The sequence below is a fragment of the Carettochelys insculpta genome, chromosome 14, assembly GCF_033958435.1.
Source record: "Carettochelys insculpta isolate YL-2023 chromosome 14, ASM3395843v1, whole genome shotgun sequence".
Classification (NCBI taxonomy): Eukaryota; Metazoa; Chordata; order Testudines; family Carettochelyidae; genus Carettochelys; species Carettochelys insculpta.
Window position 1 is genome coordinate 15719749 of NC_134150.1, and position 288358 is coordinate 16008106.

The 288358-nt window shown below is 43.3% G+C and overlaps 1 protein-coding gene across 3 annotated transcripts; it reads right to left on the bottom strand.

Annotated features, from left to right (window-relative positions):
• Positions 1-38082: 38082 nt before the first annotated feature.
• On the bottom strand, positions 38083-217703 carry NKD1 (NKD inhibitor of Wnt signaling pathway 1). Of its 3 annotated transcripts, XM_075008563.1 has the most exons (10): positions 217467-217702; positions 217309-217341; positions 216959-217101; positions 108644-108701; positions 72882-72988; positions 69044-69139; positions 54929-55076; positions 53355-53439; positions 43418-43548; positions 38083-41656 (listed from the first exon to the last, which is right to left on the bottom strand). In XM_075008563.1, exons 1-10 carry the CDS (start codon positions 217489-217491, stop codon positions 41082-41084), a joined length of 1401 nt encoding a protein of 466 aa, XP_074864664.1. In that variant the 5' UTR covers positions 217492-217702; the 3' UTR covers positions 38083-41081. The 3 variants fall into 3 exon arrangements, with proteins under 3 accessions (XP_074864664.1, XP_074864665.1, XP_074864666.1); XM_075008564.1 differs by lacking the exon at positions 69044-69139 and having other exon boundaries at positions 217467-217703; XM_075008565.1 differs by lacking the exons at positions 108644-108701; positions 216959-217101; positions 217309-217341; positions 217467-217702 and adding an exon at positions 92235-92366.
• Between the last annotated feature and the right edge of the window lie 70655 nt (positions 217704-288358).

Consider the following 288358-nt stretch of genomic DNA (forward strand, 5'->3'; position numbering starts at 1 on the left):
AATCTACCCCAAAGTAACAGTGCTTGCCTGTGGAATAAGCTGATCTTAGTCCAGCTCTTAATGGACAGATATCCACATTAAAAATGGCTCCACATTTTTACCTCTTCTGGCAGTTTGGGGCAGCTCATCCCTATGGTGAGGTAATACACAATACAACCCTAAACTGCACAAACAAGGTGTGTGTAAATTGGTCCGTCCACGTAGACACAGTTGGTGCACAGATTCCCTCGTGTGGTTTGACTTAGTATTGTTCCAAATATCACGAGTGTAACCCTTTGCAGACAAGACAAGGACTAAATGGACAGGGAACCAACCCTGGAGGAGATTCCTTCAGTAGACACTCTGGGCTTGTCTATACTTACCTGTAGAGCTACACGCTGCGGTCAATCTTCTGAAGTTCAATTTTGCGGGTCTGGCGAAGATGCAGCAAAAATCGACTTTTCTGGGTTTGGCCTTCAAGCCCTGTACTCCATGCTATCACATGGAGTAAGAGACATCGACACAAGACTTTAGAGGCTTGGACTACACTAGGGAATTAATTCTATTCTGATACGTTGATTCTAGCCACACAAATTCTGTAGGTAGAATTGCGTATCAGAACTCGACTTATTTTCCTAGCATAGACTTGCCCTTTGAGTGAGCTTAGCTCTTTGTACCTGCCCTGAAAATAAAGAATTGCATATACAGTGCTTTCATCCAATAACAATAAATAATAATTATGCCTCAGAATAAAGACCCCTTAAATCCTTACTGAGGCAAATTTCCCAGTGATATAAAAGGATGTCCTATGTTTGGAAGAAGTGGGAGGCTGAAGCCACAGACAGTCCTCCCATTCATTCCAGACTTACTCTGGGTCCCCTTGTGATTCTCTTTCAGGTATTTACTCCATCACATTTTGTTAACTCTAAGTACAAACTGGGTTTACTTTACTAGTTGGCGTTTCCTTGGTTTAATTGGACATACCATGTCATTGGGTTTACAGTTGTGTAATGAGACCTTAGACACCCAGAATACTTTATTATGCATTTCTAAAATATACTATATCCAACCTTGTACCTTCCCTGGAATTATTTTTTCCAGGATGTACCATCATATTAATCATATTGAATTATAGGATGTGTATTATTTATTCACCTTATAAAATTAGAGGTTGTCATCACAGTAACTAGAGTGAGCAATACATTTATAATTGATAAATAAAATCACTGAAAGAATATTCATTTCCTTTAGACATAAAGGGTTTTGCATATGTAAAAAACAAACATACGCACAAAAACTCTCACACAATACTTTTTTCCAATCTCTGAAACTTGGGCTAAGTAGAGTTTTAAGGTTTTCAGAGCTGTTCTCCAGCTGAGTGTTCCCTTTTATATATGCACACCTCCTTGTTGGACATTCATTATCAAACCTTGTGTTTGCCTTTTATCTACAAGTCCTCTTCAGTGTTCAGCATAAACTACATGGACACCTTGAAGATTGACATTTCTTCATTCATGCTTTACCTTAAGCAGCATGCAAAGACATCAAAGAAGAGGAGCCGGCTTTGATGTTACAAAATGAAAAACGCCTCATGATTTGCCAGGACCAAGGGAACTTCTAGTTTGCTCTTTTTCCCTTAAAGAAAAAATATTACTTTCCCCATGGACCTGTTAAACTCTTTGCCTATTTCAAACTAAACTTGTGTAAGCATTTTGTTGCTGACTTGAAAAAACAACCCACACCTTGTTTGTACCATGAGAGCACTTGCCTGAACTTTTAAACTATTGTAGATATTCAGTGGGGGAACATCTGGGAAAGCACAGATAATTGGAAAAAAACAGTATTTCCTTCTTTCTTAATGACTCTTATGCGCCCCAGGAAATGCAGAATTAATCCCCTAATACCAAGTACCTATATTGCATTTGTCATCTGTAGATCTCAAATGTCTAAAAGAATAAGTATGCATTATTGTTGTTTTACAGATGGAGAAAATGAGGCACAGAACATTTGACTGACTTGGCTAAGGTCATACAGAGCCAGGACTAGAACACCAGTTTTATGACTCCCAGCTGGGCAACCAACCTATTAGGCCTCTGATTAAACATAGCAGCCTAAAATTTTCAAATATGACTAGTGATTTTAGGTGCCTTAATTTTTTGCGTCCCCAATTTGGTATTTTTAAAAGACCTCATTTTTTCAGAAAGATGTGATCACCTGCCATTGGAAAGATGGTCACTTTTAAGCTATCCCAAGCTGGGGACTAAGACATTGAGGGACCCCAAAATTTCTAGTCACCTTTGAATCTTTAGGCTCAGACTTTTCAAACTTTTATTAAATGTAATATGAAGCAGATATGTTTTATAAACATTTGGGGGATAAAAGCTATTACCTTTTACTGGCTTGAAAAGAATCTAGCATCTTTATAGGATACAAGGCACAATCCTGCAAGTTGCTGAGTATCCTTAAATCCCTGCACAGGCAATGCTAGTGGTGCTAAGCATCAATCCAGGTATAAGATGCTTAATACCCAGTTATCTAAGCATTGACAAGTCTGGGTCAACAGTACCAATAGTCCACATCAGGAAGACGTTACAGGCATGGAAGGCAAAACTGATCCAGTTAATGGATTTATAACTATTGTTTTGATCTTTTTTCCTCAGAATTATCATTTTCAAAGAGCTAAGCAATTAACTTTTCTGTACTGTCCATCTGAGACCATAAGGAATCCAAGGCTAGAGAAGAGAGACATTCAACATTAACATTCGTTATTGATATCCCACACCACAGTGCAATTGAGAAGAATGTCACACGGCGAGAAGATGTGAAGATTAAATTTTCTTTACTAGAACATTGTCTAGCTTTGGCACCACAGACATATTATTATTCTTCAAGAAAATAGCACATTTTCTCTCTTGTATGTATGTTACAATTTGCATGTTAATCAAACTAACAGTTTTTTCACAGTGGCTTTTTTGTTTGCTGCTGGCAATGTGGCTTTTGCATCAGGAGCAAGTTGTGCAGTGGGGGTGTGGAAAGCCATTGAACCAAACTGTAACCCCTGAATATAAAGGAAACCCCTTGAAACCAGCAGGTGCTGCAGCACCTACGCGCACAGACAGCGCCTACGTGCACAGACAGCAAATCCGAATAAAACTGATTTTCCTTACAACGTATTTATAATTTGTCCTCTTGCTCCAAGGGGAAAGGAATGAAAACTTCTGTTATGTTCTGTTAAGCAGTGAGGTAGCCAAGTTTGCAGATGACACCAAACTGTTCAGGATAGTCAAAACCAAAGCAGACTGTGAAGAACTTCAAAAAGATCTCAGCAAACTGAGTGACTGGGCAGCAAAATGGCAAATGAAATTTAATGTGGGAAAGTGTAAGGTAATGCACATTGGGAAAAATAACCCTAATTATATGTATAATATGATGGGTGCAAATTTAGCTACAACAGATCAGGAAAGGGATCTTGGAATTATAGTGGATAGTTCTCTGAAAACATCCACGCAGTGTGCAGCGGCAGTCAGTAAAGCAAGTAGGATGTTAGGAATAATTAAAAAAGGCATAGAAAATAAGACAAAGAATATCTTACCTCCCCTATATAAAACTATGGTATGCCCACATCTTGAGTACTGCATGCAGCTGTGGTCTCCTTACCTCAAAAAAGATATATTGGCATTAGAAAAGGTTCAGAAAAAGGCAACTAAAATGATTAAGGGTTTGGAACAGGTCCCATATGAGGAGAGGCTAGAGAGACTGGGACTTTTCAGTCTAGAAAAGAGGAGACTGAGGGGCGATATGATAGAGGTATATAAAATCATGAATGGTGTGGAGAAAGTGAATACAGAAAAGTTATTTACTTGTTCCCATAATATAAGAACTAGAGGACACCAAATGAAATTAACGGGTAGCAGGTTCAAAACTAATAAAAGAAAGTGTTTCTTCACACAGCGCACCATCATCCTGTGGAACTCTTTACCAGAGGACACTGTGAAGGCCAGGAATCTAACAGAGTTTAAAAAAGAGCTCGATAAATATTTGGAGGTTAGATCCATAGATGGCTATTAGCAAGGGGTAAGGTATGGTGCCTAGCCTTTTGTCGAAGGCGGGAGATGGATGGCAGGAAACAAATCACTTGATCATTGTCTTTGGTTCACCTCCTCTGGGGCACCAGGCATTGGCTACTGTTGGCAGACAGGATACTGGGCTAGATGGACCTTTGGTCTGACCCAGTATGGCCGTTCTTATGGTCTTATGTTCTTGACCCTGCCAGCGTGGTCGGCTCTAGACCAAATGGCACACCAGGCAAGAAGCATCTTTGGCTTTCGTTAAATGTTTGAATGCCTTATTTTGTTCTCCTTTTGTAGCCTGTTTCAGGACTTTGACGCACAATTTGCATGCATGATTTATCCCCATCACATAAATTGATGAACTGGCACACACCGTATTTATTCACATCATGTATAAACAAAAACGAACCCCCTGAAACGTGTTAGTCCAAACATTCCATTTTCCCTTTTGTCATGAACAACAAAAGCAGCACCCTGAGGTCAGTGTCTCCAGGCCAGCACCCCAGGAAGTAACCTTGGTTGCCTCGCCCAAAAGCTGTCCCTGCCCAGCAGAACAACATTTAAGCAACTATCAGAGGGGTAGCCAAGTTAGTCTGTATTGTCAAAAACAACAAGAAGTCCTGTGGCACCTTATAGACTAACAGATATTTTGGACCTTGAGCTTTTGTGGGCAAAGACCCCGTTCACTCGTGCATCTGACAAAGTGGGTCTTTGCCCACGAAAGCTTATGCTCCAAAATATCTGTTAGTCTATAAGGTGCCACAGGACTTCTTGTTATTTAAGCAACTGAATGCCAGTGGGCCTTGCATATAGCATTAAGTCAGATTATCTTTTTGAAAAAGAACAGTATCAGTAAATGGAACCAACTCAGCACCATATGCCAAACATTCGCTATAAGTGATTCACCAGGAACATGGTTTTGCCAGACGTGCTTCAGTGCCTTTTATTTTGAATGTAGGGTTTGCAATTTTCTAAAACAATCCTTCTAGCTAATTTACCTGATTTCTGGCTATGCCGTCCTTCAATAGTGGAACAGACACTATCAGCCTTGATGTCTCTGCACCAGCTATTGCAGGTCCTGGATACGCCAACCATATCTTCCTGTCCCAAATATGGGACAGGGAGAGATGGGGGGAGGGACAGATACTCCAAGCTCCACCAAGCCCCATGGAGCCAGGAAGGAGATGGCAGCCGCCGGACGGCCCCGGAGCCCAGGGAAGCAGCAGCTGCCCACGCTCCCCCCACTTCCCCAAGGCGCAGCTGCTGGCAGAAAGGTGCAGTGGGGAAGGACTCAAATACGGGACAATTAGTCCCTTTTAAAAAATAAGCAGGGATGCCTTTTTGGCCTCCCAAATATGGGACTGTCCCACCTAATTCGGGACGGATGGTCACCTTACTCGTGGCCCGTGATCAATAAGGAATGCATGGCACAGAAAACAATACTGAGAGTGAAAGGATTATCTCTGTGAACCTCCACCGAAGAGCTGAAAGAAGAGAGCCGGAATGGTGATTAGATCCTTATGCAATGACAGGGGAAATCAGTTGTGCCTATGTCACAAAGTCTTCCGATGTTCCAGGGGTCTGTCAAACATTTAATCAGTGGAGCTCCAGTAAGTTGAGCTCTGGAGAGAATACGGCAGAAAGCACTTGTCTTAGGTAGCCCTCTGCCTGGTAATGCTTGCACTGCTGCATAAGCCAGAACGTGATCAAATATCCACGGTTATTTAGACTAGCGTCATCCTCCTTAGTCAAAGGGATGCAAAATTTTCACTGCCACATAGCGATGAATTAATGTAGCTATTCGTTTCAGTTCCCGAGGGGCCTGAACAAGTTCCCATTAATGTCAGTGGGAGTGGAATTGAGCTTTACAAGGTACTGAATGTCCTCAAATACTATTGATGTTTATTCACAATTTTCTGCCACTATACTCTAATGGTGTTTACCATGTTGTACATTTGTATTGTCTCACTGATGCTACAAAAATATTCCACATTAGAACACACGTGGCCCTAATCATGTCAGACACACATACATTGGCACAGTAAGACTTTTAATATCTATGTTTTATTACACAGGTTGCACTTTTGAAAAATAGCACTCTCTGGTTCAGCAACATCCCTTATCCGCCAGGACAAAGGATGCTCCTAGACGAGAGGGACAGGGCAGGAAGGCAATCCAAGTTGTCCTCATGGCAGCCCTACAGAGGGCAGAGGGGGTGCGAAGGCAGTGGCCCCTGGCAGCCTCGCGAAGAGCCAGGGAGCCCATTGTGGCAGGCCAGTGGGGTGACCAAGGAGTGGGACGCATTTACCTCCTCTGGTCCAGCAAAATCCTTTGTTCAGGGAGATGCAAGGAGGTGCAACCTGTAACAGGTTTTGGTTTGTGTCCATTTGGTAATGAGGAAACCATGATGCTTTTGGTTTTGTCTTTGAAAAATGTCATAATTAAAGTTCTTTGGCAAATCCATGTAAAGTGGTTTAGATTAAAGCAGTGGAGTGGCAGAAAACAGCCCAATTCAATGGGCGCTCCAAATAATCTGCCAAAGGGACACCAACCACTCACAGCAGCATCCTGTTTAATCCTGGCCCAACCTAGTGTGGAGGAGGGACCCAGCAGGCTGAGAGTGAGCCCAGCCCAAAACTCCCCCCACAGTGATGGCTCAAACCTGAGCAGCACTGTAACTCCATGTGCCAGGTTGCAATGCCCAGAGCAAAGAACTGGGCCCAGTCCCACAGAGAGTAGCCACCACTGTAGGGTGAGTGTGGGGCTAACTCAACCTCAAGCCACCCTTGGGTTCATGATTTCTGCAGACAGATTTGAACACATGAGCACCAACTAAAGCTCCCCTGGAGGCAGCACCATCTCACCTGGCCCACCAAAGTTTGCAGGGCAAAGAGAGAAACTTCTGTTTTTGGGTGTTCTCTATGAAAGAGTGAGCAGCTATTCGTCACCCAACCTGCTAGCAACCAATCGTCACCTGTTTTCCTGTCTTGTTTGCAGTAAATGCTTGATTAAATAGATAGGTATTGCAGCTCACCTTGAAAGCCACTAATGTTAGGCTCAAAAGATCTGGGAAAGTGAGAGTGTACTAGTTATGTCAGCTAAACTCAAATAATCCCTGCCTTTGCGTCTCAAGGGTCCAACCCTGGAGGCTGTTAGAACGGGCTTATTTAACACTGGGGAAAATCAGGATCTCTACAAAAGAGGTAGAACCCTGCCCCCACCAGAGCCCTATCTACATTACTGCTTCCATCGTTGCTAACACCAGCCCCACTGATGTGGGGGGGGGGGCGGCAATAGAGGCAGATCCTGCCCCCGAGTCCTAGTGACTGAAAAGGGTCTGGGGCTCCTGGCTGCCGCCACTAGTGCAGCAGCAGCCAGACCCTCGGGCCTTTTAAATCACTGTGGAGCCGAACTGGCCCACTGCAGACAGCACTAAGGGCTGAATGGGGGAGGGGAGTCCAGCGCAGTCTAGGGGGCACCAAGAGCTGGCTGCCCCAGTCCTGCCTCTTCTGCTCAAGGCCCCGCCCTTTTCAGGGGTACAGAGCCAGCCCACCTCATCTTACCCAGAAGCCCAACAATTCTGTCAGCTTCACCCCCTCCACCCCGGCTACCACCATCAGGCATTGATGTTGGACTGTTTACGGTGTAAATAAGACTGCAGGTACCTAGGCTAAAACGTGGCTTTCTATAGGCAAGAAGAAATTGTTATTAAAACAAACACACACACAACAACTTACTGCAACCGTATTCACCACAGCTATGTTTGCAGTGTAGACAGGGGACAGGAGCAGTTGGTTGGTAGTACAGCTGTCCTAATCCAAGTGGGCATTAGAAATATTAGAGGTGGACAGTGACTGCATTTCCACTAAATGTGTAATGCATTATTGCATTTTCATCATACAGACACCTGTATAAGTAGTAAAATAACAAGGGGAATTTTTTTATCTCAACCATTGAATACATTATTGCTGAATGACTATTTCACTCTTCAAAACAACAACAAGTCCTGTGGCACCTTATATGCTAACAGATGTTTTGGAGCATAAGCTTTTTCATAGGCAAAGACCTATTCTTGGACCTGATTTAGCACATATGCTTATGTGGGAGACTATGCGGTTAGCAGGACCATTAGGGCTGGCCGAGCTAAATGGGTCAAAAGACAGTCACACGCCTCAATGTGGCTTCTTGAAATAAACACAATTTCAAGCCTGAAGTCTCCAAGTCTCTCCCTTGGCTGACAGGCACTTGCTGAAGAACAGAAGAGCTTTCTGGCAGTTATTTCAAGCGTCATCAAAAAACCACATACCTCAATATGGATTTTGAGGAAACTGACACTGCCTGAAAATACCATTGTAGTACAGACATTTTTCAACAGAACTGGCAGATTTTTGAAGCACCTTTTGACTGCCTGAAGCTGCGTGTGCTACTTAATCATCTTATTTCTGCCTTTTGGAGTTCAGGTTTTCTGTCACTATTGCCCTCCACATGTGACTTCTCTGTAGACTCAGTGATGCTGACATTCATCATGATTTTGCTCTCTCCTTTCAATGCGACACTGAAGTGCCTGCTGTCTCCAGTGATAGTCCCCTCCAGTCAAGTAACTAGCTTCTTCTACCTTGGCGGACCAAATATTTGCTGTCCTCTTCAACACTGCGTTTGAAAGCTTTCTGGTTCTGCTACCGTCATCAGCAGGGCAAGAGGGCAGAGATTCAAAAATGCTGAACATGAGCTAAGCCAGAAATATAGAGGGCTTCTGTTTCAGAGATGTTTATATTTCTATAGTATGTACAGGACCACAAGACTCTTGGCATGCTGCATTTGAAGGCCATGGAAGCACCAAGTTTTGCTTATAGAAGTCACACCCCAAACAGCTCCAGTAACATCGCTTCCTCTCCAGCAAACACAGCATTTAACTCAGAACCTCACAACAGAAGCTTTAATACCAGTATGTTAATCAAATTATATCAAAGAGAGTTTTTAGCGCTGTGAGGGAAAGGCAAGCCAAGGACAATCATCCACCATCCATCAGTTCGCTAGATCCAAACACTGAACAACTTGCTATCCAGAAGAGGTGTTTTTCCTTACTTCAGATGAACCAATATAAAGGCATGGTTTACACACAAGTCTTGTACTCACGTAACCATTTGGAGTAGCAGTGTGATTTGTTTTTAATTCAACTAGTACAACTCCAAGTGTGGATGCAATTAGATCAGTATAAAGGTGCCTTTCAGGGGGTGGTTTGTTGCGAGTTCCCCCACTATGAAAGGCAGCATAAGCTTGTGGCCAGATTCCATACAAGAGGGCCTCTTCTTGCAGGGCAGTTTGGCCTAGCAGCCAGAGTTAGTGCTGTGAGACACTTCTCGCAGAGCAACACAGCCTAACAACTAGAGTCTGTGAGGCAAGACTCCTCTCGCAGGGCAGCATGGCCTAGCAGCCAGAGTCAATAAAATGGAGCCCTTCTGGTAGGACAGCACAGCCTAACAGACAGAAGCCCCTCTCGCAAAGCAGACCCCACAGGTCAGGTATTGGGAAGGGGCAGAGCGGCCTGGCCCCTCCCTGCCCCACTTCTTAGAGTTTGCCTGCACATAACAGGGGGAATCTTTGTATCTTTTAGCCTAATGGTCAGGGTACTTACCTATGCTATAGTACGTGCCTAGCTTAGGCCCCTGCCCTCACTCTATCTGAGGGGCAGAAGGGATTTGAACTGGGCTCTGGTATTGCTCAGATGAATGTTGTAACCACTGGTTTAGGGGACTTTCTGTTAGGAGTAGGGAAACAGGACTCTAAATCTCCCCTGCTGAAATTGTTCCACTACGGTTTAATCATTTTAAAAAACACTACAGCAAAGGAACTTGGTCTGGGGTCTCCTGCCTCCCAGGAGAGTGCTCAAATCACCATGTGGAGTGAGAAGCTGAACTGCGTATTTCCTAAATCCCAGGTGAGTCCCTCAACCATCGGGATAAAAGTTATGAAGGACATCCTGACTGGCTGTGGTTGCCACCCAACTATGTCCAAGTTTCTCTGGAAATCTAGCATTGAGTGTGAAAGAACATAAGAATGGCCATACTGGGTCAGACCAAAGGTCCATCCAGCCCAGCATCCCATCTGCCGACGGTGGCCAATGCCAGGTGCCCCAGAGAAGGAGAACAGAAGACAATGATCAAGTGATTTATCTCCTGCCATCCATCTCTTGCCCTTGTTCTGAAGGCTAGGGGCACCATACTTTATCCCTGGCTAATAGCCATTTATGGACCTAACCTGCAAAAATTTATCAAGCTCTTTTTTAAACCCTAATAGAGTCCTGGCCTTCACAGCCTCCTCGGGCAAGGAGTTCCACAGGTTGACTGTGCGCTGTGTGAAGAAAAATTTCCTTTTATTAGTTTTGAACCTACTACCCATCAATTTCATTTGGTGTCCCCTAGTTCTTGTATTATGGGAAAAGGTAAATAATTTTTCTATATTCACTTTCTCCACACCATTCATGATTTTATATACCTCTATCATATCGCCCCTCAATTGCCTCTTTTCCAAACTGAAAAGTCCCAGTCTCTCTAGCCTCTCCCCATATGGGACCCGTTCCAAGCCCCTAATCATCTTAGTCGCCCTTTTCTGAACCTTTTCTAATGCCAATATATCTTTTTTTAGGTGAGGAGACCACATCCGCACGCAGTACTCAAGATGTGGGCGTACCATAGTTTTATATAGGGGAAGTATGATATCTTTTGTCTTATTATTGATCCCTTTTTTAATAATTCCTAACATCCTATTTGCCTTACTAACTGCCGCTGCACACTGCGTGGATGTCTTCAGAGAACTATACACTATAACTCCAAGATCCCTTTCCTGATCTGTCGTATCTAAATTTGACCCCATCATGTAGCACGTGTAATTTGGGTTATTTTTTCCAACATGCATTACCTTACACTTACCCACATTAAATTTCATTTGCCATTTTGCTGCCCAATCACTCAGTTTGCTGAGATCTTTTTGTAGTTCTTCACAATCCCTTTTGGTTTTGACTGTCCTGAACAACTTGGTGTCATCTGCAAACTTGGCCACCTCACTGCTTACCTCATTTTCTAGATCATTGATGAACAAGTTGAACAGGATCTGTCCCAGGACTGACCCCTGGGGAACACCACTAGTTACCCTCCTCCATTGTGAAAATTTACCATTTATTCCCACCCTTTGTTTTCTGTCTTTTAACCAATTCCCGATCCATGAAAGGATCTTTCCTCCTATCCCATGACCACCTAATTTACATAAAAGCCTTTGGTGTGGGACCGTGTCAAAGGCTTTCTGGAAATCTAGGTATATTATGTCCACTGGGTGCCCCTTGTCCGCATGTTTATTAACCCCTTCAAAGAATTCTAATAGATTAGTTAGACATGACTTCCCTCTGCAGAAACCATGCTGACTTTTGCCCAACAATTCGTGCTCTTCTACGTGCCTTGCAATTTTATTCTTTACTAGTGTTTCTACTAATTTGCCTGGTACTGATGTTAAACTTATCGGTCTATAATTGCCAGGGTCTCCTCTAGAGCCTTTTTTAAATATTGGTGTTATATTGGCTGTCTTCCAGTCATTTGGTACCAAAGTGGATTTAAAGGATAGGTTACAAACCACTGTTAATAACTCCGCAATTTCACATTTGAGTTCTTTCAGAACCCTTGGGTGAATGCCGTCTGCTCCTGGAGACTTGTTACTATTCAGCTTATCAATTAACTCCAAAACCTCCTCTAATGTCACTTCAATCTGAGTGAGTTCCTCAGATTTGTCACCTAAAAAGGCTGGCTCAAATTTAGGAACCTCTGTAACATCCTCAGCTGTGAAGACTGAAGCAAAGAAATCATTTAATCGCTCCGCAATGGCACTGTCTTCCTTGATCGCTCCTTTTATATCTTTATCGTCCAAGGGCCCCACTGCTTTTTTAGCGGGCTTCCTGCTTCTAATGTATTTAAAAAACATTTTACTATCGTTTTTTGAATTTTTGGCTAGCTGTTCCTCAAAATCTTTTTTGGCTTTTCTTACTACATTATGACACTTAATTTGGGAGTGTTTATGTTCCTTTCTATTTTCCTCACTAGGATTTGACTTCCACTTTTTAAAAGCTGCCCTTTTCTCTCTCACTGCCTTTTTAACATGGCTGTTCAGCCATGGTGGTTCTTTGTTAGGTCTCTTACTGTGTTTTTTTATTTGGGGTATACATTTAAGTTGGGCCTCTAGTATGGTGTCTTTAAACAGTTTCCATGCAGCTTCCAGGGATTTTAGTTTAATTACTCTACCTTTTAGTTTCTGTTTAACTAGCTTCCTCATTTTAGTGTAATTCCCCTTTTTGAAATTAAGCATTTGAAACTAGCATTTGATTGCTATAAAACCAGACATGTGCTATTAAGACCTATCCTGCCCATGAAGGGGTTTAGTGAGTGTTGTTGACGTGCTTCTGAAGCCCAATATAAGCACTTCTCCAGCTCGAACAACAGGTATGATGACTTTTTTCCCTCAAAGGGGCAGTTAACACTACCAGAGTTCAATCAATTTCACATTGTTTCATTTTCATCTATGACCAACAAAATGAAAGACCCAACTAGAGGAATAAGTCATAACATGCTGCTTTACATGAGCACATGTAGTGCTAGATAATATCGAAGGAAAATTCACGTCCACGTTACGTCCCAAAGGAGGTAGGGAAAATCTAGGGTCTAAGATACTTTACTCCTTTACAGTAATTAGACATTGAGCCTTTTGTTATAACCAAATTGTTCTAAAAAGTTCCCTATTGTTACATACTCACAGATTTTAAGATCAGAAGGGACCATCATGATCATCTAGTATGAGCTGCTGCACATTGCAGGCCACAGACCCTCACCCGCTCACTCCTGTAACTGACCCATAACTTCTGGCTGAGTTACTGGAGGCCTCAAACCATTATTTAAAGACTTCAAGCTGCTGAGAATCCACCATTTACACTAGTTTAAACCTGCAAGTGGTCCGTGCCTTATGCAGCAGAGGAAGGTGAACACCCCCTCCGCCTGATGTAGATACACCCATGTTAACAACAATGGGAGTGACAGTGTAGATAAGTGGCGGGCAACCTGCAGCCCACAGGCCTCATGTGCCTCATCAGGGCGAGCTGCTGGCTTGCCATAAGACAGGTTGTTTACCTTGCCTCTGCAGGTATGGCAGCTCGCAGGTCCTATTGGTCGTGGTTCACTGTCACCGGCCAGTAAAAGCTGTGGGAAGCAACATCCAGCAAGCCTCTGGGGTCTGTACCACATCCCACAGCTCACCAAGAGTGATGAATCACAACCAATGGGAGTTGCATGCAGCTGTAGATATAGATGCAAGGTGAGCAACCTGTCTGGAAGCTCACCAGTGGCTCACCCTGAGAAGTGGCAAGCTTGCCCATCACTGATGCAGAAAGGACACTGGTGTTCTTGACCACTGCGCAGGGCCACCAGAGTCCCCTGATCACTACCTGTTGCACTGAGGGAAATAATGTTGAGTGAGTCTCCCCCTTATCTCCCACCCCATCTGAAAGTATATCATATAGACAAAGCCTAATACACTGACTAAAATGCATTTCAGAACAGTCGTGCCTGAAAGCATTTATTCTGTGATGACCTGCAGAATGGGATGTGAGGCGGCATTTTCCTAACAGAAGTTTGTATCACTCAGAACAGAAGCCCATAAACGAAAGGTCATGGTACACAGAGAATGAGCTAACCTCAACTTTCCCCTCAGCTAGGGACACACCATTACGCCGGGATGGAGCAGACTCCAGTGCAGCTACCTGTGCTCTTTTTAGACAAGAAACAGCAACCAAAACACTCAATCTAGTGCCCCCCCGCTTTTTTTTTTTTTTGCAGTTCACTGGATAGCTGCTAACAGTAAACATTATTGAGAATGCAAATGAAAAACATTGTGATCCAAACACAGGATCTTGTAGCAATAAAATAGTCTTAGCCCTTCTTCATAACGATTGTTGCTAATCATTTGTAAGGGGCTATTATTACTGGCTTGATAAACCACCTTCTGTGCAGAACACTATGCTGAATTCAGCCCTTATTCTCCACCTGGGAGTTGTTTTTCACTCTCCGAGACCTGAGTCTGTAATGTCATCCTTGGGCTATATCCCTCATGCACTGCATTTGTATCCAGTCTTCAGAAGGAACTAAAATTTACAGCAAGATCTAAGTCTTAAACGCATATCCCAAGCCACACAGCATGAGCTGTAAACAATGTAAGCTCTTTTCTCTAAATAGACTCTTCTGTCATTCATCCTGTCCTGCAGGGGGAAGCTCGAGAGTAACACTCCAGTAACACACGGGTAAGCACTTTTTACTTTGTCATTTGCCTTTGAGGAACACAGTAACAGTATGTACACATGGAGACATTACATCCAGCTATAAGACTCTTTCCTCTCAGATGTGGGAAATCACTTGGTGTTTTAACCCCCTTATTGAATTGTCTGTAGCTCTACATTGTCCCTAACCATAAAAGCCATACAGAACCTCAGCGACTGTTCAGAGCAGCTGCCTGCCTTCTGAATGAGGTGGTCCAGAGATAGTATTTATATCAAGATTGCACTGCCCTGGCTGTTCACCCATTCCTGGAAGAAATCCAAGTTTCTCTTCAATAACTGTGATCCTTTAAATGATGTAGGCACAAATGACTTAAAAGGCAGCATCATTGGACCTCCTTCCCCACTGCGTTGGCTCAGTACAGAAAGGCAACCCCACAGTGCTTCCTCTTCTGTGACAGCTGGATCTGCCATGAGTTAGACCAGCCTCCAGACAGCTATCACTTAAGACCGATGTGGCTCAGCAGAGCAGATGCCTGCCATGGACTTTCTCTAGCCCTAACTTACCCCTCCTTTTCCCTGCACATGCTGACTGCAAGGAGACTGGTAACTGGAGTGGTGACCACACTATGTAGGTTCTGTGAATCTGCTGAGCCAAGGCAGTAATCTGCAAACTGGAGCTGGTCCCACCAAAGGCCACAGCTCTGGGTCCTGGTTCACTGGGCAGATCACTCGCCTCTCTTGAGATTCAGGTCTCTCTGCTGTGCCCCTGCTTTGTGTGCACTTTCCCAAACAAGTGTCATAGCTACTTACTGTTCCTTCCCTGCAGACACTTCTCAGCCAGCTCCAGGCACAGCAAGAGTCTTTCCCCTTCCCAGAAAATCACCAGCAGCGAAGATCCCAGCTGGATCAAAGCCCCAGCAGGCTCTCAGCAACAGCTCCTGGTCTGGACAGAGCTCCACACCTGCAACCTACCTCCTCCCCAAAATGGAGTCCACCACCTGGTGTGCTCTGCACCCAGCATTCCTGGATGAAAACAGAGGACCCCTTTTCCCAAAGCATCATGGGAATTGTAGTCTCTCAGGCAAGTATGCCAAACCCCAGCAGCTCCAGCCATGGGGAACAGCTCGGGGCAGGGGAAACCTTGTCAGCCCCGGGGCTGGAAGTTGGCCAGGGCTTGGAGCCCCACCAGCAGCTCCAGCCTTGGGAACCCAGCCAGGGCCCCGACGTGGGAGCTGGCTGGGGTGCGGAGTACCTTACATTTATATTTAAATTAAAAAATATTATATAGGAGCAAATAATTTTACACATCAAATTTTATGAACTATTAATAAAATTATAAAAGAATAAAATTCATATTAAGTATTCAAACAAAACCTGAAACATACTATAAAATATACCTAAAGCATAATCTATAATAATAAATAATTACAACTTTCCAATAGAAGTACATTTGCTTTGGTGGCCCTGAAAGTTATTAGTATTTGTTTTCCAGCCCTCAGTAGGCTTTGAGTTTGACATATCTGCAGGAGGGCTAGATTGCCATGGCAGGATCTTCCCAAGAAAGCTCAGAGGTTCCTACAGTAAAGAGCCCTACACTAACAAAGGTATTAGGTCATTGGCTTTTGCGGGTAAGGTGCCACAGGACCGTTCTTCCTAAAGATGACATTCATAGAAACTATTGCAAAGCACTCTTGGTAGGGGCCATGTCATTAGATGTTACTTTCAAATAATGGATGAGTACCCCAAGGTTTTTTTGTTTTGTTTTGTAACAGAGAGAAAGCCATGGTAGTCTACATACTACCAAAACAAAAAAGCAGTCAAATAGCACTTAAAGATTAACAAAATAACTTATTAGGTGAGCTTTCGTGGGACAGACCCACTTCTTCAGACCGTTGCATTTTAATGGAGTGGGCCATTCTGTTAATGACTTAAAGGTCTGCGTCTCACTGAAGAGGAATTTTCACAACACTCATGAAAGAGAGACTGTTGAACTCTCTTTTATATTAAAATTCGACACATTAACACATGGTTTGAACCAGGATGGGAATTTTCTGCGTCATTATAGGGGCTTGTTTGCATACTTGGTTTACTCTAATTCTTGACTCCCCTATCCCACCCCTCTACTCTCTGATTTGTTCACCTTGATAATTTTTTTCTGATTTGTCCACCTTGATTACTATTTTTGGTTCTCCGTGCCTTAAATATTGAGTCTGTTCTGGTCTGGCTATGGTCTGAAGAAGTGGCTCTGTCCCATGAAATCACACCTAATAAATTATTTTGTTAGTCTTTAAAGTGCTACTTGATTGTTTTGTTTTGTTTTCTAAAAGCTCCCTGCTTATATTATTTCTTTTACAAAGAGCTATGAAAAATTAAGTTTTCTTCTGGGGCATCATTTCCAGAGCTGAATACTCTTAACATTTCAGATTCTATCAATGCCTCTAAGAAGCACTGAGCACCTTATTTTTCCCAGCAGATTACTTTGATTCTGCAAGGTAATACTCTCCCCAATATTTATCCCAGCCATGTCCTCCAACCCGCAACTCCTCCATTAGTCTGTGTGTGTCATAATTGATTTTTCTCTGTACCTAGAAAAGTTAATCCCTGATCCCTTCTTTGACAGTGACATTAACCTTGAGTATAGCTTGTCATGCTGTACTCATGCTTTTTACAGTCCTACAACATGACAGACTTTGGTACAAGTACAGCTTGGCTACGTAAACGCTTTCATATCTGGCATTCTATCATCTGGAACTCTCAACTAACTGGCATTTTAACCATAAGTAAATATTAGTAATGTTTTCCGTAAGTACAGTATAGTGACAGTAAATACAAATAAATGCACCAAATACAGTGTAAGTTTACAGTGTACAAAACTACCGTTGTTGGTAAATAAAGTACTGTTCATACATTTTTGTTTCTTAATATCGAATCTCATTTTTCTTTAGTGTTATGCAGTGCTAGGTGTACCTCTCTATTATCTAGAATACTTCAATATCCAGCAACCTCCTGGTCCCCGCGCTGCCAGATATGAATGGAGTTTACTGTATCTTAATTTAGGTTACAATATTGCTTCAGTGATATTAGAGATAAAGGTTTAAGTCACAAAACCTCAGTCACAAACTAGAGACCTTGCATGCAAATGGAAGGCTTCAATATTTTTCCAACAATTTCTTATTTAAAAAAAATCATTTTCTGTCGAGTTTTTACACTGTACATAAAAGACTGTGGCATCAATTAGCCTTAATTCTTTTTTCCACCCGCTTTTTTCTTCTTCTTTTTTGGAAACCTCTTTGTAGGAAAATCTCATATTTCAGCAATTTGCATTATCCACACAATCTGCTTTGAAGTTCTACGTTATGGTAAGAAAAGGATCCACTTATCTGCACATAAAAAATGTTCAAAGCTTATAAATTCCCTGAAACAGATGTACATTATCATTGGATTTGCCTCTCTCTCTTTGCTGTTGCATGGCTAATAGAGTTTCATGTGTCCCCTCACATCCTCCCCATTTAGCATCTTTTCTCTACAGAAGCATGCACCCTACTGTGCCAATCCACACTTCAAAGATTTCTGTCTATCTATTAGAAACAAAGCACAAAGTGAGAACATATGGCCCCTTTTAAATTTCCCACATTTAAGTCACTATCGTTTCTTTTCTCCTTTGGCAAAGAAACATAATAAGGTTTATCTTCTTCCTTCCTAAATCTGCTGGCTCTCTCAAACTGCTCGTGCCAATTCAGCAGTTACTTTGCAGTATCAAACTTGGCAGCCCCTATAAACACAAAATCTCTAATTTTTTAAATTGCTTTTATTTCTCTAGATCAAGAAGATGCAGTTAAATGATGAAAAAAGGACTAAACGTAACTGCACACTTTCAGATAAGTGGATTTTAAAATCATGAAAGGGCACAGAAGAGAGTCAATAGCAAAACGTCTTGCTCAAATTCCTTTCATAGTGACAACATTCTTCTAAATGTTTCCTTTCACCAATCAAAGGGATGGAAGCACAGTTTGGGCTCTAATCCTTTATTAAGTGAGAGGCAGTTTCTTTTGTTTCCATATTGCAAACAGCCACAAAAACACAGCACTATGGCATTCAAAGAAGTAGTTGAGCAACTATTAGCTTAGCTTAGCTTAGTATTTGTGGTTCCTCAAGATAATGTGTATATGTGGAGCACAAGGTCTCTCATGGTGCAGGCATAGTCCAATGACTGCAGCTGATCAAAAGATTCCCCTTTGGTAGGCATGAGGTTCACGCTCACTGTAAATGAGTTCTACATGAACAGAAGCTAGAAAAGGGAAAAATACAAAACAAAACACACACCTTGAAAACACATAAGGTTGTACATGATTATTTGTGGCATAATATGTGTCGATGTGCCCTTTCTGTGGCTTGTGGTATGCTACAGCATCAGGTTTTCATATCAGCATCATTCATGTTGAATGTTAATGGAGAGGTAGCCGTGTTAGTCTGTATCCTAACAAAACAAAAAGCAGTCCTGTAGCACTTTAAAGACTAACTAATAATTTATTAGGTGATGAGCTTCCGTGGGGCAGACCCACTGCTTCGGACCTAGAGACAATGTTGTACTGGGAATGTTGCTGAAAGGGGATGGCACGATGATTATATAACACAGAGATACAAAAAAACTGACAAATCAGGTACATAGGAAAAAAAGGGGGCGGGGAGAGATGGGTGAGAAAATTACTAACCGTAAGTGTCTATTGCGTTAAGTGACCTGCCTGAGATCACTATGAATATCAAAGATGGGGAAGCTGTCTTTGTAACGCATAAGGTAATTGCTGTCTCTATTAAGACCAAATGTCAAAGTATCAAACTTGAGCATAAAGAGCAGTTCAGATGATTCCCTTTATAACCTGGTGTGAAAGTCTTTTTGCTGTAAGATGCATATTCTCAGGTCTTTAATAGCATGGTCCACTCCATTGAAATGCTCACTGACAGGTTTATGTGTATTCAGATTCCTAATGTCTGCTTTGTGTCCATTCAGTCTTTGGCAAAGTGGTTGTCCAGTCTGTCCAACATACATAGCAGAGGGGCATTGCTGGCACATGATGGCATATGTAACATTGGCTGAGATACAGCAGTATGAGCCTCTGATCCTGTAACTAACATGGGTAGGTCCAGTGATGGTATCTCCAGAATAAACATGTGGACTAATTTGGCAACAGGGTTTCTTTCAAGGAAAAGTTCCATACTGTGGTATGGCCTGTGGTTGCTAGTGAGAATTTTCCTGAGGTTAGGTAGTTGTCTGTAGAAAACAACAGGTCTTTCACCCACAGCCTCTTGGTGTGTAGCATCATCTTCTAGTATAGGTTGTAGGTTGTTGATGATGCACTGGAGGCATTTGAGCTGGGGGCTACAGGTGTTCTGTGTTCTGTTACTGGCCTTTTTGGGCCTATATTGAAGTAGTTGGTTGCTGGCCCTGTCAATCTGGTTTTTTTGCTTCTCCCCATGGGTAATTAATTTTTACAACTGCTTGGTAGAGATCTTGAAGGTTTGGGTCCCTGCCAGTAGGATCAGAGCAGATGCAATTGTATCTAAGGGCCTGAATATAAACAATGGATCGTGTGATGTGTGCTGGATGGAAGCTGGAGGCATGTAGGTAAGTGCAGCAGTCAGTGGATTTCCGGTAGAGTGTGGTATTGATCTGGCCATCAGTGAGTCGTACTGTGGTGTCCAGGAAATGCATCTCTCATGTCGAATGGTCAAGGCTGAGATTGATGGTAGGATGCAGTTGTTAAAAATCTCTGTGGTTCTTCCAGAGTCTCTTTACCCTGGGTCCAAATGATAAAGATGTTATCTATATAGTGTAAGTAAAGGATGGGTAATAGGGGATGAGAGCTGAGGAAACATTGTTCTCAGTCAACCATAAAAATGTTAGCGTACTGTGGAGTCATGCAGGTGCCCATAGCAGCGCCACTGATCTGGAGGTATAAGTTGTCCCCAAATTGGAAATAACTGTTGGTGAGAACAAAGTCAGATAGGTCAGCCACCAAATTTGCCATGGTAACATTGGGACAGCTTTTTTAATCACTTGTGGAATATTGGTGTACAGAGCTTCTACATCCATGGTGGCACAGATGGCATTATCAGGAATGTTTCCAATGTCCTCAGACAGTCAGTGGTATCTTGGAGCTAGCTAGGAGTACTGGTGGCATAGGGTTTGAGGAGTGTACATAGCTGGGTAGTCTGGTAAGAAGGGTGCCAACACCTGAAATGATAGGGCATCCGGAGTTTCCTGGTTTAGGGATTTTGGGGAAGCAAATAGAATAGTCCTGGCCAGGGCTCAGATGGCATGAGAGAGTTTGGTCCCAAGTAGAAGCAGGGAGTTTGTTAAGAAGATGGTGTAGTTTCTTTTGGTATTCTAAAGTGGGATCAGAGGAAAGAGCGGTGGTGTTGGAGAGTTGTTTAGCTCTCTCCTGTTCATAGTCTGACTAATTCATGATAACTACAGCATCCCCTTTGTCAGCAGCTTGATTATAATATTGAGACTCTGGACAGCATAGAATTCAGCATGGCTGGTATTTGTGTCACTTGGTGTTGTTTGTGCACAATGTCATTCTTTGCACAGTTGTGGTAGCATAGAGTATAGAAATCCAGACTGTCACTACAACAGTCCAGGGGAGTCCACACAGAGTTCTTTTTCTTTTGATATTGGTAGGGGGGAATTTAGTGAGTCAACCTGAAGTTCATTGGTGTGTTGGAAGTATTCCCTTAGATAGAGACAGTGAAAGGAGGCTTTGAGGTCACCACAAAATTGTATCAAGTTCATGGAAGTGGTGGTGCAGAGAGGAAGGCTGTGGGATAAAAGAGGAGTTCAGCACTATCTCCAGCTCTGAGGAAGTGGGTCTGCCCCACAAAAGCTCATCACCTAATAAATTATTTTGTTTGTCTTTAAAGTGCTACAGGACTGCCGGTTTGTTTGGTTAGCATCATTCATAGAATCACAGAGCTGGAAGGGACCTCAAGAGGTCACCGAGTCTGGTGTATGGAAAAACCAATTAACATTAATGCTACTTTGAAAATTTGCTTCAGGTGATAGGGTGACCAAAACTCTGAAAAGAATTATCTTTTTCTGATTTGTCCTCCTTGCTTACTGTTTTTGGTTCTCTGTGTCTTAAATATTGAGTCTGTTCTGGTCTGGCTATGGGCTGAAGAAGTGGGTCTGTCCCACGAAAGCTCACCTAATAAGTTATTTTGCTAGTCTTTAAAGTGCTACTTGACTGCTTTTTGTTTTGATAGTGCATAGACTAGCACGGCTCCCTCTCTGTTACTAAAAGGAAAGAGGAATGTTAGTCAGTGCTCAGAATAGAAGTGGTATAAAAACAAGCAGCTTTTCCCAGCAAAACCAGGCTCTTGTCAGGAAAAAAAAACAAAACAAAACAGAACATCTTCACAGGAAATGCACTTTCCTGAAGGTTTGTTGACAAAACCCAGCACATCCACCAGCAGCCTTATACCTCTCCCTGTTCAGGTACAACACCTCTCTCGACAGTGTTCTGTCGACAAAACAGCCGCTCCAGGGTCCTTTTGTCAACAGACAGGGCTTCCGGTTCACTGGGCAGCCCTGTTTGCAGAGCTTCTGGTCAGCTGCTGTCTTGAGAGAGAGCCAGGCAGACTGGCTGCTCTCTGTCAACAGAAAGGCTTGCTCTTTCTATTTGGTCTTTATATGTAGATGTGATCTGTAGACAGAAGTTTGCCCGGAAATTCCTTCCAACAGTCGCTTCTGTCAACAGTGGCGTCTCATGTAGATGTAGCCCTACAGACAGACACACAGTGAGGCCAAGTCAATCCATATACTGGGGCATTGGAGCCTGACCACGCCTACACATTTTTTTTAAAGCCAGATGAGACAGCAAACGTACAACTGCTTCTTAGCAGCATTTTGTTGGAGGCAGAAGAGTCATTTGCTAGAGATACCTTTCCCTGTCCGTAAGCACTCGAAGGACCAGGTCCTCAGGTGGTTGAAACTGGCATTAGCTCCAATGTGCCCTCTAATCAATATGTGGAATACATTTTATGTGCGCTGAGGCATGTGCACCACCAGCAGAAACACAAAACCCAGCTGTGGGCGCACTGCCAATCAGCTGGGCAGCATTGGAATCTCTCCTGAGCAGCCGCACAAGTGCCTGGCTTACAGGGAACTTTCATTAGCTCCAGTTAGACCTGCAGAGAATTTGGTTCAGATGCACGAGAATACCATGAAGTTACTCGAATGGAATCCTTCCAGGATGGGGCCTTTGTAGATGCCACGCTAACTAGAGAAGTGGTGTCCCTTTGCTTAGAGTAATCCGCTTTCAAAACCACTTCCTGCCCAAGTTACAAAATAGCGGGCACATGGAGCGCACGCTCCCACTTCAGCATCCAGCTCTGACAAAGGCTCACATCCCCCTGCCTGATCTGACTTGTTTTTAACTCTTTTGATACCTACTAGTGATACTGGTCCCTTTCCACCTTGCTGAATAGACCTTGTCGGCTCTGGCCCTCCCTCTTACTGGGACCCCACTCTTTAAATACCCCTCTGAAACCACCCCCCCACTCATGCATCTGATGAAGCGGGTCTTTGCCCACGAAAGCTTATGCTCCAAAATATCTGTTAGTCTATAAGGTGCCACAAGACTTCTTGTTGTCCTTGAAGCATCCTTTTGTTCTTCCCTTTGCTCTCATGCTGAAGGGACAATTGGGTCAATTTTATGGTGCTTTTGAAAATGGCCTGGAGTCTGAACTGTAACTTCTCATTGCCCAAATTTCTAGTGGAATGTTCAGTATATTGTAATATTCTGTGTTTGAAAACTAATTGGCTGAGCAAATACGGCATTTTTGAGCTCCAATAGTGTAAAGAGACTTCTAGATTATGGTTGCATTATCAGCACCTAGCTGAGACAAATAGAACAGTCCCACCCCTATAATAATTACCACTGGCCAATTTCCATTTTACTTCTGCAGGGCTACTCAATTATTTTTTGTCGTGGCCCAGATCAGACTCCAGAAAAAATGCAAAAGCAACAATTATGAATGATTAAAATAATGTCAGGGTCTATTCTGGCAGCCTGGATGTGCTCCACAGTCTGCCTATTGACTACCCCTGCTTTTGAGCTAACCACTAACATTTTACCATTTATCTTTGTAGAACTTGCATTACACGTCCTGGTGGTTAATAAACTCAAGTGGCACTTGACATGTCTATCAGCAGTGCAACCCTGTGGACAAGCAAAGAGGAACTATAAACACCCACTCCAAAGACACTTTGCTGAGATCAGTAGAAAGACTATGGAAATTTCAGCCTTTCACACCACACTGACATGGGTGGACAAAATACAGGCTCCAACGTGTGCATGAATCTCTGGAGTTTTATTAGCCTTTTTAAATTTGTTAACGGTTAACAGTTAACCAAAACCCAAGCTTCGCAAACATTGAGCAGAAATTAGTACAAGAGTTACTAGTTACATTGGCAAACTGAACTTTAAGGCTATGTTTACACTAAAGGGTTTTACCAGCAAAACCCACAGAGCCTCAAGATTCCCAGGACATTCTGTCAAGTAAGTTGACAGAACACAACATGTTTGTTGACAGCTGTATCTGGCTCCTCAAGAGGAATAATGCCTCTGTCGACAGAGATCTGTTGACAGAAAGCCAGTCTGGATGTTCCAGGGGGTGGGGGAACCCTCTATCAACAGACAGGGCTTCAGGGACACCGGGGAGCCCTGTCTGCTGTGCTTCCAGTTGGCCATTTTGCCAATAGAGTGGCCAGGCAGCCCAGCCGCTGTTGCTAGAGCGAATCGCTCTTGTAGTCTGCTTGGCAGTTTGACCACAATTTGTTGACAGAAGTTTTCTCAGAAGATAACTTCCGACAAGCATGTCTGTCAACAAAACCCTTTAATTGAGACCTAACTTAAGAATAAAACTCTGCCTTCTGATGCATGTGTTACCCTAGCGGCACTGAGACCACTGACAAGGGAGAGTGAAGTCTGGGCTTTTACCTCATGAGGTAGAAGCACCTGGCTTTAGACCCTAACGTTACGTCTTTATTCCCTCCTGCCAATGACTCAGGTCAGTTGGCCTTACACATGGAAGGATTCCTCTTGGCTAAATGGAAGCTATGTAAAAGTAGCAGAGGATAAAAGTGGGCTCCAACCACCGGCTTTGATAAGTATTTAATTAGCAAATAGACCACAGTTTAGTGTGTGATTTTTTTTTTATGAATCAACAAAGAAACATGGGAGTGGCATGCCACTGCAACTCCCTCCTTGGCAGCGAGCTGGTTTTGAATCAAGGCCTGTCATCATCAAAGCACAAAGGAACAGATCTAGTAGCTGGCACGAGCAGTAACTGTTTTCCTCCATGTGGACTAGGCACAAGAGAAATGATACGAAAGAGCAGGGTTTTTTCCTGCCAGAACGCTGTGGCATGACATTCTGGCACCTTTTTCCCCCAGCGCCGCCATTTTGGAAGGTGGCTGGGCTATGCTCCCTGTTCGGGGCAGCAGGGGGGCGGGTGGCAAAATGCAGCTCAGTAGAGCCACGCCCATGGAGCACCCCTCCCGCCACTTCATGCATGTGTGGCTCCAGCTGGAAGCCACACAGCTCCTTCAGTGCCAGCATGGCTCCTGCAGCTCCATGCAGCTGGTGTGGCTCCAGTGGCCTGGCACAGCTCTATTTGGGGTGGCCCCTGCAGCACCAGGTTAGCAACTCACTGGCATTCAACTGAGAGGAGGGGGCAAAGGCAAGGGCTGGGGGTGCCTGGCTCTGGGGAAGCGGGAGGGCACTCAGTTGGGGGACGGCTGGGAGTGCCTGGCTCCGAGGGCAGGGGGGAGGACATTCAGTTGGAGGAGGGGTCTGGGGGTGCCTGGTTCTGAGGGCGGGGGGAGGGCAGTTAGCATGGGGGGGGCTGGGGGACCCTGGCTTTGGGGGAAGGTGTTTATTTAGAGTGTGGGGGGGGATTGGCAAATGCTCAAGGACAAGAACCACAAGTGTGGTGATCCTTGATTTACTATCGGCTGCCACTGCTCTAAGGAGCCATTTGCGGCTCCCACCGCTGCCACACTCTTCCAGCTCCCTGCCCTGCTGCGCTGAAAGAGGACTCAGTTTAATTGGTTTAATGGCTGGCAGGAGGGATCCGGACGTTGAACCAATTAAACTGTGTCCTGTTCTTTTAGTGCGACAGGGCACTGGGTGCTGCCCCGCCATGCTATATGTGGGGGGAGCCATGCAGCTGTGGTGAAGAGCAGAGAGCAGCTTGGAAAGGGGGCAGTGGAAGGCGGCAGCACACAGAGCTCCTGGGTAAGGTAAGTGAATCCTGGGTTGGTGGAGCTAAGCCTGGGGAGGGCGTGGTTTGGGGCTGTGAGGGGTTAAGCCACCTGGGGATGGTCGATGGTGGTTTGAGGCTTGAGTTCTGAAACCTTTTTGTCCAGAAAAAAGCACTTGCAAAACCCCCTTTACAAGCAGGTCACGTGATGCAGCAAAACACACCAAAGTAGCAGCTTGTCTGACACCGGGTTACTAATGTTTGTCTGAGTTAGTCAAACCCACTCTGTTTTGTTTGTTTGAAATACCTGGTAGCTCCTCTTAGCAGACAGGGGGGCCCCAGAAAAGACAAGCTATGGGTCTGACCCGGCTTGGTACTTCCTGTGGTACAGAAGTGATAAACATGCTCGGAAATGGCTGCTTTCCACAAGAGCTGAGCACGCCACAGCTCCTACTTCAATGGGAGTGGCCAGTACTCATCACTTTAGACTACCGGGACATAGGCATTTATGTGCTGCTCCCCTTTGTGAAATGGCCGTGCCCTTCTTTTTAAGAGGGTTGTCAGGTATTGGGCCTGCTCTTCAGACAGAAGGGAGGTCTACTAGCCGGGATGGGTGAAGACGGTGTCCCTGTCCCTACCCTCTGTTTGTCAGAGCTGGGTACAGGCAACAGGATGGATCACTGTTCTGTTCATTCTCTCTGGGGCATCTAACATTGGCTGCTGTCGTAAGACAAGATACTGGGTTAGATGAACCTTTAGTCTAACCCAGTGTGGCCATCCTTAAGTTCTAAGACTGCAAAAGACTCTCTGAAACAAGATCCTCTGTTAAAAATTCCATGTGGATTGGGTACTGGTTTGAGACTCAGAAGATGCAACAAGTTCAGTTTCCCCGCTGACATTGGCTAGCTGGCTGACTGTGCACAAGTCACAGCTGTGCTCTGTGCTTCAATTTCCTCTTCTATAAATTGGGGAGTGACCACACTGAGCATTTTTGTGACGTGCTTTCATAAAAACTGACAAAAAATGCTATGTAAGACATACATAATTATGATTATGACCTATACACACTATAACATACAAGCCGCATCTATACTAGCCCCTTCCTTTTGAAAGGGGCATGGTAAATGAGTGAGGTCAGAAGATGCTAATGAGGCACTTATGAATATGCAGCACCTCATTAGCATAATGGTGGCCGCAGAGATTCGACAGTGCTGCTTTCAAATCGCACACTGCCAGTGTAGATGGGGGCTTTTCAAAAGGACCCCTCAGTCTTCGGAAGACCCTTACTCCTATTTGGTTTTACGAACAAGGGACTTTCCAAGTCCAGGGGTCCTTTCAAAAGGCCCCATCTCCACGGGTGGCACGTGATTCAAAAGTGACACTTTCAAATTGCCGTGGCCACCATTATGCTAATGATGCACTACAGATTCATGGCAGCACCTCATTAGCATCTTCTGACCTCACTCACTACCATGCCCCTTTCAAAGGAAGGGACTAGTGTAGACGTAGCCACAATATTCAATAAGATACTCTGGATGCAATGGTCTTTAGACAGTGCTTTCTTCCTCTCCCCCCCGCTCTAATTTCTGCTCGTGTTCTCTTGTAGATTTCTCTATGCATTGTTTCCCAACCTCTCTTCCTAGCCCCCTGCACATTAACCCAACAAAAAATCCCTTAAATCCTTTCAATCTAAAACAAATATATGAAAAAAACTAATGCTAATAGTCACCATTATGTAGTTCAGTAGAAATGAATTACTTGGAAATATAAAAGATGAGAGCACGATTGACAACAGCAATATTCAAAAGCCATGATCCAAACTGCACGAGATACAATTTAAAATCTATTGCACAAATATCAATTTAAAGTTATTCCCCTTATCTGATATCCAATCTAAAATTTTAGCTACCATTCTCTGACCACCTAAATCAGATATGCAAAGCAGAGAGACACAGATACCCTTTTCAAATACAATTCATTCATCAGCAATCAAATTCTACAGAGAAAAACAAAATCATTACCTGATAAATCAAGACAGGGTGTTGTCGTTAGAAGCAATGGAGAATCTGGGAAATCTAGTCCCAAAGAGTAAATTAAATTTGCTTTTTCCTCAAGTTGTTTTTATGTAAAGGATTTTCAAACTGATTTGTATTTGGGTGTGCTCCAAAAAGCCTCTCCTCCAACAAGGAAAGTGGTCAGTTTTACTTGTAGTAAGTGCATAAACTCAAAGGGCCCTATACCCATGAGAAATTCCAGGCCATGTCTTTATTGGAATGTTTTAGAATGTGTTACTAACATGATGATATTAAATATGATTTAGCACCCAGCGTAGACATGAACATGTAATTTTTGATTTAGAGACCCCTCTTGGGGTTAACTATGATCAATTAGTACATTTTCTAAGACTGGATGTGTTTAATACCATAATAGTTAACATGTTTTCTTACAAGTATCAGAGAGGTAGCTGTGTTAGTCTGTAGCTTCAAGAAAGAAAGGTTACTCACCGTAGTAACGGTGGTTCTTCGAGATGTGTCCCCGTGGGTGCTCCACATTAGGTGTCGGGCTCGCCCGGCGCCGCAGATCGGATCTTCCAAGCAGTTTCTGCCGGACCGCGCATGCGCCGGTGTGCGCCGCTCCCCCGCGCGCTCCCGGCCATGTGCGCGATCCGGTCCCCGCCAGTTCCTTGACCAACCGCCTCGGATGCTCCTGCAAAACACTAAACAGAGATCCGGAGCGGGGAGGATGGGCGGGTAGTGGAGCACCCACGGGGACACATCTCGAAGAACCACCGTTACTACGGTGAGTAACCTTTCTTTCTTCTTCGAGTGTCCCCGTGGGTGCTCCACATTAGGTGACTACCCAGCAGTAACCCAAGATAGGAGGTGGGTAATCGGATTATGTGCAGCTTGTCCCCGAGAGGACCGCTGCCAAGAGACGGGTATCCTCTTGGAATACCCTGTGAAGGGCGTAATGTTTGGCGAAGGTGTCACAGGATGACCAGGTCGCCACTCTGCAAATGTCTTTTAGCGCAACGCCCTTGAAAAAAGGCTGTTGATGCTGCCACCGCCCTAGTGGAATGAGCCCTGGGCGTGGCCAGTAAAGGAGTCTTTTTGAGTTTGTAGCACATTTTTATGCAAGATACGATGTGCTTAGAGATTCTCTGCGAAGAGAGACATTCTCCTTTCGATTTGGGAGCGATAGAGACTAGGAGCCTATCCGTTCTCCGGAAGGACTTGGTCCTGTCCATATAGAAAGCTAGCGCCTGCTCACGTCCAGGAGGTGTAGGCGCACCTCTTTGTTAGAGTTATGAGGCTTTGGATAAACAAGGGTAAACAATAGGTTCGTTAGTATGAAACTCAGAAAGAAACTTTAGGAACAAAGGCTGGATGCAGCCGTATGGTTACCGCCTCCTTGGAAAAACAGCGCAGGGCGGCGTTGCCATAACTGCCTCAAGCTCGCTCACCCTGCGAGCTGACGTGATTGCGAGAAGAAAGGTCGTCTTCATCATAAGGAGGCGGAGGGAAACCGTGGCCAAAGGCTCAAACGGTGGTCCCCTTTTCGCATTAAGCACCAGGTCCGAGTTCCACAGAGGTGGAAGCGGTTTCTGAGGGGGGTATAGGCTTACCAGCCCTTTGAAGAACCTGGTAACCATGGGATGGGCGAACACCGTGTGCCCTTCCTCTTCGTGTCTGAACACCAAAATGGCGGCCAGGTGGACCTGAAACGAGGATAGCGAGAGTCCTCCTCTCTTGAGGTCCAGTAAATACTCTAATATCACAGCCATAGGCACCGAAAGGGGGCTAGCTGTTTGGTAGAACACCATGCCGTAAAGCGAGTCCATTTCTGCTTGAAGGTCTTCCTGGTGGAAGTCCTCCTGCTACTTTCTAGGACTTGCTGCACTTCCTCCGTACACGTGCTCTCTAGGGAGCTGAGCCATGGATTAACCACGTTTGTAGTCGCAGGCTTTGGGGGTGCGGATGCACTATGGACCCCTGGGCTTGCGTGAGCAGATCCCGCGCCACCGGAGGGGACATCGGTGGCCGGTCCGACATGCGCAGGAATAGGGGGAACCATTGCTGTCGATCCCACGTTGGGACTATCGGGATCATTCAGGTTCCTTCCCTCCTGGCTTTCTGCAACACTTTGTGGATGAGCACTGTGGGAGGGAAAGCGTAAAGCAGGGGGCCCCTCCATGAGATCACGAAGGCATCCCTCAGGGACCCCCGTCCCAGTCCTGCCCTGGAGCAGAATCGTGGGCACTTCTTGTTGTGCTGAGTAGCAAACAGGGTCTATCTGGGGAAAAACCCCATGCGTGGAAAAATCGGTTGCAGCAGATCGGAACGGATCTGCCACTCGTGCGTGAGTGCGAAACGCCTGCTCAGCTGGTCTGCCTTCACATTGCGAGCGCCTGGTAAGTACGAGGCTTTCAAGGTTACATTGTTGGCGATGCAGCAGTTCCACAACCGGACTGCTTCTACACATAAGGCACGGGACCGAGCTCCTCCTTGCCGATTTATATAAAACATGGTGGAGGTATCGTCTGTACTGATCCCGACTACCTTGCCTTTCAGTTGGTCTCGAAAGTGTCTGCAGGCGTTGAACACTGCTTTGAGCTCCAGTATATTTGTGTGCAGTGACTGCTCCATAGAGGACCACAGCCCTTGCGTCACCTCTTCGCCCATGTGTGCTCCCCACCCTATGAGGGGGGCATCTGTAGTAAGAAAAACCAATACGTGTGGTTGGTGGAAGGGTACCCTTGTTAGCAGGTTCTCGGGGTTTACCCACCATTGCAGGGATTTGCGCACCTCCGTTGTGGGCGACGCCATCCTGTGAACAGTGTGTGCTGCCGGTTTGTATACGCTCGCCAGCCAATGCTGCATGCTGCGCATGTGTAACCTGGCGTTCTGTTCTACAAAACGTTGCTGCTGCCATGTGGCCCAGCGGCTGTAAGCACGTCAGAACCGGCACCATAGGGCTGAAGGTGAAGCCTTGCGCGAGGGAGCCGATGGCCCGAAAGCGAGTCTCTGGTAGATACGCCCTCGCTGTAATAGAATTTATGCGTGCCCCTACGAACTCTATGTCCTGTGTGGGGTCTGTCTTTGATTTTGTCAGATTGATAAGCAGGCCGAGCGAAGAGAACGTGCCTGCTGTGACACATATTATGCGTAGTACCTCCTCCTTTGAGGCCCCTTTGAGTAGGCAGTCATTCAGATACTGGAATATAAATACCCCCTGTCTGTGCAGGTAGGCTGACACCACTGCCAAGGTCTTGGTGAAGACTCTGGGGGCTGAGGAGAGCCCAAATGGTAGGACCTTGTAAGTCGAGGGCTGCGAACCAATCTCCATCGTCTAGTGCCGTAAGGATGGAGGCGTTTGTGATCATCCGAAAACGTTGCTTGCGCAGGTACCGGTGAGGCCTCGAAAATCTAAGATGGACCTCCCCGTGAGGAAGTACCTCGAGTAGAACCCTCTCCCTTGCAGTTGCTCCGGCACTCTTTCCACTGCCCCTACGAGCATGAGATGGTCTACCTCCTGCTTGAGCCTCGCTACATGAGAGGTCTCCTGGAGGTGGGGCCCCGGGTGGAGGTCATGGCGGTGGGAGCAACTGGGAGGGGATGGCGTACCCCGTGGCTATGATCTCCAGCACCCATGTGTCTGTGGTGATCCTTTGCCACTGGTTATAAAATGGTCGGATGATGGCCTTGAGCACTGGTTTCGTGCCCTCTGGAAGCGAGTCCATGAGGGAGGTCAACCTAATGTGGTTGTTGAAATTATGGTTCGCTAGATGCGCTGCGTAATTTGCCATTGGCAACAGTAGCGTGGAGGAGGAGTAGACCTTTCTGCCCAACAGCTCTAGCTTTTTGGCATGTTTGTTTATTCCCCCACGTTGCGACGACTCCGCCACCAAAGAATTTGGTTGTGGGTGGCTGAACAGGAACTCCATGCCCTTCGTGGGCACGAAGTTTTTTTTTTTTTTTTTTTTTTTTTCGCTCTTTTGTGGACAGGCGGAATAGTCGCAGGAGTCTGCCATATCATAGTGGCAGGCTCCAAGATTGCGTCATCAGCGGTATTGCTATTTTGGAGGAGGCCGGAGGTCTCAGATTTTTGAGGAGCTTATGGTGTTGCTCTTGCACCTTTGCTGTCTGGAAGCCTTGCGTGAAGGCCACCCTCGTAAAACAGCTCTTGGAACTGTTTGAGATCGTCCGGAGGATGGACGCCCCCCGGGGCCGTAGCCTCATCCGGGGAGGAAAGCGAGGAACCGCTGGGGTACGTCTTTCTGGACCCTTCCGGTTCCTGCTGATGATGGTACACCCTCTCACTAGAGGTGTGCGAGGAAAAATCTCGGGGTTCCATAACCAGTCCCCCCTGAGATGCTTAAGTCTCTGTCCCCGGTCACAATTGCCCTCGGGGGTACGAGATCGTTCGTAGGGATCTTTCCCTAGTAGATTGCCGATGGTGTCTATGCCCTGCGTGGTAGGGGCGACCACGGCAGTATAAGCACTGGTCTTGGGAAGGTGACCTAGACCACTCCCTTGGTGCATACCCTTTGCGTCTGGGGGAGGGAGGCCGTCGAGACACTGGAAAGAGCGACTTTGCCTAATAGTCCAGCGGTTCAAATCCCAGGAAGGGTGGAGGTGGTCCCAGCCAGGGTGAGGCTGGTTGCAGAAATGGAGAAGGGGGCTCCGGGTAGGCCAAGGGGGGGGGGACCCCTGCCTTCTAGTTGGAGTCTGCAACATAGCGGAGGGCTGTGAGAAAGCAACTACACAGCCCTGTGCGGAGAGGGGCTGCAATGCCTCCTCTTGTGTGCAGTCTTCCCCCTCCCTTGAGGAGGTAACTCCGCCCCTGACATACAGGGGATCCCGGCCCCGTCCGCACCGAGCTCGGCACACTCGAAGTCGGTGCCGCATGTGCGGTGTCCTTCGGTGCCGGCAGGCTGTGTGCCTGCGCGCTCTGCACCGCCGGTTTTCCGGGGGTCGGTGGTACCGGCGCTTGTTTAGCCGCCGCCCTGCCCGCGGTGCGGGGCGGCTGGCTGATTATCGAAGGGTGAGCCGCTTGCACGTGGCTCTCCGTGCCGCCGCCGATCAGCTGTTGCTGCGGCTGGGGGCTGCTCGCTCCTCCCGTCCCGCTCGTTGTTGCTGCCAGCAGGGATCGGGCTGGGGGGCATACTGGGCATTCCGGCGTCCGCACCGAGCTCGGCACGCTCAAGGGCGGTGCCGCACGTGCGGTGTCCTCCAGTGCCGGCAGGCTACGTGCCTGCGCGCTCTGCACCGCCGGTTCCCCAGGGGTCGGTGCCGCTGCCTGCGGTGCTGCCAGTACCGGCGTTTGCTTAGCCGCCGCCCTGCCTGCGGTGCGGGGCGGCTGGCTGAGTATTGGAGGCTGAGCCACTTCCACGTGGCTCTCCGTGCCGCCGCCGATCAGCTGTTGCTGCGGCTGGGGGCTGCTCGCTCCTCCCGTCCCCCTCGCTGTTGCTGCCGGCAGGGATCGGGCTGGGGAGCATACAGGGGATTCCGGCCCCGTCCGCACCGAGCTTGGCACGCTCGAGGGCAATGCCGCATGTGCGGTGTCCTCCGGTGCTGGCAGGCTGCGTGCCTGCGCGCTCTGCACCGCCGGTTCCCCGGGGGTTCGGTGCCGCTGCCTGCGGTGCCGCCAGTACTGGCGTTTGCTTAGCCGCCGCCCTGCCTGCGATGCGGGGCGGCTGGCTGAGTATTGGAGGCTGAGCCGCTTCCACGTGGCTCTCCGTGCCGCCGCCGATCAGCTGTTGCTGCGGCTGGGGGCTGCTTGCTCCTCCCGTCCCGCTCGCTGTTGCTGCCGGCAGGGATCGGGCTGGAGATACTTTCCTCCGTTTCTGCGCTGATGGAGTGAGGGAGGCAGCTTTCCTTTTAAGGGCCCCGGAGGGTCCCTCCTGCTGCGGCCGCTCCGGCGCTTCTGGCTGGAGGGCCTTGTCAAGAAGCAGCATTTTTTTTTTTTTTTTTTTTTTTTTTTTTAAAAGCCTGAAGAGGACATTGTTGGTGAGTCTTTGTGTTTTTAAGTGGGTACTTAGCACCTTCTTTGTGCCGTTTTCCCTGTCCGATGGCCTGCCTTAGCAGGAGGGCTGATGGCCCTAGCTCCTGGCCTCCGGCGCTTGTTACTGGGACTGGCTGAGCTGTCCCTCTCCTAGCTTGTTAGTAGTTGTTTTTTTTTTTTTTTTTTTTACAAAATAACAACCGGCTTATAGTAGCCTAAGTGCCTGAAAAAACTTTAAGAAAAAACAGTTAAAGTCGTTGAATACACTACTTGGCCTTAGCCTAGTTGGATTCCGTCTGCAGCCGACGGCGGTTAAGAGGAACTGGCGGGGACCGGATCGCGCACATGGCCGGGAGCGCGCGGGGGAGCGGCGCACACCGGCGCATGCGCGGTCCGGCAGAAACTGCTTGGAAGATCTGATCTGCGGCGCCGGGCGAGCCCGACACCTAATGTGGAGCACCCACGGGGACACTCGAAGAAGAACAAGAAGTCTTGTGGCACCTTGTACACTAAGATATTTTGGAGCATAAGCTTTCATGAGCAAAGACCTGCTTCATCAGATGCATGAGTTGGGCGGGAGGCGCGGTTTCAGAGGGGTATTTAAAGAATGGGGTCCCAGAAGAAGGGAGGGCCAGAGCTGACAAGGTCTATTCAGCAAGGTGGAAATGGCCCATTTTCAATACTAGGTATCAAAAGAGGAAAAAACAAGTCAGACCAGATGGGGGATATTAGACTGACAACGGCTCGTATCCCCATCTGATCTGACTTTTTTGCCCTCTTTTGGTACCTACTATTGATAATGGGCCATTTCCATCTTGCTGAATAGCCCTTGTCAGCTCTGGCCCTCCCTTTTTCTGGGACCCCGCTCTTTAAATACTCCTCTGAAACTGCCCCCCCCACACTCATGCATCTGATTAAGTGGGGCTTTGCCCACAAAAGCTTAATGCTCAAAAATATCTATTAGTCTATAAGGTGCCACAAGACTTCTTGATGCTTTCTTACAATTAATTTTCCCAATGAATAGAAAGCCATGATGATGGCATTTCCGCACTCATTTAATGAAATATGGTTCCTGTTAAACCAGTAAGGTGCTTTGCATGTAAATGCTTTTAGGCATTTACTGCATGTGCATGACAACAGACAAGTCCCTGAAATCAGTTAGCTTTATCTTAACATAAAATGTCTCTGAATCTCCACTATCAGGCATACAGCATTTAATTTCCAGCAATGGACACTTCTTACAATGACCAGAAATACTTTAGGTCTTCTTCAAGAATTTTTCTGTTAGTGTCCTGCTATATGCTTCACTGGCAATTATTGGGGGATGGGGGCGGGGAGAGAGGGATAGCTCAGTAGTTTGATCATTGGCCTGCTAAACCCAGGGTTGTGAGCTCAGTCTTTTAGGGTGCCATTTAGGGATCTAGGGGAATAAAGGGGGAGGGCAGGGGATGGCCCTTCGTCCTGCCAAGAGGGCAGGGGACTGGACCCAATGACCTCATGAGGTCCCTTTCCAGCTCTCTCTCTCTCTCTCTCTCTATATATATATATATTTAGGATTACAAGGCTTTTGAGGCGATCAAAGATTATGTGCTTATTTTTCCTTTTTCTTCCTTAAAAGGTCCACTCTGCCAGCAAGAGCTGTACATTAACAGCTGAGTGAAGAATTCCGTCATCTTTGTGACTGGGAGATGTTTGGAAATTATGAGGCTTATTGGCAAAGCATTTTGAGAACCTCTGATGAAATGCTATAATGAAGTCTCAAGCGCTATTATTGTTCTTAATAAAACTATGAGCCAGCTTTTCCCATTAACTTAATAGGATTAATTGCTCCCAAAGCATCAAAATAAGCAAATAGAAAAGTAGATACTGAAAAGGTTTGTCTGCACAGTGGAGATACTAATCCCATGTGCTTAGCATGAAATAACATCAAAATCAGTGGGCCAAGATGGGACTCAAGGACTTGCTGCTTTTTGTTTTTTTTTTCTTTTGCTTTGTATCAAGCAGCTACGAATACTGACCAGAGCCTTGAACGTCTGTTTTCAGAATCTGCAATACCTGACATTTGTAGGCTACAGGAAATTTGAACTTTGAGGCTAAATATTTAAATATAAACACAAGCATGCACACTCCATTCTCCATGGCCCAGCCTGTCCCCATTTAGCAGTAAAGGTGACTCTTCCATCAGTGTGATGCCCCAATCTGCAGGCACTGGCAGCAACCACAATCATAGAATCACAGGGCTGGGAAGGAGGCTGCAAAATCATCTAGTCTAATCCCCCACACTCATGGCAGGACCAAGAATTATCTGGAGCATCCCTAAGAGTTGTATAATGTGCCCTTAAAAATCTCCAGTGATGGAGAGCTCACAATCTCCCTAGGCAATTTAGTCCGGTGCTTAAGTACCATGAAAGTTGGAAAGATTTTCCTAATCTCCAATTTAAATCTCCCCTGCTGCAATTTAAACCCATTGCTTCATGTCCTATCCTCAGAGATGGAGAATATGTTTCTCTTCCTCCTCCTTCTACCAATCTTTTATGTACTGGAAAATAGTTATGTCCCCTGTCAGCCTTCTCTTCTCCAGACTAAGCAAACCCAATTCTTCAATCTTCCCTCCAACGCTGTATTTGCTAGACTTAACGGTGCCCAGAACTGCACACAACACTCCTGAGGACTTATCAATACAGACCAAAGAAATATTCTCTTGTTTCTTACTTACAACTCTATCATCCCAAAATGTTTGATCTTTCCTTCATTTTTTTCTGGCAACAGTGTTTTACACTGTTGACTCTTATTTAGCTGGTGGTTTACTGTAAGGTGACCATCTGCCCCGTATTTTAGACAGGCCAACTGTGTGTTGTTTTATTTTTAAACAAAAAAGTGAATTGTCCTGTATATTCACTCCCCCCTGCTGAGCTGCCCTTTCCCCAAGTCAGCACAGCTGCAGGTAAACTCAGTCAGGAGCTGGCTGGACAGTTCATCCAGCATATACTGACCGGCCAGTACAGACAGCAGAGAAAGAGGGAGCCAGGGGCCCTGCCATAGATGTAAGGCAGGGTATGTTGCGGGGTGGGGGGAGGGATGACAGTGTGATTTTAAGGGGAACCTGGTTGCCCCAGCAGTGCTGAGCAGTCCCTCTGTGGGGCAGCTGCCCCTGCAGCCAGGGAGACCACTGCTGGGAGGCAGCCCAATTCCCAAGGCAGGACAGCCTTCTGTGCAGCTGCCTCACCCCCAGGGAGCTCTCCTGTGGTGCAGTAGCACGTTGCCAGCACCCCAAGGCATGGGGCAGTCATGGAGCTCACGTGCAGGGCAGCAACCCCACTGCTAGCGCCTGAAGGCATGGGAGAGGCAGGGAGGTCCCAGAGCGCAGTGGTGCGGGACAGCTGGGGAGATCCCCGGCAGGGCAGCAGCCTGATTCCCAGTACCTGGAGGTGTGGGGCAGCCAGGAAAAGCCCCGGTGGGCCAACAGCCCCATTGTCGGAGCCTATTGTTGTGGGGCAGCTGGTAAACCCCTATCCCATTCCATTCGTTGACACACATAACGAACAGAACCAAAAAAAGATTTGTGCAGGACCCCATTCATTGTGCCCTTGCAGCATGACAGTAAACCATTTATAAATACTCTAAGAGTGATTTTCCAGCCAGTTTTGCATCTTATCTGTCTGAATTCCATTTCCCTAGCTCATTTATGAGAAGGTCATGGAGCAAATAATTACACAGTAACAAAAAACTTTACTGAAGTCAAGCATGTCTCCTGCATCCCCGCATCCACAAGACCTGTTACCCTGTCCAAGAAAGCTATCAGGTTGATCTGACAAAATTTGCTCTTGACAAATCCATGATGACTGTTACTTATCACCTTATGATGTTCCAGATGTTTCCAAATTACTGCTTAGTTACTGACTCCATTATCCTTCTGGGTACACTATTAAGCTGACTGGTCTGTAATTCTCTTTCTTACAGATTATCATTGCAGTTGCACCTTTCCAGTGTGTTGGAATCACTCCTGCCTTCCACGACTTTTCAAAGATAATTACTAATAGCTCAGGTGACTCCCCAGTCAGCCCCATGAGTATTTTAGAATGCATTTCATCAGGCCCTAGTGACTTGAAGACTTTAATTTGTCTAAGTAATTTTAATTTGTTTTCTGATTCCACCTCATTTTCACTGGGATTTACGGTGGTAGGCATTCAAACACCACCAACCGTCTTGGTGAAAATCAAAACAAAGAAGTCATTAAGTACCTCTGCCATTCCCACATTTTCTGTTACTATCCTCAATCCCACATTGAGTAACAGTCCTACCCTGTCCTTGGTCTTACTCTTCTTTCTAATGTATTTACAGAACATTTTTGTGTTACTCTTTACCTTGTCTTGTGCGTTAATCTTTCTTATTTTCTCCCTATGTACTTTTGGGCATACAATATGCCACCGAAATCCACAACAAGAACGTTTTCTGAACTAGTAAAACTTTAATTAACAGGGGTTTCTCTTGGCACAGTTTTTGCTATTAAATAAATAAAGCATTTAGTCAAAACCACCTATATTTACTATACAAAATACTGAAAAGCAAACATTTTTAAAGGATACGGAAACTTAGGGTTCTGTGAAAAAGAAACAAACAAACCTGTGCTACATGAGCAGTTATTCACACAATGCATGTAACACAAAAACTACACAGTATTTTACTACTGTATGTTCGTATGTGGCTGGTGCAAATTTGTTCATGGGGGGATGCCATGTTGTTATCAATTTGTACCTCATACAATACAAGCAAGACAGAATTTGTCTTTTGGATGTCCAAAAAGAAATCAAGTTAAAAGTTGTGGCTTATGGTCAATTGCGATTCCCTCTCTTAAGAGCCCACTTTCACTGGTATTAACTTTGGACATGTTTAGAGTAGATGGGAGTTTATTATGACTGCTGTTATCTTTTCTAGCAAAATATCTTTAGGTTTTAGAACAATTACTGCCCATTCTGCATGCTTCTCTTTTGCACCCCTCCCCATCCCCCAATCAAACACACTGAATATATTCTAGGAATCAAATTTTTGACCAGCAATGACCTGTGTATTTTTAAAAATCAACAATTGCCTTTTGTTTACATTGCAGAATGCTGGCAAATACTCTCCAGAAAAGAAAACAGCATCACTTAGAGCTCAGGAACAGATAGCATGGCATCCCTTTTCAGATGGAATGTACACTTGTGTGTTTGCATGCGCTATAACATAAGTCACTTGAATACATCAGACTTCATTAACACTATAATATAAATAAGCTTATTCCTTCTACTAGACATGTAAATGCCTTTTTTTGCAGTCCATAATTATATATACATTGAAAAAGAATGATACACAAGCAGCAAAATAGATTAAACTAGAACAACTCAGTGGTAACTAACCAAATTTGTGGCCTTTTCATATTTTCAATACAGAAAATTCTGCACATACATATTTTTGGACTTAAGAGTTTTCAAAATAAACCAAACAAACAAACAATCTAGTTGTCACTCAGATCAAACACACTTTAAAACATTTTGCTAGATTTAACAGAACACAAGGCCGATATCTAAAAGAGAAATGAAAATAAACAAGATTTTTAAAGGGACAATAAATCTAAACAACTCTGATTTTGGGAGACATGATATGGAACTAATTAGCAACAAGCAGTGATTCATCTCCAATTCCACAAGAAGGCAAGGCTTTCAACTTTGTTTTCTTTAAATGTTGATGTCTCTGTGTCCTTCCATAGGACAGTAGCCTTCTTCTAGAAGTTTTAATGCTCAGCAGCAGGGAAATCTCCCATCTTGAACTGATCAAGGCTTTATTTGCAAGAAAACGTGCCCTATTCAGAAAGGGCTCTTAAAAATGTGGGATAGTAACATCTCACATGATACACTGTAGACAAAAACCACAAATAATTAAAATAAACTAAAACCAGAAGCAAGTATGTTTGATAGAACAGCTACATTTTTATGTGATCAGAACTCTACTTTTTAGTTCCAAAAGCAATGGAGCAGTTGATATTAGTTAATTTTGCCTGCACTATTCAAATGTACCACAATTCTGAGACTTTCAGAAAGCAAAACTCGGATTTACTGACTTTTTCAATCACACTTTTCCCATTTGCATTTGACCTTTATATTTCCCAGCAGCCCGTAATGGTCTCATAGGTCTTGCCTCATTTTTCTTTGTGGAATGGAAGCCCTTTGATATAAAAAAAGAGTAATAGAGGCCAGAATGACTGTGAGCAGTTTTCTTTCCATGTTGAATTGTCTTTTTAAAAGGAGAAGAGCAAAGCTGTAGGGAGCTGGGGAAACACAAATCACAAGCAACTGAGCAAATGCCATGAGACGTGACTTTTATAGCCTACCTAAAAAGTCACTGTTGTGAGGGGGAAAAAAATAATGTTAATATTCAAACCACAGATTTCTAAAACACAAGAAAATGTACCTGAGTGTGAGTGTGTGTATAACATATATATTTTTATATATTTATATTTTATATATATTTGCCAACATTTAAAGTGAGAAAGTGTATTTTTCTCCAATTCTTTCACAAAACAAAGAATTGTGGATTCAAACCAAATCAAACCAAACCCAATGACTGTGAGTTATGATCCAGGCATTCAGGTTAAGTGATGGTTCTGAAAAAACAAAACAAAACAAAAAACAAAACAAAACCATTTCACATCCACCTCTTTTCTCTCTGCTTTCAGGTGGCTTCTCACAGAATGGAGAGTAAATAAAAGAAAAAAGGAAGGATATCTAACTACTATCCAATATCTAGCAGATAGGAGTTGAGTCAGTAAAGCAACTTGAAGGGAAATATTAAGTATAAGTTGTAAAATATAGCTCTGTTGACAAATATAGTTAATATCTCCTTGTAATTGTTAAGATAGCTTGAAAAGGTGTGAAAGTACAACAAACAGGCTACATGAATGCAGTATATTAAAATCCCCTTGTAGCACATTACAATCAATAAAAAGAAAATAAAATCTGAAGAATACTAGAGGTAGCAGCTGTTTGTATTTTCTGTTATTCTGAGTATTTCTGGAGTCCAAACCTTCGAATATTGCTCCCCTGATAAAAGGCTTATGTGAAATAAGCCAACTGGTAAGCTAGATCTCTGCAATGTCGGTTGTAGTATCTTTTTCTAGTACAATGAGGGAAGTTTTTGTAAATGAAGTGCGTTGATGACTCGCATTAAATCACAGCTCAGAAACTACGGCTGTTTTACAAGCCACTTAAAACCAAATATTAACAAGTTGTTAAGTAAGTGATACTGTTTCACAACATATAAATAGTGTAAGTCTCAATGGTTTCATATAATTTCTAAAATATATGTTATCTGAAGATTAATGGAGTAATCTTATTAATCATAATAATGCCTCATTCTGAAGTCACAGGAAGGTGTTGCCTTCACATGGGAGCATTCCTGGAGGATCGTTAGTGGGACCTATTTTATGTCTGGTAGAAGTGATGATAATGGTGGTGATGCTCATGGTGGTGATGGTGTTCATGTCTCTGAATCATTTGTCCAACTTGACCTTCATACAAAATAACAGTGGGAAGGTCTCTCACATGCTCCTTCTCCACAACTGTCCCTGGAGAATGGAAGGTTTTACACATTTGATGAGTCTCCTTTGCCCTTTGCTTGTGTTTCTTGTGAGCCTGCTGGGACTGCATGGGGAGGTATATAAGATTCTGGCCCAGCCGTGCAGTTGGGGAAGCCATGGGCACGGATGCCCCTTGCAGAGATTTATTCCTTACTGCCCTTCCAGGGTGAACCGACGCTATGTTTTTGCTCTGGATTTTGGGAGACCTAACAAAGTGCTTGTTTGAGTCCTGACTGCGAAGCCTTTGCTGTAATTCTGCAATCTTGGCATATGAGGCATCAGCCAAATTGAAGTGGCTGGGGTCCACCACCTGAGATTTCCTATGGTGAGCATGGAAGGTTTCAGGTTCATGAGAGCGGGATCTAGTCTGATTCACAGCTCGGTTTGGCGGGTTGTACTTTGGAGCTGCGGGAGGAGATCCTAGGAAAGAACAAACAGAGTTAATCATCTAATATTTCAAATTCTAATTAGGAGAATGCACTTGGCATGGTTAAGTTTATCAGCAGACTGGAATTTTCCTTGGGAAATTAACATAATTATATCCACATTGTTCAGAAAAAAATTTAAAAGGTCCTTCTGTTAAGAACTGCTGGGCTGGCACTCTGATCACTGCAGCGCCAGTCAAACAATGGCAAATGAGATGGTTAAATAGAACTCTGCCTAATGGGAGACAGGAGGCGGCGGGCACAGCTGGAAGGCTAATTACGACATCAGGCAGAGGCTACAAACAGGCCCAGGAAGGAAGCAGAAGGGAGAGAAGCAAGTAACAGGGAGAGGACAGAGATGACTCGTCCATACTTGGTGCAGGAGCTGGGGATTCCCTAGGACAGTTGATGCGGAGCTGTATACAATGTGAAGAACCCACACTGTAAATAAACCACATAAGATGTTTGGCCAGCACAAGGGTCTCTGAGCAGTTTTGAACCAGAGCAGAGGCAAGAGCCAGAGGGTCTTGTCATAGTTCTATTGCTAATACTACCAAAAGAAACGACGTTTTTAAAGAAAGCCTTACTGTCAGGGCCTCGGGGTGTTTCAAGTCCTGAGACTCCAATCCTCCCTCTGGCAAGCTCACAGACAGCAGCTGGGACCACAGGATCAGGAAGCTGAATTAGGGCACAACCCACACCCCTATGATCTGATTGGGTGAGTACCATGGTTCTTGTCTGACTTCAGTACTTATTGAAGCAAGAGGAGAGAACAGGAAAATGCCTGTACAACTGGGCTGCACTCTGCCCTGGATTGCTGCTCTGGTGTTTAACTGTTCTGGCCTTCTGATACAGACCTGTGTGTGTCCTAACTCATTCGATGGTCATTCACACGTTCCCAGGAATCTAAACATTGCAGTATTTCTAGGAGTGGCATGGATCTTCCTCTACGTGTGTGATCACACCCCTGCCATGTGACTCACATAAATAATGCATGTGAGGTCATGCTACATGAAGGATCGTGGGGTCATCTTTTAGTGCAAGCCAACCTGCCCCTGCTGGTTTGAATTCCCAAGTGTGGTATGTTCAAGATCACACCAGAGGGCACAGAATGGCATGCCCTTAAAAATGTCATCCCCTGTCCAACATCAGATAAATTCAGTCAGGGGGCAAATAACCCCAAAACAAGACTGTTCAGCCCACAACTGTACAAGTGTCCTCCCTAGGCTCTTTATCACTGTCCTCTAGTTTGTCTCTTGATTCTGAACTCCTGGTGGTCCAACGTGGCCTGATTCTTGCTAATGGGCTTCTGGCTTTGTACCCTTTGCCTGCACCCAATGCTAACTCATAGACCACACTGTCCATGCCTGAGCCCTGACACTTAATATAGTTGGGAAAATTTTCCTTCTGAGGCCGAAGTCTAGAATGTATCAGAATGTTGGCATCTGGTACAGTAAAACACAGAAGCAAGGCAAAATTGCAATCCAAATCCTGTTGCGTCCGGGTGTATTGGTTGTGGACTGGAGCCCAAAACCTGAAAACAGCTATATTCTGGTTCCTGGTCAGATGTCACCTGCCCCACCTAAAGCTTAGCCCTAGTTTTGCACCTGGTCTAAACCTAATAAACCGGACCTGAACGCTGCTCCCCAAGCCTGTCTCCAGGAAATAGCTACGGATTATTTCTAAATTCAGTTCAGCTCATGTAACTGAAGACAGAACAGAGGAAAAAGTCTGAAAAAATCAAGTAATATATTACCTGGCCCAAATTTTGATGTATAATTTTCTATTCCTGCAAGATCCAAATAGTGGTTTCTCCTTTCAATGTTCTCATCAACACAATGCCTGTAGCACCCAGTCTGCTCAGGATTGCTCTCACTGTGGTGATATCTGCCAGAAGGAAGCAAAATAAAATTCAGAAAAATGTTTGAGTTGTTACCGCCACCTCAGATCCCGGAGTTAATGAAGACTTTGAAACGATAAATGTTATTTGGAAAGATACTCAAGAAATGTCTGATCACCCTGGAGGGGGCCTAACAAGATTGCCAGCCCCCCTGCGCAAGGTGTGGGGGGGTGGGAGGGACGGGGGAAGCACAGCTCCATGCTCCTGGAAGGAGCAGAGCCTTGGGCAGAAGGGGAGGGGCTGGAGCAGTCAGCCTTCAGTGCTGTCTGGACTGAGAACACCACTGACCATCACATATAGCCCCCACCTAAGGCCTCTCCAGCACATCATCAGTGATCTGCAACCCATCCTGAACAATGATCCTTCACTCTCACAGACCTTGGGAGGCAGGCCTGTCCTCGCCTACAGACAGCCTGCCAGCCTCAAACAAATCCTCACCAGCCACTACAAATCACAAACCAGTGACTCTAGGCCTGGAACCAGCCCCTGTAACAGTCCTCACTGCCAACTCTGCTCACATATCTACATCAGTGACATCATCATAGAACCTAACATCAACTATGCCATCAGGGGCTGCTTTACCTGCACATCTACTAATATAATATATACCGTCACGTGCCAGCAATGCCCCACTTCAATTTATGTTGGCCAAACTGGACAGTCTCTCCGTAAAAGAATAAATGGACATAAATCAGACATCATCAATGGTAATGTACAGAAGCCTGTGGGAGAACACTTCAATCTCCCTGGACACTCAGTGGCAGATTTAAGGGTGACGGTTCTGAAACAAAATTTCAGAAATCAAATGGAGAGAGAAATCTCTGAGCTACAATTTATTTGCAAATTTAACTCCATTAACCATGGATTAAATAGACTGGGAGTGGCTCGCAGCTTACAAAGGCAGTTTCTCTACTTTGGGTGTTGATAGCTCCCCATTAGACACTGCAATGGCTCACATCCCCATCTGATCTGACTTGGTTTTTTCCTCTTTTGATAAAGTACTGTTGATACTGGGCCATTTCCACCTTGCTGAATAGACCTTGTCAGCTCTGGTCCTCCCCCTTTATTGGGACCCCACTCTTTAAATACCCCTCTGAAACCACCCCGCTCACTCATGCATCTGATGAAGCGCATCTTTGCCCACAAAAGCTTATGCTCCAAAATTTCTGTTAGTCTATAAGGTGCCACAAGACTTTTTGTTGTTCTCTTTACCCCCTGGTAACCCTCAGAGCATGTGGTGCCCAGTGCTCTGGTAGTGACTTAAAGGGCTCAAGATTCCACCTGCTGTAGCAGTGGTGGTGGCTGAAAGCACTGGGCCCTTTAGAATCACCGGGTCCTGGGGTAATTGCCCCCTTGCTCCCCTCCCACCAACAGGTCTGGATGTTTGAGATGTCCAGTGGGCTAAATGTACAGGCCTGAACAGACTTTCCTTTCCCTCCTATAAATTGATTCCAGGGTTTTACAAAAATCCAGGGATGCTTTCAAATCCCTAATGCAAACGTAGATAAAAACTCTGCAAGTGTGTATTACAAACCGCATAGAGTCTGCAGTTGGGCCAAACCATTCAACACATTAGCTAATCTGGCCATGCCAAGGAAAGTCTGCCGTTAGACACGGCTGCTCCCTGCTGCTCTGCAAGGAGATGCTGGAATGAGGCTGGTGTTAGATAAAAGGTCTGAATCTTCATGCAGTTCTGCTTCAGGGAAGTAGGCAGGTGTATTCATTATTGAGAAACTGGGACAGAAGGTGTCATTGGAAAAATCTGAGAGAATGTATTACTGTTTGCCAAAGTACGTTTAATAAAGTCAGATCAACCTCTGGCTTCATAATCCCAACTCCTTTTCCTGCTCAGCTTTGCAACTTTATTTATAGCAGAACTATTTCCTGAGAATGAATATCTGAAATGCCATTTGTTTACAAGGGGAAAAAAATAAATCAAGCGGGGCGTACAGTACTGTAGCCAACAATGCTGAGCACATTTAATCCGCCATGTCCAGATGTGAAGTGTTTCCCTGATGCAACAAATGGGATAAGGAAAACACTTTTTGATTAAATCCCAGATTATCATTCAGTGAGACACGGCCACCTCTGAGAACCCGGGATGGAGTTTTTTCTCCTTTATATCCCCAGGCATTGGGAGGCCAGGATTTGAGGCATGTTCCAAAAGAAGGGCTCAGTTCTGCATTTCATCTTCTGAGTACTACCCTGGGAGCCAAGCATGTGGTAAGTACCTTGCTGGACTGGGGTCAGCATATTCAGCACCTTGCAGGATCACACCCCATGTGAAGCTGATGTCTCAGCTGGGATCGCTACAGTTACCTTGAAAAAAATCCCCTAGCACCCTATCACAGGGTCTTAGATTCATTGGTAGGATTAAGTTTACATTGCTTTGATATACGCAAATATTCTTGCATGTGACACTGCTGGCCTGGAAAGCCATGAAGCTTTCAAGATTTTGAATATTGTGCTGAAGTAACAGATGTTACTGACACAGCCCATCAAAAAGAACTGGAACAGGAAACTATGAGGCCTTTTCTGCTGTAGCTAACTCATCAGCCCATATACTGCACAAACCTTGTTAGGACCTTTGTGGATATTTACAATTATGACAGCTTAACTTGTAGAAACACAAATGAAAGAGCTTCAGCCGCACCAATCTGGCATACCAGTGCCACATGTTGCTGCTGATCCGCCACAGTTCACGGAGATTACTAGAAGCTGCATGCATGCACTGAAGGCAGCAAGGCTCAGACAGCATAAGAATAACTGCTTCTGGTCCAGCACAACGTAGCAGCATCATATAAAATTATGTGGGAACCAGTTTTGGTACTGGAACAAATTCCATCCCTTACAGAGGCTATGGAGAAAAATTAGGCTAGTACCATCCCAGCCCAGAACTCCAACAGTTTTCTCACATGTAAGATAACATTTAACAAAGTAAATATACACAGTGAAGCAATTATATGTTAATGAAAGATGGGCCCCACTGCCAAACAGAACTTCAAGTATGTCTGACCACCAGGGCATCTGGCTTCCATCCCCTGCCTGGCTCCTTTGAGCATACATGGAAACATTCAGGCATCACACACTTGATTCTGATCTTCTGCAGGATGTAAGAATGTGTGGCTCTGTACAAGAGATGTTTGCCAATGTCTTTGAACAGTGTGTGAAGCACTTTTCTGAAACGCCCAGACTGGAGCAGCATTCTGATGAGGAATCCCACCATAATGTAACAGAACAGGGAATTCAGTAGTGAGAACTGGTTGGTCAGGAAACTGCAAAGGACATTTCCTGAAAGCTGCAGTCTGAGAGAACTTGACATTTAAACAAGCCAGGGTTAAATGGCTTTAACATGTCTGGGGGAGGGGAGCCAACATATACCAAAGGAGACTCTGTATCTGCGAGAAAAGGGAATGGTATTTCAGTGCCTTGTTTTATATAAGTATTTGCCCTGCTGAGCAAAAGCAACTAGAAACAGCAACCAAAATGGGATGGCATTAGCACAGCCAACCCATGAAGTTGCCTGCTGATGGTGTTTTTGCTGTCAGTGCCATTATTATTATGAGAGATGTGCTGGGAGAACCAACAATAAATCTGGATGTTTGTATTAGCACTACAGGTTGAAGTCCTAGTCCAGGGGTCAGCAACCTTTCCAAGGCAGAGAGCCAGAATTTGGCCTTTTGACCTCTATGTACGGTCCGAGTGTCATTGATGATTTAAAAGTCACTAATAGTCCTACTTACAACAGCTTCATTAAGAACTAAATTCAGATGTAGAGCTTTACAGTTTAGGTGGTGGTTGGTAGAATTAGTTGGTCTTTGGTTAATCCACAGGCCGCATGGCTTTGAGCAAGCTCCCAGCTGCATGGGGGAGGTGGAGTGGGGCAGAGCTCTCGCCTCATGTGCCGATGAAAAATGGCTTGCAGGTGGCTGATCACTGTCCTAGTCCATAGCTTGCAATTTATGAAATCCCACCCACCAGATTACCTTCCCCACCTTAGGGGCCAGAACATCCCTACCAGTTCTCTCTTGACTATGAACAGAATCTTGCCTATAATTCTGAGGAGAGTGGGCTCACACAAATATACACATCCCACACATGATGTCACTGCAACTCCAAAGGAGAGCCCCCACATTCTTCCCCTTGTCATTGATGACTGAGAGGAAGACCTTCACAAGCTTAGCCACTTGGACAAGGTGGACAGAAACTTGGGGCTGCAACAGACACATGAGCCACATTCTGTACTGTATCCACATTTGGCCAGGTGCAGCATAGGAACTGGATTATCAGGAAATCAGTGGTGGTTGCCTGATGTTCTGCATAGCCCTGGTTCTTGGTTAGAGCAGCCTCGGAAGGCTTTAACATAGAGGTGGGCAATAAGCAGCCTGTGGGCCAAATTGGGTTGACCAGGGATAGGTCCTGGCAGGCCGCCGGCATTTTATTTACCTGTGGGTCAGCAGGCATGGCCACTTGCAGCTTCCACTGACCACAGATCACATTCCCCGCCAATGGGAGCAAGGGGAAGTGATATCACACTCCTCACTGCCTCCTGCATCTCTCATTGGCTGGGAACAGTGATCTGCAACCAATGAGATCTGCAAAAGGCTGTACCCGGGGAAGTAGGCAAATAAAGCCCCAGCAGCCAGGGGACAGCCCTGGTGAACTGCATCCAGCCTGTGGGCCACTTACTGCCCACCCTGCTCTGACATGAGTCTGCTGGCAGTGGTACCCAAAGACACTATCTGCCATTTTGTGGCAGATGGGCAAAAAAGGAGCAGAGCTGAGTGCCTGATCTATAGAAAACATATTTATTGCAATTATGACTGCTGGTTTAAATGAGATTAGTTGCCAATCAGAACACAGCTGTGTCCTACTCAGAAGCAGCACCCTGTCCAATTCCAATGGAGAAAGTTTTTGAAAAGTTTGTGTTCTTCACCTTAAATCAGCTCAAGTATTCCACCAAAAGTCCAGAGAGAGCCGTGGTGCTGAAAACAAACTGCACGGAGTCACGGATACAAAGGCAGAATTCATTTTCTTGCCTTTAATTTTGTTCTCCAAATGTGGATCTGCTGCTAGGGAGTATTTCTGAATATTTCTGTCAAATCCAGAGGTGGGAGGCCCAGTTGGGTTTTTGGCCTCTGTCCTACCCCTGCCTCTTCTTCCCTCCCTCCCTCTCTAAAATGAACCTGAACACTTCCTTTGTTGGCATATCAGTTGAACCAAGTATATCCCTCTGAAAAAATACTCCTGAAGTCAAAGAAGCACACAACTAGACTTTTTTTTTTTTTTTTAAATTGCAGCCAAAGAATCACTAGTACTCAGTTCATGTCATTATTGTGGCATTTCCACTCCAGCTGGTTTCCTTTTGCCCTCGCTTGAATGTTAATACAACTTCATACCAACCAAAACATATACAGTGATCACAGAGAGGGGCTGTCCTAAGCAGTGGATCCAAATTAGGAGATATGAAAGCTACAGGATTAGAGGGGTTTTGCTTTATTACTCAGTTGGACAATGGAAATAACACTGCTGCACTGAATTCCGAGGGGAATATTTGTTCACTGTTTAAATAAAATAAAATAAGATATGCTATGAAATCTGCCCTTGATCTGTCTCAACTGACTATCAAAATACCTTGATGTTCGGGTGCTCCATTTTTCTGTAAGGAAGGTGGAAGATACGAAAATGGAGCAAGCGTGTGCTTCCCTTTGCATGACATGACTAGACGTTTTCCAAAGAACAAGGCCTAGACTGGTATCCAAAATAATACTGTGCATTTTTCAGGGAGAGTCTTCAAATAGGTCTGTTTTATCTTACCTTTAGAAGGCTGCAACCACAGCTGTACACTATGCATAAAAAAAAACTACTGTGTCTGTACTTCCTTGGAAATGGAAGCACCCTGAGTCACATAGGCAGGAATCCACAGAAAAACAATGGCCTCTAATAGGCAACACGAGTCTGGGAGCTTGGTCTTTGCTATGTTTTTGGTGGGACAGCACTCGCCAGGGGCTGGCAGAAAGCCCCTGAAGGGACCACATCAACTGGTTGCTCAGCTTAAACCCCCCCACATCAATGTATGTGTGGGTCCAGCCCCCACAGTCAATGATATTTGGGGCTGGCTCCCCTGCTAGAGAAGGCTCCTGAAGGGACCATGTCAGCTGGTCCCTCAGCTTCCACCCCTCAACTCTATAGAGTGAATCATCATACCAAAGCAGGCTTCAGAAAGTTGGCTCCTTTTCAAGGAAGTACTTTTTGTTTTCAGTGAACTAAACTGTTTCCGTTATTATTTGTAGTTCAACCTGTGAATGTACTGCATGTGATTTTAAGTTGGATTAAGTTATTTTAAGTTAGTCCATAGCTTTCTTTCAACCAGTCACTCTCAGGAAACCAAAACAAAAAGCAGTCAAGTAGCACTTTAAAGACCAGCAAAATAGTTTACTAGGTGAGCTTTCGTGGGTCAGACCCACTTCTTCAGACCATATCCAGACCAGAACAGACTCAATATTTAAGACACAGAGAACCAAAAACAGTAAGCAAGGAAGACAAATCAGAAAAAGATAATCAAGGTGAGCAAATCAGAGTGTAGAGGGGTGGGGGGGAAGATCAAGAATTAGATTGAGTTAAGTATGCAGACGAGCCCCTATAGTGACTCAGAAAGTTCACATCCTGATTTAAACCATGTGTTAATGTTCCGAATTTGAATATAAATGTCAATTCGTCCACTTCCCTTTCTACAAAAGAGTGATAATTTCTTTTCAGTAACACACATACCTTGAGGTCATTGACAGAATGCCCCATTCTATTAAAATGTTGACTAACTGGTTTGTGGATCTGGAGTGTTTTAATGTCTGTTTTGTGCCCATTGACCCTTTGTCTAAGGGAGTTAGAAGTCTGTCCAATATACAAAGCATCTGGGCATTGTTGACACATGATGGCATATATGATGTTAGTAGAGGAGCATGAGAAAGTGCCCGCGATTCTGTGAGTAACCTGGTTAGGTCCAGTGACGGTATTTCCAGAGAAGATATGTGGACAAAGCTGGCAGCGGGCTTTGTTGCAGGGAAAGGTTCCAGGACTGGTGTTCCTGGGGTATAGACTGTGGCTGTTAGTAAGGATCCTCATGAGGTTGGGAGGTTGTCTGTAGGAGAGAACAGGCATGTCACCAAGGGCCTTCTGGAGTGTAGCATCCTGATTAAGAATAGGTTGTAGGTCTTTAATAATTCGTTGCAGTGGTCTGAGTTGGGGGCTGTAAGTGATGACCAGTGGTGTTCTGTTCTTGGCTTTTTTGGGCCGAACTTGGAGTAGCTGGTTTCTGGGTATTCCTCTGGCCCTGTCGATTTGTTTTTTTACTTCTCCTGGTGGGTAATTCAGGTTTATGAATATTTGGTAAAGTTCTTGTAGTTTTTGGTCTCTGTCAGTTGAATCAGAGCAAATGCGATTATACCTAAGAGCTTGACTGTAAACAATGGATCTAGTCACGTGTGCAGGATGGAAACTAGAAGGGTGAAGATAAGTATAGCAATCAGTAGGTTTTCGGTACAGTGTGGTACTGATCAGGCCATCCTTGATTAGTACTGTAGTGTCCAGGAAACGTCTCTCTTGCATGTTGCAATCGAGGTATAAGTTGATGGTGGGGTGTAGATTGTTAAAGTCTCTGTGGAATTCTTCTAGAGCCTCTGTACCATGGGTCCAAATCATAAAGATGTCATCACACGTGGTTTAAATCGGGATGTGAACTTTCTGAGTCACTATAGGGGTTCGTCTGCATACTTAACTCAATCTAATTCTTGATCTTCCCCCCCACCCCTCCACTCTCTGATTTGCTCACCTTGATTATCTTTTTCTGATTTGTCTTCCTTGCTTACTGTTTTTGGTTCTCTGTGTCTTAAATATTGAGTCTGTTCTGGTCTGGATATGGTCTGAAGAAGTGGGTGTGTCCCACGAAAGCTCACCTAATAAACTATTTTGGTAGTCTTTAAAGTGCTACTTGACTGATTTTTGTTTTGATAGTGTACAGACTAGCACGGCTTACTCTCTGTAACTATTCAGGAAACCAAGACGTGCTTAAATGAGCACCCTTGTTTTTCCTCAGAAGCTTTAATAAATGACAGAAGAAGGATATCACAAGCTGTATCCGTTTCTGTAACATTTTCAGAGAGGATGTTTCATCAGCTTTTTGTAAAATCTTTGATAATTCAGTTATAAAAGCAAGAGATTTCAGTTAATTTGGCACTCTTTGTTGATGCTTTCTTTCCAATCTTTGTTGCCGTTGGGAAATTCCTTATCAAATGGCTTCCTTAAGACAGGTCATACCCCGCTGTGGTTTCAAGGGGGGGGACTCATAACCGAGGGACTTGTTGACATGGCATATTTATTTGGGTGATCCCGGAGCACATACATAGTGTGATTCCCTACTTTTCCTCCTTTTCTTCTGGAAAAATGGTTGTTTGCTTTCCACAGGAGAGGAATGAGGGCAATGCAATGCGGGAAGATGACATCACATGCCCACATCCATGTGCAGGACATTTTTTTCCCATACTACACCACAGAAAAAACCAAGAATGCTACAGGACTCAATTCACAGCTGCAACAGTCAATCTGTGGCAATTCAGTGTGGTAACAGTAACAACTTTGTGGGGAGGTGAGGATACTCAAATTCGAATTTATAAAGCCCAGTGTTATAAAATCAAATTTATCTCAGTGTAGACGTAGGCTCAGAAAACCATCAGCCAGCATAGTCCATCAAACTCTCAAATTTAACCCCCAAGGAAAACGCAAAAGATGACGACCTCAGACAACATGGAGAACTTCTACTGAGATAGAAGGACAACAACTGAGGTACTCCTGGACTCAGCTGTAAGTCTTGTCCTGAGACAGAAAGAAGTGGACAAGATTTGTAGATGACCGCTGTTCTACTCGGAATACAAGGATTTAAGTCAAGTAAGGGCTTGAGCTTTTGATCCCAGAAGGTATTTGGGTACCTAACTCCTCCTGAAAGCAATGGGAACAAGACACTTTAACACCTTTGATGATCTGGGGATGGAAGGGATCAATCCCTGCTGACAACTAATGACCATGGTCCATTAAAGAAGCTCAGAGTGGTGGAGTTTTAAAATATAATCACCCTTCTTTTCCTCCATCTATTAGAATCATGTTAACATGACCTAAGTAAATCTGAAGGGAAACAGGACTCCGGGGCTATCACTAATCAATGTTCATTTCCCTATTTCAGATCCTTTCTCATTTTGCGTAAAGCACCTCTGGACTGCATGGTGCACTCAGATGTCATGAAAGGGAGCAAGGTCCCCTCCTAAGAATCCTGTGGAATAGCTAGAGAGCACCAAGACAACAGATCTGGGGGTGTGGGGTGAGGGAAGGATGCAAGCTGCAGTGAGGTGGAGAGGCTCACTGTACGGTACCGCTCAAACCCAATCAAAGACATCTTTCATTGAGATGCTCGACTGGTGTTTTAACTGAAACATTCACCCACACCTTTCATTGGGTTCTCACAGGCAGGAGATGGGAAAGCAAAGCTTGTATGGCTGGAAAGAAGAGATATAAAATAATACCTTTCACTAGGGCACCCCTGGAGACAGATTCTGACACAAGCACCCCGGCGTGCCACAGGAAAGCCTACCTCAGTAGCGATCCCATGGACCTTGCCGTTTGTTTCAAGTGAAAATTTCCATGATTCTGCTGATTAAAACATCACCAGCTGAAGCCTTTTGAGGTTGGCCCATTTCCGGCTCAGAGACTTTTTCCTTTGAACAGATGAAGAGTTCATTCCACTTACCTGAGAGAAGGCCGCTGCTTCTTTTCAGAGCTTCTCAGTTCTTCACTGACTTTGCTCTCAGCTCGGTGCCTAGAGCTCTGTAAATCTGCACCCAAAAAAGGAAAAATATTTCATACTACTGGATGTATTCTGTCTGACAAATGTTCAGCAGGGCACAGATATGTTATTGGCTTGCTACTTGCATCACTACATAATTAGAGCCCTGAAGAGCCACAGATATCAGCAGCTTGTTTTTGCAGATACAAATTTTGCACCTAGAACCTTGCAAACTTGCGGTTACCTGCTTTATATCATCAGGTATCTACACCAGCAGATGTGGATATCTGTGGATCCCTTTTGCAGATGCATCTGTGGATAGCTATTTTGTATCTATGCAGGGCTCTGCCCACAATACCTCCTTCAAATGTACCAAAATGACTTCAGGACCTAACTCATATCCACTTTCCATGGCAGATGGGTGACCAAATCATTTAAGTTCCTAGGGGAACATTTTCAAAAGCACCTAGAGGTCCCACTGAAAGTCAATAGGATTTCAGCTCCTCAATAACTGAAGTTGCTTTTGAAAATGTTACTTTATCAGTTCAAATCAAGATCAAGGGGACTATGTACCCAAGTTTTTACACTGATAACTGTTTTAGTGAAGTGTATGGTTATATGGATACAGTCCTTAGCATGGAAACAGTTATACCACTATAAAAGTATAACATGGATCTATCTTATTTCCCTTCCTTATTTTTGTATTACTGTGCTGGCATAGTTAAAAAAGTGCAAGTTTTGTTTGTGGACAAGCTCTGGTAATTCTTTAAAGGTACAGTACTCTTACAGAAACACACTATATAGCCCATGGCACCCTCAGATGGTTGGAAGAGTCACCCTTGTGAGTCTGATAATAGTCTTTGTCCAACATTTGTACTTAAACTGATTGGTATACATCAGCCTTGGTTGTATCATGAGCAAGTATTTACTGATTAATTGGCAGGGCGAAACAGATTCTACATATTGTACAGCATCCATTTAAGGTGTAGCTAGTAATGTAGTTCTCTCTCTTCTCTGGTTGGTTTCCTAAGGGTTGGACTAAATATGGAAGCTGTGCAGGTAAAACTATTTCAGTTGTGGGGGAGAGGGGATATTATTAACAAACCTATCTACATCAGCCAAGACGGAGTGTGGATGAAGGTATACTTACATAAAGCTGGTATAGATATTTCCTTTCCCATACATAAATGGGTACGAGTTTAACTGTGTCCACACTAGGAGGATTGTGCCACTTTAATTAGACCAGAGAAGTTAAGGGGGCACAACTTTCTAATGTAGACACAGCTTTTGTGTAGCTTGTAGTATGTAACTACTATGAATCAGAAACAATCAAACCTAATGAAATGACAAATTTCAAACATACTAAGTACATTAGAGCATCCACATATGAGGCCTCCAAAGGGCAAAGAAATCACAACATGCCCAAAATCAGTTGCCTTCATTCAAGTGTCTCTAAAATAGATTTTTCTACTGCAAAATGCAAATTGAAATATTTGAGGGAAAATGTTTTGGCACTATTTCACATGGCACATTCTTACCTGCAGGGTTTAGTAAGATACTCTTTTTCTTCTGACTGCCGTCAGGTGCCACAGTAAGCTTCACTCGCAGAGTTTTACTGGAACTAGGGGAGTGGTTTACTGAAGTATCAACTACCTCATAGATGGTATGAAGCAAGCTTGTAATGTCCTACAATTGAGAATGAAATATAACCAGAAAAAGAATATTGTAAAAACAGGTAAGGAACCAGTTCCTTTGGTACTGACAAAGTTAACCATTCTGGACCAATTAGGTGACAAGGTACCCCCTAATCACTTGAAGGTGCTCAGCACCCTGTAGAAGTACTGAGCTTCACAGTATCACATCCTCTGTTTCTCATTTGGGCATATTCTTAACCATTTTTCCCAGATGGATTTACACATAAATACAGCCCATCTCAGGACATCAGCTGAAAGCAATACAAGAAGTGTTGCAATTATATGATCCTTTCCTTCTATATTCCTTACATTCAAAAGATGTAAGGGTTATGAAATGGGACAGAATAGACCAAAACACCTTAGGAGAAAAGAAAACAGTTCAATCAGCTTTTTCAAACCCACACCACAAACCATTTAACTAGCATGTTTCCTACCAGTTTCTCTCAATTTAATGAAATAGAGCTGATGTGTAATTCTTTATATAGCAATGAAAATACAGTCGACATGAGCCAAACAAGTATGCTTCCTGCCTTTTTTTTTAAATAAATCAGACCCACATCTACAATTTTCATCGCACATGATACATAACCACTCCTGGCCTCAGAAAGATGTTTACTTCCTGTGATTCCCTACAGAGGGCAAAGATATCCAGAGATTCCACAAAATGCAGTGTTGTTGAGATTTAGAGGTAAGGCAGAATTGCAAAATTCAGACCTAGGTTCAAACTGATCTATATTTCTGAAAACAATGGGAGAGTTTTGGGTCAACCCACTAGAGAGACAGGCCTAAGTCACAACATGGAAAACTGGATCTGAACTTACTCAGTGTTCAGGAAGCTGAGATCTGGTATTCACATGCAGGCCTATCTGAATCTATTCCTCTCTTTAGGTTACCATCACCATAACACAGGTCTCATAATAGGTGGGATAAAAAGAAATATTTCAAAGATCAGTTAAAGTGGCTTTAGTAATTGCAAGAGTTAGGGCAATGCAGGATTCTTCTTCCAGCTCCACCCTCACTCAGCAAAGCAGGTAAACTTCTGCCTTCCTATAAGTGCCATTGACATAAATGGGAATTAAGCACATGTTTAAGTGTTTTACTGATCACAGCAGATCAGAAGCAACATTACCACGTTCAGATAATCCAGTTGTCTTATAAAGGACTACTGAATCCCCATTCCTCTTACTTGATACATGGGTGGAACAAAGGCGGTGTTGCAAGTCAGCTGATATTTACCTAAACCAGCCAGCCTTCGTTAACATTAGCAAATGTATTTACTCCATACTACCTAGTTACTACCAAAATGAGTAAAAAGGCCCACTACTTTGCTCATGCCTTGAGATGGAGGCAATCCTTGATTTGGAGACTGCTACAGTTAACTAATTGAATTAATCCAAATTTATTATTTATTTATATCAGTACCAGCCAGTCCTGTCACAGACACCATTCTAGGATCAAAGTGTATCAAGCTCAGCAGGGTATAAAAGGTCTCACTGAATATACATTCAGTAAATTATCTACGAGTCTCTCTGACCTCAGACCTATCCTAGAACTATGCCTTTTCCAGATACCTTTGTTACATATAACAAAACTAGTTCTGAGGAAGATGGAGACTTAGGTCTTGCATTCAATAAAGCTCAAATCCTATAGGATTCACTCAGGGTTCAGATCCTTAGAAATGTAACCTCAAAGCTCAGCATGCTCAGGTGAGCACTGGAAGATACACCAGTTTAACCTGCTGTAGTATACACCAGCTTTAGAAAAGACAGTCAAATATTAATCTCCTGCACACTGAATACTTGCAGTTAATAGATATATTCCATTCAGTTTAACATGCAGCAAAACAGTGAACTGATGTCTAAGGCAAATGATTTATAGTCAATGAGTTTCCACCTCTTCTAGCCCAAAAGGTCTCATCCAGAAGATCCAAATTCTGCTTTGGTTTACAACCTCTGCAGCTTTACTCAAGTCAGTGGAGTTATTCCAAATTTAGAATCAGGTATGGCACCCACTGACTTCAGCCCTAGGATCAAGCCCTTACCTTTCATTGGTATAAATAAAGTAGAATTTGGCAACACGTCCATTCCTTTCACAGAAATCTCTCTTGTATTTTCTCCCCCAAAGACCCTATGGTCTGCCCTAAGTTGTGCTGGTGGCCTGTTTCCATCTTTTTGACAAGAACCAGAGCATGAAAGCCCGAATCAGGGAACAACTGACTGATGATTAGACAGGGGATCATTTGAGAGCTCTTCAACATATCTCAAAGGTCTTAACCACATTCTTAACTTTAATGGGATTTAAGAATGTATTTAAGTGCTTTGCTGAATAGAGACCCTAATATTTAATTCCTCACAAGTGTTCTGCCACCGCATTCTCCCTCCCTCTGATATGATAAGCAACACAGGTAACTTTTTATGTAAGGCCCATTTCAGTATGGTTATCACTCATATATTTGTTCCCAACAGTCTAATCCCCTTATTTGCTTTACTATGGGGGCCTACAAAAAGTTAATCCAGCTCTGCGATGAGCCAATCAAGATTAGAAACATTCTTATATAACCTAATCCAATTTTTTGCACTCTTAACACCCGTCTCAAATACCACCACCGCCATTTTCATTCAAAGATTTATTTGCTCCTGCTCCTTATATGAGGTCTTGTAATTCTGATATACTGACAGCTCTCCTATGGGCAAACCAGTCTTCTCAACCACCAACTTGAGTGCCCTGGCAACTTTCTGATTGAGTTGCCACCATCAACCAGACTTCATGGCCTCCTGACTGTTTGACAGCACCTCCTTCACAAAATGGATGCCCTGAAAATCACCCAAATTCCTGAGGTGACATTCTGGGACTTAAGGTTCTGAATCAGAATGAGTTGCCAGCAGGACACCAGCCTCGAACTGTTACTGAAGCCATTTCCCCACAGCTCTGTCTCTAGAGTAGCAACTGTGAAGTTCACTTTTCTCCCAGATTATTGGCACTATACTCATTACAATATATGCTACAAATCCTGTACAGGTCTTCCAAGCATGCCTCATATTTTTCCTCTGAGGAGAATTTTCATCTTTATGTAACCAGCCATAACTGAACAACTTATGCTCACCCTTGCAATCTGTTCTTCCAATTGTTACCTGAATTTAAATGCCCTAAATAGCTATCTACAAGGGGCTGACACAGCTTTCCATTGCTTGCAACAGCTATCTAGCATGCCAGTAAAACTGTTAATTGTGGAGAAACAAGGATAAAAGCCAAGTACCAAGGATAAAAGTCTCTCCACCTCACATCCAGCTTTACAAAAATTGACTTATAAGTACATATATGAACAATTCAGACACTTCATGCAAAACAGATCATGTAACATATGATTTTAAAGATATAATCTGCTGAATCTGTATATCTTATTTTTCTGCATGCATCATTCTTGTATTTGAAGTTAGAAATATGAAGTGTGAATCTGGTTTGAATTCTAAATGTGCTAATAAGAGCCATTAGTGACACTTAAGGAACTTAATGGCTCAGTATTCAAACCAACAAACAGTGAAGGGTTTTATTTTCCCTGTACGCTCAAACTGTGGTTGGTCCTGGAAAGACACGTGGCCAAGCCACCTCATGCTGGAATCCATCTTGAATCTTGTATTCTTCCATGAGGACAGGGACACTGAACAAAGGGTTCTCTCCATCCGCCCCCTGGGAAAGTTATTTAAGGAATGGAACGCAACCAGGTGCTTATCTTTAGATGGCTTTTGACACTGCCTTGTCCACCTGAAGAGGATACACATGAAGAAACCTGAAAACAAAGAATTCTAAAGAACTCTGAAAAGCTGTAGACCCAGACCAAAGTAAAGATCAACTCTGACTATGCCTCTTGCTGGTGATTCAAACTATGGTAAAATTCAAGGACTTAGTTTTAAAACAGCTTCAGATTACCCCTGAAATTTAGATCACTTAAGTGAGGAACTGGGCTAAGTTATGAGCCTTATATGAACCAAAGGTAAGATCTGCTAGAGATGTGGGTGAGAGGGAAAGGAACTGCAAGCTTTAAAGGCAAGTGTGATCTGGTTGTTCAGGAACAGTTTCTGAACATGGTTAATGATGATGTTATGCAGTGTTGGTGGGAGAAAACGGTCCAACCAGTGCAAGTTCTTGCTGGTTAAGGTGACCAGCAGAGGGGTTTAAGTATGGGGGAGGGGAGACAAGGTCCCTGCTTTACACCAGAAAGAAGGAGGGTGAATGGGAGGCTGGGCATTCTCCTCTCCAACTTCACTCCTGTTACTTGTCCCAAGTCTCCTAAACAGACAGGGGAGCCCAAAAGATGCCTCCATGACAGTAATTCAACTGACCACTTGAGGAACATATGCCCATTGCATGTGAGGAATAAGTAGCAAGCAATTCATAGAGATGTTGCTTCTCAGACAGTGGCTACTTAAAATAGTTTTGATAACAACATGGTGTGAGAGTCTCCTGCACACAAAAAACAAATAACCCCCCCCTTTTTTTTTTTGACTGCCGTGAAAAGGGAAAAGACATTGAAATTTTTCACAAAGCTGTTTCCTCAGTTTTCAACCAGTTCTCATTATGCCAGCAAAGGTAAACAATTTGGTGGTTAGGGCTGTGCCTGTATAACTTATACTTTGATGACTTTCAATTTAAGTATTGAGGTTCCTACTGTTATGATATAATAAGATGTGTTACTATGAAGTAAAAAAAAAAAAAAAGAAAAAAAAAAAACACATTAGGCTCCCTTCGTATAACAGAAAAATGCAAACATTTTGGACCTGTTTTCAGTGTATTATACCTAGAATATATTTATGTTTCACTACCACTTGGTTTCCCAGGTGAGAATGTATTAACTACAGAGTATTTTTCACCTCATTATATTTTATGGACAAGGCAGCTTGATTACAAAAATATGTTTACAAGCGTATCGGTTAACTGGATATTCAAAATGTGTGTGCTTTGGATTTATTATGCAGTGCATAGTTAATATAACTATCATACTTGGTGCTGTCAAACATTCTTCTCTCAGGGGTTGTCTACACTTGCCCCCAACTTCGAAGGGGGCATGGTAATCGGGGCCATGAGAGATTACGAATGAAGTGCTGCAGAGAATATGCAGCACTTCATTCGGCTACATTTTCCCCACAGCAACTTCGAAGCGTCAAACTCTGAAGTGCCGGCATGCGGAGGAATAAAGGGACTTTGAAGTAGCATGGGCACTTTGAAGTGCCCATGGCTATGCACGTGCTGGCACTTCAAAGTATGACGCTTCAAAGTTGCCAGGGGGGAAAATTAGCCTAATTAAGTGCTGCATATTCACTGCAGCACTTCATTAGTTATCTCCCATGGCCCCAATTACCATGCCCCCTTTGAAGCTGGGGGCAAGTGTAGACCCAGCCTCAGAGTTGATGATTTTCTGGTAAGATATTGGCTGGCAGTCATTCAGAATACTAAGAAAGCCTAATACGTTTAGTAAACAAAAGCACCAGAAACTGACATTTAAATACAATGCATTCATTTCATTCAGAGCAGATTTTGATTGAGGAAGTCCTCATTCAAAATACTAATCTTTGGCATCTAAGGAATGCTAATTGGTACGTACTGAGAGGGACAGTATTTCCAGGTCTCAGATCTGGTTGTCTGCATTAGGTCTAGTTAGTAAACCAGAGATTCTGGATATCAGACTAGGAGTCTCCCCACCCCACCTCCAAATTAGAGGGGGACCCTGGAGAAGAGAAAATAAAGGGTAAATCATCTGTTTAACCCTGAACCAGAGCAGCCATCCAATTTCATACAGGCCTATTATGACATAGCTGTCAAAGACTTGGAGTTACCTAACCATTAGGATCTGCTCTACAATAAGTTTTTTCTTAAAATTTCCCATTGGTGAAAAACCAGCAATGGTAGGAGCTCTACTATACACAAAGTCCCAGCTACTGCTGAGATTTTTATAGATTTGCTCTAAAAAGGGTGGTAAAAGCAACAGTGCCTTACCTACATTAGAAATCATCTCCACTTCCCTTGCATTGCTCCTATAGCTGGAGTTGCAGCAATGGTAGCAAAATGGTGACAAATGTGGCAAAAAAGCAAAAGTTGCAAGATCAAAGTCAAGGTTTAATTCGGTAACATAACCTCAACCCCCAGAGAGGCCAGCTGCCTTCTTCAGTTATTTTTCCAGGTCAGATTTGAGCACTACTAATGAACAGAAGTGTGGGACTGAGTCTTGCACACAGAAATCCCTAACCCTTCACTCTTCTGATAACAGGAAAAGGTGGAATGACAGCTCAAAAATAAAGTAGGAAATGTGAGAGAAAAATGGCATTTAAAGTAATTATCAAGGAACAATTAAATATTAAAAATAGATAAAGAGAAACATTTATACCAATTCTTTCCCTTTCCCTTCCAGAAAGTAATATACAAAATGTCTCATTTAAAAAACTGTTTATAGTTTGAATTTGCCAGGATTACAGACAGGAGGTTGCTTTATTGCAACAACACTTTTATACGCATTTATCATTTTTGAAAGGCACATATTTGGAGTCAAAGAGCATCATTCAATAACCCCCTAACATTCATTCTAAACTTGTTATGAACAGTTAACTGCCACCACTCACAAAAATATTGGAGTCATTGGGGGTAGTTCTCTGAAAACATTCTCTCAATGTGAAGGGGCAGTCAAAAAAAAAACCAAACAGAACGTTGGGAATCATAATAAGACGGAAAATATCTTGCTGCTTTACTATAAATTGATGGTACACCCACATCTTGAATACTGTACAACAATGTGGTCACTACCTTTTCAAAAAGATATACTGAAACAGGTTCAGAAAAGGGTAACAAAAATGATGAGGGGTCTGGAATGGCTGCCGTGTGAGGACTGATTAAGAAGGCTGGAATTTTTCAGCTTGGAAAAGAGACTAATAAGGTGTGGGATATGACAGAACACTATAAAATTATGATTGGTGTGGAGCAGGTAACTAAGAAAAAGTTATTCACTCCTTCCCATAACACAAGAACCTGACTGCACTACACAAAATTAATAGGCAACAGGCTCAAAACAAACAAAAGACATTATTTCTTCACACAACACACAGTCACCCATGGAATTCCTTGCCAGAGGAGCTTGTGAAGGTCACAATTTTAATAGGGTTCAAAAACTAATGAAATACATTCGTAAAGGATAGGCCCATCATTATTAGCCAGGATAGGGAGGGATGGTGTCTTTAGCCTCCGTTTGTCAGGGCTGGAAAGGAGAGACAGAGGACAGATCACTTGATAATTACCTATTTTGTTCATTCCCACTGGGACACCTGACATTGGCCACTTTCAGAAGACAGGACACTGGGCTTGATGGACCTGTGGTTTGACCCAGCGTGGCTGCTCTCATGTCATTAAGTTAAAAAAACAAACAAAACAAAAACAAAAACAAAACCTTGCTTTTAATCCTGACAACTGTCTTTCTTGAGTATTTAGAATTGTGTAATCATCTTCGTACAAAGCCAGCCTTCACAAGACAGAGCACAGATAGCAGAAAAAGGGGGAGGCATTTCAGAAGAACAATTATATTCACAGAGCTCAACATAAAACCTCCTGGATCACAACACATTAGTTCAATTATCAAATTTCAAGTCCAATTACAAATATCCATGTGAAGATAATTATAGTGCAGCTGTCAGTTCTCAAAAGGCCTACAGTACATAATGAATTGGAATCTTAATGGCCTATGGAAAGAAGGGAAACATTATTAGTTAAATTTTATAATATTCACATTAGAGAGAAAAAGTTATCTCCCCACACACCAAAAGGACTATAAAATGCTCTTCTTCCAGAACATTAAGAACAATATTATAAGTACAGATATTGAATGCTAATTTTATAATTTGCCATCCCAGTAATTATGCTCCAAAATACATGGTGACATTACACATCAAAGAAGCCTGACTAGATCTGAACTTCTAATTGTAAAGACCAAGCAACAACCCATAACAGTCTCAAGAGGAAAATCAAAGCCATATTAAGTTCAGAAGATGTTCAGATCCAGAGAAAATTCTGCTAAGATGAAATTTGAATGCTTTCATGAAGACCTGTGTTTGTGAAAAATTCTTGGGAAATTTTATCTAGGTCTCAAATCTCCATCCTTTTTCAGAATTTTCAAAATGGATACTGTCATTTTAATGCAAAAGATGTGTAACCCATTAACAGAAGTTGTACTCTACCTAAACTTCCACTAAATTCAATTTCACACTGTACATATCATTTAGAAACTCTCAGGTCATATGAGCTGAGCTTTCCAAAAGCAATTATTGATTCTGCATGCCCAGTTTGAGACACCTGAAAGAAGAAAAAAGGTTGCTGAATCTCTACTCATTGAATATCAGAGGATCTTTAAAAGCATCTCAGTTGGGCACTAAAAAACTGTGGCTACCAAAAATCACTAATTTATTTTCTAAATCTTGTCCCTGGGCCTTTTGAATTGTGTTCAGATTAAGTATGCAACATTGTGAACATACAGCGTTCACTTTAACAGCAGATAAATCATCAACTAAAGTGAGATGTTTTGAGGAAGTCAGATACTCTGAGATAACGGGTGTCAATACCTTAACACCACAGATCACATTAGGAATCTCTTTTTCAAAGTGAAATAAAATTTCATTCTACTATATAATCCAATAGAAAATCCAGGAGCCATTCCAACTGAAACGTCACAGCAAATGGGGGCTGGGAGTGGTGTATTATTTTAATCATAGGTTCTGGATGATTATTTGGAAAAAAGTTTACTGGTCTGGAAAGCATTTGCCCTGGTCAACCAAACAAGCATTGTTAGAAGGAAGGCAACAATCTTCCTCAGACTGGGGTTGATTCTGTAATGTTCTGCATTCTGTCATCAATGCAGCAAAGCACTAAACGTTAAGTGAGGGTCCTTTATTTTTAATGGGTCTAGTCACAGACTCAAAGCAAAGCAGGTGCTCAGTACCTTACTGGATCAGTGCAAGATGTGCCCCAGACTGTGGAATCAAGCCCATCATGGAGACAGCCAGTCTCTCAAGAACTGCTAGAATAAGACATCTAGGCCATTTGAAAACTGGATTTCCTAGCTTTTGAGTTTTTGGTGTAAGAGTGAGACTGTTAAAACAGTTCAATAAGAAAGATGGATTATCCAAATGGCAACTTGAAGATTCAGAATCTTGCAGCCTACGAGTGTTGTGAACAGTCTGAAAACTTTCTAGTGATACACGCTCTTCACAGTTCTTCACATATGACCATGGCTAGAAACAAATTATCAGCCTACTTGGTCCCTTGGCTAAAAGGCAAACATTTGGCATGGATTCAAGACTGAATATAGCAAACCTCAGAGTAGTATAATTTTCAATCCCTGCACAGATCTGGTTTCAGTTAATACGCTGTCTGTTCTGGCAGGCAGAGATAGAATTTGGCTGCAAAACATTCTCTAAGCACAGACAAATTAAGCTCTCTGGTATAACACAAAATCACAGATAATTATAGTATACATACTTCAAAGCCTACTCTCTGTATCTTCAGTACATGGAACACCTGATGACATTAATAGGAATTCCGTTCATGGTGTAAGAGACACTCCTGAGTATTCTTCTGTTTTCAGGAAGAAGGTTATTCTTGTGGTTAAGGCCCAGGCACAGGATCCAGCTGATCGGGGTTCAATTCCTAGCCTCCTACCCCCATTTCTTGCCTGATATTGGGCAAGTCAGTGAACTGTTCTGTGACTCCCTTCCCCATCTGTAAAATATGGAGAATACCTCCTCTCTCCAATCTATTTAGATATCCAGTTCTTTGGGGGCAGAGACAGTCTCTTATTCTGTTTGCCCAGTGCCTAGCACACTGTGGTCCAGATTTTATCTTTGTTCTACCACAATATATTTTTTATCTGAGAGAATTTCTGTCTGGATGTTCAAGAACTCCTCCTAAATGGTAAGGCCTAGGACCATCAAATTGGTATGTAGCTTCCTCTTAACATAATTTAAATCAAGGTCAAGGTTGTACAATGGGATGTGCCCGGAATGGGATTGTTCCTCATAAAACAGAGAGAGGGGGCTCTGCAAGCGGGGATAGTTAAACTGTATAATGACCACAGGCGGGTAGCAATGGTCAGAGATGGGGACCGGGACAGCTGTAAACCCACTGGGGCAGTAGAGGGCAGTGGTAGAGAAAGGGACAGCTATCTATTATATCTTCAAGAGAGTGAGTTTGTGTGTGTGTGTCTCTCACCCAGCTGGAGGACACGCATACCCCATCCCCTTGGCTGCACCCACTGCATCTTCAGTGGCCATGGAAAAGCACTTCTCACCTGGCCCCAGGTGATGTGGTGAGAGAGGGCTGCGGTATTCCTCTCCCCCTGGGCAGCCTGCATACTGAACCCCTCATCCTCAGCCCCACCCTAGCACACAGATTTAAATGAAGAAAAATAAATTATTTGAGTTAAGGACTCAAGGAATGCTGGGTACATCTTCTATTATAAAATAGTAATGTCTTAATACTGGTTCACAGTTTACATACTGTTCTCAAAAGCCTGCACAATATACTTATCTGGCAAACAGTTTTGTTAATGAACACCAAAAGAAATTCCACTTCAGTCTTGTGGACAGTTCCTAGTACTACTTCTTGTCTACTACCACCAAGTTTTCAGTATTCTTCCTAGTCCTGTTCACTCATGTTTTGCTAATTCTCAAATGTACTGGTTTAAAAGCAAATGGAGAGTAAAGCCTGAGGCTTGTCATTTAAAGACAGGGAAGTCAACGAACTAGACTTTGCAACTAATCTGTGACTGCATTATAAATCTAAGTAAATTATTGACCTTCTGTAACACTGTTCTTTGAGATGTGTTGCTCACGCGCAGTCCATGCTAGGTGTGTAAGCACTGCATGCACTGCTGCTGGACATTTTCCCTTAGTGGCATTCTTTGGTCTAAGTCTATTGCTTTCTGGACCCATGTTCTTATCAGTTGGTATAAGGGGCACCAACAGTCCCATGTCCTCTCAGTTCTTTCTTGCCAGTAACTCCTATAGAGGGGTAGTAGGATGAGTCATGGAATGGATATGAGCAACGCATCTTGAAGAACAACAGTTACAGAAGATTAATAGCTGTTTTTTCTTTTGTGAGTGCATGCTCATATCCATTCCAAGACAGACGACTCACAAACTGTACCTTAGGAGGTGAGATCAGAGTTTATGGACGTGCTGACTGCAATGCTGCTTTTCCAAAACCAGCATCGTCTGGGGCCTGCTGGGTGAAAACATAGTGGAAGATGATGATATGCATCAAATACCAGCTTGCAGCTCTGCAGATGTCCTGGACTGGGACCTCTATAAGTAATGCTGCTGACAAAGCTGGGGCTCTTGTGGAATTAGCAGTTATCATAGAACCATAGAATAGCAGAACAAGGAAGGGACCTCAAGAGGTCATCAAGTCCAGTCCCTTGCAATAAGGGCAGGAAAGAGTACCATCTAGATCAGCCTTGGCAAGTGTTTGTCCAACCTACTCTTAAGAACCTCCACTGAGGGAGATTCCACAGCCTCCCTAGGCAATTTATTCCAGTGCTTAACCATCCTGACAAACTTTTTCCTAATGTCCAACCTAAACCACCATTGCTGCAATTTAAGCCCATTGCTTCTTGTCCTATCATTGGAGGTCAAGTAGAACAAATTTCTTCCTTCTCTCTTTGACATCCTTTTAACTACTTGAAAACTGCTACCATGTCTCCTCTCAGTCTTCTCTTTTGCAAATTAAACAAGTCCAGTTCTTTCCATCTTCCTTCATAGGTCATGTTTTCTAGACCTTTAATCATTTGTGTTGCTCTTCCATAGACCCTCTCCAATTTCTCCACATCTTTCTTGAAACTTGGTGCTCAGAAAAGTTCTTGTGAGCTTTTGGGAAGTAGGAATATGGCCTAGCTGTTATGGAACTGTGATGCCACTTTTGTCAGGAAGTCCAGATGGGGACGCAGATGGACCTTCTCCCTGAAGTACACCATGCAAGGTGGTTCCAATATAATGGCCTTTCTTTCGGAGACCCTACTGGCAGAGGTGATTGCCAACAAGAAGGCAACCTTCCAGGAGAGAAATAGGAGGGAGCACAATGTTAAGGGTCAAAGAGCTTGGAGGTGAGGCATGAGTTTCCAAAGGACCAGTTTGTAAACCTTAGAGAGTCTTTCCAACCCTTTGAGAAACTGGACTATTACTCCTTGGGGGAAAACTGATCTGGCATTCACTGGTGTTTGGAAGGCTGAGTTGGCTGCCAAAGTAATCTTAACAGACAAGAAGGCCAGACCCGGCTGTTTCAGGTGCAGCAAATAGTCTAAAATAGACTGAACGGAAGAGCAAGTTGGCGAGAGATCACATTCAGAAGCCCAACAAGTAAAATATTTCTACTTGGCCATGCACAATCCTGGTGGGAGGCTTTCTACTCCCTGACAAGACCTGCTGAACCTCTTTGAGAAGACCTGTTCAGCCAGGCAGCACCCAGGCAGCACAGTACAGGGAAGCAAGTTTCAGGTGAAGTAATTGGTCACAGCCCTATGAAATCATTTCCAGAGGGAAAGGGAGCAAGAGCAGAACTGCCATTGAGGCCTACGAGTGTGCCTAACCAAGGCTGGTGTAGCCATGGGGTGCAATCAGAATCACTCTTACTTCGTCCTGTTTGATTTTAGAAGAGCCTTGTGAACAAAGGGAGTTGGGGGAAAGGCGTACAGTAAGCAATCTGCCCATGAGAACAGGACGGTATCGGCGAGTGAGCCTAGGCTGTGCTTGTGCATTGAACAAAAATAGTGGCATTTTCTGTTCTGCCTGATGGTAAATGGGTCCACGTACGGAGGCCCCACTTTTGGATGATAAGTTTTAGAAGGTGACCTCCAGGTGAAGGTACCACTTGTGGTGAGAGGAGAAAGATCTGCCAATACATTCTCTGACAGGGATTCTTCTCTCTGTGCCCATAGTGGAGTGTTATCCGCTTCTTCCTACAAAGGCAGTAGGATTCCAAGGACTGGTGGCATGCCAGCGATTGGGACACTGGGATCAGACAGATGGTGCCAGGGGACCTGATGAGAGGTTGGCACATGAACCACTCTGTTCCCTCCTGTTTCTGGACACCAGAGCTAGCAGGTGCCCCATTGTGGTTGGTGGGATCGGAACAGAGCAGGTGGTAAGAAGGAAGTGAGAGTGCATGTGGCTGGCAGAGCCCCTTGTCCTGGCACATAAGCATGCAGCTCCAGAATCTGCTAGAACATCCCCAACAGATACCCAAAAATCTCCAGCAATGATGCATGCAGTGCGCGCGCACACATACACACACACAACCTGACACAAGCAAACACTCAGAAGAAAGACGCTTTCTATGACATGCAATTCATTCTGGTTAATACACTTTGAAAAATGACTGCACTCCATCCATATTCTTACACTGTAACTGATTCCTTTTTTCCATTAGAACACAAAAAAATGCCTAAGAGCCTGAATATGGATACATCTACCGATTCCCTGACTGCTATGCTGCGTAAGTGTTGAGAAGTTTACTAGGGAGAATCTATAATTTGAGAGATATGGCAGCACAGATCTCTACCCAACATTTATGAAAGGAACAGAAATTTGCCAAAAAGCAAATTTGCTATTTGGCTAGTTTAACTATGAAAAGTAAACCAGGGGATTGAACAATGAACATTTGCAGGGTTTTATTCTGACAATGTGGTTGAAGATGCAATTGTTTCAGATTTTTTCTTTCCAGACACTAAACAGCAACTACCTTAAAAGGTGGTACAGTAATTCCAAAACAAGTAAACTCACAGAGAGTTTGTTTCTGGGAGGGAAGGGGTCCATGGAAACTACTGTTGAAGTTGGTGGGATGTATTTCTTTCATAAGAGAAAAAAAATGTTCCTGTTATAAAACACTCCTCATTAGCAAATGCTGTATGCAAATGGACAGCTATGCTTTGCTTACCTCACGTGTGACTCTTCCGTTGTTATCAAAGTCATACAGTGTGAAGGTCCATTCTTGCCTGTTATCTTCCTCTACAGATACATCACATTGCAATTCCTAAGAAATATGCAAAGAGCTATGATTACCTAAAGCAATAGGCATGCTTGCCATAGAGGCTGTTTCCCTGTGAAAAAGAAGAGGTTCTCTGTATTCCTTCCTTTCTCCTAGGGAAAGGCATTTAGGGTTTGCTCCTGTAAGTCTCCTGTCCACTGCACTGGAGTCTCATGACAATGAGGTTCTTTTCTTAATTCCACTGGGCTAAACTTCCAAGAAAACAGACGGACACCTTCTACTTTTACTTGTATAAAATACAGAAGCATGAAAAAGCTGCTTGATGCAGTTCTCAGAACAAAATACGAGATCTTCCACATTAAAAAGAAAAGAAAAACTCCATATAATTCAGAGAGGAAAAGAATAAGCAGTTCTGAATAAATGTGTTAGTCTTTAAGGTGCTTCAGGACTAGTTCTTTTTATGAAACTACAGACTAACATGGCTACCTCTCTGAGGGTACATCTGTACTTACTGGAAGGTCAACCTCATTCAGGGATGATCTTCCAGGGTTTGACTTAGCATGCTAAGTGTGAACACACTAATTGAACCATCAGGGCTTGACAATTGACCCTAGTACTCCTTATTCTCGTGAGGCATAAGGGATGTCCACAAAAGAGTTTCTCCCGTCGACCTCTCTGTGTGGGTGGCCTGATAAATCAACCTTCTATACATCAGTTCCAGCCAAGCAATTGTAGCTGGAATTGTATATCTAAGATTGACTTTCAGGCCTAGTGTAGACCTGCCCTATGACTATTTACCACATCAGGCAGAAAAGAAAGAGATGGCAGAAACAGCCTCACAATATGAGGCAGCATGCCACTGAATTGCAGGTGGTCATTAATACACAATGGAGGCATGGTAAAAACCCCAGTGGCAAAACCTCCCCTTGACACAGATACTCATGTACACTATTAAATTTGGCAACTGGATACCTTTTCATGCTACTGAAGTTACTGAAATTGAACTTAATTCAGAACTGAGACTATGAATCCCTTACCATAGACTGCACATTGCTGGCTAATCCTTACTTTAATTGTGATTCTACTGGTGAGAGTATGACTTGGAGAAAGCCTACAACAATCCTCTCTCTCTCTCTCTGTGTGTGTGTGTGTGTGTGTGTGTGTGTGTGTGTGTGTGTGTGTGTGTGTGTGTGTGTGTGTGTGTGTGTGTGTGTGTGTGTGTGTGAGAGAGAGAGAGAGAGAGAGAGAGAGAGAGAGAGAGAGACACCTGGTTGCACGAGCCTCGCTTTGTCTTCAGCTTTGTGCAATCACAATCAGCCAAAGTCACAAAAGGCAAACAGAAAAGTTACAGCACAATTAAAATAAATGCCACTGTATGCAAGTAAAATAAACAGCTCCAAATAGCTTCAGCATGAAGCTTAAAATACCTGGCAGATCTGCTGACTTGAAACCAAGTCCCTGCAGCAGTTAATGGTACCTCCTTCCCCTGCTGAGTTCAAAGGCAGTTTTCTCTCAGTTGTAACAAGTCCATCGGAAAGCTGCCAAGTGCCCCACACTTTACCGTGGAAACACAGTTTCATATTACGCAAACATTCCCAACCCCTTTAAAAGCCAAGCTACATTCACCTCAGATTTAGACCTCTTGTCTCAACACTTGCATTTCTTAGTCTTTTGTACCTGGTCATAAAATGAAAGATTTACCATTTTCCTAGCCCCTCGCTTACAAGGTTAGAAAGCTTTAAATGAGACAAAGAAAAATTATCAACATTATGTCTCTTGCCACATATTAACAGTTCTCTCTCCCATACTACCATCTTTATGTGAGGATGTGCCCTGCTTCATGAATAATAATGGCAATCTTCCCTGCATTACTCAGCGATCCTGGTACCATGTGCTAACCTTTGTGGCATGCCAAGGACTACTTGGGAACAAACGGCCTTTGCTGCTATGGTTGAGTTCCAGCTAAACTAGTACCCTCCCTGTTGACAGGTGTCCTCCAACATTCACGCATCAGGACATTTAATGATAATTTGTCATTTCTTTCACGTGTGTGAAATGTCCATTACTCAAGGTGGAATATAAAATCAGCTTAAGTTTTGTCTGCGGGGAGGAGGAAAGACTGTCTGTCAACATCACTAAGATCATAGGAATATCTGCATTTATTACAGAAAAGCTTGATCCATTTATTTGGCCTAAAACAGTAAAATGTAATTTACATGGAGCTACCAAAACTTCTCTGACCAAAAAAAAAATGTTCCAGCAACATTACAAGATGGTAGATGGTTTTTTACATAATAATTGAAGACTGCAAAGCTCATTAATATGACAGACAGCAATGAAATGCAGAAGTTTGCCATGTCTGCTGGAGTAGAGAGAGATGAAATGCAGGTTATTCTGCCAGTCTCAATGTGTCTCCCTATTCACCAAGACAGACAACTCTCTAGCTAGATAGCATGTTTCAATGCTCATATTTGTTGAATCTCTCCCTTTATGAGCAAAACCTGCCAACTATGTACAATGTCTGGCAGTATTCTGATGTTTATAGGTCTACAAGGAAATAGGCCACCAGACAAATTCTCTGCGGGGCCTTTATCCCCACTCCAGGTAATCAGATCAATTGCCAACGTAGAAGGTCCAGGATATTTCACTCTGGAGGGCCCAGACTTGAAAGACTGGTGGCTGAAGCACGTTTCACAAACTTTGTTTACACTAAACCAGGCGTCTGCAACCAAAATAGCGAGAAGAGCAATTTTTTTTAAAGCGAGTTACAAAATCAATACTTCAAGAGCCACAATTCATGTGACTATGAGACAGTCCATAATAAATAATGTCAAACCTTATTTTTGTCACCACTAATTTAAGAACAGTGTGCACACAATAATTTGTATCAGTTAGAAATCTGTTACCCCCATCTCCAGGTTTTACCCTCCTCAACCCCCAAATCTGCCTCCCTATCCCCAAGCTTTACTCCACATTCTGCAACACCCCCCAACCCCAGGTTTAAAACTCCTTCAGCCCCAGATCACCACTCCCAACCCCAGGTTTAACCTCTTGATCCCCAATGCACACCCCCAACATCTGCAGGATTAACCTGTCTCAGCCAATGAGCTTTGCATACTGCTGCTGCTCTCCCCATCCCCCGCCTCCTTCTTCGCATGGCTTCACAGCTCTGGCAGGGGGCAGGATTAGCCGCCCCTCCTCCCAGATCTCCTGCAGTCTGATTTTCCCCACATGCAGCTCTGCCAGATTCCTCTTCCAGGGCTCTCTGCCCTGTTAGATTCCCCTGCACTGCAGCTGACTGCTCAGCCTCCAAAGCTGCACATGGAGTCAGCAGCAGTAGAGCTTGGAGCCAAAAGTGGCTCCAGAAAGAGCTGTGCATGACTCCGGAGCTGCAGGTTGCCAATCCCTGCACTAGACAGATTGACCTGACTATGATAGTTTACAGAAACCAGTGCAAGAATTAGATAACTTAGTGGCTGGCACATGACGTTAAATGACACAAGCCTGTAAGTATATAGCAAAGTCAAACAACTCTCCTTATCATACACTCCAGTTCCCGTATAGTGTTTATCGTCATCAACATTTGCTAACTACCCTCTGCGACACAATCAACAGACAATTAGCAAAATGAAACTCAAGGCCAAATCCTGCTCTCTGCTCTCAACCTGGGAACCTCTCAACCACTGGGAACTGTATACAGGCAACTCATGGCCATATTTGTCCCACAGGCTAGTCATCTAAATTAATTTTACCTGTATCTCTCAATGGTCAAAAATTAGGGACTTACTTCAAATTTTAGCTGTTTTCTGGAACTTGTACGTGTGTCATTTTCTTTGTCAGCTTTCTTCTCATCTCCACTGCAAACTCCATCCGTCTTCTCTGGAGGCAAAGCCACTGCCAAAAAGCATATTTAAGAAAAAAAGTTTACAATGATTCCATCAAAGGACTCTTATATTACATCAAATTGGATTTGTTGGTTTCAAAAGTCTTCTCGTAATATTTAGGGTAAAAATTGATTCAGCAAACTTGAATGCAAGAAATGCTATTATATTTTATTTGCTCTTGTATCTGGTATATGCCTAAGAGCATTTCAACAGATGTTCCATCATCTGCTCTTGTTGAAGAACATCTCCAATTGACCTCAACAGATTTTGTACCAGGTTCAAACAGAGCACTACGAGAATACAAATTGGCGAGAAATATTAATATGAACTCGTTACTCACTATTGCCAACCATCTTGCAAAACAATAATACAATAGAATAAATAGAATAGAATAAAAGAATAGATGTTCAACCGAGAACAAAAATTCACCACAGCAAAATATTATTGCAGTTGAAATGTGCTTTCTGTTTTATTCTAACTTCCTTGATTGACTGCTCAAAGGTACTTTGTTAAATTCTTCCTGGGATAGCATTTTCCAAGATTAGTTGAAGCCACAAGATTATTGTTTTCCAAGAAGTTCAAGCAGTTTTTTGAGTTATGCGTAAAATAATTACACTTTTCCCAAATGTTCAGACTGAACTATTTGCTCTTGCGTAACTCAAAATCACTTGTAAAAAGCTTTAACATTGGCACACTTCTGAGTCCCCATCAAAGAAGAAAACACAATGCATTTAAGTATGAGGATCCTGTGGAGAGGCAACTGGCACTGCACCGGGTGAAACCACTAATCTAAAAACAAACAGCTGAGTGTTTTTAAAGTTTTCGAAGTTGCTCTCTCCCAAGTGATGCAACCCTGAGGACTACTCAAGTTTGACAAAGTAGAAACCACCTCTCTCAATTTATAACTAGTCATTTAAATGTGCACTACTCAAACAGCTCAGTAGCACTATGGTGACTCAAAAGGTAGAACAAAACAATGGGGGAAAGCTAAGCTACGGAATTTGAGTTACATTAGTAGTCTAACTCAAGTTGACATAGCTTAGATCTACTTACCATGGGGACTCACCATGGTAGGCTGATGGGACAAACTCTCCCCTGGACTCCCACTTACTCATCTCATTCTAGTGGAGTTTCCGAATTGACAGGAAAGTGATCAAAAGGTCCATTTAGCAGGTTTTCACTGGCTCAAAAGATACTTAACACTACACAGGTGTTATCACATGAACTACTTCAAAAGAACTGAGCTCTTGTTCAAAGCAGGGGTGAGCATATTTTACATCGCGCCCCACTTTCCATCCCTGCAATGAGCAGAGCCCCACCATCCTGTCTAATGTAATCCAAACTGATGGAAATAAAAACCTTTTGGCATGTGCAAGAAAATAAATCTGCAGAATGTAAAAACTCTATTAGCTGATATACAAATGTGAATACACATACACAACAGTAACATATTTCAACATTTTTAATGAGCTGAATAAGCCTGAGACACAGCAGCCAATTGTGTTGCACCCCACTTCTGAAATTTCATGTCCCCGGAGGAGGCCTGCCCCTCCATTTCTGCACCCCTACTTTAAAGCATCATAACCACATTCTTCACTTTGTTCTTGGCATTTTCTTTAAAAAATACAACAGGAAAATTAATTTAAAAATAGAAGTTAAAAATTCAGATACTCCAAAAGCTAAGGTTTCTACCACATCTCTACATCACTTCTCACCTACACTGCACACATGGCAACTTCTCATCCTCATGTCTTGGTTAAACTTGAATGCTATTGTATTATTGCACTTTGTTTTTAAACTTATGGCAAACCAGAAGATATACCTCATTAGAAATGAAGACAAATTAACAATGAGACAGAAAACTTAAACTTTAGAATTTGGTGAGTTGAGTACTCCACTTTTCTGTTTTAATGTTCTATTAATGCCAGACTACACAGATGTATAAAAACTAAATTTATTATGCACATACTCACATATGACACCTAGATCACTATGAGTGGCGCTCTATAAATATCTGAGACAGATATGGGGTCATGATAACTAAGCAAGCCAAGACAATTAAGAGAAAAAAAGGTCACTTCACAATAAATAAATGAATAAATAAACCCCAACCATTTACCAGGGTATTGTATTATTGCTCTTATTCTGAATAATGTGCACACCATACCTGTATGCAGGGATCCTTGCCTGTCTGGAATTAGAGAGATTTTTGCCTCTTTCAGGGCTTCCCCTAGAATTGGTAGCAGACATAGGTGAAGGAAAAATGTTTACATGCACAGAACAGGGAGGAGCAGGAAACAAGTGGACTGGAGAGGCCATTCCTTTCCTAGTGACTGGAAGCGGGGCAGCATTTATATTCTGTGCAGCACTCAAGAAACAATCTGTCACCTGAATCAGACAAACAAAGGTAAGAGGAATTTGGGGAACATACAAGATTATCTGGTCTCATGTTGCAGTGCTGAGTGTGGTGGGGTGCAGAGAGGTCTCCCTGGATGGATAAGACAAGGACTTATGTAAATATGAAGGTGATTAAATTCAGACATAGTAAGGGGGGATGGGTAATTCCTTATCCAAACATATATCTTACTAGGCACCTGAGTTATTAAAGGAGGATGGGCTACATCAGTCTGATTGAGGGTCACATATATTTTTGTCTGATACTAAAACAAGAATTGGTGAATATTTGAATATCTGCTGGGGTGGAAAGGAAGTAACCATGCAAAATTGGTGGTGTCTCCTTGTGGCAGATACATGCACTCAGAGAAGGCACATGGTTATCAGATAAAATGGATCAAGGAAAAATGCCTTAAGGGAGCTGGAGAATTGAGGTTTGCAATTTCTATGCTGGTGCAATAACCAATCCTCACAATGATAACTCTCTTATCGTCATGCGAGCAGAAGTTAAAGCAGTGGGATGGCTAGGACCATGCTGGAGATTATGCTGAAATTATTACAGAAACAATGGCAATCTGCTATATTTCATGTGCTCCCAGATACTTTTAAGAGAATGAACTTGTGGCATAACTAAACCTTGCCTATTCTACTGACTTTATCCTTGCATGGCTGGATAATGCAAAGGCAGTGTGTTCTACTTGATAGATCACTGATGATTATCTGCTTTATTCATCCCCTCTGAATCAGCTACCAGTGCCTATGGTTGGAACACAGGATATTTGCTAGATGGACCTTTTTTCTCTGACCCTATATGGCTGCTCTTATCTTCCTTATATTCAAGAGAATGAGCATGGAAAAAAATGCACCCAGTTCTCACTTCTGTCACCAACTTAGGGTGACTTTCCACAAGTTCTTTAACTTCTGTTTCTATTTAATCTCCCACCCCTTGTCTGTCTGTCTGTCTCTCTCTCTCTCTCTCACACACACACACACACACACACACACACACACCACTAATAAGAGCAGAAACTCTGTGTTCATACAATACCTAGCACGGGGGTCAGCAATCAAAATAGCAAGAAGAGCCATTTTTTCCCCAATTTAATTTAAAAAAATCAATTATTCAAGAGCTGCAATGCGTGTGAATATGGGACATCAAACCATACTTTTTGCGACCCCTATTTTAAGAACAGCATGCACACAATGATTTGTAATGCGGTGCATGTTTATTGCAGGACAATCCACAAACTTTTTACATATTCTATTTCCTCACATTTTACATGTGTTTTTGTACCACTGTCTTCCTGACTTTCATTCTTGAATCTTCTCTCTCCCTGGAGAACGCTAGGGGGAAGTTATCCAACTTTTTGAGATCACACATCATTTGTTATTTACACGTGAGCTATTCTTTTTTGGGCTTTTAGACGTTCACTGTGTATCGAAAACAAACAGCAGGGGTTTTTTTGTTTGTTTTTTAAACTTTGCAATTATAGCATCAGGCTCCACAAAGAAGTCCTTAAAAAGCCGAATGTGGCTCTGGAGCTGCAAGTTGCAGGCCCCTGACCTTGCATAAAGGGAGCCCAACATTAGCTGGAACTTTTGGGAACTGCTGAAATACGACAAACAATAATCATAAAGAATTATACAGTATTCTACTAAGTCATGAACAAGAATTGAAGACTCATTCTTCAGTGCAGCTTCCTCCAAAAACAATACTGGAAAACACAGAAATGAAGATATGGAAAGCTCAGGTGCCACTTCTGAAAAATGATGAATTTTGGAAATGCACATCACTTGAACTACTCTACCTCTGGCTCTGTAGCACCACCTTATGAACAACCTGAAATGAAGAGATAACATGCACACATATTATCAGTGACTCTTTGTAATGACTAACTTTAATCCTGTGTTGCCAGATTATGAGGACCTCACTTATACTGATGGGTAGTTACTCCTAAGAGTAGCTCGGATAAAGTCAGTGGGACTACCTATGTGAGTAACTGTCTACCAGTGTGAACAATAGGTTCATAATCTTGGTCCTAATAACTGTACATTGACATACTTAAACCAAATTGCTCTTATGCTAGATCCTGTGACTTGGCTTCTTTAGAACCACAGATAGTCCACTGAAAAGCTCACTTTGTAATTTCAGATATTTTTAAAAGGGACATATTTGGGGAAAAAAAGACTCTTTCTGCTGGCTTTTTTATACAAGGGGGAGGATTGGCATTCCTTTCCCAGAAATCCTCTCAATGGCCCAATTTCTGCCACACTCAAAAGTGCCCTATTCTCTCATTCCAATACTGTGCTCTTCCAAAGATGTGAACAGAAGGTCTGCACATGTCAACAAGTACCAGGGCTCCAACTCACTGAGTAGAACTAGATGACAACAGAATTCCGTTGTGGTTTCAAGAACTGTGCTTCTAGTGGTATGTTCAATTACCTTTCCAGATGTACAGTATACATGTTCAGATAGGAAGAGTTCATTTTAATGTCTGATTTATGTTTCAGGGGAAAATGTACTCTAAATTAGACTACTCAAAACCAAGAGTTGAACAGTGCTGTGGGTGGAATTTGTGAAATTCACATGTCAGAAAATAATATCTTTGAGCTTCGCTGACCATTGTCTCAGAATGATCACTGGTATTGTTGCTCTAGGGAATTTTCCTTTGAAATCAATTATGCATTTCTAAGCTCTGACACAATAGGGGAATAATCTCATCCTGATGTCGTATTTCATTTAACAATGAAAAATGGTGTGCAAATGACACAGCATCTGTTGAAAACTGTGTAAGTGGAAATATATGCATGTATCCACAGTGTACATGTATGTGTGTGCATACATGTCCAAACACACACACACGAACTTTATGGCAACGTATATTTAAATTATCATTCCTGCTGTGTTGTATGAAGTTAGAGCCCTTTAATCTCTAATTTGCTTTCTATCTCTGATCTTATTCTGGACTAGAAGCATCCTTTGTTGTCTGCTGCCCAGTTTACTGAAGGAGATACATATGCGCTGAACTTATTTATAAATCAGATGTGACAGTCTCCCTGGGACAGATAAAACTGGCAGCTCTGTAAACAGAGATGCACGGCTGAGCCACATGCCAGGGTTCAAATATATTCACAATGTGAACTTCCACTCAGTCCTGTCAACGACATTCAACTTGACCAGACCTGAATGCTATCTTGTGGGGGGAGGGAGAATTAATAGCTTAATGTTTCCAATGTCTGTGCCATTAGAAATAGGGGGTCTGTTTACTGTATATCATTTGTGCATAAATATTCACTTACCTCCCCACTCAGATAACAAGCCATCAGAGGGCACACGATGTACACACACGTATGGAAGCATATCCTTTTTGTTGTGGAAATTCACAAATGGAAAAAGTACACATTTTTATTACTTCTCAAAAGGACCATGTCCTCTAAAAATTATGTTCCCTGTCAGAATGTTTGTGCATGTTGAAATACTGTAATATTTCTTTAGACTATTCTCTTTCTGGTGTTTATTATTAACAGGCATGTATTCATTTCTATAACCTTAAGACACCATAAACTATTTCTGGACAATACTTGAAACTGGAAAGACAATAAAGAAAAAATATTTTAACTTGGAAAAATTGTGAAATCCCACTCTTTCATGAAAGACAAATTAACTGACTTAAGTGTACTTGCAGATGTTTTCCTACAAGGATTGCTAATTATTACCATCCAACTGCTCACACTGCAGAAGAGAGAGGGACACAATGATTACCATTTTATAAGGTACAAGACTCATTTCTGCAGAATGAGGTTCTATGTCCAAAGTTTTCCTTTTTTTTTTAAAACAACAGAAATAAGAAATAATAATACCAACACGCCTTTAAAAATCACCCACCTTATAAATTACAAAAGAAGATCATTAATTGACTTCTTGGTGTAACAAAGCATAGGATACTTCACTTCAAACAGCCTGGTTTTATTGTAATGGCCCAGGGATCACACACACCTGTGTCTTGGAACAGAAAGCTAATTAGAGCTGCATTCAGCTTTCAGAGTGGGTGCGTAAGCTTTCACGGGAGCTCAGGTGGCTTGTCACTTTAGGTTTCTCATACCCATAAAAAGCACTGGGCATTCTAGCAGACAATCTGTCCCAATGCAAACATGGGCACTTTCCATCTAGTCTGAGATTTGCAACTGCACTAGGCATTTTAGCCACTTTGATTAACAGTGCTTCATCACAGGAAGCTGAGATGATCTTCAGTCTACTGCTGTTCGAGTCTTTAGGCACAGCTGTTTAGGGATTTTGATGTGCTACACAAGAGTCTGTTTGGAAGGGCAGTAATTTAGAAAGTATTTAATGGATCAAGGTAGCCAGCCACTAAAAGCAAAAGGCTAAGGAGGGACTGCAAACACCATAATGGTAACTCATGAATAGACATTATCGTTAAGTTGTTCTTTGTGTAGTTTCCATAAATTAGGTTTTCAGAAAAAAAGGTAAAGGAGGAGAGGCTCTATAAAAGGCCACTTTGGGGACTGCACAAGGTACTCAGAGTGTGACATCCAAGTACAAGGTGGAACAAAGGCCTGGGCTATACTAGGAGATTCAGTTCAGGCTATGTCTACACACACATAAATTTGATTTTATCATATTTGATTTCATAATGCTGGGTTTTATAAATTCAATTTTGATTATCCTCACCTTCCCACAAAGTCAAGTTAGTGCTGCCACACTGAATTGCCAAATATCAACTGTTGCAGTCGCACATTGTGGGAACCTATCCTACAATTCCCTCAGCCTCATAGCATTCTGAGTTTTTTCACTGCTGCAGCATGGGAAAAGTGCCCCACAAATAGTTGTGGGTATGTGAACTCATCCTCCTACATTGTTTTCCACGGGAGGTGAATGAGGGCACCACAAAACAGCCATTTTTTCAGAAGAAAAGAAGGCAGATCAGTGAATCCCAGAAGACAGAAAACCAAACAGGCTGGCTTCAGAAGGTGACTGAACCACAAAAACTGGTCGCTCAGCTGCCTTTCCTCCCCATAGAGAGAACACCTTTAGGTACAACTTTTGCCTGATTAGCCAATTGATGCACCAGGCAGGGGACTGCCATACCCACATGCCAGAATGACTCTGTGCCCTAGTGTCAGAGAAACAGCCGTGTTAGTCTGCATCAAAGAGAACAATAAGAAGTCCTGTGGCACCTGATAGACTCACAGACATTTTGCAGCATACGCTTTTGTGGGCAAAGACCTGCTTCATCAGACTCATAAGCCCTAGGACCACACAAGTGACTGTGCCACATCAACTGGCCCCCCAGCCATGTTTTCCCCCCTTGAAACCAGAAACATCCTCCCTGAAAATATGACAGGAACTGATTACTGCTTGTGATATTTCCAGCATCCCCCTACCGCTGGTGAAAATGAAAAACAAACAGCCAAAGACATTTTCACACCATTTTTCCAAAGCCTGCTCCTGACTCAGGCCATTTGCTGGAGTGCAACCCAGTGATGACAGACGCCATCAGAGCAAGCTATTTCTGGGCTAATGTGCCTGAAGTACAGTAGATAATAGCAAAGTTGAGGAAAGTGCAAACCCTAACAACTAAAGCCAAACTCCCTCAGGCAGGGGAAAAGCTTGCAGCTCCCCATACTCATGGGCAGAAACAAGGTAATTTGTCCTGTGGCACCTTATAGACTAACAGACAATTTGCAGTGTAAGCTTTCATAGACAAAGACCTGCTTCATCAGATGCGGGGGGTGGGGGGGCGCGGGTCAGGGGAGGGTATAAAGAAGGAGTCTCAGTCAAGGGGAGGGCCAGAGTTGACAAGGTCTGTTCAGTCAGTGAGGATGTGGACCATTATCTGTAGTTAATGTGGACGTCTGAACACCAAGAGCGGAGACACTGCTTTTGTAATGGGCCAACCCCTCCCAGTCTCTGTTCAGTCCTTGGTTGATGGAGTTAAATTTGCAAATGAATTGCCACTCTGAAGGCTCTCTTTGGGGTTTATTTTTGAAGGTTTTTTGTTGTAGGACTGCTACTTTTAAATCTGGGGAGATTGAAGTGTTCTCCTACAGTTGTTTGTATGTTACTGTGCCTGATGTCAGATTTACATCCATTTATTCTTTTATGTAGAGATTGTGTAGTTTGGCCAATGTAAATGCCATTATGCATTACTGGCACATGGTAGCATATATTATATTAGCAGATGTACAGGTGAAAAGAGCCCCTGATGGTGTGGTTGACGTAGTTGGGTTGTGTGATGATATCGCTGGCTGGTGTAGATATGTGAGCAGAGTTGGCACTGAGGTTTGTTGCAGGGATTGGTTCCAGGTTTAGAGTTACTGTGGTGTGGTCTATAGTTGCTGGTGAGCATTTGTTTAAGGTTGGCAGGCTGTCTGTAGGCGAGGACAGACCTGCTGCCCAAGGTCTATGAGAGTGAAGGATCATTGTCCAGGAGGGGTTGCAGATCACTGATGATGTGTTGGAGAGGCTTTAGGTGGGGTCTGTATGTGATGGCCAGTGGGGTTCTCTTGTTTTCCTTGTTGGGCCTGTCTTGAAGCAGGTGGCCTCTGCATACAAGTCTGGCTCTGTCAATCTATTTCTCCACTTCTTTAGGTGAGTACTGTAATTTCAGGAAAGCTTGGTAAAGGTCTTGTAGATGTTTGTCTCTGTCTGAGGGATTGGAGCAAATGTAGTAGTACTTAGTGCCTGGCTGTATATAATGGACCATGTAGTGTAACCTGGATGGAAGCTGGAGGCATGCAGGTAAGCACAGTGGTCTGTGAGTGTCCCCTGGTGCCCCTCCTCTACTTGCAGTACATTGATGGCATCTTCATCGTCTGGACCCATGGGAAAGAGGCTCTTGAAGAGTTCCACCATGATTTCAATAGTTTCCAACCCACCATGAACCTTAGCCTGGACCAGTCCATACAAGAGATTCACTTCCTGGACACTACTGTGCAAATAAGTGATGGTCACCTCAATACCACCCTATGCTGGAAAGCCACAGACCACTATGCTTACCTATACACCTCCAGCTTCCATTCAGGGCAAGCTACACAATCCATTGTATACAGCCAGTCACTGTCCTAGAAGTGTGGGGAGCAGAAGCACACAGTGACCACAAGAGCCAGACACACAGCCACAAGGCAGATGGAGTAAGCCTCCGGCCTCCCTGACCTGCTGGGAGAAGGGAAACCTTCACTTTTCAAAGCCAAGGGGAAAGTATGCATCAAGCACAAGAAGCTGCACTGCCAGGCCCTCTCTCCACCTTCCTTTTCCTGGGTCCCTGGGGAAATCTGTGCATTACCATGACTGGAAGGGAACTGAGTCAAGCAGGCCCCTTAAGATCTTTGTGTAGTACCTGCTGCACAGAGGATACGTAGTAGCCAAACTGTGTCCTTGCATCCCTATTGTGTGGCACAGAGGCTCTTTCATTAAATTTCTTTGATTGTTGTAAAAGGTCTCTCATCTGCAGTAAATGTGTCTAGTTTTCACTTACGTTTTGTAGCAACAATAGGCTCTTTGACCACTGCTCACACCCTAACCCCAGCTGTCAACACTAGCACAGGTCCAAAGGAGAAAACTAATGCAGAAAGATACGTTGCTAGAGTGCTCACAAACTGCCCTCACAGACAGGACACAGTTAAATGCATGGAAGAAAACTACCCTGGAGGAGAGGAGAGCAGTCTGGGAGGAGAGGACGGGATACAGAAAGTGTGGAGTCCAGACCCAGGAGGAGATGTTGTAGCTGATGAGGCAGCAGAACAGAGCTCCAGAGCAGCCTGGTACAGGAGCACAGAGCCCCACTGCACAGCATGATGAACCACATGCCCTCCTCACTATGTTACAGACCCTCCCCGACTTCAGCACCCCAGATTGAGAACAGGGATGCTTCTCAGAGCAGAAGATTGACACTCCTCCACCTATGATGGCAAAACACTTCTTGCCTTTGCCTCCTCCCTGCACCACCCCAGCCCCTGCCATGAAGTCCTTTACCGTCCCCTGAATAAAAATGATAAAACTTGCAAAAACGTTGGCTTTATTGCTTGTGCTGCGTGGGTGGTGTGTGTGTGTGGGGGAGGAAGGGATTACAGGAATTACAGGCTGGCACACGTCATTCAGAGGGCATCTCCTTAAGAGCAGCAGACATTACTGTCATATCACTATTTGGTCATTCATAAAGCTGTTTTCAAAGCCTCTCTGATTAGCAGTGCCTCTCACTGTTCTCTCCTTAATGCCCTTGTATTTGGCTGCTCATAATTACTGGCCAGGCAATCTGCCTCAGCTCTCCAGCCTAGCGTGCAATTTTCTCCCTTGCTCTCACACAGGTTATGAGGCACACAGCAGGCTGCCACCATGAGGAGACTGTGGCTTTCACTGAGGTCTAATCGAGCCTGGAAGCTCCTGAACCTGGCTTTTAAACAGCCAAACGCACATTCTACTACCATTCTGCACTTGCTCAGCCCGTAGCTGAACTGCTCCTTATTGCAGTCCAGGTTGCCTGCATATGGCTTCATGAGCCAAAGGATAAGCTGGACTTCCCAGGATCACTCTTGGCATTTCCATGTCGACAGTGGTGACTTTCCAGTCTGGGGAGAAAGCTCCATTCTGCAGCTTTCTGAACACACCAGGGTTCCTAAAGATGCACATCATGCACCTTTCCTGAGCATTCCACACTGATGTCAGTGAAATGTTCCTCGTGATCCACCGCCTGCAACACCATGGAGATGTACCCCTTGCAGTTTATGTACTCTGCGGCAAGGTGGTCTGATGCCAACATAGAGATATGAGTTCCATCTAATGCCCCACCACAGGTAAGGAACCCCATCACAGCAAAACCATCAACTATGTCTTGCACACTGCCCAGATTCACTGTCCTTTACAGCATAGAGTATTGATTGTCTTGGCTACCTGAATCGCAGCAGCGCCCACTGTAGATTTATATAATATATGGAGAGATACCGATCTTATAGAACTGGAAGGGACCCTGAGAGGTCATCAAGTCCAGTCCCCCTGCAGTCACAATAGAACCTAGCGCTATCCCTGACAGATTTTTTTAAATCTAGTTGCCCCAGATCCCTAAATGGCTCGCTCAAGGATTGAAATCACAACCCTGGGTTGAGCAGGCCAATGATTCAACCCTCACTCCAAATTGATCATCCACTGATTGGTGGCTATCTGACATTCCAAACTTCTAGTGAGCTATTGGGCCTGGCTGGTTTCACTAATGGGCAGCTCTGATCCATGGCTCTGTATCTGACTTCTGACTTGATCTCTGACCCTCCACTCTGATGCCTGACTTTGGCTCTCACCAATGTTCCCTCTAATATTTTCCATCCACACACAGAATCAATTTTGTTAGGTGGACTGAGGTGTGTGCAATGTGCACCACCAGAAGAAACAAATCCTTCAGACTGTGGGCGCTCTACTAAGCAGCTTGGCAGCATTTGACTCTGTCGCGGGTGGCTGTCAAAGCACACATCTTACAGGGCCCACTGGCTCTTAACCTAATCCTGACTCTTGCTCTACCCTCACATCGGACACTGTTCTCTCTCTGTCCTCCCCAGCCTGACCTCTGAGTCCTGTACTCAGCTCCCCCCATTCCCTTGTTTTTGCCTGCTCAGGTCTGCCTTCTCCTGCAGCTCTAGATGGCCCCTCTCTCCTGACAACCATGGCAATGACTGAAATACATTTCTGAGATACTTAATCTTCGTTTCTCTGGAGTTCTTCTCCCATACCTGTGGGTAAAGATTCGCAGAGCAGAGCCAATATCCAAGCAACATTCCTGTGCCCCAGCCACAAGAGAAAGCACATAGGAAAACATGCTTGTGCTGGGCGGATGCCAGAAGTGTGCGTTCAGCTCTTTTGGGCTGAAAGCTGAAGCTGATGAATTAGACACACCCTTCAAAACAACAAAGATTGAGCTGCCACCGCTCATGCTTACTTCAGGGAAATTAACTGTCCCTCTCAAGTTGGGTTGGAAAAAGGCACAAAGCAATTTAGCAAGAGCCGCAACAGTGGCACTTCACATTGGAGGGGTCCACACTGTTCAGAAATTCATGTTGTGAATATGGGGAGAAGCAATTTCATGCTATTTCATTGTCTCATGGCTTTTGGACAAGCATCAATGACAATGTTCAATTACACACCGGCAGATTTTTTAAAAAGCCACATGATGTTGTGAGACTAAGGGTCCATTTCCTATTCAGATGTGCTCATTAAGCGTGAAACATCTGGATATGACCAAAACAGTGACTGGGGATGATGTAGTTCTGATAGTTAGAAAAATACAAAGAAAAGAAAAGTCAACAATCCAAATTCCTTCTAATCCTTCAGCCCATTCAAAACCTATTTCAACTGACACGTCATCACTAAGAATTTTTGGACTGGAGTTCCCTTAAACGTCATTAGGATAAACAACATCCAAATGTATGGTTTTGTGTGAAAGTTAGCTAACAATTTCCAGTCCATTTTCACACCCCAACGGTTTGATATATCTGCATGGAATCTGTGTATTTATTTTAAATGCAGAAAATTTTCCAGTGTCTCTATTTTAATGAAAAGCATTTTCACAAAAGATGTCTAACCATGCGGCAAGCCAATTGCTCTCCACTGGCTGTCTTGCTGCTCAAACATGCTGAACCACCAAACCTGAATTCCTCACACTCTTACCACTAAACTAGCGTTTTACCTGCTTATGGAGTCTATTTCCAATAAGTTCCCCAATGCACGATATTTAATCAATAGCAACTGCCAGCTTAACAGCTTTATTTGCCCATCTTCATCCTACCTAATCTGATGTTGGTCTCTCAAGCTTCAGAACACCTTTTGGATGAAGATCAGACAGCATTAAACAGAATTACTAATTAATTAAGCACAGTTAAATCTCAACACACTGGTTGTTGTGCTAGCCAAAAGCCTGAATAGAACAGCCGGTTTCCCCTCTTGAAGATCAAAAAGATAATTTTCCCCACCTCCCCATCTAAAAAATAAGAAGTCTTTATGAGTGGTTTCTAAGGCAATTCAAGATGATACCTGTAGCAGCAAGATGTGTTTGATCAGTGAGCACATCAAAAGTCACATTAGTTGCATGCAATCTACTATCACAAGCTATATAATTCAATCTCATAAAGAGATGCTTAAGCAAAAACTGATGCTTTCACAGGGACCACTTGCCAGTGGTATTATCAGCAAAGTGCTGAGTTCTAGCACTAGGGACTGACAGATAGGGACATAAAGTAATAATCTGACACTAAAAATAAATAACTTCCTGGCTTTTCTCTTCCCTTCTTATATATTCATTTTAGTTGGCAATACTCATACCAAAAGAATACCCTTATCACCTTAAGATCAGTTGGTTGGTATGTATGTGCATAGTATATGCATTCTTTAAATTATTTTTATCCCTTTAGATTTCTTTTTAGCCATGCGTCATAAGGAGAAAAATTCAGAGTATAAAAATTTCTTTATTGAAATGAAGACAACTGAGTAGAGAAAATATGGTTTATAATCCAGTCTCTTGTATCCGCCCACTCCTCTCTAATTTAGATGGAAAGGGGAAAACTGGGTTTCTGCTATTTTTGCTATTGTAACAGGCTCTGAAGAGTCCTGAATTATGGAATATCATCAACAAGTTCTCCTGGAAACTATCTTGGCCCTCACCTATCTATTCTTTTCAAGTAAGTAAGGATACAGATAAATCTGTTAACTTTATTTTGGTTGCTATGACTGAAGGGTATATTTGGCATCCTTACCTTAGTTAAGAAACTAAGTTAAGAGTTTCTAGCTTCTAACTGATTTAAAATGCTACTAGCACTTACTGTAAGAAAACACTTAATAAACTCAGACAATTGTTCCTACTGGTCTGCTCTTCACATTTAAGAACTTATTAGTTTATTCTTTTTAATCAAAGAGGCTTTTTAAATAGCTAATCCTCAAACTCTGAATGTCTAATTCCTAACTTTTTCAAATTTTATTATCTGGTACCACCACAGTAAAACAGAAAGGAAGGAAGGTCTTATCATTGAGTAGCTGGGACTGGAGTCAGTTACAAGCTCTGCCACAGATTTCTTATGTGACCTTGGGGAAGTCCCTTGACTTCTTAGTGTTTAAGTTCCTCATTTGTCTTGTCTACTTAGTTTGTAAGCTCTTCAAGGAAGAGACACACACTGTGTTTCTATAGAGACTACCACAATCGAATCTTGATTTCCCTATGACCTTTACCATTATAATACAAGTAAATTTACAATAATAAACTCAGGCTAAATTTCACTCTGCAAAAATAAAAATCCCAGTACTTCAGAAGCATCCATCTTCAGTGCTATAGCATGTAACCTATATGTTTGTGGGTACTTCTTTATCTCCTAAAACTTTCAAATGCCTGCACATAGTGTGCAGAGTTCCATAGAGTTTAATGTATTTTGGGTCAAAAGAATACTTAGCAATGATTCACTAAGGTACAGTGGCTATCTGAACATAGATTTAGATTCTAAACCTAAAAACATTTACATGCAGGCTCACATTTGTGCATGTGAATTCCCATTTAATTCAAAGGGAATACTCAAATTTAGAAAGTTAACCACGTGTCTGCAGACCTGGGGCCTTAAGCTTTGCGAGTAAAGTGCTTGGGTATATGACACAAACTTTACAAAACAGCACTGAGCTTAAATTGTTTCATTTGTTTCCAATCAAAATTTAAATGCATATTTCATAATAAAATCAAAGATACACTTGACATCTGTGTGAAAGGGAATTGTCCTGGAAGCATCACTTGTGAGTAATCCCAACAGACATGAGTAATCTCACTAAGGTCACGCATAATCACTGGAAGAGCAGACCTGTAGATTTAGCATATGTGAAGTATTTAATGACTAGACTCCAAAGAACGTAATCTACAAAGAGGGAAAATGTTTTGCTACAGTGATTTTTCATCTTACTTATCTGATTATGTACACAATACCGCCATTGAGCTAATGTAATAGGGTGTTGGTTGCCTTCCCCCACTGAAAGAAACATAACTGGAATCCATATGTGAACAGCATAAGTGAACAGAGGTAAAGAGAGTTGAGAGATGCAATGCAAAGACTACATTCTCCTCTAAGATGCAGGCACTCTGTGAGCACAGCAAAAGGCAGAACATGGCCCTAAGTAGTTTGCTAATTTCAAAGGCTGGCTCTAAAGTGAGTTTACCAAAGAAGAATAAAAACCCCACACAGAGCTGTTTGGATTGAAGCAAAGGCAGTAGAAATGATTTTTATTTTAGTAACTCTATACACTTCACTCCATACTTAATACATATCTAAAATACAGTTAAAGGAAGCTAATGTGAGGAGTGAGCTGGGCACAGAAACCGCATGCTAGATTTATACAGGTGCTCATTAAGAACAGGTGGGGCCCTGGGACAACACAGTTACATTAATATATGGGGGAAGGGGCAGGAGCTTGTAACATCTTTATGCTTTAAAATCTATTCATGCTCATTATTACTCATGACGCATAATAAAATTACATTTAGATTTATTTTAAAAGAAGAATGCCAGGACATTTCTTTTGTTCCATTAAAGCTAATTGCTTAAACAAAATGGAGTTACGGAGCATTGGAGATCCTCAAAACTGAGGGCTCTGGGGCAACTCCCCTTTTGCCCTTAAGTTAATCTGCCACTGAGTTTACATAAAAGTAACAGACCTCAGATTCTGACACTTATTTCTGCAATTTTATGATTAAAATTTGAATCAGAAAGTTTATTTACAGCAGTGAGCATCATGTTATTTCCTGTAGAGTTTAAATAACTGCAGGCGATATAACATAATGGTTGTCATGAGTAGCTGCCTTCATTGTTAATGCTTTTGAATTATTCATATAAACAGCTGCAAATTGCATGCACACATCATCTGTTTGTAGAATCACAGAATATCGGAACAGAAAGGGACCATAAGAGGTCATCAAGTCTAGTCTTCTGCACTTGTAGCAGTACTAAGCACCATCTCCTAGATTATCCCTCATCGATGTTTGTCTAACTTGCTCTTAAATATCTCTAATGATGAAGATTCCACCATCTCCATAAGTAATTTATTCCAGTGTTTAAGCACCCTGTTGGTTTGGAAGTTTTTACTAACATCCAGTCTAAACCTCCCACACTACATGTTTAAGAAAACAAAAAGCAGTCAAGTAGCACTTTAAAGGCCAGAAAAATAGTTTATTAGGTGCGCTTTCGTGGGACAGACCCACTTCTTCAGACCATATCCAGATGTTCATATTTATATTCAGATTCAGATATGGTCTGAAGAAGTGGGTCTGTCCCACGAAAGCTCACCTAATAAACCATTTTGCTAGTCTTTAAAGTGCTACTTGACTGCTTTTTGTTTTGATAGTGTATAGACAGACTAGCACGGCTTACTCTCTGTTACTATTCTACACGTTTAAGCTTATTGCTTCTGGTGCTCTCACCAGAGGCTAAGGGGAGTATTTTTTTCCTCTCTCCTCCTTATAACACCACTTTAGATACTTGAAAGATGTTATGCCCATCTCAGTCTGCTCTTTTCCAAACTAAACAAAAACACAGTTCTTTCAATCTTCCTTTGCAGGTAAGGTTTTCTAAACCTTTAATCATTTTTATTGCTTTTCTCTGGACCTTCATCAATTTTGTCCTTATCTGTCCTGAAATGCGATGCCCAAAAGTGTAAACAATACTCCAGCTGAGGCCTAATCAGGGAGGAGAGCAGGAAAAGTACTTCTCGTGTTTTGCTCACAATACTCCTGCTAATTTTCATCCCATCTTTAGTTAAGTGGCTGAAGAAAAGAGCCTGGTGATGAAAATGAAGAGGAGGGTTTGCCAACACTATGTATCATGGGTCAACTGGCTCTATGAGGCAAGGTGGGGCATAACTTGTTCAGGACTTAGCTGCTATCCTTTAGCCTCATTGATGAGCTGGCAACATAGGGGAAATTAGTAATGCCTGTTGCGTGTCATGGAGTGAGAGTGACTGACCCCAGCTGTGGAAGACTCACTAAACAGCCCTGTACTCAGCTGGGGGAGGCACCTCGCAGAAGGCAGTATTGTCGTTCAAGGAGAAACCAGAAGGAGCAGGGTAGGCTCTTGCACGGGGAGGCCCTGAGACAGGGCTTGTACATGTTGGAAGACGGGTAAGAGAACCAACACAGAGAAGAGTAGGTTCTTTTGGGAGAGGCCCGAGATAGGGACTACAAAGATCTGGGAGCTTGTTAATGGAAGCTTCCAGAGTGCCTGAAGAAGAGAAGCAGTAGGAGAAATTTGCTCTGGGGGTACTAAGGGGAGGAGTCAAGAAGCACAAGACTTCTGTGGCACCTGAGAGGGTTGGGGAGCCAACAGTTTGGGCATTTGATTTGGGCTTTCAGTTGGACCACTCAACTTCAAGTGACCTGGCCACAGGAAGACCCTGAAAGGGGCACATGGCCTGTAGCAGGCGCCAGAGATAAACACCTTGTGTTGCACTGCGCCCTGAAGGGGGCTACACATAGTTAGCACATGACCTGACACTCTCCTGACATAAATGCTAAATTATACCATATGCTTCCATCAACTGAGCAGCTTGTAAAATGAGGAGATGGCTCAGTCCCACACTGAGGAGATATGACTGTTCTGTGACCCCAATTATTAAAAAGATTTACAATACCCCAATACTTCATGATGGATGTGACTAGGAACCCCTCCAATGAGAGGAAAAGTTTAAACCCAATCCTAAATGCTGCAAAGTAGGTGCCTGTCTATAATGGGCCCGGATTGATCCCTCCACTAATACAGTTGATTGGAAAACAGAGAGAAAATCATCATCATCATCATCCTCCTCCTCCTCAAATAATTTGCCTTTCTTAAATCAGAAAATGTCACAACCATCACTAGTGCCAATAGTTGCCAACCACCAGACTTTCCCTGAAAGTTCACTGTCGGGTAACTGAAATCAAGCCAGAAAAGTTTCAAACCCCATATAGTGTAAGTTTTTGGATTGCTAAAATTCCCTAAAAAATAAGGTTTGAAAATGGAAACTCAGTTAACCTTGAACTAGGCTCTTACTTTCAGTTCAGCTATAATACTTAAGCGAACTATATTCAGCTGTATACACACTATCTATCTGAGATTTCTATGTAGGTTGGACCTCCTTGTTTGGTAATCTCAGGACTTGACTGGTCCTGAATGAGTGAGTTTGCCAGAGCAGGAGAGGTCAGTTATGGCCCCTCTACCTGGCTCCATTCCCAGCCCTAGCTGCTGGCCAACCATAGCCCGTCCACACCAATGACGCCAATTCCAGTCCCGCTGCTGCTGGCCTCACTCAGATTGCCTGCCTGCCCTGCTGCTGCTGCCAGCCCCAGCTGGGCTCCCAGCTTGCCACCTTACTCCCAGCCACTGGGGCTCTCTGGTCCTGCCCAAAGTAAGTTACTGCAACCATAAAGCACTAATAAAAGGCAACCATCTCATAATGCAGGATGGAATTTAACTGACATACAGCACAAAGCACATCATCATCTAGAGCAGTGATTCTGTGATTACTGTACCTCTTTCAGGAATCTGATTCGCTTTGTGAACCCAAGTTTTACCTCACTTAAAAAAGCTACTTGCTTATAAAATCAGACATAAAAATACAAGAGTCATAGCACACTGCTACTAAATATGTGTTTACTTTCTCACTTCTACCATATAACTGTAAGTTGGAATACAAGCCTTGTACTTGAATTTCAGAGTGCAATATACAGAGCTGTATAACTGTATGAAATGTTAGCTGTACTGACTTTGCTAGTGCTTTTTATGTAGACTTTTGTAAAACTGACCAAATATCTAGATGAGCTGATATAGCCCTGTGAGATCATGGTGTACCCCAGGCATACATGTACCTTTAGTTGAGAACCACCGATCTAGAGGAAGATGGGAAATCTTGGAGTTCATCTTCTCTTTCTGGGAGATCAACCTGGTCAGGGTCAATCTTCTGGGGTTCAATTTCATGTGTCTAGTGGGGACACACAAAATCAAACTCTCAGGGCTTGACAGTCAACCACTGTACTCTTCATTCTTGGGAGGAGGAAGGGAGGCTGATGGGAGAGATTTTCCTGATGAGCTCCCTGTCAGTGAGGATGGCCAGATAAGTCGATCTGAGACAAGTTAATTCCAGCTATGCAGTTGTCGCAGCTGAAATTGAGTCTCTAGGACTGACTTTCAAGGGAGAGGGTATATCAGTAGTTAAAGCATTGGCCTTGTAAACCCAGGGCTGAGTTCAATCCTTGAGAGAGCCTTCTAAGGGCTGGTTAGATTTAAAAAAAAAGAAAAAAAAATTGTCAGGGATGGCAACAGGTCCTGCTTTGAGGGCAGGAGACTGGAATCAATGACCTATCAAGATCCTTAGAGTTCTATAAGAGGTGAAGTAACAGAGAGATAGCAGTGTTAGTTTATATTCTGTTAAAACAAAAAAGCAGTCCAGTAGCACTTTAAAGACTAACAAAATAATTTATTAGGTGAGCTTTTGTGGGATAGACCCACTTCTTCAGACCATAGCCAGACCAGAATAGACTCAATATTTAAGGGACAGAGAACCAAAAATACTTATCAAGGTTGACAAATCAGAAAAATTGTAATGAAGGTGGGCAAATCAGAAGAGAAGGGGGCAGTAGGATGGCGGAAGTCAAGAGTCAGATACAACAAAGTATGTAAAAGAGTCCTTACCATGGGCTGGCGAAGGTAATTGGTGTCCCCGTTCAAACCACGTGTTATTAGGTCTAGTGTAGACCTAGTCTTAGACAAAGATACTGGGGAAATACCCTATTCGTACAGATCATGGTATGGGATCTTTGATGTCTGAATAGAGCACACCAGATATCATTTGTAATGTCACAATCTAAGGATTCACATAAACTACATGGCCCTCAATCTTGAATGTGAAACGGGTAACCCTGTCAGTGGGGCTCTTACAGAGCCTCATCTACGGCTTAAAGCAGCCTTCCCCATGCATAACCATCTTGCTTCTCCGAGAGTATCCTCCCCTGCACTAGTGAATTTGCACTCTCTAGAAAGACTCCTTTTAGAATGTGAGAGGAAGGGGACCCCAGACCATCAGATTTTAGCTTCAGGCATACAAATCCTTAGGAGTGAATCTGACTTCTCTCCCCATAAATCTTTTATACAAGTAGTTTCTGGCTGCACCGAATCACTTCAGCCATTCCCAAAGCAGGCTGCAGTCCCGATCACAACACATAAAGCAGTGCCCAGCAAACTCTGAGGTTTCTCCATAGAGCCCTGTGAAAATTCCTTCCAAATAGCTGGTTTATAAGTGCTGTTCCCCGCAAAAAGAAAACTCTAAATCCTTTATTATACAATGTTGGGCCCTTTGCATTATACCCTTTGTTGGTTAAAGGGCTTGGACTGCTAGATTCTGGTTTAGATAGCAAGAAAAATCAGATTACTGGAAGTAATCCCCCCTCTTTTGCTTCCATGTTGGAAATTTCCATCTTACCAGAGCAGCTGGACTCCATACTTTTTCTGAAAGAAGAAATATTGCTTCAGGTTCATTTCCACAACCCCATCATGCTGCATTAATTATTTGCTTTTACTCACAGACTAGTTGTGGTTTCACACACACACACACACACACACCCCTCTCCTCCACACAAAAAAAGACATTTTTATCTTTTTCTCCACAGAAGACTAAGGTTGACTGCTACTTGTGCTTTGAGGTTTGGATATGATTGAGATGAAACATCTGTTAAGAAAAAAGGTGGAGAGAGAGAGAAAAAACTTCTCACCCTCTAAATATATGTCTCTCCCACCCCCCACACAAAACTTAAGCATGTGATGAAATTCAACTTTTAAAATATAACCCTGGAGCTACTTGAAATTATTAAAGTCACCTCAGTATCTGAGGCAAGTCAGAATTTCCACTGTTCAAGCTGGGCTTTTATGAAGAGCAGACTTTAGAAAAAGCTGTAATCTTTCTAGGTAACAAAGGGCACTTGTTCTGCCTGTTGAGGTAAAATGTTGGGTTTCTGTAGCTACTGCAGCAGAAGTGGAGTTGAAGCGTACAAAAGCACCCTGACTAATATACACTTTGAATTTGGGACAGCAAGCTGGCAAAAGCAATATGCTTGTTACTGCAGTTGTATTCGTGTCTGCATATATACGCCTATTGGATTTTGTTATGCTCAGCAAGACGAAGGGGTTGTTGCACCAAAAACATCCACCCCAAGGTCTCCTAGAACATGATCCCCTTTACAAACTTTAAGTTTTTGATATTGGACACCAGCTAAATGGCTTTCTACTTTTGAACCCCTAACACAAAAGAAGCAACTGTTTAATCTTGCTGTAAACAGCACACTTGCAAGTCACAGAATCATGCATGATGGCTGTGATCAGGTCAAACCCCAAGAAGTGATGAGAGGGGCTTCCAGCGGCACGCACACAGGGTAGAAGAAGGGGAGCTAACTGACTTGCTGTGCCCCTGAACAACACCTCCGTGATCGTGAAAGGGGCGGTGCCTTTGATGGAAGGGGTGGTGCCTTTCATGGAAAGAGCAGGGACCAGTCAGCCCTCAGAACTGTCCAGAGTATCATACTAAGGTGCTCCCCCCATGCAAGCAGCCCTCAAAGCTGCCCATCTGGCAGTGATTTAAAGGGCCCAGGCAGCCCCTGCTCCTACAGTAATGACGGCAGTGGCTGGGAGCACTGGTTCCTTTTGAATCGCTGGACCCTGGGCAAAAAACCTGATGCCTGGACAAGTCAGATATTTTTGTGAAAGGCAAACACAGTGGAACTGCTTTTGAAGTTACTGCTAGAAACAGGGTGGGATGCCTATTGGACTGAGCTAGCTGAAGGATTTTAAATGAAACCTGACAAACACTTTGAAGGTGGGAACTTTGGAACACTTTCTTCTGACAAATCACGGGCCAAACCATCTTTGCAACAACAGTAACACAAATCTGGAGCAACTCCACAAACATCAATGTGAGAATACAACCTCCTCCGAGATCTGCTGGAAACAGACTCGAGTTTCACGTGGATAAAAAAGGGTGCCATTTGAGAGGTTGTGGAGGGCGACATTTTGACTCATTTTTCAGAAATAAGTTTAATAAAAAAAAAAAAACTCTCTCTCTAGAAACCATGGCCAAGACAACACGAAAAAACAACTGACAATAATTGTTGCTTGGAAATTAAAAGTAGAAAAGGATCTTTGTTCTTTAGGCAGGCAAAGTACAGCCACTGATATTCATCATGAATAGTAACAGAGAGGAAGCCGTGCTAGTCCATACACTATCAGAACAAAAAGCAGTCAAGTAGCACTTTAAACACCAGCAAAATAGTTTATTAGGTGAGCTTTCGTGGGACAGACCCACTGTCCCACGAAAGCTCACCTAATAAACTATTTTGCTGGTGTTTAAAGTGCTACTTGACTGTTTTTTGTTTTGATATTCATCATGTTTTCAAAAAGGTTGGTTTCAAACTCTCAGCTCACGTGTTCCCTTAATTTTATTCTTTGGTCATAGTGATGGCAGTCCTGGGGCAGAGTTCAACAACGTTTTTATCCTGCTAGGCAGCCTCCTAGCTTGGGCTTAATCCTCCCTCCTGTTCAATCTTAGATGTTTCCAACAGTCATCTTGGTGGTAAGCAGGGGGCATCTCGGCACCTAGCCACTGGCAACTCCCTTTTGCCTGCTTCCCTGCCTATAAACAGAATTTGCCCAAGGCTGGAATCCTTTGTGTTCAGTCTCAACCCTTGAAAAACCACATGGAAAAATATCACATCCAAAATGAGTTCTAGCATAAGGTGAACTGGCCACATGTTTTGGCAGGAGCAGTCCCAGTCCTGTCTGACAGGAAATACAAGACTATTCACAGATCATTGTCTTGAGCACCCAGTCATTAAGTTTCTAAAGTACCACCAACGGCTTTCACTAGCATACCTAGATTAATAAACAGGGTTTCTACTTCATATTTCTAACTTTAACTCTAGGAATGCATGCATCCAAATGGGATATACACAATCAGGAGATTAAAGGCTCTTTAATGCTAGGCTACATGCCCTGTTTTGCATAAATCATATTCAAGTTAGGCAGATACATACTCAGAAACATTTTCATAATAAACATGGGGGCACACCAGTGACCATTTGGAAATCAGAACCAGGGATCTTTGAAAACTATAGTTAGAGAAGATGTTTGTCAGCTGAAATTTTGTTCATTATTTAACCAGGACTAAGGGTTCAGGGAGTTTAAATTAATATCTTGTTATTACTTCATCCTTTTTTATGGCATCTTTGTATGCAGCTTGCCTGTAACTATAAGATAGCTGGAAATATTGTCAACATAGTGCGAAAGGAAGAGAGAGGTGTGGAACCAATATTTCTATAAATATTCTAACATATTAAAATATTTTTAAAAGATTCTACATCTCGAAGCATATTCAAGGAATTAGATTTGCATTCTGCAAGTTCCTCATTTGTTTTTTCACCTCCTCAGCTTCACTGTAAAATTAACAAACTAGCTAGCTTTTTGAAAAAGTTACCTGCAAGAAAATAGAACCTTTTACTGGTTTTGGAAAAGAATTTGTATTATACCTTTGAAGTACTGAACCAGCACAGTCCAGTAGATAGAGAACTTGACCAAAATTCAGCAAGCCAGGTTTTTAGCTACAGCTCTGCTACTGTGCCCTTGGATAAGTTACTTAACGTCACTGGCCTGTGTTCCTCAATCTCTAAAACTGGCAAAAATACTTCGTAAAATGACTTTGGACATAGAGACCAAAACACTAATTAATTTGTAGTATGTATAATCTTTCCATACCTATTCTTTCTTCATGTGAAATCTGGACAACATACAAGCATCATTTGAAGGAACTTGAACAATATCATCAATGCTGCCTCAGGAGAATCCTAAATATCTCTTGGGAGGATAGGCGCATGAACACTAGCATCCTGGAAGAGTTGAAGATGACCAGCATTGAAGCCATTACCATGTTATCAAGTTTGTTGAACTGGTAACATGGTTTGGATGTCTGATCAGCACCTCCCAAAACAGATTGTTTTCTGTGTTGGAGGAAGGATGGAGGAGCATTGGGAACCAGAGGAAGTGATGCAAGCACATGCTGAAGGCACACACGAAAAAGTGCAACACCAGTGTTGACACTTGGAGATCACTGCCCAGGACTGTTTAATCCGTGAGGGGGTGGCACAATTTGAGAGGCCCCACCGCAGTGCAGATGAGGAGATGTGGAGAATAAGAAAAGAGCACTAAAAACTGCCCCATGGCCCTCCAACAGCTATCAGCACCTGCCCCTTCTGCGATAAGACCTGCAGCTCTAGAATTGGACAGATCAGTCATCAGTTGACTCACAAAATAGGAGGGTGACAGGAACACGTCCTACTCATTATCAAGTGACCACCACCAAGAAGAAGAAGAAATATGTGTCTTAATGCAGAGAGGAAGGATCAGTCATTTTACGAGGTGACAGAGTAGCTCATTTTTCTTGACCATTCCATCAGTGACAGCAGTTGCCTGCAAAGTGGAAGTTGGTACCAACTGTAAAGATCCTCTTGGAAATGGACAGAGACCACTGACTGATTACACAAAGCCTATGATGAGCCATTGGACGGAAACAGCTTTTTAACACTACTTTTTTACATCATTGCCATTGGGACAGTGATGTTAGCACAGTGGTTTTCAAACGTTTTTGGCTACAAACCCTCTTCCAAATAACGCAGTCTACCACATCACTCCATCCAAGACAGGTTCATAATATTCCCATGATTAGATTGCCAAATCTTACTAACTAAAGTGTGTTATTCACCCTGACAATTTTTCTCTCTCACACCCTGAAAAGCGCTCACACATATCAGTTTAGAAGTAAAAGGCTTCTGACTCAAATACCAAACTCCTTAAAAGGAATGGTTTAGTGTTAAGGAACACTTTTACTTTCTTGAAGTGCCTTATACCATAAGATTTTCCTCCCACTCATGGCAAACAGCCTACCTGTTTCTTATAATTTCCTGGATCTTTGTCTGACCACAGGAAAACTTCTGCTAATCCTACCAGGCTCATGTTCTTTAGCAACTTTTCTTCTATTTGCCAAACTAAGCAGTTTTTGCTTGGCGCCTTCCTTTGCTCCTTTTTTTGACTAGGCTCCTTGGTGCCCTTTCCAATTGAAAGTAACCAGCTTATCAGCTTCCAGTCTGGGTGGAGACCAGCTGTTTTGGCAGACAAACATAGCTACTGCAAGTGGAACTGCATGCAGCTGAAGATGTATTTCACAGATGGCAACTTGAATGGGGGAAGTTAGTACAGGAAAGACGGGCAATCTCATGAAATCGCAAAATTTTCTGGCCACTAAACAGATGATCACCGGAGAGGACATTAAACAGGTTTGCTATATGTAACACCCTAAGCATAGAGGACAACTAATAAACCTTAAAAATGGGAGAGTTCACACCAGAGTGCTGACAATAATAAAGCAGCCACTTTAATGTACAATTAAAGTGCTGTGGGTTATGACATTAGTGATGAATAGTTATTAAGCTGTAAGCTCCTGGGGAAAGGCACTAAGTGGGTAATGGCTTGAAGACTTAGTCAATGCTGCACGGCTGTGTAACTTGTGTTATGTCAAGTGATCCTTCCCACAGTAAGCTGCAACCTATGCACTTTCACTAAAATAGTTTATATACTTCATGGAAACAACACCTTGAAAATTATTTACATGCTCAGCATGAAAGAAATTATAACAGTCATAAATTACGACAATAAATGGCCAAGAGTAACTTAGATTTTAAATTGCTGGGGCAGGCTACGTGCGCAGTGTCTAGCACATGGGTAGAAAAAAGCCAGAGGAGGTCCCCCAGAGTCACAGGCACTTCATTTATCTGGGCATTCACAGATATAGCCATGTTCAGCTCCCATTCATGGTAGATTATCATTCCCAGACAACGGGAGCTGCAGAAAGCAGTGATCTGATCCGTGCCACTTTCCACCACTCTCATTGGCTGGGAGTGGCGATCTATGGCCAATGAGAGCTGCAAGTGGCCATGCCTGTGGCTGTACAGGTAAATAAAGCACTAGTAACCCACCAGGGGCTAACCCTGGCATACTGCATCTGGCCCAAGGGCTTCTTATTCTTCTTGGTGGTCACTCGATAATGAGTAGGATATCTTCATTTCACCCTCGTTTGTGAGTCTGTTGATGGCTAATCAGCTCAATTCTGGAGCTGCAGGTCATAGCCACAGACCATTGATAGGTGTTGGAGGGACACAGGGCAGTTTTTGCTGCTCTCTTCTTGTTCTCTGCCTCTCCTCATCTGAACAGCAGTGGGACAGCTCAAACTGCACCACCCCCTCACGGATTATCATTCTCCACTGGGGATGGTCTTGGACAAGGTTCTCCCAAGCGTCAACACCGAAGCTGCACTTTTTCACATGCGCCTTCAGCATGTCCTTATATCACTCCTGCTGGCTTCCAATGCTGCTTTGTCCTTCCTCCAACTCAGAAAACAATCTTTTCTCCAGAGGTGCTGATCAAACAGTCCGGACCACGGGACAAGTCCCACAAAGTTGCTGATGAATGAAAATGGCTTCAATGCTGGTTGTATTCGACTCTTCCAGGACGCTAGTGTTCATGTGCCTATTGTCCCAAGAAATATTTAGGATTCTCTTGAGGCAGTGTTGATGATATTGTTCAAGTGTCTTCAAATGATGCTCGTGTGTTGTCCAGATTTCATGTGTGTACAGTAGTGTTGGAACAACTACTGCACTGTATGCAAGGTGCTTTGTCTTGGGATAGATTCCCTGGTTCTCCAAGACCCTTTGTCTCAGGTGGACAAAGAGAGCTTGTATGGCTCAGATGATGCTGATTTCCACATCAAGGCTGACTTAAGTGGAAAGGTGACTTCCATGGTATGGGAAATACTCTACATTTTCCATCAGTTCTCCATTGACCTCAATAGAAGGTACAGGAGATTGTCCTGTCGGCGAGGGCTGATAGAGCCCCTTGATCTTTCTGATGTTCAGTGTGAGGCTGAGATTCTCCTATGCTTCAGCTAAAGCACTTAAGATGGTCTGAAGGGTCATGGAAGAAAGAGCAGCAACCATGTTGTAATCCCATACTGGAGCTCCACGATTGAGGTTGTGGAAGGCTTGCTTTTAGCCTTCAGTTTCCTGAGATTGAAAAGCTTCCCGTTCATGCTATAGACAATCTTCACACCACCTGGAAGCTTGCCATCAATGAGGTGAAGGGTCATGGTGATGAAGATGCAGACAGTGATGGGGCAATGACACAGCCTTGTTTGATTCTCATTTTGACCTCAAAGGCATCACTTTGGGATCCACTGTTGCTCAATACTAAGGAGCAATGTTGTCATGAAACAGCCTCAAGACTCTAATGAATTTTTTGGGAAAGAAAATCTTTGAGAGGATGGTCCACAGGGTGCTACAATTGACTGAGTTGAACGCTTTGGTCAAGTTGATGAAACTCATGTATAAGGCTTGGTTTTGTTCACAACATTTTGCTTGTAGTTGCTGAGTGGTGAAGATTATGTCCACTGTTCTTTGGAATGGTCAGAAGCCACACATGGCTTCTGAAATTCTGGGAGAATTTCTTTGGAGAGCAGCAGGAGTTGGTTTGCAAGTTTTTGAGCTACGATTTTTCCCTGTCGTTGACAAGAGGAAGATGCCACAAGTGTCCACAGTCCTACTTGTTGCCCTTCTTGAAAAGACTGACAGCATGTCTCTGAAATGTGGCTCCCTATCTCAGATCTGGAGAATCAGGAGGCAGAGTTATTTGTGGAGCTCTGGCCCACCATCTTTGAAGACTTCGGTGGGGATTCCATCTGGTCCAGTTGCTTTGTTGCACTTCATCACTTTAATGGCAGCTTGGACCTCACCAGGGCAGAAAGTGTTGCAACATCATATGTAGGCAGTTGCTGAGGGATTTGATAAAAGGCTTCTAGGACCATGGTGGAGGGGTGGTTCAAGAGCTTATTATAGTGCTCCCTCCAGTGAGAAGCAATGGCTTCATTGTCTTTTAAGAGTTGGTTACCATTCTTTGACCCCAGGGGATTGATTCCATGGTTTCTCAGTCCATAAACAGATTTGGTAGCATTGAAGAAACCTTGTCTCATTTACGTCTGCAAGATGCTGGAGTTTTTGCGCCTTCTCAGTCCACTACTGGTTTTCCAGAGTCCATGTTTTACATTGGACTTCTACCTGTGCCTTGGCATGCACTTTTCTTTGTTGTGCAGCTGATGTCGCTTTGCCAGGCTCTAAAGGCTTTCCTTTTTGCCTCAATCAAGTGTTTAATTTCTACATCGTCATCAAACCAGTCCTGATGCTTCCTGGACTAGTTACCAATGGTTTCTCCACAAGATCCAATGATGGCATTTTTCAATTGACATCAGTGTTCTTCTACATGTCGAAGGTGTACTTTTGGCAGCTTCTGTAGGAGCACTATTTGGAAGTCACTTCATCTGATGGGATCCTTCAAGCCTTGTATGTTGATCTTTTGTCACATCAGTTTCCTCTGACTTCTCCATTTGGTGACAAGACTAATTGCTATTGTGGATCGAATGAGGCAGTGATTGGTCCAGCAGTCATCAGCACTAGTCACTGCACATATGAGAAGTACACCATGCCAATCCTGAGCACGGACAATGAAAGTCTATGAGGTGCCATACTTCGATCGAGGACATTGCCACAAGGTCTTAAATTTGTTTTTTTCTGGTGGAAGAGGGTGTTTGTGATGGTGAGCTCAAGTTCCACACGTTTTGAAAGGAGGAGCATTTCACTGGCGTTGCTGTTGCTGACTCCTCCTTTCCCAATGGTAGTCTGCCACAGCTCTGCATCTCTTCCTACCCTGGCATGGAAATCCCCCGAGGGAATAGTCTTGTCTTCTTTGGGGATGCCTTTCAGGACTCTGTCCAGTTGGGCGTAGAACTTCTCCTTCACATCATCAAACATACTTCTATCAGAAAGTCATAATTATTCATTATTATAGATTGTTTTAGGTATATTTTTCCAGGTCTTGTTTAAATATAAGACAAACATTTAAATTGAGAATGTAATACTTAATATGAATTTTATTGTTCTATTGTTTTAAAATTTGATTGGGCTGAATGTTTGACTTGCTTGCATAACTCCAAGATCTCTTTATTGCATGTTAATAGTTAATTTAGACCCCATCATTTTGTATGTATAGTTGGGATTACATTATCCACTGTGCATTGCTTTGGTTTTACCAACAATGAACTTCCTTGGTCATATTCTCACCACATCACCTAGTTTTGTGACCAATAAGCATACATGTTAACTCTGTATTTCCTTGTCAAAAGTTTTTTTTTTGCTGAACTTGATGTTGTTGAAGGCACACGATACCACCAGCATCCTTAAAGCTGCATTAATGAACTTGAATATGGATTTATGAACCTCTCTTTAAGGACTGATTTAAAAAAATATTGGTTGATATATGCTTTGAGATCCACAGGCAGCCTTGCAGGGGGCTTCGCACACCGAGGGTGTCTGTCTGTCTGTGCATGCATGTGCCCACCTGACCCAAGGTGCAGTCAGGCCCTAACCCCTCACTAGCCAGAGCAGGGAAGGGCAGAGTGAGCAGGTGTGACCCCAGGCTCATGCTGCTCAGGGTGAGTGGGGGTCTCCTGTCAGCTGCCCCAACCACTTATTTAGTGCTGCTGGGGGTGGCCCGACAAGGGCTGCCCAGCACCAGAAGAATCCACAAGGTGCCTGACCAGAAGGGACTCACAGCAGCTCTGCAGGTGAGGTCCTGGTGCTCTGCAAGGGGATTCCTGTGCCTCCAACCAGCCTGGACTTACCTTGGGCATGTGGGTTTGGGGGTGGAGGGGACGCTTTGCGCCAGGAGGATCTGGGGCTCTTCAGGAGCTCGGCTCTAGAGCAGCCTCCCATTGCAGTGCCCATAGGATGCAGCCTCGCTCCCCTCGTGACAGCGGCGGTGGTGCTGCTGATGTGCCTGGCCCCAGATCCGCCTTCCCACTACATGCCTTGTTAGGGGACATCCAGTTCTCATGGCCACAACCTCTGGCTCCTTCACAGGTACATTCTTCATCTTGGTTAAACAATGCAACTGTGCAGGCTACAAAAAATTTGATCAGGCCACATGCAGCCCCCAGGCCACCTGTCTGACATGCTTGCCAGATGGCATCACTCTCGGGTTCACTGAAATGCACAAGCCCACTCACCACAAGGTGAAGATCCAGAGAGTGACACAAAAGCTCATAGGCTTAACCTGTTATTGTTCATCGGGCCTAATGTCTGAATTACCAGTGACAGAGGGAGAAAAAGGAAAATGAATCACAAAGACTAGGTTACATAAGTGATTCAGTACACGCCTATGGCCCTTGAGTTCATCTAAGGTGACCATTGACCATATAAGACAAAATCCAAAATGTTCAGTATACAGAGCAGTGAAATCAAAGGCAGGTACTGACTAGAATAGACAATATTGGTCAAACTGTTTCTTTCTGCCAAGTCGTCATTAAACAGGGTAGCCACTATTGAGTTCTAACCTCTTGTCATGCAGCAACACTGAGTCAACAATCCGCTTTCATGGCTTAATGCTTTTGATGTTTACTTTGTTCTTTCTATAGTTCAAAAGAAAGCACTAATGCACCAGTCCTCTTACCAAACACAATATTAATCCCAGAATCCCCAGCCTTTTGCTGTTGGCCAGTTAAGTCTGTTAAAACGAAAGGATTTGATCAAGCTTTACATAAGAACACAGAAGTTAAATCCAGCTTCTTTTTGGACTGCTAAGACGGTTCTTTTTATCTTTGCTGCTCAGATGGCTTTTTTTAAAAAAGGTAATGAACTTGGCTATGTAAAACAAACCAAGGAATTCAATTATTTCTCTTATGACCACATTGTTTTTTTTTTAGTGAGACTCTTCTGAAGACTCAGACTGTTCTCTAATCATAGCTCTTTCTGTGACTGCTCTGAATCTCCTTCAGTGGACTGCTGTCATTTGCTGTGCTTTTCTGCAAATCCCTGAAATGCTGTTTTCTCAATTAAAGAAAAGGTAGAGAACATATGAACTCTATGTCAAAGAATCATCATGGGAGTTCGGCAGTCCAGAAACGTAAGAGCAGTTAAAATGGACCAGGTGAAGGAGAATAGCTCCAGGTTATCCACGGGTTTGTCTACACTGACCAACAATGTGAAATATGGAGGCTGTGATTTCTAAAATCAACAAAAGTGCCACACATTAATCAGCTCCTGTAGAACTTCCAGGTGCATGCTACAAAGTTCCTTAGTGTGCTGTAAGAAATGCTATTTGAAACAGAACTTTTAACACATACCAGCAGTGCATTAGTGTGCTTTCAAAATCACTCCACCCTAATACGCACTGCTGCTCTGTACAGACAAACCCTAACAAGCACCAGAATCCAGTACACGGAATCTTCACCCGCCCCAACGTGCTGAAATTCCCAAGTCTCTTGTCCCACCAGAATAAATCATTCATTTACCCAGTTCTTCTTGATCTCTACAAACCCTGTAAGGAAATACTGTCCAGTGGTTAAGCAGGTTGTTTGATGTATGGCCATACAAGTCCCTGTCCTGACACAGACTTCCTGGGTGACCTTGGGTAACTCATTTAGTCTGTTTGTGCCTGAGGTCTTCATCAGTACAACATTACTTTGACTTCACAGAGGATAAATACACTAACAACGGTGGGCTGCTCAGAGGTACCTAATGGGGGTACCATCTATCTGATGTAGTTAGATCTATTTATATAAAGTATCCACCTTCACTTTAAACAAGACGTTTGTATAAAATAAATCATTAGAACTAATCATTCTTTGCATTCATAACCATGTTATAGAGCCATGTTTGACTCCACCAGAAAGGGGTAATTTCATTGCTGTTCTAATAGCCCACAACTCCTGCAAGACAAAATATCCAATAAGAATCCAAGAAAGATGGTAGGGATGCAATGAAAACGCAGAGAGCATTCTCATTTGACCCATATAAGCCACATCAATTCATCTGTTCTAGAAAAATTGATGAAATTGTTTCTAATTGAGAAAGCATAGCATGTAAATATCAGCCAGGGTCAGGGAAATTTGCTGTCCTGTTAGAGAGACAATGCCATTCCAGTGTGCACATAAGCAAGAAATTCTGGAGAGAGAAGAGTTAGCTTCCTATGAGATGCAGGGATGGCATGGTAAAACTGTTCCCTGGCTCAGAGACTGAGAAAAGACCACCTGTATTCATTTACCTCCTGCTCTCTCTACTCAGATGCTTCATAAAAATTGAGGCACACTGGTAGTAATACTGTGAACTGCACTTCTTGGCACTGAGCTGCAATGACAAAATATAACAGCCTAAAGAGCTGTTCTACTCTCTAGTAAAGAACCTTGCTTCTTTCTGGCTAGCTTGAAAATGGCACACAGTGGCTACTATGTCTGCTGTATAGTGCAATCCCACAAAATAAACCATATTAGAGACGCAGAGCTGGGCATTACACACAGTTGTGTGTTACACAACAGAATATAATTAGGGAAAAAAAGACAAAACAAGACGTTGTGAACAGAATGATTCAGTTTACTGGCTTTTCATATCCAGCCCAGACTGGCGTTTGCTATAATTCTGTCCATTAAATAAATCAACAGCTTATGTCAGCCATCACCACTGATATCACCTATTCTGAAATCAAGGCAATCTTAGATGTGGCAACTGTTACCAGCTGTTGGTTAAATAATTATAATTATTAATATTACAGCAGCATTCAGAGACCCTCTACTGATACTGGGCCCATATTGTACAAACATACCAGGAATAACGTCTTCTCCAAGGATCTACAAACTAAGCAGATAATGCAGACAAAAGAGTATTTAGCCTATTTTACAGATGGGGCATTCACAGGCAAATACTATGAGAGCGGTGGAGCTTTGGAGCTCCAGTTTAGGATCCTAACTAGAGGATGCGCCCCTCAACAGCTCTCACACGTAGTTTTAACACAGAGCTTCTTTCTTTCTCTGACATAAACTACATACTTTTTAAAATAAAACAAGTAGCTGACCATCAATGGACCCTTGCACTAGTATAATGGTATCAAAACTCACAGAAGCTCAGCTTTTAATCTGTGATATATTTTAGTTCGTCCATTCGTCTGTTTGATCAAGAACTCCTAAAAGACAAAAGCTCGGACACCAAATTCGGTATACAGCTTCCTCTTATTATAACTTAAAGCAACCTAAGGGTTTTGTTGTGCCAGGAAAATGGGATGTACCTGGAATGGAATTGCATCTCACTAAACCTTACAGAAATGAGATAAAATGGAGAAATTTGGAGTTGTACTGTTTTGCCACAGCTGAATCAATGCTTAAGGTTTGAGAACTAGAAGACAGTATTATTGGAAACCAAACTGATCATAACCCCTTTTCCACTGAACCATAATAAATGATAAGAGTTTACTGGGTTGAGGGAAAAAATGCACATCATGGAATTCCCATTTTAAAAAATTTACTAAAAAAACTTAAATAGAAAATATTTAATGGTCCCCTTTTTAAGAAATATGAAATAAAAACTAACTTCATAAAATAGTACCGTACTTGTGAAAAATACACTCATTCAAATAAAGTGCATACACTTTCCTTTTATTTAAATAATTGAGTTAAGGACTCCCAAGCAACGCCAGATGACTCTGCTACTACTATATATAGAGAGAAACTAAAATTCTACGTGAAAACGTGATTTTTAAATTAGCCAATGATTTTAAACTACTTTCTTTCAGCAGTTCCACAATGCTTCCGGACAGCAGCATCTTGCCAACTCCAACTTACCAGAATAGGACAGATCTTACCCTTGAAATGGCAATTTTATGAAGTGCTTGCCTGATTTCAGCATCGCATATCTACTGTTCATTCTCTCTCAGGCACCTGACATTACAATTGCCAGAAGACAGGATACTGAACAAAATGGACCTTTGGTCTGGTCATTCATATGCAGACAGATATGTTCCCGCTCAAGGTCACACCTGTAATACACCATTTTCCACTATGGTTCGTGCCATGATTACAAATGAGGCAAAGTTAGATTCATGCACAGAAGACAATGCACACAAATAATGACATCTACTTTTTTGTGCAAAATGTGCTGAGCAAGAATCTCTTACTAAAGATTAACAAATTTGGTCTCTTTGCCACAGTTGGCCTATGACTACACATCTGCATTTGGAGCTGGGGGCATACTTCCCCATGAATGGACACACTCGTGCTAGATTTCACTGAGCTACCTTGCAAAAAGAGGCCACAAGAGCATGGGTACCGGATAGTGATGGCATGAATTAGCCACCTCCAGGACTTTCCCACGGGGTACAGGACAGTTTATATCCGGGGCAGCTAGCACGTCACTGCTCATTGCTGCCGGCATTGCCATGGCGACACCAAGGGCTTCACTTCAGGAGGACAGGAAGAGTAGCAGCTGTGCCTGGTGCGATGCTACTTGCTCCTCCTCCCGTTCCCCTGACTATCAGGGAGTGAGAGAAAAGTACACGACTAGCATGCATGCCCTTAACTCCTGGCTGGGCGGGGGAGAGGTTGGGGAGTGGGCAGGGGTTGACAGAGGAGTAATTCACAAAATCTGTGCACTTTCCCCTCACTCCCTGATAGTCGTGGAAGAAGGAGCAGTATCCTGGTAGGCACAGCAGCTGCCCCCTCCTTCCCCTGCCCTCCCAAAATGGCACCATTAGGCTACACAGATACTTTTAGTGCAGTGATGTCCAAAAGGGATGCCAGAAATCGCTACCTGCCCTGGAACGTGGCTGCAGTTGCTGTTTTGTAAGCTGCCCCAGAATGCGGCTGGGGCCCGCCAAGGCCAGAGGAGCTGCCTCCGCTGCTGCTGCCACACGCTTGTCCCACCACGTGGCAGGATGCGTGCACGGAGCGGCCAGAAGGGCAACCCAGGTGTGCGGCTCTCCTGAGCCGCACTTAGTCACGCTGCACTGCCCCATTCGCAGCATGTAGTGAACAGGGAGCATATTGCACACCGCTGTTTGATGACAGCTAGCATGAATACACCTACATGAGCTGGAATCACATTCCCAGCTGAAAGTATAAACATATGCCATGTTTGTGGGCTTAGGAGTGATCCAGAAAGATGGTTTCTCTCTGCTATATTAGCTATCATAGATAACAAGACTCCCCATACAGACTCCATACTATCATTCACAGTGGTCACACTACACACTGTATAACCCCATCTGAAATTTCCAAAAATGCCTTAACATTAACTAAGGAGAATTATTCTTTATGTACCTTCTAGACGAAAGTGTTCATCACCAACTGTCTCTCTGTAACCTTCACCAGATGGATCCTGTAGAAAGAAGAGGTATAAAGAAAAAAATGTAATGGTTTTACAAAACATTGAAATGTTACTCAAATGCCTATTTTTGACTTCAAAAGATAATGAAAAAACCCTGTAATTTATAACATAATCCTCTAGAAGTCTAGTGGCCATAAATGGGACACGTCAGACTTCTACTACAGACACACCCAAAGACACAATCAAAGTTCGCATTCACCTGAGAATCAGAGCCAGCAGGCATGGATCCTTCTGCAGGGAGACAAGGATAAGGCCTTACCCACAAAAGCTCATTATCTAATAAAGAAAATTGTTAGTCTTTAAAATGCTACAGGACTGCTTGCTTTGTTTTGTGAAGCTACTGACTAACACAGCTACCCATCTAAGGATAAGTCAGTAACTCTCCAAAAGGAGGACTGGCTGTATTCGTTAGCTTATTATCTTAGAGGTCATCCAAGCAAGACAGGTGGCACTTCATTTTTTTAAAGACAACAACAGAGGCGCTACTCCTTTTTAACCTTCAGAGACTTTGTACATTTCCCTACATTTCTGAGGGCAGGTCTACACTACCCCAGAAGATCAAAGGCTCAGGGTCATCTTCCGGGGTTCAAGTTTGCATGTCTAGTAGAGATGCATAAAATCAGTCTCGCATGGGTTGCAGTTGACCCCTGTACTCCTTGACATCCCTGACTTTTTGCATCTCGCAACAGGAGAAACACTTCCATCAAACTTCCCCTGTATAAACAGCCAAGTTAGCAGAGCGCAGATATGTCAATTTTAACTACACAATTGCTGTAGCTAGAATTGTGTATCTGCGGTGTATTTCTTAGCCTAGTGTAGACATAACCTAAGCAACTGGAGAGAGTTACTGTCTCATTTCTGCAGACCAGTAGGTAACTAAAGCAAGAAATGACACCCTGCAAACTCTGAAACCAATTTCTGTACCCATATTTTTAATTAGATGCTACAGAATGTGCTGCTGTCTGAACAGCCCTGAAATATCTGAATGCTTCCTTTTTTTTCCCTGAAGCACTCATAAGAGCAGTCATTTCCAATTTCATCTTCCAATCAGCAAATCCCACATAAGCTTCCTGAAGCTCTGTTTTCTTAATTTAAAATATTTATTAGAGCCCCTTCTTTCTTAATACTTGTTAATAATCACCAGACATTATCTCCAAAATAAGCAAAGGAAGGATTGGGCATGGAAGACAGGAAAAACTATTCTATGTTGTTGTTGGTCATTACCACTTTTCTGCAAGGGAACAAAATTGCCAAAGTTCACATACTAGGATCCTACTAACTTCATCACTCCTCAATACAGGTGTTGGCAAACATATTGGTATAAGATGAAGAGAAATGCATTATAAAAGAATCGAACATGAAGTAGTTTTAGCTGCCTTTTCATGGCACTCCACCCTGACTCCTCAGTCTGCACAGTCCTGCTGCCCCAGGCCATCCCTGGGACGAATAACCAGCTAGCAGGCCGCACAACCCCCACCACTCTGGGGCTGCTTCAGACTCAGGAAATGTTGAATAAGTATTTTACTTGCTTACTAGAAGACATCTTTAACAACTGATACTTGAACAGGATGGAACTGAGGAAGAAGAAGATGCATAAAAGGGGACAGCAAATAGTTAATATTCTATGAGTTGGACTACTTATATTCTCATTTTAATTATTAAATGGGCCTTATGTAAATATTTGTATATATTAATTCTAGCTTCATTCCTGCCATAGCTCCTAGTTATTCATTTAGCTCATGGTACTGAGTTCCTACAAACTAAATGTTCAATAATTACTTTGTCCCCGTAAACCAAATTATTATGACTCACCAACCTGTAGGAATGTTTTTGTTGATGGTGTCAAGTAGTAATACTAGCGATAAACAACATATGAATTGGCAACTGAGTCTTGACACTGATGAGAGCATCACTTGCCCAATTTATTGACATAACTAGACAGCTAGAACTCATCAACTGCAATTAAATTTGCTCTTTTGTGCCAATAAAATTATGACATGGGTTATTCTGAAGGGCAGACATTTACTCAATAGAGGTATGGCAACTGGACCTAAAATATCCACTGTTATACCCTGATCTTATGGGAGAAACTAAAAAAAACTGCATTAAAAATGCAAAAGTTGCATTAATACTAATATCATTTATTGGTTTTTGCTAAACAAATTGCACTGGAATCAAGTATTACACGGTATTTTTTAATATCCCCAAAGACAGTTGTCACACTCTATATAAATGCCATAATGCCTTTTACTCATAAAAAAGTGTTCTGGACATTTCACATATGATAACTCTCATAAATGAAGAAAAAAAGACAATGGCTAGGGAATAGTTATATACAACATAAGCGATTTCTTCCCGATTGTAAAAAATGCAGAGTTCTCCCAGTTATGAGTATGTATTGTTTGAAAGAGATTAGGCAATCTCTTTCTTGAGATTTCATCAGCTACACCAATCCTGAGAATTTAATACAACGACCTAACAGGTCAATGGTGTATCAGATATTTTGGCAATGGAAAAAATTAATATTTTTGTATGGGAAGAGGCAGGGCACTAATCAGATGAATACACCCAAATATGAAGGAACATCTTTAAAAAAAGAACAAGAACAAGAACAGTGGCACCTTACAGACTAACAGATATTTTGGAGCATAAGCTTTTGTGGGCAAAGACCCACTTCATCACATGCACGACTCATGTCGCCTAAATGTCTGGTTTTGGTTGCTTTGTAACTCTGTGTTCCAGTTTGAAAATGCATTGTTGTAATTTAAAACATCTGATGAAGCGGGTCTTTGCTCTCAAAAGCTTATGCTCCAAAATATCTGTTAGTTTATAAGGTGCCACAGGACTTTTTGTTGTTTTTGAAGATACAGACTAACTCTGTTATCTCTCCGATATTTAAAAAAGAAAAAAAGGAAATATTGGCTTGACGAAGCAATAGATGAGATAATAGAACAAATTAAGATTCCGAACTTGCATTGAATTCTTTTATCAGAAACCCCACTGAACTGCATGGATACAAGAGTCCATGCTACAGGTTGAACCTCTCTCATCCAGCACCCTCAGGTCCTGATTGATGCCGGACAAGAGAATTTGCTGGATGATGGGAGGTCCATATTTTCTCACACATTTCCAACACTTCCACTGCTTACTTGCCTCTCAGAAGACATTTACAGGTAAATTACAGCTAAATAACAGCACAGAACACTGGAAGCCAAGACTGGTGGCTATAAACCAGCTTTATGGGACCACAGGAAACTTGGCCACACCCTGATATGAGGTAATCCAGTTAAATAAAATTACGCCAGGTTATGGAGTTTGGTGGATGAAAGAGTTTGGATTAGAGCGGTTCAACCGTAGCAGGTTATACTAGAAGGCTCATATCTAGGAGAGCAAAAGCAACCCTATGCAAGACTTAGATATCTTAAATATACCACAGTCCTGACATCCCGTTTAAGATCACAACACTGCATTTTCAAACTGGAACATCAAGTCACAAAACAACCAAAACCAGATGTACCCTGTGAAATACTATATCAATGAGGTCAGTGAATGTTTGAAAAAGTAAAGAAAAGAAAAGTTTTTGCAGCAGGAGTGTTCCAGTGTGCCATTTCTATAGGTTGCCAAACAGAATCGCAACTACAGTGTTTGCGCTTCAGTGGGAGTTTCTCAGATAAATAAGTTAGCCCCTGTTAGCTATCAACACAGATCAGACAAAACAGCTAAAACTTGAGCACAGACATCTGCTTCAAAGCTGTTAACAGCTGCCTGGCTGACTTCAGTTGTAAAGACCATGTGTCCCACATATTCTTCTCTGAGAGTTGCCACTGTAGTTGACTGAGATTTAAGGGGGTAGAAATGGCGATAAGATTTAAGGAGCGAAACGCCCTCAGAAATGCAGCTGAGTAGATGAATACATAAGGAAAAAGAGCAATTTTTAAAAGCTCCCTACCCCAGACTTTGACTTAGCTAGCTATACTCAGGCAATCACACCTTCATCTCCCTTTGCAATAGGCTGGAACTCTACACTGAATTCCAAAACACAGGGAATTTTATTTTCAACCCAACTTAACCCCTAACCACCCTATTCAACTGTAATACAGACAAGGTCATCTAAATTGCTGAAATGAGGACATTATTCTGGGTATCTCCAGGCTTTTAGAGTCACATCCCCAGGTATCTAAAATGCTGCAATCAAAATATTCCTTTCCCATTGTTCTGTTCATGTCACTCTTTTTCTACCCATTCACTAGGGCCATGTCTATACTAGCCCAAAACTTAGAAATGGCCATGCATACCTTCTCATTAAATTTAACTGTGTGAATATCAAAATGATAAAAGTTATAGGTATAAATGCCAACAGCTGCCACGATTTCCATGATTAGGTGTGCAACCATAACTCCACTCTCAAGTTAAGCACGTGTTTGCGTCAAGCATTGTCCCACTTAGACATTTGGGGGAAAAAAAAATCAAGCCTCAAACATTAATCTGTTCTTCAGTGCTACCAACCCATTTCACTCCAGATTTTTTCAACTGCACTGTATCTGCTTTCATTAGGATCGTAAGTTGCTCATGGCAAAGGCTTCATTTCTCTCTATTTATGAAGTATTTTATATACCTACATCATTATACAACACAAGTTGCTATGAACCCATTCATATCCTCGGCCTTCCAATGACAAAACAATCATCTCCAGAAGAACAAAAGAAAATTAATAGTACATGAACCATGCAGAAAGCTGCTCAATGGAAAAGACAAAACTACAAAGGCTAACACCCACACACTTATGTTTTAGTACAAGTTCAATCTCGTTTCTCACCATGGGACAGAGTTGCACCCTCTCCTATTTATGTACATTACATTTAAAAAAAATTGCTGTTTTAAACTATTTAATGACAACAAAAATTCATTGGGAGCTGCTTTCTGTAAGACAAATGCAGAGCAGCTCACACTTGAGACAAAAGCCAATGTGACTTCAACTAGGTAGTATTAAAATACACATAGTAATGGCAGTAATTCAGTTTTTACTAAGCAGAAGTAGAAAGCTCAAGCCTATGGAGTAAAAAGATAAATGTGATTTATCTACCTTTAATTTTCTTTGTCTATGATCAATTACAACTGGGTAATTCCTCATCACATTTTGCGCACGGAGGCTTTTTTAAAAACAAAAACAAAAACAAAAACAAACCCTCTCTCTAGCATCATGATTTATTACCAGAAGGTAGAAGTATTCAGAGAACTGATCACTTCACCAAATTCCCAGTGTCTTGCCTTCAGCTGAAGAGACAAGGAGCAACTCCACCTGCTGGCACTGTTGTGAAGTTAGAAAAAACAGTTGTTTTAAACAAAATAAGGATGATCATAAAGAAACCTTGTATCACTCTTCTGACTAATTGAGGTGCAATACTGTTGAGCTCTGACAGTGAGCTGTCTTTAACAGTGAGGTGAGGCAAGAGGCAGAGACAGCTGGTACCATGGGAAGAACATACAAAAAGCCAGACCCTCTACAGAGGATCTTCAAAGAAGTGGCAGAGGAACAAAGCTGTTTTTGCTCTGCATAACCAGGCAAAGCTGCAGGCCAATTTCCAACACATACTTTAAAAGCACTTTCTGTAGCTGTCTTGTCCAACTCCCAGATCCTAACCTCCCTTTTCAACTAGACAGAAAGACATCAAGTTTTACATCCTTCTGTGGTATTTCTCATGCATTCCTCAGCTTCTGAAAAGTAGGTAGCCACAACACTGAAATGCAGACTATTAACCTTGGTTTTCAGTGGTTAGTGGAACCTTCCTTTTTATGCTCACTCACATGAATGTACACACAGAAGTTGTCAGCCTGATCAAAATTAGTTCAGTACATTTGAAACGTGAGTTTTCTACTATGATTTGGCAAGACACTCTACAGAACACAGTACAACATGATTCTGGGAAAAGAGAAGAAACCCAGCAGATTATTAAAAGTTTTACTTTAAAACACCAGAAGTAAGACCTCATAGGCCATCAGATATAATTAGTAGACAACCAATGCTATTATCTTACGGGACATAAAGATCTTCAAGGCAAATTGAATGTCACTGGTATTGGCACCTCCTCTTTCGGATAAAGTTGAAGTCAGTGGTTACTACATTTTCAGAAGCTCTTAAGTCTTCCAAAATCTCCTCTGCCATTAACACTTATCACACTACTATTTGTGTAGCCTTTGCTGCACTAGAGTGATTGAAATGTGTTTGAATACTCTGTTCCAAGAACTTTTGATAGATAATGCTGTCCTATCTCATACTAAATCTGAAGCTAATACACGAGTAGCTTTTTAGAGATTGAATTGTTACTGCTAGAGAAACAGTTAATTTTCAATTAAAAGGTTTTGTTCCATCTCCACCTGAAAAATACCTAGTCTTTGAGATGAAAAGGAATTAAGACAAGAAACCTACTTGCCACTATATTTAAATTCATTTTGAAGTACATTCCGAGGGCCACGTGTTCAGTTTTTACATTTTGGCACTTGTTCTACTCTGTTCTCTGTAATTATTCTCTAGGTTAAGTGCTATGTGAACAACAAGGTCACTATTTCTCTTCCCCTCTCCCCTCTACTCTTTTATACTATCACACAAATCAAAGAACAGATTTAAGGGGGTAGGAGTGAAAGAGAGGCTACATCCAGTTTCCACGCTGCAAACCTCAACCAAGTCCTCAAAAACTGATGGACCTATTTAGGTTTCTACAACAGGATGGAGAGAGAGCAATGAACCCTGCATCGGACTTCTACCAGGTTTTTAAAATGGAAATGGTTTCTAGGTGCCTTGGGATGGAGAAGCTACACTGCCCAATGCATGCTACACTGAAAACAAAGCACACAAAATAAATATGGAGGACAGCACCTCTTTACACTGTAGAATAGTGACAAAGAGGTAGACGTGTTAGTCTGTATTCTATCAAAACAAAAAAAAAATCAGTCATGTAGCACTTTAAAGACTAACAAAATAATTTATCAGGTGAGGAGCTTTCGTGGGACAGACCCACTTCTTCTGATCTGATTTGAAGTGGGTCTGTCCCACGAAAGCTCCTCACCTAATTAATTATTTTGTTAGTCTTTAAAGTGCTATATGACTGTTTCTTTACACTGTAGAGCATTTAGGATGTGAGCTAAGGTCTGTGAGGCCACTCCTGATCCAAATGCCTTTGGATTGGGACCTTCTAGATTCAGAATCTAGTTTTCAAACTTTTCACGACAGCTTCCAGATTGTCTCCTTATTTCACCACGGCTCTCCCATATCATAAGGCCTGATTCTAAAAGCTGCTCTAGATGGATCTCGAAGCTGCTCCTTTACTCGACTCTCCTTAGATTCCACAAAACTCTTCCACTTAGTAGAGAAGATATTATTCTAGCAGCTGCACTTGTCTGGAAACCTAAAGTTAATTCCTGCTCTGATACTTGCTTCCTCTGTGGTGCAGGACAAGTCATCTAAACCTCTTCATTTCTCAATTTCTAATCCATAGAATGGGGCTAATGATACTTTTGTAAAGAGCGCTGAGATCTATGGATGAAAATTCACTATTTAAGGTCTAGGTGTTGTCATATTCAGCTACAAAGTACAGGTGTTCAACTCCAGAAATGTATGCTAACTTTGACCCATAAATATGTCAACAGAAAGTGCTGGCAAAACAGATGGCTCACATTCCTCCACTAACCACAACCCCCCACCCCCTTCAAAAAGAAAGCCCAGGATGTCAACTAATCACTCTGCAACAGGCAAGAATTTTATTGGGCCACAAAGTCACAGCAAAGAACAACAATGCCACTAACATGGCTTCTAAAATGGAATCTACAGGGTGTCCCAGAGAACGCAGGCACCAAGAGGCGCAGGTTGCTTTCACCCTCCATCTCCCTTCTCCAGCCTCAAAGTAAGTGAGGCAGCCACTATGAGCCAGCAGGAGAGAAAAAAGATGAAGAAGAAGAGAAAAGCTGTCCATGTGCAATCCTATCTGCAGCACAGTGCCCAAACCACGCTAAATGGCCAGCACCACTAAGCACACAGAAACAGACACCGGCTAAAACATTTCCACACCATTCGAAAAACCTGAATTAGATGAGCAGTGACCTACTCGTCTTGCTAGGACAGAAGGATTACAAACACATTCACAGCTGCCATCTAAAATAATTATACATGAGAGTTACCTCTGACCAGAGATTTCAACTGCCACCTCAATAGCTGAGAACTGAGGCTACTAAATTTCCCTTGTAATGTTACTGTAGCAACAACAGCTGTGGCTGGCTTTATGCTAGAGATCTAAGTGGTGCTATGATTCAGTGTTTCAGCAGGCTGAAGGTATTGCAATGCAGGGACCACTCTGCCATGCACATTTCCTTAAAAGGAATCACAGGGCCCTAGTACCACATCAAAGCGAGACAGTTTAGCAGATTTCCCTCCCTCCCAGTCTTCGAGGCTGAGACTTCATACTCCAGAATTTAATATCTTTTTCCTCCCTCCCCCCGCAAGCCCTTTTGTCTGTGTCTCTGTTCTCTAAGAGCTAACAGATGTTGATGCCATGAAGTTTCAAAGAAAACTTTTGATGCCCACATAACTCTTTACAACTAATATATTCCAAGAATGCTTGTAGCTCAGGAAACACTAGAGTGAAAAAACAGAGAAGGGGCAAATGTTTACACTGAATAACCCTTGAGAGAAAATAAACAGTTCACTTCAAAGTCATTGGGGAACTCTTAACAAGCTCTTTCGTCTGTAAAACACAGAACAAATTCGCGTGAGCCTAGAATTCCCAAGGCAAAAGAAAAATAAGCCCCAAATAATCGATGAAGCACGGGGAAACATCAGTTAAGATGTCCAGTTCACCCATCAGCAAAACATGGGAATCTGAAGGTGGGCTATTTCCAAGCAGCCCTGATCATGCTGTGTCATGAAAGACAAGAGTTTGGCAGGAATAACTATGCAGGGACATACCCTGGAGTTCTAGACAGCCCAGAAGAGTTTGAACAGTTTCAAATCTTGCAACTGCTTATTTCAAGGAGCTATTTCTAGTATAGCCTTCCAAAATTCTCACCGGGGCAAGTCATTAATGTGTTAATTTATTATTATTTTATGGGAGAAGGAAACATTTGCTTTTTCAGCCACATATTGAGATTCCGGCAATCTAATTTGGAGCTGTGGCTGGTAAATTTGTGTGTCCGATTTGTATCCCAATCCTCTCTTCATTTCTCTAACAAAATCTCCACCCCCAACAAGCTGCTCCACTACACAGCTGCCTCCTCCTTTCCTTTGGGTCAGAATTCCCCTGGGAGTAGTGAGGGGTTGTTTGTGGGGGCAGATATGTTGAGGGGGGAAGAGGGGTAAAATGAGATTGCACCAGTTTCCACAGCAGGAGGATCAGACTATACCTCCATGCACAAGGCAGGGCCCAGCCGTGCATTCCTGACACAGGAATATCTCCCACTGAAAATAGTGGGACGCCTGCCTGTGTGAGGATGGCAGGACCAAGCACTGTGTGATCAGAGAGCTAGAAACAGTAGGGTTCCACGTGTCACACCACCTCCATCAGCAACATTCCTGAGACTTGGAATCTGTCAGAACCCCAAGACTGCCACCCTGGGCAGGGGACCAAAGCCCAAGGGCTTCAGCCCCAGGCAGGGGGCCTACCATCTGAGCCCCACCACCCAGGGCTGACGCACCAGAGCTTTTCCTTCAGCCCCAGGACCCATGAAGTCTAAATCAGACCTGGTCAGACCATTAAAACAAGGTCCTCCTGATCTACAGTGTGAGAATTGATGATTTCAGTAACTATGAAGCTCCCAATTCACCTGGTATCTAGACATAAAAGCGGCAACTAAAATACAATTTAGTAGAAATAAAACCTTTCTAAGCCAGGACTCTGGTCTTGCAACATCCATGGTCCAGCAGGATCGTGGATGCTCCTGGACTACAAAGCCCCTGCGACTAGCAGCCAAGAGTCCAAGCAGGCTGGCAGCAGCTGGTTTGGCAGCAGCAGCACTGGTGGCAGCTGTGCTGGCAGGGATGGAGGGGTGGCCAGGCCAGGGCCAGGAGTGGAGTCAGGCAGAGGGACTGGTGGCAGAGGTATCAGATTTGTCGAACTCCCTTGGTCCAGCCAGTTCCCTACTTCGGGACCAGTCAGATCCCCAGGGTGCCAGAACAGGAAGATCCAACTGATATTTCAAAAAATTCTAGAACTCACTCATATTAAAACTCCAATGAGACAAGTGTACACAAACAGATGTGTTTAGTTTGCAAGGTCCTTAGCACGTTTGTTTGGACCGAAGACAGACATGAAGACAGAGAAAGTCACGTGGCTAGTCCTCCTTTAAAGCCACAGGAGTGGGAGGTCACTTGTTAGAATGCCTAAATACAAACCACATCTCCATTCCCCAATGCACAGAACTACAGCGTCTTCACAGTGTTTACAGCTGCAGAAAACCCTTCCTTGGGCAGCTTATCGTCCTCCCCCACTTCAGCTGCTACTGCCACTCACACATCTTTCCTGAATAACTGTCTCAAAATACACTGGCAAATAGCTTAGAAAGGACAGGAGCCAATTATTATATTAGATACATGTTCCTTCTCTTTCTGATGCCTCACAAAACGCCTTCTCTTGCATATCATTTCTACTGCACTATTGTGGGATGATTCAGTTCTCTTATGGAACAAACAACAAGCAGTTCTGTAGCACCTTAAAGACTAACATATTTATTAGGTCATGAGACTTTGTGGGTTAGACCGATTTCTTCAGATGACTGGAGTGAAGAAGTGGTCTTGCCCATGAAAGAAGAGGTGCTGTGTCACTCCTCACTCTCCCATCCCCAGGAGGAGGGATGGGCAAGCAGCAGGGAAATTCAGGGGTAGAGGCGGCAGTGGAGTTCTCGGTAATTGGGGGTGGGGGGCACAGTGGAAAATGTCATAGAGTCATAGAACACAAGGACTGGAAGGGACCTCGAGAGGCCATCGAGTCCAGCCTCCTGCCCCAATGGCAGAACCAAGTACTGTCTAAACCATCCCTGACAGACATCTATCTAACCTGTTCTTAAATATCTCCAGTGATGGAGATTCCACAACCTCCCTTGGCAATTTATTCCACTGTTTGACCGCCCTGACAGTTAGGAACTTTTTCCTAACATCCAACCTAAACCTCCCTTGCTGCAGTTTAAGCCCGTTGCCTCTTGTTCTATCCTCAGAGGCCAAGAAGAACATGTCCGGCAATGGGTTGGCAGTAGCAATACCTCCGCTTGGCCTATAATACCCATCACCCATGGATCGGTGTTAGCACCTATAAATTCAGAATCTCCCAAACATCAGAGCTCTTGCAGAGTGGGACTGCAAGTCAGCTGATGACTCATCTTTGCTTAAGTAAGCCATCTGTGGCGATGAGTCGTTCCTGTGCCAGGCTCCAACCAATCCACAAGCCAGGAGCTGGTCTGGTGACTCTCAGGCTGGGTCTACACTTACCTTGAATATCAATGGCTGCTAAACAATTTTAGGTATGCCAATTGAGTACCAAAAAATCAATTTTGCAGCCATCGATACTTGTCCCTGTCCGCACTGCTGAATGCCAATGGGAGTGCTCTTCCTGTCGGCACTCAATCCTTGCAGCTAGCAAGAAGTTCCGGGGTTGACATTGACCCCAGAATGTGAAACGGCACCCCAGAAGATTGAACCTAAGTGTTCAATCTTCTGCGGCGAGTGTAGAGCCAGCCTCAGGGCAGGTATATGAGCCTCACGTGAGGCCCAGGAGCTCATTCTGCCCACCTTCCTTCATAGGCTGGAATGCTCCTGTTTGACCGTGGTGAGAGTCTACTAAAGTGTCATCCTAACTGCCAGCGCACATCAAACCACAAATTCACAGCTACCATAATACTCGAGGGGGGTAATCCCATGGCATCAAAGAAAGGACAGTTTTCCCTCTACATTTGCATATTTAACCTGAGTTTCTTTTATCCACTGAATACCTTTAATCCTTTGAATAGTGTTATCCGTCAGGCAGGTCTACCTATCAACAAGACCCTCCCCCTCCCTCCACACACACTGCAAAGAACCTTTACCAGAGTACGATGTCTAAAATAACCATAACAGGCTGCTTCTGGGCTCTAGCTGGGTTTGACAATAGCAAGGCTATCACACTGAAACGTTTTCACCACAGGGTGAAATATTCCTGAGTAGCATTTAACCAAAATCACAGTAACTTGTACTTTCACCAAAAGTGCACATATTCTCCATCGCAAAAATCCTTAAATAGAATCTTTATATAAATTTTAAAAAAATAGCTGTAAAGCCTGAAAGTGCTTACTCGTGGAAGCTTTGCCTGAGTACAGACTTTGGGAGTTAGACCAATAACAGCAATGGGCTCTACTTGCAAAGTGCAATGTTACTGCTTCCACATTCAAGCACTGTCCAAGCATCAACGAAAAAAGGAAGTGACATGTCCAGGTGATTATTAAACTTGCTGGACTATCTCAGCTGTCAGCACAATTTTACAGTTTATGCTCAATTTGAGAGTGTAAGTGACTGTTGCTAGAGTGCATGTTAAAAGCCTTGAGACAATCCAGGGCATAAGAGCTTCCAGACAGATGTTTCTCTTTCATGCATACTCATCTCTATGGGTCTTCTCTGCAGCTCACAATTCTCTTATTATAGCAGCCACTAACATGTCTTAGATTTCTCCCCATCATGTTTTATTTGCCAGAGAAACAATCTATTTCTATCTAACTGTACATCTCCAGCCCTGAAGTTTTGGAGGCCATAGCTACTCAGTGTTACCACTCTTGTAATTTTATTAGGAGTCTTGCAATATATGGTGTTTTACTTAATTCAAAGCTCCCAAAAACAAACTAACCCAACTCCTGCCCATGCACAAATATCTCTAACCTGAGTTAAGCAGTTCTTTAAACTGGAGCTAGCAGGCCATCGACAGGAAAGAGCTGAAGCTTAACTGCTGCTAAAGCTCAACTGAGTCTTGCAGTTGGGATTCAGTTATTCTGCGCCGCTAATACAAACGTGCTGTGCACCTGTGACTACCGTGGGCTAATTCAAGAGGAGTTAATTCTAGTGTAGATAACTTGAACTATGATTACAGTGGAAACAAGCCCTTAGCTATCACACTGATCAGCATGGCAATCTAGAGCTTACTTAGAAGAAATGGCCTTCTAGGTCAAGAAAGTACAGGCTCATGAGCTTTTGTTCACAGACACCAGGTTCACTCCTCAATGCTCAGTGAGGCCAAGAAGCCATCCCAGGCCCTGGGGCAGTCACCTTCCCCCTCTCCCCCCACTCCCTCCTGCAGGCCTCAGAGCTTCACAGAGGGGTGCTCTGATCACAACTGACAGGAGCTTCAGGCCCTTAAGAAACTCTGGGCTCTGGTGCAACTCCCCCCCTGCCCCCCAACACCCACCCTGCCCCCATCAGCAGGCCTGTCTATGCTTATGACTTACCATAGTGGGGTAGTATGCTCACAGATATTGACTGCACAGGAGCTTTAGGAATCTGAGGCTGAACCTCATATATCCTACAGGGCCTGAAACCTAGCACCAGTAAGAATCCAGTCAAGTGACTGAATTTAGTGCTGTAAAAGTTGTACAAAACTAGAACGCGCATTTCCACAGTCCAGTCAATGAGGTATAGTGCACCATTCACAGCTCACACCAGCTTTGTCTGACCGCCTCCCTTATCAAACAAGCGATTCTAATCTGGACTTTCACCTTCATAACACACAATAATGTTCTGTTTTGGTTTTTTCAGTCTCCTGGGTCTCTGGCTTGGCCATTTCTTGCACCATCATCAGCACAGAACATGTCCTAGTCAAAAATAGCATCTCTTGGGACCACCACAAAGTGTGTGAGAAAGAAGGGGAGAGGGGACTGAGCTCAGAACATTAATCACGGCCTCACCCCCCGTATGGCATAAAATGCCATTAATTGCAATGTGAATGAGTGAGTGATCTAAGGCAGACTTTTAATATAAAGGTTGAGAATTAAAATTTTCTTTGGTTTTGTAGCAATTTTTGTAGCAAAAATTTTTTTTTCGTGTTTACACAGAAAGACCAGTTGTAAACCCTTACAGTGTTTGCACAATCTTTAACATTTGCTATGTGGATCCCTGAGTGGAGATTATATGTAGTAAAGCAGTAGTGACAAGTGACCCACGCTACTGAAGGTAGCCCTTCACTCTGAAATCACATCCATCAAGAAGAGCTTTACCTACCTACAAACACCTGAAAGAGATGAAAGATAAAAGACATTACTAGTTTTTCTTATCCCCTTCCCCACCATCCTGCATTTGGGCTAGGGAGATATGATCACCCTAATACTAACATAAACACTTCCTGCAATCACCACTCCCCTCCACCGCCCCAGTCTATGGTCAAGTATTTTATTTTTAATTGATTAAGTTTCAAATCATCCGGTCTTTAGCTTCTTGTATGGAAGGGAATTAAAGTGGACAGGATAGACGTCACGTCCCACAGCAAACGAAGCTCCCACTACGCATTAGAAGGGTCTGCAGAAGGCAGCACAGAACAGTAAAACAGGGCATGAACTGTACAGCAGCCCTGGGGAATGCTGCAGGCAGGGGGCACTCCAGCCTGGCTGGAGCACTCCCCCTCATCCAGGGTGGGGAGGGCCACCCCCTGCAACTCCCCCCATTTAGTCAGTTAACCAGTTAGCTAATTAAATGGGATTTTACATCTCGAGTGAACTCCTGAACCTCTAGCAAAGAAGCAAGAACAGAATTTACCCCACTGCTTTGGCAAGGTACTGACTCTGACCTCCACTACACAAGTTTCTTGGTGCTGTTAAGACTCTGGGCTTAGATCGGTATCACTGAGACACATACCAGGCACCCTTCTAGTTGCTGTCACATTCCACCCCAGTTCAGGTGGTAGGTAGCTAGAGTATCAGCAGCTTCTGACACTGACGTAGCTATGTTTAACTTCAGTCCAAAACGCTTCATAGTGTGCTTGCAGAGAAATGTAAAGCACCCTGCCCGAGAGAAAGATGAAAGGAGCCAATCTCTCCTTTAAATTACCAAGCAAATCAGGGCCCTGACTCCCTTTTCAATGGGAAGTCAAAATGTCTGACTTCAATCAGTTTGCATAAACCAGCTTTTGTTTTTCCTTTTACCCAAATGACTCCACTCGTAAGGATTTATTGTAACTGGATTGCTTTTCTACCCAGCAGGGAGCCGTAGTACTCGCAAAGCTGTTCCACACAGTAGGTTTTCTGCTGATTGAATTTCTAGACTTTCAGCTCTTCGGAAATGTTTGCTCTTGTACAAGCTGTCAGAAGGAAATTGTCTGCAGTTGATTTTGTCTCAGCTAATCCTGAGCAGGGTTCCATATGCAGCCAGCAATGCGGCATTGAAAAAATGGATCAGTCATAATGGTTAAGGAAAACAAAGTCTTTTCCACAAATCAAAAAACACACTGAACGGGGAGTGGGGGGAATGGGGGAGGGAGAGCAGATGAGATGGAAATAATTTCCTTCTATATGAATACTGGAAAGAAGCAACAAAATCTAAGACTCAAAGCCTTTGTTGAACACCTCAAAAGTTAGGATTGAACCACCACTTACATACCACAACAGCAACCCTGTTACCAGACTGAAAGGGCTGCTTCCAGAAAGAGATGGCACAAACATAGTTTTGGCAGAACTGATTTTTTAATTTCATTGGATAACACACGTTTATTGGCCAACCTCTTTATAAAAGTTACAATTTACATTTTCACAGGGTGCAAAAGGATTGTAAACCTTTTCAATTGTTTTTAAACATTCACAGTTGCAGGGAATGATGGGTGTCAGAAAATGATCTCATGACGGTCAACATGAGATTAAAAAAAATCATGTTTTATAAACTGTTAAAACACAAATGGTCAAAATTGTATGTCCAAATATATAAAGGAAACATGCTTAAGACTGGGAGTCCAACCTTGTTTTTTACAAGCCACTGGGTATTCCATTTGTACTAAGCCTAATTCGAAAGCCTAAATCAGTGGCTTTTGCCTCTAAATTCTCAAGCAGCATTTTTCTTAGTCTGGCTATCTGTAATTCCCATTGTCACTGATGGGAATATTGTTTTCATCAGCTTGTATGTGTGCAGTGAAATGGCCAGTTACCAATAATCCAACCCTTCCCATCCTACACATAACAGAAGTGCAAATACAGAATCATTATCAAGAAGAAAACAAATGCACAAATGCCTCATGTTTTCAGACAGTCCCCCCTACAGATGCGCTCATGATTTTGTAACTCTTAGGCTGTGTCTACACGTGCCCCAAACTTCGAAATGGCCATGCAAATGGCCATTTCGAAGTTTACTAATGAAGCGCTGAAATGCATATTCAGCGCTTCATTAGCATGCGGGCGGCAGCCGCGCTTCGAAATTGACGCTCCTTGCCGCCGCGCAGCGCGTCCAGACGGGGCTCCTTTTCGAAAGGATGCTGCCTACTTCGAAGTCCCCTTATTCCCATGAGCTCATGGGAATAAGGGGACTTCGAAGTAGGCGGCGTCCTTTCGAAAAGGAGCCCTGTTTGGACGCGCCGCGCGGAGGCAAGGAGCGTCAATTTCGAAGCGCGGCTGCCGCCCGCATGCTAATGAAGCGCTGAATATGCATTTCAGCGCTTCATTAGTAAACTTCGAAATGGCCATTTGCATGGCCATTTCGAAGTTTGGGGCACGTGTAGACGTAGCCATGATGGCCCAGTCACCTGGCCTTCAGTTTGGGTCCACAGCCAACACGTTTCCAGAGTGACCATCCAGGCATGTCCAAGCCTTTTATGCTACCCAGTTGTCATTATGCAAAAGCATTCTGGAAAAACTTTCAGGCTAAGTCTACATTAGTGATTTTTTTCCCCAAAAAGGCTCCCTCGTAAAACCCTGTGGAGCATCTACACAGAAAATGCATTCTTTCAGTACTAAACTGAAAGAATGTGGCACTTTTTCTAGTGGCCCTGTTCCTCTCCCAGATGAGGAAGAATGCCTTTTTCCAAAAGATTTTTCCAGGAAAAAAATGTGTAGACACCCCAGGGGCCCCTTTTTTTCCAAACACCAGTCCTCATGGTGCCGGATGTTTTGATCCCTGGCCCATTCTTTCAAAAGGGGGCTAACGTGGATGCCCTCTATTGGAAGAGTGGATCAATTATTTTGACCCGCTTTTTTGTGTGTGGACGTGCTCTCTCGAAAGAAGGATTTCTTGGAAGAGATCTTCCAGAAGAACTTCTTTTGAAGGATTGCTGTAGTGTAGACACAGCCTCAGAGCTCCGCAGCTGCCGTTCTCATGTGAGTGACCATGCAAGAGGCACTTCCTCCGACCATGTAAGTCTTGAAGATTTCCTACACCCGCCCAACAATCCTCTTCATTCTCACTATATGTCTATACTTAGGCTGATTCCCTGCTTGGGTAGATGTTCTCCACTTAGCTCACTAAAATAGCAGTATAGGCAGAGAAATATAGACCGCTGTTTGGGCAAGTCACCGGAGCTGGTACCCAAGAGGTGTGGGTGGTACATACTGGTTTTTTTGGTACACTAGTTGGAGCACAGCTTGTGATTCCCAGCCCACGTAGGGACATACCTTTACATCTCTGAGGGTCATGCAGAAATACAGTGCACTGTGATCTTTTTTCACCCACTGGTATCTGTCTGGCCATTCGCCCTGCTATACCTGCACTAGGTCAGGGGTGAGCAAACTTTTTGTGTCAGGCCCCACTTTTCATCCCTGCAACCCCCACTCCTCCCAACAGCCTGTGTCACATAATTCAAACCAATGGAAATTTAAATTATGCTCATATGAAAAAAGTCCTTTCTGCATGTGTAAGATAAATTTGTAGAACATAAAACCTTTATTAATCTGTGCATAAATGTGATTACACAGATATAAAAACAGTAACAGAGTTCAACATTTTTAATGAGATGGATGAGCCTGAGACGTAGCAGGTGATCATGCTGCACCCCCCCTTACCAAACTTCACACACCCCACTTTGCCCAACCCTGCTCTACGTGATAGCTCTTTAAAAGTCTAGTTCAGTGATTCCCAATCTATGGTTCGGGATCCAAACATGGGTCGCAATTACATTTGTGAAGGGTCGGCAGCAGCTCAGAGCTGCACATGGCTCTCAAAGAAGCCATTTGCAGCTCCTTATCGCTGCCACATCCAGTGGCTCTCTTTTCCAACAGAGAAGCAATTACGCATTACAAAGATAGCTTCTCCACCTTTCATATTTATAGCCACCCCAGGCAAGCCACTTAAACTCTTGCAATAAGTAGTTTTCACCCCACGCCCCTTCACCCTTGGATAACCAAGTCTTCCTGAATTGTCAAAATGGGTCCCCGCCTGGAAAAGGTCTAATTGCAGAAACACATACAGAGCAGTCTCAGGTGCCACAGGAGGAGAAAACAGCACATGAAGTGATACACATTAAGAATTTCTTAAAGGCCCTGTGCATGCTACCTTTTTTGTGTAGTTGAGCCTGAACTGCGTTCCTGTACTCAGGCTAACATTTGGGACCACCCATGATTTTAACTTCTTTACAAGGATGCGGCAATTCTGCGTACACTATAATTTTAGCCATTAGGTTAGCCAGTCAGGCAAAAAATACATTAGAACCAAATCCGCTAGGTCTAGGATAGAGAAGATTCTGCAGCAGATTTCAATTTGATCATCCTTGTAGCAGAAAATTATGGTCAAATGATCCTTCTAGTTAGAGAATACTGCAACTGATTGGCGATCCTTTCACCATGCCCAACAAAACCTACCTATTACACAAATCTACCCTGAACAGCAGCTCCGCTTTTCACTGGGTAGGCCTGAGAAGTTTTCTTGAAAATAAAGGCTCTGACTCTGACACAGTCAAATGCTATTGATTTCAATGGTGCTAGGTTGAGCCATAACGTCCCCACTGCTGGCACTTTTAGAGGCCATCAGAAAGTGACACTTACCATACGGCAAGAATAATACAAGTAAGGAGGGTCTGCTGATTTCCCTAAGCCTCTGTAACACTCCTCCATTTTCTTCCCTCACTCTCCTCCTTCCATCCTCCTACCCTCATTCTTTTTTTGTGTGGCTTAGTGATTATCCTGCTCTGTTCCAACACACTTCCACAAGTCAGCACATTGCCCTTTCTTTCTTTCTTGTCTGGGACGGTCATCTGTGTTTCTAATCAGCACAACAGCCATGGCAAGCCCAGATGATGAAAGGGAAATGTCTTGGCTCCAAAGACTACTGGAAGGGCCACTTGACTGATCAAAGGCACAAGGCACTGCTGTCTGCACTGTATTAGTTTAATGAACCCCATTAAGTGCTCAGCAGATTGGATAAATAGTCATCTGCCCACTCCACAACATTCACTCTAAGTCAAGGAGTTTCCTCCATCTTCTGTTTACTTTTTGGGTGCTTATGTTTCTTCTTCAGGTCAAAAAGAAAAACATTTTAAATAAAAAGAGCCAAAACATAAATAAAACAGAGACAGAGAATGAGAAAACAACTGATCAAATAAGAAATGCAAGGCTACAAACGATCTGATGCTTTGATCAGTCTTTACAACTGATTCTATTAAGATTTACCCCAGCTGTCCCAGTCATTAATGAGTTGTCACTACTCCAGCTCAGGAAACTAACTCTAGAGCTGCAGTAATGCATAACGGCTAAATAAAGTGTTGCCTCCGAGTGAGATAAGTCATTCACAATTCACCACAGTTAAAAGATATTGCTTTACAGTTAAAGAGACATTGCCAACTAAACGTAGTTTTGTTTAGAAAATAAGATTAAATATTTCAAGCATGGGACCATCTGCAGGCTACGGCAAAAATAGAACAAAGGTTAGTTATTTTTCACCACACAGCCCAAAGAAGGCCTCAGAGCTGAAACAACCTCCTTAATCTCATTATCTATTTCAAGCATGTATTTTATGCTTTTTTCAGTGAGTGTTCAGGACCCTATATAGCTTTTCTTCCTTAAGCATGTATTCAGTAAAACTGCATGAATTAGTAAAGAAAGCTAGAGATGGCCCGTACATAGCACCCACTCGTATTTTTAACCCAGGGTGTGCAAAGTGGGGCGTGGGCATGAAATTTCATAAAGGGGGCACCGCATGATCAGCTGCTGGGCCTCAGGCTCATCCGTCTCATTAAAAATGTTGAAATATATGTCACTGATTTTACATATGTGCATTCACATTTACACACCCATTAATAATGTTTTTCATTCTGCATATTTATTTTCTGGCACATATCAAAAGATTTTTACTTTTTGTTGTTTTTTCCCCCTATGAACACATTTGAAATTTCCATCAGTTTGGATTACATTAGACAGATTGGAAGGCCCTTGCTAATTGCAGGGATGAAAAGCGGGGCCTGATGTAAAAAGTTTACTCACCCCTGTTCTAAACAACCATTGTGTTCTATTATAGAAAGTTCATTCTTCTAGATTTAAACTCAGAACCTGGTTTCTGGTCCATGAAAACAGGAGGTCAAATAGGGTCATATACGTTGCCTGGCCCTTCAAAATTGGTTCTACATAGTGATCAGTCCCCTTCTCCACACCACCTCTATTCTCTAAATTTGCCTACTCTGAGCAAAAGCCCATAAGGCTGTAGGAGGAACACTGCAAGCAGATCTAGGGAAGTGATTATTCCCCTCAATTTAGCTTTGCAGGGGCCACATCTGGAGTACTGCATCTAGTTTGGGGGGCCCCAGGACAGAAAGGATGTTGCCACATTGGGGAATGCAGCAGAAGACAATTAAATGCTTAGGGAGCTGGAGAACATAAAGGAACTGGGTTTATTTAGTTTTCAGAAGAGAACGAGGGAGCATTTGATCGCAGCCTTCAACTACCTGAAAGAGAGTTTCAAAGAGGAGGGAGCCAGGCTATTCTCGGCGGTGGCAGATGACTGAGCAAGAAGAGGTGCAGGAGGTTTGCATCACATATTAGGAAAAACTATTTCACTAAGAGTGTGGTGAAGCACTAGAATGGATTGCCTAGGGAAGTGGTGGGGGTATCCTTATGGGTTTTTAAGGCATGGCTTAACAAAGCCCTGGCTGGAATAATTTAATTGGGATTGGTCCTGCTTTGAGCAGGGGCTGAACTAGATGATCTCCTGAGGTCTCTTCCCACCCTTATCATCCATGATTGTATGATAAGGTCACTTTTCCTGCTTCTCTTGACCACATTAGGGCAAAGAAAGAGAAAGTCCTATTATATCTGCCCCAGAGAGAGCATGGGGAGATGAAGATGAGGATCAAAGAGACACAGAAGTTTGGAGAAAAGAGAACAGAGGTTCAGAGGGATCTAAACCTTCCCTTCCCCCATCATGGGTGCGTCTACACTGGCATTCCTCTTTCAAAAGAGGTATGCAAATGAGGGAAACTGAAAATGCAAATGAGGTGCACATTTGCATATTTGGCACTGCTTTTGCACATTCTTATTTTGAAAGCGCCTCTTTCGAAAGAAGAAAACCAGTGTAGATACTGCTCTTTCGAAAGTCAACCCCCAACTTTGAAAGAATCCTTCTTCCCTTTATTTAATGGGAAGAATTCTTTTGAAGATGGGGTTTACTTTCGAAAGAGTAGCGTCTACACTGGTTTTCTTCTTCTGAAAGAAGCTCTTTCAAAATATGAATATGCAAATGAGATGCCAAATATGCAAACGTGCACCTCATTTACATACCTCTTTTGAAAGAGGAATGCAAGTGTAGACACACCCCATGAGTAAAGAGTGATGCCACTTTTCTAACAGTGGTTATTAGCTAGTCAATGGAGTTTGCACCAGAAATAAGTAACTCCATGGCTATGTCTACACTAGCCCCAAACTTCGAAATGGCCATGTAAATTCTGAAGTTTACTAATGAAGCGCTGAAATACATATTCAGTGCTTCATTAGCATGCGGGCAGCTGCGGCACTTCGAAATTGATGTGGCTTGCCGCTGCTCACAGGAATAAGGGGACTTCGAAGTAGGCAGGGTCCTTTCGAAAAGGAGCCTCGTCAGCACAAGCCGCGTCAATTTCAAAGTGCCGTGGCTGCCCACATGCTAATGAGGCGCTGAATATGTATTTCAGCGCTTCATTAGTAAACTTCGAAATGGCCATTTACATGGCCATTTCGAAGTTTGGGGCTAGTGTAGATACGGCTCATATGTCATCCTTGAAGGTGACTCATGCCATTTTATTTGAGCTGTGGAATTTAATAGAATACAGACAGGGAACTTGATCCTCCTCTAATGAAATGAAAGTTTGGCAACTCATTTCAATAGGAGTAAAAAATGGGTTCATATTTCTTTGATATAGCACAAGCTGCATGCAGAGCATTTGCTATACTCTCCATGCTTAGTTTAGATGATCATGTATTGCCATCCACGCAAATCTGCTGTCGAACCTCCTTTTTTATTGTTCAATTATTTTCCATTTACCATGGAATCATGGAATCCTAGGGCTGGAAGGGATCTTAGGAGATCATCTAGTCCAGTCCCCTGTCTAAAGCAACAAACAAAATCAACAAAATCATCCCACCCAAGACTATGTCAAGCCAGGACTTAAGAATCCATAGGGATGGAGATTCCACCACCTCTCTTGGTAATGCATTCCACTGCTTCACCACTCCCCTGGTAAAAGAGTTTTTCCTAATATCCAGACTACACCACCCCCTCTGTAATTTCAGACCATTGCTCCTTGTTCTGCCATCCACCACTACTGAGAACAGTCTCTCTCCGCCCTCTTTAGAGCCTCCCTTCTGGAAGTTGAAGGCTGATACCAAATCGCACCTCACTCTTCTTCCCTCCAAACTAAATAACCCCAAATCCCTCAGCCTCTCCTCACAAATCATGTGCTACAGCTTCTAATCACTGTCATTGCTCTCTGTTGAACCCACTCCAACGCCTCCACATCCTTTCTATACTGCGGGGCCCAGAACTGGATACAATACTCCAGATGTGGCCTTGCCAGTGCTGAATAAAGGGGAATATAACTTCTTTAGATCTGCTGGAAATGCTTCTCCTAATGCACCCCAATATGCTGTAAGCCTTCTTGGCTACAAAGGCACACTGTTGGCTCATATCCAGCCTCTCATCCACTGTAATCCCCAGGTCCTTTTCTGCTGCACTGCAACTTAACCAGTAAATCCCCAGACTGTAACAATGCTTGGGATTATTCCATACTCTGCACTTGTCCTTGCTGAACCACATTAAATTTCTTTTGGCCCAATCCTCCAATTTATCTAGGTCACTGTGGACCCTATCCCTACCCTCCAATGCATCTCTCTTTCCCCCTAGCTTAGTGTCATCAGCAAATTTGCTGAGGGTGCAATACATCCCATCATCCAGGTCATTCATAAAGATGTTGAACAATACTGGTCCTAGACCCGATCCCTGGGGCACTCCACTTGAGACCAACCACCAAACCAGACATTGAGCAATTGTCCACTACCCATTGGGCCTGACTGTTTAGCCACCTTTCTATCCATCTTAAAGCCCACGTATTCAATCCATACTTCCTTAACTTACGTGGCAAGAATGTTGTGGGAGACAGTATCAAAAGTTTTGCTAAAGTCAAAGGCATATCACATCCATTGACTCCCCTTGTCCACAGAGCTAGTTACCTCATCATAGAAGCTAATCAGATTGGTCAGGCATGACTTGCCCTTGGTGAATCTATGTTGGCTACTCTTGATAACTATTCCCTCTTCCAAGTGCTTCATAATGGGTCCCTTCCATGATTTTTCTGGGTACTGAGGTGAGTATAGTTCCTTCAATTGTCCTCCTTTCTTTTTTTAAATATCCTCGACATTCTCCACAAGCTTCCTGGATTGTCTGCGTGCTTCTGTATTGGTCTCCCAACAAATATCAGGGTGATTAAAGTCTCCCATGAGATCCAGGGCCTGTGATTTTGAAGCTTCTCTTTTGTCCACCTCATCTACTTGATCTGGTGGTGTACCGCAGACGCCAATCACAACACCACCTCTGTTTCTTCCACCTCTAACTTTAACCCAAAGACTCTCAATTGGCTTTTCTTCCTCTGTATAGTGGAGCTCTGAGCAATCACACTGCTCCCTTACACACAGTGCCACACTTCCTCCTTTTCTCCCTAACCTGTGCTTCTGGAAAGTGTATACCCCTCCATGAGAGTGCTCCAGTTATGCGAGTCATCCCACCAAGTCTCTGTAATTCCAATCACCTTATACTCCTTTGGCTGAGCCAGGGCCTCTAATTCTTTCTGTTTGTTCCCCAGGTTTCTTGAATTTGTGTACAAATGCCTTAGATAATTAGCTGATTGGCCAAATTTCTCCTTTTGAATCAGGGGTCCTCCTTTGTTGTTCCCTCCTCTTCCTCACTTACCTCAGGGAACCAGAAACTGTTTACTCTGCCTTTTTTATTAGGGAAAGGGTGACTTCATGCAGGCTCAAGGAGCTGACAACAATTAAAAAAGTGAAGAGAAAGCAAAGAGTCTCAGTACAAAAGAAGGTGAGATAAGAGAGTAGGTAAAAAACAGATAAAAGATAAATAAAGGACTGGATCTGCAGGACTGGCTCCCTTACCACTAGTCAGACTATACCGTTTTAAACCACTGACCATAATCCCAGGTGCTAGTTAATGAATAAATAATCCTTCTGAGTATGATGGAAAAGATATGGTGTGTTGAGAATGTAACCCACACACTGACACCAAGACCACTTACAGAGAGAAAGAATAAGTCTCCTCTACCGCTTTAGTTGAGAGTCATCTGGCTTGCAGCTCAAATCGTAGAGGCTCCTGCTCTAAGATCCACAGCTCCAAGGTTCGAGTCTGCCTATTGGCAGTTACAAGAAATCATATTTAAACACAGGCTGGTTTTATTGAGAAACAGTGAATTACAGAAAAAAAATACTGCTTAACTGACTGAAAAGAGATGGTCCTCTGGCAAACACTTCAGGGAAAGACAAAAATAAATAAATAAAAATATACACATCTAGTGAGAGACTCCTTTAACTAGGAAGCAAACTTCTCAGTCCACACTACCTGCACAGCAAGGTTAAGAATTACTTAATGATGGTGAATACAAGACAAAACTGGATAAAATAAACTACAGATCTAAAGATGGGTGGGAGTTCAATGAACAGGGTCCACAGCTGGCTGGTACTGAGAGAAAGAGATTAACTCTCTTTCCAGAAGAGCACACTGGTGGTAGATGCAAAGAAAAGGGGGCCTATGTGATTAGCTGGCAATGCTAGTACTTCAACTCCACCGGTCACATCAAAGTAACATGGGGAGATAAGAGTTTAACTGCCAACAGTGCATAGGAAAATGGAACTGGAATGAGGGGAGATTAGGCTGACCTGCTGACAAGTGGTAACTTTGGGCAGTGAATGAACACACACTCACTCACTCTCAAAGTGGGGACACCTTTATTGTTTGGCCTCCTCTGTAATTTAAAATGATTTTGGCCTCCTTAAACAAGCCTGGGATAGAGGTTGGTACATTTGAAGTCATTTGATCTTCTCTCAATATTCTAATTAACTTGTTTAATTGTCAGACATTTCTGGACCTCTGTCTGCAACTCAAACAGTTCTTGGCACATCTGTGTCTTGTCATTCTGAGATTTAAGGCAACCAGCAGGGAGGTGGCACAGGGCACTTCCCCAGAGGCAGTAACCCAAGAATGGGTGTTCTATTCAGACTGACCAAAGCCGATAAAGATGCAAAGGGATGGCCTGGCAAACATGAATAATCATAGGAATAAGGACCCTGAAGGTTACTTAAAAGTTGTGGAAAACACAGTGGATAGTGAAGATGCCTCATATTGTATTTCTGAACTTCCTATAATTGGGTCTTTGCCTCACATGCAGCCAAAACTTACAAACTCTAGCAAAATTTCCCACTGTAGCAAATGGACTGCAAGATGACCACATATCCAAATTCTGCTCCCTTTTAAGGTCATATATCCCTTTCCACTCAACGGGAGTGCACGAGTCTAAGCATGAGTGACCCTTACTGTTCCAAAGCAGCATGTGTGCCCCCCACATTTCAAGGTTTGGTTCAAGAACAGATTGACCTCCATTCATTCTCAAACAGAACTCAGGACTTCCAGGTCTCAGGCATGAGATCACCACATCTTGAGTCTGAGGATTAAATCTTTTAACAAACACCTATTTATTCACTACGGATCAAGCACAGAAAGGAAAGCAGAACCCACTAAGACAGATGGATTGCACTTTTCTGCCCATTTGAAGCAATGTATACTGGAGCTATAGAAAGTAGGTCCACTGGGCGAATGACTAACCATCACAGTGAGTTAATCCATGAGATGTTTTTGGCATCAGACTACATGGACACAATGTGTCTTAGATCATAAGACAATGACTGATTGTGCAAGCACACAAGTCCACAACTGATAGCCTGTGCTCAGTATGGCCAGGGATGCTGTATGGTAACCTATCATACCTGGATGGGCTGTACAGTGTTGTGGGACACTTGAACACTGATCCCTTTCACTGGACCTGCCTCCAACCTGTTTATTTCCAGTCCACTCAGGTTTCATGATAGCTACAGAACTGTGCATCTAATAATTTTCAAAACAAAAAGGATTAATAAAATCTCTATTAACAACTTCATTGTATGTCTTTCACACTATGCCTACAAAGCTAACCTCAGGGCTGAGTCACTTGCTGAGTGTTGGGTACTACTTTGCATCTTGGCCGAATTCTAATTGTGCCCAAGAAAGCGCTATTTATTTTACCTCTTGCCATCAGCCTGTTTGGATGGGCAGAGCTCCTTCATCTCTGCTTTGGTGTCTTTTCCATTTTCAAGTAACAAACTTAAAAAGATTTTAAAATAAATAAATAAATGTAACAGGAAACTCTCATGGCTTCAAGATCTCCCTTTCTAGAGGGAATTTAGGACAAGAGACAATACTAACAAATACAATTTGTACCAGACTTTAAAGACTACGTACCAAAGCCAGTGATCACACGCATACGTAAGTTCATGCTGTGAATTCTTTTATGAGCTTGCTGGAGGTAACATAAGAAAGCTTGTATTAAGACCTCTACTCTTTTTTCTACTATATTCATATTATCATTTTATTTACTTTTCTTTTGTTTCTGAATATACAGCCTCGAGTTTCACCTTAACAATGTGAATGCTGCTGTGTTCAAAGAAGAGAGTAGTAAGCTGTAACTTTTACAGCTGGCATCAGAAATACATCCAAAAAAGAGTCAACATGGAGCAATTTTCAGAAAAAAGGTGATGCTATTATCCACACGTACTCAGCTTCATTTGACTTGGGACTCAGGACAATACAGTGGATTTCAGGTCAGAAATTCCCCTCAGGATATATTCAATTGCAGTGATAGTGAATTGCGGTTCCTCCAGAACAGATGTTATTCAACAGGCAATTGAAAATGCTAATTGTGCACTTAGCATGAGTTTTGCATGAGCACAGAAGAGGCCAACAAAAACACAGCACAAAGGTCTCAGTCTTAAAGTTAAATAATAAAAACAGAAAAGGAAAAAAAAACCAGCCACACCCCTTCCTGCCCCGAAATGGCTTGCCTGTTTTAAAATTTGTAAACACTGTAAACAAATTCAGAGGTTTGCTGGTTTAAAATGTCTTTTGTGCTCATGTAAAACACCTAAAAAGATTGATTTAAGAAATGGAATTTGGCAGGGAAGGTGTTTCCAAGACAAGTATTCACATTGCCTACCTGAAGGAAATGTTTGGGGTTTTATAAAATGTTGAAATCCCAAAAAACATTTAACTCTGAGCAGTAAGTTTTGTGCTTGTGCAGCAACTAATCTGTATTCATGTAGGCACTAATCAGCAGAAGTCTCACCTAACTTTCAGGATTCCAACAGTTCCACTGACTTCTCAGAGGCTTCAATGTATGCTTAAGTTCTTCACTCAGCTGGGGTCAGAAGTAGTTTTACATAGAATGCCCTTATTGAGGATTTAAACATCAGACTGAAAAATCTCCAGAAAAGCCATTCTGAGCTGTAGAAATCAAAAATTTATTCAAATTTTTAAACAGCATACTTTTATTTTGCCTTCAAATAAAATCCTATCACTCACCAAGAAGGAAATCACAAACAGGTACTTTTAACATAACATTATCAATCTAGCTATCTGGAAATAGCAGAGTGAAGGCTGGGGTCTTAACTTTTAAATTGCTGTGTTTCTATACCACAGACAATACCATACAATCTGGTGTAGAAAAAACCTTTCTGTGCTTGTCCTGACGTCTGAATGTGCTGATTGCTTTTAAAAACTATCAGAGCATCATTTGGGACAAATTATTCATCATTACACAAGATTTCAGTGGTAATTCTGAACTTGCATTGGTGTAACAGAGTTGAATTTGAGATTAAAGATTAAAACTAAGATTTGCTTTTAAAATGAAATCATATGAGAGATCTTTTGGTTCCTAAATCTCAGTACTAACTTCAGCTAAGATGGAAGAGGTGCTGAAAGTTGTGTGTTGATAAGTGGATAACAGGAAAATCTTTGCCAGAGAAATACCACTGTTCTCTCATCCTCAGGTTGAGTGAATATGAACATTTTGCATTAAAAGCATATCAGTTTTGTGTTAGAATTGGATTAATTTATTAAAAATAACTTTACTTGAGTCTGGGGCTAGTCTACCGCATAGCTGTAGTGGAAGAATTATTCTGCTTTTGCTATGGTGGTATAACCCCAACATGTGAACAGCCTAGTCTGGAACAAAAGGTAGTTTAAAAGTATTAGTTGAGTTATACAAGCATATCAATGGAATATTCCACTACAAACTGACCAATTGCTCTGTGTGGACTAGCCCAAGGGTGTTTTGCCCTCAGGCCAAGTAGCCTCTAATTTCACAACAGCGATTGATTTGTCTGAGTAGAAAACAAAAAGCAGTCATGTAGCACTTTAAAGACTAACAAAATGATTTTCTGGAGAAGTGGGTCTGCCCCACGAAAGCTTGTCACCTAATGAATCATTTTTGTTAGTCTTTAAAGTGTTACATGATTGCTTGCTTTGTTAAGATACAGACTAACACGGCTACATCTCTGTTACCATTTGTCCAAGTAGGAACTTTAGGAAGAGTAATTACTCTGAAAACTACTTCTCCCATACCAGCTGCTGAGCTCAGGGCTCGTCTTCAGAGCTGCACTCATTTCACACTATAGATGAGATTTTAAACTGATTTAATTAAACCAATGCTGATTTAGTTAAGAAGCTATCTGAACAACTGAGTTTAAATCAGGTTTATCTTATGTCTGTTATAATTAATTTTAAGTGAAAAGAGCTAGTTTTAAACGAAAACACAAATGTCCACAAAAGGGTGTGCATTGATTTAAAAACCTGGTTTAAGTTAAACCAATGCAATTTTCTCCTGGTAGCAGCTTAAGATAATTGGGTGATGTCACACCAGGATTCAAGTAAACACAACAAACAGGCAGAAGCAAAATTAAGACCGTTTCCTATCATCCTGTACACATAGATTACAAAAAAAGTGAGGTAAGCACAGCCAGAATTTCCACAGCAGTGGTTCAGGAAGAGCAGGGAAAATATGATCTCAAAATCAGTTTACTGTGACTGCACAGAAAGGGTCGGGATAGTGAGTCTATTTTAGCACCAAAGAAACAATCCCCCTCAACGCTCCTCCAGTGTGTTTTCAAAACTGACCTGTGTGAAATATAAGATGAGAATGGATATAAATCAAGGGGGAAAAGTAATAAAAAGCTCCCAACAGACTTGATGACATGTTGATAATATTCTTGTCTTGGAGTCAGGGTGACAGCAGCCCAAAGATGATCTATAGAACTAAGCCCACATACCAACGGCTCACTGGTCTAATGACAGTTTTCATTGATCCAAGGCCAACTATTACTGGATCCCATCCCGTTGCCTATTTCAGTATCAAGCTCTGGCTCACAATCAAAACACTAGCCTTGCTTCTCCACAGTTCATATGCCAACTCTGCACTGGATGCTCAAGCCAAGCAAGAATGACATGCAAATCTGGCAGGTGTCTGGGGCATACCAGTGCAGCTCCCAAGCCTAAGCATAAAAAAGAAACCAGTAGAAAAGCTAGGGGAGTCCCAGTCTGCTGCAGAGAAGCTGCAGGCTCAGCAGAGTACCCTGCAAATGGGCCCCAGAAATTGGAGAGACATGTCTCAGGCAACAACAGAAAAGCCCAATTATTTACTCTCGCTATAAACAAACTTTATACCTATACCTATCTATTATCCCCTACAGATTGTCTGAAGACATCTCTCATCACTGGAGTTTACATAAAAAGAGAAAAGAATGCACAAATAAATAACTCAATTGGCATTACCAAACAGACGGGTCTGGGGATATTTTTAAGCACAAGAGAAAAGATTTTTTTCCATACATATGGAAAACAGATATCTTAAACTCCATTGTCATCTACAATGGCACATTCAAATTTCCAGAATTAAACTCTCAGAACAAAATGAATAAGGCTATGTCTACACTAGGCAAAGTAAGTCAAAAACAGACATGAAATTCTAGCTATGGCAACTGTGTAGCTAAAGACTGATGCATCTGCACTCCACTAACTTGGCTGTTCACAGTGGGGAAGGTTGATGGGCGAGTTTTCCCCATTGACCTCCCTTTACTCCTCGCATCCTGCAAGGAGTGCAGGGTTCGACTGAGACCCCCGAGAGGTCAATTTTGCACTTCCATACTACATGTGTGAAATCGAACTCTGGAAGATTGACCCTGAGTGGGTAGATCTTTCAGGGCAGTGCAGATGTAGCCTAAAAATCATAGGATTAAAGGTGCTGGCAAATATTTTTCAAGCATATTACAGTATTTTAAACACTACCAAATGTGTGTAATATGCCGTGGCCTATTGTTAATCTATCTATCTATACAACGTTCAGCACTCTGATAATGGCTGACAATCTCCGACAGAGCACATCTACCACCGTTGAAAATGATGGCTAGACCTAGAAAAATAAATCGCAGTGCCTAACTTTAAGCACATGACTGCCACATGCTTAAATGTTAGGCAGATGCCTAGGAACACTGCAGAATCAAGTCGTTTATGAAGAGCGATCCTGTGTTATCCTATAAAACCCAACTGTCCTAAATATGCTGACATGAATAAGAGACTTGCTCTCCCCCTCCCCACGACAATCTCTCTAACTACTGATTTAGACTAAGCTCAAAGAGAAACAAAAGCCACTCAAAAACTCTAAGAGGGAGAATCTCAACAAGAGTACTCATAATGGAAAAAGACGCATTTTCCATGAATTGCAGGCATTTAGTAGTGACTGTCTGTTATGTAATGTAGGGTTGGCCTTCCGCAACTACTTACTGGTAAAGTACATGGATCATGTTGTTTAAAAAGGGCACTGTGATCCTAAAATCTAGTCAATTACAAATAAAGGTGTTTTCCCTCAATTACATTGTCTTTTTGTTTTTTAAACAGTATTTTATTCCATCCCACCAAACAAAATAAGTAGGTGATGCCTGTACCAGGAAAAGGTTGAAACTGACCATACAAGAGGGGCTGCCAAGAACAGGGACTGAAGAGACAAAATGTTTTCCTTCTCTCTGTTTCTGGGACAGTAAATTGTCTGGGTTAGTTGGGACAACAGAAAGAGAAGCTGCCAGACAGAAGCGGGATTGTTAAATCGATGGATCAACCTCTATGCAAATCATGCGCTCCTGAAAAGGGGGCAGATTAAAAGTTGGGAGACAGACTCCCTCTTTACAGCATTGACAACGGCAATGCAAATTTTTCCTCACTATCTGTGCTACACCTCTGAGCCAGATGCCTACTCACACTACTGTGACTGCCAGTTAGCACTTATCATTTCTATTTTGTCTGATGGTAGCATCTAGATACCTCAATCAGGTGTCAGAAGCCCTCACGTAAGGCACTGTTCAAACACAAAGAGAAAGTCTCTGCCCCAAAGACCTTTTGAGGTGCAGACTCCTGGCTGGTAGATACTTTGGTGAAACCCCAGCTCATACAGCAAAAAACATTCACCACATAGACACTGCACCACTCCCAGACTTACTCTGGGCAGATTACTTTACAGGAGAGAAGCTCTGCATGCTCTTATATCAGTGTCTGTGCTGTTCCCCACTGCATCACAACTTTAAAAAAAAAAAGAGAAAGTATTTTGCTTAATACAGGCAAGTTGTTGAAAGCAACTCTGCAGTATTTGCCACACCACAGGAATTAAATAGAGTGGACAGAATATCTGCAGGGCCCAGAGAACGGTATTATTTTCCTCTTAGCAACAGCCAAGTGTTACACAATGTGTCCTCAAGGAATGTATTCATCTTTCAACCTCCTCCAGTTGCAATCCCTATGTGTATTTTAAACCCCTTCTGTGGTTGATAACAACACTGATTTCTATCAGCTGCCTCATCTATAAAGCACAGTTTCCAATTTCTTTTTTTTTTTTTTCCTTTCAATTCATCATGGACCTCTCCAAACAATAACAGAGTGACAATGTGATAATGAAAAAAGGTATTTCCCACAGAGGTGAAGGACTAAGGATCTGAGCACAGGACTGGAAAGCAGGAATCCTGGCTCACACTCATCTGTAAATGGTATACAGTAAACTCATGAGTTATGTGAAGGTTGCATTTCTGGGTAACCTAACAAAACTGATATTTTGTGCAAGTCAGGAGAAGCTGAGAACCAGAGAGCAGCCTGGCTCCCACAGTGGCGGGGACCCAGGAAACTGACCAGCACATTGCTGCTGCAGTGATCAGTTTCCCTGCTCCTGTAAGGGGAGGCAGTCCCTCCTGTCAGTTGGGGCAGCTAAGAGTCAGGCTCTCTGCTGCCACCAGACAGGAGCTGGAAACTGACCAGAGCAGCAGCTAGTCAGTTTCCCTGCCATTCAAAGTCGCATTAACCCGAGATACATGTAAGTCGAGTGCGTGTATCTCAAGGTTCTACTGTAAATACCTACATCCATCATAGCATGGAAGAATGTTTGTACAGAATAGTGCAGATGACCACTGTATCATCTTCATGCGTGTCTAGTCAATTCTAATTACATTTTGACCACCATACTAATCGTATGTGGGTTTCTTCAGTGCATATCCTCCTCCCCCTCCCCCGACCCCAAACATGGCTTAGTTCGCTTTCCCTCTTCTGCTAGTACTTAACTCGTCTGGTGTTCATCAACATGCCCTTCTGCTCAGGCACCTGTTTCAGCTTCAGCTGATCTGTGAAGAAAGGTTCTCGTGTTCAAAGAGGCCAAATTATTACCTGAAAAGGTTCCCCAGATCAGAACATCTGATGTGGGTAAATAAGTTGGGTTTTGAACATCAGGTTTTGAGGACCAGAGAAGGAATCTATTTATACAAGGCTTGAAAGATTTACTCCATACTTACTAGCCCAAATGCTAACCAGGACTTAAAATTCGAGTGAGGCCGTTCTCAGCTTCCCAAGCCCTTTGCCCTGGAATTTAAAGGAACAGCAGCGTGCCGCTCACTATACTTTAAATCACTGAATTTAGCTGTATCATAGAAAATCAATTCATTTGCCTATTACTAAAGCTCATCAAATAGCAGAAAAATTATAGTATTATTGAATAAGTTTCACTGGAACTCTGGTCAACTAGCCAGCTAGAACTACCTCAATAACACACAAAAGTATGTCAGATAAGCTATTCAAGGATAATGGTGATTTAAAAAAAAAAAAAAAAAAAAAAAAAAAACACACTACATCAGCTGAATGCTATTCGCTACATCCTTCTTTGCTCTGTTCTACATTCTCTCTCTCGTGCTTCACTCCGCTCTCTCTGTGTAATTGGTCTTGGGTACACCTTTTGCTGAATTATCTTCCATTTCCATGTTCCCTCTTACTCCATATCTATCATTTTTCTCTTTCCTAACCGTGTTCCATCCTTTTCTCGTTCCATCTCACCTCCACCCCAACAACTCACCCACACACAGTACTTCAAAACTGTGTCATGCACATGGGGCTGGGGGGAGAGATTTAACATACTAGGCATAGAAAAAAACATGATAATGACCATACTGGGTCAGACCAAAGGTCCATCTAGCCCAGTCTCCTCTCTTCCAGCAGTGGTGAATACCAGGTGCCCCAGAGAGAATGAACAGATAGTCATCAAGTGAGCCATTCCCTTGTTGCCCATACAGTAAACTCTCGAGAAGTGCACTTCTGATTTGCACTTCACTCGCTTTAACACAAGTTAAGTGCAAATCGAAACCCCCACCCCCTGGCCCCCCAGCTGGGAGAGCCCAGCAGCACACAGCTGCTTGCAGCGCAGTCTCTCCCAGCTGGGAGAAACTGGCGCAAGCCGCTGTGTCCTCCACATCTGGGAGAAGCTGGGGCCAGCCAGGGGAATTCCAGGGAGCTCCCCAACCCCCTCCAATTTCCACAAAACTCAATTTATGTAGAGGTTGCCCAGGACGCCACCTCCCCGTAAATCAAGGGATTACTGTACCCAGCTTCTGGCAAAGCATCACTGTTCCGGGACCGCACCCAAGTAAGAAGCCAATCTTTCCCTTCTTAGTTGCTAAGAAATGAGAGGTTATTGAGATTTTTACAGGCATGTTCTTCTTTTAGCTCTGCTCAAAGCTCTGTCCTCCATCGCTAGTAGATGCCTGATGAATATGAAGCCCACATGCCTATTCTCTAACATGTATACCAAGTTATGGGACAGATGTTAAAGTCCACTCTGCACTAATGATACAAAGAGAACTTAAGAGTAGTCCTAACAGACAAAATGAGAATTCTCTAGAATGATGCTCTTGTTCCCAACTACGTTGGGGACAAGGGTGAAACACTTCTGAAATTTGGCAAAGTCCTGAGCAGCAGCAGAGGCACTGGAATGGCATGCGGACTCAAGAAGAGATCACTGCACTGTATATCAGTGATATAACAATACTCTGCTCATATTTGCAAGGTTAACTTTGCAATCACATTTGCCAGAAGTGTATTCCCAAACCTTCAGGTGTTTGGCTTGGGATACATGTGAGCATCTGAGAAGGAACTGCAAAGTGTGGTAACATCCACAAAGGTAGCTTGATAGCCTGACACATAATATACCCAGGCAACTCACCATCATCTGTTCCTGTATCTTTTATGATGCTGAAACCAACAAAAGTGCAACACAGACACACATCCAGCTGTACGGTTCCATTTCTCAGTTTAGTTCTCTACCTTTTGTATTTATTAGTGAGTTTCATTCTTTGTACAAATGTGTTTCTGTGAAGCATATTTAAGCAAATCTCCACCTTAAACTCATGATCTGCAAAGACTCAGTTGTGTGACAAAGGCCCGAGCTGAGGCACACAAAAAAATAAGACGAAGGAAACTTTAAAAACAAACAAAACAAAAAACACATCCTGGGGGATTATTCTTGTATCTGACATACTAGATCATGCCCCAGAACTTCAGCATCGTGGCTGATGTCAATAATTTGCAGTACTAGCAGAAAGAGGAAATACACAGAGGTCTATACAGAATTGAAGTGAATTCAGACCTAAAACGAGAAGCAGTTGAAACACAGACTCATGGTGGAATATGCAATTAAGATCATTCTGATTTCTTGTTACTACAGCAAGTGAGAGTTGCATGCAGGGCTGATCTGTGCAAGTGGCTGCTAAGAAAGAAGTATTTTTTTTTTCTTCCAAAAAAATCTCCTCTTTCTCCAAGTAACAACCAAACTAAAAGGAAGTTAAAATCCTTTTGCTCATCCACAGCTGGACAGTACCTGCTGGAACAAGTTCTTCCATTTTTTTTTAAATCAACACAATTTTCCTCTTATCTGATCAAGAGCCCGTAACACCTGGTCAGTACACAGAAATTTCCAGAATCCATTCCAGCCAGCCTGCCCAAAAGGGAGTCTTTCCTCTATTAAATTCTACAGTGAATGGCAGAGGCTGCAACTATATTTAGCCAGTTCATGCAAAAACTGTTTCCGCTGTCTTCTAAAGGCATATCGGGTGCTGCTGCCTATTTTTAACAGGTCTGAACTTTCCAAGTGTGGTGACCCATGCACTTGGGCATTTTGCATTTAATGGACAGAGCTAATTAAGTATAGAGTCCGCCCATTAAAAAAAAAAAACTACTCAGAACAGGAAAGAACCACATACACATCAAAGGAGTGGACCAGGCTATGAAAAAGGCAGCTGGAAAAAAAAAATCACCACAGGAATATGAGCTCCTCCTCTTTCAAACACAGGTATTCAGAAAGGAATTTTTCTTCATGTCTATGCCATTAATACGTAGGTGGGCCTTCTTCTTTCCTGCAGTGAGGTTCAAGATGCTTTCAAGCGGATGTGGAAAGTAACCAAGCAGAAATACTTCGTTACGCTATCCAAGTACATTTTTTTCAGGATTTGTGCTTCATTCAAGTAATTTATTTTCATGTAACTTGTACTTTCACGGAAGTATTTTGTTTAGAAAATACTGTACTTTTTACTCACCTACCATTCCAGAAACATTTAGTTACTCACTTTCATCATTCCATTATTAAAAGGCTGGTTTTGGATGAAAAGGTGTTGATGCAGCTATTATAAGGCTATTAAAAGAGTTCTTTGGCAGGGGTATTGTGCTTGTTGGTTATTTAAAAAAAAAGTCACTGCTTGATGATTGGATAATACTGCACGTGCAGCTGCACCTATTGTGTGTTGGGTTAGTGTTGCCAGACAGTCCCAAATTTCCTTGACAAGTCCCACATCCTGCATTTATGCAAAAATGATCTGCTGGACATTTTTGCATAAATGGAGGATGCGGGACTTGTCGGGGAAATTCCATCCTGCATCTGGGCCTGTCAGCAGGGTCTCAGGCCCCACCTGGCTACTGAGCAGGGCTCTGTGCCCCAGCTGACTCCCAGCTGCAGGGTCCATCACTCCCAGAAGAGGTCCCCCTGCTCCCAGGTTTCCAGCTCCCGGCCAGGGAGTTGGAGGGGCTGGGGGGTCCCTACACCCACCCAGTCAGGGACCCTGTGGCTGGGGCTCTGTGCCCCAGCCAGCTCCGAGCCACGGAGCCCCCCATTTCGGGAAATCTTATGTGGGATAGGGTAGGGGGGATCCCACCACTGGGGCTGCCTGTCTTATGTAAGTTTTCCAAAAATCTGGCAACCCTAGTTAGGGGCCACAGTCCAGGCTCACATACAAGCAAGAAACAAAAACAAAACAAACAAAATAGAGCCCTCACTGATGTGTGCGCCAACTGAGAAGACGACATGCATTCCCCTTGCACACTAGAGCCTTGGAGGGCCCAGGCTAGCAGATTTTGTGTGCTCCAGCCCATGAGGGGATGGCAGGAGGTTGGAGCTTCATCATGGGCTCTTCAGTGCTGGGGGAAGCCCTGAGTCTTGTGGTGGGCAGATGTAGGCAAGCCATCACTCCGGCCTTAGGTTCCCCACCCCTAACTTAAGCTAAAATAATCCATTCCCCACATAGCTCTTAAAGGAAGGGCTTGGACAAAAAGGACTTTGACAACTCCCTTTGCAACAGGGAGAGCATAGCCCTGTACTCAAAGGAGGAAAGGAGGGAGCTGCTTTCAAGGGAAATACGGGGGCACCCCCATGCCCAGGATGTTTGCCCAGGGCACCATTTTCCCTAGGGCTTGACTCTGATAATTTTGAAAAACAACTGCTTCTAAAGTTGAACAAGCATTTTTGCAATGAATCACTACAATGCTAAAATGCACATTTGTGAATGTGGACAAAATAAATACATTTCTGTAATTTGACCTCTGTATTTCATTTGGTTACTCTTCAGCTTTATAAATGAAGGCTATGACTACATTTAAATTCCAGATTTACACACATACATATATACATTCACACGTGTGTGCACGCACATATATGTATGCACATTATGTAGAGGGTATATATGACAAAATAATGGAGCTCTATGATAACACAGGTGGTTAACTATTGATTTCTATAGGATGGCTACTTTTCACTCCTGGATACTTGAGTACTACACCAAGATGCAACAACTTTGTACATTCCCCCAAGTCGTTTTCAGAAGGATACTTTGACTTTTACTTAAATACAATGTTTTTTCCCCCCAAAGAAACTGTACTTTTACCCAAGTAACGTTTTTGGGGTACTTTCTCCACCACTGCTATGAAGTCCTTGTAAGATTGATGCTTTAGCAAAAAAAAAAAAAAAATCTGCTCATGGGAACTTGCCCCAATCATTTACAGGCTACTAACACTTTATACTCGCTTGCACCTAAGAATCACAGTGTTTAGAAACATCACGTAAACCTCGCAAAATCTGTGATATACAGATAAACTGTGGCATGAAGAAGTTAAGCGACTTGCCTTGGGTCACAAAAGCTACATCTACACAACAGCAATTTGCAAAGCTTATCTTGAGTGTAGTCAAAAATACGCTATTTCGGCATGTGGCACTGATTATGTCAAAATAATGCACTATTTCGAGGCATCCCTGACTCCTCCTCCAACAAGGAGCACAAGGATGCCAAAATAGCACACCCATTATTTCATAAACTGTTTTGAAATGATGGGGCGTGTCAAAGACATGGAGTAGTAATTATGGGATATTTCCCGTATCCTGAAATAGGTCTTCTGAGTAGATGTAGCCACAGTGACAGAATGGTGCAATAGGAACCAGAAGCAAGAAGTCAGCCCGACCTGCTAACAGCTAGCCAACACTTCCTTCCATATATAACAACAGAAGTTCCTCCCCAAACTCTTCCATCATCTCCATATGCTGTGAGACATGGTATGTACTCTATAAAGCACTGGTGAGTAACCTGTGGCCCACAGCCCATCAGGGTAATCTGATAGCAGTCCATAGGCGCGTCTACAGATGCCAGCTACTTCGAAGTAGCCGTGCCAACTTCAAAATAGCGCCCGCCACATCGACACGTGGCAAGCTCTACTTCGAAGTTGAAATCGACATAAGGCGGCGAGACGTCGACGTCGGTATCCCCATCAGGAGATGGGAATAGTGACCTACTTCGACGTTGAACGTCGAAGTAGGGCACGTGTAGCCGATCCGCATCCCGCAACATCGAAAGAGCAGGGTTGGCCATGATGGCCATCAGCTGAGGGGTTGAGAGACGCTCTCTCCAGCCCCTGAGCTCTATGGTTGCCGCGTGCAGCGGCCCCTTAAAGCTCCCCACCCCCGCGTTCCTGTGCAGGAAGCTGAGAGCGTGTGCAGGCAGCAGCACTGCCACGTGACCAGCCTGCACACATCTCTGCAGCCCCAACCCACCACCCCCCCAGCGATGGCCGCTAGGCAGCCCCCAAGTGCCCCCAGGGCACCCCCCCCAAAGGGGAGCCAGGGCTCCCAGCCAGCCAGCCAGCCTGAGAAGAGGCAGCGGGGCCCCTCCTGGACGGAGGCCGAGATCCTGGGGCTCTGGAGCGAGGAGAAGGTGCTCCAGGTAATGGGGAGCAAGAGGCAGAATGCGGATGCGTTCGCTCGGCTGGCCGAGGGCCTGGCTGCTCGGGGTCACCCTGCCCACACTCCTGACCATGTCAGGAGTAAGGTTAAGGAGCTGCGGCAGGGTTACGCCCGGGCCCGGGATGCGGCCAGCCGACCTGGGGCCACCCCCGCCACTTGCCCCTTTTACAGGGAGCTCAGGGCCAACCCGGGCCCCCGGTACACCTCCTCCCCCCCGGCCACTCTTGACACTTTGGCTGACTAACCCCAGCAGGCCCTGGAGATGAAGTCCGCCCCAGAGGCGAGCCCCGCACCCCAGGGGCCCCCCCAGGAGCTCACCCCTGGGATGCTGGAGGAAGAGGGGGAATCCTCCTCCAGCAACGGCGGGCTGCGGATCGCTATCCCATCCTGGAGCTCCAGCAGGGCGTCCGCCCAGAGGGTGTCCCCCGACCGTGAGAGCGGACCGTCAGGTATGTACCCCCCCCGGTGCACACCCCCGGGTTTAAGGGGCGGGGACAAGGGACATGACCAGGGCCCTCCACATGCCCAGATGACCATGGCCCCAAGGACAGCAGTGGCACGTCCCTCAGAAGAGTGCATCAGCCCCTGCCCCCCCCAGCAGGACAGCACCATGCCCCATCCGTGGGGATGAGGGGAGCGGAACCTAGGGTCCCCCGGGTGGGAGGGGGTGGGACACCCAGCAGCAGCATCATCTCCTCCCGGGGATGGGGAACCAGCAACAGAGGGGTGGGGGGACAAGGGCCGTGGGTCGGGGCCCACACTAACGGCTGTCTCCACTCTTCTTCCCCCATGTTCAGCAGCTGCACCATCGGAGGGCCTGAAGAGAGCCAACGAGGTGTCCGTGGTCCCGGACAGCCCACCGGGGCCATCGCAGCAGGCCAGCCCCTCAGCAGAGCACCGACCAGCCCCAGAACGGGCTGACAGTGGAGCCACCACCACCCGAGGACAGCCACGGACCCCCAGCTGCTCGCAACCCTCCGGCGTCAGCTGGAGGTGTTGGAGCAGAGCCTGCGGGTAGAGGAGCCGGGGGTAGAGGTCCAGGAGCGAGCGCTGGCCTGGCGCCAGGAGGCACGGGGGGCCCTCATGCGCACATTCGAGCGCACAGCGGAATACCTGGCCCCCCATACCGCGCCGCCCGCCACTCCGACCGCCGTCCGCCACCCTGGGGCCTGCCGCCGAGGGGGGCCTGGGGCCTGCAGACACCTGCCGCCGAGGGGGGCCTGGGGCCTGCAGACACCCGCCGCCCATACCTGCTGGTTCGCCTGGCCCCCACCCAGCCTCGGCCAGGGCTCTGGCCGAGGCGAGGGTCGCGCCCTCCAACCCCAGGCACTGGACAGTAGGGGTGTGGGGCCGAGGACGTGGCCCCCCCTCCCCCTTTGTACATATCCCCCATTATATTTGTATATAGTTTGTGTTGGACCCCTGTTATGTTATGGTACCTGCCCCCCCATGTAAATAGTTCCCCCCTTTTGTTCTATATTATATCTATATCTATATATCTCTCTCTATATTATATTGTATAATAAGACATTTCACTATTTTGGTTTCAAAAAACAGGTCCATTTATTTGCACGAAAAGTGAGGGGGGGTGTGCTCTTGGGTGCTCTGTGGCATGGGGGCAGGGAGTGTTGTGGAGGATGGGTGGATGCAGTGGGTGGCCTGCCAGCGTTCACCCCGCAGCCTGCTCAAAATGGGCCCGCAGGGCCTCCTGGACCCGGATCCCCTCGGGGGTCCACCTGGCGACTGGGGGCAGCAGGTGGCTGCACATTGGCCCTGCCAGCCTCCACAGCCCAGCCCTGGAAGAAGGCCTCCCCCTTGCTCTCCCCCAGGTTGTGGAGTGAGCTGCACGCACCCACAACCTGGGGGATGTTGGTGGGGCCTGCATCCAGGCAGGTGAGGAGACACCTCCAGCGCTCTTTGAGGCGGCCAAAAGTGCGTTCCACCACCTGGTGCGCATGGTTCAACCGCATGTTGAACCACTCCTGGGCTGGCTGTGAGATGGCCTGCGTAAGGGTGCATAAGCCAGGGCCGGAGGGGTATGCCGCGTCTGCGATGACGCAGAGGGGCATGGTGGTGTCCCCCACAGGGATCTCCTGCTGGGGGATGTAGGTCCCCGCCTCCAGCTGGCGGCACAGGCCCGAATTTCTGAATACCCGGGCATCATGGTGCTGCCAGGCCAGCCAACATAAATGTCCAGGAAGCGGCCCCAGCTGTCCACCAAGGCCTGGAGGACCACCAAATGGTAGCCCTTTCTGTTGAGGAAGCGTCCTCAGCTGTGCTCCGGGGCACGGATGGGGATATAGGTCCCATCCAGAGCCCCAAAGCAATTTGGGAAGCCCAGGCTGGCAAACCCCGCAATGGCAGCATCCGGGTCCCCAAGCCGCACGAGCCTGTGGAGGAGCAGGGCATTGATTGCACAGACGACCTGCAGGGGAAGGACATGAGAGAGCACCAGTGAGGGGTGTGCAGGGTGTGTCTTGTCCCTCCACCCCAGGGCTCCCCCCAGCTCCCAGGGCTCCTCCCCCCGGGTCCTCTTACCTCCATGAGGACAGCCCCGACGGTGGCCTTGCCCACGCCAAACTGCTGCCCTACGGATCGGTAGCTGTCTGGAGTGGCCATCTTCCAGACAGCGATGCCAACCTGTTTCTCGACCATGAGGGCACATCGCATGGAGGTGTCCTGGTGCTGTAAGGCAGGGGTGAGCCACTGGCAAAGCTCCAGGAATGTCTGCCGGCTCATACGGAAATTCTGGAGACAGTGGTCATTGTCCCACTCGCCGAGCACCAGCCGCTCCCACCAGTCGGTGCTCATGGGGTAGCTTCACAGCCGGCGGCGTGTGCGGCCGGGGAGGGGGCGGGGTCGGAGGGCAGCAAGGTCTGGGGCTGCTTCCTCCTCCTCTGGGGGCAGCTCCTCTTCCGTGAATAAAAGGTGGTCAGCTGCCTCCTGCATAGCATTGAGCAGGGCAAGCACTGCTCCTGCAGGGGCGGCTGGGTGGACCTCTGGCTGCTGCTACTGCAGGTCCATGCTGCTTCCATGGGGTGTGCCTGTGGCTCTGCAGACCGCGTGCTGTGCAGGCTGAGTGTGTCTGGGAGGGGCCCGTTAAGGGAGCGGCTTGCTGTTGCCCCGGAAGTGCTAGTCCACCCTGTCTGCAGCTGTTCCTGGCACCCTGATTTCTATGTGTGCCGCTTTGGCATGTAGATGCTCCCCTGCAGCGCCTACTTTGATGTAGTGCTGCCCAACGTCGACGTTGAATATCGACGGCACCAGCCCTGGAGGACGTGTAGACACTATTAATCGAAATAGCTTATTTCGATGTAGCATCCCCGTGTAGACGTAGCTCATGAGACATTTTGTTGATGTTGACTATCCGTAGCCACCCTTTGTCCCCTCCCCCCACCCCCAGGTCCCAGTGAGTTGCAATTCTCTGTTCTGTTGTGGAAAGCAGTGCCTACAGGCAAAGAGGATACAGGCATGTGCTGGTCACCGCTTCCCACAGCTCCAGTTGGCAGGGAACAAGGACCTGCCGCCACTGGGAGCTGTGGAGGGGCAGTGCCCGAAAGAATCAATGCCAGTAAAATGTCTCGTGGCCCGTAATCAGATTACCTTGATGGACTACAGGTTGCCCACCACTGGGGGAAAAAAGCTATAATCACTCCCTTGCCACTATCCTGCAATTCTTGGGAAAGAACTGATAGATTAAAATTTTTCCAGTGCCGTGTTTTTCAGCCCCCACTGCTCACCCTGCTAGGGTATAGTGCTCCTAGCTCCTTTAGCCAGTGCTGAAGCAAGAAACGGACGGGTTTTCCCTTTAGAAAGCAGAGAACAAACAAACAACCAAACTACACACACACACACACACACAAAATAAGTCACAGTCTCAGTACTAATCTAAAAAGTATTATGGCTGCTTATCTAGTCCTATGGTATATGAGGAAAGGATGAAGGCCTACAGAACAAGACAGTCAATGGACAGAAATCCTATCTATGGAAAGTATTCACCTACAGCTCAGAGTGGGTGGCACGTACAGCTCCCTGAATCTGTGCCCAGTCCTGTCCTAACCAACTTCCTTCTTCTCCCACCTCCAGAAATTTAAAACAGTGCAAAGGAGGCCTGTTTTGGCAGTCACAAGTTCCTTAGTCCACTAGTGTTTAGCAATGTCAGATTAATGCTCAGCAAATCCCCTCGTATGCCCTACAAGGGATATTTACTCTCTTCAGCATAATGGCCTTCCATAAAGCACTTATGAATAGACCAGCTGGCTGCCTTTTTCACCTCACCTGCTCTTCTTTTCCATCTTCTTTATCTAGTTCAACGTATCTTTTGATAGCATTCCCCCCTCCAAGTTCCTGAATGCCTCCGGGGGTACAGAGTTTAGAACCTGCTCTTTGTTAGCTAGCCCAGAGATGTCCTGCACACATCCCATAATGTTTCTCTTCCACAGCAGTCTGATATTTTCTCCACCAGCTAAAATACTACAACTAACCATTTTCATAAGACTAGACGAACTCTAGTCACTGAGGGCCTAATTTTGCAGGCCTTATGTATACATTCAATAGCAACCTGTTTCTCAACATTGTAGAAAGATTATGTATTGTTAGAACAACAGTAGTGCACAGGGGATGACCAGAATTGAGGCTTATTGTACTCTGTGCATGCACTACAAACAAAAAAGGTAAGAGCTAGTCCCTTCACTGAACATCTTAGTCTACAAAGACGCAAGATGCCAGATAGACAGAGAGAGTGAGAACTGACAAAGAAAGAAGAGCCACACAGCTCCATGTGCTATAGCAAACTAATGTGTGTTTCTGGAGCCAGGGTGTAAATAAGTAAGTGAACAAGGGATCGTACTGAATCAGTAATGACTCCCTTCTCTGAAGAGCTGGAGGGCATTAAAAAGGCATTCAATAGATGTTTGAGAGATTTGGCCCCATTTTCACTCTAACTAGACCATTGTTGAAGATGGTCTAGCTTCATTTGTAACATACAGCATCACTAAGACATGCATGTTATTTGTCATTCCATTATTGCCGTCTGTATCATACCATACACAGCACCTGCATCTATGCCTTCATTCATTCTTCATTACTGAAGTCAGCAATCTTGCCGGCCCCCACTGCTCTGCCAGCTTCTCTCCACTTTTAACATCTATGGCGCCTTCATTTCTTTCTCTGCCACCCCCAAACCAGTTACATCCTCAAAACTAAGTGCCTCAGCTCAGGGGTTCGTTTCCTCAATGGATGTTTAACTTAAACAGCCGCCAGCTTTTTAACAGAGCATGTTCAGCTTTGCTCAGTAACTCAGGGTACGTCGAGACTAACAGGTGCCAAGTGCTGGTAGTTACAGCGCTGCTCACAGAGTGCTGAAAGGGAAACCGCTGTTGTGAGTCCATGTTGTGCTCCTTGTGAGGGTGGAGTACATCTACATTAGCATCTCTCAACAGCACAGGGAGCAGTGGACTGTGGTAGCTGTCCCACTGTGCAACTGACCACAGGGTGCCTTGGGAAGGGTTTGCAATGGGGCAGGCTGTGTCACATGATGCTGGTCTCCCAGCTCCATGGTCACCCTACTCCATTAACAGTTACTTCTCAACTGGAGTGCAAGGGGACACAGGGGAGCGTGTGTGACAAGGAGGATATGTGTGAGTGGTGGAAGGGAAGTCTGTGTGTTTTGGGGGACATCAGCATGTTGTCTTCAGACAGGGCAGGAGACAATTGTCCAGAGGGAGGGGGAGGGTCAAACCTTCACATAATCCCACCTCTATTCCAGCTCTCTGCACAGCATCTCTCTCTCCCTGACACACACACACACAGAGACACACACAGAGACACACACACAGCTTCTGTGACTAACATCAGGAGTGTTCCATGTGGATGGTTTGCTCTGTATGCTGGGGCAGACCAGCACAGCAGGCAGCATTCAAAACAAAGAGCAGAGTGGCCACTTGAGGGATTATAACACATTTCAGAAGGCCAGTTACAAAGAAGATGACAACTGAAGTGTTTACACTGGCATCCCAGCCCTGTTGCCACACTGCACAGAAAGCTCCACACCTCTCTTTGAATAGTAACAGAGAGGAAGCCACGCTAGTCTATACACTATCAAAAAAAAAAAAAAAAAAAAAGCAGTCAAGTAGCACTTTAAAGACTAGCAAAATAGTTTATTAGGTGAGCTTTCGTGGGACAGACCCACTTCTTCAGACCATAGCCAGACCACAACAGACTCAATATTTAAGACACAGAGAACCAAAAACAGTAAGCAAGGAGGACAAATCAGAAAAAGATAATCAAGGTGAGCAAATCAGAGAGCGGAGGGGTCGGGGGGGGGAAGGTCAAGAATTAGATTGAGCCAAGTATGCAGACGAGCCCCTATAGTGACTCAGAAAGTTCCCATCACGATTTAAACCATGTGTTAATGTGCCGAATTTGAACATAAAAGCCAGCTCGGCTGCTTCCCTTTCCAGAACAGCGCAATAATTCTTTTTCAGTAACACACATACCTTTAGGTCACTGACAGAATGCCCCATTCCATTAAAATGTTGACTAACTGGTTTGTGGATCTGGAGTGTTTTGCTGTCTGTTTTGTGCCCGTTGACCCTTTGTCTAAGGGAGTTAGAAGTCTGTCCAATATACAAAGCATCTGGGCATTGTTGGCACATGATGGCATATATGATGTTTGTAGAGGAGCATGAGAAAGTGCCCGTGATTCTGTGAGTAACCTGGTTAGGTCCAGTGATGATATTTCCAGAGAAGATAAGTGGACAAAGCTGGCAGCGGGCTTTGTTGCAGGGAAAGGTTCCAGGACTGGTGTTCCTGGGGTAGAGACTGTGGCTGTTAGTGAGGATCCTCATGAGGTTGGGAGGTTGTCCATAGGAGAGAACAGGCATGTCACCCAGGGCCTTCTGGAGTGTGGCATCCTGATTAAGAATAGGTTGTAGGTCTTTAATAATTCGTTGCAGTGGTCTGAGTTGGGGGCTGTAGGTGATGACCAGTGGTGTTCTGTTCTTGGCTTTTTTGGGCCAATCTTGGAGTGGCTGGTTTCTGGGTATGCGTCTGGCCCTGTTGATTTGTTTTTTACTTCTCCTGGTGGGTAATTCAGGTTTATGAATATTTGGTAAAGTTCTTGTAGTTTTTGGTCTCTGTCAGTTGAATCAGAGCAAATGCGATTATACCTAAGAGCTTGACTGTAAACAATGGATCTAGTCACGTGTGCAGGATGGAAACTAGAAGGGTGTAGATAAGTATAGCGATCAGTAGGTTTTCGGTACAGTGTGGTACTGATCAGGCCATCCTTGATTAGTACTGTAGTGTCCAGGAAATGTATCTCTTGCATGTTGTAATCGAGGCATAAGTTGATGGTGGGGTGTAGTTTGTTAAGTCTCTGTGGAATTCTTCTAGAGCCTCTGTACCATGGGTCCAAATCATAAAGATGTCATCAATGTATCTTAATGTACCTCTCTTTGCGGTGGTTTACCTACAGTGGCGACTGGTGAGCGGGGCTGCGGGGGGCACCAGCCACATGACCCTGCTCCTTCCGCCTCCCCTCCTCCACCTGTGCCCTCCTCCCAGAGGAGGATGGGTTGAATGCTGGAGGGGGATGCATGTGAGTCCCTGAACACCCCATGCTTACCTGAACCACAGTAAATGTCGGAAGATAGCTTCCGACAAAACTTCCATCAACAGATCATGGCCAGGCTGACAAGTGGATCCAAAGAGTGATCTGCTCTGTCAACAGAGAGCGGCTAGACTGCCCGGATTCTCTCTTGACTCAACAGCCAACTGCAAATACAGCAGATAGAGCTGCCTGGTGTGCCAGAAGTCCTGTCTGTTAACAGAGGATCCCCCCAGAACGTCCAGATCAGCTTTTGGTCGACAGAATCTGTAGACAGAGATGTTCTGCCGCGGGAGGGAGCACCAGAACACTGTCAACCGAAGTGCCGTATTCTGTCAACTTGCTGTCAATAGAACGCCTTGGAATGTTGACACTCCATGGGTTCTGTTGACAAAACACGAGTTTTGTCAACAAGCTCTCTAGTGTAGACATAGCCTAAGTACCTTACCAGTGGGACATCCTGGGAGCTCATTTTCCACACTGTAACTTGCCAATGTAGACAAAGCCTTAGTAATTGGGAAGTAGAATCTGATTTAAATGAACAGTCACGGCACTAACAATGAGGAGTCCTGTGTCACCTTACAGGTGAACAGATTTATTTGACCAGTAGCTTTTGTGGGTAAAGCCCATTTGAACTAATGAAGTCTTTAGGTGGCACAGGACTCCTCGTTATTTTTGTAGGTAGAGGCTAACCTGCCTACCCCTCTGAGACTCGCTCTACATTGTTTCTTGAGCACAAAGCAGAGCATAGGTCATTCCTGTCCCTGTGTTGGAATGAAGACAAAGCTGAGACTTATAGAGTCTCTCTCTCCCCCTCTCCCTTTTAAATCCCAAACAAAGGAGACTGCCCATTTTTAGAAGAGAAATATTAACAAACAATGCACATGAAAGTCGTTATACAACACTGGAAGGACAATTCTTCAAATTAATATCGGTCCCAATTCCTGTCCATGAGGACAGACTCATACCCATGCACGTTTATTGCCCTGGATTTATACTGATGAAATACTGATCAGAATCTGGCAAGTTACACCTATCACCAAAATCTATTGTCCAACTCTCTCCTCTCACCACTCAACTTCAATGGAATCACATTAACCTAAGGGAAAAGAGAATCTGGCCTAGCACCTTATAAACAGGGCTCAACTGAAGAACATCTGGTAACTTGTGAACCTCTTCATTTCACAACCCAGCGTTTTTCTGGATAATGGCCACTCACTCATTTACCTGATAGCACTCATTCATGGAAGTGGTGCCCAGAGGAACCATCTCTATGGCTCAGTCAGTCAAATATCTTTCAATATGAAAGTTATGTAAGAATGTACAGTAAAAGCTCTGTTATCTGGCATGTTGGGGGGTTGGGGGGAGGAGCCAGTTAACACACTTCAGCAATGGTATACCAATTTTCCAAAAATTATAATACAATAAAAATGAATAAAATATAAAATAGTATACAGGTACTCACCTAACCAGTAGTAGAACTGAACTGCAGAATGGTTTGTTTCGTAGAGCACTTAGGTGTATACATGTAAAAAGTTTTCTATACAATAGACTTTCATATCACCCTACACGTCTATGGGCAACGTATGGTGTACACCAAGTTCACTAAAAATACACTAAGTGCTAAAACTGTGCTGAACATAATTTAATCTTTCTTTGATGATTCAGAAGGCACTTCTTCAACATCAGTCATTGTAGATGGAGAAGTTATGAGAGATTGAGCTGAATCTGTAATGATCCTATGACACACGTTGCAAGCAGCTTTTTGAATAAATCCCTGTTGCAGCTTGCTTACTTGTCTTCTGCCTCTTTTGCAAAAAAGCAAAGCGCTGAATGTGCAACTCCATAATCTGCAGGGCAATAAACTAGTTCTGGTTACTAGAATGAAGATTTGTATTGGGAGACCTCAGAAATACAGGTTATTTGAGCTTTCCGGATAACTGGGTGCTGGATAACAGAGCTTTTCCTGTAACTGTTAATTCATTTTGTCTTCAAGTATACTTTCTTGTGTTTTTCTAATTATGTTTTGGTTTGAACAGCCATTCAGTAACGTATGTGATTTTTTTCAAAGTAAACTGTTTTCAGTAATCACACCTGTACAAAACTTAACCTAATGCAATCAGCAGAAAAAGAAGGACAGACATGAAATGAAATACGGGAGGTTGAAGTCAGAAGGCAGCTATATACAACAGTGCAGAGGTGCATCTGACAAAGCAGGTCTTTGCCCACAAAAGCTTATGCTCCAAAATATCTGTTAGCCTACATGGTGCCACAGGACATCTTGTTAGTGCAGAGGTGGGGAATTGCTAGCCTATTAATTAATAATTAATTAAACTAATTAATTTAGTCTCTGTGCTGCAGGTCAGAAGCCCTGAGTCTCGCTTCTCCTCCAACCCTCTGCTGGGCTGGAGCTGGGCTTGTGGCAATCAAGGATGATCCACACTGCACCTGCAGGCACCACCCTCACAGCACCCATAATCTGGGAACTGCAGCGAACGGGAGCTGCGGGGACAGTGCTTGAGGGCAAGACCAGTGCGTGGAGCCACCTGCCCACATCCCCCTCCCCGCCAGGGCCTGCAGGGACATGCTGGATGCAGGAAAAACAGTGGCACAGGATCAGGGCAGGCAGGGAGCCTGACTTAGCCCCACTGCACACCTGAATGGGAGCTGCCTGAGGCAAGCACTCCATACCCAGTGCTCCAACCTGAGCCCCCTCCCACTCTCAAACTGCCTACCACGCCTGCACCCTTCAACCAGACCCCAGAATGCTCCCACCCTTCCCACTCTATCCCCCTGCCTGGAACCCCCTCCTTAGCCCCAAACCTCTCAGCTCTAGTCCCACCCCAGAAACTACACCCCCAGTCATATCTCTAACCCCCTCCCCATACCCCAATCCTCTGCCCCTGCCTGCACCCTCATTTTTGGTTTGATTCTCCACTTCATCCCACATGGGGCTGTACATGGCCCCTAATATAAAAAGGCTCCATGCCCTGCCATAGCAGCTCACAGAGATTTTCTATTAAGCAAATCCTTGGGACTATTCCAAAATTTGCTTGCAACTGGAAAATGAATAGAAGTGACTGGATTTCAAGTTGACAATTCTTGTAGAACTACTACAAAAGTCACTTTTTCCTATAAAGATCTGGCACACGCATTTTTATCCTTTCACGGGAATTTGTAAAATGTTCCTCTGCAAAATTTAGTTTCAGTCAGTTCTGGCTGCATAGGCTGTTTGGTTATTGAAACTTTGCACAATCATTTTTGATAATATCTTCCATTTTGTGTGGAAAAAAAATGGATCATTGTAGCTGGAAAAGTAGCTCATTTTCCACTGCAAAATGAACATAAAGAGCACCTGTACTGGGTCAGACCACAGGCCCATCAAGCCCAGTATCCTGTCTTCCAACAGTGGCCAATGCCAGGTTCTCCAGAGGGAATGAACAGAACAGGTAATCATCAAGTGATCAAATTTCCTGTTGCATGTTTCCAACCTCCTGCAAAGAGAGGCTAGGGACACTGTCCATGCCCATCCTGGCTAATAGACCTTGACAGGCCTATCCCTCGTGAATTGATCCAGTTCTTTTTTAAATGCTGCTATAGGCTTTGTCTTCACAACATTCTCCAGCAAGGAGTCCCACCAGTTAACTGTACGTTGTGCAAAAAAATATTTCCTATTATTCGTTTTAAACCTGCTTGTGTTGTGAGAAGGAGTAAATAACAATTCCTTATTTATTTTCTCCACACCAGTCATGATTTCATATACCCCTATCATATCCCCTCTTAATCATCTTTTTACCAAACTGAAAAAAAAAAAAAAAGGCTCAACTTTGTTAGGAATCTTTATGTCCTTAGCAAGATTTGCCACAGGAATTACATGGCCTCCTTTCTGATTTGATATCAATTATGGAAAAAAAATGTATTTCAAGTCATTTTGCATTTTAACTATGAATACCTTTCCCTCTACTCATTAGCACTGAGGTGCTGCTCAGCAAGCTGAGCAATGCACACAGTGAAGCAGAACTGTTGGAAGCGTGCAGTAAAGCCCTCTTCAAAAAGATATGAAATAACGCACAAGGCTAAATAAACATCAAATTCAATGTAAGCAGAAGCAGCGGCTCATGCCAAGGCAACTGTCCCAAGTGGGTATAATTCTGAAATCTCAGCTCAAGTGTCACCTAAGCAACTGAGAATTCTTGGGAATCTTTGCACTTTCCATAAATCTGTAACCCCTTTTCTGGCGCTTGGGGCACTCCCATGCGGTATCAAGTGGTATCTGAGCAGATTTGGACGGAGAGCCCTAATTAAACCTTAGGAAAGTGAGAACGGATTTTTAAGCATGGGCCAGACTATATTTGGTTAGCAGGCTTTAAAAAGCATGTTTGTAAAGGGATACTGCAGTATAGAAAGCAGACAGGGCTCCACCCCCCAGTAACCCGTGACAGGTACAACTTGAAGCTGAAATCTCACATCTTCCCTGGTTTAGAACAAAAAAGCAGTCCAGTAGCACTTTGAAGACTAACAAAATAATTTAGCTTTCGTGGGACAGATCCACTTCTTCCGATAGTATTTACCCTTCTTCTGATAGTGTATAAACAAGCACGGCTCTCTCTCTGTTACTATTCCCTGGTTTAGCTGTAAGCGCTGAGATGTACACACAGGTAATTGTTGGGTTCCCAGGGTTTACAATGCCTCCTTCCTGTCCAATGACAAACCACCCGGTGGTGGTAATTTTCTTTGAACACACCAGTAATCGCTCCCTGTCCCAGCCTCTGAATGCCCAATTCAGCAGACTACCCCTGTTTGTGTCACAACGTAATGAGCATGAAATCTAACTGTAAACCACACATGGCCAGATCCATATTAAAGAGGACAGGGCCAAGGGGGGGAGCAGTTGTGGGAAATCCCAGCTCACAGCTGTGAAGATGGTAACTAAAAAGAGTTACATATGAGAACAAGATTACATATCCCATCAAAACCCAGAGGGATTAGATCGCTAAAGCTGTTATGAAATAGGACAATGAACTCTGTCAAATATGCTGTCTGCAAAAGAAGGCCTCTCCTGTCAAATGAACAGGCTGTGCGCACAAAAGGAGAGCCACTGCTATCTTTTCCTCCCGGCCCAAAAAACTTTAAAGCTAGGGTCACAAAAATCAGGCTGGCCTATATATTTAATATACTGTGGACAGACAAATTAGTGTATTGGTTATATTACAGTAGCACCCAGAGGTCTGCCTTGAGACTATAGGCTAACTGTACTGGGTGCTGCACAACACCCAGGAACAGAGTCACTGGCCAAAGAGAAGTCTCAAAAAACACAAAGATGGGAGGAGAAACAGAGGCACAGAACTGAAGTGCCTCTCCTGAGAGCACACAGCAGAGCGCTGGCAGTGCCAGGAACAGCCTCCATCTCTCCTGAATCCCAGCCAAGTGTGCCATCCATTGAACATCATTATCATACCTCCAAATAACACACACAATTTTCCCTTTATCCCCCTTGGCTAGACATGAACTGGTACAGTCTGGGCGCCTGCACACCTACACATGTACACACACGTGTATTCTCTCCCTTAGCTGGGGCAAGACTGGTATTCATTTAAAGGGGAAAGTTACATTTTCATTCATTCCCACACATGAACCAAAACTCTTCCCAGGCTTGGCTGAATTGCACAGAACCTGCTTGAATCACCAGACCCCACCTCCTCCCTTTTGAAAGCGCCAGGCTTCCACTGCTGGGGAATGAGAACTCTCCTTGTGTATTTGTTGCTCCAAGATGTGGAAAAAAATCTATTGTCATGTAAGAATGGAAAGTACGAGGGAAACAGACTTAGCTGGGACTCCTAAGTGCTTTGGTAGCACAAGACTCAATACAATACTATTGAGAGCAGAGCTGGCTTTGGAGGAGAGCTAAGGCAGATGGGCCAGGAGGCAAAGGAGCAGGTATGTCAGATGAGTAGCAGATCTGGGGGAGGAGGTAGGAGAGAGCTTCCCAGAGAGACAGGGCAGATGTTGGGGAAGTGAGGAAAGCATTAGCCAGCTCAAAGACCTGACAAATACAACCAGAAGTATTAGGTCATTGCCTTCAAGTAACGCACCCTTTGGAAAAACGCTGGCTCTGGCAAACTCTGCGTATCAACTCGGTCATGTCACTCTAATCTCCATATCCAGTGGTAACAATACCGCCCCCCCACCCCCCCCTGCATCTTGTCAGGCTGTCATGAGGCTTTAATACCATGGTGTCCAATACGCTCCACATTTGCCATATGCGGCAAAGGGGAAAGCATATTCTGGCAAATGCAGCTCAGCAGGCTGGTGCAGTGGCTTGGGGACTCACACGGCAGCACAGGGCTGGACAGCTCTAGCAGCAGCTCAGGTGAGTTACTGGAGGTGGGGCGGGGGGGGAGGGTGCCTAGCTGGAGGGGTGTGGGGACAGCAATATGGCGAATCAGGTGTCTTGCTTTGGACACTGCTGCTTTAATGAATTAACTTTTCATCCAAAATAAAGAGAGAGAGATGTAGTCAAGTGGCCTGAATACTTGCGTAGAAATCAGAAAACACTGAATTTTAACCCAGGCTTTGGTAAGGCTGTCTCCATGGCCATGGGTAACCACATAACCACTCTGCCTCACATGCCAATCTGTAAAATGGAGACACTTCTGCATACCTCACAAGCTGGTTGTGTTGATTAAAATTTGTGAACTACTAAGCGAGAGCCTGACAGTGGCTCTACTGGGGGAAGGCAGGGAGAAAGGGCTCTTAGCTTGCCTAGCCTGCCTGAGGCTGCAGGCAGCTAGGCAGGCTGACAGACACAGAGCAGCTTCAAGTTGTGCTTAACTTGTGTTAAAGTGAGTTATGCACATCCTGAAGCTGTGTATTTTGAGGGTTTACTGTACCTAAGAATCAAAGTGAACAAAACACATTGAATGTCCTATGTACAATTATGTTTCCTGCACATGGCTCTTGAGCTTATAAAATAGTTTAATAATCTGAGCATACACTAACACAGGGAAACGCTAATGGCTTCCATGTTATGAGCATAATAACTCCAACTTTGCCTTTCTGGCCTCCCCTCCCAACCCCCCGAGTGCTAGTGGGATCTGTCACCAACAGTAACTACTACAAATCTAACAGAACCCTGAAGAATGAGGCATACAGCTATATTTACAGAAATTCATGTGACTATTAAATTCAATCAAATGCAGATTTTTTCCACAGGCACATATGCAGCATCCCTTTCAACACCCACACTAGCACGCCTGCAATTTCAGACCACCTACCTCTCCAAATCTAATTAGTACCATCACCAATTAACTGATCACTAAATTAATACAAGATCCTGCAGTGCAATAGACATCACATGGCTTTTAGGATCAGTGGTCAGAAAAAGGTTTGAAGACAATGACCAGATTTTACATAAAACAGAGACGGAGTCTGGCTTATGGCTTTCCCAGCCTCAACTTTTTCCATCAACCATGTTCAGCCAAAGCCTTGACAGGAAATGAAAGTTTAATTGCCTACAACTGTTGTAGTCTCGGCATAAGGCAATAGCTAACAAAATACACTGATTAATTCATTGTGCAGAAGCCTCCCAATACTCCTTCCCATTGTGACTTGGCATTGTCTTTGTTTGGTCTTTTATTTACTAAGTTGTGTTGCATATTAAAATTGTCCAGGAAATGATCTAACAAGGAAAATGGCATAAGTAAAAAAGAAATTATCGTAGGGTGCACAAAAGCAATGACCCATTGTCTTCTCTCTGATGCTTAATAAGGACCTCTGTAAAAAAAATGAAGGCACAGAGACTGCAAAATTGTTCTTCAAAATTGTCCTTTTAACGGAAATGAATGTCACACTCATTGCATATGATAAAGTCAACTCCTTCATACTGGCCATGAAAAACAAAATGCAGTTGAGCAGATCCTGCAACCCTGTTTGTCAAATCACACTGTAACTTCCCTCTTTCCAGACAGGGAACACAGGGATAATCATTTCAGCAGAAGCAGCAATCACAGTACTTTCCAAACGGCTAGCAGGCTGGGTTCCCCAAGTCAGCATGCCAAGCCAGCAGGGGGAATGGTGTGGTTTATTCTTGGTAAAAAGAAAACCAGAATTGGAGTAAAACATGCCACAACAGTTTGCTGCCAGAAAAGCAGCACTCAGGGGACCGGGCTGTGAAACTAGAAGAACCAAAAGGAGAGGGAGCAAGAACAAGAAAAGATCTGAGGGCAAACAGTAGGGCAAGGGCAAATCCAGACTTTACGATTCATAGCTCTCGTTTAAAGGTCCATTAGGGCTGCCTGTGGGGATGATTAATGAACAAACAAGCTGGGCACATGCCTCAGGCTACATTCACGGGGAGAGGGAAATCTGAGCTCCAGCTTGTCCCTCCAGTTGATACACTGGAGGAGCTGGTCTGACAGCAAGGGGGAGGAGAAGCAGAGTTGACTGCCCCACTCCTCATTCATGTTTGGCCCAACTGGCTCTTTAGCATTACAGAGGAAGCGGCAAGGCCACACGGAAGTGACTGCAGCTGGGAGCAGACCCCACCCATCCATGCACCAGTCACAATCCTGCTCACTTTTAGTCCTGCCCTGCCCCACCTTTGTATCACTAGGCTGGCAGCACAAATCTAGAGCAGAACACTGCTTCTCGCTGCTGCTGTTAAGCTGACACACACCAACCTCCGAACCAGCACAGGCCAGGTTATGCCAGAGCTGGACAGGGAGCCAACTGTAAGAGAACCAGTAGCATTTGCCTGGGGCCCCATGATAGGTTAATTCAGCTCTGGCTGCATATTGCTAGCTCCCACTGCCTCTAGAAACCAAGCCCACAGGTCTGATTTGCTCTAGGACTCTACCCTAAAATTCACTTGAAGTTTCAGGTTTGGTCCAACAGAAGAGCTCCTAGCCAAACTCAACACAAACCTGCAAAAGGTCCCCATTTCATCATCGAAAGATATTAGTTATAACACTCTTTTTCCTCTATTGACACAGCAATAATCTGTCATCATCACAAGGAGACAGGAACCTCCATGGTTGTATTCTTTGCTCCCTCATGTTGATGTGTGGCAAGCCAAATACAGTAAACCTCGAGAAGTGTGATTTCAATTTGCTCTTAACTTGCATTAACATGAATTAAGTGCAAATAGAAACTGCCCCCACCCTCCAGTCCCCAGCTCTCCCAGCTGGGACAGCATGGTGGGCACACAGCTGCTTGTGGCGCACTGTCTCCCACCAAGTGGGGGAAATCGTGCCACAAGCAGCTGTGTGCCCCTCCAGCTGGGAGAAGCCAGGGGAAGCCTGGCAGCTGGAACCAGCAGCTGCACTGCTTCTCCCAGCTGGGGAAGTGGGTGGCTGGAACAGTGGCAGAGTGCAGAGTCTCCAGCAGCCCACTCCCCGAGCCAGGGGACTTTCCTCTGCCCGCCCCTCCACCCCCCCAACCAAATTTACACAACATTTGATTTATGCAGGCATAAATCAAGGGTCACTGTATACATTCTCGGCTTCTCCCATCACTCCCCAGCTGGTCATCTGCTCCCAGTTTAATCTGTGGTGGCAGAGCAACCAGCAACAGCAAGCAGCAGAACAGCAGTGTGAGCTTCTGCTGTCAGCCATGTGTGACACAGTAAGCTGCTCACCCTGTAAGAAGGGTGAAAACAAAAACACGGGGCAGGGGGCAGAAGGGGGAAAATTAAAAAAGGCTGAGAAAAGGAAAGGTGGGGGAAGGGCAGGGGCAAAGAAACTCAAAGACAAAGAAGAAAATATGCCTTCCCCACAGGGAAAGGGGGACAGAGACATTTAATTTGGTTTGGAAAAAAACCAAAGAATTGGAGCAGATTTGCACAGAAAAGGTAAGTGATAATTCAGACCCCAGAGTCAGAATGCCACCTCCCTGTTCCACAGAGAATTTTTCAAGACACCAGAGGTTAAGAACAATAGGCATTTGGGTCATAAAAACAAGTAATTGCTTCTCCCTGGTGAAGACTGTTCTGAGGACTTAAGTGAAATAAATTAACCAGGAAAGCCCAAGGGGGAATTTCTGCTTCAGAGTTCCCTGGATATCTCCTAGCACCACTTGAGTCCAAATGTGGTCTCTGACTCTTCTTTAAAATTTTGGACACAGTTGCCTCTTTGGTTTCCCTTTGATGAGATGCCCAAATGCCTCAGATGTTTTTGTTCCCTTCTTTCCTGCCAAGCTATTAAGAGCTCAGAATCCCGTCCTATCACCTATGGTAACTGAGGCAAACCACAGTTGTATAGTAACAGAGCAGTAGCTGTGTTCGTCCGTATCCTAACAAAAGAAACCAGCAGCCATGTAGCACTTCGGAGACTAACAAAATAATTTCTTAGGCGATGATCTTTTGTGGGGCAAACCCCCTTGCTCAGATCTGGAGGCCTGAAATACAAGAAATGCAGCCCTTGTTATCATGGCATTTGCACGGGAAAGGTATTTTTGAAAGCCATAGAACAGTTCATAACCAAATGGATTTCACAATGTGCTTTTACCACAACAGCAACAAAATGTGTAGGGCACTAAATAATAAACTCGAATAAGTTCTAGTTTGAAGTAGTATGAAAACATTTCCAGAACTTTAACCAAACATCAGATTAGAGACCTAAAGAGAGCTCGTTATTTGCAGAATTAGCATTTTGAGGCGTGTTTTAATGTTTGTTTTTTCTTAATTAAACCAATGTAAAAATGAGGTTGATGACTTCTGCCTAAGAAGTGGACTGTGCATTCCAAACACCAAAGCCAGCTAGCGTTTTGACAGGACACCTTTTGAACACCTTAGAACTCAGCAATCACAAAACAATGACAGTCAAGACACCCAGTACATTTGAAAAAAAGACGAGATAAATCTGAGGGAGGAAGGGGAGGGTGGCTGCATTATGAGTAAAAACCCTGTTCATTTTGCTTCTATCTTCAGATGTCAACAACAGCTAAGAACATAACAGCTATTTGAAAGGTGTTGTGTCCCCTCTGCACATCTCATTTTAACAGGTAAGCTGTTTTAACTTCCGATGCAGCGTTAACAGAGCTGGTGCCTCAGGCACTGCAGCCGTCAACTGACATGCTTGTGATTGAAAATGGAAAATTAAGACTGAACAACTTGCTCATTTACTAAACTTGCTCGTTTACTAGGTGGGGGGACACCTAGATTCAAGGAACCTAAACTTCACGATCTTGCCATGTAGTTTATACTAATTTGGGCACTGAATCTGTTTACATGCAACCATGATGGAACAGAGTTTTAGGACAGATGGAATAAATTGTGTCTTCTTTGTTTAACCATCTATTTGTGTTTTAACAGAGGCATTTATAGGTTGGGAGGGCACTTGTGCATGTGCATGTCACAAAAGTAGGTGCGTACAGTTTAAGTGTGTTATTCTCATTATACCTAAGGGCTGCTTCTACACATGCCATGGTAATGAGCAGCCTGGAAGATGACAAGGAGGCACAGATGTAAATTTCCCACACCCCATTAGCATATGGCCACATGATTCGGAGTCTGGAAGAAGGAAAATTCTGAGGAAGAGGGGACTTCCAGAAGGAAAGTTTCCTTCCGGAAGATCCCTGCAGGCCATGTGTCCACACGTCTATTTTGGAGTCTGGAAGAGCTTCTTCCAGACTCTGAATCACGTGGCCACATGCTAATGAGGCATGGGGAATTTATATCCATGCTTCATTAGCATTTTCCGGGCTGCTCATTAACAAGGGCACATGAAAGGAATACTTGAGGCAAATTGTGAAATACAATATACACAAATATTTGGTTCACTATTGATGCATAGTGATCACATAAGCTATCTGTGGCCTTAGCTTTGAACATTCTGATTGTTTCAATGCAGGGAAATGGTGAAAGGGTAATTCCAGCTACAACTCATCTCATTTGAGGGAACCTGTTTTTTGTTTTGTTTTTTTTTTAAAAAAAAAAGGAGAAAGGTTCCACTTTGAGTCCATTCTCTCCTTCCCCACAAAGAAAGCTAAAGGGAAACACAGGCTCTTCCTTTTCAGGTACAACAATTTTCAAAGAAAACAATCTTTCAGAACCATAAGAAGATGCATCATTATGGTCCCATTGATGAGATTTGTGATATCCTAGATCAATGGTTCTCAAACAAAATACATTCACTTATCTCTAACCACATGAAATATTGAGTAATTCATATTAAGCTACTGGAACATGCATAATTAAACAGGTTAAGTGCTTTAGCTACCATGTTAGTTTACCAAACTTTGTTCTAAATAAAATATTAATTTATGTCCAGAACAAAAGGTTCTGTGGCTAGTTGAATTTGTGGGGCCTCCCCAGGCTCTGTGGTAGAGACAGAAACAAGGGGTTCAGTGTGTGGGAGGAGGCTGTTGGGGAATGGGGTAGGGATGGAGGTGCAGGGTCTGGGTGTGAGGCCTGGGCAGGAGAGGACGGGCAGGGTACGGGGGTCTGGCTGGGATGGAGGGTGCAGGAAGGGGCTGGGGGACCAGGGATCTGGCTGGAAAGGTGCTTAGGGCAGGGGTTGGGCAGGAGAGTGCTTCAGATGGGGTCTGGAGGATACAGGGGTCTGGCCAGCCAGTCACAGAAGTGCAGGAGTCTGGGCCAGAGGGAGCTGGAGGTGCATAGGCCTGAGCAAAAGGGGGGTGCAGTAGCCGACCGGTGCTAGGCGAGCTGGGCGGGGGGGGGGGGGGGGGGGCGGTGTTCAGAAGGGGACCAGATCGCGGACAGCTGGTCAGCAGCAGGACCTGTGAGGGAGACAGGGGCATGGGGGCTGGCCAAGAGGGAGGTGTGAGGGGGCACTTACCTAGCTCCTGCTCCCCCGCTTCCAGATTGTCCCCTTTACTGCTCCCACTGGCCAGATTTCCAGCCAGTGGGAGCTGCAGAGGAAGCACCTTCTCAAGCAGTTTCCAGCACTGCATTCCCCCGCCTGGGGGGGAGAGAGGGGAATAGGGAGTGGCAGCATTCTGAGGCGTGTTTGTTTTCCCATGCAAACTGGTCTGACCTCTGAGCTTGGGGCTGAGCCCCAGGCCCACAGTAGTAAGCTGGTGCTCCTGGAATGACCTGCTGCCTGAGGGGGTCCTGCGGCCTGGAGCGCCAGTGTGCTCTAAGCTGTGGGGTGGGGACAGCCCTTAGCCTCACTGCCCAACTGCAAGGTGACCACAGACCCCCAATGGATCGCAGATCACTATCTGGGAACCAGTATCCTCAATCACTCTGCATTTGGTGACTTATATGGGTTATAACGGAACAAAAAGGCCCAATTTAAGGCATAAGTGCAGATTCTGCATCAGTTCCTCTTTCATTCCGTTGAAAATGACCCTGCAGCTGCACAGCTTGGGGACAAACTGTGGCAAGTGGAGCCGGGCAGGAGTTGTCTCATTGAACATTTTTACCTTTTCCCTCAGCAAATTCAGACTTGTGTCAATTTTGATCACATTCTATTTCAAACAGAAAAAAAATTAACAAGTTTGAATAAAAACTTGTGTCCTTTAATATATTAGATATAGTAAATGGGGGGGAGCAAGGTGAGGGGCAGGCAAAGTGGGGGGGGCATGACATTTTGTAAAGGGGGCACAGCATGGCCAGCTGCTGGGCCTCTGGCATATCCATCTCATTATCAATGTTCAAATATGTTACTGTTTTTATATACCTGCATCCATACTTATATACCAATTGATAAAAGTTTTTACATTCTACAGACTTATTTTCTTCCATGTGCCAAAAGTGGGGTTTTTTTCCCATATGATCATAACCAAAATTTCCCTTGGTAAGGATTACACTAGACGGGTTGGGGGATGGGGGGCTGTTAATTGCAGGGACAAAAAGTGGGGCCCGACATAAAAGTTTGCTCTCCCCTACAGTAAATCTTAATTGTAACAAAACTTTTCATTCAACCCAAAATGAAGGATATTTTTGGATTTTTATTTCACTGGATATTTGATATATATCTCACAACAGAGAAAATCCCATTCCTACCTGGCTGCAGCAGCAAGCTGTTTGAAGTTGCTGTTTGGACGCATTCTCTACACACAGAAATCCCACAGATGTCTGTGTTTACCTGTGACAAGATATAGCCCTAAAATTTTACCTAACAAAATAAATAAGGACTGGTTGGTGTAAAGAGCAAAGGTCCTGCACAGCAAAAGGGGTGCAGCAGGGCGGTATCAAATAAAATTTTCACCCCACCACATCAGACATATCTACCGTGGGCTAGGAGGGACTAATCCCTTTAGCAGCCAGAGATTTCCACGCTCCTTTGGGCTCAACTGTGGGAAGACCTTTAATTCACATTGTCCCGTACACCCAAGGGAATACTAAATCGTGTGCTCCAACCTCTTGTATTTCACAGGCCATCACCACTCAGCCACCTGCACACTAAAGCCAATTACACCAAAGTATTGCAAACCTCAGGAGAAGAAGCTAGTGGGTGCCACAGGCAGAAAATAGGTAGGACCACATGGTCTGAGGCCCCTGCTATGGCAAGACGTTCATTAGAGATCACAGCAAGGGACCCATACCACATAACATGAAAGAAGATGGGGGAAAAAAAACCTCAAGCTCATTGCCAATGTGATGTGGGGGGAATGCCTTCCTCACCTTACCTTTGGAGACTAGTCAGACCCGAGCATGTAAGCAAGCTGCAGCCAGCCACATGTCTGACAGAGAATCACTTCAGAGCACTGGCCTACTCAAGGGTGGTAGCTAGACACTTTATGGCCACCTCCTCTACTTCAGCCAGCACTGCGTTCTCCCCATTGCTCCTAGAAATGGAGAGCAGAATAAACCCAAAGCCTTACTGAATACCAGCATGCAAGCATCCCTCAAGTTGGACTCTAGGGGTGCACATCCCCGCATAAACAACAAGTCATCCTCTGGTGCTTTAACAGATATTTTGGAGCATAAGCTTTCGTAGGCAAAGACCTACTTTGCCAGATACAATGAAGCAAGTCTTTGCCCACGAAAGCTTATGTTCCAAAACATCTGTTAGTCTATAAGGTGCCACAGGACTTCCTGTTGTTTTTGAAGATACAGACTAACTCAGCTACCCCTCTGATACTTATTCCTTGCACAGGCACCCCACATCCTGAACCTCACAACTGAACAGGTCTAGCTACAAGGAAGGCCCTACATATCCATCAAGGAGCGGAAAACATTTAACCCTCAAGGCATAGCAAGTTGCTTCCATTCTCCTCCATGGAGTATCCCCTCCAAAGTCTATCTCTAAGTTTTCCATCAGCACTCTTAGGGTGTGTCCACCACCATAGGTAAAAACCCACAGCTGGCCCATGCAAGATGACCCCAGCTTATGAGGCTCAGGAAAAGGGGCTGTTTAATGGCTGATGTTCAGGATTGGACTGGAGCCTGGGCTCTAGGATCCTGCAACCAGGGAGGTCACAAATATCAGGTTGCAGCCTGAATTGGCATGTCTCCACCCCAACTAAACAATCACTTAACTCGAGCCCCCACAGCCTGAGCTTGCTGGCATAGACCTGCCACAGGAATCTAACAGCAGTGTAGTAGATACGGATTTATACACCTGAGTCTAGCCTAAAGGTGGGGAGAGGAATAGTTCACTGGTTAGAGCATTGACCTGCTAAACCCAGTGCTGTGAGTTCAATCCTTGAGAAGGCCATTTAGGGATATGGGGCAAAATAGATTTAATAATTTTAAAAAGGGGGAGGTGGGGCAGGGGGATGAGGCTTGGTCCAGGCAGGGGACTGGATTCAATGACCTCCCAAGGACCCTTCCAGGTCTATAAGATGTGTATCTCCATACATATTAACATTCTCGTAGATAGTTCAGTCCACAACCGTTTCAAGACAGTGACTGAAGGCAAGTCAAACCCGGGGGGGGGGGGGGGGGGGGCAAAAAAAAAAAAAAAAAAGAAGAGGTTCTCCCTGGGAAATATATTTTATTTTATAAAACTTGATTCAACACCTCCCTTCGGCTTAAACCCCTCACAGCCCCAACCCATGTCCAGGCTTAAACCCCTCGCAGCCCCAAAACATGCCCCCACCTAGTTTGCATGAGCACCACTGCTGCCCCCCTGCTGCTCCTTCACCAGGCCACCATCACCTCCTCTCCATGGCTCAACAGCCCTCCTACTTCCTCCCCTCAGCTGCAGTATGGGCGGTTCCCTGCCCTGCCATGCTGAAATGGGACTCAATTTTATTTAATTCAATTTAATTGATTTAACAGCTGGATCCCTCCTGCTGGCCATAAAACCAATTAAATTGAGATCCAGTTCAGTGTGGCAGGGCAGGGCCTGGGAGCGGCTGGAGCTACAAATGCCTCCTTAAAGAGGCTTGGAGCTACCCAGATGGTGACCCTTACCAAATCTATTGGCAAGCCATATTTGGGTCCCAACCCATAGGCTGGGAATCCCTGGTCTAATATGAGGCTTCACTTGTCTTGCTCCTACCCTCAACCATCTTTCCTGCCTGCACTTGGAGGGTGCCTCTTCTGACTGCATTATCCTCCAGCATGTACATCTGCTGAAAGCATGTTGTTCACCTGCCTGCACTACAGGAATCGTCACAATCTGCTACATAGATATTGGGCTCCAGAAAAAAGCACATTCATTTTGCTTACAAAGATGTTTCCATGATTGTGTGGATTTGCCTTCTAACTATTAAGGAAAGATAAATTTCAGCAACTGCCAATTTTAAAGCTTTCTGTTTTTTAATTATTCAATTATTTTTTAATTAAAAAAAAAGGTCCTCATCCACATTACAGGCAAAGGTCCTACAAATTTTAATTGTAACCTCAAAGCTGTTGACAATTAGATTGCAACTTACACGGTTTCAACACAGACTGAATGCTGGGGTGATTATAACTGTTTTATGGTTCCCTTCTGCTCTTTACATCCATTGGTTCCAACCACCTCTTGGCTTAGAGCATAGGACTTTCAGGCCAGGAAATATCTTTTTGTTATATGCTCATACAGTGCCTAACACAATGGCACCCCAATCCCTCGTTGGGATCCTGAGGTGTAACCCACAATATAAATCATAGGGTGGGTTTGAGAGTAGACAGAGCAATCATAGTCTTCATGGCTTCAACATCTCTCTAGACTTCTCTTAGCAAGAAAAAATATATTTGTATTTCTTGCACTCGGGGTTCATGTGCTCTCAAGTGCGACGATAAATTGTACTTGGCCCGCTCATTAGAAAAACAGGTAAAGATCAAGCTTTCCTCATGTGGAGTTTTATGATGCGACTGCACTGTTTTACAAGACAATTTCATTGCAATGTTCCTTAAGCAGCAGTTTCTTGGGCCCACATGTATCCCATGGACATTACCAGATGTGCTTCCCTGCACTTGCAATGAAATTCTACACAAAGGAAATCCAGAAGAACTAGAATTCTGTTTAATGAGAATTGCCCTGGGACAAAGCTTTAATAGTTCAACTAAAATTACATTCAAAACATAATTAGCAGAAGCTCTGAACTCACCAGCCGTGGCCCATGAGCGCTAATACACTAATTAGCTAAGACACCCTTTACAGTGGAGTGCAGCTTAGGCCTTCTTGAAGGGATGTAGTGTGAATCCTCTTATCTGAAGGAGTGTTTGTTTCACGTGAAAGTGCAGCATTCACTGTAATGAGCTTGGATATACAATTACTGAAAACAAGAAGTCCTGTGGCACCTTATAGACTAACATATTTTGGAGCACAACCTTCTATGGGCAAAGACATATTTTTAGCAATAAATAAATAACAATGTATAAATAGCACATAGTTTTACTCGCAAAGTAAGGCTAAGGCAGACATTAAACATGTTTTCATAAGCGGATGGGACGACCCCAGGTAGCAAGCTGGGAAACTGTCTTCCTATCCCATGAACATTTTTGAGGTCTCAAACATTTGTCCCATCCCAAAAAAGGATAAAATAAAAATGCACATGAATCAAAAAATCTGGGGAAAAAAAATCAGATTAAAGCATTTCATTTTGATCAAAATGTTTCTTTTTTAAGCTATAAAACTTAAATTTACAAACAAACTGTAGTTTCATTGCAAAACCTTGAACTTTGTTTTGAAAATGTCTAACTGGGAAGTTTCAAAACAAACCAGCAGTCATGTAGCACTTAACAGACTAACAAAAGTAAAGTGCTACACAACTGCTGGTTTGTTTTGTTAGACTACAGACTGACACGGCTATCTCTCTGTTACTATTCAACATGGGAGGTATCAGCAATTGTGAAATTTATTTTTTAAAACTTCAGAATGGGAATTTTGTTGAAACTGACCCTTCCCTTTGAATAAATCTCACATCAAGAAATCATAGAGTTGTCAAGTGTCTGGTTTTTGACTGGAATGCCTGGTCAAAAAGGGACCATGGGAATTCCAGCCTGCACTGTTGGTCCAGTTTGTGGTCCAGCAGGACTAAGGCAGACCAGCCTTGGCTCCATGCAACTCCCAGAAGCAGCATATCCCTCCTCTGGCTCCTATGGATAAGGGCAGCCAGGGGGCTTCATACACTGTTTTCTACTCAAAGCACTGGTACTGCAGCTACCAGGAGCCGCAACCAATGGAGCTGCAGGGGCAGCATCTGAGGATGGGACCTGGGCAGAGTCGCCTGGCCATGCCACTGCACGGACATGCTCCTGCTTCTGGAGCTGGCTGAGGTAAGCGCCTCCCACAGCTGCACCCAAGACCTTTTGTGCCCCAACCATCATTTCTCTCACATGCTACAAACCCTTCAATCCCAGCCTGGCAAACCCCTCTCCACCCCAAACTGCTTATCCCTACACCAACCCCAGAGCCTGCATCTCCAGTCAGAGCCCTCATCCCCACCTGCTCTCCAGCTCAGATCCTCTTCCCACACTACAAAACACCTCAGCCCCAACCCAGAGCTCCCTAATGAACCCACATCCCTCGCACCAAACCCATCACCTGCCCCTGCACTCCTACCTCCTACTCCAGGCTGGTGAAAATGACCAGGGGGGTGGGGAGGAAGGGAGAGATGGAATGATGGGGGGATTGGGCCCTGGAGAAAGGGCAGAACAGTGGCAGGGCCTCAGGAGGAGAGGGCCAGGGCAAGGGTGTTGGTTTTGTGAGAGTATAAAATTGGCAGCCCTAATAAATCAGTGTTTTCCAACAGAAATTTCATTTCTCAAAACATTTCCAACTAGCTCCGCATCCCACCATCTTTACCAAGTCATTATTCAGTAACAACTTCCAATAGTTCAAATGAATGTTGCTTCAGTACAGACTTCAGGATCTGAACTGGTGACCTTGTAGCAGTCATCTACATTGAGTATACTGTTGCATAAAGTATGTCTCTTCCCACATTTAAACACACATATGCTGAATGGGTTTAAAATAAACTTCTGCTAAAATACTCACAAATGTATATCTGACATCCCCTGAAATCAGGGTTTGTCATTACAGAAATGAGTAATAGTTGCATGCCCGTATCACCTCATTCGGGAACATTCAGAGCATTCCACAAGGTACATACACCAATCACTTCCCATGCCCGTTGGACTGATGGAATCAGCTAAGTGGTACTCAGTAGGCTGGAGAATGCAGGGTGGGGAGAGGAAAACTTTTGGCCAATGTTATCAAGGACAAATAAAGTCTACAGTAAACTCTTTGATATCTGGCATCCATGGGACTTGGAGGTTATAGGATAATCAAATTTTCTGGATAATGAAGAGTACTCATGTGGCATGGGAGAGCAGAGGACACACTCAGATGCACCATGGAAGGATGCAGGGCAGCACTGAGAAGACTGCCCCCCCACTCTCCTTGGAGTGGGGCATTGCTCTCCCTCTCTGTATATAAGCCCCAGCCACTTCTCCATACATCTGCCTGGTGTGAGTCATTCCAGTTAATCAAACAGCAGTTAAACAAGAGTTCACTGTATTAGGAAGTGTATTATGGTAGCCATAGAAAGCAATGCAGAAGAGAGACCTTTAAAGGTCTCATGTGACAGAGTTCCAGATAGTGAAATGAATGAGATTTAATTATCTACCTTTGAAGGACAAACACAGGCACTACCTGGATTTGAAACTGCACTTCTAAGGAATCTACAATAGTGAAACATCAGGTTTCAATCCATTTACACGTCTCCTGTTCAACGTTCCCTCTAACCCAGGGATTCCCAACCTATGGGTTGGGATCCAAACATGGGTTGCACTTGGATTTGTTAAGGGTTGCCAACAGCTCAAAGCTTCATGTGGCTCTCAAAGAAGCCATTTGCAGCTCCTCAATGCGGCCACATCCAGCAGCTCTCTCTCGCTATCAATATAGAAGCAATTACACATTACAAAGACAGCTTCTCCGCCTTTGATATTCATAGCCATCCCAGGCAAGCCACTTAATTAGACTCTCCCAGTAATTTTTGGCCCCCTTCCATTCTGTGTAGCTGATTTGTCAGTTTTCCTTTTTTTTTTTGGTTCCATCTCCCCCCAGCCCCTGAGTGTGACTCCGCCAGACCCTCCAGCCTCTGAGTGTGGGGTTTCCGCTGGGGGAGCAGGAGGAACATGAGGGATGAGGGTCTTCCCGCCACCACAACTCAGATCAATATATAATAAAATAATTAATGATAATAAATCACGTTTTTACTATTAACGTATTTTCCCTTTTTCTATGAAATAACTATTATGAATATATAAACATGAGGGGGCGCAATTTTATATTCTTGCCTCAGGCACAAAGTTAGCGAGATAAGGCACTGCTCCCCATCCCATTTTTGAATTGCCCTGGGGTCACCATTTTCCAGAATTGTCAAAATGGGACCCCTTCTGGAAAAGATTGGGAACCGCTGCTCTAATCTTTTCCATCCATGTGCAGAATCATTTTTATGTAAGCCGAGGCATGTAAAAATGTTCACTCCTCGCAGAAACAAAACCTAGCTTTGAGCGCTCTGTTAATCAGCTGGGCAGGATCTGAATCTCTCCAGAACCGCTGCCCAAGTGCACAACTTTTAGGGCATACTGTTCCTGTCCACACCCTACCTGCATAACACATATTTACTACAAACAAGCAGTAGCTTAAACATGTATAATATTAACTGTCCACTCTCTTTTGGACACAACTGCTTAACAACGGAATTGATCTCAAAATATCCCACAGAGAATATTATCATAGTAACTAAAGCCCAGAACCTGCTGATTTCATACCTGCTCAGGGTCCCACTAGGTTTAATAGAATTCTGCTTAAAATTAAGGATCTGACTTATCATATTGATGTACACGATCCAGACTTGTACGTTCAGTTGGTGACACAGAAATTACCTCCACATATTTGGTGCATGCACTGTACTTTGCAGAACATAGTAAATAATGAAAATGTAAAAGAATCCCAAAGCACTTGCAGACATTTAAAATGATCTACTACAGTAAAAAGATACTGCAACATTAAAACATCTACTTTACAAATGGATCCAAATTAGCCACTGTACCAGATGACTGGTGAATAGGTAACAGAACACTGACTTTCTAATAAGTCTCCAGAGGCGATCCTAGCTGTTATAACAGCCAGTAAGCAGTTAGTGCCTGGCAAACTGGTTGAAACCATTGCAAAAGAACAAGATAATCAGACGCATTCATGAAAACAATGTTGGGGAAGACTCAATACATCATCCTCATCATCAACCATGGAGTCAGTGCCCATGGACGTCTGGTGGCTCCGTCTCTATTTCTTTCCATCTTTCCCTGTTCAGCGTGGAGTGGCTTAGCTTCTGTAGATTAGCGCTGCACCATTCTACTACATCTACCCATTCTCTGTGGCGTCTGCCTCTCCTATTCGAACTGTCCATTATGCCGAATATCAGAGTCTTGCCTTTTCAGTCTTCATTAATTCTGCAGATATGCCCGAAGAGCTGTAACTTACATTCCACAGCCTTCTGCAGTAGGTTCTCTTTCGGCTGTATAATTCCTTGATGGTGACCTTCTGCATCTATCCTATTCTCAGGATCTCTCTATAAGAACTCCTCCTCTCAAACACAAATATCCTTCCTCTGTAAAGGGAAATCATGCCTCACCATTCCATGAGAATTCTCTGAGAACGACAAACGGACAAGGGTGATCCAGCAGATACAAAATACTTAGACTTTCAGAAAGCCTTTGACAAAATCACTCACTAAAAGATCATAAGCAAACTAAGCACTCAAAAGATAAAAAGGGAAGGTCCCATCAGGGATTAGTCACTGATTAAAAGACAACAAAGGGTAGGAATAAATTATCAGTTTTCAGAGTGAAGAGAGGTAAATAGATTCCCCCAAGGATCTGTACTGGGCCCAGTACTGTTCACTTATTCTTTAATGATCTGAATAAATGGGGTAAACTGTGAAGTGGCAAAGTTTGCAGATGATACAAAATTTCTCCAGAGAGTTAACTCTGCTAATTCTGCTTTGGACTTATGAAGGAATCTCACAAAACTGGGCAACGAGGCAACAAAAGGGTCGATAAAAGTCAATGTTGATGAATGCAAAGCAAGGCGTATCAGAAAATAATCTTAACTATAAGACACACACACACACACACAAAACAATGGGAGCTAAATTAGCTGTTACCACTGAAGGAAGAGATCTTGGAATCACGATGGAAAAGAACTGCTCAATATGCAGTGGCAGTCAAAAAAAAAGCCCCCTATCTGAATGTTCGGCACCAGCAGAAAAGAGATAGATAAGACGACAGAAAATATCATCATGCCACTGTATAAAACACTGTTACACCCACACTTTGACTGTTACATGCAGTTCTGGCCACTTGCCCACTAACTCAAAAAAGATTTATTAGAAATGGAAAAAGTAAGGAAAAGAGCAACAAAATTATTAGGGGTATGGAATAGTTTCCACAGGAAGAGAGAGTAAAAAGACTGGGGCTGTTCAGCTTAGAAAAAAGATGGCTGATAGGGAATATGACAGAGGTCTAAGTATTATGACTGGTGTAGAAAGTTATCACAGATGAATTATTTACGCCTTTACATAACACAAGAACTACGGGGTCCCCCAATGAAATTAACAGTCATTAAGTTTAATACAAACATAAGGAAGTACTTTGTCATACAACACAAACAATCTGTGGAATTTGTTGCCAAGAGATGATGTAAAGGTCAAAAGTATAATTATGTTCAAAAAATAATTAGACGTTAATGGACATGAACTTATCTATTAGCCAAGAAGGTCAAAAATGCAACCCCATGCTCTGGGTATCCCTAAATCTCAGACTGCCAGAAACTGGGGCAGGATTACATTGGACCGTCAACTCAATATATTGCCCTGTTTTGTTCATTCCCTCTGGAGCATCTGGCATTGACTCCTGTCAGGAAACAGGACATTGGGTTAAGTGAACCATTGGCCTGATCAAGTATGGCCATTCTTATGTTCTCATGTGGCCATACAAAGCCCACACTGGCACAAATGCATGCCATACAGAAAGTTACTAAGGTGGCTAACCACCTACAAAAAGTGTCCTTCTTTCTGGTTTTATAACATGTAAGAGATGCACGCACATTAAGAGAGAACTTAACTGGGATTGTACAAACCCAACTCTCAGGAGGCTGAACGTAGAAATAATAATAAAAATCAGAATACATCAAAGTACAATATTTAGTTCTGCTTGTATGAATAAAGAAACCAGTTTCCCTTAAGGATACAGAGTTGTGATGTACACCCCAGCACAGCATTGCTTCCATTAAACCCAAGTTCAAGCCTCATGATAACTTTGCAACTGCTGATCCAATAAGCAGCTTAAAAGACTCTTGATCTCTCAAAGCAATTTTTTTTGCTTCAAGTTCCCATTTCAAATGACTGAGAAAAGAAGGAATCAAGAAAAAACTGCCTAAAAATCAAGAACATTAAAAAGAGAGGCTTGAATTCCGCCTTACAAAAGTTACGGAGCAGAAATTCTACCAAGGACACTTCTTCCTATCCTGTTCAGTCCTACATGTGATCACCACAGCCTGGATAATTAAGCCCCTTCTCTCCAATCCCCAGAACAGAAGGGACCCCTCTGCACAAGGCTTTCCTCCTCCTCTCTTCTCACACAGACGTGGGTCTCAACAGCTACGACTACACTACAGAGATGTTTTAAAAGATGTTTACAGGAAGATCTCTTATGAAAAAACTTCTTTAGAAAGAACAGGTCCACAAACACAAAAGCAGACCAAAAAATGTATCGACTTTCAATAGAGAGCGTCCACACAGCACCCACTCTTTCGAAAGAACAGTCCAGGGATCCAAAAATCCAGTGCCATGAGGATTGGTCTTTCAAAAAATGGGCCCTCTGAGGTGTCTACACACTTTTTTCCATCCCCCGCAAAAAGTCTCTTTTGGAAAAAGGCACTTCTCCTCATCTGGAAAAAATGCTGCGTTCTTTCAATTTCAGAGTGAAACAGCGCATTTTTTGTGCAGATGCTCCACAGGTTTTTTCAGAAAAGGTCCTCCTCGCCCCCGCAAAGAACTTGCTAGTGTAGACACAGCCAACCTGAGGTGAAAATAAGGGGATGGATCATAGTGGACCATAAGCCGAGTATGTGTCAACAAAGTGATGATTTTGCAAAAAACACGTGATTCTGAGATGAATTAACAGAAGTGTTCTGAGAAAGACATGAAAGTAATTCTTCTACTCTATTCAGCACTGATTGGTACAACTGAAGTTCTGTGTCCAGTTCTGGGCCCCATGTTTTAGGAAAGATGTGGAGAAATTGGAAAGGGTCCAGAAAAGAGCAACTAAAATGATTAAAGGCTAGAAAATATGACCTGAGAGAAGATTAAAAGAATTAGCTTTGTTTAGTTTGGAAAAGAGAAGGCTAAGAAGGGACATGACAGCAGCTTTCAAGTACCTAAAAGGGTCTTACAAGGCAGAGGGAAAAAAAAAAAAATCGGACAATAAGCAATGGGTTTAAATTGCAGCAAGGAAGGTCTAGGTTGGACATTACGAAAAATTTCCTAACTGTCTGGGTGTTTAATTACTTGAATAAATTGCCTAGGTTAGTTATAGAGCCTCCATCGCTGGAGATATTTAAGAACATAATATATAAATATTTAACAGGGATGATATAGGTGGTGCTTAGTCTGCCGTGAGGGCAGGGAATTGGACTTGGTGACTTCATGAGGTCCCTTCCAGTTCTAGGATTCTATGTTGAATGAAATTTTCTCCTATTTTCACTTGTCCAGAATGGAGGGGGCTACATCTGCATAAGCAGAAATTGTCTCAAATCCATTTTATTCATGGCATAAGGAATGGGGGTGTGGTGGTGGGATTTGGATGCTCCATTGATGGACTGAACAGCTAAAGTGCGGAGTGCCACGGTAAACCAGACTATCACTAAAATATCCAAAGGGTTTAAGTCAGTGGTGTGCACATATGCATCCAAGCATAGTACCTGGCCCATCAAATGGAAAACTAGCATCAGCCCTAACCACAACACAAATGGATACAATTTTGTCAGGTCCAAAAAAGCAAATGAGAATGACAGAGCCAGAATGCTACAACTTCAAAGAGTCTCTGCAATAGACAGCACAATCTTTCCAAAAACATCCTTGAAGATAAGTAACTGAGAAGTATAAACCTGTTAAGATAATTAACTTGCCCAGCACAGCAAAGGTAAAACACAGTACGAAAGTCTAGCTGTTAAAAAGTGATTGGCAACAAACATCTGTTTTCCTGTGCAAAACCGCCTTCTCATAAACCCCAGAATACCTCCGATAAATGCACACTGAAAGAATAGATGTTCTGCTTTGCTAAGGGATGAGTTAATGGCATTTGTGCCTTGCAGAAATCCAGGCAAGTAATGTTGCCAGCTGCATTAGTGAAGGATAGCACCAATCTGAACACCTCACACTTCCGTGCAAAATGCATCCTACAAAACGTGAAATAAATCAATAATGGAGCAAAACTGCCTTCTGACCAGCTATCAGACTGGTGTGAAAAGGAAAATTAAAGCAGGACACTCCAGGCCTCAGGAGGATACTCAGCTGAACTTCATGCAGCCAGGCATGGGCAGTATTTAAACAGTGCCGAGCCACACCTTTCAGTTTTCAATTTGAGCGCCCAACATAGGGCATATTCATATACGATCAACCAGGGAATGGAACAGATTTCTGGAAGTGGTGGTGAAACCAGACGCACTAGCTTTTTCCAGCCCTTGCTTGATGACTTCCTACAAGACATCATACAGGAGTTCTGCTAATACACAAGTCCCTGAAAAGCAGGCAGGTCTGAGCAACCTGTCATGAGTCTCCTTTGTGAAAGAACTCTGAAACAAGCCAGCAGATGTGAACAAAAGAGAACTTCAACTTAACTCTTCACGCCACTGTAGATCCCCTCTATAACCAGGTTCCAGAACACAATGGTTTCAATAGCACTCCCCCTCTTGCCAAGCCTAAATATCTGCAACGGAGTCTTAAAATATTTAAAATTCTCTAATAAGCCCCTTGGCCTGCTATTGGAAACAAGATACAAAACTGTGTTCAAGCAAAGCTATTTCCCAAGAAGAACGGGTTTTGTTTTGATTTTTTTTGTTGGTTTGTTTGCTTTTTGCAGCTACATATACACATACATGCTCCCCCTCTCTAAATTCATCATCAGATTTTAAGGTAAAGTTTTTATTATGATCATCTAGTGTTGTCTGACCCCTGCATAAAAAAGTACATAGAAACGCGCTCCATAACTGCTCTGGTTAAACAATTCTTCTTCACTCGCATATAAATGAATAGTAAGTAACCCAACAACTTTGCGGAACAGACGCACATACCTTTCAGAAAGACATTTGTAGGCTTGACTGAAGGATGCCGAGTGGTACATACATGCACACCAACCACGGCACAGAATAGGGAGGCCTGATTCTACACTCACTTAGAAGTAACTACACTGAAGTGAGTGGAATTACACCAGTGTACAACTGGTCTAAGTCAGAGACTTTCAAGCCTCACGAGTCCAGCAGTTTAGACATCATGAAACAAGAAACACAGGAATTATTTGCTTTACATGAAATTTCCATTTAATCTGAAACAAACTGGGGACAGGGAATATTTAATACTTCTAAATACCTATACTATAAAGTAAATCACAGCCTCTGTACACTAACTCAGTGTCCATCACTGCATTATCCAAATGCTCTTCCAGCACCTTCCAAAAAAAAAAGGGGGGGGGCTTAACTTGTACCAGGATGCAGTCCAGCCCCACCAGGCGTGGCAATTCATAGCCCCAGCACTTCTGGGCTCCCAGCTACCAGCCACTCACCACACTCTGATGGTCCAGTTCTGAGATCAACATTAGCACAGAAGCAAAGGTGACATTACATCACACCATGCCATCCTTATTTCTGCCTACCGCTGGCAGCGGTGCTGCCTTGAGAGGGGTGTCCAATCAACAGTGACGTTCTTGGCAGGCCAGCCAGCACTTAATTTGTGCCAGCCCAGCACCTCTTCATTATATAAATGCTCTTGAAAACACAGACTATTTTACCTTATTAGTATCTATCATTTGTGCTCTGATTTCAAGGCATTTCTGGATGTAGACTGACTTTATCCACTCAGTATTCTGCAGATTATTCTCTCAGACTTCAATGACTTTCATCGATGTGCAATTGCCAGCTTTGCTGTATATAAGATTGCAGCTTCAACCTTTTCCTTTAAAGATACTCTTTTCATGAGTACCTGGGCTCTCCTCTTTCTTGTGGAGAGGGACCCAGAGGTAGGAAGAAAGGAATTTGCTGAGATTTATATTTTTCTCCCCGTTCTTCTGCAGCGTTCAGTACTTTGACCTTATCATTCAAATGTGGTCATTTGATTATCACCATTCTACCAAATGCACCATTTGTTTAATGTAAAAGTTTCTACTGCTCTTTCTATAAAGCACTGGTCATTTTCCATATTTAAATGAAGTATTTTATCCAACTAGTTCTCAAGAAAGGCAATTCAGTTCCCTTTTCCTACATTTTCTAGTCATCCCATTAGATTACTATACTCATGGGTTTGATTTTCCCAAAATCTTGACTTTACAGTGTAGAGCCTTACTTTCAGACTCATTGATTCCAAAGCCAGAAGAAACCATGGTGATAATCTAGTCCAGTGGTTCTCCACTTTCACTGTGATTCCCTACCAACAACAAATGTACTACATATCCCAGGGGAGAGAAGGAGACAGAGCCCCGCCACCCCAGGACAGGTGGAGCCACAGGACAAGGGGCCATAACGCAAGATCCACCACTTCGCATGGTACTGAAGCTCAGGCTTCTGCTTCAGCCCTGGGGCCCAGCAAGTTCAATGCGGCCCCGGACAATCTCATTAATATGGGACTGTGACCCACTTTATGGTCCTGACCTCATTCTGAGAACTGCTGATCTAGCCTGACCTCTTGTACAGCACAAACTTCCCCAAATAATTCCTGGTGCATATCATTTAGAAAAACATCCCATCTTGATCTTAAAATTGGCAAGCATGGAGACTCCACCAAGTCCCTCAGAATACATTAGTCCAATGGTTAATCACTCCCATCATTAAAAGTTTATACAATTGTGCAACATCAACTTCCAGCCACTGCGCCATGTTACACATTTCTCTAACAAAACAAGGACTCTATTATTACGCATTTGTGCCCCATGAAGAAACTTACTGACCAAAATCAACTCAATCTACCCAATTTCTTTGTTAAGCTAAACTGATTGGCTGCATCTACACTAGCAAGTTCTTTTGAAAGCATTTTCGAAAGAAGTAGATTCTTTCAAAAGATGCCACAGAGCGTCTACGCACCAAAAGCGTTCTTTCGAAAGTAAATCAAAAGAATGTGGTGCTCCTTTCAAAAGGGCTCTTCTGCTCCTGTTTCAGGAAGAACACCTTCCTTCTACAGATTCTTTCAAAAGGAAGCATACACAGATGCTCCACAGGGCCCTTCTTTCAAAACAGTGGGCCTCATGGCACCTGTTTTTTCAATCCCTGGCCCATTCTTTCAAAAGAGTTGGGGCTGCGTGGATGCTCTTTTGAAAGAGCAGATCACTCTTTTGATCTGCTTTTTTGTGCGGACACACTTTCCAAAGCAGTTCCTTTGGAAGAGATGTTCCAGAAGCGCTTCTTTTGAAAAAATCTGTATTGTAGATGTAGCCTCTGAGTCTATCACTACAGGGAAGGCTTCCTAATTCTGTAATCATTCCTATGACTCTTCTGTGAACTCTGTCCAGTTTATCAACATCTATTTTTACGTGGTTGTTAAGTTAAAAATGTTAATCACACTTATTATGATCTTCAAGAGCCTTTTCTGTCTGGGTTACTTGTTTTTCCATTCTTCTTTATACTCTTATTTATCAAAGCATTTGTAGTATGATAGCACCAACAGTTCCCAAGAGATCAGGCTTCATTGCGCTGGGCACACTGGTCTCTACCCAGAGAAACTCGAAAGCTAAAGAGATACGTCTTAATTATTTTCCCTCCCCCTGCCCTGCCACTTTTGATGGGAACTAAGGCACAGAAATGTAACTGAGAGCATGTCTACATAGTAGACTTATTTCAAAATAAGCTATTCCAGAAGAGCTATTCCACCATAGCTTATTTCAAAATAACACTGCTACACAAAAAAGGCATTTTGAAATAGCACTTAACCATTTCAAAATACAGCATCTACACACAATACAGCCTATTTTGAAATAAAGCCATTGGGCAGATCATGGTTTATTTCAAAACAGGCTTTATTCCCCATCCTAATAGCACCTATTTCAAAATAGGCTCTATTCCTCTTAGAAGGAGCTTACCAATTTCGAAATAAGCCAACCAATATGTTGAAATTATTTCAAAATAGCAGCTGTGTTGTGTAGATGCTAAGATAGTTATTTTGAAATAACAGCTTTTATTGCAAAATAACTTTGGTGCGTAGTCCTACCCTGACTTGCCTGAGGTCAAACAGGAAGCCTGTAATAGACCTATGAAAATAACCGAGGTCTCCTGATTCCCTGTTCAATGCTTTAACTATAGGCCCCTATGTAACATCAACAGGTAGACCCAAACCTGGGACCTCAAGAGCTTAGTGCATAAGCCTCTATCACTTGAGCTAAAAATCAGGTAGAGGAGACTCCTTCTTTCTGTAAGGGGTTTAAGTGCCACTACATGGGACAGTGAACCATACCCAGTAAGTGTGTGGGTTACATATGCTTGTGTCCAGTTTTGGTACCCTGCACCTATTTTGTCTAGCTTTGTATCTATACCAGTAATAGCTTTCTTAACTGCTCCAGGACCACATATAGTTATTGCTCATCGAAGTCTTCAAGACCTGTTTCTTGGATGCAAAAAATGGAGTTCCACTAGCTCTTAAGTATTTCATTGTAGGAACAAGTAAACAAAGCTCATAAGAATCCATTTCTCCCCCTGCCCTAATCAGCAGCCCAGACCCTCCAGCAGAAATACCAAAGATGAGGAGAGGGGAAAGGCAAACTTAATGTTATATTAAATATGGAACCAAGAAGACATACGCTATAGGCATGTAAAATGTTCCTTCTCAGCATGGAGGAGATATTTTCCACAAAAACACATTTTTACTACTGTATGTCTTATATTAAAATTTCCACAAACCCCAGCCTGAAGCATATAATGGTTTACGCAACAAATACTTGTGAAATGCCTACTTAAAAAGTTAAACCCCCTGGAGGGCTTGTGAATCTTTTAGTTGTAATATACCCATGGAGGATTTTATTTTGTACCCACCTAGCCTGAAGTTAAGAGTAGTTCTGAACATGTTTGCTTTACATGAAGCTAAAATCTGGGTTACTTGGGGGAGGGCAGAGGAGAGTCTAATAAATCTTACAATATACTTCTTGGCAACAAAACTACTTACTGGTGTCATGAAGAAACAACTTTACTGCTCTCTAAAGAAATATTGGTTTCAGAAGTTACTATTGTATTCAAGACACATGGACGCTGCATTAAATCAAGCTGTGAAAAGTACTAAGGTTACACTTAAAAAAAAAAATCCTGAAACAGATCCTGACAAATGAAGAAAAAGGAAAAAGTTTCTGAGGCGTCCATAAATTCTAAGACAAGGAAGTTAAAACCTGGGTGTTCTGTTTCTTAAATCACATTCCTCAAGGAAACAGATTGGTTTTATGTAAGTACTTTTACTATTTAAACTTTAGTACTTTTTATTTTTACTTCTACTGTCACAGAGTTTTTTATATATATATATAACTTAAGGAGTGCTAAATCTCACCAACATTGCTGAGGTAGAGAGGAGACAGAAAGAGAAATACAAAGTACGGTTTTATTCTCTTCTGGGCAATTGGTCTTAGCCTACACCACTACTACTACATGTCCTAGTTACTGCTCTTGTCTCATAGCAGTATCTACAAACACATCCTTTAACTGACTCAGACAAGATCAATCGAGGCCAGCAGCAACAGGAAAGTGTGCTGTCAGCTGCCTATTTGGCTCCCAGTCTCCTCCCATCACCAGTCCAGAAAAGGAAAATCAGAAGGCCCAGACTCCTAAGGGGAAAAAATAGAAACCCACACAGAATGAACTGAACTTAGAGCCTGTGAACAGAGGCAGATTTAGGGGACTGGAAATGAAGTAGTCTATCTATACAATGGACAGCACAGACAAGAGCAGAGCTATTTTCTCCCATAATGCCTCACCAGTACCTGGAACCTGTTCTGAAGGGGGAAAGTTGAATTCACTCTTCTGGCCCATTCATTCCCCCATTTCTCTGCAGAATGTATCCGTCAGTCAACATCAACAGCTTACAGCCCCTATTCTACTGCTACCCATCAAACAGTTGTTCCACAATCAGCAATTTCAACATACCAATGGGGCAAGCTAGAAATCATGGATCTGCTCCTGTAACCTTCACCCACCTTACGCAGAGGTCCCGTTGAAGTCAAGGGAGTAATTTGGGGGAGTAAAGTAAGGCTAAGTCTACACTACCACAGAAGATCAACCCGCTCATGGTTGATCTTCCACAGTTTTGTTTTGTGCATGTGCAAAACAGCACTTTCCAGGGTCCAAGCTGACCCTGGAACTCCTCATGAGTGGCAAAGATTAAGGAAGGTTGATGGGAGAAACACTCTGGTCTACCTTCTTCCATATCGACAGACATTGAAGTCAACTGCTGATAAGTCAACTTCAGCTATGCAATAGGCATAACTAAAATTGTGTATCAGCAGTCAACTTCTATGTCTAGAATAAATATAGCCTTAGTCATATAAGTAAGAGCTATTTCTAAGGGTTAGAGTTCATCACTGGGCCCTAGTTCACTCTTATTTGCTTATGTTTCAAGTCTCCCCTTTTTTCCCTAATAGGTGTAAACGATATTTGGGCTTTGGGTCAAGGTCTACTCTGTTACACGTATATAAAACTGGAATAACTTCATGATTTATGTGGAGTTACTCCAGATTTGTATCTTTGTAAGAAAGCAGGATCTCTCTCTCAGAATATGAGGAGGAGGAGGAGGAGTAAGTAGTAAGCCTCTTCCACTCCTACATCTAGGAGCACAGGCCATTGACAACCATTTGCCAGTGTCCCCTGTCCAATATTTTCCAGTTCTGACCAGGTGTACCCAGAATATGAAGGAATTGCTTATTTGGTGCTGAAATTCAGCCACCTCTAGCCTGAAACACGTTCACTATTTAAACAATATGCAATGTCATTACAACCCCAGAAATTTTCTTCAGACAGCAGGACTTAAAATTAGAGAATGTTTAAAATTTATTTATTGTGTTTAAAAAGCATCGTATTCCATTTTAAATTGGCAAGAACTTGAATCTGGCCTTTAAGGTGTTCCATTTTTACCTGCAGCCCCATTCAACTGAAAAGAAAAAAAAATACCCACAAACATTTGACTTTGTTCTCACATTGTTTTGACTAAACTAGAGGGATTTAAAAGACTCATCTAATATTCCAAAATGTCATGCTGCTGATGTATCCTGCTGCAAGCTTCTTTACCGATTACTATAATTTGAAATTAACAAAATGATGCATTTTTAAAGCTTCAAAATCCAAAGTAAAGTTTAATAAATCTTTAATATAATAGTCTCTGCTCTGCGTGTTACAGTTAATATTAAATGTTATGATGTCACTGCTACAGGAAGCCCACTTCTTGTGATGGTAACACTAATTTATCTCAAACTACCTGGGATACAGGATACTTGTGTTCTTGTATTTGGTGGCATTTCTTTTTAATCCTTCTCTTACTTTGTAATCTAATATAAGGCACTTTAGAACTAAGGATTGGTAATTTTTTTGTGACTTGGAAAACAGATCTAAAGTCATTTCTCTTGCGATCTTGTCTTCCAAAATAAAAAAAAATTTACCAACTCTTAGTTCTTCAGTGCATCACATTAGCTTTTAAAGTCAAAGAGGGATTATAAAGAAACGCCACCAAATAAAACACGAACGCAAGGATCGTGTATCCTAGGATACTTTGAGATAAATTACCAAACAACACAAGAAAATACCAGACATACTGGATTTAAGTCCAGTTTTATCTCTTAATTATTAAAAATGTATGCTGCCAAATGCACCAACCGGTACTACAACAACAAAATGAGATCCAACTTTGCAAAAATGTTTATTGGAAATGTCTAAGTTTAAGGCTCTTTTTATAAACTTGGAAGCAGTTCCAAAGCTAATGCTATACATCTCAAAAGGAACAAGATAAACTCTCACACACTTACATTTTATAGAACAGCAGCAACAAATCTAAAAACACCACCAAACTTCATCCAAAAAACCTAAAAGGTTTTATAGTCAAAGCAGTGAGACTGTAGTAATGACTTGCTCTTATCAGAAAAATTTCCACTAATAAGCAAAAACAACATTTTTGGCAGAAATATGCTAACCCTTGTATGTCAAGAAAGAGAAGGAAAAACAGACCGGATCTCAAGAGGTCAAAACAATCACTTGTTCCATACAACAAAGCAAATGTTTTGCCAATTTCAAGAGGAGTTTTGTAGAACAAAGGTTCAATCCTTTCCACATCATCTCTTGTTTCCATGGTTTTCATTTAGAAATTGAAGCCAAATGGCATCCAACAATGCAAGATTTAAATTTCCTGTCTTGAAATGTGTGTATGTGTGAGAGAGAATATGAAGGAGATACAGGCAACTGACACAAACTATATTTCAAGAGACAAACATATGTAGTGTTTTCACTTTCAACTTAAATAAATAAAAAGATTCTGTTGGACTACACAGCTCAGGAAATGAATAAGGGAGACAGATTTTTTACACATCCAGCCTCCTTTTTAATACCAGGCCTGGTTAATAGTGACGGACAGTTATTATCTGGTAGGTGGCCATGTTAAATGATCTGAAGCACGCAGTAAACTGGGCACCAGCAAACAATGCAGCCATGTCTAGACCAGCAAGTTCTTTCAAAACATCCAACAGTGTCTACACACAAAAAGCATTCTTTCAAAATTAAATCAAAAGAACGTGGTCCTCCTTTTGAAAGTGCTCTTCCACTCCCATTTCAGGAAAACCACCTTCTCTCACGAGCTTCTTTTGAAAGAAAATGTGTGTAGATGCTTTACTGGCCCTTTTTTCGAAAGAGCTGTCCTCATGGCACCCGATGTTTCGATCCCTGGTCCCTTGTTTCAAAAGATCAGGGGATGTGTGGATGCTCTGTTTCGACAGTGCAGCTCTCTCTTTTGATCTTTTTGGTGCGTGGATGCACTCGTTCGAAAGAAGTTCTTTTGGAAGAGATCTTTCAGAAAGGCTTCTTTCCAAAGATCACTATAGTGTAGATGTAGGCCTGGAAAAAGGGTGGGTGTGGGTGTGACAGAGAGATACACACCACCCTCTCCAATAGAGAGGAAGTTGACAGTTATGCCAAATGAAAATATGTATATTATATAGGAACAAAGAATATAGACAATATTTATATGATGGGGGACTCCATTCTGGGGAGCAATGACTGAAAAAGATTGGGGGCTCATAACTGATAGTTAACTGAACACAAGTTCCCAGTATGCCACTGTGCGCCCCCCCCCCGCCAAAAAAAAAAAAAAGCAATAGCGGGATGCAGAATCTCAGGTTGGACCACATAGTTAAATAGTTTGTTTGTTTCAGGGGGCGGGGGGGGGCGGTTTGGCAGCCACTGAAAGAACGCTCTGTCCAGTTCTAGACTCTGTAATTCAAGAAGGATATTGATAAATCTAGCAAAGACTCTAGCAAATGAAGCTAGACAAATTCTACCAGTAAAAGTAGTCCTGCAGAACTTAGTAACTACATCTACCACACCATGGCCGCGTCTACACATGCACGCTACTTCGAAGTAGCGGCGCCAACTTCGAAATAGCACCCGTCACAGCTACACGTGTTGGGCGCTATTTTGAAGTTGAAATCGACATTAGGCGGCGAGATGTCGAAGTCGCTAACCCCATGAGGGGATGGGAATAGCGCCCTACTTCGAAGTTGAACGTCTAAGTAGGGCACGTGTAGACGATCCACGTCCCGCAACATCGAAATAGCGGGGTCTGCCATGGCAGCCATCAGCTGAAGGGGTTGAGCAACGCTCTCTCTCCAGCCCCTGCGGGGCTCTATGGTCACCGTGGGCAGCAGCCCTTAGCCCAGGGCTTCTGGCTGCTGCAGCTGGGGATCCATCCTGCATGCACAGGGTCTGCAACCAGTTGTCGGCTCTGTGGATCTTGTGTTGTTTAGTGCAACTGTGTCTGGGAGGGGCCCTTTAAGGGAGCGGCTTGCTGTTGAGTCCGCCCTGTGACCCTTTCTGCAGCTGTTCCTGGCACCCTTATTTCGATGTGTGCTACTTTGGCGTGTAGACGTTCCCTCGCAGAGCCTATTTCGATGTGGTGCTGCCCAACGTCAAAGGTGAACGTCGACGTTGCCAGCCCTGGAGGACGTGTAGACGTTATTCACTGAAATAGACTATTTCGATGTCGCTACATCGAAATAAGCTATTGCGATGTAGCGTGCACGTGTAGACGTAGCCCGTAAGATACAAAAACCTTGGAAACTATCATATGGCAAGAACAGAATTTATGTCATCTCAACAATGTCAGAGCTATACATATAGTCCATCTTCATGTCTTGACTAATTTACTGCAAGTTCTGTTCCACAAACAAACATAAAAATACATTATCTGTTCTCCCAGCAAAACAATGCCCACCTGTTAGCAGCTACCTTTTAGCCACGGATGGCTTCTGCACTGCATTCTGTTTAATGAATGACAGTAACCAGAATAAAAGCCTCCAATGCTCAGCTCTGTTAACAGCTTCAAGTTCTTTGCAACACTTCCAAGAAGCCACATGTCAAGGTGATACCGTACGTTGGCTTGTCATCAACCTTCTCCTGCCCCTTCCCACATGTGGTTTCTCAGTTTAAGTGACCTCTTAGCTGGTGCATCAGCAACATCACTACCAGTCCCTTTTAATTATTCAGTCACTTTCAAGGCCAAAATTTTCTTTGTAATTTGTTAAGAGAATTACAATCCACAAAGCAGGGAAATATACCCATCATTGCATTACTTATCTATGTACTAGTTAAAAAGCAGTTCTGCACTGCATACAATTCAGAATATACTTCTGAACTTAGATCACAGCTAACTCTGCTTTGTGCCATTTGCTTGGGCCATGTCTTCAAGGAGAAAAATTTCCACTTTCAGTCTCTCAATGGAAACATCATACAGAATACTTACCAAAGGGAACAACCTCAATTATGGTCTTGTCTCCCCTATACAGCAGGGATTGATCCACCAGCCAGCGAGTTATCACATCTAAATAGGCACAATAAATTGATCTCCAGATTTGTTCCTGTATATGCTAGTGTTCCACCTAACTGAGAAGCGTAGGCATCATAGACAGAAGAGCAGCCCCATTTGACCTTATTACAAACAAGGTGCCACAGTCAGTACATCAACTACGTTATCTGCGTAGCTGAAGTAGATTGACGACACAGGAAAGTATAGATAAGGCCTAAGTTTTAGCTCCTTGACTAAAACAGACGTGAATTGCAGCACTAACCAGAAAGTCAAATCACTTTACCTTTTCAATGGAAGAGCTTGAACTGCACAGGCCTACTCTGAAGATCTCTCTCATTAGCATCATATAAACTAAAGACAGAAATACATCTCTCTGTAGATACAGGCTCTTTCTTTCACACAACAATACCTTCTGTAGGATTTATTTCAGTTTTAAAGCAAAAATGGGTTCTCTTGAAAGATTACACTTCTCTTGAAAGATTACTCCACAACCAAAGGCATTTTCACTGCTAGGCAGTTTTTGCTAACATTCAACCTATATTTCTTAATTTCATTTTATATTCCAAGTCACACTTCTTTTGTTGCAAACTCACTTCTAATTTGCTCCCTTCTTTCACTCTGATGTTTCTTTGAGTACTGTTGCTTCCCAGGTTATGGACTAGCTTGCTTTTTAAGATAATTCTCCATTTCATTATTTAAATAACAAATCTCCTTTTTTCTAATTGCTTTAAGCCCCTTTTTATCACTTCTCCATCCTAATTGCACTTCACATCTAGTTTAGTATATCTGCAAATGTCATTAAATGTGTTACTTATTTCCTCCTCCAAATTTTTCATGCACAGATTAAGTAAGTAGTACCTACCCTAAAGGCCCTGCAGAATGCCACTAAACGCCTCACCCATAGTCTGGTATTTAAACACTTACCATGATCTGTTGTTTATCGTCTTTCAGTGAATTTTCAGTTCCTATAACAAAGTTCATACCAATCTGAATTAAACTTTCAATAAAGATACCCTGATGTACAATATCAAATGCTATTTTTACATCCAGATACAAACACATCTACAATGTGCCCCCTTCCCTATAATTGTATTATTCCACAAAATCTGGCAAGCTGCATTCTTTGTTGAGTCCCCTTCAATAGTTATATATTCACAATATTGGTTCCACTATTTGACTAAAAATAAAAGTGCAGTTTATGGAACTCCTCTGCTCCAGATCCCTCCTCTCCTCTTAACTGAAAACTAAAAGACTGTGGCCACACTTGGCCAAAACTTTGACATGGCCATGCTCATCCAATTGATAGAGTATTTATAGAATTACTAATGAATATACAGTACCAACGACAATTAACTTCGAAAAGCCCTGAACAAATGGGAAGCTACTTAAGAATGGAGAGGAAAAATCTGATACACAGTTTGGCTGTGTCTACAGTAAGACCATGCTAATGGCCATTTCGAAGATTACTAATGAGGCGCTGAATTGAATATTCAGTGCCTCATTAGCATTAGGACACTTCTAGCCGCGGTGCAGCTACACAGGGATCCTTTTCGAAAGGACCTGCACATTTCGAAATCCCCTTATTCCATTCACCTGAGCGGACTAGGGGGATTTCTAATTTTGAATGGTCCTTTCGAAAAGGACCCCCATGTAGCCGCACCAAGCCGCGTGCGTTCGAAACGGGCGCTTTTGAAGCGCTGTGGCCAGAAGCTTCCTAATGTTAATGAGGTGCTGAATATTAAATTCAGTGCCTCATTAGTAATCTTCAAAAACTAGTAATTAGAAAACTTCGAAAACTAGAAAATCAGTGATCTTCAAAATGGCCATTAGCATTTCAAAGTTTTGTCTTAGTGTAGACACAGCCAGCTGTATCAGATTTTTTCCCTCCATTCTTACGTAGCTTCCCGTCTGTTCAGGACTTTTCAAAGTTAATTGCCATTGGTACAGTATATTCATTAGTAACCCTACAAATACTCTATCAATTGGATGAGTGTTCACGTTTCCCAGGAAGTCTCTCTGCATTACCAATGAAACCACCTTGCTTATCATCATCATCATCAACAACCATGGGCTCAGTGCCCGTTGGTGTCTGATGCCTCTCTCACTATTTGCTTCTGTCTTTCCCTGTCCAGTGCAGTGGCTTAATTTCTCCAGACTAGCTTGGCTCCAATCTACTACATCATCTAGCTTGCTTTTGAAGACTCATTAAAAAGGAAAAAAAAATGGTAGTGAATGACTTCTTACCAGTCCTTACGTGCTTTCAGTATGTGCACGCCCACCAGATCTAAACCTCTCTTCCCACAGAACTAGTATAACTGAAAGGGCAGAAGCACTTACAGTTCCACTGAAGAACAGGAAACAGCCTAAATTGGGTGGAGAACGGCCTATTCAGGGTAATGAATCATGAGAGGAAACCACAAGGTTTTAGGAGTTTATCCTGGTGAACCTTGCTGTAAACATTCCAGACAGTAATGGCTGCTCTGTCTCTACAAGGTGTCCAAGGGCATGTAACCAGGTGGCATTATTCTGGACTCCATCTTGGGATGTCAGGATTTTCCCACAAATTGAGTTTAAGACAAAAAAGGTTCCCACCACGCGCTAAAGCTAAAGAAGGCGGGGATTGACATCATCGGGGGTTCTTCACTCCCCATATATCACCTCCTTGAAACACCTGCAGGACAAAGACTGACCTGGTATAAGTGCTAGACCCAAATTAAAATGATTTCTAGCCTGTGTATGAAACACCTGGGAAGTCTCAGCTGCAAAGCTTGTGCAGTGTGTGCCTCAAAAACCTACAAGTCTACCTGTACCATGAGTTTGGGTGAGAATCTGCTATATTCATGTCCAAGCTATATAGGATGTGTTAGATTGTGGTTTTGTTGATTTGTTAGGTAATCTCCTTTGATCCTTTCACAATCACCTATAAATCAATTAAAAATCTATTTTTGTAATTAATAAACTTCTTTTATGTTTTAATTTAAACCAGCGAGTTGGAGTGAAGTGCGTAGAAAATCGTAACTCAGGGTACAGAGGCAGCTGCACGTTCACCTCTGTGCTGGTGGGGGATGAAGTCTGTGAACTCATGCTGTACAATTTCCCTGTGCCGTGGAAGATGGTATAATTCTCAGTTGACGCTCAGGAAAAGGTGCCAGCCTTACCCCTGCTGAAGTCTTTCTAGCTTTGGTTCATGCAGTGGCTGGTCAGAGAGGGGTGTGGATGGTCTCCATCCTAACCTGCGTAAATGCTGGTGAAAGAGTAGGCCTGCAGCTTATCACAGCAGGACACTGAAAGAGGAGCCCAGGCTGGTGTGTTAGAGGGCTTAGTAGTGAGACTCCAGTGGGAGCCCATCACAGTGACCAAATGCTAAATATCAGAGAATCAATTTACAGTGGTGTCTGCTATTGAGCCACACTATACTGATCTCCATTACACAGCTCTTAATTGTAGCGATCAGGGTCTACTGAAACCTGTTGTAAAATCCCTTGTGAAAACAGACATCAAATGCCTGATGGGCATATGACCTCATCACATAATCATTGAACATTTTCACACATTATTATCTTCTGCTCAAACTAAGTCTAGTCCAGGATTATATGAAGCGCTGCAGACCTGGCCAGATACAATAGGTGATATCCCACAACGGAGCACGTCTGGAGCTTGACCAACTGTTCTTGCTGCCAGCTCATGCATTCATGTTTCACACTCACTCATAAAGCGCTACAATTTAATCCAAAACTCCACACACATTTAAAACACCAATAGACAACCATATAATGTATTTCTCAGAAGAAAACTTAAACCAGGATTTTCCAACTGGATTTGCATGGATGGATTCTTGAATCCACAGGGAGTCCTGCTAACTTCAATGGGGTTCTGTGCCAGTGAAAGGGTCAGCTCACACGGACATGTGGCAGGATCAAGTTTAATTAGCAAAAAAAGAACATTCAATTTTCAGCTTAATGTTTTTTGTTCAGTTTCTTAATAAACTGACTAGAAGCATTTGTGCAGTGGAGCACAATGTGCTACAGAAGCTGAAGTCAAAGCAAAGAAATAAAATCCTTCTCAACAAAATGACATTTAAAGGTAGGACACCTGTCTTATATTTTTTTCTTTTACAGGATATACAGGGAATGCAGTCTCATATTTTCACTTTGACAGACTAAGCACAGAGAGACCATGATTTTTACCCAATGATTTATACTTTTCTTTTACAAATATCTTGTATCTCCCTGATAACTAGAGACAAACTCAAACCAAAACCACAAAGACGGAGAAAGTTTGGATCCAGATCTGAATTTCACAGCTCGTGTCCCAGCTCCATTCTTAGTGATAGCTGGGAAATGCTTTTCAAACTTCTGTAGTATTTACTCCACGCACAAGAACTGTGGTTAATATACATCTCATGGGGTGTATTTTGTTTAGTTCTACAGCCTTTGATTCAAAGTCTACATTTAGCTGCAAAAGAGAAGCGAAGACATGTGGCCTGATTGAGGCCTTCCTGCTCACGAGGTCATTTACCTTAATCCTGCGTAACTTTATTTGACTCTGCACAACATATATCATTGGCTGTACAAGAAGTCATTTATATGTAGTTCTTTGCCTTTCCTTAGTCACAAGCTGGGAGTAGTGAAGCCTAATGGATTTCCAGTGAACAATAATTTGAGGAGCTGGATAGTAAGTATCAAGTCCATCCACAAAAATTCTTAACCACTAGCCACCCGGGGCAGAAGTGCTGGGACCAGGGACATGCGTGGTGCTGTCATACACCCCTGATTTAAAGTGGTTTCTATCACATATGGGATTTACAGTTTGGTTTAATGGTTCTTAATACCCCAACTGTACAACTGTTCCAACACCCCTCATCATCATCAATAACCATGGGCTCAGCTCCCGTTGGTGTCTGATGCCTCTCTCACTATTTACTTCCATCTTTCCCTGTCCAGTGCAGAGTGGCTTAGTTTCTGTAGACTAGCTCCAAATCAATCTACTATATCACGCCCCCATTCTCTGTGGGGTCTGCCTCTCCTATTGGAGCTGTTCATTATGCAGAATACCACGGTCTTGATTTTTCATTTGTCATTCCAACACCCCTGGCTGGGGTCAATTCCCTCAGACATAATCAGCTGAGGAGTGTGTTCCCTTGTTACTGTGGGCTATATTATGAGTATATACTCAGCACAAAGCAAGGAATCAGCTTACTGCTCTCCCGTCCTGCAGCAGCCTGAGATGGAGATGGTGACTCTCTGGGACATAATCTTCCTTCTGGTTTTTCTCACTGCCTGTAGTTGGGCAGTCGCCCCACTCCTACATGGAAGGGGTTAAGAGAGGCTGGATGGAGCCTGTGCGACACCCTGGTCAATTAGGAAAAGGCTTAGAAGTAGCCAGTCATAGGAAAGCTTGCTGGAGTAGCTCTGTATATAAGAATCTGCTCAGCAAAGCTGAGTCAGTTGATTCCTGACCAAGGAGGGTACAGGACTGGCTCCAAAAAGGGGAGCAGAAGTGCTGGCTAAGGGAAGCTACGAAGAAAGCTCCAGCCTGATGCCTGCCAGACTGCTTGGCCAGACACAAGTGCCAGTACGGTACAAGGGATCACAGGGAAAGGCGGCCCAGGGAAAAAGTAGTAGTAAAAGGAGAGAACAGGAGGGCAGGACAAGGCTACTGCCAGTGTCCCTGGGCTGGGACTTAGAGTAGTGGGTGGGCCTGAGTCCTGTCCCTTCCCCATTTGTACTGCACCTAGCCACACTAAAATGTAGCCATTATGAGCTGTGGCTTGTCCCTGAGGGGAAAGGCTGCAGCTGGCCACAATTGTGGGTGCACTGATCCATGCTGCTGAGTGCCCTGGAAGAGTGTGATAGACTGAAATGGGCCCTGCCGGAAGGCAGTGTCCTGAATAGGACACCACAATGCTCCAGAGACCAAGAGAATGGAGAGAGCAGGAAGCAATAGATGGCACATCCTGAGGGTGCCCTGCTGAAGAGCTAAGACCTGAGTGACCAGCAGGAGGTGCTATGGTGGTGAGTCCAGCCCCAATACACTGTCTCAAGGACGGAACAAACAGCACTGGGTCCACACACGGCATATTATACACTACCTGACATGGTTTGCCACCAGGTGGCAGACTGGCTTCCCCTAGGATTACCATAGATCAGACTCCCAAAAAGACTACCCTGGGAGGAGGGGAGGATGGAGGGGTTACAGTTTGGAGTGCTGGAGGAGGTACCTGCAGCAGGGAGGATATGGAGGCAGCGTTGCTTGCACAAGCCCAGAACACAGTGCTAGCTATCACAGCACCTCCTGTGGGATCCTTTCCCAGGGCTGGAGAACACAGATGTATGGTAACCCTAGCTCCACCAACTCCAAACTCATCTACAGGGAGAGTCAAAATCAGGCTATACTGAACCTGTGTCCCCACCAGCACTGATTGGTGTGGGACTTGGTGTGGTTAGCCAGCATCAGAGGATGCCTTTTCCTTATTCTCTTTCAACCCCCTGCTAGCCAGGCCACGATGCGGCTATTGCACCATGTGGTATTTAAAGCACGTTTATAGCCACAGAGACCTCTTCTAAAATGGAAACATCTAATTAATCTGTTTTGCAGACACAAAATAACTGGGGTGGGGGAAACAATCTGAGAAAAAGGAATTTACTGGCTCTCTGTCAGAGGTCTTTTTCTACGTCCTCACCGAGAAATTAAAAAAATGCAACACAGATCTCACGTACACAGTTACAAGTACAATAGCTTCAGCCACATTGGCTGCACTCTTCAAAACCACACATTTCTTGGAATAACATCATCCCTATAATACAATATTCATCACAGAAACCATCTTTTACTAATGCACTGAAGATGCTATTAACTCCTTTACACATGAAGTTTAACTTTCCTGAGCTTTATATAAAAACAGGGCAACACAATACACATACAAAAAAAAATTCAAGCTTTCAAGTCAAGATGGGAACATCACTGATGATCACGCCCGTGCATATGTAGCATAGACTTGCTTGACAATCCGCAGGTAACAGACAGAATGATAACTAATCTTCAACACCACACATTTAATTTTGATCCATGTTAGTTAAAAGAGCAAACATCTTCTCAAGCAGAAAATTAAGTAACAATGACTAAAAAGCCTTGGAGTATCCACCTCTAGCTGTCACTCAACATTTCCAGACATACACAGTGTTGACACTTCACTGTGGAATGCTCGGAGGAGGGGTATGTGCTAATTAACCTGGAAACTTGGCTCCACTTTCAATACTGGATAATACAAAAGCTCACTAGCACTGGAGGCACAGTTCTCCTCATTATAAAGCTTTCCATTACAAAGCCATTCCCCAGACAAAAGGCCACTGCTCTGACTCACAATTCCACTTCAACTCATTGTAAACATTTTGACATGTATTTCACAAATACTCTGTCTCCACTGCTCCCAAGAATAACCTTAGGGAGAGGGCCATTTCATTGTTTAGTGAACACTACTGAAGGGTCATCTGCCCACAGCTTAAGGCCTGCCAGCATATCAGAGTTGCTTTTGCAATCACTGATGAAATAGCAAAATGTATTTTTTTTCACTCCCATGGGTTATGCCCACATAGCCCCACTGAGAAATCTCATTTATTGTTAACTGTCAAAAAGAAGAGCTTTCCTTTCTTCCTATATTATTTCATCTATTTAGATGTACGCACATAATGATAAAGAAAGGACCTTAGACAGCAGGTACCTTGCCATATCATAAATACTCAACCTCACTATATTCTTACATTAAGCAGTACAATTCAATATAACTTATACCAGCACATCTTCCTCACACCTTATCATTTCCTCCCCCATAGACTCCCTCGCACATTACCATGGACAAAATGAAACCGCAGCATCCTGTGACGGTCACCATATTCTAAAGAGGCCCCCAGCCCTACCACATAGATCAGCTTCAAACACCCACCCCTCTCTTCTTTACATAAGTGGGTCTTCAGTTTGCGCATCTCCGCTAATCTCAACAGGGGGTCTCAGTGGTCTCTCAAGTGCATACAGACTCACACATTTAGGGCATTTCTTCACCGCAGCATTAACGCAGGTGGTCAATACACAGGTTAGTTTAGCTCTGGTAAGAGTGGCCATACTGCAAAGTCAACCACGAGTGTGTCCAGCTAATGCTAACAACCACCACCTAAATGGTAAAACTCTGCATCTTAATTTATCTATAAATGAAGCTGCTGTAAGCAGGACTATTAGAGACTTTAGAAAGTATCGCTGGCATGCAGGCTGCACAGAGGTCAAAAGGCCAAATTTCTGCACTTCCCATCAAAGATAGCTGACCCCTGGTCTAACCCTTTCCATAAGCAACACTGCTCAGCTCTTCTCCCTGTACCTGGAGCTCTACATCTCACCCAGGACAATGGGTGCTTCTTTCATATCTTTGTCCAATGCACTTTTTTTAAAATGGGGAAGTGCTAAGTTGAAGACAAAGTGAATCTCCTGTCATGCTTATAAACAATGATGACTTCATACTATATATATAAGCAATTTTTAAAGTAGGAAAAACATAAGGTGACAAAGAATACAGAGAAAAAATCAACTAAAAGAAAATCCTCTCCATTTGTTAAATGTTTCTCTCTAAAAATCCTTCAAAAACTTCAACAGCAAATCCACCACTTTGCTGATGCTTTCGAAATTTCACCCAAAAAGGATCTTTAAAAAAAAGGAGAGAGAAAAGAAGCAGCATAAGAAAAAGGAAGCAGAGAAAATATAATGGAATATTTCCTACTAATTAATTAGAGCATCATTAGTGTGATGGTATAATGTCCACTTGCCCTTATTAATTGATTTAGTTTTGAAATGCTTAGGTCTTCATTACTGATTGCCACAATGACATCCAATTAAAAGCCAACTTAAAACACATTTTCAGAAAAAGATGTTCATGCAGGCAAATGCAAGAGCCTGCTGTAGTACCTCTGTGATTTCCATTACTGCTATTAACATTTAATACAATCTTTAAATTCCAATGACTCTAGTCACAGTACAGTAATTATAAAGTATCTACAATCAAACAGGGAACACTTTGAGCTTCTTGCCCTTAAAACCGTGACGTATGAATGCCAAACTGCTGTGCAGAAAGAATTTTTTAAATGTTCATTTTAAAAATGCATTTCTCGCGATGATGGTGCAGTAATAGCAAAGTTCCTTTGTGTTAAGAGACCAACAGCCCTTCTTACAACATTTCAAAGCAGCAGCTGACTTTGAAACTATGGGTTTACCCTGGCCTGCTGCTCTAAAATTAACCAGACTAAACCTGTTGGGAAGGCTCAGAGTGATAACTACATGTTAGAGCGTCAGATCCTGTAGACCACTGCTTTCAATGGGTATATCATATACGTGAGTACTTCTGGATCATCCCTGAGATGCAAATTTAACTAACTGGGTATTAAGGGCAAGACTGAGATATACTTACTCAGAATGGCTACGTCTACACGTGAAGCCTACATCGAAGTAGCCTATTTCGATGTGGCGACATCGAAATAGGCTATTTCGATGAATAACGCCTACACGTCCTCCAGGGCTGGCAACGTCGATGTTCAACATCGACGTTGCGCGGCACCACATCGAAATAGGCGCAGCGAGGGAACGTCTACACGCCAAAGTAGCACACATCGAAATAAGGGTGCCAGGCACAGCTGCAGACAGGGTCACAGGGCGGACTCAACAGCCAGCCACTCCCTTAAAGGGCCCCTCCCAGACACACTTGCACTAAACAGCACAAGATACACAGAGCCGACAACGAGTTGCAGACCCTGTGCATGCAGCATGAATCCCCCACTGCAGCAGCAGCAGCCAGAAGCCCTGGGCTAAGGGCTGCTGCACACGGTGACCATAGAGCCCCGCACGGGCTGGAGAGACAGCGTCTCTCAACCCCCCAGCTGATGGCTGCCATGGAGGACCCCACAATTTCGACGTTGCGGGACGTGGATCGTCTACACGGTCCCTACTTCGACGTTCAACGTCGAAGTAGGGCGCTATTCCGATCCCCTCATGAGGTTAGCGACTTCGACGTCTCGCCGCCTAACGTCGAAGTTAACTTCAAAATAGCGCCCGACGCGTGTAGCCGCGACGGGTGCTATTTCGATGTTAGTGCCGCTACTTCGAAGTAGCATGCACGTGTAGACACAGCTAATGAGTCATACCTTACTTCAGAAGTAGTCCCCATTGGGCATCAGCTGGACCACTCATGTCATAAAATACCATTCAGTGTGCGCACGGTTCTCTCACCATGACCCTACATATTCCATTTGGTTTAGTAATAAACATTTCGTAAGTTATTTAACTTCTCTACCACAGTGATAAAATATTCATCAAAATTTTAAATTTTTACACTAATCAACTTCATTAGCCCATTCGTTCTGGTTTCAAAAGATCAATTCAACAATGATAATTGCTGCTTCAGTGGAAGAAGAGCTGACCCAGCACAGTACACGTCAATTTATCCACAAAGATACGTCTAGGGCTGATCCTAGCCTATTAAAGTCATCTGCTAGACTCCCGCTTAGTTCAATGAGAGCTGGATCCAGCTGGTGTTCAGTTGCCTATTTCTGTCAGGCTTTAAAAAAAAAAAAAAAAACCACACATTTCAAAAGTGGACAAGGAAAAGGTAATGGACTTCCCTCCCCCAAACTCTTTTCAAAAAGAAAAGAAAGCGAAAGCAACATTCAGAAACACTCAGATTCCTAAAAGTAAATTTAAAGAAAATGTTGCTGGAGGAAAAAAAAAAAAAAGGAAAAAAAAAAACCACGCTACTGATGGAGTATTTTCCATTTTCTACCTGTTTGTGGCTTGGTCCCTCATTGCACACTGCCCATTTGCAGATGAAACTCTGATTAAAATAACCAAATTCATGTTAGCAGAGTGGAAGCAGGAATGCACACAAGTTCTCTCAGTGATGACTAGCATAGAACCTACTCCTTGAGCTTTAACTTCAGAAAGAGGCTTTTGAACTGAAAAGGCTGCTGTGTGGGGTTTTTTGTTTGTTTGTTTTTTGTTTTTCCATACACGCGCACACACACAAATTACCCTTTCATTTGATGTCTATTCTAGCTCTTACTTAAAAAAAAAAAAAAAAATCAGGTTAAGATGAAAACTGCCCACATGACAAGTTTGTGTTTACAAGCTTAATAGCAGGTTTCATTTGAACACAGGTCAATGCGGCTCTAAGAAAACATCACATACCAAAAATCACACATGGTTAGAACACATCACGAGCAGAGAGGAATTGTGGACTCAGTCTGTGAGGCACCGAGCCAGTCTGAGAAGCCCTTTGAAGTTAGAAAAACATCCTCTGGTCAGAGCACATTTGTGAAGCTGTGGGACAGGCGCTTTAAACAACATTTACTCTAAGATCACCTGTGGTGTACTGGTGGATAGGCGCCTGTGTAGCTTTAACAACATAACCCTTTATTCTCCAACCAAATCACTCTCTCCAAACTGTATCATATCAATAGTGTACAGTCCAAAGTACTTCATGGCAATGCCTGGATCATACAGCTCACAGGAGAACATCACTTCAGGAGATACATTTGGGCAGGTACAGTTTATAAAAATCTTACTGATAAACAGAACATCATTAATGAATGAAAAACATTCTTTTATCATCTGTCAAGATGGCAACAATTGAGAAGCATAGGAGCCCACCAGTGCACTAATGGAATCCACACTGCATAAACAGAGGATACAATGCAGCTTGCTAGACCCCTGGAGAAGTTGCACCCAGATACTCTGGGGACCGCGTTTGTTTTGGCATTATTTTAATACCTATTTGATGCCAAAATCTTCTTTCTTCTTCTCTCCAACCCGAAGAGGAACCCAAACATCAGACGAACCTCTTCTGAACCCTGATCTTGCAAACTGAGCCCCTAGCTCACGCCACAGATTGTAGGCCTATGAACTTCAAAGGCATCCTGCTCAGGCGGCAGTTTTTTGAATTGGATCAACTCCCCTTTGCTTAATTCTGCTCTCGGTCAGAGACAAACAACCTCATCAGGTTGTGCTGATGTCATTAAAACCAAATTTCCCCCTTCCCTCTTCATTTTAAAAAAAAAAAAAAAAAAAAAAGAAGAAGACAGTTCTGTGCTTCTGGCCCAATTCTGCCCTTAAACATGCCTGAGGAGCAGGTCCCCCTCCAATCCATGCATTTGCACTTACGTAACTGAAGACACCACAATTTGAAGAGACAACTAATTTTTGGTTCTCTCTTTATTGTGGGTATACAAGGGCACTATTTCAGGACAGTGAGTGGGGGAGGCTACAGCCACGCATACGGCGAGGCTGCCTGCTCTTGGTCCACTTCCCCTCCCTTTCAGGGAGCGAGGTAGTCAAGGGAAGGGAAAGAAGAAGAGCAAGCCGTGTCCCCATACATGTGGCTATAGCTGGCCCGCCCCCACGTACCTTCTGAAATAGCACCCTCGTTGGGTATACCCTAATCACGCCCTTCCTGCAGCACCCCTGCACAGTACTGTCTCTACAGCAAGGATAAACCAGAGGTCACCCTCCTTGTTTATAATCTGCTTGGAAGACTATGAAATTAAGGTTTTCCTCCTCTACCAGTTTGCCCTTCTTCATCTGGGAAGCGCTCATTTCCACTTTTTTAAATCCAGGGAGGAAACTGTGTTTCAATTCCTTGGCTGTGCACCAATATATTACCGAGGTAGCCATCAGAAACCTTTATTAAAAACATGGACTAGCTGAACAACAGCTACTGACACAGGGCTAAAAAGAGACCTCAATATTTTTGTGGCTCCCACAAGACATTACCCAACATTTGCTGTTTCATTTACTGCCCAATCGAAGGTGCTCCTCATGGAGTATCTTTAATTCCATAGCTCCCGTTGTCCCAGTTCTAGGCCTCTTGGCAAGAATCAAAGGGTGCCACAGATTAGGAATAAATTGTACTGGTAGAGATGTACTTTGGGCATAAAGTGAGTGACGTGTGCTCATAAGCTATGCATGGCTGAGCTTACAGCTTAGTATTTAGCCCTGTCCTTTTTAAGGGCTAAATACTATCTCTGGATAAGAGTATGGGGTAGCCATAGCATTTCAAGAATACTTAGCAAAGCTAAATCTGCCCTATGGCTGGCATTAACCAACATTTATTTCATCCAAATAAAACATATCCAAAAAACAAAACAAAACAAAAAGTTAAACCAAAACATCTTTAAAAGGCCAGGGAGTAAAGTCTAATAATCTGACTAAATTCCACTCTGCCTCCTTATAATCTCCTATGTACAGTAGACGCCCAAGTTACGTGAGGGTTGTGCTCCTGCATGTAATATTGCATACCTTGAATTTTGTGCAAATCCCCGGTGGGTGGGGGCTCGATGGTATCCAGGCAGAAGCCTGTCTCCCAGCTCCCCTGGTCTTGCAGGAGCTGGGGGAAGCAGGTTAGAAGCTGCACCGCAGTAGCTGTCTGCCCGCCCAGCTCCCCCAGATGGCGGAGCTGGACAGGCAGACAGCTGTGGCAGAGAACCTTCTCCCTAGCTGCTGCCAGCTGGGGAAGCCGGGGGCTGGAGCGGGGACCTGTGCTCCTTTCGATTTGCACTTAACTCACATTACCGCAAGTTAAGCGCAAATCGAAATCGTGCTTATTGGGGGCTTGCTGTAGCCTCAAGTGGATACAATCTCTCTCCTCAACTGTTATGCTTAGCATCAGCTACTGTATGCTACCATGCTTCAATCCATCAATAGCTACATTTCCATGGATAGTGACTAGCTACCTATAATCATTACAGTAGTAATATATAAAAATTGCTACCTAATATTCTGTGCCATTTATTAATCCAGAGCAAACAAGTTGGTATGTGCCTTAAAATCAGCCATGAATTTAAAAAAAAAAAAAAAAAGTTTATTATGGATATGTGGAAATGTGGGTGTGACCCATTATGAAAAAATATCCAAACTCACTGAACTTCAAAAATTAAAAATGTCAACCTCCAAGTCATTAAAATCACGAATGTGATGTGTCCATAGGCTGTTCCCATTGCACTAAATAATACTGTAGTAAAAAGATATTTTAGATCTCACCAGCAAACCCTTATGCCTGATTATCTGCACCTACAGTGTCTTTGCCACAGTCTTTACTGAATTGTCAGAGCAGTGACTCAAGCAACCACCACGGTTGGGAGGAAAAATGTTACCTCTACAGGATTAGGGCAAACATGGGTGGATGAAGAAGCTATTAGCCTATCCATTCTACTCCTCCATCCGCACCAGCTGATACTGCAAAGAACCTAATCCAACGGCCTTTGAACTCACTGAAGTTAAGAGGAACTTCACTGGGTTTGAGATCAGTCCTGAAGGGCATAGGAAACGAAATGTGGAGGTTTTCAAGATTATGTAAAAAAGACTTGCCCAACCCCAAAAGTTATTTAAAAATATAACTATAAAAATATTTTATTTAAGGCAATTTAAAAGACTCCTTTAATACATGCATCCATATTAGGAACAAGTCCTTGTACACAACCTTTACATAAACAAACAATAGTTTAAACTGGGATAACCAGTAACGTTTTACCCTCAAAACAAAATTAAATATTCAGCATGACTAAATGGGGGACAGTATTTCCATGGGAAAATATCAAAGTATTATTTATTTTTCTGTAAGTACTTGTTTTGAAAAGTATTTCCTCCCCATCTGGTCTTAGGCTAAAAGCCACAGTCGGCCTTTAAACAGTGTGTTCACTTCAGAAAACTATGCAACTTCTTTTTTGAAAAGCAGAAGCATATGAAATTATTTCATGCACCTTTCATATAGAAAGTTTACAGCTGACCATAAAGAAATAGGCAGGCTCCCAGTATAAACTTGCTGGGATTACATCAAAGACCTTCCTCTAGGATTAGATGATTGATTTCTTCAATGCTTTTTAGAATTTCTTCCAGGATATTTTGGGTTATTGCCTTAGAACTTGCTCAGCTGGAATGACAGATATTCTCCTTGCTAGATTGTGATGTTCTCTCTTTTAAGGGAGAGAGTGTCTGTAGCATATACACACACGTACACTGTGTGAGCAGGGAGAGACAGAGAAAGACTTGGATAGTTCACAAACAATATGATTATTTGTTGTTTTACAAAGAGAGAGGTTTATAATGGAGACAGCGAAACAGGCTTAACCACAGTATTTTACACAATCCACAGATTGCCTTTTAATCTTTGAGCCCACAATCCTTGTGTTCCTTGCTTTGGAAAAGCTGTCACTGAAGTCAATATGAGATTTTCCTGGGTCAGGCCCCATATAGGCATTTGTGCTGTACATGGCAGTTTTGTATGAGACTTAGTTTTACACTCACTATCCTTTTCATTTGTCTTAGTTACTTTTCCCTCTATAGTATCAGAGAGGTAGCGAGAAGAACAAGAAGTTCTGTGGCACCTTATAGACTAACAGATATTTTGGAGCATAAGCTTTCGTGGACCAAGTCCCACTTTGTCAGATGCATGCAGTTAACCCTTGTGGAACTATGGACTTTTCCACCCAGGGCAATAGGAACTAGATGAGACTTTAGCTCTCACTAACCTCTTTTTGGAGAAACAGCAGACTATCTCTGGCAGCACCTGACACAGATTCCTGCATCCTTCTTCCTCCCACAAGACAAATCCAGCACCTCTGAACCACACCTAATACGCATCAGACTGTGGATCAAAAGAGCCATGTCCGCTCCCAAACCCCATTCCTCCTGAAAGACAGCACTTTGTACTTTTACTTCCCCACTGAGCGTTATCCCCTTATTTTATACCTCACAGCACGCGTGGCTGCACCCAAGATCAAACAGCCAGGCACGATTTTCCTCCACCGATCTTCAATCTCAGAGTTATAATTTAACGGGAACCTCAATACGCTTAATCCTTTAAAGCTGCCATAGTAATGGCCCCAAATGCATTAAATTCCATCATAAGCAGAAAACACAAAGGATTTCTTAGGATGGACAGCACACAGATGGCACTGACCACGTAGCAATCCCTCGAAGAGCTAACATTACATATGCTGCGTACATTTGCTGGACAGAAGCTTGACGTTATACGGCAGAAAATGTAATGACATTAGAAAAGTTTCATAAATTAAACTGTTCAGAATAAAAGCATTACCCTTTTCACTTCAGAGGAGATGCATAGATTCATCAGGGACTCAGTGACACTTGCCTCTGGTGAACAGCTTTAAATTCAAAAATCGGTACTAACCCAAAGCCCGGGGTGTCAGGGCCAGTGTAGAAGCTAGATGATAACCACACCAAATTTTTCAAAGGGGACTGCTTTCTGCATCCATTATTTTTTAAATGTACCTTCACCAATAGTGACTATAAACTGTCATTTGCCTAAGCACACAAGTCAGTAAATTCATACATACATTTTAGACGATGGATGTAATTACTCACACACGTTACTAGACAGGACTGAATTTACACACAGAGTTGAAGCGTACTGTATTATATACCACAAAGTCTAAGACTCTCAGTCTGAGTTTTCACTCAGTGTAAATGTGGTAATTTCACTCAGTACAAATGTCGGAGAGGAGAGAGAATGGGGAAGAGAGGTGACATTATAAAGAATTGTTCCAAGATATTTCTTACATTTCAGTATCAGCCATTTACCTTCCTACCAAGCTTTGATGCTAACATTCATGAAGCATAAACCATCTACAGGCCAACTGGTGGGAAGTATGTGGACTGCACTTTCTGTTTTGCTTTAAAAATTATCATTGAACAACAATTCCTCTCCATCGGGGGGTGGGGGGGGTGGGAGCAGGAATCAACCCTTACACAATTTCATTTCTCAAGTGACTCCTTTCTCTTCTGTTCCAAACCCAGTTCAAAAGCAATCCCATTCAAGTCAACCAAGATCATCTTTGTAGAGATGCCTACAAACACCCACTCACTTAGCTCCTCCTGAGTCTTATTACAGATATTTTTAAAAATGTAATTCCAAAATAACAAACTAATGTATGGAAATGCTCTTTCCATATTCTAGAATCACATAAATTTCTCATTTTTGTTGTATGCAAGAAGAATTAGAATAAAAACATGGAAGAAATTTACATTTAAGACAATATAGAATATATAGGGTGACCACATTTCCCTATTCCAAACACGGCATACAAGAGGGGAAGGGGGCTCTCCCTGGCCAAAGCTGCCAAGCAAGTGCATCTCCCTGGTTGCCCCATGCCATGGGGCGCCAGAACGTGGCTGCTTCCCTACAGGGGAGCTCTGCAGGGACAGCTGCCTCACAGAAGCAGAGGCCAGGGAGCGGTCGCTGTCCACACCATGCTACCGGCTCAAGAGCAAGGTGTCACCCTGCAAGGATGCTCCCTGGCTGCCCTGTGGGGAGTGGGGGTACGGCTCCCTGGCTGCAGGGGACAGCTGCAACTCCCAGCTGCCCCACATCTCTGGGCACCAGGAATGGGGTGGCTGCCCAGCTGGGGACCTCCACGACTGCCCCAAGCCTACGGGCACTAGCAGTGGGGCTGTCACCCTGCCAAGCATGGCAGGACTTCCCTGGCTGCAGAGGATAGCTGCCCCAAATCTCAGGGCACTGGCCATGGGGCTGCCACATGCCTTGGGATGCTGCTGCTGTCCTGCCTCAGGGACTGGGCTGCCTCTCCACAGTGGTCTCCCCGGGTGCAGGGACAACTGCCCCACAGAGGGGCTGCCTCACACCACTGAGGCACTGTGTCCCCCTTAAAAATCTTAGAGTGGGGGACAAAACACACTACCCTACCCCCACCACCATACCCTGCCTTACATCTATGGCAGGGCCCCTGGCTCCCTCTCCTGCTGCTGCCTGTGCTGGCCAGTCAGTATATGCTGCATGTGCTGTCGGGCCAGCTCCTGGTTGAGTTTACCTGCAGCTGCGCTGACTTGGGGAAAGGGCAGCTCAGCAGGGGAGTGAATATACAGGACAATTCACCATTTTGTTTAAAAAAAAAAAAAAAAAAGGCAGGATGCCTGCCTAAAATATGGGACTGTCCTGGTGAAGACAGGATGGATGGTCACCCTAGGAATATAACACATCACTGTTTTGTCTCATCCTAATTTACATAGGAAGAGAACACATTCCATAAAGCAGCCCCTCTATTTCAAGAGGGTTAAGCTTGTACAAAGACAGAAGTGTTCTCTTACTGGAAACAGTAAGTAACATAACCTTCCCATGTCACTCGGATTTAGGCCTCCCATATATACTAAACAGGATATATTTCATCAGTATGAACTTCAATGTCGGTAACTCCAACTTTGATTCAACAAGGTTTGTCTGCAGTGACTACACGGGCCACTTAGCTTTCCAATTAACATCCCAAATTGACAATGCACCACATTTAATTCTATCTCCTATCTTTGAAACAAGCCCGGACGAAATGTGGCCCATCTCCCAATCACCTCCTCCATTGAGCTCAAGCAAGTCAACTTTCTGATTTCATAACACAAAATATTTCATTTATGATTCTCTTCATATGTCAATTTAACCTCCAGCACATAGCTTTGAAACCATGTGAGGATGTCTAATGCTTTCCATATGGTTACTGCATTGTGGCTTTTAATTGTACCAACTGGTATCATTCAGGGACAATTCCCTTGGAATCCAGCTCTCTGTTACAATACTGGCAAACTCACTAATCTCATCACCATGGCACTAATACTTGCAGAGATTCTTGGACTGTTAGTGTTCATATTGTAATTTTTTCAAATCAACACTGTCAAGGTGAACTACGTGTACCAGTAATTAAACTGTCTTTGTTGGTGGCAAAATCTCAACAGTACTTAAGGTCTTCCCTCCTAACCCTTTCACTGTAAAGCCACAAGTAAATTTGTTTTGGTCTACAGCTCTAATCCGGCACTCTCGGGACCTGACCGCTGCCAGGTGAAAGAACTTGCCAGACCACAGGAGGTCAATGTTGTCTACCACATTATCAACACTTCCCCTGCTTACGGGGCTCTTAGAAGACTGCAGGGGTAAATTACAGCTAAATATCAGCACAGAACGCCGAGAGCCAGGACTGGTGACTGAAAACAAACTTTCTGGGACCACAGGAACCCCGGCCACATCCATGATAAGTGGTCATCTAGTTACATGTTCAACCTCCCTTGGGACCTGAGCTTTCTCAGACAGGGATTTTGCCAGATGAGGGGTGGTCAGTTCTGCCTCCGTCCCCAGCTTCAGCCCCTGGACTGCCCTCCCCGCTATTGCCATGGCTTCCCAACCCTCTTTCTCCCTGCCGAAGGCTTCCCAGCTGCCTGCTCCAGCTCCAGCCCCAGCCACCCCGAGCCACAGCTTCATGCCTGGCCCCAGCTGTGGCTTCTAGGGGCATGGCTTTCCGCCTGGCCCCGAAGATAAGCTGCTGTGAGCTGCCGCTCCCCAACCAGGGGCTGTGTGTGCAGCCCCAGCTGTGGCTTCTGCGGGTCAAAACTTCTGTGCAATGAGCCACTATTAGCCTAGGCTGCCACAGTTGCTGCTGCTCCTGGCTCAGGCTCCATGGTTGCTTCTGGCTGTCCCCTTGCCACCAAACCAGCTGTGACTGCCCTTCCCTGGGCTCCTGCATCTTGTCTGTCTGGCCCCTCCTCCTCCCAGCCCCCAGCCTCTCTGTCCTGCAAGATCCATGCCTTGCCTTGTTGCCGGAGGAGAGAATGCCATATTAGGGAGTTCTAACCTGCAACTAAAATCGTGCCGGATTATGGATGTTGCCAAACGAGAGTGTTCCAGATCAGAGAGGTTCAACCCGTACTATACCTGACATATGTCTATTTAATTACTCACACTCTAGCACTACCTAGCACTTGTAAACCCACTGGTAATTTTAGCCAGTTTCTCTAAGACAATATAGTACTTTATTTACAAAATGCCAATAATGAAGTAGAACTATGTGCATAACTAACAGGAGGCAAGTTTAAAAAAAAATTTAAGTAGTCGCACAACAATATGGTAGACAGATAATTTGTCTAATCGATACATATTTATATTGCTATAAGATGAACCTCTGTAGCCCAGCACCATTGGGATCTGATTGGTGGTGATCCAGAGAATTTGTTGGACAGCGGGAGGTCAGTATTGTCTAGTAGTATTACCAACACTTGCACTGTTTAATGGACTCTTAGAAGATACTTACAGGTAAATTAGACCTAGATAAAAGCAAAGAACACAGAGCCAAGACTGGTGGCTGTAAACAAACTTTAAGGAACCATGGTAAACTTGGCCTCACCTACAGTAAGTAGTCATCCCGCTAACTAAAATCATGCCCAACCACAGATGTTGCCAAATCAGTGAGCGCCAGACTAGAGAAGTTCAGCCTGTACTACAAGGACAATAAAAGGTCACCCTCTCGAAACAGAGTTCTGGTCAAAAGAGAGTCTCCAAAAATATTGCTAACTAGTGTTGAAAAATCTAGCTGTACCATTTTAATGGCTTTCAAGACAATGTGAATCTGGACTTTAAATCATAAAATGATTTTTAGGACATGTTTTCATTCAGCAAACCTGACCTATCTATGTGTGTGCTATGCAGACCATCTACGTAAATATACTCATGCGCACTTACACTGTTAAACAGGTCAATCTTAAAAACAACCATCCTGTTAGAAGAGTATCGAAGCTGACACTTTGCGGTCTATTCTCTTCTCAAACAATGCATGGAATGCCCATTAATGTCAATGGAAGTTACAGGCATACAACATATGGAAAGCATGCCCACATCTTAAAACCAACGATCTCTCTTAGCATTATGTACTGCAACGTTCCAAGCCAGGGCGTGCAGCTCCCACTGATGTCAGTAAGAGCAGAGCATTCACATCAAGCTGTATAAAGTCTTAACAATGTACCTAATCTTTTGTAGTTCTCCCATCATAACAACTTCCAATTTAGCTCAGTGAGTACCAGTTTGTTTGGGATTCATACATGCAATTAAAACTGACAGATTTTTCAATTTAGGATTCCAGTTTTGACGAGACACTCAAGTAAGAAACTAGTAAAATTTGTCATGGCTTTGAGGATAAAAGTAAACTGAATTCAGCAAATGTTTTATTTTAAAAAATTCCCTTCTAGCACAGAACTGATTTTCACATTTAAAAAATTTCAAATCGTGGTGGTCTGCAGAAATAAATTGCGGTATATTCATCTCGTTTATATTTACAAGTGATAAAGAATAACCCACTCAGTGATGGGAAGATTTTCCCCTTTTTTCTTCCAGCCTTTAGTTAACTCCTTAAAAGGAGCAACAAAGATGTTTTCTGTTTTCCTAAAAGGCTGTTACTATACAACCTTAGTGGCTTCAATTAGCATTAAAAATAAAAGATAACTTAAGCCATCATCCTTTCAATGCATGCCACATTATTGCTTTTTTCTTTCACTGACTGTCATGGGATGGGATTTAACCCCAGCCTACACTGTAATTAAAAAAAATTTAAAGCTCAGCAGCCCCTGCTGGGCAGGTGTCAATGCTTTAATGAGATCAGAGCTCTCATCCCAGAACAGAAGATTGTTTGCAAAAGTGTATATTTCAAATGCAGTTGCCTTGCTCTTCTTCGTGCTTTCACCCAAACCTATTAATATGAGATCCTTCTCGGGTGACTGATGAATTTGACAATAGTTGGACACAAATTAGTTTTCTCCTCATGAATACTGGGGAAACAATAAGCTGAGTAAAGCTTGTTCAAATCAGAAAACGCTTGAAATTACAATTCAGTAAGAGAACAGCTCCTGAATTTCTGAACCTTGTCAAACAGTTCAAGAGTCATAGTTTTCACAAATAATTTTCCTCAACTGGTTTATGAAACTCATCCAAACACATTCAACCTTCTATTTTAAGTGAACATACTAAACTTTGTTTTGCTAATTTTACACTGTTGCTTTAAATCCACTACATTAATCCCCATGATGCAGTGTCAACTTCCTTAGATGACAAAAGTGAAGCAGACCATTTTTGTGGCCCTGTTCCTTAGAAAATAGTCTGCAACTGGCTTATATCCTAATATATATGTAATACAGTGTCAGATTCCTATACGATGAACAATTTTTCACTAGGATGACACAAAACTTTACAGCACAACACTTGAATGAGCTCAACAATCATCAAAACCAAAGAGAAGATGCTTAAAATTATATAAAATCAGGTTCAAAACATGAAACAGATCAACCATCATAGTTCTTTTTAGAGATTCCTATGAGAAGAGGCTCCATAGTGCACAAAAACGTTCCTGGAGCTACTGATTTTTCTCTGATGTAAACTCAATTGCATATTTCCCAGAATCCACAGAGTCTCATCTCTTTTTGATCTACTCCTACCACAAACCACATCAGCATGTGACTTTTCAGTAAAATTATCATTAAAATACAATTTTTCACTAAAACAGGTTTTGAATGGAAAACAAAACTTTCAACCATGGCACAAGCACGAAGAAAAACCTTTAACTGATTCATGTATAATAGTCCAGTATTGTTTGGGCACGTACAACTGTTACATAGCAGTCCATGAAATGGATTATAAACATTAATCAGTTCTACATCTTGAAATAAATTAATAACTAAGATTTTAGGCTGCAGTCCACTTGATAGCTGAGGTGAGTGGACTAAAATGATCTCTTGAAGTTCCTTGTAGTCCCGTGTTTCTAAGATTCTATGATATATTAGTGTATCAGTGGACCAAGACAGGTCTTAGAGTTGGTCTTGCAACTTGGCTCCATCACTTTTGTCAGAATGACTACACATACAGCATATCTGTTTCTACTATAGAAGTAAAACTATCTCCTGCCATATTACGTGAAAGTCATATTTTAAGGAACCTTAAAGCAACTGTCATGGTCCTCTTCCAGCAGGGTGCCAATCACATTAAAACAATTAATAGGCAACAGGGCCATATATACAGGGCAAGAGGCCATCATTATTTTGAAACACTGCATCAAACTATATAAGGATGTACACTCAAGAGAGTGCATTAAAGCACATTTCTAATTAACTAATTCTAGAGGACAGTAATAAGTCTGGATAATTTAGCTAATTACAGGATTTTTTTCAATAAGAAAAAACAATTACATTTTATTACTTTAAAACAATTACATTTAACTATTACATTTAGAGCTGAATAAACCTCATGATGTTAATAGTTTTGCAACTCTGTCAAAATATTATTGAGTTTCATAAAATTTATGCTAGAATTTGTAAGGTTTTTCATGTAATTTAAACTTCTGTTTTCTTCTTGCATTTGATTTAAATTTGAAACTCTCCTTCCTAAACAAACCTGTGAAGTCTGGGTAACACACACACCTCTCATAAGTTTGCTTCACAAAAGTGTGTTGACCTGCAGAATAATTACAGGCAGAATTACTATATTCTATGTGTTGATACAAATTACACGCACACTATTTTGAATGGGACAGTCCTTCTCCCAGTGTCTTCTCATCACATTTTCTCCAACACAAAACTCGATGAAGTCAAACACCCAAACCAATGATGGCTGGGAGAGTTTAATAATGAGAAAAATTAATTTGTCCATCTATAATAAATATCTTATATGGCATCTTACTCCCTTTACTGTGCCCCCAATGATCTCCAAATTATTCCCACTCCTCTAAAGAGCTTTGTGTAATCTAATTAATCACTTTTACTGTTAGGGAAGGTCTCATCTGTATTTCAAAGACCCTCATGCACAAGTGTAAGGTGTTAAGACCCCAAAACAGTCTCTTTTCCATTAGAGAGTTTTCACATCTCAAACAAGAGGAAAGGTAAAGTTCAGAAGTTAAGTAAAAACAGCACTATTTATACAGAAATGAGACTCAAAAACATTGAACTTTTTTGCAGGATGTTTGGTGATGCTGCCCTGGCTGTGGTTTCTGACCTACAATCCTGCACTGGCAAGAACAGATTCCAGTCTTCTCATCTCTCAGGTTACTTTTCCAATGACCCAGTTTAAGGGATTGATCCAAAGCACACTGAAATCAGTGGGAGTCTGTACACACCAATGAGCTTGGGATCAGACTCTAGCAGTATCTGAGAATCACTGTCTTGCCTTTCAAGGGACAGCATTAAGTAAGCCACTTCCAAGCCCCCTCTTTCCCAAACTTTACCTGGAGGATTTGGGGTGAGGTGGGCTCTACGCACTTCTCACAGGCACCATGTGCTCACAGAGGAGCTGCGAAGGTGCACGCCCAAAAACGCCTTCAATGGAGGAACAGTGCAGGCACATCAGTAAACAGCACATTTGGAAAGTAGTAAAAAGGCTTTCTCGGGGCTCTGCCCTCCTGAACGCCCCTATGTGCCGCAGTAACTCACTGCCAGGTGACAGGAGCTTCTCCTGGTCGGGTTTGGTAGCTGGGCGTGTGCCAGGGGATTCTGTTTGTTCCTGTTTGCAGTGGGTCTTGTCCTAATCGCCCTGCTGCCAGACTAGGCGGGCAGGTGGCTGTCCTTCTACAGGCGCTTCTGCCAGGGCAGAGTTTGGTCTGGGAGCCCCACCTCACCAAAGGGGCCCAAGGCAGGAAGCCACCCACGGGGCAGCCCCTAAAAGCAGCAGCTGGGCAGGGAAGAGGCGCGCACCGCTAGCTGGCCCGGGGAAGGGAAGGGAGCAAGGAGCTTTGGCGTGTAGCCCCGGAGGGGTGTGGGGGAGGAGATCCCTGGAGACACTGACATACCCGGCTGCTGGCGAGCCTGCAAACAGCCCTGTGCTGGCAGCCTTGAAGGAGTCCCGTGCTGCTGCCCCCGACGTATTTCTGCCTCACCATCCAGTCCTCCAGCCCTTTCCGAGCCAGGCAGGCGTTCACCGCGAAACTATCCCCTACGGGGAGCACAAGAGACAAGGGCACACGCGTGAGCTGCGCACCCACGGCCGCCGCCGCCCGCCCTCGCCTGGCCCACGCCGCCCCCAGCGCGGCACCTGGGGCAGAACCGCGAGCCGGCCCCGCGCTCCCCAGCCCCCCGCGCGCCGCAGAAAGTTGGAGGGGGTGGGGGGAGAAAGTTGCGAGCGATAAAGAGCCATCCCTACCTTCCGGGCTTTCTCTGGGCTTACACACGGCAGCTGGGCAGATCCGGGGGGAGACACAATAAAGGAAGAGCATTAGGCACAGTATAACAATCACAGCAACCGAGCACGAGCGCCGAGGAGGGGAAGGGGCTGGGGCGCAGCGAGTGAAAAGGACTAACCATGTTTCGAGTGAAGTTTCCCCATTTCTCTGCATTGAGCTGCACTTGCGACTCATTGGACTGTTCTCGGGGGGCGGGGGGGGTCATAAAATCCCAACGCGTTTAGCAATCCATGTGCTCCGCTTCCCCCCGGCTTCACCGGAGCAAAGCTCGGCTCCCCCTCTGCAGCGCGCCCCGGCGTTCCGCCCGCTGCCGAAGTCTTTCTCCTCCTCGCCTCCTTTCCCAAAGCCAGAGGCGGTTACAAAAGACCTTACTTCACCCACCAGGGAACATGATTGACACCTCATTGAGATTAGACCACTTGCAGGCAGCCGCTGGATTTCTATTGGGCTGAGGCGGCACATGAAAGGGAGGAAAGAGCCTTTTGGAGTCTCAAAAAAAAAAAAAAAAAAAAAAAAAAAAGGAGCAGCGGCTCCAGTGCATTTCACTTCCAGCCAGGCACAGGCAGCAGAGCACAGAGCCACAGAGACAGCCCAGGGCAGGCAGGAGGGGGAGGCCTCTTTCTGAGCCCTGAAACCAGTTGGCCAAGGCCCAGGCACTCCTTCATAGAGCACCCTGAAGCAACTTGGGGCACTGGCCTTGCTGCTCCAGACAGTGGGCTTCCCGTCCTGTGCCACTGTGAGCTGGCTGTCTCCTTCCTCCTTTTATTTCCCCTCAGAGCTGAAAGAGGAAAATACACATCCTCTGCCAGCCCCTGGGTATGCACATTTCAATAGCGGGTGACTGGTGAACTTGACAGAGTGGGTCTTTGCCCATGAAAGCTTATGCTCCAAAATATCTGTTAGTCTATAAATCACCACAGGACTTCTTGGTGCATTTACTTTTGTTTTCCTCCCCTGAGCCCAGTTCTCCCAGCCATCCAAAGTAATTTCACTGCAGACACAAGGCAGGCTGGGTGATAAAGGTGGCTTGATGCCAGTTTTGCAATCCCTGGGTTATGGGACAGGCTAGGAACTGGAGAGTCCTTGGTGAAAACTATCCCAGTCCCAGGGGCTCTGTAATTTAGGTTCTGCTGAAACTGCCCTTCCAGGCTGCCCAAAGGCGCACCCTGCACTTTCCTTATTTGGATTACCATATTTGACCTTTTAATAAAGAGGGCACCCCAGAGAGGTAGAGTGTCTGTATCTACCATTTCACATTGTATTACTATTTAGTATAGTACATTAACACAATGTGAGTTGGTAGATATGGATACAGATACACTCCCCCTCTGGGTATCCTCTTATTTATATGGTAATCATACTTATAGGCACTGCCAGTGGCTTTGAAGGGGATTGTGGAATGGGATAGTTCCACTGGCCCTCGAACCCTGGGGAAGTGCCCATACTCCAAGGGCAAAGTTCCCTTTGTCAGATGCGTAAGTGGGGTGGGGGTTCAGAGGAGGGTTTAAAGAGAGGGGTCTCAATAAAGGGGAAAGCCAGAGCTGACAACATCTAGTCCCTCAGGGTGGATGTGGCCCATAATCAGCAATTAGTGTGGAGCTGTGAACAGAGGACAAATCAAGTCAGTTCAGTCAGGGGGATGTGTCCCATTGTTAATGTGCAGGTGTGAATATCAAGAGCAGAGAAACTGCTTTTGTAATGGGCCAACCACTCCCACTCTCTGTTCAGTCCTCGGTTGGTGGAGCCAAATTTGCAAATGAATTGCAGCTCTGAAAATTCTCTTTCATTTTATTTTTGAAATTTTTTTTGTTGTAGGACTACTACTTTTAAATCTGTTACTGAATGTTCAGGGAGATAGAAGTGTTCTCCTACAGGTTTTTGTTTGTTACCATTCCTGATGTCTGATTTATGTCCATTTATTCTTATTGTCTGGTTTGGCCAATGTAAATTGCAGTGGGTCATTGCTGGCACATGATGGTATATATTACATTAGTAGACGTGCAGGTGAAAGAGCTCCTCATGGTATGGTTGATGTTAGGGCCTGTGATGATATCACTGGTGTAGATAACTGAGCAGAGTTGGCACTGAAGTTTGTTGCAGGGATTGGTTCCAGGTTTAGAGTTACTGTGTTGTGGTCTATAGTTGCTGATGAGGATTTGTTTAAGGTTGGCAGGCTGTGTGTAGGCGAGGACGGGCCTGCCTCCCAAGGTCTGAGAGAATGAAGGATCATTGTCCAGGATGGGTTGTAGATCACTGATGATGCGCTGGAGAGGCTTTAGCTGCGGCTGTATGTGATGGCCAGTGGTGTTCTTTTGTTCTCCTTGTTGCGCTTGTCTTGCAGCAGGTGGCTTCCACCCTGACTGAATAGACTTGTCAGCTCTGGCCCTCCCCTTTAGTGAGACCCTCTCTTTAAATCCTCCTCTGACCCCCCGCCCCACTCATGCATCTGATGAAGCGGGTCTTTGCCCACAAAAGCTTATGCTCCAAAATATCAGTTAGTCTATAACGTGCCACAGGACTTCTTGTTGTTTTTGAAGATACAGACTAACTCGGCTACCTCTCTGATACTTGTCACCATACTCCAGGGCTACATCCACCCTAGACGATTTTGTTGACAAAACCTGTGGCGCATCCACACTATGCATTCTGTTGACAGCTTTCTGCCTCTCCACCATGAGGCAGACCACCTTTCTCGATAGAATCTGTCAACAAAAAAGCCCTGTGGATGCTCCAGGGGGCCCTTTGTCAACAGGCAGGGCTTCTGAGTCTCCGGGCAGCCCTGTCTGCTGGGCTTCCAGCTGGCTGTTCAGTCAAGAGCGCAGCTGGGCAGTCTGGCCGCTCTCTGTCAACAGAGCGGATTGACAGGCAATCCGCTTTCATGTGTGGCCATGATCTGTCATCAGAAGTTTTACGGGACAGTATCTTCTGACAGCAACGTCTGTCGACAGATCACTGTGGTGGAGACGTAGCCCAGGAGTATTCCATGGGGGAAATTGCAGTATTCTGTCACCTTTGTGATCTCTGTACAACAGCTGAATCAACCCAAAGCAGCTGTAAGGAACTCCAGAATCGGGACCATCAGCTCCCATGGGATTTGCCAGCCATCACACCTCGCAGAATTAGCCCATATGGCTGCAGGACTGGACTCAAATCCATTTATCAGACATTTTAATTGTCCGCTATTGTGCACCCTCAGAAGCTGACATCTCATTGACCACTGAGAGTTTTGCCTGCATCAGGATCACGGTTCTGGGTATTTCTGCTATGTTTGCAGTCTCAGAGGGATAGCGGTGTTGGTATGTAGCTTCACAAATAAGAAGCAGTCCCAGGCCCACCAACGGAGGCAGGGGAGGTGTGTGCGAAAGGGGCAGTTACACAGGGGCTCAGCATTTCAAAGGAGCCCAGAGCTCTGGCTGCTGTAGCTTTGGGTCCATATGAAGTGCCACAGTTGCATTACTCTGCCACTCCACACAGCCATGGAGGGTGAGGGGGAGTGTTTTAAAAAGACTTCATATGAATGATCTCCTACCTCTCAGTAGCATACACGTGCAGTATGTTCAGACAGTAACAGATGCAGAATGTACCCAGACCTGGAAATTCAATACAAATTATTTACTCTATCTTGTAATTTCTGCAAGGTATCTTTCAGCGTAAAGTTTGTTTAGGCACTCAGATACTGAGGTGATAGGTGCCATAAAGCCCTTGAGTCTCATTTTCCTAATATCCAGGAAGGCTGAGGTGTTTTGAAAAGTTCAGTATTTTCTACAAATGTAAGACTTGGCCCATTACTCATGTGCATCTTTTGTTACACAAGCTTTCTCACTGAAACCACTGCTCACATGGGAAAGGTTTTGCAGCTTTCGGTCCAGAGATGTTTGTTAATGGCTTAGTGTGGTGGACAAAAGCCTCAATTAGCCTATAAAAATATATAAATAACATGTCAGACTTAAAAAAACAGCCCTTCTCTTCCATCGCCAGCATTCGGGCCAGTACTATTGTTTTGCAGATATGATATATCAAAAAATGTGCATTTCTGCAAAGAGAATTTTTATAGTCATTAAAAACTTTTTTCCTTCCTTCTGCTGGTCATTATTTTTGATTTTATGAAAACCATATCTCCCTCAGGAGTCTTGTAGTTCCGCTAAGAAAGATAAAAGAGAACAAGGAGAGCAGAGCGATTACTAGCTCAAGTTTTGAGAAAGAAAAAAAAATGGAGATTTCCAAAAATTATATTCTACAAACCACAACTCAAACTATACAGGGATTGGTCCAGATGGGTCCCGTCCAAAAAATTCCAACCTACATCAGTGTTTTCAAACACTCTGATGTCAGGGGAGATGAGTTTGGAGCTCTTCTCTATTAGAGATTCCAGAATGTATGTAATAAAATTCTGATGTGAAGGGACTCTACAATTAACACTCACTACTGAGATATTAATTAAAACATTTAATAGCTGGTTATTCGCTGGATAATGGAAAGAGAGAGCTTTGCTTTCCAGATTATTTCAACCATTTGTCCGTCTGGCAAAGAAAACTCATAAACTACGATGTTCAGTGATTTCAACAGCATCAGCTGCTTGTCAAATAGCCAATAATTTGCATAGGAGCTTTCGACTCTCTTTCTTTTTATATATTTTAATAATTTATTTGGCCTGTATCTCATGTTATGTATTTGTTCCTTTGAAGACTGCTTCTTGTTTTGGGAGGAGGAGGGGAGGGAGAAGAGATTTAGATCAATCAGGCTCTTTGGGGCTTGAGACTCACCTGTGAAAATTCTGACAGATATTAAGCAATTTGAAATTCTAATACCAGTTCTATTTTCCTCCCAGCTTGGTCTTTTTTCTTAAGCTAAATCAGGGGTGAGCAAAGTGGTGAGCAAAGGGGTGAGCCCCTTTGAGGGGGCAGTATGATCAGCTGCTGGGCGTCAGGCTCATCCATCCAAATGTTGAAATCTGTTACTCTTTTTGTGTACGTGTATTCATATTTATACACCAATTAATAACATTTTTACATTGTATACTCTTATTGTTTTACACATGCCAAAAGGTTTTTTGTTGTTTCTTTTCACATGAACATAACCAAAATTTCCATCAGACAGGTTGGCGGGGGTGTGGGAGGGGCTGCTAATTGCAGGGATAATAAGTGGGACACTACCTAAAAAGTTTGCTTAACCATGAGCTAAAGCAAACTCTGACTTACTCAGGGTAACAGTGTCTAGCTATTTAGTACATTTCAAGGAAATAACAGCACAATTTTGGGGAAAAATGCAGACATCATGAAAAGGTCAGAGCATTATAAATTTGTAACATAATGGATGACGTTTCCGTAATTATTTCAGATATATGGAACAAAATTCATCCTGCATTGATTTGACAAGAGATATTATTAGATGCTAAGACCTTGATCCTTCAGGTTGCTGAGTTACATTTTCACAGAACTCAGCACTCCACAGGAGACGCTCAGCTACTTGTGGGATCAGGCCCCAAATTATTTTGTTCCTTAAAATAAAGGATAGTCACCATTGTTAGGATGGAGTCCTAAATGATGCCAGCTATTTTCTGGTCATCTTTTGATACACTTCCTCCATTCCTCTTAGCCATAACAATAGCTTCAGAGAAAGGCCACCTTCCCCCTCACATCTCTCTGTTGGTCTCTCTCTTACACATGCACACTTCCTGATGTGGACCTGCTCTATTGTTCTTTCGAGGACTCTGTTCCATTTAAGAATAAAGAAATAAGAAAACAAACACAGTAACATCCTTTCATTGTTTCCCCCAAGCAATGTAAATTGATTTTCTTTGCAAACTATCACATTCAAGTGAGCCAGGGTTTGTGTGTCACATGCCAGGCCCATCAGCCATGGAATTTGTAATGGACTTCACCTCTTATTGAAAAAATTGCATCCCAAAATCTGATATCTAGCCTGCATGATAGTAAAGAAAAGCTTAAAACCATGAATGTCATATAAATGAAGGTTGCCATAGAAGTGTGAACTGCCCCATTCATACACTGTTAACTTTGAAACCACACCTAATGCTGTCAAACTGGGGAATCCTGAAAACTGAGAATTTGGAGACAGAATAAACTGGATTTAATGAAAAATAAATAAACTGAGAGCGACTACACTGATTGCAATACTCATTTTCATATCAAATTCAATAAAAATCACACATTGTTAATTTATCTGAATCAGCTGCAGAATGTTTGCCATTGACCCGAGCACATTGGATTCTCATTATAACTTTTCTGGAAGTTCCAAATGCAGACTCATATTCTGATAAACCTTTTTGGGGGTGCTAGAATAATCTTTGGTTTCAGATCTTTTTTACTAACTCTTTGAAACTTTTACCACCAGGATTACATACTATGCCTCATGTATTTTATTCAAACTGAGACATGACCCTCTTACTGTACCATCCTCATTCATAGACAGACACTACCACCTTTACTTACACAGAGAATTGCCTTCCTTCGCAAATCAGTTTCTGTATGAGAATCTGACAATTAACATATTTATTTTCTGTTAGTTTGTGTTTTGTGCTTCACCTGAATATTCTCATGTATTAAGTGTGTTACTGTATGCCCTGCAATCATACCAGCTCAGGACTGTGATCTTATTAGAATTCATAAGCAAGACTTAGTCCTGACTACCTGAATGGAAGATTTCCAATGAAAACCCAGGTGCTTCAGGAAGATGTAAGGATGATTTAGTAGGCGGCATTGTTCTTTCAAGCTACAGCTGCAGTGTGCCCTTAACGCAAAATAAGATACGCAATTTGTGCTATGCAAATTGTGTATCCAACTTTGAGTTAATTTTGAAATAGTGCCAAATCCCAAAATAGCCTGTCTACACAGCACCAAATCTCGAAATGCAGCACTATTTAGAGGTATCCCTTACTCCTCCTGCAACGAGGTGTAATGCCAAAATAGTGCACCCGTTATTTTGAAAAATATTTTGAAATAACGGGCATGATTCAGAGATGCAGAGTAGCTATTTTGGGATAAATAGCTCTGCAGTGTAAACATAGCCTCAGAATAATAACTGATGTACTATTCCAGCATAGTTTTAGGAGGTAGAGGCTGTGGCCACACTTGACCAAAACTTTGAAATGGCCATGCAAATGGCCATTTCGAAGATTACTCATGAGGCACTGAATTGAATATTCAGCGCCTCATTAGCATTAGGACGCTTCCAGCTGCGGCACTTCGAAGTCCCCTTATTCCTCTCAGCTATTTCAAAGTTTTGGCCAAGTGTGCCCATAGCCAGAGAGTTACAAGAAGCTCCATCTTTTGGATGAGATATAAGAAAAAGTCGTGTTTAACTATGCTCTGTAATGATTTTGCAACAACAGCCTGTTCTATAGGAACATATTGTACTGAAAGAAAGAAGTTTCACTCAAAAATCTATGTATATAATATGGTCCATATATTAATCTGTAAATAAAAACCATATCTAGCTCTGTGTGTGTGTGTACAGTGTTAGCATAATGGGGCCTCTATACACTGCCTGAACACGAATAAATAATAATAATTATATGAGACCGCATAAGTGATATTCTTTAACTAGGGAAGGGAATCTGGGCTAATTCTTGAGCTCCAGATTCAGTTTTGGCTCAGGCAAGTTCCAACTGACTTCAGTGTCATTTGGCCTGAATATGCATATGGTATAAAAAGTGAATAGGCCCTCAAGATTTATCTCAGTAGCATTACAATGATCCTCATAACTGCACAGTTTTTGAGTTACACAAAGCCTTTTGTATTTTTCTTCGAAGGAGTCGGATGTATGTTAAGTAGTGACGTCTAATAAACTACTGGAGTCAAGTACACCATTCATAAAGCTGTACCAACGATTAAAAGCTCTAATTTAACCCTGTGACCCCAGTGGAATTGTTGAAGTATGAAAGCCATGACGTAAAGTATTATTCATTGTTTTTTTCAGTAGTGCTGACTGTGCTATGCTCTTGCAGAATGGATAGAAAACCCTTTTGAATCTAGATACAATGTGAATATGTTGAGGATGGGAAATACATTTCTCTCACCAAGAAAGTAGTACACAAGGTCACACTGGGAATTTATTTTTGACAGACAACAGCACAGTAAAATTAATGCTAATATTTGCAGTAGAAAAATGTATATGTAGGATTGGAAGAAATCATGTCTGTAATACTGTAGGCTGTTTTAATGCCCCTAAAAAGAGTGCAGTGAAGTGCCTCCAAGTACCAACATAAGGGAGTATCATCAATACAACCTATGTCTGTTTTGATTATTCACTTGATTATGTATTTGTATTTTTGATCCACAGCTACGGGATAAAAGCAGGGGTAGCATAACAGGGCACATACCACCAGGCTGCATGTGGTCATGCAGAATAAGACAGCAAGAATTGGATTCAGGCTTACTATGAACCCAAATGAGTCTTGAAAGGCAGCATTTCCTGTAAAGTGAGTTCTTGTGTAACCACTCAGGAGGGATTCAGGTGCTGCCCAGCTGATCAGCACAGCACCCGCAGGCACCCACAATGGTCAGCATGTGCTTCTAGAGATGGTGCACATCTGTACCTGCCTTGGTGCATGTAACAAAATTTAGTCCACCCATGAATGGAAAAAAAATTAGTGGGAACACTGATCAGAGGGGTAGCCGTGTTAGTCTGTAGTTTCACAAATAATAAGCAGTACTATGGTACCTTAGAGACTAACAAATGTATTAGGTCATGAGCTTTTGTGGGTAACACCCACTTCTTCAGATGAAAATAGAGAGGAAAAACAGAATCCAGGGTTTAGATAGCAAAGAGTGGAGCACATGGGGGGCGGGGCAAGAAAGGAAGTTACCTGTCTCAGTAGGACCAATTAATAAGGCAAATTAAATTGGCTGTGTGTCATTCCTGAGCCTATCAAAGGTGGGGAAATTGCCTTTGTACTGCATAAGCCAATGAAGATCTCTATGCAGGCCAAGGTTAGATGTGTTAAATTTGTCAATGAATTCCAGTTCTGTCAGGGCCCTCTGCAATCTTGTGATAAAATTCTTTTGTACAAGAATGGCTACTTTTATATCCATCATTGAAAGTCCAGGGAGGTTAAAATGATCATTTACAGGTTTTGTGTATGTAACCATTCGTGATGTCAGATTTCTGTCCGTTGATCCTTAACCTGAATGCCATACAAAAATGGTATAAACAGCAGCTGTACGTGGCAGGGATGTGGCATGAATAACAGGCAGTTCTTCAGAAGCAGGAGAGAAGCAGGAGAATTCAGTGGCAGTGCATGCTGGTGAAGCAAGTGTGATGCAAAGTTGCCTCAGGCTTGTGTAATTTAGGCAGAGAGTGCACTGTGCTGTTTTCCATGTTTCCAGCCTGTCAAAGGCTTTTTGAATATCCAAATAAATTATGGGAATCATTTCTCCTTTGTGCACTAATTTCTTGATGCACTCAAAGGCTACGTCTACACATGAAGCCTACATCGAAGTAGCCTATTTCCATGTGGCGACATCGAAATAGGCTATTTCGATGAATAACATCTACACGTCCTCCAGGGCTGGCAACGTCGATGTTCAACATCGACGTTGCGCAGCACCACATCGAAATAGGCGCTGCGAGGGAACGTCTACACGCCACAGTAGCACACATCGAAATAAGGGTGCCAGGCACAGCTGCAGACAGGGTCACAGGGCGGACTCAACAGCCAGCCGCTCCCTTAAAGGGCCCCTCCCAGACACACTTGCACTAAACAGCACAAGATCCACAGAGCCGACAACAAGTTGCAGACCCTGTGCATGCAGCATGAATCCCCCGCTGCAGCAGCAGCAGCCAGAAGCCCTGGGCTAAAGGCTGCTGCCCACGGTGACCACAGAGCCCCGCACGGGCTGGAGAGACAGCGTCTCTCAACCCCCCAGCTGATGGCTGCCATGGAGGACCCCACAATTTCGACGTTGCGGGACGCGGATCGTCTACACGGTCCCTACTTCGACGTTGAACGTCAAAGTAGGGCACTATTCCGATCCCCTCATGAGGTTAGCGACTTCGACGTCTCGCCGCCTAACGTCGAAGTTAACTTCGAAATAGCGCCCGACGCGTGCAGCCGCGACGGGTGCTATTTCGAAGTTAGTGCCGCTACTTCGAAGTAGCGTGCACGTGTAGACACAGCCAAAGAGTTCTAGTGAAGTAGTGAGACACAATTTCCATCTAGAGAGATCATGCCAATTTGCTCCACCATACCAGGTTCATTTTTTTTCTATTTGTACTATATTTTAATTATAATTTCAACCATTTTCCCCAGTACTGAAGCAAAGAGTCACTTGCGTAATTTCTAGGATCATCTCTAGTTACTTTTTAAAGCCAGGCACATTTACAACCCTCCAATTTTCTGGTATTTTCCCTGATTTTAATGGCAGATTAGATATTTTTGTTAGCAGCTCTAGCATTTCATAGTTCCTATAGAAGAACCCTTGACTATATACAGTCCCATCTCAGATTCTGGTAGCCTGTTGTGCTTTGATTAATCAGATTGTTGCAATTTTTTAAAGGGACACATCAAAGTGCACAAAAACATACCTTACACACAGGACTGTGGGCTAGGGATAAGCTGTTTTATTCAACTATTCAACAGAGAGGGAAAATACACACAGACTTAAAGAAGTAAGGAAAGGGTAGAGAATGGTTCCAATCCATAACAGTCTGATTAAACCCAGCCAGCCCCTTGCTGATCACCTTACTATACGCAGCATCTTTCTCTTTAGAGACCTCAGTCTGGAAAGAGTCACAGTAGCTCCGGAGATGACATCTCTCAGACATCATTTGCGGTAAAGACTGCTACACAAAAAGCATTCTGTTCTTCTGCAATATTCTTATCCTCCTTAACTGCCTGTTTGCCTCTTGCTAGAGCAGTCAGCTCTCCAGTTCTCTCACAGGCTTCCTCCTTCTGATATATTTAACAATTTCTTGTTATATGCCTTCATATCTTTGTGTATTTGTACTTGGAATTCCTAGCTCTCTTCATTTCTGTCCATTATTTTATCTACCACAGTTCGCGTGCCTTTCTATCACTAGTATTGGATTTTCATTGAAGGATACATATAGTTACCTTGAATAATCATTTAAACTGTGCCATTTAATCACATTTCTCCCCCTTTATCTTTACACTTTTGTTGGTGGTGTTGTTTAGATTAGGCATGTCTCCTGTGGTTATGTCAATTAGCCTCCATTATGAGTCTATGGATTTTAGATCTCCTCACTTTTTTCTCACTTCCTCATTTCTTTTTTAAACCTCCCTCTTGCTAAAGATTTGTTTATTCCAGTTGTCACACTCAATTCCAGTGGCTAGGTGTCAACACCATTGACAGTGTCACTCAAGAGATTTCTTTACTGGCTGCATTTGTAGAGATCTAGAAAAGGTCTCTCTTTTGGAGCAGAGGGAAAAAATGGTAAATAATGGAAGGAGATGCTCCAAGAAATACTCCTAACCAGAAAAGTGTAAATTGTGCCCTCTTCTGCCATCACATCCATGTGTACAAGCTATAGCAAGAAGCAACCAATTTCATTGAAGTTGACTGTTCCATATAAGGAAGATGATATGTTTACATAACTAAAGATGAAACGTAGGCAGGACACTGGTTCCCAACTGTCAGCTTGACAGCTTGAGACAAGTACAATTCCCCAAGTGCTGAAGAGTTTTTTGTCCCCAAGCGCTGTAGTGGCAGTTAGAAGGAATTTGAGGGCGCCCCTCCCTGCCCCTCAGCCAAACACACACACACAGCAGCAGTGATCACACACCCCAAAGCACTTAACACTTCCACCTTGGCTGCCTTCCAGTCAACTTTCTCTTCACCTCAACTGGCAACGAACAGCACCTCAGGAGCTGTCTCTCTTCCAATACTTAACTTATTTTAGCGACCTCCTTGAGGTCTATAACTGCCAGGGCCAGAGAAGACTGATCAGCAACTTCAAACAGTGATTGTGCTGCAGAAAGAGATCTCTCACTGATGAGTATATCCAATGCATCTGACAAAGCGGGTCTTTGCCCATGAAAGCTTATGCTCCAAAAATTCTGTTGGTCTGTAAAATGCTTGTTTTTGTACATTCAGATTCAGATTCAGAGAGATACACCACAAGTGCTTTCTGGATGCAAGTTCTGTGATCTTACTAGATTGGTCCTGGTTCTCTTCAGGTCTGCCCCAAATCTGAAGACCTATTTCAGTCATACCTGTCCTGGAAGCAGGTCTGAGGTCATCAAAGTCTTAGTGCATTTGAAGTGCTTTCTTTGAGATAAAGCTTTTCAGGCCCATGGGGCATTGGTCTCAACAGTGCTATACTCCCATACCAATTTCCTTGAATGATTGGGCACATTAGTGCAGATGTCAACACTCCAGGCTTCCCATCAGCTCACCACGTGCAGTAACCTGACAGGTAGCAAGATGGTAACATAAGGCAGACAAAGAAAGCTGTTTTGATATAGATAGGCCACAGGACACTTTTGGTGCCAAACATCTGTCTATTCCAGAGGAGCAGCAGGTTAGGGATTGTGTCACGATCTGACTTTCCCACCTTTTTTTTTTAAAAACTAGCTAAATCAGAAGACTTTAATAGGCCTTAGTTCAAGCATCTCCTGGATCCTGGAATTCCTAGCCAATCCCTTTCCAGTCCTTGGTGCCTATCTTGGCCTGTCTGGTAAAGGTGGCACGTCATCTCACAACACTCTTCCTGTCATGACGATAGCCAAGGAAATCTTCTCTCTGAAGATGCCACCAGCTATTTATCCCACCTCTCACAGAAAGGTACGATGGTGGAGGTAGCCACTGCCAGAGGGAAGACTGTACAATACAGATCAGTGAGCACCAGAACTCTGGGATTACATTGCCTGAAGGGTTTCCCAATCCATGGTTACAACTCTACAAATTGTGAACTACCTCATGGGCAATGGCCAAGCTAAGTTCAGCAGCAAGTCTCGGGCTTAGCAGAGTGGCTTCCCACTGACTATGCATAGGGCCTGGGTAGGTGCTCACTGTGGGTACAGTCTCTGATGCAGATAATATGAGATGCAGTTTTAACCTCCACACCTACTGGGTGTGGGTCACTGTCCCATATGGTGGCACTTAGACCACTTGCAGAGAGTGTAGTGGGACAAATGCTCCACTCCTGCACAGAAGGGGTTAATGGAGGCCGGAGGAGGCCTGTGCAGCACTGCAGCCAATTAGAAAATGGCTTGGAAGCAGCCAATTAGAGAGCAGCTTGCTGGAGCAGCCCTGAATATAAGGATCTGATCAGGAGAGCTGAGTCAGTAAGATCCTGGCTGAGGAGAGTGCAGGACTGGCTCCCAGCAAGGAAGTGGCACCTTACACAGAGCAGTGCTGGCCAGGCTGAGGGTAGTTAGGGAGGAGCTTCAGATGGACACCTGCCAGACAGCTGGCCCTGACCTCAGGGCCAATAAGTTACAATATTTGGGTCCTGACCAAGGAGGGTGCAGGACCAACTCTCAGTAAGAACAAGCACCTGAAATAGAGCAGCGCTAGGCAGGCTACAGGGAGCTAGAGAGAGGCTCCAGCTTGACACCTGCAAGGGTGCTGATCCTGATATAAAGGCCAGAAGGGTGCAAGGGTTCACAGGAGAAGTGGCCCAGGTAGCAAGGCAGTACAGGTAGAGAGGAGGAGGGCAGAACAAGGCTGCTGCCAGAGGGTCCCAGAGCCAGCACTCAGAGAAGTGGGTGGGCCTGAGTCCCTCCCCTCCCCCCCTGGATATCACACCTAGCCACACCAAAGTGTGGCCAGTAGGAACTGTAGCTTGCCCCTGAGGTGAAGTCTGGATGGAGGATGCAGTTGTCCACAGTGGTGGGTGCCTTGAGACAGGACTACTTAGTCCCCCAGAGGTGGGCGAGAAACTGTAGTGGGCACTGCCAGAGAGCAGTGTCCTGAAGGGGACGCCATGATCCTGGTGTGACATGAGTCCCCAGACTGGAGTGTGGAGAGAGTGGTAGCGGGACACAGGCCATAAGGGGGAACACTGCACAGGCTAATTCTCTGAGCAACCTGCAAGAGGCACCATGGCTGTGCAGATGCCCCATGACAGAAAGAATGAATCTCCAGCCATCTTAGCTGAGAGACTGCTGACTCATAGCTCAGCTGGTAGAGGTTCCTGCACTAAGCTCCAGAGGTCCCATGTTTTAGTTCTGCCTGTCGGAGTTATCAGTGAGGGCTCATCCAGGATCTCAGCTTGGTTTCTGAAGCTTAGGAGGTGCTTCCTCAGCTATGGGAAGTATGTAACCCACATGCCTACTGGGTGTGGTTCATTGTCCCTCGTGGTAGCACTGAGACCACCTACAGAGAGACAGAATGAGTCTTCTCTGCAGGCTCAGCTGAGAGCCAGTCAGCTTTTGGCTCATATTGTAAAGGCTCATGCACTGAGTTCCAAAGATCCTAGGTTTGGTTCCATCTGTCATCATCACACAACCCTAAGAGCACGGGTGGCAGATAATGTAGGCAAGGGAAGGCATTGTCTTCCCAAAACTGCCTACACTTCCTGGCCACCCAGAAAGGCCTGGGCCACAGAGGAGCAGCATGGCCCCCCAGCTGCTGGGGAAGGCTGGGGCTGCGATGCAGCATCCCTGCTCCCCAGCCATGGGAAGGCTGGGGCTGGCCACAGTGGAGCAGCTCAGCTCCCTGTCTGCTCATTAGGTTGCTCCAGGGGGGCAGAAAGGATCAGGTTGTGGGTCTGGTGGGTCTTGGCTCCAGGGGAAGGGAGATGGGAAAGGAAGGTTGCTGAAGGGGTGGGGCAGAAGAAGCAGGGATGGAGGTTGCCTCCCCCAGGTTGGCCTTCACTCATTGCCCATGCCTAAGAGGGGTGTGAGTCATCTGTAGATCTGCTTCATGGCAGGCGGCTCTGTTCCAACAGCAGGAGCTCAAGGATTACAATAGAACTAGTAAATGTGGGCCGAAAGGGCCCAGCCTAAAGAACCTGAGCATGCAGTACAACTTGCCCATATAAGATATTGTATAAAAAGACCAGCCCTTGCGTTCTTTTAAAGCATTTTTCCTAAAGATTTTCTTCTGGAGAATATTTTGCTGAGTTGAAATTTACTAACTTCTATTATAAGGTGCTAAAAAAGTAGAAAAAAATAACTTAAATCAACATAATGTACATTGTGCTACACATGAAAAAGGAAAGTGAAATAAAAAACAGTTCCAGGACTTCAATAATCTGTCTTTTTCTTTCAGCATGTAAGAAATGACAAGTGAGAAAGATTTAATATAGAAGATGATTTTTATTTGCATTTCTTAACAATCAGGGTGGTTTATACTCCACCTGGTGTCTTTTCTCACATCATCTTTTATGGGTTTCTCTCTGACAAGTACCTTTGTGCATAGGGCTTTTTTTTTTCTCTCTCTCTATCTCGCCCCCATCCCACTCTCCAGTTCTAACTCTCTACCAGGCTTCAACATACAAACACAATGGGAGCATTGAAAAAAGACAGTGGGACACCTCCTTTGATCTTGTGTTCTAATAACTTGTGTGTGTTTGTGTCCAAAAACAATGCTCCAAGGCTTTTCTCCTGAGCGTCTGCTGCTGTCACCCCAAATGAAAAGAATACTCATCACAGGAGTAGCGCAATAGTTAAACTGTATTCAGAAAAATATAGTGCAGAAGAGCTGCGTAAACAACAGACTGTAAACTCTGATAAATGCTTTGATGGCTGAAAACAGTCTCATGCCTAGCTACAGACATAGGTCTGTTCAAAGCAGATACTGGGAAGGTCATCGCTAAATCATACAGTTTCTTATTACTTTTCATATCCATTCTGGAGACTACCCATTGCACTTGGACAAAAGAAATGTGGCTTGAATTAGGGGAGATCTGTGTTGTTGGAAACTGGCAACAGTTCTTCCTTATCAGTGTGGGTCGCTTTTTTTTTTTTTTTTTTGGGTAAGAGCTAGTTCAAACAACAAACCTGGATTTTTATTTATTTATTTATGAGTCTCTTTCTAATTAAGTGGATTTGAGGAAAAACAGCGTGAAAAGGGACCAGTTGCACACAGCACTAGATGCAGATAGAGCACAGTGCTTGTGAAAAGGAAGGAGGCAAGAGAGAAAGGTTCTGTTTGTTTAATTCACACTGCACATGGACACAAAAAGCAGAGATGGACTCAATCCAAGACTGAGCCCAAGAACACCCCTTATCTTTGGGAAAAGGATGTTGGAGGTAGAATTTGGATCCGAATTTGGCATCTGGGCCCTATCTTCAGAATAAACAAAACTTCAGAGAAAGGCACCCACATGGTGGGGCCAGGGTCTGTGTTTCTGTATCCAAACATAGATCTGAATTGAGCTGCTTAGACATAGCAAGCTAGGGCTCGATTTTACTGCCAGTCTGCATTTCTCATGTAATGTCCTGGTGGCCCAGAAACTTTTTTCATACCTTGGTTTTTGATTTCAGTGAGAGGAGGGGAGAATGGGGGTTTAACAGCTAAAATGTTCTTAAGAGGGAGATGATAAACTCATTCAGAATGAGAAGATCAGGTGGCTGGAAACAAACTCTCCACTCTGAGACTACTGCCTGTGTCACTGGTGAGCCAAAGGGGCCAACAGCCACTATGAGCACCCAAAACCCAATATTTTCTCCCAAGGTGTCCCAGTTTATAATGGTGGCAGTATGGGACATTTAGGGCTTGTCTATACTTGCTCCCAGCTTCGAAAGGGGCATGGTAATCAGGGCCATGGGAGATAACTAATGAAGTGCTGCGGTGAATACACAGAACTTCATTTGGCTAATTTTCCCCTGCAGCAACTTCGAAGCATCAAACTTCTAAGTTCTGGCATGTGTGTAACCGCAGGCACTTCAAAGTGCCTTTCCTCCCCAAAATTTTGAGGAGGAAAGGGACTTTGAAGTAGCGCAGGCACTTGGAAGTTCCCACAGCTACACGCATGCCAGCACTTCGAAGTTTGACACCGCAGAACTTCATTAGTAATCTCCCGTGGCCCTGATTACCATGCCCCCTTGAAGTGGGGAGCAAGTGTAGACCCAGCCTTAAGCTTTGACCACTTTTAATTTGCTTATTAGCTAAATCTTTCATCATTATTGTTTTTTCATCACTACAGCCTTTTGTGTACACCTAAAAATGGCCTTGAAACAAATATTGATCTGTGGAGAATAGAATGGATCTCACCAATCGTTCATCTACTCCACTACCTTGTCTTGTGACAGTGGCCAATGCCAGGTGCTTCAGTGGAATGAATGGAACAGGGTATTTATTCAGTGAGCCATACCCTGTTGTCAAGTCCCAGCTTCTGGCAGAGGCTTAGGTATTCCCAGAGCATGTGGTTACATCCCTGATCACCTTAGCCAACAACAAATAATTCATTTAAATTCTCTGCAACTGCCATGTCCTCACTGAGTAATTCCCCCTCTGCCCATCCCCTACTTCGAGTAGCAAACATCAGGTAAATGTAGCACCTCCATTGACCAATCGTCCCTCTGACTGTTTGGCGGTCTTCCTATTTCTGATATACTTTAAACAAATTTTGCTATTCATTTTTATATCTTTCGCTTCTAGCTCTTTAATTTTGTTGTTGGCTTGCCTAATTGTATTTTTATACTTGACTTGCCAGAATTTGAACTCATTTCTGTTTTACCCCAAGAATAATTTGATTTCCAATTTGTAAAGGATGCCTTTTTTGCCTATAGCCATCTCTTTACTCTGTTTAGCCATGGTGGCATTTGAGGTATGGGGAGGAGCATAAATTTAGTTGGAGACGCTATTATCGTGTTTTAAAAAGTTTCCATGCAGCTTGCAGGCATTTTTCTCTTGTTATCTATTCCTTATAATTTCCATTTAACTGGGCTTCTCATTTTGTGTAGTTCCCCTTTTTGAAATCAAATGCGACAGTTATGGATTTTTTTGGTATTTCTCTCCCCACATGAATATTAAATTTAACTGCTTTATGGTCGCTATTCCCAAGCAATTCAGATACTTTAACCTCTTGGATCACGTCCTGTGAGCCACTTAGGACAAAATCCAGAACTTCCTCTCCCCTTCTGGTTCCAAAGCTAGTGGCTCCAAGAAGCAGTCATTCACAGCACCTAGAAATTACACCTCTTCATCTTGTCCCAAGGTGACGTACCCACTCCATAGATGAACAGTTGAAATCCTCCATTACAATTAAGTTTTGTTTTTTCAGTTCTCTAATCACTTTGAGCATTTCTCAGTCAAATTGGAGTGGGTGCTATGGTTACACAAGGCTGCAGGGAGCAGCTGCCGAGACCAAAGGTAATTCTCCATGTTGGAATGCAGACCTCTGCACTGCTGGATGCAGAACAGACCTTAGGCAGGCTGCAGCTCGCAGCAGGTTAATGCAAGGTTTAATTAAATAAAAATAATTTAGTTGATAAATAAAAGCTCTTCATGCCTAACAAAAAGAACAGAGAAAGCCTTGTCTAGACATAGGCAGCAGAACTGGTAGAGCTATACCAAATTACCAGCCAGTGACTGCCTGACCAGCACAACTCCTGTGATTGGGCAAGACATAAGGCTGTTTAAATGAATTGCATTTGCTGAAGCAAAAGAGAACTAGTGTCTCTCTTACAATGCATTGGCCCAGATGCAAACCCAGCAGCACAGACAACTTCATTTAACAGCCTTAGTGATCTATTTATGCTCTCCTCACCATTCAAATGGCAACAATAACTGGTTTCATTTCAAAAAATGACCCCTTTGCTTTTTCCATGTTACAAATTTCACCTACTCCAACCTCTGGGCATGTACATCAAAATATAACACAGTCCAAAGGGAGCTTGTGAGCAAAATCCTCCCCACCCGAAAAGGAGACTTAACAACCCTCTTTCTGTCACAGAGAGAGAGAGAGAGAGAGAGAGAGAGTTTCTGAGTGAATAAATAGGAAACAATAAGTAACCCTATGTATTTTATTTTACAGGCCATTTATTTTTTCCCCCTCGTAGCTTTGGTGATATACGTGGATTCTGCATTAAATACATATCACAAAATCCTGCAGGCATCCCTGCCATATAAACCTTATAGCTGTTTGAGTGCTCAGATACTACTACGACAGATGCCTTAGAAATACTTAGGACTACTGAAAGAAATATATTTTTCCAGCACTGAGATGTATATGTAAGAAAGACAGAGCACAAATGATGATATCAAAGGGCTATAGCAGAGCTGGTGAAATAGCACTACATGTCTCCTGCCACCAATGGCTGCAAAAATTGAAGTCTGGCTTTTCCCTTTCTCCTTTGGGAGACAGAGAGTGAGGATTATGTGCGGGGGGGGAAGACTCCTAATTTTTTTCCAATTAAAAAAAATGGAAAAATTCAAGTAAACTGAAAATTTTCCTTGAATTTTTTTGTTTTGGACTGTTATTTATTTTTTCAACAAATTATTTCACCTCAAAATTTTCCAGCTGGCTCTAGTCTTAAACCAGACAGATTGTCTGCCTGAATTGTTCCATGATTGTCCAAGCAATCACATAGTTGTAATGGCCTCCAACTACAGTGGCCTCCAGACTACGGCCACTTGGGCCCCCAGAAGTGGCCATGCTGAGGGAGAGAGAGCATGTCCAGCGTATTCCTTATCTCACAGCTATTCCTGCCTATAACAAACTCCCATTGGGGGCTATGAACTACGAGCACAAATTAGGGCAATCCTCAGGTTGCACCAGCAGAGAAGAGGAAAACCAGGAATGCCAATGGGGGAAGAGGTCAGAGGCAAAGGGCACAGTTGCCTCACGGCCAAGTCAACACTGCTGCTACTGGCAGAGGCAGTGGCCAGAGCCCTGAGCCCTGTAAATCATCACCAGATTCTCATGATGCACAAGGCACTCGCAGTGGCACTCAAAGCTGGCTGAGAGAGACACAACCCAAAGGCTCTTAGGGCTCTCTGTTCCTTGCCCTGTACTTTCAATCCAAGAACCCGCCCCTCCTGGGGGGGCCCAGAGCCAAGCCCCTCACACACATTAGTCAGGGCCCACTGAAGTCTGTCACCAGCCCTGATGAAAACTTGTAGCCTAAAGCTCTTTCCCAACTTGGTCCATTCACCGAGCTCAGCCTACATTAGAAAGGGTTTGCTGATATAGCTATACAGCAATGAAACATCTGATGAAGTGAGTCTGTGCTCACGAAAGCTCATGCTCAAAACTTTTCTGTTAGTCTATAAGGTGCCACAGGATGCTTCGTTGCTGTTACAGATCCAGACTAACACGGCTACCCCTCTGATAGCTATACAGGTGAATCTTCCTAGCAGAGATGCTGCTTACATCAGAAAGAGTTCTTTTCGTTTCCCTGAATGCTTACTCTAAGGATTTTGCTGTTATACTTGTATCAGTTAAGGGTCTCCATTTTTTTCACAACACCAATTGACTTTGCTTGGCCAGCAAAACTTTTCAGTGGAGTGTAGGCCTCAGCCACAGAAGTGGACTTGGCCTGCAGACCCCATATTGATGTCAAGCAGCACACTGTAATATTCATGCCTTGTAAGACAGAGCAGCTGTACCATAACCTACAAATTATTAAAAGAAAATCTTGTTTCGAATGGGCTTTCTCACATACTTGTGTGTGTTTTTTGATGAGTGAGAAATTATTAGGCAAACTGACTTTCAAACTTTAGAAGCCAGCCTAAATCTTTGTGGGTAGAGTGTACCTCAGCCTGTTCCCCTTTGTTGAATAAATACAGTATATTTCAAGGCACTCAAGAGATTAATTTAGGTGGCTCACACAATTCTGCTGAAAACAAGGATGGTCCCAGTGCAGCGCATGGCTACCTCTGGCCTTCGAATCAATAACTGAGTGTTAAAGGCTGGAAAGAAAAGGGGCCACCCAAAATATTGATCCATACATATAGCCCCCTACACAAACCACACTGTGTCTAGCAGTAGTAGTAGTAGGCATCCTTCAGTCTACGTAGACTATGTAGACTACATAGATATTATGTCTGCACACCTGAATTCTGCAGCATGTACTCAATTGTGTGTGCAGCTCTGTAGAATAATCTAGGAGATGTGCCTACAAAGTAGAAATCCTTGTTAGGCCCAGACCATAGAGTGGCATAAGAACTACGCTCTGGCTGTGGCTACTTCTCAGAGGCTCTGGGTGAAGATTAGAACCCAGGTTCTACTTTGACTTGGACTGGAACCTGCCTACCTTGTAGTGAGGATGCAGGTTAAATTTACTCATTTGCTGATAGTCCTCCAGTGCCCTTCCCACAGTTCCCCTCTACCCACCCCCCCACACCTCTGAAAGACAATGACATTCCCTCATAATTAACAGGGAAAGGGTCTTAGAACATCTCGAGACAAAAAACATGGGATATGCCCTGAGCAACAAGGGAGCATGTTCAGAAACAACAGAGACAGTACTATAAAAAACACTTTCCTGGGGGATACTTGCACCCAAGCAAGGTTAACCTGGGTGCTCAGCACAAGGGCTGATTACATAGGTTAATTGTTGCTAGAGCCTCTCTCATCAAAGCTTCATGAATTTACCACCCGGCAGATGTACGGTTTTGCAAATAATACTAAAATACACTTTTTGACAACATTCGAACATGGTATCAGGTGAAACACATCCATTTAAACTGAGGGTTTTTTTGAGTTCATTCAAACCAGAAACATCTCACAACATGTTGAAGGCATGAATCCACACACATTAAAACCAAGAGCCACTGGAAACAAAAACTGTGACAGACATGGCTCCAAACAAATGCCCTTTACACTCATCTGACACCTCCTCAAAGATATTGAAACAACAGCGGTACTGTTAGGGTGACAGATAATTGAGCCATTAGAACAGAGGCTCATAAACTTTTTTTATTAGAATGTATTTTAATAGAGAGTTTGCTCCATGGACTACCTCGCCTACCAGTCATGGTATCACAGGCTGCCTCTTCTTCCGTTTGCTAGTGTGTAACATCCGCACATCTACAGCAACTGCTGCTTGGAAAATAACAGCAGGAAATTATTTATGCATTTTTAGGTTCATTTATGCAATGTAGCTGCTGGAAATAGGGAGCAGAAAACATCATCATATGACCAGCCAGCTCTCCATGGGCCGGCAGCAAAATGTCCGTAGGCCACAGACTGAGAATCTTTATGTTAGAACATCTCTGGCTCTATAATCAAAGTGTGACTCATAGGAGTGCTGGCAGGAGACTAATCTTCCTAATTTACTTGGCCAGTCACATGACATTGATTTGGGTTACAAAAGAGTATGCAGCAGTTGGTGTCCAACACCATTACAAGTGCTGCAACTGGCCTTTTATGTCCATGCTGGTCCAAGATTTATGTCCATGCTCATTCAAGATTTCCCTTTTATATGAGATGGTAACATTTCAGGAGCTTCATTTGTACTTTATCTCAGTTGTTCTGATTTTCAACTAGTCAGAAAATTCATTTCTGATTCCCTGACTGGATTTTAAATAGATGCTGCAAACTATATTCTTGAGTTTAAAATGCTACAGTGCTCCAAGACATAACTAAGCTGGAGGTCAGGAGTGAAGCTCAGGGAGATATTCTGTGATTTCATTTTGTTCCCATTCTAAAACTTAAAAAAAAAAACTTAAAACGTCCCACAAAATAAAATCTAAATTCAAATGTTTTCATGGCAATTAAAATGTTTTCATAAAATAGAAGCATTTTATTTCAATGCTGACTTTTTTAAAATTTAAAAAATGAAATGAAAGGTCATGTGGCTGCAAAAAAATCACAAAGTTCTATTCCAAAAAGGCTGAAATATTCCATTTTGGTCTTAGTGACATTCATTCCAGGGGTTGGTTTGTTTTATTTTCTTTTATCTAACCAACATTTTCTCAAAAGCAAAAACCTGAGCTATTGACAAATTAGTATTTCCCTCAGGGAAAATTTTTCCACTGGAAAATTTCTAACCAGCTCCAATCAGGCACACACACAGGGCAAAATGGAATATATATACAGGATGGGCTCTTGCTAGACTCACTATACTCATTGAACTGACTTCTTATGCGATTGTCATTCGGGCAAGTGAGGGTTAAAATGTCAGACCCCAAGTATCACACATGTTTAAAGTTCACAAATATTACATCTTAGACAGCACTTTCCAAGCCTGCTTCTTCCAGCTTTTTACTTGCCTCACATGGCTCATCTTTCCAATGATTTCAGTGAAGAAATATTCTATATGTTCCAAAACGTTTCACTCTTTCCTGCCTTCCTTTAATTTCCTCTTTTTTCTTTAAGGTTTTAATTCAGAGGAGGAAGCATACTCAAGGGTGCCTCTGATTATGCTGAACATTTTGGCTAGTTAAGGACATTTGGCTTCATCTCACGCATCCAAATGCTTAAGATGTTTATGATTATTTCATTAGAATACCAGGATTTTTTTCCTGTGTGCTAAGACCCGGTGTGCTAAGACAGTGTGAGCAACGTCAATGTACAGCATCAAAATTAACACTGAATGAGAATTAGTAACCCCACCACAAACCATAAATCATAGTCATCCACGGTCATGTTTTAAGAAGCAACAGGGATTCTGTTTATTTCTCATCTGGCTTTATAAGTGTAAAATCTCTTCGAAGCCATTATATTTTCATTACAGCAGAACTTGCTGCTATCAGCCTTTCTTGCATTTCCTTGCGTTCCAAGAATGAGCATCAGATATTCAAAACATAAAATAAAATAAAATAAAAAAATTAAACACTTACATTTAGAATATATGAACCAGGCTGCCTAGCTATCTTTTATTTCTAAAGGAGATTAAATGCAGTTGAAGAATCTCCACTTTACTCAGAAGCTGCATCCTTTGCAGGAAGGGGTGACACTTTCACAAAAAGTCCAAATGCTAGGACTTTTCAAGTGTCTCAGCACAAAGGAGCCAACTCTAAAGAGCAGGAAACCATGCTGTACTTTCAGAATAATGTGGAAAAGACAAGCAGGAGGCTTTGATACTCGAAATACTCTTAACGCCAAAAGAAAAATACAATATAGTATCAATAGGGGGAAAAGGAAATGTCCTGACACAATATAGGATGTGGAATGTATGTTAATGTTTTTTATTTTCATGAAGGAAAACAAATACCATAAACAGACAGCATGGGAAGACATGAGTACCCTTAAAATAATAGACAAACCCACCACCCATTCAGGCTGTTAGCTCTGGGAAGACTCCAGCTGTGCGTCCAATCAGAGGACCCACACTTCACACCACGTTTGGTTTTGGAGCCGTTCTGCACCAAACTCCACTGAAGGCAAACACAATCAGGGCATTCAGCATAAGACAGTAGGAGATCCCCTTTGATGTTGGGATAAAATGAGGATATGCATGGTTTTGTCCAAAATGACAACCATGCCAAGTTTACTAATGGGTGTCTAATAGAAAAAGAGAATTTTATGATGCTCATTAATTACCAGACTGTCATGTGCTTCTGGCAGAAAGAAAGTAATCCTCTTCTCCAGATTAGACAGTCACCACAAAGGACTTCAAAGAACTTTCAGTCCCCTCCCCAGAGAGCTGCCTTGCGTAAACCTCACAGTGCTAACCGTGCAAATTAAAAGAAGGGAGCAGCTGACAAACCCTTCCTGTTACATGCGTAGTCTATTTATGCTAGCAGTTCAGACAAGAGTCTTTATTCAACTCAGAGACGCACACATTTTCTAAACATACAAATTCACTCTAAAATACACTCTAAAGTTTACAAATTGTCTAGTTAACAATATTTTCCACTCATACTTTCAAGCCCAGAGTTATATGCTGAGAGATTTTCTAGCTGGTAGAGAACAAAAAAATGCAAGTGAAATATAAACTGAGAAGCTCAGGCAAATAGCCCTGTTTTCACCAGATGTGAGTCTGAGAAAGTAGTTATGGGAATCTTCCTTCTGTTAGCTGACCTCTGTGAGGGTATGAGTGGCTACAATGAGAGCTCAGCTGAGTTTAAAGAAATTAAAGGATTAGATAATTCACAGCATTTATAGTATAGTGACTTGCCCAGTCTTACACAGCAAATCACATGCAAATGTCCGGACTCATTCCCCTGTTCTGATGGTAGATTACATTCTCTGCTTTTAATTAAATTTCTATAAAAACTCTTGATAGGTAACTTTTCTCCCATTGACCAAGTCCTATGGTCTTTAAAGCATGCAATACACTACATATCTGTGGCTGTGTCCACACTTACCAGGTCAAAGGGTCCATCTCCCAGAGTTCGATTTTGTGCTCCTGGTAAAGATGCACAAAATTGATCTCTCAGGAGCAGTTGACCCCTTGTACTCCTACTCTCGCACGATGTAAGGGAGGTCGATGGGAGAAATGCTCCCGCCTATCTCTGTCAGTGAGGACAGACCTTACAACCGACAGCAGATACATTGATTCTAGCTATGCAACTGCCATAGCTAGAACTGCGTATCTGCAGCCAGCGGTAAGGTCTAGGGTAGACTAAGCCTGTGACTGTCACCTATTGCTTTAAAAGGGTTTAAGAGAGATATATGGCCTCAACTGGTGCTCAGGGTGAAATTACAAATAGCACAGGGACTAGCCCTTATGACTTCCAGTTGTTTTCCTTGGTATCCCAAAAACCTACCAAATTCAGAGTTGCAGAGGAGATTGTTGTGATTTTGAACATACTCACAACACACTCTTTGCATGCACCCATTTAAAGAATCAAGTAACATTCTGATCAGGCAAAAACCCAACACCCAACAGCCCTATTACGGAGAATTTCAGTATTCATGTTCAAACACTTTCAAAGTGGTGTCTATGTTCCAGTCTCACTGGGACAGTCCCAGTTTTCCACACGATGCTCCAGGAATTTATGTAAATTCTTTTTTCATTACATCAATCAAAAGATTTGGATATTTTTGTAAATGCAAAATGTTTGTTCCAGGCATACACTGGTTTTCAACCTGTGGCCCATGGGCTGCTTGTGGCCAGTCAGCACACAGCTGCAGCCCATGTGATATACTCAGGATCATACAGGTAGTATTGAATGTGACCCACATAACACATGTATGCAGCCCACAATGGTAAATAGGTTGAGAACCACATGGTGCTATGTCAAGTAGAAGTCTCTCTCTCTCAGGGCCAAACAGGAACCCAGAACCTGAGCTCTTCTGACTTGCAGAGGGATTTAATGCAGTTTCTCCACCATTTGTCCAACACAGTATTTCCTGCATTTGCTGTCCAGTGATAATTGTTGAATTTAAAAGCTTAACATTTAAAAGTGAGATATTTTCCATTTTTGCAGTAAACAGAACCTTAACAGCAGGTTAGGTGTAACTCTGTCTCCTGTACATTAAGGAATGAAAGTGAAGTCTGTGTTCTATAGAAAACGGAGGGAACACGGAGATTCAAACTCAATGAAAATATGAACATGTGAACGTTAGGAGGACTCTACCAAGCTGGAGGCAGCTCCCCATTTGTATCTCTTCAGCTTGTTTCCTGTCCAACTCACTCTCTCCACAGAAAATCTCTTTCCTTCCTCTTGCATGCCCTTGATGATACCCTGCTTTTCCTGCATCTGCCCATCACTATCCACTCTGTTGCACAGGAAATAGATAGAATACCTCTTTAGTTAAAGTCCAAATAAATAGAAGAAACATATCTACCTTTTCTGTGTGGTTCACTGCAGCTGAACAAAGAAACAGGAACAAAACATTCACATTTTTTTCTTCTTCTATTTCATCCCTACACATATTTTCAGATCTAGTGGCCAACAAAAATGGCATGGTCAAACATCTCTCTCAACCTGCCAAGGACCAAGAAAGGATACAATTTGTGATAAAGAGCCAAAATGAGGGACACATACTCAAAAGTGACTAATCCAGGAAGCATAAAATGCTGTCAGATTCATTTTAGTGCAAATAACTATCACCTCAGTTTCATAATTTTGCATTTCTGACATAAATACTTTTCATCAATGACTGGATGGGAGACCATTGAAGCTGTATAGCATGTAGACATCTTTGGCACATAAAACGCACAGCATCCCTCAAAAATCAGGCATTCGAGAGGCCTGTCGATCACTATTCACAGTATTCATTTCCCATAAAAATAACCACTGATTATTTTAGAGTGCTCGTCCACTCTACTTCTGCTTTCTGTACTGTGACACCCGAAATGACTATGGTTTTCTAGGATGGATCAGCCTCTGCAGATAATCACCAGCTTTGTTCATGAAGACCATGCCACCATTTGTAAACCACTTGCTATAGTAAACACCATGAATGGGTGGGTCTTTGTCTTTAGCAAGGGAAGAAAATGGGCAAGATTCTTTGTTCCAAATAAAATGGGTGTAATCCTTAAATCATGGGTGTCCAAACTTTTGGCTTGCCTGGGCCACATTGAGTGAAGAGGAATTGTCTTGGGCCACATATAAAATATATAATATAGTTAATGTATATAAATAGCACACTTCCTTTTTTATATTTTTATTATAACATTAAAACAAAAGACAGCAATATAAACATAAAACTAGTGGGATATTTGAGCTTGTTTTTGTGAAACCAATGCATCAATGTCTGGTTTGATGGAAGTGGTTGCAATTCTTAGTGAGTTCTCAAGGTGCTCGTCAGAAAATTTTGATCTAATTTTACTCTTCGTGTGCTTCATCCTTGAAAAACGTTGTTCACAAATGTACGTACTGCCAAAAAGCGATGACATGAATAAGGAGTGATTGTGAAGTGAGGGATATTTTTCTCTGGGAAGATAGGACTTATAAAAGTCTAGTAAAGAGACATAATCAAATTTTTCTTTGAGTTGAATGTTTGATTGCAACTCTATACATTCCATTTGAAAATTCGCAGGTAATGTATTCATGTCGACTGAAAATGGAGTCACAAATATACCAAAAAATTGATGATTTTTTCGAAAATCTTGAAACATATTATCAAATTCCTGTATCAAAATGGAAAGCAAGGCTGCATATTTTTCACTGTTCACAGGACTGTGTTTAGCCAACGTATCAAAATGCATAAAATTATTTGCCATAACGTGAGCTAGCCATAATTTAAGTTTCATTTCGAACGCTGTTATGGTTTGAAACATAGCACAGATGAGTTAATTTTCACCTTGAAGATGCATGTTTAACTCATTTAAATGAGCGGTCAAATCCACCAAAAATGCTAAATTAGTGAGCCATTTTTCATCTTCAAATTCTGACACAAATTTTCCTTTTGATTCCATAAATGACTTGATTTCATTTTGCAAATTATAAAATCTTTTCAACATTTTACCCCGACTTAGCCACCTTACTTCAGAAAAGTAAATGATGTCCCCATAATCAGCATCCATACTTTTAAGGAACTCCTGGAATTGGCGATGACTTAATCCCCTGGATCTTATGAAGTTCACAGATTTGATGACAATTTGCATGACATCATCCATTTTTAAAGCTTTCGCGCATAAATTTTCTTTGATGTACGATGCAGTGATATTTCATCAAACCTGAGTTGCCGGCGGCAATTGCACCATCTTCTATTAGTTTTATAAGTCCCTCTTTTTTACCAACCATAGCCAGGGCACCATCAGTAGCTATACCAGATATGTTGGCAAAGGTTAAAGAAAATCGCTTTAATGTAATTTTTACTGCTTCATACAAATCAAGAGATTTAGTTGTGTCTTTTAATGGCACCAAAGAAGCCATTTCTTCAGTGAGATAGTATTTGTTATCAATACCCCTAATAAAAATGGCAAGTTGAGCCATATCTGTAGCATCAGTACTTTCATCTATCACCAAAGCATAAAATTTGAAATTAGCAGCTTTACTCTCCAAATCTCTTTCGATAGATTTTCCTATTTCTTCAATTCGCCTGGCTATAGTCTGGCGAGACAAACTGATTTTAGAAAAATCCGTTTTTTTATCAGGACAAATTATATCTGCCACGCTTTCCATACATTGCTTAATAAACTCACCATCAGTAAATGGTTTTGGTTTTTTTGCAATCAGATTTGCTACCACATAACTAGCTTTCACAATAGAGTCTGTTTGAGTTGTAATTTTTTTTAAAAAAATTGTTGAGATGACAGACTTTTTTTCAGTTCTGCTATTTTGTCTTTATGAAACATTCCTTGATATGCATGGAATTTGGCAGCATGTTTTTGCATATAATGTCTTTTCAAATTGTAATCTTTGAAAACTGACACAATTTCCCTACAAATTAAGCAAAGTGCCTTATTGTTTGTCTCAACAAAAAAGTATTCATCTGTCCATTTTTCGTTGAACACTCTTCCTTCATCCACGATTTCTCCTTTTTTGGGTTCTGTTTTGACACGACGTTGAAGCCATGCTCAGATAAAAAAATTAATAGATAAGCAACCATTTATTTTTCTAGTATTAGCAATGTTGTATATGTAATTATATCAATAGCATGAGCAAAAAACTATTTGATTCATTTTTGTACTTACTCCACCACAGCTGCTAAAAAACTATTTTAGCTTATTTTAACTTATTAAATTATTTTATGAAGTAATACAACAAGCCCAAGTGCAATAATTAAATAAGAAAACTTACATGTCTGCTTCCCAGCAAAAAAATTTAGCATTTGTTTGCTGGGTTAATAACAATAAACGCCTGTCTTCACAGGCACACACATGTCGTATTATCACACACGTATTATCGGTAATCGTTGCGTTTTACTCGCCAAGTCGCACAAGCGCATATAACATCTGACACACGCGGGTTTCGATTCGACAGACTGTGTGTGGCAGGCACGGGAGGCGAAGTTAGCACTGCGCTGTGCCCTCCCCTACACAGCTTTTCATTGTCGCCTACGCAGTCCGCGCTCGAGTACTGCGCAATCGAGTCATGAAGAATATCACTAAAAATCACATAATAATGTTAAAAGTTTACGATCTTGTGGGGCTGCATTACTAGCTGTCCAGGGCCACATGTGGCCCGCAGACCGCGGGATGGACACGCCTGCCTTAAATCATTGAATACTGTATGAGTAAACACAGTAGATAGTCTCCTCTCAGTAGAGGATTTATTTGGCCAACTAGGGAGGGCATATGCAAGACTGGATTTTCCTCTAATGTGTGGCAAGACCAGTGTTGAATCTGTCCCCACTTTATCAGATTTGTAGGCACACAGAACATTTAATTGGGTTTCTTTGTGCTTCTTATTTAGGTCTTTCTCTGTGCCTACGTCCCTGATTTTCTCTTCATGCACTCCTCTGTACATATTCCCTATTTCTTCCTTGCCTAGCCTTACCACATCTGTTTGGTTTTTGAACTGTGTTTCACACTCTCTCTTGAATTTCATCTCAATGTTCACAATCACTATACTATATCCAAGTCCATATCGGCTCCTTGAAAAGTTCGGCACTGCTGTACTGATGTTACCCACCTTTTTCTTATCAAAATCATATCTATTATGTTCTAGGACTTCCTGTACTTCGATCACCATGTCCACTTCCAACAATCCTTTCATTGGAATCTCATATTGCAGATCACCATCTCATGCTCTATAGCAAACTCTAGTAGTTTCTCACCTTGTTTGTTTCTTTCTCTGTATCCAAACCTTCCCATGACTCTCTCCCAACCTTTGTTATCTGTTTTGACCTTCACATTCCAATCTCCTCCAATGGTCAACACATCTCTCTTCAGTATCTCCTCCAGCATATTTGTCAAGTCTTTATAGAATAGCTTGATCTCTTTCTCTGTGCTGTCCAACATGGGTGCATACTCCTAAATGACTGAGATGTTGAACTGTTTTGCTTTGAATCTCACTAACCTCATTCTCATACTCACTGGTTTGTAGCCTAACAACACTCCTTTAGCTCTTCTGCAAAGAAGGAATCCAACTCCTGCTTCATGCTCTGTTTCATTCCATGACCAAATGATTTTGCAACTACATATCTCTCCTGATGCAGTCCAATGCATCTGCGCTCATGAATTTATTAGTCTTTATGATTCCACAAGACTGCTTGTTATTTGTGAAGCTACAGACTAACATGGATACCCCCTCAGACTATTTATATGATGGTGTTACTCCTCTCACAAATATATACAAAGAAATTAATATCAGGCTCCATTTATAAGAAGAAGGTGCTAAACATAATCACATCTAAACACAAACCAAGTAAGAAATAATGTATTTTTTCTCTTCTCTCAAAAATTAGCTTTTCACTGAGCCAAAACCAAAACAAACACACAAAACACATAGCACTCATGGTCCAAATCTGATATTTACAAAGATGGATCAAAGACTTAATTTTTTTTCTGACCTCCAAACTTAGGCCAGGTCTACACTAGACCTGAAAGTTGATTTCCGATACGCAATTCTAGCTCTGGCAATTACATAGCTAGAATCACAGTATCAGAAACTGATTTTTGTGACTGTCTTCACTCAGAAAGGTTAATGGGAGCATTTCTCCTGTTGCCCTCCCTTGCTCCTCATGATAGTGAGGAGAACCGAGGTCACCTGCTGACCCCAGATAGATGAATTTCACACATTTTTATCAGACGTGCGAAATCAAACTCCAGAAGATCTACCATGACCAGTTCAATTTCCATGGAAGTGTAAACAAGCCCTTAGAATCCCCCAGCCCCAATTCCATGGGACTCATGAGCACCTTCTACCTGGGATTGGAGAGCCCCACACAGCCCAAACCATCTATGTTTCTTAGTAGCTATTGACTACAGACTTTTAGGCTCAACGTTTTTAAAACAACAAGAAGTCCTGTTGCACCTTATAGACTAACAGGTATTTTGGAGCGTAAGCTTTTGTGGGCAAAGACCCACTTTGTCAGATGCATGAGTGGGGGTTCCAGAGGAGGGTCCAAATTTATAGTCTCATGAAAAGGAGAGAGTCCCATCCATTGTATACAGCCAAGTACTAAGGTACAACTGCATTTGCTCCAATCCCTCAGACAGAGACAAACACCAACAAGACTTTTACCAATCTTTTTTGAAACTACAATACCCACCTAAGGAAGTGAAGAAACAGATTGACAGAGCCAGATGTGTGCCCAGAAGCCACCTGCTACAAGACAGGCTCAGCAAGGAAAACAACAGAACACCTCTGGCCATCACATACAGTCCCCAGTTAAAACCTCTCCAGCACATCATCAGTAATCTACAACCCATACTGGACAACGGTCCATGACTCTCACAGACTTTGGGAGACAGGTCAGTCATCACCTTAAACAAATTATCATCAGCAACTATAGACCACACCACAGTAATTCTAAACCTGGAACCAATCCCTGCGACAAACCTTGATGCCAGCTCTGCTCACATATCTACACCAGCAACACCATCACATCAACAACACCATGAGGAGCTCATACACCTGCCTGTCTACTAATATAATGTATGCCATCATGTGCCAGCAATGCCCCTCTGCATTATACGTTGGCCAAACTGGACAGTCTCTACATAAAAAAATAAATGGGCACAAATCAGGTATCAGGAATGGTAACACACAAAAACCTGTAGAACACTTCAATCTCCCTGGTACCATTCCTGAATCAGATTTGAATGTTTTTTTTAAAAACATAAATGAAGCTGCAATAAGATTTCCAGCCTGCTATTCTGAATCCCCACAAAATCTATGAATCCGGATACAGAATTTAGTGCTTCAGTGACAGGGAATACTCAGAGTCTTTAATGGTAACATTTTAATGTCTTGAATATCAAGGGAAGAATTCATACACCGGTGGGTGCACCTTTGCCTTTTGAGGTGCTGTAGTAGTAGTAGGCATCCTTCAGTCTGCATAGACTATGGATCGCGCCCTTTATAGTTTCAATTTAGGACTTCATTTACAGCATCTACTGTGACTATGAAGACCCACACGAGAGTGACAGTCCTTGCTGCATATCTTGCAGATGTGGTGGGTGTCTGGCAAGTCCTTAGTGTGCTTTCTGTGCACTCGCTTCTCCTCTGCTAGCTGCCTGATCTTCAACTCACCCTTCTGAAGGCCCTTGTGTAACCCCTGCCTCCATCTGCTGCGGTTGTCTGCTAGTTCTTCCCAGTTGTCCAGCTCGATGGCTACCTCTCTGAGGTCTCTCTTGCAGACATCTTTGTAGCGCAACTGGGGGCGTCCGGGAGGTCTTTTGCCAGAAGCTAGCTCACCATACAGGATGTCTTTTGGAATCCTTCCATCATTCATCCTGTGGACGTGGCCAAGCCAGCGGAGCTGCCGCTGCCTGAGGAGGGTGTGCATGGTTGGGATTCCAGCTTGCTCAAGGACGGCGGTGTTGGTCACTCTGTCCTTCCATGATATTCCAAGGATGCGCCTGAAGCAGCACAAGTGGAAGACGTTCAGCCTCTTTTCCTGGCAGGCATACAGAGTCCAAGTCTTGCTGCCATAAAGGAGGGTGCTGAGGATGCAGGCTCTGTAGACTTGCATTTTGGTGTGAGTGTACAGCTTGTTGTTATTCCACACTCTCTTGCTGAGTCTGGACAGAGTTGTGGCCACTTTTCCAATCCTCCTATTTAGCTCCGTGTCCAACGACAGGGTGTCAGTGATGGTGGACCCGAGGTAAACGAACTCATGGACGACCTCTAACGTATAGTTGTCAATGCTGATTGATGGGGATTCAGCAACATCCTGACCGAGTACGTTCGTCTTCTTTAGGCTGATGGTAAGCCCAAAGTCCTTGCACGCTTTGCAGAACTGATCCAGCAGTTTTTGAAGCTGGTCTTCTGTGTGAGACACTACAGCAGCATCGTCTGCGAACAGCATGTCTCTGAGGAGGACTTCCCGCACCTTAGACTTAGCTTTCAGCCTTGCAAGATTAAACAGTTTCCCATCAGATCTTGTGTGCAGCAAGATGCCCTCTGTTGAAGATCCAAAGGCTGCTTCAGGAGGAGTGCGAAGAAGATCCCGAACAATGTCGGAGCAAGCACGCATCCTTGTTTGACGCCGCTCCTGAGGTGCTGAGATATTTAATAACTTCAGTGGATAGGGTATATGTAAACTAATGTATTACAAGAATGATGCAATTTGGGCAGAAGTGGTGCTTGTCCCCAGGGTCCACAAGCAGGAATATTTTGTACCTTCCCTGCATGGCAGACAGGCAAATGGGGGCTCCCAAGCTCAGGCCCCTAAGCAAATGCTTAGTCTACTTATGTCTAGTACCAGGCCTGCACAACGGTCACTTTCCTGAAATGCTCCCTCTATAATCCTATTAAGGGACAAAGCTGCCTGTTGCTTCCAGCGCCAACCATCTGTCTGACCCAACGTCAGTCTCTTCTGCGCTTTAGACATTTTTGCAGGTAGTGCATCCATCTCAAATGATATTCCATCTAAAATTGCCAACAACAATCTTGCTCTCGCATTTCCTTGTATCAGTTCAGTTCTTGATGTTCCCACAAGCTTGTTTTCGGCTTGCTTAGAAGGTAATCCCTTCATTAAAATAGCTGTCTGCCTGGCCAAAGCAATCCTGTTGTTTATGACTGACAGTGTTCACCCTGCGGTGGTTTTGAACATGATGGCATCTTTATCTCAAACTGGAAAATCACTCCTGGTGTGGGCTTTGGGGAATTGGATTTGGGGATTATTGTTTACAGCCTGTTTTCAGTGGTGTTAGCGATAGCCCGAAGCATCTGAGCTATGAATGGCAATAGCACAGTTCCCATCCAGTTCCCTCTGAGCCAGAGAAATCTGCCAGTCCACTGCAGCATCTGGCCTCTCTGGAAAATCTTCCCCCAGGTCTCGTCCTGCCTTGGTCCTTGGACTTCAGCTCCTTCGTTTTGGCTAAAAGATGTTACAGCCTTCTCTCTCCTTCTGGGAATTACCACACAACTGGGTTTTATCATATTCATTTGAATCCAAACCTTTTCAAACCCCAGGGCTTTTGAATGCTTCTGAAATCAGCCTGGACAGATGATATAATCACACAGATCGGGGATTATGGATGTGTTTAATGTTCACTCTAAACTGAGTGCTTGTGGGGGCTGCACAGCTGATCAGTAGAGCCCCCCCAAACACCCCCAGATCTGGCAGCATGTGTTTCTATTGGTGATGCACATTCACACATGCTTGGGTGCACAGAACAAAATTTATTCTACCCATAGATGGGAAAAAAATAGAGGAAACACTGGATGTATTGTATAGTTGGCGCCATGAAGATGCCTGTGAATGGCCAGACACACAGTAATCAGTAATAGCTGCTGGAACATTTCTATATGAAACTTTTTCAGAGCATAGTGAGTAAAGAGCCACCACAGCCTCATTAGTTGAATAGTGCTAGCCTCTTGGATATTTTTGACTAAGCTTTCCAAAGTGTGGCACAAACAACGTGTGCAAAAGACATGCTCAGACTGAATATGCATACTTTGGAAATACTGTAATTAAATCATACTACACTGAAAAAAAATTTAAACCTTGACTCAAACAGCAAGCAACAGCCTTGTGAATGTTTGGCAGATCATCAAAACCTCCAGGAAGATAATATGTGCTTATAAACATTACAGAGGGCAGTTTAATTAATACTGCAATCATAGTAATTGAATGGAAAGTGTCCCAGCACCTGTAATGACATTACCAAGTCTTCAGTGGTTTTCTTAGCAAGGATGAACTGATGCAAGTCTGATTTCTTAGATATTAACACGTATTTCACCAGTTAGAAAGCAAAGGTCTAACCCTATATACTGTAATTATAATTAAAGGGAAAATCCACTTTGACCAGGGATTCATGCAGTGGCACATTATTATGGTTCTATTATTTATAGAATCATATTAAGCATAATTAGGGCCTGACACACTAACACAGCTCAGAGCATTTGTATTAGAGTATTTTTCCTGGCAAAAGCATGAAGTCAATCATGGTGGTCTATCTATATGGCATGCATCAAACTGGGTTTGCATCCATGAATTCTAAGAAAATCCAGACAGCTCTTCCACACTGCCCAAACTCTCAATATAAGGTTCAGAAGACCAGACATTTTACACAGTACATACTCTTTCAGCTGTCCTTCCACAGACCCCTGCAAGGTGGGGGAACTGGCCAGTGATTTTCAAAGATACCTAAGTAATTTAGAAGCCCAGTTCCTACTGGAATTCCAAGAGAGAAGGGCACAGTGATTCATGTGGATGTAAAACGTGTTTTAAGGGATCGGCTATATTATCAATTTCACCAATAAAAGCCTTTTGGTCTCATACCAAGAGATCTACATAAAAAAACGGGGAAGAATTAGTACTGAGCAAAACAAAAACAGGCATGACAGAAATGGCTGTTTGCCATTTTTCATAAAAGGGTGCATACTACAGCTGTTTACTAGGAAGTGGGCTTGGGCAATATGTAAGAGCAGCTGAGCCATAGGTGCAAACCGCATGGATGTTTTCATAAAACCCCAATGCACCCAGCTGCCATTTCCAAACAATGACCAAACTCTCAAGTGTTTCAGCAACTAGGTAAAACCTTGGCATCCACACAACAACTTTATACCAGAAAGTCCATGTTCATGGCAGGGTCACACGAAAGGGTTAAAGGCTCCAACCACTGGAAAATAGCCATTTGAAAGAATGGCCAGTGCTCATAAGGAGCACTCAGTATATAGCCATATAGCTGATGGTTCAAGATATTAAGAGAAAAAGGTAAAGGAGTACCTAGTTATTGCCAGGCTCATATTTTTGTTCACCCCCCTTTCCTCCCACTTTCAAGAAATGTTTTCTCCTATTTAATACATAATGGCAACCCTCTCTGACGTCTGACTCATCCAAGTTTGGAGAGTGTTTGTACATGGAAAATAAGCCCAATTTCATGTAAAATTGAAAGTGTATTTTCTATTTTAAAAGATCAGCAGAATAGCTGTTAAGAAGATCTGTCTTTCTAACGATCTTCTTGAGGGTCAGAACAGCTAATCTGTTCTTAGGACTCTAAAGATAATATTTAACACGCTGGAAGCCTCTCAGTAAATCAAAATGTTCTCCTGCTAAGTGATACTTCATACAAATGCCACTGGCTCCTGGTCCAGAAGGCTGGTTACTAACATTAATTTTGGAAAGGGGAAAATAACCCCAAAAGGATTCCTGGAAAGGTAGTCCTTCATTTTGGTATCCCTCACTTTCTCTGGCAAGCAACTCTTAGTTTTCTTGTTTTACATTTCAAAAGGAACAAAAAAGGTAGAAATGCAAGAACACTTTGGCAGCAAGATCACAAAAGTAACAATTACAGCCTGCACAGTCTGCAATATTACAGTGCAACAGCTTAGAATAGCAACACAGGAAAGCTCCATCAAATGGTCAATGAGTGGAGTAACTATAAAAACAGCTATAAAACAGGTCTGCAATTTAACCTTCCTCTTGAAACCTCACAATGAATATCGTAAAGAAATAATTACATATGGAGAACACACACTTGAAATCAAAAGCTCTCCTTGTGCCTCTGACACTCTCTGGCTATGGTTACATTAGCGAGTTTTGCCGATAAAACCCCAGTTTTATCAACAAAACTCATGGAGCATGAACACACAAAATATGTTTTGTCGACAGTTTGTGGATAAAATTCAGCACTTCTGCTGGCAGCGTTCTGCTTGTCAGCCATGAGGCCATAACACTGCTGTTGATAGATTCTGTAGACCAGCATTTCCCAAAGTGTGGTCCACGGCCCAGGACCAGCCCTTGGAAAAAAAAGTACTGGTCCTTAGAAAATACAGTAATCCCTCAAGGTACATGAATGTTGTGTGGATCACAACCCTTGTGTACTTTGAATTTTGCATAAGTCAGGGAAGGCTTGGGTGGTGGGTTGGGGCTCTGGGTGGGGGACAAGGTGTGCCCACAGCCACTGCTTCCCCGGGGCTCCAGGTGGGGAGTGCCTGCAGCTGTCGCTTCCATGGGGCTGGGAGCACCCGTGGCAGATAGCCAGAGCGCCGCACACAAGGGAGGTGAGCTGGGGCTGTGGGGGGGGGGAAGGTGAGGCAGGCAGAGGAGGGGGTTGAACTGGGGCGCGTGAGGGGGTAAGCTGGAGCCGGGTGGGGTTAGGGCCGAGTGGGGGGGGGGTTGGGGCCTGGGTGTGTGAGGGGGTTAGGGCATGGGGGTTGAAGGGGAGCCCCAGTTGTGTGTCTGGAGTGAGCTGAGCCCTTGGGGGTGGAGAAGTTGTGGGGGGTTAAGCTGGCAGGTGGTTTAGCAGCACTACTCTGGGAAGGGGGTTTTAGCCCACCTGGCTGCCCGCAGCAGTAGGCAGGTAAGCGAGCTAAAAGCCTTGCCCCTGCTTTCCCGGAGTGGTGCCTAGTGCTGCTTTAGAAAGGCAGGGGAAGGGGCTGTTAGCCTTCCTGTCTCCCTGCAGCTGTGTGAAGCTAGGCAGGCTGACAGCCTAGCAGCCTCACATTGTGTAAAACTCACATTAATGCAAGTTTCGCACAATGTGAAGCCATGGAAAACAAGGGTTTACTGTATACAAATTATTGCTATGTACTATTATTATTGTGAATAAATAATAAACAGTGAAACTTTATTCATTTTTCATTTTTCTTATATGCATTTATATTTTTGGGCTGCAAACAGAGGTACCTAAAAAAACAGGGACTCAACCACATAAAGTTTGGGAAACCCTGCTGTGGACAAAAAAGGCTGTGTGGACACTCTAGGAGGCCTTCTCTTGACAGGCAGGGCATCCAGAACAATGGGCAGCCCTGTCTGCTGTGCCTGTTTTGCTGAGAGCAGCTGGGCAATCCAGACACCTTCTGTTGACAGAGCAGAGTGCTCTTTCGATCCGCTTTTAGTGTATGGCCACACTCTGTTGACAGAATCTTTGTCGGGAAATCTCTTCCCACGTTGACTTCTGGTGACAGAGTGCTTTAGTGTAACTGTAGCCACCATGCAAGGCTAGAATATCAAGCTTCAGTGCTCTGAATGTGAACTGACTGACTCAGATAAAGAATCATGTAAGGAGCAGTCAAATAGTTCCATGTCATTAGCCAACTGCCTTTTCTTCTCCTGTTCTGCAGTAAACCTATTTCAAAAGGCCACATATGTGAGACAATGAAAAAACAAACAAAATAAAACACTGGCTCTACAGCCATATGTGAACCTACAGTCTGTCCCTTTGCTGCCTATAAGTTGTTTATTAAATCATTTCCTGGAAAGGCCACTTAGTAACAAGCAACAGGAAAGTGGTGCAAGCATCAGACATTAAGTTCCTTTCGGTCTGCATTGGGAATGGAGGGTGGAAGTTATTAGAGCCAATTCTTTTCATTTGGGAAATGAAAGATTAGACAAAAGGATCAGTCACTCAACTGGAAAGGCATTAAATCAACCAGAAACCTGCAAGAAGAGGACCAAGCAGATGTAAAAAGTTAAGATTGATAGTACTCTGTTTATGGCACAAAGAAATAGAGAGTTCAAGATCAATTGCATTTCAAAATAAAAACTTTACGAACCAGAACACTCTGAGTTGCTTCAGATGTTTAGCTGAACTGCAATAAGGTGATGAGCCATGGTGCAATAAAACAGGCTTTCAACTTTAGATTATATTTTAAATTACATGTGCCTTTAAAGCCAAATGTCTATATAATGACCCTATATTACAGAGGCTGGAATAACTAGGAATTCTTTAAAAGTCCTGTACTTTAGGGTAGACTATAGTTAGGAAACTTTAATGTTCCAGGGTTTTGCAGTTTAAATTATGCTTTAAAAGTATGTGGCAAACAAATACATATGACAGTACAGTGTAACATTTTTGGGTCTGTAAACCACTAATCCAGTGCACTTTTTATGTCTAAGAATGAAAGAAATTACTGTTTTCTTGACTTTTTTTCTCTTTGAGCAATAGATGTTTTGATCCTTAAGAAACTTTTTAGAGAGCTGTCAGTAATTTAGGGTTTCTCTTCCATCAGTGAAGCTGAGCTGATTCTGATCCAGCCATTTGTCTAATGAGGTAACAAAGAGTACCACAAGTGTGGATTTGAGAAGGGGAACTGCATGCAGGATTGACTCCTGGGTTTCATAGTGTACGAATAGAAGGATGGTGCAACCTGCTGCTCAGAAAGAAAAGGAACTTAAGTACAAAGTGGTATCAAGAGAGCAAGGAAAGAAAGGTAGAGGGAAAAGCACCAATTCTCCTTTTGGAAGTTTCCTAAAGCCTTAATTTGGCAAAGGGACTTTGAGTTATGAATTTCCCACATGGGAATTAAACATGTTTCAAATTATTATTATTTGTACCTATAATATGCTTCTGCATAAAAACAGCTTTGCATCTTCAGAGCTACTGTACATTAGTAAAGGTGAAGACAGCATTTAGTCCTGCAGCCATAGCAGGCTGAGCAACCAGCGAAGGCAGTACAAAACAAGGAAGCAAACTGGAAGCATGTAACCTCCAGAAGAAGAAAGCCAATTCAGGTAACTCCAGTTCAGGTGGATGTAACCAACCACTTTCAGGCTTTCTGCACAGGTGCCACAGTGGAGAATGCTGTGGCAGAGACCTCTCAAGGAAGGCATCTGAAGAAGACCCCGCTGACTATAAGGCATGGGCTGCATAGTGCTAAAGATAGAGGTTCTATGACCACCACCCCTAAGAGAAGAAGACGGGTGGTGGTTGTTGGAGACTCCCTCCTGAGAGGGACAGAGTCATCCATCTGCTGTCCAGACCTGGAATCTCAGGAAATTTGCTGATTACCAGGAGTTAGAAACCAGGATGTAACAGAGTCTTTCAAACATCATCAAACCTGCGGATAATTACCCCTTCCTACTTCTCCATGTGGGAATAAATGACACAGCAAAGAACGATCTTGAGCAGGTCACGACAGGTTATGTAACTCTGGGAAGAAAGATCAAGGAATATGGAGCACAAAGTGCTGTTCTCATCCATCCTCTCCTGTGAAAGGAAGGGGTCCAGATAGGGCTCGTCAAATTGTATAAGTAAATGTGTGGTTGCGCAGGTGGTGTTGGAGAGAGGGCTTTTGTTTCTTTGACCATGGGATTCTGTTACGGGAACAAGGATTCCTATGAAGAGACAGGATCCACATAATGAAGAGAGGCAAGAGCATCTTTGCAGACGGGCTTGCAAACCTAGCAAGGAGGGCTTTAAATTAGGTTTGTCAGGGGACAGTGACACAAGCCCTGAGGTAAGTGGGGATGGAGGAAAGTACAACAAAGCCCTGAGTCAAAAGGAGAAAGTAGACCAATCAACTAGTTACGTGAGGTGTTTGTAGACAAATGCAAGAAGCCTGGGAAACAAACAGGAAGAGTTAGGGCCCCTGGCACAGTTGAAGGGACTATGAAGTGATTGGAATAATGGAGACTTGGTGGGATGACTCGCATAACTGGAGCACTGTCATGGAAGGGTATAAACTGTTCCAGAAGCACAGGCAGAGGAGAAGAGGAGGAGCTGTGGCACTGTATGTAAGAGAGCAGTATGATTGCTCAGAGCTACAGTACACGGAGGGAGAAAAGCCAGTTAAGGGTCTTTGAGGTAAGCTTAGAGGTGGAAACAACAGATGTGATGTTGTGTATGGTGTCTGCTATAGACCACCCGATCAGGTAGATGAGGTAGACGAGCATTTCTTCATTCAACTAAGAGAAGCTTCCGCATCACAGGCCCTGGTTCTCATGGGAGACTTTAATCACCCTGGCATTTATTGGCAGCACACAGACTATCCAGGAAGTTTTTGGAGAATGTTGGGGATAACTTCCTGGTACTAGGGCTGAAGAAGCCTACCAGGAGCCATGTGCAGCTTGAATAGGGAAGAACTAGTAGGAGAATTAGAAGTGAGTGGCATCCTGGGCTGGAGCGATCATGAGATGGTGGATTTCAGGATCCAGACAAAAGGAAGGAAGGTAAGTAGAAAAATACAGACCCTTGATTTCAGAAGAGCAGACTTCAACTACCTCAGAAAACTGATGGACAGGATCCCCTAAGAAGCTAATCTGAAGGGGAAAGGAGTTCAGGAGAACGGGCAGTATTTTAAAGAAGCCTTATTGAAGGCACAGGAACAAACCATCCCGAAGTGCAGTAAGAAAAGCAAATATGGTAGGCCACCAACTTGGCTTACCAGGGAAATCCTTGGTGAGCTTAAACTCAAAAAGGATGCTTTAAGAAGTGGAAGTTTGGACAAATGACTCAGGAAGGGTATAAATATATTGTTGGAGAATGAAAGAGAGTAATCAGACAGGCGAAAGCACAATTGGAACTGCATCTAGCAAGGGATGTGAAGGGTAACAAGAAGGGTTTCTACAGGCATATCAGCAATAAGGGGGGTGATCAGGGAGGGTGTGGGGCCAGTACTGGATGAGGGAGGTAATCTGGTGGCAGATGATGTGGGAGAAGCTGAAGTACTCAGTGCTTTTTTTGTCTCTGTCTTCACAGACCAGGTCAGCTCCCAGACTACTGCATTAAGCAATGCAGTATTGGAAACAGCTAGGCACTCCCTGGTGGGGAAAGAACAGATTAAAGGCTGTTTTAAAAAGCTAGACATACACAAATCCATGGGTCCAGATTTAATGCATCCAAGGCTACTGGGGAATTGGCAAATGTCATTGCAGAGCCTTTGGCCATTATCTTTGAAAACCTGTAGCGATCATGAGAGGTCCTGGATGACTGGAAAAAGGCAAATACAGGGCCCATCTTTACAAAAGGAAAGAAATACAATTCAGGGCATAGACCAGTCAGCCTTAGCTCAGTCCCTGGAAAAATCATGGAGGGGATCCTCCAGAAATCCATTTTGAAGCACTTGAAAGAAGGGAAAGTGATCAAGAGTCGTCAACATGGATTCACGAAGGACAAATCCTGCCTGACCAATCTGATCACAGAATCACAGGGCTGGAAGGGACCTCAGGAGGTCATCTAGTCCAGCCGCCTGCTTCAAGCAGGATCAACTCCCACTAAGTCATCCCAGCCAGGACCTTGTCCAGCTGGGATTTAAAAACCTCAAGAGATGGAGAATCCACCACCTCTCTAGGCAACGCATTCCAATGCTTCACCACCCTCCTGGTGAAGTAGTTTTTCCTAATATCTAACCTATACCTCTCCCTCTTCAACTTCAGACCATTACTCCTTGTTCTGCCATCTGACACCACTGAGAACAGTTTCTTACCCTCATTTTTAGAGCTCCCCTTCAGGAAGTTGAAGGCTGCTATTAAATCACCTCTCAGTCCTCTCTTCTGTAAACTAAACAAGCCCAAATCCCTCATCCGATCCTCATAGGTCTTGTGCTCCAGACCCTTAATCATTCTTGTTGCCCTTCGCTGAAGCTGCTCCAGCAAATTCACATCCTTTTTATACTGGGGGGCCCAAAACTGGACACAGTATTCCAAATGTGACCTCACCAGTGCCGAATAAAGAGGAATTACTACTTCTCTAGATCTGCTCAAAATGCTCCTCCTAATGCACCCCAGTATGCCGTTAGCCTTCTTGGCTACAAGGGCACACTGTTTACTCACATTCAGCCTTTCATCCACCATAACTCCTAGGACCCTTTCCATCATGCTGCTGCTGAGCCAGTCGGTCCCCAGCCTGTAATAACACTTGGGATTCTTCTGCCCCAGGTGCAGGACTCTGCACTTCTCCTTATTGAACCGCATTAGATTTCTTTTGGCCCAGTCCTCCAATTTATCCAGGTCACTCTGGATTCTCTCTCTACCCTTCATTGAATCTACTTCTCCCTCTAGTTTTGTGTCATCCGCAAACTTTCTGAGGGTGCAATCTAGTCCCTCATCCAGGTCATTAATAAAGATGTTGAATAACACCGGCCCCAGAACCGAGCCTTGCGGCACTCCGCTTGAAACAGACTGCCATCCAGATATTGAGCCATTGACTACCACCCGTTGGGCCCGACCATCAAGCCAGCTTTCTATCCATCTTATAATCCAAGGATCCAATCCATATTTCCTTAACTTGTGGACAAGAATGTTGTGGGAGACCATATCAAAAGCCTTGCTGAAGTCAAGGTATATCACATCCACTGACTTTCCCATGACCACAGAGCTTGTTACCTCGACATAGGAGCTAATCCAATTGGTCAGGCAGGACGTGCCCCTGGTGAATCCATGTTGGCTACTTTTGATCACTTTCCCCTCTTCCAAGTGCTCCAAAATGGATTCCTTGAGGATTCCCTCCATTATTTTCCCAGGGACTGAGGTGAGGCTGACGGGTCTATAGTTTCCTGGATTGTCCTTCTTTCCTTTTTTAAAGATGGGCACTATGTTTGCCTTCTTCCAGTCATCCAGTATGTCCCCTGATCTCCAAGAGTCTTCAAGGATAATGGTCAAAGGTTCAGCAATGACCTCTGCCAATTCCCTCAGTACCCTGGGGTACATTAAATCCAGACCCATGGACTTGTGCACATCTAGTTTTTCTAGATAGCTCAGAACTTGTTCCTTCCCCACAGATGGCTGCCCTCCACCTTCCCATACTGCATTGTCTAGGACCATCATGTGGAAGTTGACTTCGTCTGTGAAAACTGAAGCAAAAAAAGCATTGAGTACTTCAGCTTTTCCTGCATCATCTGTCACTAAGTTACCTCTCTCATCCAGTAATGGCCCCTCACCTTCTCTGATAACCTATTTGTTGTTCACATGCCTGTAGTAACCCTTCTTGTTACTCTTCACATCCCTTGTCAGCTGCAGTTCAAATTGTGCTTTTGCTTTCCTGATTACTGCCTGGCATTCTCCAGCTGTATGTTTATACTGCTCCTTAGTCAACTGTCCACGTTTCCATTTCTTGTATGCATCCTTTTTGAATTTAAGCTGACTAAAGATTTCCCTGTTAAGCCAAGCTGGTTGCTTACCATGTTTGCATTTCTTACTATGCAGCGGGATTGTTTGTTCCTGTGCCTTCGGTAAGACTTCTTTAAAATACTGCCAGTTCTCTTCAACTTTTTTCCCCTTCATCTTCGTTTCCCAAGGGATCCTGCTCATCCGTTCTCTCAGGGAGTCAAAGTCTGATCTTCTGAAATCAAGGGTCTGTATGTTACTGCTCACCTTTCTTACTTTTGTCCAGATCATGAAATCTATGATCTCATGGTCGCTGCAGCCCAGGTTCCCTCCCACTTCTATTTCTTCTACTAGTTCTTCCCTGTTTGTGAGCAGCAGGTCAAGTTGTGCACGGCCCCTGGTCGGTTCCTTCAGCACTTGTACCAAGAAGTTATCCCCAGCGTTCTCCAAAAACTTCCTGGATTGTCTGTGTGCTGATGTATTGGTCTCCCAAACAAATGTCCAGATGATTAAAGTCTCCCATGAGAACCAGGGCCTGTGATTTGGAACCTTCACTTCGCTGCCTGAAGAAAGCCTCATCTATCTGATTAGTTTCTATGATAAGATAACTAGCTCTGTGGACATGGGAGAGTCAGTGGATGCTTTTGATACAGTTTCCTACAATATTCTTGCCTGTAAGTTAAGGAAGCATGGATTGGATAAGTATGGATAGAAAGCTGGCTTGACAGATAGGCCCAATGGATAGTGATCAATGGCTCAATGTCTGGCTGGTAGTCGGTTTCAAGTGGAGCACCCCAAGGACCAGTTCTGGTGCTGGTATTATTCACCATCTTTATTAAGGACCTGGATGACAGGATGGGTTGCACCCTCAGCAAATTTGCAGATGACACGAAGCTAGGGGGCGAGGTAGATACATTGGAGGGTAGGAACAGGGTTCAGAGTGACCAATATAAATTGGAGGATTGGGCCAAAAGTAATCTGATGAGGTTTGACAAGGACAAGTGCAGAGTCCTGCACTTAGGAAGAAAGAATCCCAAGCAGGGTTACAGGCTGGGGACCGGCTGGTTAAGTAGAAGTGCAAAAGAAAATGACCTGGGGATTACAGTGGATGAGAAGCTGGATATGAGTCAACAGTGTGCCCTTGTAGCCAAAAAGGCTAATGGCATATTGGGGTGTTTGAAGAGGAGCATTTCCAGCGAATTTAGAGAAATTATCATTCCCCTCTATTTGGCACTGGTGGGGCAACATCTGGCATACTGTGTCCAGTTCTGGAGCCCCCGGTATAGAAGGGCTGTGGATGCACTGGAGTAGGTCCAGTGGAGGGCAGCAAAAATTATTAGGGCTCTGGAGCACATGAACAATGAGAAGAGGCTGAGGGAGCTGGGCTTATTTAGTTTGCAGAAGAGAAGAGTGAGGGGTGATTTGACAGCAGCCTTCAATTTCCTTAAGAGGGGCTCTAAAGAGGATGGAGAGAGGCTGCTCTCAATAGTGATGGATGGCAGAACAAGAAGCAATGGTCTGAAGTTACAAAGGGAGAAGTGTAGGTTGGATATTGGGCAAAACTATTTCACCAGGAGGGTGGTGAAGCACTAGAATGCATTACTGAGAGAGACGGTGGAATCTCCATCCCTAGAAGTTTTAAGTCCCAACTTGACAAAGTCCTGGCTGGGATGATTTAGTTGGGGTTGATCCTGCTTTGAGCAGAGGGCTGGACTAAATGACCTCCTGAAATCCCTTCTAGCCCTAGGATTCAATGACTCTACATTTCTTAAACTTATTTCCACAGAACACTGGTGTTCCGTGAGCAATTTGCAGGTGTACCGTGGGCATCTGACACTTTTTCGATATCATACGCTAATAGTATATATTTTCTGTCATTAAAACTGGTACAATGTTACTTCTTCATTGGTATGATACCTGATTAAGTTATTTCATTCTGTTTTTGCTGTATATGTTGCTGTTTGTTTTTTTTTACTTGATCTGAAGAAAATTTTCATAAGTGTTCCGCATAAAAAATAGTATAGTTTGGTGTTCTGTGGTGTGAAAAAGGTAAAGAACCACTGTTGTAAATAACCCCAATTGAGACCATTGCAGTGTAACAATGAAACACATTCGCCTAGGATCTCAATTATATTTTTATGAGAATATTACACATTGCAGAATATTGTTCACTGATCAGGATCTATCACTTATTTTCCGATAGAAAAAAGATCAGACATTATTTTCTGCAACCATTTCTGACAGTGAGAGGTGAATGTTAAGTAATTGCTGTATTGGAGGATGATAGACATGCTACAAGTTATGGCCCTCATCCTCGGCTCTAAACCAGGTGTTATCAAACTGAATTGCACTGTTACCCTCTGTGAAAACAAAAAGAACGACATGACTCCTAGAAGTGAGAGACGAGAGCTGAGCCTGCCCAGCCCCCACTGTCCCAGACCCAAGGACCAAACCCCAAGCCCACTTCCCCAGGCCAGGTGTGGGGTCAAAACCCCTTTGGCTTCAGCCTCAGGCAATGGAGCTTGGGCTTTATCCTTCAGCAAGTCTAACAACAGCCCTGGTGATGCCATTAAAATGGGGTCCCAACCCAAAGTCTGAGACCCACTGCTCAACACCATTTTTCCAATTGCTCTGCTCAGGTTCCCTTCACAGCCCTAGAGCTCAGAATTGTACTGGCTAGATCGTTTCTTAAGAGACCATCTTACCCAAAGGCAGGCACCAGGATGCTGCACAGTCACAACACTGGTCACCTGATCCTGTGCAGAGGGATAAGGGAGCAGGCTGGGTACAAAAAGCCACCCCTGCTTTACTTTGGGTGAGATATCTCCTATGTCAGAGATAACCCCAGCTGCATGGGCTAAAGGCAACTAAATCTAAACTCCTGATCAGGATCTAGTCCAATATGAAGAGCAAGATCACCATGTAGACTAGGAACTAATCTGGGACTGAACCTAAGCTATGGAAAGAAGTTAAAAGGAAAGGACTTGCTTCTGGGTGCATTGTATTGTTTTCTGTAAGATTTATCTGGCTTGATAACAGAAGAACACTGTCCTGGCAATGGTGTCTGAAGAGTGGGAAGCAGATGACGCCAGAGTGCTTGGCCTCTTTGCTAGCTGATTTGTGAAACTGCATTGGTGATGGATCTTGAAGCTGTTCTTCTAACTCTACTAGTACTGAGAAAAACTGTCAGGATGGTATATGTCAGCAACAACTACAGGCTTGTCTGCACAAGGAAATGTATCCTTCTGCCACTATTACTCCCTGTGTGGTCACTCTGGTTCTGGAATTAGAATACCCATGTGGGCATAACAACAGCTGTATATTATGGCTCTTCTTGTAAATTTCCCCATGTAAACAAGCCATGAAAGTCAGAGGAAGAAAAGGACAGACTTTGGAAACAACAGGGAATTCCTCACCCTCTTTAGAGATCAAAACAAACTCAAATGCCGTCACAAGGAACCAAAACTGTGCTGGCGCAAAGCTCAAAATGAAATGTGATAGTGTTATCTGAAGACACTCTCAACTGCCATGTACTTTTGCTATATTCCCTCTACTGGCCAAGATGCTGGTATCTAAAAATAGAAACTCTTCTTAAAAGAAAAAAAACCCTCATGCTGGATTCAACCATTGATTCTGCAACCTAGACTCTCTGACGTCACAGTCACTCTGTGTCTACACTTGCACTCCTCTTTCGAAAGAGGCATGCAAATGAGGGAAATTGAACATGCAAATGAGGTACAGATTTACATATCTTGTAACTTATTTGCAAATTCTTCTTTCAAAAGAAGAAAAGCAGTGTAGACATGGCTCTTTCAAAAGTAAACCCCATCTGTGACAGAACCTTTCCTTCGATAAAATAAAGGGAAGAAGGTTTCTTTCAAAGATGGGGTTTACTTTCAAAAGAGTTGTATCTACACTTCTTTTCTTCTATCAAAAGAAGAATGCAAGTGTAGACACACCCTCTGGCTATGTCTATACCACAGAGATCTTTTAAAAGAAGCTCTTCTGGAAGATCTCTTCCGAAAAAGCTTCTTTCGAAAGAGGGCGTCCGCACACAAAAACGCAGATCAGACGAGTGATCTGCTCTTTCAAAAGAGAGCGTCACACAGCCCCTGCTCTTTCGAAAGAACAGGCCAGGGATCAAAAATGAAGACTGTTCTTTCAAAAGAAGGGCCCTGAGGAGCATCTACAAACATCTTTGTTCAAAAGAAGCTTTAGAAAGGGGGCACTCTTGCTGAAACAGGAAAGGAAGAGTCATTTTGAAAGAAGAGCCACATTCTTTTGATTTACTTTTGGAAGAATGCTTTTTGCGTGTAGACGCTCCACGGACTCTTTCAAAAGAGACCTCATCTTTGAAAAATCTTTCAAAAGAACATATTAGTGTAGATGCAGCCTCTGTCTTTCTTGATGATTTTAACTGGATCCACAATAGAGACTTTTAAAATTAGAGTTCCATTAAAAAATGCTGTATCTTGTCATCTGTTAATCAAGGCAGGACACAAATCCCATCTGTAACTTCCAGCAGAATAGACTCAGTCCAATTCTTCAGGTTCCATTTCTGAACACCCCACTGGATTCTCTTGTTCTCCTCTCTGTAGCTGATCCAGGAGCTTTCAGATAGCTAATTTTAAACTCACTTTTCAACTTGTAAGTACTTCAAAACTTCTTTGTCTTCAGTCACCAACCTCTTCTTTTTTGAAAAAATCCATCCAATGATTGTGTTCATTTGACTGTTGTAGTGGATGACTACCACAAGCTTAATTTGGTTATTGCTTCCGGTTAGCTCCAATTCAGAATGGAACTCGCATGCCATCATGAATGAATACCTGTAAAGGGTTAACCCTTAGAGGGATTTATGTGGGAAGTGAGCCAATGGGGAGAAAACAGTTTTTTGAATTGAAGAGTGGTCTGCTGAGAAAGAGAGTCTTTTGTCTTTGTTCTGGGCTGGAGCTGAGAGACACAGACAAAATGCTTAAGCAGGATGAATAAATCCAGTAAAGATCCTGGCCATCTCATAATCAGGGCATAGATACCTAAGTCGTAGGGAAATGTTTAGTTAGAAGTGATCAGGCTATTTTTCTTTTGCATTTGGTGTGGGACTTCTCAGGCTGGTTGATGATTTTTCCCCTGTATTCTGTAACTTTAGGCTAAATCCCAGGGAAGTAATTATCTGTGGCCTAATATTAATAATTTTTAGTTCCTTTGATGACACCAAGAAATTAAGTATGCTAATTTACTTTCTTGGTATTTTTTCCATCTTTTGTTTTGTGAATGCCTGCCCAAAGCAAGGTCAGCTATCAGAGTACAGCTCTTTGTTTCCAAGCTATTAACCAAGGAAAGGGTGAAGCTTAGGGGTTACCCCACAGGGAGGTATCCAAATGTATTTTCCTTGGTTTTAAGGGAGCTTTCCCACTTGGTGGTGGCAGCGAACTACTACTCAGGGTCAGGGAGTCTATGATCTTTGGAGCTTTTTTAACTGGAGCCTATAGAGGCAAGGTATTTTTGTGGGCCCCCATCTTCTGAACTCAGAGTATCAGAGTGGGGAGGCAGCCCTGGCACATGCACTGGAGTATTAAAGTTTCGACAGAGCATCCCTATACAACACACAGACTGTAATCTTTCTTTGCTCATGATTTACATGTGTGAATGAATCCAGAATCAGAACAATACTGCCTGCTTAAATATCCAGACAAGTTACATGACAACCAAGCTGAGACAGATTCACGCTAGGAGATGCACAGAATTAAAAGAAAGAAACTGGGATGGTACGGGGAAGAAATTAATATTTGCAGGCCATGTAGAAGGCATGGAATGTTATGAGATATAGCATGGGTTGGTGAAAAACTTAGAATAAAAACTTTAAAATACAATCCAATTGCAAGGTTTATTCATTACATGTGCTCAATTATTTCTTGCTGTTTTGGATTCCCTAAGATGGTTGTCCTCCTTCTCCTCCCCACACAAAAAAAAACCAAAAACAAAAACAAAAAAAAACCATGGCACAGAACATACATGAGTAGATGGAGCTAGAACTTTCTAGAACAGGGGGTGAGCACACTTTTTGGGTCGCGCCCTCCTTTTTGGCCCTGCAATTAGCTGGAGCCCCCCAACCTGTGGGTGGGGCTCAGGAACAGGGTGGGATGCTCAGGAAGGGGGTGCTGGGAGGGTCCATGGAGTGCCCCAAAGGGGAGGAGGGGAGGACACCAGGAGGGACCCCTGGAGAGTATGTCATTAAGCCAGGAACTCACTGGCTGCAGCCACTGCTTGTCTCAGGGCCTCAGAACATTCTGATTGGCCTAGCAGCAGGGGCGGGTGAGCATTCTTTAAGCAACAGCAGCGGTGGAGGCCACAGGGAAGGAAGTAGAGGGCTAAGGAGGCAGTGGAAGCTGTGCGGGGGGAGGAGGCAATTGCACTGTGCTCCCCTTACAAAGTTTTGTGCCCTCTCTGGGGGGGTGCACCCCCCACTTTGTGCACCCCTATTCTAGAGTCACCCAGCACTGCTCCTGGGCCAGGAAGAGAGGCTTTTGAGAGAAACATTAGACACTCCCCTCCCATGAATCTGAGTCGACTTCTTTGACAGCTGTCTCCCAGGTAATGGTGCAGAGTCAGACCAAAATCTGATCTTGGACCAAATAGTTAGAGCCTTCATGGCATATTCTGCTGAACCACCATAGGTAACTTTGGTTCATGCGATACAATTTCTTGTTCTGTTCTGGGATCTACATTCTATTGCCAGACTTCTAAAGTAAATTAAAGTGACTCAGACTCAAAATAGTGCAGAATGATTTACTGCTACTGCAGAGCCAACAAAGAAGGCACAGATATTACTTTTGCCTAGGCTCCATAAAAATAATGGCCTATTTTTACAGGGGCAAGAGGACATATTGATCAAAGCACCATGTACTGTAAGGTTCTCCAGCATTACAGAAATATTTAAACCTATCCACCTTATACATAAAAACTTGGAAGTTACTCTTACATGAAAAGCTGATCACTTGAGCACACTGCAGATTTTTTTCCTTGTATCTTTGCCTGTGTTGAGACTGTGGGGAACTGTCAGCAAAAGATACGCAAATTGCACCATGCAATTTGCGTATCTTTTGCCAACAGTTCTATCGGGAAAGGTTTTTCTGCCATTTGGCCTGTCCACAAGGGGCCAAATGTTGGAAAAGACCCCTCTGTCAAGACATCCATTCTTCCTCATAAAACAAGGTGTACAGGGATGTTAACAGAATGCTCCTGACCGGCAGATCTCTTCCAAGAGACCTGCAGTCTGGATACGTGCTCTGTGGAAAAAATGTCTGTCAACAGAAGTTTTGTCGACAGAAGCCTGCAGTCTAGACATAACCTTTCTGTATGAGTCTATTTAGCATTCTGATTTTCATAAACAGGAAAAAAAACCTGTAAAAGATTTTTTAAAAAGTTTCTCAGAACCTTTTGTGTATTTTTAAATACCTTTAAATAATCCAGAAGTCACCAATGCAATGCAACATGGCTCATATGCTTTCCATGCATGGAATCTGTCAGAAGAATTTAAAAGCTGCTCCATTAACCCAACAAGAAGCTTTTAAATGATGCATTCTTCTATTTTTTCACACAGGGAGAATTTTCACTGCTAGCAGTGGACCCATCTGTATTCCACCTATGAAATAGTCTCCCATCACTGAAAATAGTAACAGAGAGGAAGCCGTGCTAGTCTATACACTATCAAAACAAAAAGCAGTCAAGTAGCACTTTAAAGACTGGCAAAATAGTTTATTAGGTGAGCTTTCGTGGAACAGACCCACTTCTTCAGACCATAGCCAGACCAGAACAGGCTCAATATTTAAGACACAGAGAACCAAAAACAGTAAGCAAGAAGGACAAATCAGAAAAAGATAATCAAGGTGAGCAAATCAGAGAGTGGAGGGGTGTGGGGGGAAGGTCAAGAATTAGACTGAGCCAAGTATGCAGACAATTGAGCCAGTATACTTGGCTCAATCTAATTCTTGACCTTCCCCCCCACCCCTCCACTCTCTGATTTGCTCACCTTGATTATCTTTTTCTGATTTGTCCTCCTTGCTTACTGTTTTTGGTTCTCTGTGTCTTAAATATTGAGTCTGTTCTGGTCTGGCTATGGTCTGAAGAAGTGGGTCTGTCCCACGAAAGCTCACCTAATAAACCATTTCGCTAGTCTCTAAAGTGCTACTTGACTGCTTTTTGTTTTGATCACTGAAAATGTTCATTATTCTACTTTTCAAGTCTAAGAAGTACATTTGTTCCTAATGTGCCTGATATAAATAATTTGGGGAAAAATCCTGAAGTATTTACTAAGGCAAAATTCCACTGATTTCCATGAGTCTTGTCTGAACAAGGACTTCAAGACTTGGCACATTATCAATCCCAGCAAATGGCAGGCGAGAGCTGATGCCTAACGCATGTTCTAGGGAGGAAACGACTTGGCTCAAGGTCCATGTTTTAAACAACACATATTGTATAGCTTCAGTTCTGTAAGAAGCAAGAAGAACAAAGCTCTCAGTAGCCTCTAAATACCCAGAGCAGAGTTCATATTTAGTGCAAATATACTTTACATTTCTCAGTGTATCTCATCACCTAGTGATGTGTATATAAAGATAGGCAGCCCTTGATGTGAAATGCAATCTTGTTTATATATAGCTGTCTAGACAGCAATACAGTACCTATTTTCATGAGTTAGTGAGCACAGCCCAGCCTACAAGTCTCATGTGACAATTGTAAAGACTTGCAGAAAGAGCCACTTATTTCCAGCATTCAACTGGGAACTCTATTAAATTTGGGAAACCAGCATTATATATAGCCCTAAGCTATTCTGCCTCTACATCACCATTCAGTCTCTCTGCCCCATCCTGCCTGTCTTTGTGCAATAGACTTAAATTAAATACACACACACACACACACAAGAGATGGGTGCAAAGAGATGAGAACACTGTGGTGACAGCACAGATTTTGTTGACAGTGTATAAGAATTTAAAAAAAAATTTTTTTTTAAATCCCATGTCTAACAAGCCGAATAAACTAGTTGTGAATTAAACTTCCAGCTAAATCAATCATCTGGTCTGCTTCACTCAGGCTGTGTCTACACTACAAAAATAACTTCAAAGTAAGCAACTTCGACATTGAGCATCCACACACACCCTACTTCGAAGTTAAACTTCAAAGTAGGGCATGACTCCATTCCTGGCAATGGAGTAAGGACTTCGAAGTTGGGCTGTCTACTTCAAAGTTAACTTCGAAGTAAGGGAAAATGTGTGTAGACTCTCTGCTGGCTCCCTCGAGGCAGTGCCTAACTTCAAAGCTAACATCAAAGTTAGTTTCTAGTGTAGACACAGCCTTAGAGCTCCTATATTTTAGTGCTATAGTGGAGGAAGCTATATTTTAACCAGAGTACCAGAAAGGCGCTGCTTAATTAACTGCCTGTATGGGATGCTATGAAGTATATTTGTAGTCAAGTTGGTCCCAGGATATTAGAGGCAATATCTTTTTTTTGGCCCAACTTCTAATAGAGAGACAAGCTTCTAAACCACACAGAAACTCCCATCGACAGCCCTTACTCCTCACAAGAATAAGGACTACAGGGGGGTCAACTGTCCACCTCAACAGATCGATTTGGCGTGTCCCCATAAGATACCTGAAATCAAACCCTGGCAAATTGACCCTGACTGGGTTGATCTCTTGGGTAGCGTAGATTTATCCTCAAGAGATTTATTTGCGCATAAGCTTTCATGGACAAAAATGTGCATGCATCTGATGAAGTGGTTTATACCCACGAACGTTTATGTGTATATAAATCTCTTGGTCTTCAAGGCGCCACTGAACTCCTCTTTGGTTTTACAGATACAGACTAACACAGCTACTCCTCTGAGACTATACTGGAAAATTACTTTTAAGGTGGTATAAACTGCATCTACTCTAGACTTTTCCCATTATAAAGATGTGGACCAAAAAACACCACCACACACTCCTAAGTGACACTGCCATAGTGGCAAAGATTTCCAGTATAGAACCAGCCTAAGTTTATAATGAATGTATTATAGGACAGAGGCACAGTACAGAGAGAAAATAGCATGGGATTCTCTTACAGGAAAAACGAAGGAAGAGAGGAATTATTGAAAGAAAAGAGAGAGGGAGATGTGAGGAGCACAGAGAGCAGCTGGAGTGAGGTTGAAGCAAGCAGACTGAGGGAAGATGAGGTTGGGTAAAGCAGACAATCCAAAGAGAGAAAAGAATACCCAGCACAAAAGCTGCTGATTCCTTTTCCTTCAGTATTTCTTTAGAATGAGAACTTTGGGGTTACTTCTCACCCAGGGGAGTCTGATATAATTTTCCCCTAAATAATTATTTTCCATCATGACAAGCTGGCTTCATTTGCACTACTTGTTTTGTTCAAGATGAAACCAAACTTAAAAACTTAGAAGTGAAAATGCTTAATGTGTAGTGTAGTTATTTTCTGCAATGGTACATGATAGCTTCTCTGCTAAAACCAGTTTTAGATGATGACTAAGCTAGCTCAGACACGAAGTGGTATGGTACTTAGGTGAAATAATAGCACATCTCTCTGAACCCCACTCTTTTGAAATTATCTGAACTCCTTAATGGAGCTGTCTAAAATTTTTCATACAAGGTTTTTCTGGGATTGAGTAGGTTGTGTCAAGAATATTTTTTCAATTAAACTTGTTGCAAAAACTGCCGACTATAAACATGTGTTTTGCGTGAGACTTACTGCAACATCATGTTGATATTTTTTCAAAATTAGAAAAATTATTTACAAACATCTCAGTTTTCAGTAAGAAAACGTGGTTTTCAGCAGGGCTATCTGAATAAATTAATATTCAGGTCGGGGGAAGTAAAAGAAATTCAACAAAAATGCTTCAGAATTTTCAAAGTCTTGAAAAAACTTCAGTTTTCTGTTATTTTCAAAGTTGTAAATTGTTTGTTATATTCAAATCTGTATTTTTCTGACAAAAAATTAATTTGACTCCAGTTTTCAATAACCAGTTGTGTACTGCTGTTTAAATAAGTTTGATATGCTTCCTATTAAAATATTGCAGAAAATAAAGTGAAATAAACAGAAAAAAACGCATTGGAACTCAGCAAAGTAGGGAAAACTTTCAAATTTAACTTTTTTTCCCTGATAAATTATTTTTCTAATATTTCATTGTCTAGATTGTCAGTGTGTATGTATTTCTAAAAGTAGTGAAAATACTTGTAAATGCTTACAATGGAAGTACATATGTACAAGTTCACTGCAATCTGAAATCCACCTTGATGGAGTTGGTCAACACAAAGCAAAAAAAGCAGTCCCGTAGAACTTCAAAGACTAACAAAACAATTTATTAGGCAATGAACTTTTGTGTGACAGACTCACTTCTCCAGATTTAGAAAAGCTCATCACCTAATAAATTATTTTGTTAGTCTTTAAGGTGCTACAGAAGTGTTGATACAGCCTTTCAGAGACTAGTCAACATAAGGGTTATGCCCCTTAAATCTTCTAACAGGACTCATGTGAGATATAAGTAGTACATAGTTATTGTATTGACCCTTCCTACTCGGCTGCACTATTTCAGATGGTAGAAGAGAATATTTTCATTGGAACAAGAAGCACTCACACTAATTGGAGGTTCTTAACTGCTTAGAAAATTGAATAATATCCAATAATGCTCAGCATGTGCTAGGTACTGAACAATCCTATAGAAAGACATTGGACCCATCCTGAACATGTCCATTAAAAACAGAAGATCCATATCAATGTCATACCAGCAGAGAATCTGATCCTAACATAGAATGAGCACTCCAGTGGAAAAATGTAGATTCAGTTTATTTTAAAAGTACTTTTGTTCTAGATACCTTTAAAGACTACGTTCTGGACTCTTTTCATATATACAACAGAGACATAACAAATCACAACTGCTAGGATTTAAAGATCTGCTAGTACAGGTTGAACCTCTCCAATCCAGAACTTTCTTGTCCAGCTAACTCCATAATCCGGCATGATTTTAGTTAGCTGGACGACCACTTGTCATGGATATGGGCAAAAACAACGAGGGGTTCTATGGCACCTTATAGACTAGCACAAATGTGTGAGCATATGCTTTCGTGGGCAGGTGACCTGCATTTGATGAAGTGGGTTTTTGCCCATGAAAGCTTATGCTCACACATTTCTGTTAGTCTATAAGGTGCCACAGGATCCCTCATTGCTTTTGCAGATCCAGACTAACACGGCTGCTCTTCTGGGATATGGGCAAGTTTCCCGTGGTTCCATAAAGTTTGTTTACAGCCACCAGCTCTGGTTCTCGTGTTCTGTCCTGTTATTTAGCTGTAATTTACCGCTAAATGTCTTCTAAGAGCCCAGTAGGCAGTGGAAGTGTTAGTAAATATTGACCTCCTATTGTCCAGAAAATTCTCTTTCTGGCACCGGTCAGGTGAGAGAGTGAGAGAGAGAGAGTGATGAGAGAGGTTCAACCGGTACATTTATAGAGAATACAGTTTAGACCTAGCTCTTACTGGGAAGGTGTTGACAGTGATTTAAAACTAGTTACAGAGGCAAAGGAATAAAGAGTTGCCCAAATCTCCTAAAAATGGACAATAAATACAAAAAGAAAAAACAATGGACATCGTATACTATACTTAGTAGGCCTCTATCTCAGTTCCTCTTTAACATTTACATGATTTGATTCAGTCTCCAAATAGGGCACATTAATACACATTTTCTATATCATCTCCCAGTAAAATATTTAGTGTGTGCAAAGAAAACATTTACTACTGCCACTTGTTGCTTTTCCCCTCTCCATTTCCTTTGCATTCTTCTCGCGAAACTACACAGTCCATAGAAACTTTACAGAGAGAACGTCTCGGTCTCTTTTGAAATGCTAAAGAATAAATATACTGTCTTTTGGGATAACCCAACTCAGGTAGGCCGAGAGTGGCCAATAGGACTATTAAGTTCTGTTAGCTGCTTCTGTTCCCCAAGCCTGCCCATCTGCCATAGGAGACTGGGCCCTGGAAGAAGGCACCTGGCTTCTGAGTCACCTTTAGCTGCAAGTTGCTCCATGCCTCCCTGCACTGTAATATACAGTCATTTCATAGGTGAATGGTTAATGTAATGGGGCATGGTAGGGAAGGGATGTGAGTGGAAACAGAGGGAAGAGATTATGAGGGCCTTAAAGTGCAGAGATGTATGGCAGAGGTGGGGAACCTTTTTTGGGTCCAGGGCCAATGACCAATAGTCAGAGGCCACAGAAGTGAGTGGCAAAAAATGAAAAAACTTCACTAATGTAGTGCGGGACTGATTTGTCTGTGGGGGTGTGTGTGTCAGGCTGGGGGTGGGTGATCTGGGTGGGAGGCGGTATAGGAATATAGGGTATAGGGTGCATGTCTAGGTAGGAGGGGGGCAGGAGCAGGCTGGGGGTGTGGGTCTAGGTGAGAGGAAGGATGCAGGAGGGCTTGCCGGACCACAGCTTGCCTGATCTGATCCATGAGGTTCGGGGCTCCAAACCTGCCATCCACCTCAGGCCAGATGCCAGGGAGGAGAACCCCAAGCCTCAGGATCTGGGTCCAGTCCAGACCACAGGCTGGGGATTCCCCAGCTCTGCTGTATGGGACGGAAGCAAGGGAGACATTCTAGTCTATCTATGGGGAGTCAGGAGGAAAAACTGCAGCTGTAGTAGCATGGAGGACACCAGGAGTCGGGAAGGGGACATGCAAACCCTACAACACTGATCACTATCTGTGCGATTACCAACACCAACAAAGACATGCTGAAAAACCTGGGAAATTCCCCCATTCAGAAAACTTCATTAGATGCACAGTAAATTTGTTCAAATGCCTATATCAATACCATGAGGCCAGAACAGCTAATTCACCATATTGAAATAATACCACAGCCCCGTATAGATTAAACCAGAGAGTCTAGGCCTTCTCTCTTCCTCTACCCCAGAATGTGCAACCTTACCTTCAGCCACAAAGAGCTATTGAGTGGAAACGGGCAGGAAGCCACCATATTTATTCAACACCACTTAAGCGAACGCTACTACAAGTGACTGACGAAGACTAATACAAACCATTTTCATTTAAAAATAAAACAAAACAAAAAACCCACAGACAATTCCTTCCACTCACTCCACACAACCCACTTGAACATAACACAAAAACTGTATCATACCCAAATCATTTACTAGCAAATATGAGTCAACTTGCCTAACAATCCAAACCATCCAGCTCTGAACACCCTCCATGTGGTGGAGTTAAAAGTTTGGACGGAGAAAGGAATCATCTGAGTAGTAGGTATGGATGAGGTTAGGTAGCAAAAGTACAATCTGTAACCATGATTTCTAGAGCTGGGCAAAGGCTTGACTAATGAGGTCCTGGCTTTTCGCACGCTTGTGTGGCTTGTAAATGCACATTGCAGCAACCTATCTATGGTCCCTAGTTTCACAGGGCAGGGGAGAGAATGTGGTCCAACAGCTGTACTTCAAAAGCCATATGACTCTCAGATTGCTTTGATTGCCTTCATATATTCAAACTAGAGGGGGCCATATCGCACAGTGTCTGGACATTTTCAGGCCTAAATTTTCGTTTTGAATAATTTAATCCAAATTCTCCTAATTACAAGTCTCTGCAGACTGCGAACACTTACTCTTCTTCCTTTACATTACACTTCCCAACTGGGCCCATCTTGGCACCAAATCATACCTTCTATTTATGTGGGGAAACAAGTCCAGATGAGTCAACTACTCAAGACAGTTTGATCCATTCAAAATGCTAGCACACAAACAGAATACACAATTTCCTCATAGAGTGCTTGAGCTGAATCTAAAAGTCTCATAATTTATACATTTTAAACAGTCAGGGTTCCCCCCTCCCTTCAGTAAATGGTAACAGGAAACAGACAAAGCTCCTTAACTTTTCTTTAATCTTTCTCACTAGTAAAGTGAAAAAAATCAAACAATAATTGTCTGGATGATCTCATTATTGTCACCAAAACTGAAACCTTGAAGTCCACATCCACTGAAACACTGATACATTAAACAAAAAAGAGAACTGTGCTTACATGTTGTTCAATAAATAAATAAGAGCTATAGAGAGCTCAGTGATGAATGAGCACCCTGGGAGGGCTTCAACTTGTCAGAATTATACACTGACATTAATCACAATGTATAACAGGATTGCTGCAGGCTCCCAGGGCAAACTCCTCATTATATCTTAAAAATAAAAAGTAAGTTCCAACCCCTTGCAAGTTAAATTCTAACTAACAGCCTTTTTCAGCAGAAAACAAAACTCAAAAATAAACTGGCTTTCATCTCATGGAGGATCACATAAACAGTGGAGACACATAATCTAATTACAGCATCCAATCAAATTACTCATCAGTAGGCTTGGCTGGGCCTTGGAACCATTTTCTTCAGCTGCTGAGCAAGATGTATACACAAGTTGTTATGTTAGTGACTGAGGTGTCTCAAATAGGCTCAGGTCAGCCTGGATATTTACTTATGCCCCTGAAGCATCTGAAGTGCCAAGGATTAGAGCAAACTGAGTTAAGTTATTCATGGGATAAAGCCCTTGAAGCTTAGCTCCTTGTTCAAACTGTGTCCATACCCACCAGACCTGCAAAACTTTGGTAGAAATCTTCTACAGGAGATCTTTCCCCAGGAGAGTCACAGGGAATTCCTGTTTCTGGTCAGTTCAGGGGTCTCACAGCCTTCCTTAAAGCCTGAACAAAAGCTGCTTAGAAATTTTAGACTAGAAGCTTTTCTGACAAAAAATGGAATAATTCACTGTTTTACTTTCCTACCCACTGATCAAATTGGCCAAACCCCAGCAATGTAAAAAGGGCACAAAAATTTAATAATGTAAACAACTACTAAAAGTTCTTTGAATTTTTTCAAACATCCAAAAGATGTCAAGAATTGGATGGAGTTTGATGCAATAACTTAGGTCACACTTAGCTCTATCCAAAATAATTCACCCACAGACTATGTCTACACCAGGATTGTTTGACCACTCTTCCTATAGATGAAATTCCAAAGAAGGAGCCTGTATTGTAGATCATATCCAGGTGTTATCTGCTCTATCTCAACCTCTGCCTGAGCATTTTCTTCACTACAAATTCCAAGAAAACAATCTGAGAAGTAAGGCCTTTCAAGAATTGTATGTCTGAAAAAAATCTTGAATATAGATTTTCCAGAAGAACTCAGTTCCTCCTACTGAGGCATCAAAATGGGAAGGTAGATTTTCAAGAGTTCTCTGTGTTAGGTGTTGAGCTCTGTTGAAAAGTTATTCCAAACTGTGGGTGCTGAGCACCTGAAAATTCTGATGCTAATGTAGACAAACTATTAAATGCCATTGTGCTTTCTCTCTCCCAGGGGCTGCATCTACACTAGCAAGTTCTTTTGAAATATTTTTGGAAAGAAGGGGCTCTTTCAAAATATCCAGCAGAGCGTCTACATACAAAAAGTGTTCTTTCAGAAATAAATTGAAAGACACTGGTGCTCCTTTCGAAAGCACTCCGCGAGCCCTTTTCTTCGAAAGCAGTCCTTATGGCGCCTGATTTTTTTGATCCCTGGCCCATTCTTTTGAAAGAGCAGGGGCTGTGTGGACGCTCGCCTTCACAAGAGCAGATCACTCTTTGGAGCTGCTTTTTTGTGTGTGGATGCCCACTTTCGAAAGAAGTTCTTTCAAAAGGAATCTTCCAGAAGCACTTCTTTCGAAAGATGGCTGTGGTGTAGATGTAGCCAGGGAGTTTTAATTCCTACCAAGGAGATCAAAAAAAGAGTTCCAACACTGCTATGGAGTGAAATTTTTCTTCCACAGCAGGAGAGCCCTGCCAGCCATTTGTTTAAAAATCTGGTCCAGCTGAGGTCTTCCCTTCTTGGATGAAAAGCTTCCAAAGCTCAAAACAAAAAAGCAGTAAAGTAACACTTTAAAGATTAACAGAATAATTTATTAGGTGATGAGCTTTCGTGGGACAGACCCACTTCTTCAGACCATAGCCAGACCAGAACAGACTCAATATTTAAGGCACAGAGAACCAAAAACAGTAATCAAGGTTGACAAATCAGAAAAAATTATCAAGGTGAGCAAATCAGAGAGCGGGGGCGGGGGCGGAGTCAAGAATTAGATGAAGCCAAGTATGCAAAAGAGCCCCTATAGTGTCCCAGAAAATTTGCATCCTGGTTCAAACCACATCTCAATGTGTCAAACCGGGATGCAAATTTTCTGGGACACTATAGGGGCTCTTTTGCATACTTGGCTTCATCTAATTCTTGACTCCCCCCCGCCCCCCACCCCTCTGCTCTCTGATTTGCTCACCTTGATAATGTTTTTCTGATTTGTCAACCTTGATTACTGTTTTTGGTTCTCTGTGCCTTAAAAATATTGAGTCTGTTCTGGTCTGGCTATGGTCTGAAGAAGTGGGTCTGTCCCACGAAAGCTCACCTAATAGATTATTTTGTTAGTCTTGAAAGTGCTACTTTACTGCTTTTTTGTTTTGATAGTGTATAGACTAGCACAGTTTTCCCTCTGTTCCAAAGAACAGTTACAGTTCCACCCACTGGTCAGTGTGGATGCTGCTTTCTACCCATACAGATCAGCTTGCATAATGGTCTCAAATGAGTTATTTTGTGTGCATGTCCAAAGAAATTGCAGAATACCTTCAATTTTCTTACTTTCAAACAAATCACAGGTTGCATCCCTCACATGTGGTGCTCTCTCCTCTGGTAACATCCAGGGTCCAGCAGGATTATGACATTACCAGGCGAGAGAGTAGTGGATGAGTGCAGGACCCCAGTGGGGCTATGAGCCAGAACCTCTGCATGCGCTCTGCACAGGGCCAGGAGCTGGAGCCTGTTTGCCCAAGGCAGCAGGGGGACCAGGACTGGCTGGAGCCTCGTGGGAGCCCCTGGGAGCCTGAGCTGGGGCCAGAATCACAGGGAGGGAGGCTCGGGCTGCAGCAGCCCAGGAGTGCTGGGCTGTGTGGGTGCAGAAGCTGCAGACCTCCCCTAGATGTCCAACAAATGCTCTTGTTTGGGACCTGTCAGGCCCTGAACAAGCCAGATGAGAGAGGTGCAACCTGTATCATGTGTTGCCATTGGAGATCCACAGAAGAAGAGCACTAAAACAAGTGCAAAGTATTGGTATTTCTCAATGAAAGGCAGATTTGCATTTAAGACTGAAAGAAAAGAGAGATTCCACAGTGTATTGCCTCTTTAAATATAGGCCTCTATATTGGGTTTGAGTAGACTAAAGACGGCTCACTGATAGCCTTTTTCAGCAATTGATTCAGCTGAGCAAATGATACCCAGCAAGCAAAAGAAACTTCCTTTGTAAGGCAGAACAAATGTATTAAACTTGCAGAGAAGGACAAAAACATTAAGAACTGTAGCTGGTACTCATATTTCAGAGCTGGAGTATTCCACATGCTCACACAGGTGTCTTGTGGCCAGTTTTTTTCACAGAACATTTAAACAAACAAGCAAATCCTAAACTACATCAACCTTTGGAAGTTAGAGATTCCAATCTAGCTACTGGTGCAAACAGAAAACTTGTGAGTTTTAGAAAATTCCTTGCTTTGATTAATAATGTGTAGACAGAGAGAGGAAATGCAGAGAATTCCACCCAGAAAGGACTCACCCAGAGCAGTTTAAGGTCGAGAGCACAAGCCACTCTCCCATCTGAACAACAGAGCATGTGTTTGCAGCAAAATCAGCAGTGATTCAATTTTCCCTGGAAAGCCAATTTTCCCTCTACTCTCACTAATACAATGGCTAAACCTTTTCACACATTGGGTGAGTGTTAGGTCTTTGGATTTGCACTTCAGATTAACTGTTGCCGTAACAGCCATATGTGTTGTTTCATATCTTGCTCCTCATTTTTCTAATTTCTTGGTGTGTAGCCCTTATCACATAAGCTGTAATGATGGTTCCCAGATCCCCACACTGAAGTTACAGAGTTGAGTCTGCATTCAAAACATTATTTCAAGAGCTTTTTTCAACAGCTGTTTTATGTTAAGTGCTAGAAGTTGCAAGCTCATGAACAGCATTTAATATGCTATTAGTGTTTCTATCTTAGAAGAGCAAGTGAGAATTATGACATTTGTGACTTACCATGGGGGAAGTAAGCTGTGTTCCCCATAAGCTGAGTGCTTGAGTGGCTGCCCAGGAGAAATCCAGGTGCCACCCAGCTGTTTAGCAGTGTGATCACAGCCACCTATAGGTTTCTATTGGTGGTGCACATCCACGCATGCTTTGGTGCACAAGACAAAATTTATTCCACCCACACATGAAAAAAATTAGAGGACGAAGGTACTAAGCCCAACTTGGGATAATCCTTGTTGAGGGCATAGGAGAGCCTCCAAACACATTACACATTCTGATTCATCCTCTGCATGGATGAGCAGACAGGTGTAGCATGTTTAATTACATTATGTTATAAAACAACACCGAACTCAGTTATGAGTGGAGTGTATCACATCATCGGCCAATGCAAATGAAATCATTACTTGGCACATCTCCTGCTACTCTTACAGTCTCAGGCTTGTCTACACGGAAAAGTAATACGGGAGGGGAGAGGGAAGGGAAGATCTAAACCAGGGGTGGCCAAAACATGGCCTACAGGCCAGAATCCGGCCCGCAGAGTCTTTTCACCCAGCCCGCGGAGCCAGCAGCAGCACCGTTTTCAAAGTTGGCTGTAGGGCAAGTGGTCATCAACCTGCTGCTCATTCCTCCTCCAGCTCCCTGCTAGACTGTGCTGAAATGATGAAACTCAATTTAATTGGTTTAATGGCCAATAAACCAACTAAATCAAGTCCCATTATTTTAGCATGGCAGGGCAGGGAGCTGCCTGCGCTCTACGTGGGGGAAGGGAGTAGGAGGACTGGGGGGGAGCCCGCACAGCCATGCTGAAGAGGCAGCAGCAGCCCAGCGAAGGTGCAGTGGGGGGCAGCAGTGGCAGCATGTGGCACTTTTGTGTGAGGTAGGTGGGGAGGCGGGCAGTTTGGGGCGAAGAGGGTTTAAGCCTGGGGAGGAGTGGAGATGGGTTTGGGGCTGAGAGGGATTAAGCCTGGGGATGGGTGGGGGGTGGGTTTGGGGCTCAGAGGGGTTAAGCCTGAGAATGGGAGGGCAGGTTTGGAGCTATTTTGTGTTTGGCCCTAGGAACATGTAAAAAATTGCCATACGGCCCTTGATGAAAAAAAGGCTGGCCACCCCGTTCTAAAGTTTCAAACATCAGCACTATGTTAAAGTGCACTTGGGAATATAACACACACCAGCACTACTATGCACAGGTCTCTAAGGTCCAGCTCCTCAAAGGTAGTTCCATGGGAGTTAGGTACCTAAACACCTTTGAGGTTCTGGGTGTAAGACCATTTTGCTATTCTGGAATTTGATTTGTACCTGAGAATTAAGGACCTGATCTTAAGAAGTGAATACCCCGTGAGAGCCGATGGAGTGGTGGATAGTCAGCTTTTCGGAAAAGCAGACCCTTCGTGCAAAAAACAAAGAATCGTATCAAATCTTGGACCAAATGCTGCTCTTACATGTGGCACAATTTCTGTGATTTCCACAGGAGGAAAGTGCAGTGCAGAATGTCACTTGATGGTTATTGTAATTTCTGTACCATTCTCAACACACACCACAGGCTTCTCTCTGTTGCAGTTTGGTGTAAGCTGGTGCAATGGCTAAGTGACAAAAACCAAAGCCTCAGCTCAGTCTGTTGCTCAGTATTTATTCCTGAGAGTTAGAGCAGGGGAGGGCAAACTTTTAACATCAGGGCCAACTTTTCATCCCTGCAGTTAGCAGGGACCCGCCCCCCAACCTCTCTACTGTAATCCAAATCAATGGAAATTTTGGTTATGTTCTGACAAAAAAGATCCTTTCAGCATGTGTAAGAATATCAGTTTGTAGAATGCCAAAACTTTATTAATTGGCATATATATGTGAATACACAGACATAAAAACAGTAATATATTTCAACATTTGTAATGAGATGGACAAGCCTAAGACCCAGCAGCCGACTGTGCTGTGCCCCCTTTTGAAATGTCACACCCCTCCCCCTGCCTGAGGGGGGGCCGCCCCCACTCTGCCCAGCCCTGAGGCAGAGCACGGTGTTTATAACATGAAAATAAGACACCTCAGTATACCAAGGAGAGCTCCCGGTTCATGGGTTAACCTTGTGCAACACTTCTGGGACTCAGACTGTCTCAGAGCACATTTACACTGGAGGTGGGCATGTAATTTCCAGCTGTAGCAGACACAGCCTGTGCTACCTCTGATTGAACTAGCATGCCACAAATAGAAATGCAGCTGCAGCAGTGGCAGAAGCTTGTCACCCTGAACATAATGAGAATTTTGGAAGTGAGTCCATTTCACCATTCACATGATGGCAGCCACACTTCAGTTTCAATGTGTTAGCTCAACTGGAGCTAGTGCAGCTACATCTACCTGAGCTGGAATTGATAGCTCCAGGCTGCGTGTAGGCATACCTTCAAATGCAGCTCCCCCTCGGAGCTCCCAAGCAAACACTTCCATAGACCTTCCCTAGAGCAAGGGGAATGAGGGGGAGCTGGACTTAGTTCTCCTAAGGTACATTACACGTGAGTTTCAGAAAACAGCCCCCTCCCTTTGCTAGCAGTACTAGCAGCTGGTTTTAAGGCAGGATTTTTGCCTGCTTGGTTTCTCCCAAAATGGGAAGAAGGCCTTACAAGAAATCTCTCTTTCCTGGAACCACCTATTTACTATCAGCTGTAAGTAAAATAATCCCTCTTTTTCCCTCTCAGCCGTATCAAGAGAGTGGCTGACAATCTATTTACTTCAAGGATGCTCTCTCTCAACACTCAGCTCCATTCTCTATACCGGGAATTCCTCTCTGGTGGCGGAGAGTGGCATGGATATGGTTAAGACAGGCATTACTCTTTCTGCTCTCATTTCTTTTAGTGACGTAACATGCTAACTTTACCCACCCTCCCCACAGCAGAAAAGAAGCCACTATTTCCTCTTTCATTCCCCAATGAAGAGGTTAACTGATTAACTGCGTAGCACAGCACCATTGCAGTCCAGCTAACGGTGGGAGGTGATATTAACATCTCCCAGTTCCAGACTAACTTTAATTCATTCAAATTTCTTTCCTTCCTCCTCTGTCTCATGCCAGCACACATTCTTACCTAATCGGAGCCAGAAGGAAGCCAATGTACCTCCTTCCATTTGCTCCCAGCAAGGAACAGATTCAGTTAGCTTCTTCCTGTTAATAGGTTACTTTCAGGGCCATGGCAGCCCAACAGGAGATAATTTGAGGAGATGCAAGTAAACAATCATTAGTTCCCAGGCAGTGAGTGTATTCTGCCATATAACATCTCTGCAGCAGAAGCTAGTATCTTCTCTCTTGGCAATAGCTAAAAGAGGATAGAGTGGAGGTAACATGACTCCAATAAAACCTTCAGAAGCTGCAATCGTGTGCTTTGAAATTTAGGCTGCTGGATTTGGTATTTATTCATGTATAACAAATAGTGATGCTTAAGGTTTTTTTTTTTAATCTTGTTTTTTTCTACAGTCATTGTTTTGAATGCATGGACCAAGTTACAGATCCAAACTATAAAGAGAATAATTGATTAATTTGAGTTTACCAAGGAATCACTCAATCAGGAAAACTTACCTGGTAAAGCCAGTAATGTGAAGACTGACTAAAATAAAAAGGCCTTCTTGCAGTGCTCACCCAAGCAAAATGTGAGTTGACATGGACAGTGGCATTGCCTGTTAATTGCCTCTTTTATCACCGTTGCTATTCCTTCAACTCCCTTAGGTAGGTCTTTCTCTTTGAGCGCTGCTCTGTATGCATTCCCTATTGCTTTCTCGCCTGGCCTCACCACATCTCTTCTCTTCTTAAACTGTGTCTTACACTTTCTCTTGAGTTTTATCTTGATGTTTGCAATCACTAGACTGTGGTCTGAATCTACATCCACTCCTTGGAAAGCTTGACACTGCTGTACTGTTACCCATCTTCTTATCAAAATCATCTCTATCATGTTCTTGGACTTTCCATCATTCAATCACCATGGCCACTTTCTACAGTCTTTTTGCTGGAATCTTGTGCTGCAAATCACCACCTCATGCTCCATAGCAAACTCTAGTAGTTTCTCACATCATTCATTTCTTTCTCCATATCCAAATCTTCCCGTGACTCTCTCCCAACCTTCGTTATCTGTTTCAACCTTCACGTTCCAATCTCCTCCAATGATCAACATATCTCTCTTTGTTATCTATTCCAGTGTCTTTGTCAAGTCTTTATAGACTAGCTCAACCTTTTCCTTCGCACTATTTGACATGGATGCAGACAAGTGAATGGCCAAGAGGCTGAACAGTTTTGCTTCGACTCTCGCTACTATCATTCTTGCACTAGCTGGTTTGTATACTAATAATGCTCCTCTAGCTCTTCGGTAAGACGGAATCCAACTCTGCCTCATGCTTTGTTCCGTTCCCTGACCAAATGACTTTGCAACCGCACATCTCTCCCCATGCCGTCCAATGCATCTTCGCCAGTCCAAGTATATATGGATGTTTCTGAGAGGGCGGAGCAGCAATATAGGCTGAAATGCAATGAGGTAAGGAAAGCGGACAGAAAGCATAAGGCAAAATGGTTAGAGGAGCAGTGTGAAGATATAGAGAGGTATTACAGTGAGTGTAAGACAAGGGAGGCGTATAAGATTGTAGAAATATTAATAAGAAGTGGCAGTCAAAGCAGATGGCAATCAAAGATGAGAATGAAGAGGTGCTCGTGAACAAGGAGAAGATTGTGCAGCGATGGAAGAGATGTTACATTGATCTATACAAAACACAGTTGGACCCAAATGTCTGAGAGAGACTGATCGAAGAACTGAAAGAGATATCTCCACTGAGCATTGAGAGCGAGACTGATATTTCGAACGAGGAATTAGAAAGAGCAGTGAAACAACTAAACAAGAGCCCTGGAAATGATATCATGGGAGAGATGATCAAATACAGTGGAGAAAGTATTATTCAGGAAATACACCGACTACGTAATATAGCATGAAAAGAAGGGAAGGCAACTAAGGAATGGACAAGAGCCATGCTAGTGACAATACACAAGAAAGGAAGTATATTGCAGTGCAAGAACTACAGAACAATTGCCCAAATGAGTCATCTAGGCAAAGTACTGATGATGATACTGACAGAGAGACTAAGATCGCAGATAGAAGAACATCTAGCGGACAAGCAAGCAGGGTTCAGGAAAGATACCATACAGCAGATATTGGCACTAAGATTGATAGCAGAGAAAGCTTGACAAAAGAACAAGAACATCTGCACTTGCTTTGTTGATTATCAGAAGGCATTTGACAGTATAGATCAGAAAGTGACTTGGGCGATGTTGGAGTTGTAGGGAGTAGATAGCAAACTAATATGGTTCTGAAGGATATCAGTGACAATGCGGAGGCAGTGGTGAGAACATGAAGGGAGTTGGGAAGTCGATTTAGAAGGAGTAGAGGTACGAGACAAGGAGAGCTGATATTGTCAAGTATCTTCATCCCCATCTAGAGAGAGCGATGGACAAGATCAAGGAAGAGGTAGAAGGGATATCTGTACATGGAAAAAGAATTAACAACCTGAGGTTCGCAGATGATATAGTTATCATTCAGGAAGATGAGGAGAAGCTAGCGAAAACAGTGCAGGTGTTAAATGAAGAAGGGAAGCGGTATGCACTGATTATGAACATTGATAAAACAAAAACTATGGTATTTGGAGATAAGGATATAGGAAGGAAGATCAGTGTAGATGGGATTGAACTAGAGAATGTAGAGAAGTTCACATATCTGGGGAGCAACATGAGGTATGATCTAGACTGTAAGAAGGAAACAGCAACTAGAATAGTGAAAGGAAGAGCAAGTTTGAAGGCGATAGATAAGATCTGGAAAAGCAAAGCCATTAGCTTAGTAATGAAGCTAAGCATCTTGAAAATGTGTGTATTCAGCAGCATATTGTACAGATATAAGACATGGGTGATAACAAAAGATTCAAAGAGAATCACAGAATCATAGGGCTGGAAGGGACCTCAGGAGGATCATCTAGTCCAGCCGCCTGCTTCAAGCAGGATCAACCCCTACTAAGTCATCCCAGCCAGCACTTTGTCAAGCCGGGACTTAAAAACCTCGAGGAATGGAGAATCCACCACCTCTCTAGACAACACATTCCAATGCTTCACCACCCTCCTGGTGAAGTAGTTTTTTCTAATATCTAACCTACACCTCTCCCTCTTCAATTTCAGACCATTAGTCCTTATTCTGCCATCTGACACCACTGAGAACAGCTTCTCACGCTCCTCTTTAGAGCTCCCCTTCAGGAAGTTGAAGGCTGCTATTAAATCACCCTTAAGTCTTCTCTTCTGTAAACTAAACAAGCCCAAATCCCTTATCCTATCCTCATAGGTCTTGTGCTCCAGACCCTAAATCATTTTTGTTGCCCTTTGCTGAACCTGCTCCAGCAAATCCACATCCTTTTTATACTAAGGGGCCCAAAACTGGACACAATATTCCAGATGTGGCCTCACCAGTGCTGAATAAAGAGGAATAACTACTTCTCTAGATCTGCTCAAAATGCTCCTCCAAATGCACCCCAGTATGCCGTTAGCCTTCTTGGCTACAAGGGCACACTGTTTACTTATATCCAGCCTTTCATCCACCATAACCCCTAGGTCCCTTTCCATCATACTGCAGCTGAATCAGTCGGTCCCCAGCCTATAACAATGCTTGGGATTCTTCCGCCCCAGGTGCAGGACTCTACACTTCTCCTTGTTGAACTGCATCAGATTTCTTTTGGCTCAGTCCTCCAATTTATCCAGGTCACTCTGGATTCTCTCTCTACCCTCCAACGTATCTACCTCTCCCCCTAGTTTTGTGTCATCCACAAACTTGTTGAGGGTGCAATCCACTCCCTCATCCAAGTCATTAATAAAAATGTTGAACAACACTGGCCCCAGAACCGAGCCTTGCAGCACTCTGCTTGAAACTGACCACCATCCAGATATTGAGTCATTGACCACTACCTTTTGGGCCTGACCGTCAAGCCAACTTTCTGTCCATTTTATAGTCCAAGGATCCAATCCATATTTCCTTAACTTATGGAAAAGGATGTTGTGGGAGACCATCTCAAAAGCTTTGCTGAAGTCAAGGTATGTCACATCCACTGACTTCCTCATGTCCACAGAACCCATTACCTCATCAGAGAAGCTAAAGAGAAGAATATTGGCGTTCAAGAGGAGTTGTTATAGAAAGATCCTGAGAATGGAATGGATTCAGAAGCTCACCAACAAGAAATTACATAGGAAGATACAGCCGAAAGAGAACCTACTGCAGAAGGTTATACAACGGAAGTTATAGCTATTCGGGCATATTTGCAGAATGAATGACAAACAAAAAAAAAAAACCCAAGGGCCTGGTACTCAGCATAATGG

What these genes read in the sequence shown, in the direction of transcription:
- NKD1 (XM_075008563.1), bottom strand. Translation starts at nt 217,491, where the DNA reads ATGGGGAAACTTCACTCGAAACATG. An exon ending in TGAACACTTTCGTCTAGAAG is followed by an intron (nt 72,989 to 108,643) that starts GTACATAAAGAA and finishes GCTTTTTGGCAG; the next exon opens with TGGCTTTGCCTCCAGAGAAG. An exon ending in ACGGAAGAGTCACACGTGAG is followed by an intron (nt 55,077 to 69,043) that starts GTAAGCAAAGCA and finishes TCTCAATTGTAG; the next exon opens with GACATTACAAGCTTGCTTCA.